A 288,358-nucleotide genomic window follows, 5' to 3' on the forward strand; every position below is an offset into this window, starting at 1 on the left:
AAACAGCCCCATTCCCCACAGAAGAGCCAGCTCTCAGGGGAATGTTAAGGGTGTCCCCTCCTGCTTGTTCCCAAGGCTGCGCCCCAAAGTTAGAAAGGAAGCCGTGGGCCTGCCCTGCTCTCAGCCTGACTGGCACCTCCGCTTCCAAGGAAACATCGGAACAGCCGGTCGTGAGTGAATATCTGTCCATGCTGAGTGGAGGGGGTCCTCAGGTTTTCCCCGGGGTCTCCACTCGGGTGGGGAGTAGGGTGGGGACCAGGCTCCACAGCTAGTCAGTAGGTCTCCACAGAGGTGGGCAGGGACAGCCCTGTCAGGCCGGCCTTGGGAGAGCGAGGAAGCAGCCTGGAGGAAGAAGACCAGAGACCCTCCCTCCGCGGGCCGGATTAAAGCCAAACGGGGGCGGGGCTGCTCAAGCGGGCGGGCAGGCGGGGGAGGAGAACCCAGCTCTGGCCCAGGCATTTCAAAAATTTGCTCCTTTTCCACTTAAACTCCCCACTCCCCCCAAGACTGTGCCTCCTAGAATGGCATTTCCGCTTTGGAATCCAGGCCCGGGATCTGTGCCCCAGTGTGCTGGAAGGGGAGGGGTTGAAGGGGTAGCGGAGTGCCCCCTTCCCAGGCCTGCCTTGGGGAACTGGGGGAGGGGCGCCCATTGGGCAGCTCCGGGGGTCTGTGGGGGAGCAGACCCTCCCAGGCCAACGGCCAAGGGACGCAGCCCCCAGGACAGCGCTCAGGCCAGCACTGGGCTAAGGCCTCCATGATCACGTGCTCATCTCGTGCCCACAGTGATCTTGCACAACAGGCTTCCCAATTCGCCCCATTTTCCAGGTGAAGAGGCTGAGACCCAGTTTCCCCTGCCCCCCTGCCCCCCTCCAGAGTGCAGTCCTGGAAGGGAGGGCCAGCGGGGCTGCTATAGCGCAGCCCATGCTGAACCCCCTGCAGCACCTTTAGGACCTGCAGGGCAGAAAAGAGGTCGCGGAACACGGGTGCCCAGGGAAGCCAAGGACCCTGCCGCACTCAGAGGCCCCAAAGGACAAGTATGTGAAACCCAAGCACCATCCTCAGACACAAGTGACCTCAGAACAGGCCCAGGAGCGCCCCTCCCACACGAAGGCCAGCCCCGCAGGGTGAGCGCACCGCGTGGCCGGGAAGGAGAGGACCCTGCTAGATGGACGGGCCAGAAGAAGCTGGCAGAGCGCGGGCTCCTCCCAGAGCACCACAGTCACCCCAGTGGCCTGCCCCTCTGCCAGGCTGCAGGCGAGCTCACAGCTGGGGTGTCCCCCCAGGCCCCGGGGGAGCAGCTCTCTGTGCAGGGCTGATGGTGGCCTGCACCCCAGGCCGCTGGTTCCCGTGCGTCCATCATGGGCCCGCTGGGGCAGGCGCTGCTGGTGATCCTAGGCCCTGAGTGAGGAGACCTGGCACCTGCTCTCTGGGCTTTAGGGGGTCTTATTCTCCACGTCAGACCCACAGCACAAAGAACGGTTCTTGCTTTACCCCAGCAATGTCTGTGGCAGCATTTATAACAGCAAACAAAGAGGCGCATAACGTAAGTGTCCAGCTATAGCGGACTGGTTGGGCCACCAGAACCTCTCAATGGAATCCTGTGCAGCTATTAAGATGGCCATTTTCAAAGGCTAAAATCATGCAAGAAAATGCTGATGCCAAGTGAAGCGTGGACTGAAATGGCTAGCTCCGAGTGGCTCGGACAGCCGCCTTCTCCTAAGCCTGGGCTTTTCCAGCAGCACTGAAGGGGGCCAGCCGGCTCTGGGTGCAACAGCAGGAAAGGATTTCCTGAGGCCGGAGGTGAGGGCTGCCAGCCGCAGGGACAGGAAGAAACGATGCCTCTGGAAGGCTGCGGTGGATGCTCGGCCCTGGGCTGGCCACGCACACCGGCAGGCTCCATGGCAGCCTGTGAGCCGGAGCCAGCCCTGCGGGTGAGGGGGCAGGACCCCGTGTGGGCCCGGCTGCACCAAGAACCGCTGTCACATGGCCACCGCCACAAACACCGCCCTCCCGGGGCCAGGACAGAACCATCCCCACCCAGAGGCTCGGACAGGGGCAGGGCCTTGCCCCGTCACACCTCCAGGAAGTGACAGAGCCACAAAGTGCAAACCGGCTACCAGGGCGTGATCCCACAGAAGAGCACCCCAGGGGACCTCAGACAGAGCAGACCCCGGGGGCTGGAGCCATGAAGTCTTGCCTCCAGTGGAGAAACCAGGGGCGTCCCTGTGTCATGATGGTGATGACCAGCTGTGGGGCAGGCTCCAGTCCCCTCACAGGGCCCCGGGTCAGCCCCCAGGGGCCTGGGTGCAAGGGTGGGACCGGGGCAGAGGGGTGGGGGCTGAGGCAGGGCTGGGGGGTGCACGGCCTGGACCCCTGCCGATCCTGCGCCCCCACCTTCCAGCAACTCCCTCCCCAGCTCTCAGGCTCTTTCAAGGGCAGCACAGTCTCCTAATTTTTTAATTGCTTTTCTAATTTGAAAATTAAGCAGGTGCAGAGACACCTGCAGGGAGGTGCTGGCTTCAGAGAGGGGCTCTGCTCACACAGCTGGGGCGCTTCCCAGGGGCTCTCTACTCCAGCCCTGGGTGCACACCCCAGTAGCCTGAGTGCCCCCTTCTCTTCTGTACCCCCTCCCAGTGTGACTCAGAGAACCAACAACCAGCTCCCGCACTTCCATGTGCACAGAGAGGCCTGCCCCCCGCTGGCACTGGGACCCCCGTCCCGAGGTCCTTGCCCCCCCTCGCTGGCACCGGGACCCTCATTCCCCGGTCCTTGCCCCGCTGCTGGGACCGGGACCCCAGTCCCCGGGTCCTCACCCCCGCATCGGCCCCTCAACACTGCCTGGGGGAGGGCGGGGGTAGGGGAAAGGAGAGCCGGGGATGAGCCCCTGTCCTCGGAGAGAAAGCTGGGCGGCTAAGCTCTGGCGGGCAGCCTGGGCGGCAGGGCCAGGGTGTGGTCAGCAGCCCCAGCCCGCCATCTGCCTGCCTCTCCCATGGCAACCGGCCCCAGCGTGAGGGCAAGGGGAGGGGCGACGGCACATGCCATCTGCCACCCCCACCTGCTTCTGCCAGAGGACAGGTGCCGACACCCACCGCGGCCCCCAAGGGGCAGTGGTGTGACCCCGACATCAGTGGGGGTCAGGGGGCCAGTGGGGTCACAGGAGAGGACTTCGGGAGCCCAGGGCCGCGTGAAAGCAGAGACAGCACAGCCACGGCGGACCCGCCCGCACCTGCTCCAGCCTGCAGGGGGCGCCACGCGCCCCGGGCCCACCAGTCCTCTCCAGGTTGGCCTGTAGACCAGGAGCTCTGATTCCACCCGGTGTGGGGCCTTCCGTGGTCACTGCGTCTCTCAGAGCCTCTGGGACTGGCCAGGACGCTGCAGGCACACTCATGCCTCTGCCTTACACACCAGCCCTGCCCCACCAGGCACGTTCCCGGGCACCCACACTTCGTGCACAAGTGCCCTCTAGTAAGCCCCCCCGACCTCCCAGCCAGTTTCCACATCCCCTGAACGGTTCTGCAGCAAAAACCTTTCTGCAAAGCCCAGGTGCCCCCAGACCCCCAGTCACCGCAGAGAGGTGGGCAAGGTCTTCCCCCAGCCCGGGGACTGGGGTGTGGCCGTAACGGGGTCTATCAGGACACATCCTCCAGCACCCGCTCCCCGCTGGGACACCACTGCCAGAAAACAAGTCCTCATCCTCGGGGAACGTCCACTCCAGGGTGGGTGCGGGGGGCAAGCGGAGAGACACTGAATGTCTGGGGGAGAACGACACAGAGAGGGGCTTCTTTATGCAGATGCTAGGGGTCCTCGCTGAGGAGGTGGCATTTGAGCAGCATGTGACTCTTCTGCTCAGGCTCATTATACAGAAAAAAGTAAGTCAAGGTTTTTAAAAAATAGCACAGGCATGCCAACAACTGCCTGGGTGTGAAGTGCAGCACGCGGGGCAGGACAGGCTCTCAGGCCAGCCGCCCCCACTGCAGCTTCCTGAGGGGTCAGGTGTCCTCAGGACCTGTGGACTGCCTGCCTGGCAGGGAACCTTGGCGGGCAGCCAGCGACAAAGTGGGGAGCCCAGGAATCCGTCCAGACCAGGGAGGGTGGAGAGACAGGGGCCGCTCCCGGGAGAGCTCCATCTCCTCCTAGAAGCCTCTCCCCACCAGGAGCTCTGGCAGGTACGGGACCTGGGAAGAGGGGATTCAAGCCCCAGATACCTGGGGAGGGCTGTGGACAAGAAGGCATGGGTCACACCACTCAAACAATCACGGTACTTTGGGCAACTCGACATTTAGGGAACACAGACACCTCTGGGCATGCCTCAAGGCACACAGTCCCGGATATCAGGTTTTATAAAATACTGAAATAGGTTATTATACCACCCCCAACACTAGTATGTTCCAGTATTAAAAGCCCTCCGCACACAAGGACTAGAGACAGACATCCATCAGCAAGAGAGCAGGACATACATAAACTCAGAGTCCGAAGTGACTGCTCAGCACAGCAGCGAAGACAGAACTATTGATACATACCCTGCGGGTGAGAATCTCAAAATCAATTTGCTGAATGAAGTCAGACCCCAGAGTATACACTATAATATGCTTCCGCTTGCCTCAAGTTCAAAAATAGGTGAAACCTTGCCATGATGGGAGAAATCACAATGCTGACCACCACAGAAACGAACACAACGCTGTAAAATCACCTACATACCAATAAAAAATTAATTTCCTAAAACAAATTCATGGGATAATCATAGTTTTTCCTTCTGAAAAACAAAACAAAACAAAAAACAGAATGTTGACCATGCTATAGGGCTGGGGCACGTTTGACAGTAAGGCAGTATTTGGGAACTTTCTGAGATGATGGAGGGGCTCATCATCTTGATGCGACTGACGGTTACATGGGGTCTACATTAGTCAAAACTTACCCAACTGTACACTAACGTCTGTCCATTTCACTACGTAGAAAACCTTCTCAGTTAAGAGAGTCTCAACTGGTAAAAATAAAACAAATCACAGAGGAAACAATAAAAAGCATTAGGAATACCCAAAAGTAGGTATTGCAATCCTAAACCCACCGCGTTACCCTTTTCGCCCTAGCCATCAGGGAGCTTCAAGTTAAATTTGTATGCCTACCTTCCCCATACATTACAAAGTTCTGGATTTTGTGATGATCCCAAACTCGGCCTTCACTATAATCTGTTTCAAATCCTTACTGGAATTTGGCAGGGTTTAAATAATAAAATTGAATTAGTGAAAAAAAAAAAAAAAACCCTTAGAGAAGGGATTAACTTTAGAAAGCCGTAACTTGTGACCAGTTCTCCTAGCAGGCATCCATCACCACCTCCCAGGTCCCTGACCTATCCCCAAATCTTCATCTTGAAGATAGGGAGACTGTGGTCCAGCAAACTGAGAGAAAGCCGAAGAAACGATGGGGTTAGACTAGGATGCAATCAAAGCAAGCAGCTGTGATGAAGCCCCGTCAGAGGCTGGGGAGGCACAGCTGAGTGCAGGGGGCACACCTCTTGCTGGGCCACGGGAGGCGGGTCAGGAGGGGCCGCCTCCTAGCCTTGCGGTCCTGCCTCACCCACAAACTAGAGCCCCCTCCTTGAAGGGCCAGGACCCACCCCATGGTGGCTCCTTCCCACCCAGGACCCTGCCTGTCCCATGCTGGGCAGGCTGCTCCAGCCACATCTGAAATCAGCCCGGCGCCCACCAATCCAGCAGCTTCCACCTCCTGCTACACGGCACTCACTCTTGGGGGCACTCAGGGCAGGGCACCCAGCCGGCCTGGGACATGGTGGGTCTGCTGTTGGCCCCACTGAAGGGCACTCCATCTGCCAGGTGAGGGCAAGTACCTGTCCATCCAAGGCTGAGACAGGGGTCCCACAGGCAGGCAGGGGAGTAGCCAGGGTCATCCCACGGCTTAAGCCCTGGCAGGATCGGGCCACAAAAAAAGGGCTACTGGAGGCAGACTGGGCAGGCCAAGGGGAATCACAGGGGCAGGGGGGCTGGTTGTGCAGGAGCCAGGAGTGGGTCTTGGCTGCCGTACCAGCCACCAGTGGCAGGATAAAGATAATAACCTCAACAACAGTAGCTACTATGACTTATTAGCCTCTTACAGAAAGCTTTCTGCAAACCTCGCCAAGATCTCATAAAACCCCAAGAGCTCAGTGCCCTTACAATCCCCAGAACACAGAGGACACAGGCTCAGAGAGGTTCAGGGGTTCGCTCAAGGTACAGACGACCCTGCCCCATCATTCTGGAGCCCTGGCCCTTGACCCGCCAAACATCGTCCCTCCAGAAGCGACTCTCTGGGGCCCCATCAGCCCCCAGCCGGGCTTCCAGGGCCTGCACAGGGATGCAGACCCCAGGCTGTGGGGGCTGGCCGGGGGTCATCGGTGCTCCCAGGACCACCTCCTCTGCAAGCGATCAAAGCAGGCTGGACAGAGAGGAGCCAGGCAGCCCGGGTCTTGCCCCAAGAGCCTGACGGCAATGAGGCAACCCCCCTGATGAGTGCACAACCACCGCTGGGAATCCTAGAGGGCTTCCCGCAGGGGGCCCTCTGCTGAGCGAGAGGAGGGACGGGGAGCAAGGCGGGGTCAGGGTCGGAGGTCACTTCCCGAAGAGCCCAAGGCCCGTGGGAGGGGCGTGCCTGGCGCTCTGGAGCCTGAATCGAGGACCTTGGACTTGGGCTCTGCCAAGCTCCACTGCTCTCTTCTGCACCCGTTCTCCCAGGCCCCCACGGCTGCTGGCCTGGCTGCCCAGGCCGGAGCCGCCCAGTCCCCTGGCCAGCTCTCTAGCAGTGGCAGCAACTGACACAGACCCAGGCACAAACGGCACCCTGGGACCGTTGGCAGAGGCTCAACCAGGTGCCACTCCTGCTCCATGGACCTCCCAACGGGCTGACCTGCCCTGCCGCACCTCCCTGGAGAGCTGCTTAGCCACCGGGAGCCCCAGAAGCCCCACATCCCATGGGTGCTGAAGGGCTGACTCGGACTCATGCTCAGAAAGCCACGAGCAGAGGGGCGCTCTCTTAGTGGCCCTGGCCTCTGCACAGCTCAGCAGGCCGCAGCCCCCAGAATTACAGAGGCCACGCTCGCTTGCTGGCTTTGGATGCCGCCCGACTCAGTTCCCAGCCTGGCCCCATCCCCCAGTGGCCGTGTGACCTGGCAGGACGACAGGACCTCCTTGAGCCCAGCGCCCAGCACAGGGAACGCTCCACACACAACAGCACCTCGCTCCTTGAAAGAACCCGTCCCTCACTTAATACAGGAAGGAGCAGAGGAGAGGCTGGAGCGGCTGTGCCCATTTCACAGACAGGGAACAAGAGGCAGGAACAGGCAGCAGACAACTTCTCTACCAGCTGGAAGCAGGCTTCCTACCTGACACTGCTGGGGGGCAGTGTCACTCCTAAATTCAGAAGAGGCCAGTGCCCACCAGGGGTCTCGGGTGAGTGATGTAGCCATTTCCCTTGCCAAATGCTTCCTGCCTGCCAGAGAGAGGAGGCGGGCCTGGGCACTGAGCAGCCATGCCCGAGAGGAAGGCAGACGTCAGAGAACAGCCAGGAAGCACCTCTCCTGGCGCTGTGTCAACTCTGCCCTCAGCTCAGGGCACAGGCGGGATATAAGGAAGGGAGTCGGGAGGACCCTGCATGCCGTTCTCTCTCTGGGCCCCAGTTAGTCGTACAGTCGTGTCTGACTCTGTGCGACCCCATGGACTGTAGCCCACCAGGCTCCTCTGTCCATGGAATTCTCCAGGCAAGAACACTGGAGTGGGTTGCATGTCCTCCTCCAGGGGATCTTCCCGACCCAGGGATCAAACCCAGGTCTTCTGCATTGCAGGCAGATTCTTTACTGTCTGAGCCACGAAGGAAGCCCCAGATTGCATGTGGGTCAGATGATGGAGTGAGATCAGTTGATCCCTTTAGGGTCCCCCTGCTCTGACACTCAAGAGGTCCCTCCTGGCCCAATCTGGCCTGTCCCGACCCCTTCGCCCCCCTACCCCCCACCATCGCCTCCCACCCCATTCTGAAGCATCTGGTAATTGCTGTGGGCCAAAGTGCCTGCGTCAGCCCCATCCAGGAAAAGACTGCCCAAATGAACGGGTATGCTTAAAACCCAAACGTGTCTGTGAGCACCACGTGGGCGGTCATCATTCTGGGTTCCCAGAGCGGGGCTTGAGCAGGAGGCTGGCCTCACCACTCACCAGCACATGAAAGTAATTTTTGGAACATTTCATGGCTGCTCCGAAAATGAACTTGGTTTCCCACTGCCACCAGTTCACACATCACCAGTGGGCCCAGGAGAGGCCCAGAGTGACCCGATAGCCCGGCATGCGCGCACAGAGGGTGAGGCCCCCACTCCCCCTGCAGAACCTCCGAGGGCTGCAGCTGCAGGCGGAAGGGTGGCAAAAGATGCGGAGCCGGCAGTGTGGACAGACGGGGCAGAGATGGGTCACAGGTATCCAGGGCAGGTGTCTACAGTGGAGCCTGTCTGCGCTAGTCACACCCAGAACCTGGCCCTCCCACCAGCCCTCTCCTCTCACAGACGGGGCCACGGAGGCAGAGCCCAGGAGGGCTGCCCAGAGTGCTACCCCAGACCCTGTATCCAGACCTTTGCTGTGACTGTGGAAAACCACACCAAATCGAGCACGGACCTCCCAAACTAAGGCCGTCCAGGCTCCGATGTGGCCTTAAAGTCCCATTCCCTGTTCACTCGTGCCCTGGAGACTCTGGCCCTCGGGCAGGCTTAGATGGTCCACCTCATCTCTCCGGTCAGTGCCCAACAGGGTCAGGGAAGGTGTCCTGATGCCCTGAGCCAGAAAGGACCCAGCACCTTGCAGGAAGGCAGAGCAGGAGAAGGACCTGGCAGGCCTTTTCTGTCTTCTTTCTTTCTTCCTAAAGATGAGGCAATTATGCTAGGAACCAGAACAGACGGGGGTGGGGGGTTCACATTAGCACGGTCTGGAAGCCCTAATTTTTTCATCTGTAACTCTGCATTAACCGCTTCTGGAGGCGGGCAGGAGCTGGGATCTTTAATTCCATAATAACAATGCTTTGCTCTTACACAGCATCTCTTCTCCAGTAATCTCCATGCACTCTACGGTGGTTAATTAAAAGGCCACTTGCCCTGCCAAGAAGCCCCAAACTGTCTGCCTCATTGTAAGGATGGGGTCCCCCAAGTGGGAAGCAGTTTCACACACAGGCCAGGTGGATAGGCACCCGGGGACCACTGCCCCCTCCTGTCAGAGGGAAAACCCCTAAAGGCCACAGAGAAACAATGGCTGGAGGCCAGGGCTTTACAGCACAAGGCCCTCTTCCCGGCAGGAAGCAGGGAAGCAGCCCCCACCTCAGTGGGTGCCTCTGCAAGGCGGGCTGGGGGCTGCACCTGAGGCCTGGTAACCAAGGGCTGCCGGGACCACTGGCCACCCGCGCAGTAGGGGCTCGGATGCCTCCAGGTGACCGGCCTGTGTGGAGCCCGGGGTGGAGTCGCCCGAGACGCCTGCTGGGCTAGCAGCAGGAGGTGCCAGGTGAGAAGAGAAGCCCCACGGCTAGGGGGTAAGAAGAGGTGAGGCCCTGCACCCTTAGGGGCTTCAGCGGCAGAGGTACGCTTCCCGGAGAGTACACCCTCGGGTTCTGAAGGGTGGGCGCAGATCCCCACCGCTAAGCCGGCCCGGACGCGAGGGGTCTCCGAGAGGAACACCCGGGCCCCGGCCGGGGAGGCCCCTGAGCACCGCAGGGCGGCGGTCCCAGGCGGACCCCCGGGGTGGGAAGCGGACCCCGCCCCCTCAGCCGGCCCGGCCTCCTGGAGTGTGTCCCGGGGAGCGGCCGGGCCCTCTCCCCGCCGGGCCTGGCCACCCTGGCAGGGGGACTCCTGGGGGCCAGCGCGGACCCCGCCCGCCCCGGGTCCCCAGGGAGAGGGCGCAGGGACAGGCGGGGGCGCGGAGGCCGGCCTCGGGGAGCCGCCTCCGGCTGCCCCTGTGCCCTACGCGAGAGGGCCCGGGGGGCCCTAGCCCGGCGGCCCCAGGCGGCGCGAGGCCGCGGGCCCGGCGCGGGCAGGAGCGGGCCCGGCCGGCGGTCGGTACTCACCGGCACGGACATCTTGGCCGCCGCTCCCGGGGCCCGGGCGGGCAGCGGCGCCGGCAGGCGGGGCGCTCGGTCCGCCGCGCTCGGCGCCCCCAGCGCGGTCGCGGCGCTCTCGGGGCTCCTGCGCGCTCCCGGCACGGGGGCCCGGCGCTCTCGGGGCTCCTGCGCGCTCCCGGCCGCCGGACCGTCCGGCCGCTCCAGCCCGCGCCGCGCATGCGCCGCCCGCGCCGCCCCTCCCCCTCGGGGCTCCCCCGCCCGTGGCCGCGTTAAAGGAGAGGACCCCGCACCCGGGGTTTTTCTGTCGGCCCAACGCGGCGACGGGGCTGGGTCTCCGCCCTTTACCCATCCGTCAGGGACCACCTCGAGGCGCACCATCTCTTGGCTGCCTGCCGGCTCTGGAAGCCTGAACGCCCACCCCACCCCCAACTCCACTTTGCCTAGCCCAGGGTGCTGGGCGCCTGCCCGGTTCTCTGGCCAGGCTCCCAGCCCCTGTGTCTGTGGACGACTGCAAGTCAGCCGATCAGGGCTCCTAGAAACCCTTCCCGCTCTCCTCGCTGAAGGCCTTGGGACCCCTCCTCACCCCTACTCTGTACACCCCCAGGCAGCGAGGTCCGACCTTCCTCTCTGGCGCTGCGCCCCCCTGCCTGCCCTTCCCCAGGGATGCGGAGCGCCCGACACCCCCGGAAACAGCCTGGCTGACCCAGGTCACCGAACAGAGCTGGCCTGGCTTCTGGGGAGGATCCTGCCTCCTGCTTATCCCCGCTAACGGGCCGGCCCTGCCCCGGGGCCCGGGCTTCAGACACCGAAGACAGACGTTCCAGGGCCTGAGCCTTCCTTTCTCTGGGTTAACCCCCCAGTTTCTTCAGCTGTTGCACAGCTGCCCTGGTGCCCAAGTCTGGGCACATACCTGAGCATCTTAGCTGTTCCCTACCCCCTGCCAGGTAGGCGTTGCTGTCCCCATGGTTACTTCTAACAGACTGAGGCTCTGAGCCCCCTCAGCTACCAGAAGGCAGCACCGGGGGTCTGACCACTCTGTTCTGCTTCCCACCACATACAAATTGCTCCCGCTCCCTGGGGGCCCTTCTCGGACTAGAGGCGGCAGGCAGGGCCATAGCTAGCAGAGGGGGGTCTGGGGTGACAGCTGCCACCCCCTCAAAGGGCCTTCTGTGTGTGTCTGGCAGGAGGTCCTGCCCGCGCCCACCCGCCCGCATCCAGCTGGCCCGGGGCTCCTGAGCTGGAAGCCGCAGCTCAGCGCGGTGCCCTGCGCTGTCTCAGAGGTTCCCCCCACTCAACCCCGACACTGCCCCAGCCCCGCCTTCTTGCTGGAGCCTGGCTCCACCCCTTCTTTCTTTCCCAGTCTGCCTGAATTCGTATCGCCCACTGTTCCTGTGTCGTCTCCCGGCCTGGGTGCCCGGAAATGGAAACCCAGCAGAGGGGTGCGGCTGGGCCACAATCTCCAAAACCATCCTTGCCTCCGACCGACCCCCTGTGACTACTTTCCCGGAAAGGCCATCACAGGCTCATCCCTTAGTGCCGGAAGAGAGAACCCGGGCCAGACCCTCCCTCACTCCGAGGCAGGGACCCAGGGCCTCCCACTGATGGGAGCAGCCCCAGGGGCCCCATCAGTGCACTGAACAGCCAGCAGGACCAGGCATCTGTGAGAAAACAGCGGCTGCTCCCCGCTCGCCACCGCCCAGCAACCGCCCACTGTCCAACACCCCCTCACTACCCAGCCGGCAATGATCCCTGGATGACTCCCTCGGTGCTGCAGAGAACAGGCTCTGGGCACCTCACAACTAGCAGTTTACACCGCGCTATCTGAGCAGGCACCAGCACCCTGGGAGTGTCCTCAAGGGTTACCAGGGACCCAGGGAGACAGGGGTTCCAGTTGCTCCTGGCACTCAGGTGGAAGGGAGTTTGGACACTGCCAGAGTGTCTTCTCAGGTGATTCAGGTGGTAAAGAATCCACCTGCCAATACAGGAGATGCAGGTTCGATCCCTGGATGAAGGAGATTCCCTGGAGGAGGAAATGGCCACCCACTCCTGTATTCTTGCTGGGAAAAGACAGAGCAGACTGATGGGCTACAGTCCATAGAGTCGCAAAGGAATTGGACACAACTTAGCAAATGAACGCACACTCAGACACAGATAAGTCTGGGCAGAGACAAGCTTCCTACCCAGTTCTCTAGACACTCAAACCGAGCTTCTGTGCCCCAGGCTTTGCCAGAGGATCGCCAGCCTAGGAGAGTGTAGTGAGGCTTTGGAGGCACCAGCAGGCACTGTGTCATGATCCTACACTGGGCACCAGCAGGCACTGTGTCATGATCCTACACTGGGCACCACTGATGAACCAGCGATGATACATACATCCTTACTAACTGAGGTCCACACTCTATTCAGATTTCCTTCCTTCTCCCTTCTGTCCTTCTCCTGTTCCAGGATGCCACCAGGAATCCCACATCACGTGTAGTCAGCACGTCTCCTTAGGCTCCTCTGGACTGGGACCGTTTTTCAGACTTTCCTTATTTTTGATGACCTTGACAGATGTGAAGAGTACTGGTCACGGATTTTATACAATGTCACTCAACTGGGATTTGTCTGATGTCTTTCTCACAGTTAGGTTGGAGTTACGAGTTTTTAGGAGGAAGGTAAAATGACACATACTTCCAGTGTACTTGCATGGGAAATCTCATGAACAGAGGAGCCTGGCGGGTTACAGTCCATGGAATCACAAAAGAATCGGACACAAAAGAGTGTGTTTGTAAAATGACATTCTCAATACATCATTTCAAGGATACATAATATTTTTTACTTTTGCCAATGTGATGTTGACCTTGAACTCCTGACTGAGACAGTGTTTGTCAGGTTACTCTGCTAAAAAGTGACTCTTTTTTTCTTTAGTTTTCAACAATGTACCCTTTGAAAAGAAGTGAGGAGTTATGTTCCACCTCTTTGATGATAGAGCATCTACAATTATTTGTATTTCTTCTGTATGGGAAATTGTGCCCATTATTTATTTATTTATTCAATCGTTTATATCAGTATGAATTTATGAATATTTATTTTACATTTTGGATTAGAATCCAATAATACTTTATTTTCTTCTTCAAATTGTTCCTGCTTTGGCTGGGTTCAGTTCTTTCAGTGAATCAGATTTTTCAAGTGAATCTAGAAATCCAGATTGTTGTATAAAATCTCTAGGTTTTGAAACATTGACTGTGTAAGCCAATGCTTCTTCCTGCCAACTCTGGCAGCTCTAAGTCCTGGAGTAGGATTATCTGCTTTGAACCCTGGTCCTCTGCTTGTAGGCTTCCCAGGTGGCTCAGTGGTAAAGAATTTGTCTGCAGCGCAGGAGATGCGGGTTGGATCCCTGGGTCGGGAAAATCTCCGACAGAAGGAAATGGCAACCCACTGCAGTATAGGGTCACAAAAGAATCAGACACAAAAGAGTTTGTTTGGGGGAGACCTAGAAAGACACTTCAGGGCTGGAGGTAGCTGGCAGGACCCTGTGCGCCCCGGGATTGATAAGAAGGAGCATCACCCCAAGCATAGTTTTCAACATGAGAGTTGAGCTCCGCTACTCTGTAGTAATACCATATCGACCTGGAGAATCCAGTGCCAGTTGTCCTGTCTTAGTCATGCTAAGGTTTGAATGACTACTTCTCTTCAGGAAGGCAAGTCAGATTGGAACACAAAAGAGGTTCAGTTGAGTGGAGCGGATGGGGGGCCTCACTAGCCTGCCAGGCTAGACCTTGGGGTTTGGTCCTGGCACCACCTCACACTTGCCATGTGACCTTAAGCAAGTCCAGTTTCCAACAAGGGTAATTTCATAGTCTGGTCAAGGATGGGCCCCCGGGGTAGGGTTCCTCCTTGTCTGTCCTCGTGCACAGAACCTTGGGTATGCTCTGCTGGAGGGCCTCTGGTTAGGGGAAAGAGTGCGGTTCAGGTCATCAGGCTGCTGGGCCCAGAGGGAGATCCTCATCCCTGAGACAATGAAGTTTTAGGACCTGGTGGCAAGAGGAAGATGTATTAGTTTCTTATTGCTGCCGTAACAAATTACCCCAAACTTGGTGGCTAAAACAACATGAATTTATTACCCTCCAGTTCTTGAAGTCAGAAGTCCAAAATGGGTTGAGAGGGCTGCATTCCTTCTGGGGGCTCTAGGGAGAACCCCTTTGCCTGCCTTTTCCCTTGCTTGAGGCCACCTGCCTTCCTTAGCCTGTGGCCCCGCGTCACTCAGACTCGGCTTCCATCATCGCATCTCCTTCTCTCACTCTGGCCCTTCTGACCTCCTCTTGTAAGAAGCTTGAGATTACACTGGGCCCACTCAGAGAATCCAGGAAACTCTCCCCATTTCAAGATTGTTAATTTAATCACACCTGGCAAAGCACATTTTGTCTTATAAGTTAACTCAGTCATAGACTGGGGATTCAGATGTGTATGGGGTGGGGGAGACCTGGTACCCTGAAGCTGCTCCCCCACTGGGTACTACAGCCTAAACTTCCACCGTGGCTACCCACTTGGCCAGCCCAGGAACCCTCTCAGTCAGTTCAAGAGATATCTCTGGCTGTTCGTGGGAACAGCTATAAGTCATGTATGGCTCCAGTGTACAGTCTGGCAAAAACTTCTAACAGGCAGGGAACTTTTGACCCAGAAATTCCATAAATTTATCCTAAAAAATGCACGCAAAAAAATGCACTCACAAGTAGCCAGAGATTTACGTGCAAGGTTGTAACTTGCAGCTTTCCTTATGGGAACGACTCACAAGTTCAAGAAGACACCAGTGAAACAATTCATGGAGCATTCCCAGGACAGAACTCAGTTCTGGGCACCACCACAAATGACGTAGAATGGCATGGAGATGTGTTTATAATATACCGTAAACTAAGGAAAAAGAGGCTTCAAATAATAGGTACAGGTGGATCCTGTTTTCATAAAAATTCACATATTTTTATTTATGTCATATATTTGCATTGGGCAAAGTGTGGAAGGGTAGATAACCAAAATACAATTATGGATATCTTGGGGTAGGGATTGGATTTTTTTCACCAGCATGTCATATTTAGGGACGGCCTATTCAGTGCTTGATACTCTACAGATTAATAAGTAGAGCTTTTCCTTTCTTTATGGATTAAAATTTCACAGGAGACTAGATTTTTCAGTTGCATTTTGGAGGAGACGAGGGGGTTTTGGTGTAACTAAAATTGTTTCCTCCATCTTCTGATGTTTCTTGAGTGATTATTCATTATTTGTACAATTTTTCTCACAGTAAACACTTTTTAAAATTGTGGTAAAACATACATAATGTTAAATTCACCGTTTCACCTATTTTAAGTGTACAATTCAGTGGCAGGAAGTATTCAATCACAGTGCCCTCTAACCATTGCCACTATCCATTTCCAGAACTTTCCCCATCTTCCTGGGTAGAAACTGTGCCGGTTGAACAATAACCTCCTCTCCCTCTCCTAGCCCCTGGCAACCACCATCCCCTCTGTCTTTATGTATTTGCCTATTCTAGTACCTCAGATAAGTGCAATCATACAATATTAATCCTATTGTGTCTGGCTTATTGCAGTTAGCAAGATGTTAGTTGCCAAGGTCTAGGAAATACAGGTTCCCAGGCAGCCTCGTCACCTCCAAGCAGGCAGCAGACAGAGGGGAAGGGAGCTGCCGGAGGCACCCAGCAGCGGGCAGCGGAGCTGGGCAGACCCGCGGGCCCCGATCCCTGCTCCCGGGCCCCTGCCGCTGGCCTCCTCTCTTCTAGGGTGTTTGTAAACACCCAGGGACCAGAGCCCTTCCAGGAGCAGGCCTGCGTTCTCAGTGACCGTGACAAGTGGAATTTCACTCTCCACTGCAGGCAACCCCCAGGGCACTGTGTTTCTGAATCCAGGGATGAAGCCTCCCAGCTGATGAGCACACATTCTCTAAATTATTAAACAGTGGCTGCCACGCAGGGGTCACCAGTGCGAGTCCCCAGAGCAGCAGCTCTGTTCTCAGCAAGGCAGGCCCGCCAGGCCCCCACTGCCGTCGCTGCTGTGCTGTCTGGAGGCCAAGTGTCGGCGTTGGGGAGCTGGGAGCGCCTCCCCGCTCATCCCAGAGCGAGGCTCACTCTCATGGAAACGGAAGGAACTCACTGCAGGGAGGGAGGCCTGTTCTGTGAACCGGCCCCTTTGGCCTCCAGTGACAGGGCGGGGCGGCCAGCTCTGGGCAGCAGGCTGGCCGTGAACTTTGGCATGGCATGTACACTCTCTGAGCACGGTTCCACCCCGTCTGTCAAACCGGGCTCAGTAAAGCAGCCCGGCAGCCACAGCTCTGGGAGCCCCCCTACTTTATTCTGAGACCACCCCCGCCTCCCTCCCAGAGTCCCGCAGGGTCGCGGCGCCCTGATTCAGAAGTCCTGGACGGACTGGGCTGTCGGGATGGGCTAGAAGAGCCAGTGGGGCTCTTGGTTAAAGCACCACAGGCTGGCTTGCTGGGCTCCCCGCTTTCTGCTTCTCAACTCCCCTGAGGCGGGCGCTGCTGCCTGGAGGCCCAAAACCTTCCCTGTGCAGGGAAGAGCCCTGGGGAGAGGAAGCGCTTCAGAAGGCACACAGAGCTGCAGCTAGGACCTTGGTCTTCTGGGAGGAAACCCACGACAGTCTCCTGATCAGAGGTGTGAGGGTAAGACAGCTCCCTCTGGAGCAGCCGCAGGCTTGCTTTGTTCTTCTGTGGCCTCTGGGCCTGTCGGTTTGTTGAACAATGAAAAGTAGGTAATAATGCAGGCTGTGGTTAAGGGTACAGCCACCCTGGGCCAGCCAGCAGCCTGGGGCGGACACTAACTGCCATGAGCTCCGTAAGATGACAGGGCAGTTGCCTCAGGGACTTTGAACTTCCTGGGGGTGCTGTTCCTGCCTCGTGTCTCAAGCTCTGAAGAAGGATGTGACTCTCTGTCTTAAATGATATCCTCGCAGACAGTCCCTTGACACATCTCCAAGGAAGGAGTCTTTCCAGCCCTGAGGCCTACGGTGACCCAAGCTCAGCCCATCTCAGGAGGCCCAGCTCTTGCTGTAGCTGCCAGCAGGGCCAGCTCTGGCCCTCACACAGTGCTGGCTCCCCCTTGTCTAAGGATGCAGAGCGGAGCCGACGCCCCAGGCCCAGTCTGTCTGTGGTGCTTCGTAACTGTCAACCCCCACTGTACAGACAGCAAAAGTGAGACTGCATGAAGCAGCCCAAACTACAAGAGAGTGGAAGCCAGAACTGATGTTTGGGGTCTGAACCCCAAGTTGGGAAGCCGCGAGTAACCTGACTGCCCGTCAGGATGGGCGCGGGCGCCCTGGAGGACACACGAAGGGGCCGCTGACACGAGAAAGGGACGGGCAGGCCACAGAGGAGAGGAAGAGGGGCCCGAGTTAGGGGAGAGAAAGACTGAGGGCCTATGAGGCGGAGGCCGCGTGGTTGTGAATGATAACTTAAGGTGAATGTGAACCTGCTCACCAAAACTCAGAACCCCCGGGAAGTGTGAGAGAAGTGAAGTGAAGCTCTGCCTCTTAACCACACGAAGCTCAATACCCCTGAGCAGGGAGAGGATAAATGTGTGCAGCGCTCAGTTGCTCAGTCATAACCGACCCTGCGACCCCATGGACCGTAGCCCGCCAGGCTCCTCTGCCATGGGGATTCTCCAGGCTAGAATACTGGAGTGGGTTGTCAGGCCCTCCTCCAGAGGATCTTCCCAACCCAGGGATCGAACCCATGTCTCCCGCATTGCAGGCGGATTCTTTACCATCCGAGCCACCAGGGAAGCCCAAGAATACTGAAGTGGGTAGCTGTTCCCTTCTCCAGGGGGATCTCCCCAATCCAAGAATCGAACCGGGGTCTCCTGCATTGCAGGCGGATTCTTTACCAGCTGAGCTACCAGGGAGGTCCTGATATATGAACTCAGAAAATGTTTAGAGCGACTCACAGATAAATGTGCCACAAAACTAGGTTTAGATAAATGCAGGGTCATTGGGGGCATATTCCTGTTGCATTAGGGCTCTGCAGATGGGCAGAAACAGTAGGATACAGACAGGCTGAAGAGCGCCATGCAGACCTGAGGGAGCTGGCGGCGCGCGTCCTAGTCCAAGCCCACAGGCACCCACGCCAGGGGCGCCGATGGACAGGGGAGATGGGTGTCTGAGCTCAGGGTGAGACCAGCTGGGGGTCTGAGACCAGACTTGCCCTTCCTTCGCCTGGGCTCTCCTCCGGCCTTCAGTGACTCTCATCTTCTTGCCAGTCTACCTATTTACATGCTTCTCATTTCTAGAAAATCCCCTCAGACATGTTTTCCCAGCTACCGGGGCGTCCTTTAGCCCAGTCAAGTCGGCACAAAAAATAACCATCACAGCCGCCCAGTCCAAATGCTTCTGCCAGAGACAGAGCCCTGGGCTGGAACTGCAGAAGGTGCTAGTACTCAGGGACCATTGAGGCCAGTCTTCCCTGGGCCATCCTCCTTTTGGTTATGGACACACCTTGCCCAAAGCACTGACTCAGAAACTCACTGTGCTCACAAACAGGCAGAAAGGGTTTCCTTGCTGAATCTTGTCTTCTCAGAGAGTCTACATGGGAAGAGAGGGGCACAACCGCCCTGCTGGAGAGAGGGAGACGCTTCTGGGAGGTAACCGGGCATCATATTTCAAGGCCTTGAAAAAACCTGCACCTTCCTTGTCATGACAACTCCACCTGTAGCAGTGATCTGGAAATGGTCAGGGATGCAGGTTCAGATCCAGGACTATGCAGTTCACCACAGCATCATATATAATAACAAAGGCGGGCAACCTCAGTGGCCAGTGAAGATTGATGAAATAAATGCAAGCATATAATGTATTGCTTCAAACATACAAAGAATGTTTGAAGAGTGGGGATGTACATTTTTCATGGCTCATGGCTCATGGTATATATCACAGGTTAAAACAAGAATACAAAACTGCACGTACTAGGTGGTTGAACAGAGTTCCATGCTGATGGAAACATTCAATACATGCACTGTCCAATATCGTAGCCCCCGATCACATGACTGGTAAGCACTTGAAATCTTTGGGTAGTGGGACTGAAGAACTGAATTGTGAATTCTAATGAATTTAAAGTTTTGATGGAAATCACCACATGTGGTTAATAGCTTCTGTAGTGAGCTTCACAGGTAGAGTATAATTCCAACTGTGTTAAGAAAAGGTATGCAAAAACAAAGGGAAATGGACTGAAAAGTATCCCCAAATGTACACAGCAGTTTTCTCTGGAGATGCAGTGCTTCCAGATTTTCCAGCGATGACTAAAGTTGGCTTTGACAGTCAGAAGAGAAAACAGGTCCCTCAGGAGGGAGGAGAGGACAAGCCGGGGGCAGGCAGAGCTCCGCGGGCAGGAGGGCCGGGCGCTGGCCAGGCAGCTGGGGAGGTGGGCCGTCTGCCTCGCGCGGGATTGGCTGACAGGCGCGCTGTGCCTCTGTGCCTTGGGTCTCCTCCAAGCTGACGGGCACCCTCGCTGACACACAAGATGCACGGCTTAGCTGGGGTGAGCATGTGTGTGCGTGCACGTGGGTCCTGCCCTCTGCTGCCAACCTGGCAGCCCCGTGCTGCCTCTGCAGCTGTTTGCTGAAATCTGGGTGGGTTCTGTTGCTTGAATGTTCACTTATTTTCCAGGCTTTCCTTCAGTTACTTCTCCAGTTACTCGTAACTTTAAGGAGCTTCCCTCCCAGGACTTCTGAAAGCAGGAGAAAGTTACTGCAGGTGGGTCTCAGCCAAACGGCAGGGAGGAAGCCTGGGCTGGCTCATTATGGTTTGCTGGTGTGTCAGCAATTTAGGAGCTTGAATTGTTTGAAGTGGCAAGAATAAAGGAAGATGGAATTTTCCTAAAGACATAGCCGGAGGCTTACAGATTTTTTTCTAGGTAGAGAGGTCATAAGCAAGGTTCTCAAACTTCAGAGCACATAGGAATCACAAGGCTGCCTGTGTGACATGCAGACTCCTAGTGTTAAATGCAGAAACGGGGCAGAGGAGGCCAAGCCACGTGCCTGAGGGCATCAGCGGGTCAGCAGAGCTGGGGTGAGGGTGTCCGGACTCTCCCGTGAGGCTGCCTTTGACTGTCACGCTGTGCCTATCTCCTGTGGCAGATGTTCGGCATGAAAGGAAGAGTGAGACAAACATGGGGTCCAGCTCATTCTCTAACGCCAACTAGAAGTCCAACAACTCATTTCTGTCCTGTCACTAACCACCCAGAGTTAGCGTAGACCCCACTGGTTACTGGCTCAGTCACCCAAGACTGAGCCCACTGTAGACCCCAGCTGCACATGAGGAGCCTGTGACCCCTGCACTGGGTGTGATAGTTTGCTAGAACAACTCAGAGACTCAGGAAGGTGCTCTCTTTACCAGCAGTTTATAAAAATGGTCCAGAGGGGTCCGAGGCAGAGCGCCGTTCTCCTGGCACATGGATGTGGTCAGCTACTTGGAAGCTCCCCACACTTCGCTGTTTATGGGGCTTCACTTAGGTTCCACTGTGTTGGCATGATTGATTAAGTCATTAGCCATCGGTGGCTGACTGACACCTGGCCTCCTTCTCCTCCCCAGAGATCGGGGGTTGTGGCGGGGAGGGGAGGGGCTGGAAGTTCTAACCCTCTAGTCACAGGGGTGGTTTTCCTGGTGACCAGATCCCCTCCTGAAGCTACTTCGGTTTCCCCAGGTGTCATCTCATTATCACACAGACCGTAAATTGCAAGTGTTTTAGGGGCTTTGTGCCAGGAACTGCACCAAAATGAAAGATATATTTATTTCCTATCATACCATATAGGGTATTTACAATTTTCTGGAAAACACACCTGTATTTCTACCACCAGTTGTCTACAGCGGTCTCAAGGGCACACACACAGGTCGCACCACACACTCTTGGTGCAGGAGGGCTGGGTGTGTGTGTGACTGGGGGACCCAACTTCAAATTCAAAGGTCCTGTAACGGAGCTCAATGGCAGAGCTGTAACCAGACTGCGAGGTCCAGTTAAGAGACAACAGCAGAGATGAGGCAACCTTATGGGATGCCTGGGACGCAGAGGGTCCACCCGGCCACAGACACAACCTCAGACACCCAGAGAACTTCCGGACTTAAACACGTCTTCCATTTGTCAGTCAGGGTGCCTCAGATGTGGGCAGGCTTAGGTTACTAATGTAAAGGCATTAACTGGAAGAAGTAAGGCATTAAATCATTAGCAGAGATTAGTGGGGCTGGGCGGAGGGTGGCTCCCTCCCTCCCTGCCGAGGCCCAGCAACACGCCTCTGCACCCAGAGGAGCTGAGAGCAGCCTCGGGTCACAGCTGTGGCCCTGGGGCAGCTCAGGGTGCTGGGCAGAATCTGAAGACAGGCAGCTCCGTGACTTCCACTAGAACACCCAGACACTGACTGTAATTCATTTTGGAGCCTTTAAATTCAAGCTCATTTACCCAGGTCAGAAACCATGTGTCTGTATCTGACAAGCCGCGGCCTGCCGCAGCATCCTTCTGACATCGCGTGCGCCTGCGCGGTCTTGCGGGCGAGGAAGGCGGCCTCAGCAGGACTCGCACTGTCGGTTACGCTGGGGTGGGGCACGCGGCCTGGCTCCGACCCCTCGGCTTCCCCAGCCTCCCGACCTGCTTTCAGAGACAGGGGAGCTGAGGTGGAGCTACATACGCGAATCACTCTTCTGGGGAATGTTCCAAAAGCCGTGCAGGGATCGTTCTGGAACGTCTGCTAGCTCAGAACAGGAGGCAGATAGAGCTCCCTGACACCCAGCAAGTTCATCCCCATGGCAACCCTCCATCACCGGACTGCCCACGCCTTGGCCCTCTCTCTCCCTAAAGAGACTGACAGAGGTGATGCAAATTTAAACATGGGCTTGCCTTTCTCTAAAAAAACTTTATCTTGGGACTTCCCTGCTAGTCCAGTGGCTAATTCCAATGCAGGGGGCCTGGATTCAATCGCCGATCAGGGAGCCAGATTCCACAAGCTGCAACTGAGACCTGGCGTAGCCAAATAGATAATAAAAAACATTTTATCTTGAAATAGTATGGATAAATAGACAGGTGCAGTAGATAATGTTAAGAAATGTGTCATTTCCCAATTTAAGATATAAAACCACATCATTAAACAAAGCTCCTTTGCTATCTTTGATTGTATAACCTTCCCAATCCCACGAGAGGTAACCACTATGCTGAAATTAGTGTCATCACCCATTCGTTTACATATATTTATATGTGTATATATAATTACATAGTATATATACAGAGAGAGAGTCAATATATAATCTTTCTCATGTTTAAAAAACTTTATTGAGGCAAAATTCACACAACATGAAGTTAACCATTGTAGAGTGTACAGGCCAGGGCACCCAGTGCCGGGTAACCCCCACCTGTGCTTGCATGCCTGTGAGCCTGTGTGGCTGGGGCCATGTGTTAGGCATTTTGCCCACCTGTGCTTGCATGCCCGTGAGCCTGTGTGGCTGGGGCCGTGTGTTAGGCATTTTGCCCACCTGCGCTTGCATGCCCGTGAGCCTGTGTGGCTGGGGCCGTGTGTTAGGCATTTTGCCCACCTGCGCTTGCATGCCCGTGAGCCTGTGTGGCTGGGGCCGTGTGTTAGGCATTTTGCCCACCTGCGCTTGCATGCCCGTGAGCCTGTGTGGCTGGGGCCGTGTGTTAGGCATTTTGCCCACCTGCGCTTGCATGCCCGTGAGCCTGTGTGGCTGGGGCCGTGTGTTAGGCATTTTGCCCACCTGCGCTTGCATGCCCGTGAGCCTGTGTGGCTGGGGCCGTGTGTTAGGCATTTTGCCCACCTGCGCTTGCATGCCCGTGAGCCTGTGTGGCTGGGGCCGTGTGTTAGGCATTTTGCCCACCTGCGCTTGCATGCCCGTGAGCCTGTGTGGCTGGGGCCGTGTGTTAGGCATTTTGCCCACCTGCGCTTGCATGCCCGTGAGCCTGTGTGGCTGGGGCCGTGTGTTGGGCATATGCCCGTGAGCCTGTGTGGCTGGGGCCGTGTGTTGGGCATATGCCCGTGAGCCTGTGTGGCTGGGGCCGTGTGTTGGGCATATGCCCGTGAGCCTGTGTGGCTGGGGCCGTGTGTTGGGCATATGCCCGTGAGCCTGTGTGGCTGGGGCCGTGTGTTGGGCATATGCCCGTGAGCCTGTGTGGCTGGGGCCGCGTGTTGGGCATATGCCCGTGAGCCTGTGTGGCTGGGGCCGCGTGTTGGGCATATGCCCGTGAGCCTGTGTGGCTGGGGCCGCGTGTTGGGCATATGCCCGTGAGCCTGTGTGGCTGGGGCCGTGTGTTGGGCATATGCCCGTGAGCCTGTGTGGCTGGGGCCGCGTGTTGGGCATTTTGTGCATCGGAGCTGCTGCGAGGTCCATCCTGCGACGCGTGTAGCCCTGGTCCCTTCATTTCACCACTCTACTGTATCCTCCTGCGTGGCTATTTCACAACCGACCCTTTCTCCTGCTGGCCAGAGGATGGTTTCGAGGTTTTCCCTGTCACCAATAAGCCTGCCTCCCTGTGCACACACTGGTGCTTCTCCAGGATGTCAAGCCAGGAGCAGAGCTGCTGTGCCATGGGCCGAATGCAGCTCCAGATTTGAGGCATCGCCAAAGTGCTCTTCAAGGTGGTGCTAATTTATACTCACAGAAGCTTGGCAGTCTTGGGGAGCTGGGAGCCAAGTGTGAAATTTAATTAGAGTAACTTAACACTTGGATAGTGTATTTCATTTAATAAAATGCTGTGAGGCAGGCAGAGCAGGATTATTAAGCATTCTCAGAAAACTTTTTGAAGACAAGGAAATCTAAGACGCAGAGGGAGGGACTCACCCAGGATCACAGGGAGCCAAACCCACTGTCTGTGTGCTCCTTCTGTTAACGTTAGTTTCTCCCCTTCCTTCCCCAACATAGCCACCTTGTCCCGTACTTGAGCAGAGATCCAGCACCCTATTAGCCTTCTGAGGGCACCGTAATGAAAGCTCACAGGCTGACCCTGGAGAGGAGCCCTGGGAACGGGGGTCTCTGTGGATTGGGCCATTCCAGGCTGCAGGGAACCAGGGCGCAATCTTCTGGACTTCTACAGCCCGCTCTCCTCCTTGTGGTCAACTTGCCTACACACAAAGACTGCATCTGGGAGTAGCACTGTTGGATCTAAGTTGCCTTGAGACGGCATAAAAAAACAAAAAGGCTGCAGGAAAAAAAAAACACTTTGAGGCAAAGACTTTTCCTGCCAAAGCAGGAACCCCAGGCACACTGGTACCCCCAGGGAAGGAGGCGCAGTGGGACGGCATTTAAGATACCGCGACTGTACCTCCAAGTACAGTCACCTGGGCACCTGCCCCTACTGCCCCCGCTCACTGAAACCAGGCAGCATCCTGAAGAGGAGAGGGCGACCCAGCCTGCACCGTGGGGCACACTCTCCCCTGGAGAGGTTCTGATGCTGCCCCAGGGCACCAAGGACTGGAAGCTGAAGCCCGTGTGCCCACGCCTTTGGTGTACTTCTGGCACCAGAGTGTGCCAGCTGTCACTGTTCTCAAGTGTAAGTGTCCTTCATTTTTGGCTCTTCTGTCCCCTTGCACTCCAATCTTTCCTTTCCGACGTGAATCCTCCAATCGGGAGCTGGATTCGGCAGGTGAGAAGAGGCTGTTTCATCTTGCCTGCCTTCTGCCCTCCAAGCCTACCACACGGATGTAATCACTGTCAGTTTCACAGTCTGACCTCAGGCGAGTTTCCTCTCCGGGTCAGGAAAAATGGGAGAAAGCACCAGGCACATGGGACCAGTCCGTCATGTGTTGATGAAACTGAGAGCTTCTGAATATTTCCCCTGGAGTTCACCATCTTACACCAATTCCTATTGTTCACTTGGTTTTTGGTAATGAAAAAAAAAATCATGGGCTCCTACCCAACATGCCTCGGCAATTTCCGTTAAATGCCAGAAGAAAACTGCGCCTGAGATTCACTCCACACACACCTCCTCTGTCCTGCTGAGGCCAAGAGGCGGCCCGGCACCTGAGACCCCGTCTCCTGGCCTGCCTGGTGCCTCCTGGCTGCCAGCAGCACCGTGATGCCACTCCTTTCCTGGAGGTCTTCCGCAGCCTCCTGTGGCACCAGCCACCGGCTGGCCCGGTCAGTTCTTGTGACCTTGGGCCCTGGGGTCTGTCCGGTTCTCTCCGCTCAGCTCCGACGGAGCACAGCTCAATCAAGACTTAGTTCTCAACGCTGCCCTTCTCCCCCAGGACTTTATGCAGAGCTCCTAATTAGAGCACTGCGTTCCTTGGGAAATAGGTGAACAGAACACATAAAGAAGCCTGTTTTTCTTCTTTGACGTTATGCTGTTGTAGGGCAGGTTTTTTTCAGTAACGGGAAAGTACGTGAAGCCCTGGAAATCAAATGCGTTCACCTGGGACTAGGAGAAGACTGATGGCCAGAGTGAGGCCAGGAAACTCAGCTCTCAGGGGTTTTCTGGACTCCACAGACCGGCCAGGAAGTGTCCTTGGCCGCCTTCCTCGGACGTCCCCGCCACGGCCAAGGGCGGTGCCCGGTGCCTGGCGAAGGACAGTCGAGCTGCCTCCCAGCGCTGACTCAGGCTCCCCACTTCCTGCAGACATTTTCCTTGGCAGTGCCTGACTCCTGGAAAGGGACGTTATTTCCCTTGGGAGTTAGGCAGATAAATTTTCACTAAGTATTGACGTGAAAAGCTAGATAAACTATTCTCCACCTGTTCTTAAAAATTGCTGGCTACAGTTCAAACAAGACTCTGATGGAAAAGATGATTCTGTATCGAAGATGCACACACGCCAGTCAGCCCCGTCACCCAGCCTGGCCTCAGCGAGTAACGAGGGTCAAACCTCACGACCGTGCAGGGCTGACATTCTGGTCTTGGCTGCGTGAGCGGCTGCCATGTATCAGAGGACCGGAGGGGAGACCTAAGCGTGGTCCCGGTACGTGTCACTAGCTCGTCTCCACCTTGGGCGGTTCAGAGAGCGGAGCTGTGCTCAAGGTCACAGGGCTGGTAGATGTACGGGCAGGATCTGAATTCCAGTCTCGGGAGCCCTACTGCCCCTTAACCCTGTCCGTGTTACTCAGGACATCCGCCCACTCGCACCCAGAGGCAGGTTGTGAGGTTTAGGTTTACTGGTTTATGAATATGAAGTTTGGAATTTAAACCTTCTGAAGAGTTAAAAAAAAAAAGAGTCCTTTGGAGTTTTCTCTGACAAACCCCCAATCAAAGAATTATTGAGGTGAGAACACATGGGAAGTTGACTTTAACTTTGAGGAGAGGAGAAAGGTTAAAGGAAAAGAAAGATCTCTAATTCAGTGATGGCATATCCTTATTTTTCAGCCTTACATCCTTACATTGTATCTGCGTGGAGGAGTCCCAGTCAGGAGGGACGCGCCGGCCCTCGTCACGCCAGCATGGCGAGCCTCGTCTCAGACAGCCCCTGTTCTCGGGCCCACGGTGAGCGGGCCACGTGCTCTCTTCTCCACAGCGGCCGAGACAGGCCTGCGAGGAACGGGCTTGGCCTCGTGGACTTAGCGGCAGAACAAAGGGAAGGCAAGTGGCGTCATCCTCATCAGCCTCTCACAGGCTCAACTTGTACTTTTTTTTTTTAATTTTTATTTTTGAAAGGACAAACTATTAAAAAGTAAAACAAATGAAATCACGTGAGATCAAGATACAAAGACAGAAATTCAGTGTAGTAAAAAGGACCTTGCTGGGAGCCAGTCGATGAGAAACACAGAAAACATCTCACAGACACACAAGAAGCTCACGCTGTAAAGAGGACTGAGCTGCTGGGGGCTCCCCATCACATCAGGGTTTCATTTTGCTCAACCTGAGATCTCGCTCGATTTCAAACTGCCTGTGATCCACTCGGTCTAGAAAAGCTTTTCGTTCGATATACCTGGAAGAAAATGAAGATGCCCGTCAGCAGACTGAGTGGGAGAAAACGCCTCCCCGGCAGCTTCCCCTCTCCCCATGGGGAAGGGCCCACTTGGCCCGGGGCTCAGCGGGTGACAGCAAATGCAAGCAGGTGACCACAGGCAGCGCCCAGAGGGGCTGCCGCTACTCTTTCAGTAACACCCAGACCACTCATTTGGTCTAAACAAGGAACCTTCTGGTTCAGAGGTGAATAAAAGTAAAACGAAAAAGAGAAAGCAACAACTTATGAAGGGGAAGGGCATCAGCAGCTGGGGGCAGGAAAACGTGATTGTGTAGCCAGGTTTAAAGGAAAGAGCAGGGCTCAGTCAGGCCCAGGTTCAGAGCCTGACCTGGTTACATAGCAGCTGACAGTGGCGAGCGCTCACTGTCTGGGGCACCTGCCTGCTGGCGGCCCTTCCTTCCCCCAACCCGTCCCTCCTCTCCGTGTGTCCTCCACCCACGTGGGGCCAGGGGACTTCCCTGAGGATGACAGAGGAGGCTTCCCTGAATTCCTCCAAGGGAATGAGGTCAACTGCCTCTGTGCCCACGGCCCACATACTCAGGGTGCCCTCAAAGCAGGCGGCCTGCCCCTCACCCAGGCCGCTCAGCAGACAGGCTTCCTTTGGCCTGCTAGGCACAGTGGGAGGGAAGCCCCAGGCTGAAGGTGGCAGGTACCACGGGGAGTGAGCGGTGAGATACAGCTTGATTTTTATGCACCTTCTGGCCATAAAGTACGCTGCCATTTGCCTTGGGGGGAGGGGCTCTCTGCCAAGTAATCTACTGAGAGAGCAAAACTGCCACTGAAAATGGGAGACATAACTGAAACTCTGTGCTAATCTTTCCTTTGTTGCACTGCGGAAAATGTGCATCTGTGATTACAAGGTCATTTCATTTGTGGTGAGCACGTTTCCAGCTCAGGACCCCGTGTTCCTTGGCTGAGCTCACCCTGTGAAGGGCAGCCCACCCTCCCCGCTCTCCCGCAGGCCTGTGGCCACTAACCCTGTGACTCACTACGGACAGGGTAGCGGCTCGGGGCCGAATCCTGACCCTGCAACTTGCTGGCTATGTCTCTGAATAAGCCTCCTAACCTGGCTAATTCTCTTTCTTAATCTGCCAAAAAAAAAGAGATAATTACCCCTACTCTGAAGGCCTGCCATGGGGATTAAATGAAATAGTGTACATACAATGCCGAGCACAGAACAGGTGCTCCATAAAATGGCAGTTAGAGCGGCCACCACCATTTCGGGAAGCCAGCTTCTAGAGTCCGGGCTCAGGGCAATCAACTCAAGAGCAGCAAGGAGCTCTCTGGTGCGTGTTACGAGCATCTGTAACAACCTGGTCCAGGATCAGGAACTCGGCAGCTGAGTCAAAACTGCCACGGAGGGGCCGGGATGGCTGGAAAAACAAGGGCCCACCTGTAAGCTTGACGTGAGCCCTCAGGGTCAGGCTGTTAAATTTAGCCAGTGAAATACAGATTCACTGGCTTAGATTCCCTGGCAGACGGGGAAGCCACTGTAGGGGGAAGAGGACCCTTTTTGATACAGTGAGAAAGCAGGAGAGATGGCAGTGGGGCGTGGACACGCAGAACAAGCTCCTCTTCCGTCCCCACCAGGGGCCCCGCGACGCCCCAGTGGGGGCAGTAAGCCGGAACCGACTGATGGGCTGTGTCGCCCCACAACTGTCCCCCTCCTCACACCAGCTCAAGGACCTGGGCTGAAGATCACAGTGGGCATCAGTTTGACAGCAGCGTGCTTAACTGCCCCTACAGGTTTCCATAGAAAAAAAGGGGGCGGGGCGCTGTGGTTGAGAAGACTTCAGGGCATGTTTCAGGAGAGCCACCAGCCAGGGTCACCTGAGAGCGCAGCCTGGGGACAGGAGAGGAAGCACGAGGCTTTGAGCATTTGTGGTCTTTCCTCTTTGACTTTCCTTTAAAGTAGAGGAAGTGATACTTAAATTAAGATGCTCACCGAGCATAAATAATGGCCTCACAGGTTCCCGGAAGCTGTGTCGGGTCCAGCTGACCTTGAAACCATCAAGAGCAAGGCCAGGCTGGGTGCTAAACAGGCAGGTGCAGGAAGAGTGCAGGTTCAGGGAACGCCTCAGGCAGCAGAGGGAGGCACACGTGCAGGAGGCACATGTGCAGAAGGCAACTGAATTCTCAAGGGCAACCGAGACAAAGGCCATCCCGGCAGGTTTGGCGACTTCACTCCCCCATTTATAGCATCTGCAGCTGCTAACAGGATCCTTATGATGGCTTTGGCTTGTTGCCAAGAGCAGACCAGAAACCAAACTTCTACTGGACAAGCCCCTGCCCCCTCCCCGAGATCAAAAGGGTGCCAATGATGAGGGCGTTCCAGCATCAACTGTGTGTGTGACTGTGGGCAGGACCGCTCATTTGTCTTCGCTGGAAAACACGAATAAGAATTACAACACCCCTCTGACAATACAGAGAAGTACTCTGTAAACAATAAAACCAGAAATGGCTGTGAGCACTGTGGGCTCCATGCTTCCCATTTCTGACCTGACAATAGTACCACTCCCAAGCCTCAGGAGCCAGGACAGTTGGAACAGGGACCAAGAGACCAAGTGCTCCAGAAGGAGGACGGGCTCGTGGGGAAGGCTGGCTCTGCAAGGTGGCCCGAGAGGATGGCCCATTTAAACTGAGCCTCAGGTAGTTTTCAGGCCCCGTAAGCAGGTTACAGTCTCCAAGGAGAACCACCAGCTGACAAATGCAAAGGTTCTTTTCTGATCTGTGCCCAGCACTCCTGGGGACCAGCCTGGTTCAGCTCAGTCTACTGGGAGGCGTAGGCGGGGACATCCCTTCCTGCCACCGTTCACCATGGAGCCCAGTTAAGAGGCCGCAGCTCCTCACTCACTCACAAAATACGCTAACGGCACCAAAACCCAAGGGATGTGCTAAGCCTTTCCTTTCAGAAACCAGGTTAGACACAATAGGCTTGGTCATCTTTTTGATCTTTCAACCCAAATTACTTTTCTGCCACCAATTTCCTTGAGATCCAGGCTGTTGAGAAGGGAAGGAAAAATGGAAGAAGACAAAAAAGCTCCGCCACACAGTCACAGCCATCCACTAGAGGCCTCCGGACCTATGGTTAGGAAAAGAAAGAGCAGGGACTTCCCTGGTGGTCCAGTGGTTAAGACACTGCCCTTCCATCACAGAGGACACAGGTTCAATCCCTGGTTGGGGAATTAAGATCCCACATGCCGAGTGGAGCGCCCGAAAAATGGGGGTGAGGAGTGGAGAAAGAGCACGGCCAGCCGCAGGGAGTCTGAGCGGGCACACGAGGAGGACATCTCGTGGCTGGTTATCACTCTGCCCCCAGCAGAGCCCGCAGGCGTTCTGTGCAGCACAAACCTGGGAAGGAAAGCGGATCAACACCAGAAAGCAACAGGCCACACAGGCACTGAGGCTGGAACAGAGCTCTGTAAGGGATGTGACGAGAGGCGCCTTGCTGCTCTGAGACCCGTGAGTGAAAGAAGCAATCTGCCCAACATCGCCCGAGCCCTGAGGAGAGCACCCCGCGGGGGCCAGAGTGAGAGGGTGCTGATTTTAATTCAGTTCCTTCTCCGCTGCTCTCCTGCCATCTCACCTCAAGGATGTGACTCTTGGAGGTCATGGAGATAGATTCTTTGAAGAAAGAAAGTTATTTTCTCTGGTCTCTCCTTCACACCTCTTCAAATCACAAACACACCTGGGTTCCAATCATCACGCTTCATGACCTTCAGTTTGATTGCCAGCAGCAGCCAAGACCATGCCTAGCTGCCTCTCCTTCTCTGTGCACTGATCCCTCTTCTAAGCCTGCTGGCTTCCACCTCAACAGAGTAAGAGAGACGTGTGGCTGATAGCGGATACCACCAGGGAATCTAGTAAGAGCGGTTACAGGAATAGAGGGAAGCAATGCTAGAGGCCTGAGGGCCACACCAATCTTGAAATACTGGACTGAGTTCTGGAGCGCAGGGCTCAGTGGAAAAGCAGCAAGTCTTTGCTGTGCAGCTGACCTCTTTGGTACAGGCATTTTAACCAACTTTGCTGACTGAAAAAGATGCCCGAGTGGAGATCTCATTCCGACATGCCATGCCCTCTTTTCTAGGGGGTTAATTCTAATCCTGCTGGGTTCCAAACAAAACCACGGATGCCTAACAGCTAGCGGAACGGGCATCTAGATAGCACAACGGCTCAGCGCCTTCTCTGGACAGGTACTCTTAGACGATACTGGTGGTGGGGAGGTGAACCAGACCCTGCCCTTCGAGCTTACTGCACATGAAGCAAAACATGATGACACGTGCCACTTGACAGTGTGAGGAAGACCAAACAGAGAGACGTGATGGAGGGTCTCTAAGGGGGGCTGCGCTAGAGAGTAGAGCGTGGCACCCAAGTGACCAACAAGAGCCCACCACGGAGGAGGAACCGGGGAGGCGGATCTGAGGAGCGGAGCAGAGGCTGGGCGGCCGCGGGCAAGCAGAAGAGTAAGAGGTGGGCAGCGGACGGCTCAGGGAGGGCGTGGAATGGCCGGTGAGGAGGTGAACGCTGACCTAAGTGCTACTGAAGGGCTTTCATTTCAGCAGGGGAAGGAGGGAAAATGGTTTGCACGTTAAAAAAAATCACTCTGGTTGCGACGTGGAGAAAGGAGGTGCAGACGCCTGTGGCTGGGACTGGACTGCAAGCAGCTGGGAGGGGCCGAAATACTTCACAGGAGAATTTTCTATTGGACTTTCAGGACTGACTCCGAGGGCCAGCTGAGTGGATGGGGATGGTCCCCTTTTCTGAGAAGTCTGAGGAAGGAGGCTGTTTATGGAAAGCAAGCAAGCGCAGGTTTCCCCTGCTATCTGAAATTAGTGTTCTAGGACACCTCTCTTAGCTGACATGGTGTGAAGCAACTACCTTTTAGGTGAAAATGAAACCTCTTCAGATTTCTTTCAGTTAGAGAGAAAAGGGAGAGCATTCATGGAGGCTTTTGGTAAAAGCAGAATGGCACAGAGCAAACTCTTGAAAAGTGGGGGTACCCGTATTTGGTTTCAGTTGTTAAATTTGAGGCACGTCTTGTACATGCAAATGGAGATGTGAACTGCATGGCTGCACAGGAGTCTTCAGCTTAGTGGGATGCTCAGGCAGGGGCAGCTTTTTGGGTACCTAACCCACAGAATTAGTGTGCTTTGCTGGAGGAAAGAATGTGAGGAGCTGCCCAGCACTTGGGCCTAGGGCCTCCTACCTTAAAGCCCAGGACTGAGGGGAGATGCCCCCAGGCTGTACAGGCCACAGCTGGTAAGTGTTCCTGAAGGGCTGGCAGGACTACATCAGGAAGGAGTTTAGAGCCACAGAGCACCCAGCCTTCCAATAAGGCCCGAAGCTGGGCACGGTCAGTAATGGCAGACGGGAGAAAGGAGAGGGGGGAGACTGGGGGTGGGGCGGGGCGGGGGGAAACCTATCTGTAAACATGCCAGACATTCCCCAACTTATTATCTAATACCCGTAAAAAACCCGGGAGGATACTGAAGAGTTCCTACTGCACAGATGAAGAAACGGGGGCTACGGCACATGACGGGCTGGCAGTAGGGCCAGGAGCTGAATTCAATTTCAAATCAGTTTATTGTAAAACAGAACATACACCCAACTCCCTCGTAGCTCACACGGTAAAGAATCTACCTGCAATGCAGGAGACCCGGGTTCAATTTCTTGGTTGGGAAGATCCCCTGGAGAATGGCAACCCACTCTAGTACTTTTGCCAGGAGAGTCCCATGGACAGAGGAGCCTGGCGGGCTACAGCCATGGGATGGCAAGAGTCAAACACGACTTGGTGACTAAACCACCACCACACCCGCACAGTATCAAACGGGCAAGGCAGATGAATCAGTAACGCAAGCCAAGAAGCAGACAGTGAGCACCCCAGAGAAACCCAAGCTGGCCTGGGAGAGCTTGCTTTATGATGATTCACAATCAGACAGAACTAGACCGTAATGTCAGAGGAACAGAGACTTGAAAGTGGAAATGCGGGCAGGTTCACACCTGGCTAGGCTTGGGTGTTGGATATGGGTATGTGGGTGGTGGTGAGAGATACACACGCGCCACAGTTCAAAAGCATCAGTTCTTCAGCACCCAGCTTTCTTTATAGCCCAACTCTCACATACATCCATGCATGACCACTGGAAAAACCATAGCCTTGACTAGATGGACCTTTGTTGACAAAGTGATGTCTCTGCTTTTTAATATGCTGTCTAGATTGGTCATAACTTTCCTTTCAAGGAGTAAGCGTCTTTTAATTTCATGGCTGCAATCACCATCTGCCGTGATTTTGGAGCCCAGAAAAATAAAGTCTGACATTGTTTCTCCTGTTTCCCCATCTATTTCCCATGAAGTGATGGGACCAGATGCCATCATCTTCGTTTTCTGAATGTTGAGCTTTAAGCCAACTTTTTCACTCTCCTCCTTCACTTTCATCAGGAGGCTTTTTAGTTCCTCTTCACTGTCTGCCATAAGGGTGGTATCATCTGCATATCTGAGGTTATTGATATTTCTCCCGGCAATCTTGATTCCAGCTTGTGTTTCTTCCAGTCCAGCATTTCTCATGATGTACCCTGCATATAAGTTAAATAAGCAGGGTGACAATACACAGCCTTGACATACTCCTTTCCCTATTTGGAACCAGTCTGTTGTTCCATGTCCAGTTCTAACTGTTGCTTCCTGACCTGTATACAGATTTCTCAAGAGGCAGGTTAGGTGGTCTGGTATTTCCATCTCTTTCAGAATTTTCCACAGTTTCTTGTGATCCATACAGTCAAAGGCTTTGGCATAGTCAATGAAGCAGAAATAGATGTTTTTCTGGAACTCTCTTGCTTTTTCCATGATCCACCGGATGTTGGCAATTTGATCTCTGGTTCCTCTGCCTTTTCTAAAATCAGCTTGAACATCTGGAAGATCACGGTTTACGTATTGCTGAAGCCTGGCTTGGAGAATTTTGAGCATGACTTTACTAGCATGTGAGATGAGTGCAATTGTGCGGCAGTTTGAGCATTCTTTGGCATTGCGTTTCTTTGGGATTGGAATGAAAACTGACCTTTTCCAGTCCTGTGGCCACTGCTGAGTTTTCCAAATTTGCTGGCATATTGAGTGCAGCACTTTCACAGCATCATCTTTCAGGATTTGAAATAGCTCAACTGGAATTCCATCACCTCCACTAGCTTTGTTCGTAGTGATGCTTTCTAAGGCCCACTTGACTTCATATTCCAGGATGTCTGGCTCTAGGTTAGTGATCACACCATCGTGATTATCTTGGTCGTGAAGATCTTTTTTGTACAGTTCTTCTGTGTATTCTTGCCACCTCTTCTTAATATCTTCTGCTTCTGTTAGGTCCATACCATTTCTGTCCTTTATCGAGCCCATCTTTGCACGAAATGTTCCCTTGGTATCTCTAATTTTCTTGAAGAGATCTCTAGTCTTTCCCATTCTGTTGTTTTCCTCTATTTCTTTGCATTGATCACTGAAGAAGGCTTTCTTATCTCTTCTTGCTGTTCTTTGGAACTCTGCATTTAGATGCTGATATCTCTCCTTTTCTCCTTTGCTTTTCCTTCTCTTCTTTTCACAGCTATTTGTAAGGCCTCCCCAGACAGCCATTTTGCTTTTTTGCATTTCCTTTACATGGGCTAGGGCCACTTTAAAGAAATTTTATTTATGTTTGGCTGTGCTGGGTCTCCATTACAGTGCATGGGGTGCTCACTGCTGCACAAGAGGCTTCCCCAGTTGCGATGGCTGGGTTTCTCAGTGCGGTGGCTTCTCTTGTTGCAGAGCACGGGCTCTGAGCAGGGGGTCAGTAGCTGTGGTGCAAAGGGTTAGCTGCCCTGCAGCATGTGGAACCTTCCCAGACCGGGGGTGGAACCTGTGTTCCCTGCACTGGCAGACATACTTTCAACCACGAGCATAAGGGAGTTCTAGGGCCACTTTTACAGTTTCTTCTTCTTGTAAATATTTCAAGTTTGTTTACTTATTTAAATACAGCAGGTATAACTGTATTAAAATCTGTATCTGCTATCTTCATTGTCTAAATTCTCTGCCAATCTGATTCCCAGATTGTGTCTGGTGTTTGCTGTGTCTGCTGTTTCTCAAGGTGCTTTGCTTCTTTTTGTGAATATTTTAAGATAGCAAAATTGCTTTTAAAAGACTGGACAATAATAATTCTTTTTTTTTTCTTTCATATTTGAAATCTGTTTATTTTTTATTTATTTTTAATTAATTTTTTTTAAATTTAATTTTAAAACCTTTAATTCTTACATGTGTTCCCAAACATGAAACCCCCTCCCACCTCCCTCCCCATAACATCTCTGTGGGTCATCCCCATGCACCAGCCCCAAGCATGCTGTATCCTGCGTCAGACATAGACTGGCGATTCAATTCTTACATAGATAGTATACATGATAGAATGCCATTCTCCCAAATCATCCCACCCTCTCCCTCTCCCTCTGAGTCCAAAAGTCCGTTATACACCACTGTGTCCTTTTTCCTGTCTTGCATACAGGGTCGTCATTGCTATCTTTCTAAATTCCATATATATGTGTTAGTATACTGTATTGGTGTTTTTCTTTCTGGCTTACTTCACTCTGTATAATCGGCTCCAGTTTCATCCATCTCATCAGAACTGATTCAAATGAACTCTTTTTAACAGCTGAGTAATACTCCATTGTGTACATGTACCAAAGCTTTCTTATCCATTCATCTGCTGATGGACATCTAGGTTGTTTCCATGAAGACTGGACAATAATAATTCAATACTGAGCAATGTAGCTTCAGATTGTATCAAAGGTTTACAAGGGGAAAGACGGCACAAGACTTACTGAAGTAGAGTCACTATCAGAACACACAAAAGCACAACATAATATCTTAACCTCAACTCTGTCTTATTTTGGACTTCCCTGGTGGGTGTGGCTCAGACGGTAAAGCGTCTGCCTACAAAGAGAGAGACCCGGGCTCGATCCCTGGGTCGGGAAGATCCTCTGAAGGAAATGGCAACCCACTCCAGTATTCTGGCCTGGAGAATCCCATGGACGGAGGAGCGTGGTGGGCTACAGTCCATGGGGTCGCAAAGAGTCGGACATGACTGAGCACTTTCCCTCTCTCTCTCTCTCTTATTTTAATCAGGACTGTATTACAGGAATATTTTCATCACCTGTAATCATTTTGTGTTTGTGATCTGGATTCTTCTATGTGAGAACAATTTAAAGATGGTGCCTGTAAAAAGGTCACAGTCTCATAATAACTACGGTAGAGGCCAGTGATTACTCACAAGTACCTTATTCGAGATGTTACCAAATACGATCTTTCCCCCTTCTTAGTTTCAGCAGAGATCACTTTTGTTCCAGGGTAACCCTGTCTGGGATTCTCCAACCTCAATGTAGACTCTCCCCAGATGACCTCTGCCCTCGTTGGCATCCGTGTAAGGGAATCTGGGGACCTGACCAAACAGACCTTTCAGGTTTGGCTTGTGCTCCCTGCCCTTTGACATTGTGGCACTGGGCTCACTTCTCCACAGAAATCTTCTTGCCTGTTCTCAAATAGGCTTTCTAGTTACACAGGTGCTGGAAAGGCTCACCCAGCAGCTGACTGTCTTGATCTCATTTCTAGAATTTTGTTGCTGTGGTCTAGTGATTCTCAATCCTGGCTGTACATGAGAAGCACCTGAGGACTGATTTAAAGATACTGATATCTGTGATTTTTTTTTTTAACCGAGGCACAATATTATATAAGTTTTCAGTGTGCTGTGCTAAGTTACTTCAGTCATGTTCGACTCTTTGTGACCCTATGGACTGTAACTACCAGGCTCCTCTGTCCATGGGATTCTCCACAGCAATTCACAATTTTTTTTGCCATGCTGCATGGCTTGTGGGATGTTAATCCCTTGACCAGAGATCGAACATGTGTCCCCCTGCTGTGGAAGCAGAGTCTTAACCACTGGCCCATCAGGGAACTCCTAAGTAATCCATCATCTTTAAAGGCTATACTCCATATAGTTATAAAATATTGGCTATGTTCCCATGTAGCTTATTTATGTTTTATTTACTAGGTTAGAGTCCACATATAAACAGTATCATACAGTATTAGTCTTTCTGACTTATTTCACTAAGGATTTCACTAGGCATAATATGGCAGAAGGCAATGGCACCCCACTCCAGTACTCTTGCCTGGAAAATCCCATGGGTGGAGGAGCCTGGTGGGCTGCAGTCCATGGGGTCTCGAATAGTCGGACACAACTGAGCGACTTCACTTTCACTTTTCACTTTCATGCATTAGAGAAGGAAATGGCAACCCACTCCAGTGTTCTTGCTTGGAGAATCCCAGGGACGGGGGAGCCTGGTGGGCTTCCGTCTATGGGGTCGCACAGAGTCGGACACGACTGAAGCGACTCAGCAGCAGCGGCAGCAGGCATAAATCCTCGAAGTCCATCCATGTTGTTGCAAATGGCAAACTTTCACTCCTTGTTGCTGGTGTTGTCATTGTGCTGGGTCTCCGTTGTTGCATGCAAGCTTTCTCTAGCTGTGGCAGCAGGGGCTGCTCTTCCTTTGCAGGCTTCTCGTTGTCGAGCACGGGCTCTGGGGTGTGTGGGCTCCGGTAGCTGTAGCACTTGGGCTCAGTATTCATAGCCTGAGGGCCCTAAAATGTGCATGAACCCGCTAGTTGAAGCTCATGGGCTCTAGAGTGTGAGCTCAGTAGCTGTGGTGCACAGGCTTAGTTGCTCCACGGCATGTGGCATCTTTACGAACCAGGGATCGAACCCATATCCCCTGCATTGGCAGATGTATTCTTATTTACTGTACCTCTAAGAAGTCCAAATTTTCATTATTTATTATGGCCGAGTAGTATTCCATTGTGTATGTGTACACGCGTGCATGCACACATACTCACACCCTTGACTCGATTCAGCAGTGTACAGGGATGTCTTTGTCACGTGAACTTTGGGAAAAACCCAGAAGATACTCGTGCTTAGCCAAGGTTAAGAACCAGATCAACAGTTCCTTCCCTGGACTAGGGGCTGGGCCCTTGATCAGCCAGCAGGAGCCAGGAAGGGCAGCGCGTGCAGGTGTGGGGTGGGCCCTGGAGAGGGCAGGTGAGAGAGGAGCTGAAGCAGAGCACTGCAGTCACGAGATCAGCACTGGAAAAACACAATCAGATCTGTGGAATCATCTGGCGGAGGGGGAGGGCTCAGAGATGAGGGAAAAGCAGAGGGCTGCAAAGTTCCGTGCTCTTGGCTGTTCCCTAACCCAGTTATGTGACTCTCTATTGTCTGAAAAGCCCTCCTGGGGCAGATGTCCTTTTTAATCATCTTGTTTTCGCTTCCAGACATTTTCTTATCTCTCCCTTATCCTCAGCAGCACCACTCCTTACTTTTACAAGACCTCTATTAACAGAAAGAACATTGTCTAACCCATACAATCAATCCTCAGCGAAGCAGTAAAGTGTGGCACACACTGGCAGTTCCTCCGCTGCTTGAGATCACTGAGCAAACACGAGAAGAGGCGGGGCTGAGCTGCCCAGGCTGAATCAGAGAGCGGAGGTTGGGGCGTGCGTCAGAGACCTCCAGGTGACACCGACCGCTGCCAGTGCTTGCCCGTGGGCCTTCCTCAGATGGCTTTGGCACTTCTGCCTTTGTCCTGTGGCAAACCATCTCTGATAGATGAACTCAGAAGCCTGGTAGCTACACAAGCTCATAACGTCATTAGAGAAAAAAAAAAGTTCATATCCTGATCAGCTTCCACATTCATTCACATAGTCTTGAAACCTAATCTAGAAAAATGACCCTGCCCCTCCAACAAATCTCCCACCTATCTTTATTAGAATTTAGCTTATAAGTAAACCTGAGCTACTACCACTTAAGCTGGGCTGGAAGAACCACAAGCGGGAATCAAGATTGCTAGGAGAAATATCAATAACCTCAGATATGTAGATGATACCACCCTTATGGCAGAAAGTGAAGAGGAACTAAAGAACCTCTTGATGAAAGTGAAAGAGGAGAGTGAAAAAGTTGGCTTAAACCTCAACATTCAGAAAACAAAGATGATGGCATCTGGTCCCATCACTTCATAGGAAATAGATGGGGAAACAGTGGAAACAGTGTCAGACTTTATTTTTCTGGGCTCCAAAATCACGGCAGATGGTGATTGCAGCCATGAAATTAAAAGACGCTTACTCCTTGGAAGAAAAGTTATGACCAACCTAGACAGCACATTCAAAAGCAGAGACGTTACTTTGCCAACAAAGGTCCATCTAGTCAAGGCTATGGTTTTTCCAGTGGTCATGTATGGATGTGAGAGTTGGACTGTGAAGAAAGCTGAGCACCAAAGAATTGATGGTTTTGAACTGTGGTGTTGGAGAAGACTCTTGAGAGTCCCTTGGACTGCAAGGAGATCCGACCAGTCCTGGGTGTTCTTTGGAAGGAATGATGCTAAAGCTGAAACTCCAGTACTTTGGCCACCTCATGAGAAAAGCTGACTCATTGGAAAAGACTCTGATGCTGGGAGGGATTGGGGGCAGGAGGAGAAGGGGACGACAAAGGATGAGATGGCTGGATGGCATCACCGACTCGATGGATGTGAATTTGGGTGAACTCTGGGAGTTGGTGATAGACAGGGAGGCCTGGCGTGCTGCGATTCATGGGGTCGCAAAGAGTCAGACACGACTGTGCGACTGAACTGAACTGAACTGAACTACCACTTAATACACACCTTTTAAAGTGACACTGACAGGTGTTCTGCATAGGGCTTTATGTGTCTCATTTTATTGTGCCCCACTACATTGCATGTGCAGATACTGTTTTTGTACAAACTGTAGGACTGTGGCAGTTTTGTACTGTCAGGTGATTGTTAGCATTTTGTAGCAATGAAATATTTGTAAATTAGGTCTGTATGTTGTGTTCTACATATAATGCTTGCACACTGACAGACTATCAGTACAGTATGGACATAACTTCTATGCACTGGGAAACCAAAAAATCCCCGTGAAGGCTTTACTGTGTTATCTGCTCCAGCGTCTTTGTGCGGAACTGAACCTGTAGTACCTGAGGTCTGCCTGTGCTGTATACGTCTACGCACGATACACAGACTACAAGCTTTGTCTCATGACAGCCTCACGACCACCAAGGGTGGTACTGTTACCACAGTCTTACTGGGAAAAGAGCTGAGCCTTAGGGATGCACAGGAACTTCAGGGAGAGCCCTTGCCGGAGAGGGGCAGGGGCGCCAGGCCGTCCGCCGGGCCACGTGCCTCTCTCTGTGTGTGTGGGGGTGCTGGGCCATCCACCGGGCCACGCGCCTCTCTCTGTGAGGGGGGTGCCAGGCCGTCCGCCGGGCCATGCGCGTCTCTGTGTGTGGGGCGCCGGGCCACGTGCCTCTCTCTGTGGGGGGGGGTGGTGCCGGGCCGTGCCCGGCCACGTGGTCGTGCGGGGCGGGAGTGGACTCAGAGCCGTGGACCACTTCTGCAGTCACTTTGTTCTTGGCTCCTTCTGAGGTTCTTAAGAAACCACTGAAAACCGTTTCCCCTGGGATATGCCTGTGCACAGTTTATGGACATCCTCTTTGTACTGCGAAGTGAAGAGGAGGAGAGTACACGTGATGGTCAGACGCTGTCTGAGGGCTGGTGTGTCACACAGGTTGAAACCAAGGGTGAAGGCCCACCCGGGCCATGACGACCCAAACAGAAGTCCTACAACAATGTGACAACGTCTAGGCGCTCTACGGGCTCTGCGTTTGATGCACTGAGTTTGCCTGGCTTCTCAGAAGACCAAATAACTCAGGTGGTGAGCCAGATCGCAGATTCAGCGTGGCAGCCATGCCTGTTCCCAGGGAGCTGCTGCTCACACGCCCTCCCACCCCTGCCCATCACCTCAGTGTTTCCCTCGCTGGAGGGACCGGCCCACGTGAGAGCAGAATTTCAGCAACCAAGCAGAGCACTCACATTTTTCATTTCACCGTGGAAAGCTCCCGCCTACTTACACTGGGTGGTGTGTGTACAAAGAGCTCTCCCAGGGTTTCGAGGGTTTCAGAGGAACAAACTGCAGTGGTTCTTACCCCTCCTTCCCTCGGTTGTGGATGGCTAGCTCTTCGCCAATGCCCTCTTCCTCCTTGAAGCTCTCCCAGTCCAGCTTGGACTTCTCTAGGGTGCTCATCTTCTGCTTCTTGGCTCCGATTTTCCCCAAAAGGCTGCTCATGCCACTTGATCTTTTTAACCTAAGGAAAGCAAAAACATGAAACATGTAGCATGTAAAAGCTCTAATCTCTTAATTAATGGTTTCTCTGACTGGCATGGGCCTCCCTAGATTCAAGCGACGTCTCTTGTTGGAAGCCGTGTTTGCATCCAGGGTACTTCCTGTCTGGTGAGGAGAACACAGTAAAGACACCAGAATTCTAATGTGCTTTTCCTGCTTAATACCCTCTGACCACTCTAACGAGCTGGGGATAGGAGATCCTAAAGACTTCTCTCTGGTGTGTATGACGGACAAGCCTCTGCCTGCAAGGAGGGAGCAGTCCAGCATGATTCAGTCTTGGTTTTAGAAGCACATGCCATGGTTTTTATTTCAACTTGAACCATGTGACTTTAGGCGAGTTATTTAACTATCAATACATCTGCCTCGGTTTCCTAATCCACAAAATGAACACTCACTCACAGGGCAGTAGTATCTCTTCTATGTAAAGTGCTTAAGACAGCACCTGGCACAGAGGAAAGGTGCAGCATGAATGTTATCCACCCTGTATCACTGTCATCATCTGTGCACTAAAGCCCCAGGGAATCCTTTCAAGACAACACCGATGAGCAAGAGGTCATAATAGCTTTAAAAGACTCTTAAGATCGCTTCCTTTCAACTCCTGTGAGTCAGGACCCTGGTTTTTCCCAGGAGGTGGAGAACATTCCTCACCCCGAGAGCAAGGAATGCACAGCCTGTGCTCTGCTTGCTGGTGATGCTATCATGGATGGCGGGAGAAACCCCACATGTTCAAGTCCTGGCAGGTCGCGTGTTTCCAGTCAATGTTAAATGTGTGAGCTCAAATAAGCAAAACAGACTGCAGCTAGTAAGAAGGTACTACAAGAAGAAGGAATTACGGAAGGAACGTGGCTTTTGGTCTCTTCAGAAAGTAAAACAAGTTATATACCAGCATACAAAAAATTAGAAATCATTTTCTGCTTTACTGGGATATGCAAGAGAGTTAAAACATTTAAAAACTCTATGAGCTAACATCACAAGGCCTACTGATAACACTGGTAATAGGACCTCTCATTTGTCTAGAAGGCTAATTCTCCAAGTGCTTTTCATAGCCATTTTCTCATCTTATTCTCCCTCATGCCTGTGAAAAACGAGCACCGAGTCTCAGAGGTGGTGGAGGAGGAACCTTCGAGGTGATCTTGACTCACCAACTATTCTGAAGTCCCACCTCCCTGCAGCACAGTGCCAGGGAGGGACGGCTTACTACCTCTGCCCTGGAGAGAGGTGACAGGCCAGTGTCCACAGTGAACACAAGACTCTAGGGGCTGGACAATTACCCTCCACATTTTCATTCTGTTTATACTGGTGGAGGGGATGTTAGCTTCCCCGTTGTGGTCATACCCTACTATATGCTGTCAGCTTAAGATCAACTCAGAAAAGGCTGGGCAGGCATCACTGTCCTCACTTTGAGGTGGACAAACAGACTGAGAGTAGAGAGGTTACATGATACAGCAAGGCCAAACCAACAGCAGATGCAGCCCCAGGATGAAACAAGGCTTTTCTGGCCCTCAGTGTGGGGCACTGTGCTCACCTCTAGTGTGTGGATTTACTCGAGAGATCTTCTAATGGCTACTTTGTTCCCAATCTGCTTATGAATTTTCCAAACAGTTTTTAATGAGCTTTCAATTCATACCCAGATAACTCAGTCCCTACAGCAGTCTCTCCATCCACACAGACTATATTTTACCAGGAACAGAGCATGAGTGTGTGGGTGGTCACTCAATGACGTCCACCTCTGTGCGACCCCATGGACTGTAGGCCGCCAGGCTCCTCTGTCCATGGGATTCTCCAGGCAAGAATACTGGAGTGGGTTGCCATTTCCTTCTCCAGGGGATCTTCCTGACCCAGGGATTGAACGTGTGTCTCCTGCATTGCAGACGGTGATATTTTACCAGGACAGAGCATGAGGGGGGATGAGGAAACTTAATACGGCTCCAATGTTTCCACTTCTCACCTGCTGCACTATCCTGGTTCTGTTTTATTTCCTCTCACCTGGATAATTCAGCAGCCTCTTCACTTGTCTCCCTGACTTTTATCTTGTCCCATCACTCACCTGTTCCATCCTGGCACTGATTCTATTAATATATGCCGTCTTCAGAGTGAGTTTCCTAAAATCCGAATCTTATCACGTCTTTCTGTTTAAGTATCTCCTCCCTGACGCCCAACCGCTCTCACGATAAAGGCTACACGCCTTCACCCTTGAAGCGCCTCCTGGCCTTCTCTCACCACATCTCCCTTTGCAGCCAAAGCTCCAGCCACACCATGCCGGCCGTGCAGTTTACCTCTCACACGTTTAACATTTCTCTGGTCTCGTCTCAGCTGGGAAACCACTTCCTGCAGGAGGCTTTCCCAGCCCTTCCCGCACTCTCTGCATTAGACAGCTCCTGCTGGAGCTTCAAGAGCGCCCCGGTTCTCTTCCGTCGCAGCCCTGCTCCTGTACACGTGCCTGAGGGACTCCACTCTCAGCTGTGGCCACACTGGTCAGCTCTGGGGATGCTCAGGGCCGCTGTTGACACCTCACCAAAACCGCATACCTGCAGGCTTCTCGTTTCTGGCCACAGGGCCTCCTCCAACCCTGTCCACATGTCACAGGCACTGTGGTGGAATGACTGTGGGGAGCTGGTGCCTAAGCGGGCCAAGCTCTTGTGCTCACACAGGCGGCTCCGGGAGGCACACTGAACGCTCCTCAGAAGTCCCAGGGACGCGGAGCCCTTGTGGCCTTGGGCACACACACACGCCTGTATTGGCTCTTCCCCCTTCCCGGCCTCCCCTGCCTCGCTCCCTCAACTCCTGCTTCTTGAGACGCCTTCCCAAATAAGCTACCTGGACTCAAAGCCTTCCCCAAGGTTCTGCTTTGACGGGAATCTAACAAAGAAGCTCAGGAGAAACACGACTTGCCCTGTGCTAGCTCTGTATGATGTGGACACTTCAGTTCTGGGTTTCCAAATCTCTCTCCAGCACGTGGATATAGCTGCCAATAGCAGACACTCAATAAAGTCAACAGTGTTACCTGGACCATAGAACCAACTAGTGGGAGAGGATTAGACTTTTTTTAGAATAAAAGGTATTCAGAATACTTCTAAATTAGGAAATTCTAAGGGAGGAAACAGTGTCAGACTTTATTTTTTTGGGCTCCAAAATCACGGCAGATGGTGATTGCAGCCATGAAATTAAAAGATGCTTACTCCTTGGAAGGAAAGTTATGACCAACCTAGATAGCATATTAAAAAGCAGAGATGTTACTTTGCCAACAAAGGTCCGTCTAGTCAAGGCTGTGGTTTTTCCAGTGGTCATGTATGGATGTGAGAGTTGGACTGTGAAGAAAGCTGAGTGCTGAAGAACTGATGCTTTTGAACTGTGGTGCTGGAGAAGACTCTTGAGAGTCCCTTGGACTGCAAGGAGATCCGACCAGTCCATTCTAAAGGAGATCAGCCCTGGGATTTCTTTGGAAGGAATGATGTTAAAGCTGAAACCTCATGAGAAGAGTTGACTCACTGGAAAAGACCCTGATGCTGGGAGGGACTGGGGGCAGGAGGAGAAGGGGACGACAGAGGATGAGATGGCTGGATGGCATCACTGACTCGATGGACCTGAGTTTGGGTGAACTCCGGGAGTTGGTGATGGACAGGGAGGCCTGGCGTGCTGCGATTCATGGGGTCGCAAAGAGTCAGACACGATTGAGCGACTGAACTGAACTGAACTGAAGGGGAGGAATTTCCACTTACATTTGCCAATCAGTTCTCAGCAACTCAGGGTTCCCCATTTTATCTGGGCAACACCATGACTTTGTACACATCTCTCCCCCTTAGCCTACAGCTCTGATGGCATTACCAGAATACACCATCTTTTCAACAACAGGAAAATGATTTTTGCACATAGCAGTGAAGAGGGTGCTAGAAAAGGAAAACAGTCACCAGTAAACATCAGCAAAATGTCACCTGCTCTATTACGTTTTATGGAAAAGCTTCCAGGTCTGCCTGCACCGGATCATTAACATAGTGTATGATTTCCTAATTTGATGGCCTCAAAAGCAAAATTACCCACCTTTTATTTGAGGCTAAATCAAAGTGAACGTCACATTTACAGCAGTAACCAAAACGCCTGGTGTCCTTATCCTGAGACTAGCACCTCTCCTGGGGTCGAGCATGTGGGGTCTCATACTTGGTTCCCCCCTTGAAACAGGGCTGCAGTGGCACAGTCCTGGCGTCCGCCCATCGCAGCCATCAGGAATGCAGATCGACCCTGACCTTGGCCCCCTCTCTGCTGCAAAGGTTCATCCAGCAGGCTTTCAGGAGAGCTGAGGCAGGCAGCAGCAGACAGCTTCTGGGCCGCGGCTGGGAGCCATCTCTGCCCTGCGGGAAATGCAAAGCACGCCCTGCCCTGCACGCCCCCCTCACAACAGCGGCTGGGCTAGGAACGGTGGCCCAGCACTGGCGTCCCACAGGCATTGAGGAGCTGTGTACTGGGCAACCAGGGAAAGGGGAGACTCCTAATTCCCTTGGTGACCTCTCTGCTGTCAGCAGGAACCCGAGCAGCTTCAGGCGTTACAGTTTGTTCTGGATCCTAAGCCATAAGGGCAAGAGACTACCAGAAAGTTGGCTCTGACAGCTCAACCCCTTCCCCAGGTGCAGACTTTCCAGTCTTGGTTCTAAAGTGGGGTGAGCTGTGTTACAGAAACCACATTCAAGAGAGCCCTCACCCACCTTTAGAGGCCGAAGCTCACAGTGGGCCCCTGCACTTGCTCCCTCAGAATGCATCCAGAATGTTATATTCAGACACGTCCAGAATACTGCTGCCAAGATGTTTTCCACGTAACCCATGACATTTCAACCACCTCCTCCTGCTCTGCTGACCTTCCGACCATATGCTTGGTGTGAACACTAGTCCCATCTGAGGAGTGCGCCGTCACTCTGGCCAGTTGGCCTCTGTGCCATCATGGTGTGGCTGAGTGTGCAGCGCGCTGGTGAGAGACCCTCACTAAGCCTTCGCTTCTGTGCGAAGTCAGCAATTCCCTCAATTCCCTTCCCACCACGCAAAGCCTGCTGACCTGCCCCAACACCAGACACCAGCCAAGACCTCACAAAAGAAGATTCAGAACCTCAGAAAAGTAAAAAGGATAAAAGGGCAAAATGACTGTTGTCTTTTTCCTTTCCGAATTCAAAGTTTACAATGATAATCTGCTAGAACTTTTGCTGCCTTTTAGCCCCTGAAATGTAGATTTAACAAAATGCATTGCAACTAAATGATAAAGTCCATCCTGTTAAGTCTGTTATAAAGATATTAAAGTAACATGTTTTCTTTGTTCCAGTCCCATGAACATGGACACAGATTCACCCAACTCATCTGTTCCATAGCAAAAGAACTGCTTTATCTGGCCATGTTCAGTGAACCTCTGGATCCTGCTATTTATTTATAAGACGTACTAGAAAGGAGCTGGAAAAATAACTTCTTAAACAGAAATAGAAAGGATGACAGGACACAGCAACTGGTTCTCAAGAAAGAGTGGGAACATCTTTCCCATGATCTTTAAAATCAGCCTCAGGCGCCCAGTGGTCCCACAGAAGAGAATTTGAGGTTTGGGAATGAATTTAGAGTCCATTCGTTCTTTGGACACATCCGACAGAGATTACTCAGAAATGACTGTATACCAGACAGTGTGCTTGGAACTAGGGATTGATACAAAAATATATGAAGCAAAATTTTGGCTTCTAGGAGAAAATCTGGTGGAGATGATTATACAAAAAAATTATGACCAAATACTATTAGGGCATGAAAGAAGGAGCAGCTGAGAGGCCGGCTGATGCAAGCTCTTTGTTTCAGAGATGCGTTAACTAAACTCTAAGAAGGTTAAGAAATCTGCCCAGGTGCACAGTGAGAGAGACCTGGGTCAGCACTTAGTGCTTGATCACCTGGCTGATATGAGATGAGGACAGCTCACCTTTGGCCCTCCCTTCCACACTCCAGTTTCACTGCTGGTTTTGGGGTTTTGGGGAATATTCTTATCTTCCCTGTTGTCCTGGAGCTCACTGTACACAGGGCCCATGTCTTACTCATTCTTGGCTCACTCAGCATCGTGCAAAGCTTTGCCATGGTATGTGATCACTACATGTTTAATAGGATTTGACAGTGGGCAAATGAATTTTCTCTTCTAACAGAAGTTTTTAACACTACATTTGAACCAACAGCAAAGAAAAGGAAGCTCCAAAATTGAACCAGCAAGGATAAGGTCAACACAAGTGCACGGGAGCGCCACTGACCTCTACTTGGAACTTCCACGCACACAGCCCAACTCAAGTCTATGCTTTCCAGCTCACAACTTGCTTAACCACTAAAATGCAAATTATTTGGAACTAAGATTTCTTGGCAGAGATAAGCAGTTTCCGTAGTATTTGGCATCTGTTTACAAGGTAGGAGTGGACTTTTCACAGCTCACCCATGGCCTAAGAGCCATACAAGGGTCTGGAACTGGCATGGTTCTTCCTGAGAAATGTGAAGAAGGTTTATGATGGAAATTCTTCAGTGAGAGCTGTCTGCTTCAGTGAGAGCTGTCTGCTTGTTCTCTTGCAGATCATCTTTGGATTAAGCTGAAATCCCTAAGAATGAGAAGTAAAGCCCCAGTCCCTGGGCCAATTTCACTCCCCACCTGTGCAAGTCTCTAAGTAATCTTCCCAAAGCCCAAGACCAGACGACTGAAGGAAATGGACTGGAAGCCAGTGGCACATTAGGAAAAGAGTTTAAATCCCATTCACTTCCCAACGTTGTATTGCAGTATTCTACGGGACACTGGGCTCAGTAAAGTGGAAAACCAGAAATATTGACATTGATACACTGCCAGCCAAAAAAAAAACACACACACCAGAAAAGAAAAAAAGCATCTACCAGCAAAAGGTGAAATAAAAGCTGGCAACAAGTAGCAGCTTCACAGTTTTTGTACAAACAGAAAATGGTCTGCTAACTCAGTTTTATTGATCTTATGCCAATCCAAGAATAAAAGAAGTTAAGTTTTGTCTGATTTGATTTCAGCTGCTCTCCATCTTTACAGCATGTCTGTGAAAACTAGGTGATGATTTTGGTAGCAAAAGCCCTGAATTCTAAGCTCTTCTAAAATACTATATTACAGAAAGCCCTTTCCAACTTTTTCTTCCCTATCTGTTAAGCACAGGACTGTTTTGCTTGCTGGAAGGACTATCTTAGCTGACTTGGTTCTATTTAAATGAGCAGCCCTTCCTAGAGAAGACACACCATCCCTCCACCGTCAGCTCTCCTCAAAGCCATAGGAGTCCTGTAACTGCACAGTCTCTGGTCTCTCTTATGATCAAGGTCAAGTATTTCTGAGACAAGTAACTTGTGGCTGGGGACTCTCAAACAACACTGAAATGGACTTGTTCTCTGGGACAGCTAACTGAGCGGCTGGGCAGCAGTTCATTAGCATCGTATGCCAAGAGAAAGTTAATGCCCCTCTTTGTGAAGAACAGTCCTCCTCTGGTCTATTGTTCTGCTGAAACCAGCTCAGTGGGCTTGGGCCCCTTGCCACAGAAGGCAATTGTTTGTTTTTATTGTTGTTTGTTTTCATTAATCTGCCTAGTTCAGACCTTTCAGGGTGGGTCAAAGTTAGACAAGCATTAGGAAAGAATGGGTCCTTTTCCACACCAACCCTTGGCGCACATGAGGCCTTTGCGGTGCTTGGTTCACACACTTAATGCAGAGAAAAATGCTGTATGAAGATGTAAAAGGCCTGTGTTGTCAGGCGGGTGGGTGAGCTCTAGAGCACCCAGTCTGCTCCTGCTTCTGCGAGATGGAATGCGACGGCACAAGGAGGCCAATGTGGTCTGCTGAGAACTTCCCCTCAACTTTCCAGTTTCAAAATGTCAAACTGACAGAAAAGCTGAAAGCAGAGAACAACTATTTATCTAAATACTCTTCACTGCAATAGCGTCTGCCTCCAATGCGGGAGACTGGGGTTCGATCCCTGGGTCAGGAAGATCCCCTGGAGAAGGAAATGGTAACCCTCTCCAGTATTCTTGCCTGGAGAATCCCATGGACAGAGAAGCCGTGGTAGGCTACAGTCCACAGGGTCGCAACGAGTCGGACACGACTGAGCGGCTTCACTTTCACTTTCACATTCTGCCACATCTGCTTTCTCTCTCTCTCCTTCTCTCTATATATACAAATTTTCTTTTTTGGGGGGTGATTCATGCCCCATCACCTCTGGGTCTAAGAAAGTCTCCAAAAAGTGAAAAAGCAGTAACTGGAGAAAGGCCAGGGGTTATGATCATCAGCAGGGTCCTAGACTAGAACTGCCAACGGTGAGCATGGAGTCCCTGGCCAACACAGAAGCATTCACCTTGATATCTGGATTCTCTTCTCAAGGGTCAGAGGCCCGCTGTGCAGAGGGTTAAGCAAAGTCAGTGCAAAGTCGGTGGCAAAGAAAAACCCTTTGGCCTGTCCACCAGGCCTTGAGGAAATGATACTTTTCTGTTTCCCTTCTCCTTTGTCCCACTCCCATGTGGTCATCTCATTCCCTGGGAAAGAGATAATGCCACATCCCTTCCTGCCTCTGCTCTGGCAACTTCCTTCCTCACACCATTCCCATGGCGGGGCCCAGGACGGGCAGGGGAGAGCCGCCACCACGTTAGAGCAGTTGGGGCCTGAAGCAGGCCAGGGGGCTCTCTCCAAGGAGGAAATGTTCGTTTACTGGGAGTGAGGATTGTGCCTGGGGGGGAATGGAGGCCTCTCCCGAGAGGTGCTGCTGTTGCTTTAATTTGCACGATCAGGCGCAGCTGGGAAGAATAATGTACTGACCAACACAAACAGACCATTTACATTTCTGAGACAGACTTTTAAAGAAAGTATTAAATACAGCTCCTAACAAAGCCCATAATGGCATTTTTCTTTAGGCAAACCCTGGGAGCTCAACTGAGGCAGGCACAGCTTGTTTTCCAGACACTGCTTCCATATGGGCGCCAACCAGTCACAGCCTTGGGGCAGAGGCAGAGGAGCAGAGCGAGCCCCTCTTTGGGGGTGCTCCGGGGCCTCTCTGAGATGGAGCCAGGCCAGGCAGCTCTGGACTACCTGCACTGCCCGCCGGGGCTGAGGCCGGGAGCCCCGCTCACCCTGACGGGTCCCATCCCAGCAGGAGAAGAGCGCCTCTCCCAGAGACAGCAGCCGGTGAGAAGCAAAGTGTGGAGCCCGGAAGACAAATGTGCCCGACGGGGCTGTTCTGGCTAACTGCTGACTGCTGACTCGGGAGTTGGCGTGCTTTCTCAGACCTCAGCATTCTGCTTTCTTTGACTTCCAGCTTGCTTTTTCTCAGGCAGGTCTCTCTCTCTTCATGAAAATGTCTGAGGATGTCAACATAAAATACGTTTCTAAGTCTTGGCCACCTCCCAGGTTGAGATCAAGTTAGAGTCTCAGGATGTGGGGGTGTGCTCAGTCAGATCAGGGAGCGTTCACTGAAGAGTCATGCCTGCACTCCTTTCTAGAAATGGGTAGGCACATTAACCACAAGGCTTCGGATGAAACACACGAGTTAGCTAGCATATATTTTGCAAAATGATTCCCCCTCCATCCCTCAACTTCTCATCACTACTAAACAAGCATGCTAAATTGCAAATGAGAAGGATATGAACTCTGGACACAGCTTGATTCCTGACACCTCACAGTTCTGTCTGGAGAGGGGTGTGCTTGACGGTCTTCTCATTAGATGAGGCTGAGTGGTGACACAGGTCTAGCGCCTGGCGTGCCTCAGGGTCCCTGACTCCACACCGCTCTCCTTGTGGCGGCTGCACTGTCAGGCGCTTGCTCACTGGCCAGGGGATCTCCTCTGGCCTCCCAGAAGGCGCTGTCCTGCTCACTCAACGGGCAACTCAACAAGGCCCAGGCCCCAACCTGTCCCCCTCCCAGGGCAGCACCTGTCTTCAAAAAGCCAGGACACACCATCATCTATAGTTTTCCCATCGTCACAGCACCCCTCACAATCCAGGATTCAAAGAATCCTTGGGAAGCAATTACCTGCACAACGGTGATCAAAAGAAGGGGGTTGTTTCCAGCCTGAGCCCGAGGTGTCACTTCGCTAAAGCAATGCAATGGATTTCAATAAAGAGGAATATCTGTTCCCACGTAGTCTGGTAGAGAAAGCAGAAAACTTTCTTTTTCCCTGCACTCAGGAAATGGTTTTCATATATGTTAACCACAGCTGGGTAATCTGTATAACCACAACATAGCTTCTCTTTAATAAATAGAAGATTTTTAAGTACTGCATCACTAACCACCAAAAAGAATTCCCACCCTCCATCTCTAAGGCAAGAAAAAATGATAAGGCTAAGTAGAGTCTCTTTCCTTAATCTGCCAGTCAGGGGTTGCTGAAGAAGATTTTTCATTCAGAAATGTAGACTGTTTCATGAGGCTTCTGTCATCCAGCCCCTTTGCTGAATGATGGATGAACCCTGAACAAATCCAGCTTCTCTGCATGCTGGGATCCCCTCAGAGCCTTTATGACCATGATCCACAATGGGTCATAAGGTAAATGTATGACTATGGATCACGGCCAATAGGTGTGAAGGAGCTTTTGTGACTGCTGACTGGGAGATGAAGGTACGCTGAAACAAAGCTGGCCAACCCTGCCTAGCACAGATGGTTCAAGAAAATGAAAACAAATCAAACCAAACATCATTAACTAAAGATGCGAAGGGTGGACTGGACAGTTCTCCGATTCACCCTTGTATATCACTTGCCCTGGGAAACTTGGCATCACCCTCTCCCTGCTGTGAGAGCAAGGCCTCTGTCCTCTGGCTCCTTGCCCTGAAGCCAGGAGCAGTCTGGGAGAGCCGGTGACCCTCTCCCTGGGGGCAAGTGGCTTCATGACGCCCTTCCTGTCACTGTGAGGCCCAGCTGGTAACTCAGCAAAGACTGTATGAGCATGTTCACCATTCCCGCTGCCCAGAAGGAAGGAGGTTTGGAGCCAGAGGCACTAACACCGGTGGTCTCATTTGAATGATATTACTAAAACTAAAAGGGCATTCGTGCAAAAACACACAAAACAACTCCCCTCCCCCAAACCTACCTAGTTGTCATGAAGAGCTTTTTTCTAAGGGTGAAGATTAAGCTACTGAATTGATTTGTATTCTGTTGATAAAAGAATGCTGGAAAACTGGTGACACATCATTTTTTATTCTCAGTTAATACTTTTAAAAACAGCTTGACTGCAACACAATTCACATACTAAAGAAGTCACTCATTTAAAGTATGCAAGTCAATGGTTCTCAGTGTATTCAGTTGTGGAGCCAGTATTACAGTCTAATTTTAGGACATTTTATCATTCTCTCAAAAAAAAAAACAAAAAAAACCTCCTCACACCCATTCATTAGCAGTCACACCCATTCCTTCAGCTTCAGGCCAGGAGCTAATCTATGTTTTGTCTCTACAGATCTGCCTGTTCTCCCAGCTATCAATAATAGTTGTATTTTGCTATTAAAAAAATTATTATTATTACTTTTTGTCATGCTATACAGTATGCATGATCTTAGCTCCTTGACCAGGGATTGAACTCAGGTCCCCTGCAGTGGAAGCATGGAGTCTTACCCGCTGGACTGCCAGAAAAGTCCCAGCCAGCTAGTAATTTTAAATCGTAAGTTTAAGACTATACAGTTGGTATCTGTTGTAGCTAACTATAAGAAACACTTTTAAAATTTCAACTTGTCCCATATGTTGACGGTCATATATATATATATATTTATTTCATAAGAGCCACGAAAATCAGAAATCTAGACTTCAGACAGGAATACTGTAATATCTGAGCACTGCTTATATAGGTAAGTCCTGAATACCATCACCACTACTTTGGAGGTGTGTTTTTAAAGCAGTGAGGTGCAGTGGCTTAGCATTCAGTGCAGAAAACTGCCCCTGCCACTTAAACCTTTTTGTTTGTTTGTTTTAAAAACCATTTGGGTGAGAAAATTTATCTGAGCCTCAGGTCACTCATTAGTGTGTGTGTGTTTGTGTGTGTGTGTGTGTGTGTGTGCTTAGTTTCTCAGTCGTGTCTGACTCTGTAACCCCATGGACTGTAGCCCACCAGGCTTCTCTGTCCATGGCAAGTATACTGGAGTGGGTAGCCATGCCCTTCTCCAGGGGATCTTCCCGAACCAGGGATCAAACCCAGGTCTCCCGCACTGCAGGCGGGTTCTTTACTGACGGAGCCACAGGGAAGCCCAAGAATACTGAGGATAATAACAGCTGCTTTGAAGTGTGATGATCAGGTGAGATATTCATCTACCTAGCCCGAGTGCCTTCAGTGTGCCAGACTCTGTTGGCCACTGGAGATAGAAACACAAATTTCTTAGCCTCATTAAATTCATTTGCTCAAGACAGAAACACAAACAAGTAATTAATTAGATTATGAGAAAACCAAGTACTTTAGGAGCCTAACAGTGTGAGCTGGGGAAGGCTGTAGAGAGGGAGGGGAGGTATCTGAAATGTGCAAGCTGAGAAGGATTTGCAAGGAGACAAGGTGGGAGAGAGAAGTCAGCAGAGACAGGGGCCTCTGCAGCACATGTGAAGGCGCAGAGTAGAGGCCACACTTCCTGTCGCTCCTACTTTCATCATGCCCTCAAAAAGATGCTTCTCTAGAAGCCAGAAACAAATTAAAATCTTGCTGCTGCTAGAGAAAAACTATGGAGCTTTAGGAGTTGCTTGTTCTTTTTCTGAAGCTAATTCATCTTTGGCAGCAAAGTATATTTTAAATTTCTACTTTTTTCTCCTGAAAAATTTCAAACCAAGAAAAGTTGATCACCTTTGATCTAGAACAGTCCCCATGGCTGTAGAATGGCCCACAATTTGGACTTGTCCGATTGTTAACACTGGCTGCTTTGGGGGCATCTGGGAGTCTTTCAGCACGCAATCTTTGGACGGCTTTTCCTCCTGGACACTTACTTCCTGAGTGATTTCATCCAGTCCCGAGGCTTACATACCAGTAAACTGCCTCTGACTCCCAAAGGTCTTATTTTCAGCCCAGACCTTGCTCCGTAACTCCAGACTTTCACTAACTGCCCAGCAGACCTCGCCTGCAGCAGCTTTTCACACCTTAGCAGAAGGCATAGCACCTGGCCACGTACTCACCTTTCAGACTTGCTCTCTCAAGACTAACCCCACACTCACTCCACCTCAGGTACGTACCCACCTTTGAAGGCCTAGACTCAAGCCATTCCTTCCACCTGAAATACTCTCTTCCAATAGAACATCTTGTTAGCGTTCTCACCGCCCTCAAGACTGCGTGCAGATCTCAACTTCTCAGTGAGACTTGCCCTTACCACCCTGTGCATCCTGTTCCCACTCTAACCTTCACCCTCACCCCACGGTCCTGCTCCAACTACCCTCCTCAGATTTTTTTTTTCTTTGTAACATTCAGTATTTTCTAACACACCACATAATTTATTATGTTTATTGTCCATCTCTTTCTTGGAATGGAAACTCCACAAAGGCTGGAGCTGATGTCTGTTTTGATCACTGATATAACCCAAACATCCAGTACAGCGCCAGGCACATGGCAGGCACTTTTAATAAACATTTGTTAAAAGAATGTATGAATATTGGGAAAACATATCAACTTGGTACATTATAAACAGATTCCAATAATGATATCTACTAAGGTAACAGTTCTTGGTATTGGCTAATCTCATAGCTGCTGCATATCCTTAGCTGGGTTTTCTGCAGGAAAAATTAGCAGTTTAGACATGGGAAAAGCATTTGTTCATTGCAACAGATGGCAGATCCTTCTGTGAATGGCTGTCAGGAGCCTGGAATTTGTCCTAGGCTGGCCCCAGTGTCACTGGATAAGAGCCTGCAGAATGCTCAACAACCCCACCATAAACTGTAATCTGGTGGACACAGGCTAAAATATCCTAATTGAAACACAAGTCAGGGACAGAATTAGAGGGAATGCTGGATGACCTTTGTTTTTTTGGTCTATGATAAGAGAATTTGCAAAAAAAAAAAAAAAAAGTGATATATACATTCGTATTTTGTGGTAAATGAAGCTCTGGAACAATCATGTCAGGAGACAGAAGGAAAGACTAATGAGGGCCACAAATGAGTCTTTTTCTCTTGCCACCAGTTACCTCACAGCAAAGCTGCTTTTATTGGTTTGGTCTTGGGGGCTAGTTTTAAAGTCATATACTCTACTATGTTATGAGCCAGAAGAAATGTCTGAGTCCAGTCTTGAAGCTAAAACCAACACTGGATGGATGTACTTGGAGGAATTAGCTAACTCAATATTCAGCCAACTGAATAACTTCTTGTCAGAAGCTGCCAGAAAGAATCATTCAGGGGTACAGGTTTGATTTCGGCAGCAAGCTGAGCTACAGCAAAGACAACCACTCCTTCCAGCTGCCACAACCAACTATGTCAAGGTAAGAGAATTATCCAGATAGGAACTTTCTCTCTTGTTCAGTGGGCACCTGAGCTGGTGGACACAGTGGAAGGGATAAGATGGCAAGAGCAGCTAGAAAAAGAGGCAAAAAGAAGTGGGTTCTTCTCACTGCTGGTGGTCTGGGTGCCTGGTAAGAATAGAAGACCCTAAAAATGTTCAAAGGGGTGTGGGAACGAGGTCATATGCAAAAATGCAAGACTTCCAAATGGCTTGAGACTTCTAGAAGCCTGACTGTGGAGAAACATCCTTACAATTCTGAAGGAAAATCATTTCCCACCTCATGTTATATGCAGAAAAACCACTGCTAAAATGTAAAGACAGAACAAAGTCATCTTTGGACATGCTTAGTTTCAAAAATTTATCTCCTATATATCATTTCCTCAGGATGTTACTGGAGGATGAGCTCTATTAAACGAGGAAATAGAAAGAGTAAGACAAGGAATCCAAGAGGCAGGGGAGCCACACAAACAGGGATGGAAGGCAGGCCCAGAACAACAGCTGCAGAGAAAGCCCAGAGAAGAGAGTCCAGACCCGGGCCGAAGGATGGAAGACTTCAGAAGGGACTGGGGGGGGGGGGGGGCGTGGTATGGAGACGACACAGCCAAGAAAAGTGTCGACAGGGATTTCACAGAGCTGCGGGAGAGTTTGGGAAAAATGTGACACGGACATAGAAAACGAAGCGAACTAACAAATTACATGCTGAGAAAGACTGAAGGTGGGAGGAAAATGGGACGACAGAGGCTGAGATGGCTGGATGGCATCATCGACTCAATGGACATGAGTTTGAGCAAGCGCCGGGAGATGGTGAAGGACAGGGAAGCCTGGTGTGCTGCAGTCCATGGGGCTGCAGAGTCAGACACGACCGAGTGACTGAACAACAACAACGAATACGATACATACATGAAAGGAAACACAAAGCTAGTCCACACCTGGGCTCAGGGAAGGGGCAGTAGGAGAGTATTAATTCCTTCTCTTTCAAATCAGGAGCTGGTGTTCCTTAAAGATTAACAAATAATGTCTAAAATTGAAAAAAAAAATACCCGGTATACGAAACACAGTAGTTTCAATTATTGACAAAATAATACCAGAAGAACTAGCTAAAAGGGTTTAAAGTGGTTGCCTCTGAGAAGCAGGACCCAGGACAGGATCACACAGTGCATTTGGATGTTTCACTCTATGCCTGTATGACTGAGCTGATAACAAACCTGGGTTAATAAATCTTAATGTTCCTTTTAGCAGGAAAAGAAGAGAAAGGAATGTTTCTGAGGAGTCAATCAGTCTCTCTCTCCACTGGACAAGCTGGTGAAGTGATCTGTTCCCCAGTTAAGGGCACTGCTGAAATGATTAAAGAGATGAAAGCTAGAACACTCTTCCAGCACTTAACAGAAAAAGTTTTGCAGAATCATATTTATTCCTCAGTAGGTTTTGTATGCTGTTAAGTTTTAGGAAGACAAAAATCTTTAAAGGGTGCCCCTTCAGATAGACGCTGTGCTGCAGAGTCAAAGTATGGGATTTCCCATGATTATGGGAAATGGCTAAAATGGGACGTGCCTCTGTCAAATGAGAATTGGGAAGGGAAGTCCTGGAATGCCACTGAGACTGTCAGCAAACCAGAAAGTCTGTTTTAAATGGGGAGGAAAGTAAAAAGGCGATGAAAGGAAGTCTTTAAAGTCATTCACTCTATATTCTGAATGTTAATAGAGTGTATTTCTTCTTTTGCTCTCTCCACAAGCTGATTAAAAAAATAGGGAAGGAAGTGACAGTGGTTGGAGCAAGGCGTTAAGGTGGTTAGAGCCCGACTTCTGGGCTGCACTCCTAACTCATCTGCTGCTTGGGCTGGCCGCCCCCACCCCCACCGCAGAAATCACTCCTCCACATTTCTACTTCAGTGACTGAGACACAGAGAGACTAGTTTAACTCTGTGAGAGGCCATGAACATTATTAATCATTAATACTCTGCAAGAGCCTCTGTGGAACAGAGATTGCAGTATCAGTTACTCACGATCATCTGGAAAGGCCACTGACCCCACCCCCTCCCACAGATCCAGGACTTGCCTCCTCTTGAAGCATGGCATCCACTCCAGCTATAGGAAGGCTTGCTTCCTCCTTTTCCTGTAATTAATTAATCCAAACAAGGCCCTTTAAAACAACAGAAACATGAAAAGGAATAGGAAAGAGGTCAATAATAAGGACAAACTGTTGCAACAATCAATTCCCTCTGGCTAGCCAATCCCGTCAAGCCTGAAGTGCTCTCAGAAACATCTAACTGGACTTTCCAAGGGTGCAAACCCCAGAAAGAGGCTGCTTGCTGGCCAGTAGACCTAGCCTGGTGTTGCAAAGCAGAAACCATCAGCTGGAAACGGCGCAGGGGGTAGAGAAAGTTTCCACCAAGACAGAGGAGAGAGGGAGAAATGGTTGGGTAAAGCACGGGAAGAAGCCTCTTCCCTCACCTTTATTATTCCAATAAACTGTCAAAATAAGGCTAAAAAAGAAACAAAAGTTGGGATAGTCCCAGCACAATCTAAACCCTACCAAATTGAAAAAAAACAAAAGACTGGAAAAAAGAAAACTTCCTATTCAGCAGGTCAACTGATGGGCTAAGGGAATGCATATGGGGCTGAGAAATGGCTCAGCTGCCCCTACAATTAGTCTCCCCATCAACACATTCCAGGGACGCAACCAATTCAGCGATCCTTCTGGAGCCAGCCATCGCTTTCTTGTCCTCCTGTCTCATAAAAGCTGCAACCTGCCCCCTTCCAGGTTTCAAATGCTCTCAGGTCTCTTGATTTACAGTGAGACATGAACTATTGGAACCTGAAGCATGTATTTGCCAGTGACTTCCTGCTGCTGGGAGTTGGGTGGGGGAATCTTTATTTGGTTTATGCATATGGTCAAAATGCAAAATGATCAAAAAGGGACCAGTGAAAAATAATATCCTGCCAGTCTCCCAGCCGGAAATTCTTTTTCTCTGAAGCAACCGGTGTGACCAGTTCCTGGTGTCCTTCCAGAGTGTCTCGGCATGTGCAGTCATTGTCAGTCCCCTCGCTATCTTCTCCAGTAGGACCTAATTTCCTATTCGAGCACTTAAATCTCCATATATTTAGTTTTTATTGGGGTCTGGAAAGAGAGCTCTGCCAGTCAGATTTTAGAAATCTGCTTCTTCCTGCCAGAGCTATTTCATGCAGATCCAAGCAATATATATTTGTCTATATTCTCGCCCATCCTGCACATGAACTGACTGTAGGCCTCTACACTATTCTGCCCCTGGCCTTTTCCCCTGATTTATGTCTTCCCGGGATCATTACACATCAGTACACAGGGTACTTTCTCTTTCTTCTCCCAGCTGCATGCTGTCCTGCTGTATGGAAGAACCATAGGTTACCAGACAGCCCCTACTGATGGACCTCAATGACAACTGTCTGCCACTACAAACACAGAGGGCCATACCCTTGTCAAAGTGCTGTTCTCCAACTTTAGGATCTCTGCCAATCTGGTGAAAAATAGCATCTCCTTGTCATTCAAATTTGTGTTTCTCTTTTTAATAGGGAAACTCAGCATCTTTTCTAATGTGTAAGAGACATTTACATTTCTGTTCTGCTAAGGGATTTTTTGGCCCTTTTAAAAATTGGGTGATTAATATAAATATAGTTCTTATTGATTAGTAGAGGCTCTTACTAAGGAAACTTATACCTTGTTTGGATTTGAGTTGCAAATGAGTTTCTCCTAGTTTATTATTAGTCTTTGTCATAGGTTTTTCATGGTATTTTTTTTTTTAAATGAAGGTATCGGCATTCTTTTAAAAAAGCTTCAAATGATCTAAACGTCCATTGACAAATGAATGGATAAAGAAGATGTGTATATACTTTCGTACTTTCAGTAACCTCAATGGCAAATTCCGGAAGGAGGAGGAAAGAATTTGGAAGCCGTGATGGGGTACAAGGAAGATATCTATTTCATCTCCAGGTCTGGGGAAATGTGAAGTGCAGGAGAAAAGGCAGCTCCAGCCTGAGGCTGCTCAGGGGAAGCCATGATTCCAGGGGCCCACTTGGGCCAGTTTCAGAAGGTGAAGGGATTATTCATCAAGGAAGCTGAGTCAGCAGGGGGTCAGGATGTGTCACGCCAAAATATGCCACTTTGGCCTTTTGATTTTTCTGAATTCAAGGTACTTGAGAAATAGCCAGGACGAAAAGGACAGTCTGACCCTCCCTGTCCCCCTACTCACCAGGCGACAACTGCCCATGGGGAAGGCAGCAGAGGGGTAGTGGGCATCCTTAGGGCTGAGAATGTCACACGAACACGCCAAGCTGCTTCTTCACCAACTCACTATCCCGAGCCCAAACCCCTTTGCTCGGCCCTTCACAAATCTATGGTTTCTTTGTCTAAAAGGTATAAAAGCTTCCTCTCTCGGTCACTTCTTTGAGTCTCACATTTTTATGAAGCTCTGGTACATACAAAATTAAATTCATTTTTCTCCTGTTAATCTATCTTATGTCAATTTAATTATTAGCCTAGCAAAAGGATCTAGGAGGGGAGAAGGGAGATCACTGGGTCCTGAGTACAGGCGGGTATGAGAGGCTAGGCAGGGGTGGCGAGGGATGAGCATCTCAAGGCTGAGCAGAGCCTGGGGACCTGTGGTGAATGGAAGGAGCGTTTAGACACTGAGGAACTAGAACCTCCCTTGAACATGCACAACAGCAAACCCCAGGAAAACCAGCATCATGAGAGAGAAAACTCCAAACTCAAGAAATTGAAGAGCTGACATTGGAGAATCCAACTACTGTAAATAGAACCTAAGGAAGGAGACTTAGAGGGAAATGTGTTTATACCCTGAAAGGAATAAAAGGAAAATCTTTAATTAATGAAACAAGAACAGACTCTTATGGGAAAGAATGAATTCTATTTCCTAGATCTTGGAAATAAAACATGATTGTTTAGCTAGAACCTCATTAAAGGGACTCCGTAGCCTAATAGATACAACTAAAAGGAATTAACAGTGAGCAAAGGAGAGACCCGAAGAATTTCAAATAATTAAGAAATAGGTGGACAGAAAAGTAAATGTAACAAAAAGAGTCATTTCAGAAGTTTCAGGGTTCACAGAATATGAGTTCTGGGAGAAGAGGGGAAAAATAAACAGGGGGAGCAAATATCTAAAGACACAATGGAAGAAAGTTTCCAAAACAAGACATAATCCTTATCATGAAAAGGCGCACTATAGATGTATTAAGAGGGCTTACATTTTACACATACAGTGGAAGTCTCAAAGGACTCAAAGGTAAGGAAAAATCCTGAAAGCTTCGAGATAGAGGAAACAGTGCAGCCTAGAATCAGGTTGGTGTATCAGAGACTTCTTGGCAACGCTGGATGCAGGAAAACAATGAAACAATACATTCATAGATCTGAGAGAAAATACTGTAGGACCTCACAGTCCATGCCCAGGGAAGCTATCCCCCAGGTACTGAGATCCAATGCAGGCAATTGTCAAGTTTGCAAGAACTCCATTTCCTACTCATGATCCCTATTTTAGAGAATTACCAGGGGGTGCTGTCCAGGAAAATTCAAGGGGGAAACAGAAGCATTAATAAAGGGGGGGAAACGCAGCAGAAAATGCTTTAGGCCAGTAGTCTGGGACTTGTGAGCCGCTGCCTGCCCCTGACAGCACTGACCCCTGTAGGTGCAGGCAAAGGCGGCCCGCCCAGAGGGGTGGGGGTGGGGGGTTGAGGGGGTGGGACACGAAGAGCTCTTGGATTCTGGTTTCCACCTTTAATATGATCCCATCTGCCTTCTGTCCTTCAGGAATTCCTCAAACTTTTAGACTATGCAGGACATCCTTTTTTCCCAACAGTTAAAGACATATAGCTTTCTGATATATTTAGGAATTTGGGGCACATTGGAGTACCTGTGTGGCGGCATGTGTTCAATTTACCATCTAGAGCCATCTTAGCAGTGGCCATTTAAACTGACCAGGTGGAGAGTGTTTAAATACAAACCACTAATACTAAGAACCTTACAGATAAATGCCTTACAGTAGAAGACGGATTCCTTGGAAGTCTCTAAGTGGCACATGGAGAAGACGCTAGATCTGTTTACTTCTTTTTCCTTACCTCGTTACAAAGCCGATCACTTTTCATGATTTCTCAGCTACTGGATTTGGGATGCTTCATTTGAACAAACTCTTCTGGCCAAAGAAATAATAATTTTAAGTTAACTAACAAGCATTTTGGTCTTCTAAACCAAATGTAAAACACCAGCCTAATGAGTCATCAGACAGTTCATTAGAATCTAATCAACTAATAAAATCACATTTCTAGAACTGCAAAGCCGAGAAATGATCCTGTAACAGAGGATCATTTCTACAACAACCCTGCGGCCTCCTTCAAAACACAGAACACAATCAACACTCAACTGCAAAAAGGAAAAGTAATCTGGGAGAAGAAATAATGTCTGGCTCTGAAAGACAGCCAAATTTAAAGGAGCTACTCTTCCTCTAAATAAGCTGAGGAGAGGATCTGCCACTAATAAATGCTGGGTTCAAAACATTTACTTATACAAGTAAGCTCTCCTTTGCTTTCTCCTATACTGAAATGTTCACACGGAACTCAAATACTGCTGCTGCTCAATTCAAAGCAGTTTCTAGTCGGAGTAACGGGCGGGGAAATCCTTCAATAAAACGGCACTGCCTTGGGGTAAAATGCAACAGGACAAGAACAGGACCAGCTTTATTAAGGTTCTGCAGGAAGAGGAAAAGAATTCTGTGAGTGCCATTTCTGTCTGCAAGTGAAGCGAATGTTCAGGTAAAACATTTTCAGAAACTGAGGCTGCTTGGGTGGACTCCCTGCTTCTCTGCAGCACGGGTTCTTCTCTTCCTCTTCTGTTTCTCATTTGCCAAGTAAGAGTTAATCCATAAACTAGCGGCATGTTTCAACTCCACAGAAAGCTTCCAAGGAGAGGGTCAATGCAAGGACCACGAGTCTTCATTAACTCATTAACGAGACAGGTCACTGTGGCCTCAGGGTGCATTTATCAGCAGGAAAGCCTCAGCTGGTAATGGCTGCTTGTTTCCTGCACATCTCAAAATTCAGAATGGAGAAGTGGACTCTATTGTGAGTTTGTTTCCTGACTCGGAAGGAAAGAAAATATTTTCACGATGAGTATTCTTTTCTCAGGTTGGTGTTACATTTGGTCCAAAGGCACAATGGCCAAACATGGGGCTTCTTCTCCCAGAGCACTTTCTAAATGCGTTTTTGTTCCCAGGTAATTATGTTCTAATGGTGCTTACGTATAACCTCACTGGGCTTCACCAAAGAGGCACAAGTTTTTAAATGAATTTTTATGTAAATATTAATAGCTGTAAATTAGGCAAGTTTCAGCAGTAATTGCCGACCCCTGTACCTGCCACCACATACCATCAGCTACAATTCTCCCTGGTGGCTAATGTTCCTAACTGTGAACTGCTACTGCTCACAGTCCAAAATGGACCCAAAGCTATTAGTAACCCTATGGAAACCCAACTGGTTTTGCTATAATGTTCAGAAAGGCTTTCTTCTGTAACGCTGAGCTGGCATATACCTTGAGGAGGAAAGTCACAAAAAATTGAGCAATCACTGTGCTCTCTAAAGAAGACGGGGAGTTTCTCTCCAAAGTACGTGACTAGTTGGATTAGCATGGAGCTTAAAGCAAAACTCCAAAGTAAAACCTCTCAGTGGGGTATTATAATTAAAGCGCCCACGCACGTGGCGTTGCCCTGGCTTTTAAGCCTTGGGAGGGCTTCTGAGGCCTTACTGCGAACAGCAAGTTGCAGCAGGGAAGAGGGGGAAAAGACTTGATTTCTCGCCACCCCTCCTAGCCCTGACCCAGCAGTCCTGACACACCTTCCTCAGCTGCAAGGAAAGGCAGCCACAGCATTTCTGGAGGAAGTAAAGCTGCCGTGTTTTCTCCCCGCCTCTGGTGCTCTGCCTCTGCCACCGCGTCCAAGGCTCCCTTTCTGTGTTCAGTTTGTTGCTCTTCTCCAGCAGCCAGTTCGGGAGGTAGTGTGGAACAGCTAAGACCTAGCCGCAGGCGCCCCTCAGCCTCTCTGAACCCCCACTCCCATGGTCTCTTTCATTTCTAAAACTCTACTGGCATTTTCTTAATTCCTAGTATTTGTAACTCAAGGGGTGTCGAAAGCTGTAGGAATAGAATATCGGTTACATTGTTCCTGGAGACCCCAATCTTCAGGAAAGGTAAAAAAGGCTAACAACATTATTAAGACACATCTGTGTAAATTAACTCAAGAGCCTCAGGACAACTGGCTTAAAGTTCTACAGCTTTAAAGAGGGCTTGGATTGCCCCTAAAAAGGAAGACTGTCCCACTTTGAATTTATCTATGGAAGACCCTCTTTACGCATAGACATTGTTATAGACCCTGAAGCCTTAGAATTAACTAACTATATGACTCAGCTTTCAGCCTTTCAAGAGACATTGTGGAAACTCCGGGAGGTAGGTCCTGACCCAGCCTCTGAGTCAAACGAGCCACTGTTTGAGCCAGGCACTGAGGTCCTGATAAAGACTCTGGGATCTGGAGGCCCATCTCTTGAGCCCCTCTGGGAAGGCCCTTACCAGGTTATTCTTTCTTCTCCCACAGCTGTCAAGGTGCCAGGAATTAAGTCCTGGGTGCAATCACACTCAAGTTAAAAACTGGCACCCTGGCCAACTAAACAATGTAATTTTATGTTTTTATCCTCTATGCTTTCACCTTTTACTTTTCAGATGGGCCTGATAATCTATGTGGGTCTGCTTCTGCTGATTCCAAAAGTCCTGTCTGCCATCTGACCCTAAAGACAATGCCTTCCTGTCCTGGACTCTTTCCTACACTGCATTCCACAATCAGTCTAATTCCTGGGTCTGTGGAGCACACCCCCACCCCCGCCCCCATCAACTGAAGGTTTAACATGGTAGGTTTCTCCATTTCAAGGAAAGGACTTTCTTCAAATCTGCAAAAACCTTCACCAATCATATGTGATTGGTGACAATCATATGTGACTCCTCTTCTTGATCTGATGACATCTAACAATCCTAAGATGGACTGATGTAACTATGGACATAATATAACTTTTAATTTTGATTATGTTTTCACTTGGTTTAATGACTGTTTTGCTGTATATACGAAGGTAAATGGGTCTAGATCTGGAGGATTTCTATCTGGTATTTATCAAATATGGGATGAGGTCATATGGCTAACTCCTAAAAAGGGATGCCTACTATCTAATGCTCCCATATGCTGGGAACAAATAGAGCCATCCCCAGAAGCTAGCCGACAGCTTAATGACTGGAAACAACTGGGATTTTTGCCCCAAGAAATATACAATACAATCATTCCTGTGTCTTCCAATCCCAGTTTAGGTCCTCCTTTTGCCTGGCCAGGCAGTCATTTGGACTGGATCCCTCAGTCACACTGGTTTGCTCCAAACGGGACCTCCTGGATATGTGGCTCTTACCTATGGGTGTGGCTTCCCCCTGGCTGGATAGTGAGATAAACCCTAGGTCTAACTTCTGCTCATGGCTTCTGGATCTTCCCTGTAGCTCAGACGATAAAGAATCTGCCTGCAGTACAGGAGACCTGGATTCGATCCCTGAGTAGGAAAGATCCTCTGGAGAAGGGAATGGCAATCCACTCCAGTATTCTTGCCTGGAGAATCCCATGAACAGAGGAGCCTGGTTGTACAGCACATACATCCAAGCTAAACATTTTAATATGCACTTCAAGTGCCTGAATATCACAGGCCACACCAAGGATGTTCCCAGTTGCTGGCATGCTGCCACAAAATTCACTAACAGGACCAATTTGTGGAGTTTGCTACACTAGAGGTTTTATAATCCTCTGTAGACATCAGAATTTATTTTTTACTATTAAATGTAGAGAATAGTGGTGCTTTCTAATCATTATTGTTGGGAAGAAAATCTTGGAGCTTTGAAAAACCATTACTCACAGTAGTCACAAATTGATGCTGGCACTCCTGTTTTCACTGAGAAAGTTAGTATAACAGGAACTTATGTGCACACAACTCTGCTGTGTCTCTGCTTCCTAAAAGCTTTGGCAAAAGAAGAGCGTTTAATTTACCAGCTGACTCGTTAACAGAAAGGCTGTCAAAGTTTGTTTAATTAGAACAAGAGGGGCAGGTAGTAAGGAGTTCACTGCTAGCTCATCACTTCCCACCCCCAGGGCTGTCCAAGACAAAGGCAGTAGTTACTGACTGATTTCTGTGTATCAGAGTGAAAGCAGAAAAGGCATTTTTTCTCTAGGCTCTTACTTGGGAGAAGAAAAACTACTTTGAGGTTAGGTGGTTAGGTTAAAGTCAGGAAGCTCATTTTGCCTCCAGAAGAATCCTAAGATCAACGATTCTCAATCATGGACAATTGTGCCCGCAGGGAACATTTGGCAATGTGTGGAGACATTCTGCGTGGTCGTTACTGGGGGAGAGGGAAGAGGTATGACTGGCATCAAGTGGGCAAAGGCTGGGCAAGCTCCTGAACAGCCCATAATGCACAGGCCAGTTAGTTCTCCATGACAAGGGGCTCTCCAGCCCAAACGTGAGGGGAGCAGGGCAGGGGAGAGGCCTGAGACACCCTGCCCGAGGGGCAATGGCACTCCTGCCACCCCAGGGAGCAGGTCTGCTGCCAGGAGGACAGATGTGTCCCTGACACAGCATGCTGAGCTCCTTGGAAACAGACAAGATTCAAGGTCTGGTCCATCAGTGAGCATTCCCTATGAGCTCCAACTTCTGGTTGTTCTTAGGAAGATGGGAGACTGCCTTGGAAACTCGAAAGTTTCTACACTGAATTCCGACTACTGCATGATAATAGATATTTTCAAATAACTTTCTGCAAAACCCTTTCACATCTTAGCTGGTTAGATAACCAAACAAAGGTAGCACTAAATAGCCAGTCTTCTCTGTGTGCACACATTCTATCTTGTTTCATGGCAGTTCCTTTGTTGAGGATTCTACTTTTGAGCAGTCCTCAAGTAGCGTGGGCACAGGCTGGCTAAAATTCCTTCACACTGATGTGTTGATTCCATCTTTCTCAGCAAAAAACGTGCTAGAACACATCATGCACATGAGAAGCAAACTCTAATGAAGTTGTTCCAAGATGGACAGGAATTTTAGGGAAAATATATGTCTATGACAAAACAGTCTTTAGGGAAGCATGAGCCCCCAGAGCACATGAGGAGAGCCTGGGAAGGAGGTCACGACTTCATCACTACTTCAATTATTTTAAAAGCTTCCAAACAGAAACTAAGCAATAAGCTTTGGAACTGCCTCAGCTAGTACACCAAGTAGAATTCTCAAAGGTGGTCTGATGAGCTAAAAATGATCAATATCCTAATATTGACTAACCCTACCCTTTTCTGCTATACTACTCTAAATCAGTTAATAAATGCAAAATCAGTTCATGCACAGTTAATTTCCTAAGGAGGCAAAGAAAAGGAAATAATTTGGTGGATGATTTGGTAATTGTATAGATTGAGCAGCAGACGAGAATGCGACATTTCCTGCAGAATTTTTAAAAGCGTTTGCTTAATTATGACATTTCAAGAATCTCTTTAAAAACCAGCTTCCCCCTTATCCCCAAATCAAAGCAGCAGGAACAGTTTTAGCACTCTTTAAATAAGAGGGGTGGGGCAACTATGGTACGACAATGTGCAGTAAAAACCCAGGTAACTTAAAACCCAGTGGACCAACTGCTTGGCTACTGGATGAAACTAACAATTAACTAACTAATCTCCAGTACTAGGGCACACATTCTGAAGCCAATGAAAAGCTCGCCCTATCAGCATATACAAGGCTTTGGAGGCATATACAAGTTTTTTCATTGCTACACACAAACAGTAAAAAAGGAATCAGGGTGATGACTCCACAAAAATGAGACTACTAAATACTACTGATTTGTATGCTTTAAGATGGTTCATTTTATGTTACTTAAACCACAAAACCATGGGAAGAATGCCTATCAGAAAAATACCTATAAAACAACAATATACTTCATAATCAATCAACAGTATTATAGCTCATGTACAGATGTTTTACAGTAGACATATGTATATATATATATATATATATATTCACATGAGAAGAAAAGCAAGAAAGAAAAGGAATGCTGAATGAAAGACTACTCAAAATAACATCTCTGAATGAAAATAATGATCTTTACGAAGAGTCCAGGAACAATCTAATTTACAAAGAATGTCCCTAAAAGCTGTGAGAGACTTGGTAACAGGAGAGTAAAATCACCTGTTCCTACTGTGACTGGTTTGAGGCAGACTAATGTGGAAGTAGGAATACAAGGAAAGTGACAGAGTAACTTTTAAAATCTTGGGAATTGCTGATTGTTTTTTTTTTTTTTTCTGATCTTTTTAAGAAACGTGTTACTTGGTCCTGAGTTTGTGTCTGGCCGCCATAAGACCTGGTCAAGTAACCAGTGACTGCACCGAAGCTGCACCAGGGGAATAATCAAGGCCTTCTTGCGATAAGATCTGAAGGCTTCTGGGTTTCCACCCAAGAAAACGGAAATGTTCATTAAGAGAAAATAAAAGAACTCAACGACAGTGTAAATTTCAGCGTTCATAATCCATCTTCCATGAGGACTTGCCTCGCTTAAATTCTGCTGGACACAGGGCTTACTAGTCGGCCTAGTATTAATAACAGAACAGTGGTGAGATTGTACCCTGGCTTCTGATATGAAAGCTCCTGGTGAAATGTAAATTAGAAAGCCCAAGAGCTAGGAATACTAATTTGCCAGAATTCTCTGGGAGTAAATGATCTACTGCAGATGGACAGATAGGATGAAGGAAATAAGAATAAACTACAAAATGTCCAGATACGCTACACTGCGTAGGCTTGAATCTTCTAAGATAACTCTTAAAAACTTCCACTCCAAAAAAAACTGCCAACACTCCCTATGAAAGAGTCGCATGCCATCCAAACTCTGGAAATAACCCTGCTCCATTCCTCTCCTCTGAGGTCGTATTTTGCTGCCTAATAAAGACTTGAAAATCCAGTCAGTCATCAGGACTTCCCCACCTTACCCCTCGAAAAGTGACTGAGCTTCCCTAAGAAAAATGCAGATGGGCTAATCTATCCTTCCAGAATAACAAGTAGTTGGTGCCACAATGCATTTGGGGAGCTCAGGTTCAGTAACAAGCATCAATATTCCTTTGTTAATATCAACAGAACACAAATCCAAAGTGACCTGGAAAAACTGAAAAAGCAAAGCAATTAAAAAAAAGGTAAAGAGAAAAAAATTAAAATATTATAGTGGAGAAACCTGGCAGACTCCACTTTAACCAAATGATCAAAGGTAGCATCACCAGTAATAATGTGATAAGAAGGGCACGCCACTTCTTGGGCAGTTTTTCTAAACTTCCATAAGCCCAGCCTCATCATGAGGAAAACTCAGATGAGTAACATTCTACAAAATACACGATTAGTAGTTTTCAACGGCGTCAAGGCAAGAAATATAAAGACTAGAAACCATCACAGATTAGAGGAGACTATGTAGACATGCAACTGAGTGCACGGTGGAATCACAGTTTGGATTCTGGAACGCAAAAAGGATTAGTGGGAAAACTGGTGAGATCTGAATAACGTCTGCTGCTTAGTTAATCATATACCAATGTTAATTTCTTAGGTTTCTTTTTTTTTTTTAATACATGGGCAATCTTCATATTTCTTTCTCTTATTTGGGTTTGTTAATTTCTAATAGAAATATGTGTATTTTTAACTTTACCAGTGATTTCCTAAATTTTTCAATTGGTATTATATACCTTTCTATGTTTTTCCTAAGAAAAATATTTGAACAGGGACTTTCTTGGTGGTCTAGTGGTTAAGAGTCTGCCTTCCAATATGCAAATAAAGAAAAAAAAAAGGATCCACCTGCCAACGCAAGGGATGTGGGTTTGACCGCTGGTTGGGGAAGTAGGATCCCATATGCCGTGGGCCAACTAAGCCCACCTGCCACAACTAGAGAAAAGCCCGGGCATCAGTGAAGACCCAGCACAGTCAGAAATAAATAAAATTAAAACAAAGAATAACCTGCCATAGTTGGACGGGTACTTTTCTTCCTCACAAGGATCTCAGTCCTTTGAGGATAGAGGCCTTTTCCTTTCTTCTTCTTTCTATCACTAGCACAACACTTTGCCAAAAGGATTCCTTATGACCAGGTGAAAAAGGTTAAAAAAAAAAAAAAGAGAGAGAGTGAGAAAGAAAGAAAAAAAAAAGGCAATTTCACTTAAGAACAAAGCAGTAATTTGCTGTGTGTCTGTCATTATATCTGCCCATTTGTGGAGGAGGAAGCTGAGATTAGGGAGGTCACACTCCCGGAAACAGCTGGGGTTGGGTGCAAAACCCTGGTCTGCCTGACTCCAAGCTTGAAGTCTTGAAGTCGTGAGAATGTGAGGCTCACAGATGTGAAGGCTCCCCCCAAATCTAAGACATATCTGCAGGGGAAGTGTCCCCTTGATGGTATAAAAATGTTGTGGCCTCTATTAGTTTTAGACAAACACTATTATCATGCAAGATGCTTACATTAGGGGAAGCTGGGTGGAGGGTACATGGCACTGTCCATTCTGTCTCTGCAACTCTTCCATAAATCTTAAATTTATTTATTTTCTTAAAAGTGGTGGAGAAAATATTGTTGCCTAAATGTAATAGGATATTCTGGATTGAACTCTTATGGGAAAACTGGAATATAATTTAGAATTTGGTTAAGTTTTGTCCTCTTGTTGATATCTTAATTTTGACAAATGTCCCGTGGTCATATAACTGTTAAAATTAGGGGAAGCTGGATTAAAAGTATATGGGAACTCTCCATATCATTTTAGCAACTTTTCTGAAAGAAATTATTCAGATTGTTCACTATAAAATTATTCTAAAATAAGAGCTTTATTCTTATTAAAAAAGAAAACCCAAAAGCCATAAAAATTAAGGGAAATAAACATTTTATATACAATTATAATTGCATTTGTAATGAAATAAATATAATTTTATTAAAATAAGGCTAACTTATTAAACCTTAATTCTTTACTAGATATCTTTTTAATATTCCATTTTATGAAGTAGAAGTAAGCACTCCTGCCAAGAGTGGTGGTCTCTAGGAAAAGCATTTGTACAACCAAGTTGCAAGCTTAATCTCTTTTCCAGATAAACTATGGTTACTCATACTTGGGTACTTGGCAGATATTTTCTCATTTCTGAAAAACGAACGAAGTCTTTCACTTGAAGGAGAACAACTAACAGTATCTGCTGCCAATGAAAAACTCTGAGATTTAGAATTCTGGAAAATTTGGATCTACCACTGTGAGCTGGAAGGCTTCCCGGTACTTAAAGACTTTCTGATGAGATTGGTGGCGATATTAACGAATACAACTTGCTAATGAAATTAGTCAACATTAGCTCTGTGTAATCCAGTGAACTAGCATTCTACAAAAGCCTAAAATGACTAGTGCATGGTATTACAAATCATGTATATTGGTTAAAAAAATTCATTCAAAATGCAAGTGAGACCAAAAATTTTCATATGATAGTACAAAATGCTTACTGATATGTTTTCAGATTCCACATTGCAACTAAGCTTTAAGAAACTACTACTGGAGAACTCTGTGTATTAAATAAAGAAATCCAAGTATCTGAATTCAGTGTGCTGATGAATTAGGTGCTAAATGCATAAAGCCACCGTGTGTTTTGTTGAGCTTATCAATGTTTTGTGTTATGTTTTTAAACAGGGAAATCAAGGTGTTGCTTTCTTATGAGGCAAGTTCTATGTACTATTCTATTTGACAGGTTGTGCTGCCTACTGGAGCTTGCCTGCAGCAAAACAGTGAGGAAGGGCAGATCTAGTCACTGGCTCTCGGGGTGCTGGAGGTCCTGAGAGACAGCCAGCAGCATGGCCCCGAAGACACGAGCTATGCCTGCAATCCTGCTTCTGCGGCTTCCAGGGAAGATCACAGTCACACTGATCCCACAGATCTATGACTTCCAGACTCAGACCTGCTCTTAAAGCTGCTCAGAAGTCCTGGGGAGTGACCCTAGGAAGCTCCGCTTTCCCATTTCCCAGAGACCATTCCAGCCACCACCACACTCCTTGAGTCCCTAACATCATCTCCTCTTTCCTGTTGTAAGTAAGAACAATCAAACAGGATCCATCTTAACTTCCAGGCCGTTCTTCCCATGTGGAGGCTCTATGCTTGTATACTCTGAAAAGTGAAAGTGAAATCGCTCAGCCGTGTCCGACTCTTTGCGACGCCATGGATTGTAGCCTACCAGGCTCCTCCGTTCATGGGATTTCCCAGGCAAGAATACTGGAGTGGGGTGCCACTGCCTTCTCCAGGAGATCTTCCCAACCCAGGGATGGAAGCCGGGGCTCCCGCACTGTGGAGTCATGGGGGACCTCCACCAGTGACTACCAAGGAGTAAGACAGAGGCCAAATGCAGTGGGAGAGGGCAGGAGCCAGGGATGTGTGAGGGATACAGCAAGCGAGGGCAGCCTCTGGGAGCAACTACAAAGGGAAAAGCGGAAATAGAAGAAGGAGGTGTAGCTAAAGAAGGGAGACTGCTGAGGAGGTCGAAAAGGATGGGATGGAATTCTCAGCTCAAGGAGCGCATTAGTTTTGGAATAGAAGCAACTCGAGTACATAAGCATTAAAATACAGAAAGCTCCTTTACCTCACTTCACAAAAGCATTATTAACAGATGATGTATCCCTTCCATGACTATTTAAAGGCAAATTGAGTTAACACCAACACCAATTGTAAATAGACAGAGGGATACTTAACTGCAAGAACTCAAAACACTCTGCTCAGACAAAGTTGTAATGGCAGCTAACAAACCAAAGAAGACACGGAGTCCTAAACACGGCTAAATATGGGTCACAGGACGGGTCATGGGTGTGACCAGCTGCACCTCACAACAGGTCAATGTGGACAGGGGAGGCTGGAGGGGCCTGGAGAGGGCGGCTGACATGTTAACTGTGATGCATAAAACTGAATCTTAAAATGGGAGGGTAAGCGCAGAAGGTATACATCTTCACCCCCTCGGGGGCTTTATCTGTATCGGTAGTTCATGCCGTGGTCTGCGTTTCTGCCGTAGCCCCCTTGTGATGACTGATAGGAGCTGGGAGGGCCGCACGTGTACTCTAGTAGCTTCTGTTCCAAAACTAATGCGCTCCTTGAGCTGAGAATTCCATCCACCCTTTTAGACCTCCTCAGCAGTCTCCCTTCTTTAGCTACACCTCCTCCTTCTATTTCCGCTTTGCCCTTTGTAGTTGCTCCCAGAGGCTGCCCTCGCTTGCTGCAGCCCTCGCACAGCCTGGCTCCTGCCCTCTCCCACTGCATTTGGCCTGTCTCACTCCTCCTCTGCAACCAGCTGGTGGACGTCCCCAAAGACTTCCTAGTTATCGAAGGCAAAAGAACTTTTTCTCTCTTTTGTTGTGGGTATTGGGGATGCGGGATTCCTGGATATATTTGAGACCATTATTTAGAGCTAAAAGTTTCAGAAACAGAAGGGTCACCTAGAGAGTTCACCCGAAGCAAAGGACAGTAGGAGAGGCACAGAGAAACTGAAGATGCTTTCCAATGCTCTCTAACTACAAGTAGCAGGCCTGGACTCGGAAGCCAAGAAGCTGGGCTCCTGCTGGCTAACCCTCTCACTCAACTGCTAATTCAGGTCTCCTGTATTTTTTAATAATGTACTTCAGAGGCTTCCCAGTAAGTACATACTGATCTTAGGGTTTAACAGCTACATTATATTCCATTGTACAGATACACTATATTTCATTAGTCACATTACTGGGTATTTAGACTCTTTTCAGCTTTGCTGTGGCAAAAAAAAGTTGTAATGCTTTCTTATAGAAAAAAAAAAAAACTATCATTAGTCATATTTTTGTGTAGTACCACAGAACAATACCCCAAATGATCTAAATAGCTATTAAAATACTCCTTCCTTGATAAGAAAAATAAGAAAAAGAATAGAAAAAATACTCCTTCCTTTTCCAACTATGTATCTGTATAAGTCTGGCTTTTTTGCATATAATTCAACCAAAGTAACATATTTCAAAACAGCCTGACTAAAGCAGCAGATCTGAGAATCCAGTTACCTTCTATTAAGATACGCATGTGTGCTTAGTTGTGTCCGACTTATGGCGACCCTATGGACTACAGCCTGCCAGGCTCCTCTGTCCATGGAATTTCCCAGGCAAGAATACTGGAGTGGGCTGCCATTTCCTTCTCCAGGGGATCTTCCCAACCTAGTGATCAAACCCGTGTCTCTGGCACCTCCTGCATTGGCAGGCGGGTTCTTTTTCACTGCGTCGCCTGGGAAGTTGCTCTTCTATTAAACCAGATGTTAAAGAGAAAAAAAATCACAGCACGACTCTAATTTTTTTTGGTAAAATATAGTTATTTATATTATGTTAACATGTATCAAAGTTCATTATTGTTATTTGAAAATGAATTAATAAATATTTTAAGTTGTTCTCAGTTTTAACTTTTTAGACTATAAATGGCAGTTGTAAACCAACTCAACAATTTTGAAGAGTGCTAAGAGGTCCTGAAAACAAAAAGTCTGAGAACTGCCAAGCTGGGTAAAATGTACACGAGCTTCTTTTCTCCAGTGCGGGGGAAAAAAGCCAGACTCTTATTAACAGAGAATAATTCACACCACCGGCTCCAAAATAGCTAAGCTCTGCAGAGGCTGATCAGAGAAGGCAATGGCATCCCACTCCAGTGCTCTTGCTTGGAAAATCCCATGAATGGCAGAGCCTGGTAGGCTGCAGTTCATGGGGTCGCGAAGAGCCAGATACGACCGAGCAACTTCACTTTCACTTTTTACTTTCATGCATTGGAGAAGGAAATGGCAACCCACTTCAGTATTCCTGCCTGGAGAATTCCAGGGACGGGGGAGCCTGGTGGGCTGCCGTCTATGGGGTCGCACAGAGTTGGACACGACTGAAGCGACTTAGCAGCAGCAGCAGCAGCAGCAGCAGCAGCAGCAGCGGCAGCAGCAGTAGTAGAGGCTGATACCCTATGAAGTGAATCAAGTGTGTTGACGTTTTAGTCAGTCTGTGCATTTAATTTTGCCCATCTACTCCCCAACTCCTAGCAAAAAAAAATACAACAAAACCATCAAATCTCATACTTTGTGTTTGCCAAATCATGAAGCCAGTTTTTTTTTTTTTTTTTTAATGCCTTTGCCACCTTTAAGGAGTTTCCCTGACCATCAGCACCTCCATATTATACAAAGGCAAGTGGCTCACCTTCTATCAGATTCTCCTATCTTTTCTCCAGGGATACTAACCTTGAGTACATTTTGGAGACATATTCAGGACCATTAGAAGTAACTGGTTTTGAATTCAGAATAAAAGAGTAACTACCTGTGATCCAATAGGGATGTGCTTCATGGTCTCCTTGACATGGTCAATTTCTCTGAGGGCCAGAGTTTCATAAATACAATCTGAAGTTTTCAATATTTGTTTATTGTGCTATCCAACCCCACATTTGCACTGCTAATGGATACACTCCAACAAACACTGAAAATGATCCAGAGAGACAACTAGTTTTCTACTTGGTTGAATCTTGCATACTTTCTATCTTTTAAAATGCTAGTCTCCCAATAGAGCTTGGAATACCTGTCTTGTAACGTATCCACACATACTTCTTACCAAATCAAATAAAAAAATGGCTTCTGGAAGGATGTCCCTTCTGAAAGTAAATACAAGGGTCCTTATACTATGAAACAGCTTTATTTCACAGATGTGGCGACTTTGGAGTAGAAGTCAGGGAAGGCTGGAGGTGACTCTAAAGAGAATGATGTATCTAATTAGTCAACCACTGACTGGGTGCTGAATCACATGGCTGGGTAGTGAATAAAGTTCCTTGCAGCCAAAGTAATGGGATAAATTCTAAATTCTGGCCTTAGATGAGTAAGAAAAGCCATAGGGAAAACAGAGCAGAAAAAAAGAAATCTATGGGACTGGCAGATCAAAGAAGGCATAAACCATTTTCCCCTTGAGATCAATTTACCCATGTAGAATTATATCTACTTGTTAACTGTATCATAATACAAACAAATAATGCTGTGTGTAACTGAGGTCCATGTAACTCATATCAGTTATCAAAGCCCATCAGGGCCTCAAGACTACTAGAATATCCTATTTCGATTTAAATAAAATTAGTTCAATCTATCATCTCATGTAGGAAAAACTTGCACCCAGCCACTCTCTTCTGGATATTCGCAGAGTCTTTTATTAGTTGCTTTCAGTTTCCGTTTTCTTCAGCTATGTTCATTTACAGCCTCTGCTCTCTCGTCTTTAGCACGCCGTCTATACACACGATGCTATGTATACTGGTGCCCCGTGATAGACACCGACCTATTCTGCCACCAGTGCAAAGGTGTGGGCCCTATCACCCTTTTCCAGAAAGCTTCAGGAAGGGCAGTGGTGCTGGTGTGGAGGGAAGCGTCCACCCAGCACAGCAACTGACTTAGAGTGGAACAGAGATTAACCGTCTCTCTTTTTGGGAGTCTGTGGGAACTCTTCACCAGCTCGCTCTTTCTCTGAAGCTCCTACAGTGGTCAAGAATTCTCAGTATATGTGTAATTTTTCTAGGAGGCAGGTCCATAATTTTCCTTAGATATTCAAAAACCTCAAGATCTAAGAACAGTTAAGACGTACTTTATATTTAGGTAAAAACATCAAAATGCACTCTAACAGTAAACAACTGTCTCCCCACTAGGTAACTAAATCAGTAATAGGGAAATGCAAATTAAAGCTATAGGAAAAGTTGCATTCTAATAGTAAATAAGGACACACCGTTTCACACGCATGAAAATGGCAATACTGAAGTCTGCCAATGCCAAGGACTGGAGCAATAGGAACTCTCACTTGCTGCTAGACTGATTCAACCACTTTGAAAACAAACTGACATTATCTTCTTAGGTTAACATTTAAACACATTCTAGACCCAGTCATTCTTAGAGCAGTTTTCAAACTGTTGGTTTTAATCTAATGGATCTTAGTCAATTTAGTGGGTACAACCAGTATTTTATTTTAATAAAAGTAAATGGAATAAAATGTTATATTTTTACCTCATTACACACAAATAGTGCATTTTGTCTTATTATATTTCTTCCTATGGGGTCATGGTTAAAAACACTTCCCAAAACAGACCTGGAGAAACACCTACACACGTGCGTAAGGAAATGTGGAGGGGATGTTCAAATTCTTCAGTGCTAAGATGCATTTTGGGCTGTCCTTTCAAATATTCCACTCCTTCTCCAATCTTCTTCCTAAAACCTCATCAATTCAACAAATATTTATTAAGTGCCTGTTTCTAACTAAATTCTTCTGGGTGCTGCTGGTACAGAGGTAAGTAAACCAAGTAATCTGGGTTCCCATTGGTGGGGCTTATGACCTCAACATGTAAACATACATGGTCCTGAGCACAGTGACAATACCAGCCACTACCCAGAGAACTTTCACAGGTGAAATTCCGGGTTCCAGTCACAGATTCAGATCCCCATAAATGCCTCCCAGAGTGATACTGCTGTCAGTGTTAGAGTTTGTTACTTTGGGACAAGAAGAGGTACAGCAGGGACTAAAAATTCCATCTCAAAACAATGTTCAGTCAGATATCACAAAACCTTAGAAATAAGGACTAGAGAAGTTCAGAGAATGAAACATTTACAATACACAATAGAACTCCCAGGGCACCTGTAGCTTCCATAAATATACCACGGAAAAAAACTCTGAACGCACGGCACGGGCATGTTTTCAACTAGGCTGGGCTCTTTCTAAATTTCTCATGTCAGTTTCCTCTTTGGTTCCTCTGGTTTCCTTGTATTTGTTTTCAGAACTTTTGTTATTTTTTTGCTCTTTTCCTTCTACTATTCTGCAATGTGCAGCTATGGCACGGATTGGAGTGACGTCTAAGAAAAACAAGCAAAAGAGCCTGTCTTGACCAATTCCCATAACTACAGGAAGTTACTTGTATAAGATGAAGAAACTCAGAAAAACCCAGGTAGTCAATGAAGCTGTTCTTTCCCAGAGGTCCTTGTGCCACCACCAGACACTTGCTATTTCCTAGAGTGTATGATCTATACAGATTAGGTGAGGATGGCCAAATGGGATAGTCCTGGGTCACCGTTTTATTCTCCTGTTTTCACCTGTCTGACCTTACAGGCTTTAAGGCAAGTGTCCTTTGCAGCAAAAAAGACATCTCTCTATGATGGCTTGGTGTAGTCTGCGGTGCAGCATCCTACTCTGGGTAGAGAGGTGGGGCCAGGCTGCAGTTCTAGCAGTGCTGATGCCAACACTGTGCTGAAAGACCAATAAAGTGGACATTAAAACACAGCTTTCCAATTTTTTAGAGTCAGCCTCCTGCCTTCCTTCTAGGAAAAGCATTCTTATGTCCTGATATTCTTGGACAAGGCCAACTTTTCTACTTTACTCCTTAATGTTTAACTGTATTTGACTTATTATTTCTAAAATTTTATTTCTTTATTCACTGCACAGGGTCTCAGCTGTGGCGTGTGGAATCTTATTTGCAGCATGTGGGATCTAGTTTGCCAACCAGGAATCAAAGCTGGGCCCTATGCACTGGGAGCATGGAGTCTTAGCCACTGGACCAACAGGGAGGACCTCCTTATTATTTTCAAAAATTTTGGCAAAGGCATTTATTTAGGGGAGAAAACCCACAAAGCTTATTCCACATAGCGTAATGCCTTTAGGACCATCCATGCTATTGACTTATTTTTTAATACCACTGTATGATTTTTCTGGTAAATAAAACTACAAATGAAAAAAAATTTATTGCAGCAGGTGTGCTGATTTTTGGTTTATAAAATACACTCACCATAGCTCCAAAAAAATCATGGCATGATCTCCAGCACAAGCTATGAGTTGAGGTACCTTCCAGAAGCATACACTCTGCTCTTCATTCCTATACTTACAAACCTAAGTGAAAGATCTGTTCACAGATGGGAAAAGAATGACTTTACTATGAAAATATAGTTCACCCTGTGCTCTTCTACTAATGACTATAAATCTGCTCCACAGGGTTGTTTTATATAGAAGAGAGAATAAAGCTTTTTAGAAATAGTGAGATTACATGGAACCTGAGGCACAGGAGTGGATCTCAGTGGCTATACCAAGAGCATCAGCTCTTGCTACTACGGCAGTGGCAGATCTTACGGCCATGGAGGGTCTCATGAGCAAAGTGCTGGCTTTGAAATCCACCTGCTTGCCTCTGATGACCCAGCGGTGAATGAGCTGAGAACACTGAAAGAACCACCGCAGGGAAACAGATGAAATGTTTGGCCATCTTCATCCAGGAACGCAGAAATGTTTGGTGTAATGCTCTTTACCTTAGCATTAGAGTTTTTTTTAATGTTTATTTTATTTAGAGAAAAACATAAATCAAAGAATGAGATGGAGAAGGAAATCTTTAAAATAGCAAAATGGCTTCATGCATGAAAGTATGAGCACAAACCCATTCTGCAGCCTCCTCTGTGATGCTCACCTTCCAAACTGATTACTAAATATTTATTGCTCATCTAATACACAATCTATGGGGAGCCTGAACAAACGCAGGAAGCTTTTTACCCATAAAGAAATGGTGTTTGGGCAGGATATTTGTATTCTGGCAACTGTCCAGAACTGCTCAGCATTGACAAATGGGAAACTGATGTGAGTTTCCCATAGATCCTCATTCATTTGTTTAATTAATGTTTGCTGACAAACCATTACGAACCAAGTACTAGACTGAGCAGAGGGAACAGATTTGGTTTGTGCCCTCAGGGAGTTAACCATCTAGTGAGGGACAAGAAAGGTGAAAAAATAAAACAGACAACAAAATCTATGTACTTACAAGTTGAGGTAAGTGCTACAAAAGAAAAGAATCAGGGACTATAAGAGAGAAAGACAGTGGGAACCGAATTGAGATTGAAGAGGTGCCTCCTGAAGTTCTTCTCCCCTCTAAATATAAGTATCTAGAATAAAACAATTTTTGAAAATCTATTACTTTAAACACCTTTCTGCCAGAAGAAAAGATAAGGGCTTTATTAAATCATTTACATTTTAAAAATGGTAATTAATGTACAAGGCACAAAATTCAAATTGAAAATATGCCTTCCTTCCCTCTCCTATCTTCTAGTCACCACATTCTGGCTCCTCTGAGATGAATATTGTTATTAGTTGCTTGAGTATCTTTCTAGAGATAATACTAAACTAAAATGTAAGACAAGGCCATGCCTCTGAATTTTTTTTTTTGTTTTGGAAAATATATTTATTTTTCATAAAAATGCTACTTTTACTAACATGTAATGAGTTTATTCTGGAGAAGGGAATGGCTACCCACTCCAGTACTCTTGCCTACAGAATTCCATGGACAGAGGAACCTGGCAGTTGACAGTCCATGGGGTCGCAAGAGCTGGACATGACTTAACAACTGACACTTTCGCTTTCAACGAGTTTATTACAACCTGAATAATGTCTTAGCTTTAAGTTCTAATACAGGAACAGATATCAAAAGCTCTTTGGGGTTCTCAGTAATTTGTATGCAGGTAAAGAAGTCCTAAGACCAAACAGTTTGAGAACCACTAATCCAGGCATTTATAAACGTACATCAGGACATCTCTGGTGGTCCAGTGACCAGGAATCTGCCTTCCACTGCAGGGGATGCAGGTCTGAGCCCTGGTCGGGGAACGAAGATCCCACATGCTGTGGGAAAACTAAGCCCACATGCTGCAATAGACGCCAGCGTGCCACAAGGGGAGGCCACATGTCATAACAAGCAAGACCCGCGCGCATTGCAATGAAGGCTCCATGCAGTCAAAGTAAATTTCTTTAAAAATGTATGTCAATTGTTCCCTTTTAATCCCACTAAACCCTGGCCCATCTACTGCATTATTTTGGTAAAGGTTTTAGAGTACATTTTGAGTAGACTGGCAACAAGATGGAAACCAAGTTACTTATCTGCAGCTACAATATGCTCTGGATTATTTGGCCTTCAACACATCACAGATTCCACCATGGTGACTGGCTAGTTGTTTTCCTACAGCACCTTAAACGTTTAACGTATTAGTAGGTGGAATTACTCAAAGCCCATAAAGAGTTTTCAGAAAGTAATTATATATATATGATAGCTGAAGCTGAATGGCAAAGTTAAACATATATTTGTGGTGGGAGAGTAATGAGAGAATCTGTTTTTAAACTCAAATAATGCAGTAATGGTGGAGTACTTTTTATGGACTAATCCTCCCACAATCAGATAACAATGATAAACTCTGGATAAAACTGGAAAAACAAGTATTTAAAGGCACTAAAGAGCAACCAAAACCATGTAGAAAACGGGAATGGAGTCAATCACCAGAAAAAGGGACCCAGCTGAGAGAGCCCAGTTACATACAGAGCTTTGCCTGCAGGCAAGTGCCAGTCCCTGTGACATGGAGTGGCTACAACTCAAGTTGAAAACTGCATTTTCATGGCAGATCTACCCAAGTCAAAAGGCCGTGATAATACTTTACCTACTTCCAAGAGGACTTCCCTGGTAGCTCAGCTGGTAAAGAAGCTGCCTGCAATGCAGGAGACCTCAGTTTGATTCCTGGGTAGGGAAGTTCCCCTGGAGAAGGGATAGGCTACCCACTCAGTTTTCTTGGGCTTCCCAGGTGGCTCAGATGGTAGAGAATCCGCCTGTAATGTGGGAGACCTGGATTCGATATCTGGGTTTTGAAGATTCCCTGGAGGAGGGCATGGCAATCCATTCCAGTATTCTTTCCTGGAGAATCCCCATGGACAAAGAAGCCTGGTGAGCTATGGGGCTGCAGAGTTAGACATGACTGCGTGACTAAACACACACACACACACACACACACACACACACACACACACACACACACACACACACACACGTGCGTGCACACACTTCCAAAGAAGAAGCCAGCAGTAATATTCATGACAGTATTTTCTTCCCTCTATTATAAATAGAAAGATGTATGTTTTTAATGTCTGTTCACAAATAATACTGGGCGGGAGGCACACCCGCAAGTTCAAGACTGGACCCAGGAGTGCTCACTAGTCTTGACAAAGTGTCAACTGACTGCCAAAGGATCCAGATCAGTGGAACTTTCCAGTTCTCTAAGGAAGCAATATACAGTTGCCCACAAAATGGTTCCAGTATCCAATCAAAACTGGAAACTGAAAAGACTCAGACCAGGTTCAGAGCAACAAGTATCTTCTTCATGAAAGAGTCAACAGAAAATCTAACAGAAGTACTCTACTTGTGCCTCAGTCCAGGGTTTACGGTTTGGAAATCATTCTACTTCTTAAAGTGCTTGCAAAGTTCATCCAACTTTTCCTTCCAGGTTTTCTTTCACAGGGGAGAAAAAAATCATTGCATTTTAACACAAGAAAGTGCTGACTTTTCTTCCTGCACCTCTGTAACCCACAAATTTAAAAGAACACACACACTGTTCGAAAGCCTGTGTGAATCCTAAATAAGCCAGAGCATGTGTCAGGGAAGGAGAAAATAAAAGTGTCAGCAAGGGAACATTTTAGCTACAAAGTTCTAAAGGCAAACTGATACCTGAAAAAGGAAATTAACTTTATCAACCTTGAGATAAAGTTCATGATCCTGTTGTTTCAAAGGAATTCCCAGGCCCGGAGTCAGATCATAGACTCAATTCCCAGTTCAGGAACCAAAACAATTCTGGCCTGGAGATAGAGCGGTGAGGAGCCACCCGACACACCTCTGCTGGAGCAGCTGCTCCCATCTGTCCACTTCCCTCTAAAAGCTACTCCAAGGGCTGGATTTATCAGTTACATATGCTGATTGAAAAAGACGCACATTTCCCAGGCCACAGTCATGGAAATAACATGCTGGCCCATTTCAACACTCACAAACAGATGTCAAACTGACCAAAGTATATGTAAATAATCTCACCTCACTCACTCTTGCTAACGCCTACAGGTGAGTTGTCTTACAGACTTTCTTACTACAAAATGACCGGCCATATACTATGCATGCAGGTTTAGTCGCTCAGTCGAGTCCAGCTCTCTGCGACCCCATGGACTGCAGCCCGCCAGGCTCCTCTGTCCATGGGATTCTCCAGGCAAGAATACTGGAGTGGGTTGCCATTCCCTTCTCCAGGGGATCGTCCCAACCCAGGATCAAACCCGGGTGTCTTGCATTGGAACCTGGGTCTCTAATTTTACCACTGAGCCACTAAGGAAGCTGGCCATTTACTATAAATTTTAGATTTTAGAACCATTAGGAAAGATGTTTTGCTTAGAGAAAAAGGAAAATAATTAGAAAGAGGAGAGCTTTTCAAAAGAACACAGTGAGCATTAAAAAATCCCTTAAGCTCAGGCACAGAATACTGGCTTCTTTTCGTTTGTGACCCTCTGTCCAGCCTAAACTTGCTGTGTAACTGATCATGTGTAACAACTGATCATGAACAAAAGAGAGGCAGTTGGAACTCCAGCAGGAAAAATACACTGTATTTAAAGGGTCTGCTCCTCCTAAGACTGTTTTGATTAGAGTTATGAAGCCATTTTGTCCTTGACAAGGGAACCTTGACTTCCTCTACACAATTCACCCATTCTGGCTATAATAACCACTTCTATTTGAGAAGAAAACTGTTTTTATCAGATTTCTAAATATGAAGAAGCCTCTAAAAACACACTGTTTATCAGAAAGCAAAACAGTAAATAAACTAAATGTCTCTATAGGGAAATGGTTTTATAAATTATAGAACATTCAAAATAGAACACTATGCAGCCACTAAGAGAAATATCAAATAATCTATATGCACAACACGATATGTGTTAGTGTGTATATTTTTTTATTTTTAAGCAAAAATGACAAATTTCAGGAAAACAGGCTTCATGTAACTAAAACCAACTATTACATGTGAAAAAAAACCTCAAGCACAGATAAGTATATAAAGATTACTAAATGCTTAGGAAAAGGTCTAGAACAGAGCCATTCAATTGAAATATAATAGAAATGACAAATAAGAGTCACATATAATTTAAAACTTTATAGTATCCATATTAAAAAATGTAAAGGTGAAGTGAATTTTAATTATTGTATTTAACCCAATATATTAAAAATGTTACCACTTCAATAATGAAATGGATACAAAAACTGAGCTAGTTCACTTTTTTCTCCTAACTGTTCAAAATTTAGTGTGTATTTTATACTTAAAACACATCTCAATTTAGAGTAGCCACATTTTAATACTCAGCATTAAATGCTAAGCATCAAATATGCTTAACGAGGACTGTACTGAACAGAGGATGTCTAGAAAAAGAAACATAGAATTATTAACTTCCATTTTGTTTTCTGTATCTTTCTGCACTGTTTGAACTTTTTAAGCAACAGTTTAAATTGTTTTTACTTTCATGATTCTTAAAAAAGTGACTGTTTAAATATAAAAATAATCAAGACAGATAAAAAAACCTAAACACACACCAGAACAATGAGGGAAAGAAGGGAGAAACCATCTCAACCTTAGGATAGGGAAACTTCTAGGAAACAAAAAGCACTAACCATTAAAAAAAAAAAAAAAAGATAAATAAACTGAACTTGAACAAAATATAAAATTTCTGCTCATCAGAACATACCATGCAGGGGACACGCATGGGTTCAGTATCTGGTCGGGGAAGACCACACACACTGTGGGCAACTAAGCCCATGGGCCACAGCTACTGAGCCCAAGTGCTACTGGAGCCTGCAAGCTCAGGAGCCCGTGCTCTGCAACAACAGCAGCCGCCACAGTGAGAGACCCACCACCACGACAAGAAGAGAAGCCCCACTCGCCACAACCAGAGAAAAAGCCCGCATGAAGCAAAGACCCAGCACAACCAAAAACAAGTAAATGAATAAAAAAAGAACAAACCACACACCACAATGGCCAAGCGGTAGAGAACTCACTGCCAATGAAGAGACACAGGTTCAGTCCCTGGTTGGAGAAGATTACACAAATTGTGGAGCAAATAAGCCCATGTGCCCCAACTACCAAGGCCTTCACGCCCTGGAGCCTGTGCTTACAAGAAGAGACGCTGCCAAGAGAAGCCTGAGACCCACACCTACAGAGCAGCCCCCACTGTCCGCACCCAGAGAGCAGTCCCCACTGTCCGCACCCAGAGAGCGGCCCCCACTGTCCGCACCCAGAGAGCGGCCCCCACTGTCCGCACCCAGAGAGCGGCCCCCACTGTCTGCACCCAGAGAGCAGCCCCCAGCAGCCCCCACCGTCTGCAACTAGAGAGCGGCCCCCACCGTCCGCACCTAGAGAGCGGCCCCCACCGTCCGCACCTTGAGAGCGGCCCCCACCGTCCGCACCTTGAGAGCGGCCCCCACCGTCTGCACCTAGAGAGCGGCACCCACTATCTGCACCTTGAGAGCGGCCTCCACTGTCTGCACCTGAGAAAGCCCCCACTGTCTGCACCTAGAGAAAGTCCCCACTGTCTGCACCTGAGAAAGCCCCCACTGTCTGCACCAGGAGAGCAGCCCCCACTGTCTGCACCTAGCGAAAGCCCCCACTGTCTGCACCTAGAGGAAAGCCCCCACTGTCTGCACCTAGAGGAAAGCCCCCACTGTCTGCACCTAGAGAAAGCCCACTCACAGCAACAAAAACCCAGTGCAACCAAAAATAACAAATCAGTAATAGCATTTATATCTGACAAAGTGCACATATCCATAAGAATTCCTACAATTCAACAAACTGATGAACAACTGATAAAAAAATGAGACTGGAGGACACATTTCACAAAAGAAGACATACAAATGGCCAATAAGCACATGATAAGATGTCATTATTATTAGTCTTCAGAGCAATGCAAATGAAAACCCACACCCACCAAAATAAAAAAGACTGTCAAAACCAAACATGGACCAGAATATGGACCAAGTGGAACTCTCACACACGCAGGCAAGAATATGAAATAATGCACTCACTTTGGAGAACTGTTTGGCAATCTGTTTTTCACATTAAATACACACCTACCCTATGACTTAGCAATCCTACTCCCTGGTATTTATTTACCAAAGAGAAATAAAAATACATGTCTTCAAAAAGATTTGGAAACAACCCAGATGCCCATCAACAGGATGGATAAACTGGCATATTCTCATACAATGGAAATAAACGAATATGACACAGTAACATGGGTGAGTCTAAAAAACATGCTGAGTAAAAAAGCCACAAACAAAAGAGTTACACAACATATGACCGATATACATCAAATTTTGGAACAGGAAAACTAACATATCGTAATAAAAATGAGTGGTTGCCTGGGGCAGAAGGTGTGAGGGGAGCAGGGAAGAGAACCACCTGAGAGAAGGCATGAGAAAGCTTTCTGGGGAGATGGAGTCACAGCACACAGACCTCATTTCAGGAGGGGCTACATGGACATATACAACTGGTGTAACTCACTGAATTGAACATTAAGGCTCCTATGATAACTATCCTATATTCCGTTAAGAAAGTCAGATTCTGTGGGGAACCAAAAAGCACTCAACAGATGCTGTTTAATACATCCTCTGAATAGATGAAGACTCAGAAAATAACGAAGCTTAGAATATGGGGATTGTCACTAAAATGCTCTCCAACCATTCTTGACTTGAGTTCACCTGAAATGTGATGAAAGGATACTAACAGCAACTAAAATGATATCCTTATCTCTCTACAATCTTGCCTTATTTATATCTCACTCCTTTCTTGCAAATTCTCAATATATAGCTATTAACAAGGCATCTAGCTGAAGTAACAAAAAAAGAAAAAAAGGATGGCAAAGAAGAAAAGAAACTAAGTATGAGAGAAGATACAGAAAGATCTTCCTGTGTTCAAGTACCATCTATCTAGTCAATTTAGTTTCAAAGGAGGAAAAACATGAACCCATTAAAAACGCTCTTAACTGAAAGTCAGAGAAATCATTCAAGAAGTCTTTTCCCACTGGCCATCCCCAGTTCATTCAGTTCTATTTTTTTTTTTTTTCTTGCAGTAAAAACTGTTAGAAAATCCCCAAAGCAACAGAGAGGAAGTCACCCCAAATTGCCTTAGCAATAAATAGGATATCATGCAAGGTGGCAGAATGTGTAGCTCAGGTCCCTGCCCGGGCTCCTATAGCTACTCCATTTACTGCACACAACTTAGATGGCAGTCACCAGCAACAGCCTGAACTCTTTAACATTAACAGTGCACATCATACAACAAAATCCTTTATGCACATTTTAACCCAGGGAAAGTCAAAGTGTTAGTTGCTCAGTCGTGTCCAACTCTTTGTGATCCTTTGGACTGTAGGTCCCCAGGCACCTCGGTCCATGGGATTTCCCAGGCAAGAATACTGGAATAGGTTGCCATTTCCTTTTCCAGGGGATTTTCTTGACCCAGGGATCAAACCTGGGTCTCCTGCACTGCAAGCAGATTCTTTCCTGTCTGAGCTGCTGCTGCTAAGTTGCTTCGGTCATGTCCGACTCTGTATGACTCCATAGATGGCAGCCCACCAGGCTCCCCCATCCCTGTCTGAGCCACCCAGTACCTACACTAAGAATGTAGAAAACAACCAAACAGTTATCCATCAGGAAACTCAAAGTTAAATGCAGGAAAGGCTGAGGGAATACCATGTGCTTCCTGACTAGAAAACAAGGCTTCTAGGTACATATCAGAACTTTTGTTCACTGTACAAGGATGTGAATTGTGAAATGTCTTGTTATGGAAACAACACTTTTACAACAAGAGGACAAGTCAACCTGTAATAAAGGAAATAGCAGGAGTTGTGAAATAAGTCTTGTGGAATGAGTAAGGAACTTCCCACATGTCTATGCTTGAAATACGACATGATCAAGCTGAAATGAAATGTCATTCTAATTACATAAATAGACATTACAGTTTGTTTCAAGGGTCAATCACTTGCTGAACACAAGCTGTGGAACCAAAAACATTCTGCTTTTAAGATTAAGACTGATAGGAGAATACATATAAGCAAAAAAAAAAAAAGAAATCTCCTTAGATCTGAGTTTACCTAAGACTTTTTAAAAATGGTGATCATTAATAAAATCTATTTATTTATTCATTCATCCAAGAAATACCTATAAATTATTTTCCATGTACCAGAATGGGTACTAAAGAAAAAAAAAAAAAAGACACAAAACCTACATCCTCAAGTTCACAGACCAACATGTACACTGGCAGAGGGCAGCACAGCAAGTGCTGCAATAAAGGCTATTAACAGACGCAGTGGGGAACAAGTATTAGTTAGAGTTTCTAGGAAAAGACACAGACACTGCCTCTGGCTGATTTACACAGAGAAGGAACTTATTTAAAAGATACTGGGGCGGGGGATATTAGGCTTTGAAGCAGTCACAGAACAAATACCAAGCTAGACCACATCCAGGGTCATAAAACTAATGTCAATAAAATTAGAAGAGGTGAAGGGGACTTTCTTGGCAGTCCAGTGGTGAAGAACGCATTTCTACTGCAGGGGACATGTATTCAGAATATATAAAGAACTCTTATAACTCAATAATAAAAAGACAACCCCCCCAAAATGAGGAGCAGATCTGAATAGACTCTTCTCCAAAAAAGATATACAAATGGCTAATAACCACATGAAGATGATCAATATCATAAGCCACTGGGGAATTCCAAATCAAGATTACGGTAAGATGGCACTTCATACCCCCAAAGATAGTTATGACCAAAAAGAAGGATAATAACAGTACTGATGAGGATGAGGAAAAGTAGAACGTTTGTGGAAATGCTTTTTGGAAAAGTCTGCAAGCTGCTCAAATAGTTAAACACAGTTACCATATGACCCCACTCCCTTCCACTCCAAGAGAAATGAAAACACATGTCCACAGAAAATCTTGTATACAAATACTTATAGCCTTATTCATAATAGCCAAAAAGTGGAAACTGACTTGAATGTCCATCAACTAATAACAGATAGCCATACAATGGACTACTATAGGGCTTCCCTGGGGGCTCAGACGGTAAAGAGTCCACCTGCAATGCAGGAGACCTGGGTTCGATTCCTGGGTTGGGAAGATACCCTGGAGGAGAGCATGGCAACCCACTGTAGTATTCTGGCCGGCAGAATCCCCCTGGCAGAGGAGTCTGATGGGCTATAGTCCACGGCGTCGCAAAGCGTCAGACGTGGCTGAATGACCAAGCACACACACAGCAACAAGAAGAAATGAAATATACTACAATATGAACGAACCTTACAAATACTACGCTAAGTGAAAAAGCCAGAGACAAAAGATTGTGTATTATCCACTCCATTTATATGAAATGTCCAGAAGAGGCAAACCCATAGAGAGAGAAACAGACTAGTGGCCGCCCAGGTTGAAGTGAAGGCAACAAGTGGGGTGGGAGGAGATGGGGAGCGACAGCTAATGCGTGCAGGAGTTCTTGTGGGGGAGGTGCAAAACTCTGTGACTATACTAAAAACCACTGATGTGCACACTTTAAACAGCTGAATTATACGGTATGTCAACTGCATCACAGCAATGCTCAAAAAAAATCAACATAATCCATCATATTAACAGACTACAGGAAAATAAATCATTGACTATATCAATCTATACAAAAAAAGCAACTGACAAAATTTAACACCTACTTATGATAAAAATCCTGAAAAAATCAGCAGTAGAGGGGGTACTTATTCAACTTGATTAAAAGCATCTATAATACAAAAAGCCTACGGCTTTTTACATTACAGCGTACAGCTTTTACAGGTACAGCTTATACATTATAGTGAAATGTACTGTTTCTCCCTAAGACTGGGAACAAAGCAAGGATGTCTGCTCTCACTGCTCTTATTCAATACAGTGCTGTAAGTCTGTGCCAGAGTACTAAGGCAAGAAAGGGGAAAGGGAAGAGAGACAGAACAAGGGATAAAATTGTCCCTATTTGCAAGACTGGCTTCCCTGGTGGCTCAGACAGTAGAGCGTCTGTCTACAATGGGGGAGACCCGGGTTTGAACCCTGGGTTGGGAAGATCCCTAGAGAAGGAAATGGCAATCCACTCCAGGACTATTGCCTGGAAAATCCCATGGACAGAGGAGCCTGGTAGGCTACAGTCCATGGGGTCACAAAGAGTCGGACACGACTGAGTGACTTCACTTTCTTTTGCAAGATTAACTATGTAAAAATCACAAGGAGTCTATTTTTTAAAATCCTAGAATATGTGAGTTAAGTCAGGTTGCAGGGTATAAGATAAACACACAAAAATCAATTTTATTTCCATTTACTAGCAATGAACATGTCAACACTAAAATTAAAAATACAACAAGAGGGAAACACTGGCAGTCCAGTGGTTAGGACTCTGCAGTTTCACTGCCAAGGGCACAGGTTCAATCCCTGGTTGAGGGAACTAAGATTCTGCAACCCATGTGATACAAAGAAATTGAAAAAAATAAAATAAAGCCAATTTTAAAAAAGAGAGAGAGAGAGCTGGAGTGACTATACTGATATCTGACAAAACAGACTGTAGAACAGAAAAATGTTAACGAAGACAAAGATTAATTTAAAAATACAATGCCATTTATAATCATTCAAAAGAAAATGAAATATTAGGCATAACTCTAACAAATTATATCTATAGGACTTATATGTTTAAAACTGCAAAATGCTAATAAAAATAAATGGAGACACATACAAAGTTCACGGATTGAAAGACTCAATATAATAAAGATATCAATACCCTCTGGACTGACTTACAGGTTTATATTAGTCTGCTTGGGCTGCCCCATAGCAGCACAGAATAGACTAGTGGCTTAAGTAACAGAAATGCATTTCCTCACACTTTTGGATGGAGAAGGCAATGGCAACCCACTCTGGTACTCTTGCCTGGAAAATCTCATGGACAGAGGAGCCTGGTAGGCTGCAGTCCATGCGGTCGCTAGGAGTCAGATACAACTGAACGACTTCACTTTAACTTTTCACTTTTATGCATTGGAGAAGGAAATGGCAACCCACTCCAGTGTTCTTGCCTGGAGAATCCTAGGGACGGGGGAGCCTGGTGGGCTGCCTGCCATCTCTGGGGTCACACAGAGTCGGACACGACTGAAGGGACTTAGCAGCAGCAGCAGCAGCAGCACAGTTCTGGAGGCTGGAAATCCAATATCAAGGTAAGACCTCTCTGGTTGGCAAACAAATACCTTCTAGCTGTGTCTTCACATGACCCCTTCTCTGTTAATATTTGCAGAGAGAGGTCTGGTGTCTCTTCCTCTTCTTATAGGAGACTGATCCTATGGGATGAGCACCCACCCTTATAACCTCATTTAACATTATTTACTTTCTACCTTATCCCAAAACACAGTCACACTGGGGGTTAAAGCTTCAAAATACAAGTTTTTAAGAGGGAGGGAAGAACACAATTCAGTCCATAACAAGGTTTAACAAGGTTTGATAGGAATTCCTATCAAAATCCCAGAGTTTTTCTAGACACTGACAAAATTGTTTTAAAACTTATTTGGAAAGGCAAAAGAACTAGAAGAGTTTTTTTTTTTAATACTTCTGAAATGAAATAATGAAGTGGGAGGAATCAGATGACCAGATTTCAAGATTTATTTTATAGATCAGTAATCAAGATTGTGGGATAGACACATGTCAATGGAACAGAGAACCCAGAAATTGAACTACACAAATAAGCCGAATTAATTTTTGACAAAAGGGCAAAAGTAATTAAAAGATAGCTCTTTCAACAAATGTTGCCACAAAGAGGATGGCACAGGCAAAAAATAAATAAAATGAAACAGAAATTTAAAAAATCATCCTTGACCTAAATCACATGCCTCATGCAAAAAATAACTCAAAACAGTTCATGAAGTTAACTGTAAAACATAAAAAGAAAAAAAAATCAAAGAAAAATCTGTGGGATCTAGGCCTAGGCAAAGCATTCTTAGACTTGACACCCCAAGGAAAATCCATAAAAGGAAAAACTGATAAACTGGACTTCATCAAAATCACAAACATATGCCCTGTGAAAATCTTCTTAAAAGGATAAGACAGCTATACATTGGAAGAAAGGATCTGCAAATTTAATATCTGATAAAGGACAAATATCCAGAATTTATAGACAACTCTTAAAACTCAGCAGTAAGAAGTTCAAACAATCCAGTTAGAAAATGGGCAAAAGACAAGAACAGTCATTTCACCAAAGAGGATATATAGATGGCAAAAGAGCACATGAAAAAGTATTTAACACCTTAGGGAAATGTACTTATATGCCATTAGAGAAATATAAATTAAAATCATAATGAAGTATACTACACACCTACTGGAGTGGCTAAAATAAACAATAATGACCGTGCCAAATGTTGATAAGAATGCAGAGAAACTGAATCCCTTACACACTTCTGGTGGAAACGTAAAATGGTGCAGCTCCTTTGGAAAAGTTGGACAGTTTCTTATAAAAGTATACATTCAACTACCATCAGTTCAGTTCAGTGGCTCAGTCGTGTCTGATTCTTTGCGACCCCGTGGACTGCAGCACACCAGGCCTCCCTGTCTATCACCAACTCCCAGAGTTTACTCTAAACTCATGTCCATTGAGTTGGTGATACCATTCAACTATCTCATCCTCTGTCGTCCCCTTCTCCTCCTGCCCTCAATCTTTCCCAGAATCAGGGTCTTTTCCAATGAGTCAGTTATTTGCATCAGGTGGCTAAAGGATTGGAGCTTCAGCATCAGTCCTCCCAATGAATATTCAGAACTGATTTCCTTTAGGACTGACTGGTTGGATCTCCTTGCAGTCCAAGGGACTCTCAAGAGTCTTCTCCAACATCACAATTCAAAAGCATCAATTCTTTGGTGCTCAGCTTTCTTTATAGTCCAAGTCTCACATCCATACATGACTACTGGAAAAACCATAGCTTTGACTAGATGGACGTTTGTGGGCAAAGTCATGTCTCTGCTTTTTAATATGCTGTCTAGGTTGGTCATAGCTTTTCTTCCAAGGAGCAAGCATCTTTTAATTTCATGGCTGCACTCACCATCTGCAGTGATTTGGGAGCCCCCCAAAATAAAATCTCTCACTGTGTCCATTGTTTACCCATCTATTTGCCAGGAAGTGATGGGACTGGACGCCATGATCTTCATTTTTTGAATGTTGAGTTTTAAACCAACTTTTTCACTCTCCTACTATATGGTAGTTTCACTCTCAACTACCATATGACTCAGTAATTGACTCGCTCTCAGAGCATTTACCTCTGAGAAATGAAATTTTAATTGTGGTGAGAATAATAATGACCCCTCTCCCTGAAAGATATTCACTCCCTACCCTCCTGGAATCTGATTTAGTTACCTTATGTTCCATGGCAAAAGGGACTCTGCAGATGTGATTAAGGGTATGGTCCTTGAGACAGTGGCGATAATCCTCGATTATCAGTGTGGGCCCAATCTAATCAAAGAAATCCTCACAAGCAGAGAACCTTTCCCAGCTAGGGTAGAGATGAGATGAAAGGAGAACAGACATTCCTAGCTTGAGAGGGAATCAACCAGCTGCTGCTGGTTTTGAAAACAGAAGCAGGCCATGAGTCAAGGAAAGTGGGTGGTCCCTGGAAGCTGGGAAGGCCCACAGCTGAGAGCAAGAAAATGAAGCCCTTAGTAGTCCTACAATCACTAGGAACACAGATCTGCTTTGATTTTAGCATGGTGAAACCATGGTGTTGGGCTTCTAGTCTACAAAATTGTAAGACATAATAAATCTGTGCTTTGTAAGTAGCTACATTTATGGTAATTTGTTAAAGTAGCAATAGAAAACTTGTTCACACAAAAATAACACACTTATGTGAGTTCCCTGGCAGTTCAGGGGTTAGGACTCAGCACTTGCACTGCTGGAGCCTGGGTTCAATCCCTGGTCAGGGATCTACGAGCCAGCAAGACACGTGGCATGACAGAAACAAAACAAACCACCCCACAAATACACATACTTAACAACCACACAAAACCTGTACATGACTATCTGTAGCACTTTATTTGTGATACTGTAAGATGTTACAATAGAGGGATGCTGGGTCAAGGATTCAAGAAAGCTGTTATTTTACAAACTGCATGTGAGTCTACAATCTCTCAAAATAGAAAGTTTAATTTTAAAAAAAAAGGCACTGGATTACTCATCAAAATCCAGGAGGATTTATGAAGCAAGTTCAGAAGCTGGAAACAATGCCCCCAAATCACACCACAGATGTAGACTGGCGCTGCTGTCTGGGGTCCCACACACACCGCAGCGGCCGCCCCCGCATGGGCCCAGGAAGATCTTCCGAGTTCTCTGCCTCTGCCTCACTAGGCCTGGACGGAAAATCCTGGGCAGGTATCTGACTCAAGAAGCCTAGGTTCCTGACTGAAATCTAGCTACAAAGAACACTGGGAAATCAATGGTTCTGAATATTCGGCTCCTTGCCTCCCATGAAGTGTGGCATTTATGAAATGTCTTGCAGATTTCTGAGGGGGTGAGGCACCAGACAGACAAAAAGAAGATCCACAATACCTGGTGATAAAGATTTTCAAAATAGACATTAAGATGGAGCTGGGGGCGGGGCGGGGGAAGGTAACAAATAAGACCAATATGAGTATGAGGAAAATTCATGGATGCTTTAGAAAATGCAACAAAAAATGTTCCCAGATATTTTGTTTCTGAAGAGAACAAGGAAAACCAACAAAGGGAGCAATGTAAATAGCTCAAAAGAGAGAAGAAAAACAACAGATATTTAAGATACACAGTATTTTAATGGTGAAAATCAATAGGGTTTGAATAGGAGAAGAATCAGTTTATATCTGATATGAAAGAAAGTCATCAAATGTGTTTTTAAGGGTTACTGGGTATTTCTTCCTATGCTCAGAGTGGTCAGAAGTATTTCCTTTGAGTAACTTCAAATTCGCCAATTGTAATGACCAACTTCGTACTAGCTGCAGGGAAACATTTTTTTAAAAAGCAATACAGGGTATCTGCCCTTAAAGAGGGGCTTCCCTGGTGGCTCAGATGGTAAAGTCGATCCTTGGGTTGGGAAGATCCCCTGGAGAAGGAAATGGCAACCCACTGCAGTATTCTTTCCTGGAGAATCCCATGGACAGAGGACCCTGATAGGCTACAGTCCATGGGGTCGCAAAGAGTCGGACATGACTGAGCGACTTCTCACAATGAACTTCCAGTTCAGGCACGATGAATGTTTAATATAACCTAAACATTTTCCAATAAAGACCTAGAAACACAAGATTTAAATATAACAAAAGACCAAACCTTATTTTAAATGCATAGTTAAACCCGAGAGAGAGAAAAGGGAAATGCCCAGGGTGCCAGGATCAAGGAAGGAACTGAGGCCACAGTGGCAGAATATGAGCTGATTTAGTAGCTACAGGAGCTGAATGCGGTGGGGAAGGAGTTTCAGTAACTTCCGCCCTGGGTTTTGCTATCCACATGCTAACAGGACTAGTCTCGGACTTGTAAAAGGTGGAAAGCTAGAAGTAAAGTCTCAAGTAAAACAGAAATTATGTATCCTCAGGGAGAGGACAGGCTAGGAAAAGCTCACCTAACAGCCTACAGAGCAAACAAGAAGCTTCTCTCTGCTTGGACAACAGGGAAAAGGGAGGGGGAAGCATCTCCTGAGAACTGGGGCCCTGGGCCTGTTATCACACGGAGCTGGGATTCATAATTTTTCCAGTTATGATAGCTGAGTGTTCCAGAAACTTCAAAGCAAAGAAAGAAAAAAGGAAACATAAAAAGCCAGGGCACTGAGAGGAGAATTCATTTCACTTTAGAGAAATATAATTTCACTAGGCCATTTGAGATCACACCACAGACAAAAGCTTAGTAAAGATGATAAAGAATACTAAACACAAAGGGACACAATCCACCATAAGAGACAACAGATGAGATGAAGACCGCTTTGGAACTCTAAGAACTTCTGATAAAAGACCAATCAGCGACTATAAAGGAAGCACACAGAAAACGATGATGAATGTAAAAGAAAACCTCAAAACCATATGATCCTATGAGAAAAAAAACCAAGCAGATTCGCAAACAAATCAAATAAAAATTCTAAAAATAAAAAGAAAACGTACTTATTGAAATGAAACTCACTGAACAAGTTAAAATAGCTTAGACGTAGCTGAAGAAAAAGTAAAGAACTGGGACACTGGAAACAGCCAGAAGGCAACTCAGAGATACAGTGAGGCGAAAAATACTAGAGAAGTGAAGCGATGTGGAGGACAAAATGAAAAGACATGCATATGAATTTTCAGATTTAAGAGACAAAATTAAATCTCTACCATCCACACAGTATTGAAACTGCAGAAATCCAACGTCAAAGAAAAGATCTTAAGAGTTTTATTCTTTTCAAGGCATAAATAAGGAAGAACAAAATAACTATACTTCATGGTCAAATATTGAAAGGGCCATTAGTGGGACAGGAGTACAGAGAGAGAGGGTCTGTATCAGGACAGTGTGTGAGAGGGCAGAGCTGGGCTTGAAAAATGGGCAGGATTCCCACAGATGGGAAGAGATGAGGGGACCTGGGGTGGGGACAGGGAGTCTGAATAAGCTGACGGGGCAAAGGGAAGGACCCTTCTCTGGCTGTCAAATAGAGTACCTGAAAAAAGTGCGGTTTGCTGGAACTAAAATCCGTTGTTCACTAATATTAGGCTAAAGAATTTGAACTGAATAGTAGGCAAAAAGAATCAAATTTTTGAGCAAGTGTTAGGATCTAAACTGAATCATTGCCCCAAATCTCTTATTCCAGCAATGGCATCCAGGGTGGATACAGGAAGAGAGACTGCAGTCTTTTAAGTAAATTTAGGAACCAATTATAATAGTCCAAGCTATTCAAAGGCTTTAGAAAATATTTCAATTACAAGACAGATGATGAAGAAAGAAAGACCCAGAAAAGAGGCAATGTCAGTGAAGATGAAATGTAGACAGAAGGCATGAAGAGAGAGAGGGAAAGAATATACATGAATATTCAGAACATTCTGAAGGTGGAATTAAAAGGACTTAATGGATTGGGCAGCTGGGGGTAGGGGGAGGATAGGAAAAAGAAAGGAAAGAATTGAAGACGGCACTGAGGCTGGGATGACCGATTTAGGAAATAGTGGTGGTATATTCTTTCTCCAGAGATAGACAAGCAGTGTGGCCCAGCAGGCAGGAAAAATGGACTAGAAAGAAGCTTTAGTTTAGAAGCTCTCTCTGAGAAGCTACTTAGCTTCCCGGCTCCATTTCTCCAGTACTGTAAAATGGAAGCGTTTAGAGAAAATGAATTAAATGCTGGACCACTGTGGTGTCAAGAGGATTCAGAATAAACTTTAGCAAGCAATGAGAAACATGGGTCTGGAGCTCAGGAGAAAAGCAGTACCGGATGGACAGAGGACCACCAGCACTGAAGAGATGGTCAGAAGAGGCCTCTGAACCCTGCGGATGCGCCACACACACAGGAGAGGCGGCAGTGGGGAGCTGAGAGGTGTGTCAGTCTTAGCAGGAAGGGGCGTCCTGAGATAGCGTATTGTAAGCAGATGACACACCACACTGGGAGAAAGGAGATGTGTTCCATTTTCCATTGCCAATCAGCTCCCCTAGGGATTGATAAGTGTACGGAAAACAGAAGCCTTTATGCAAACTTTCCCTACTACGTCTAAGAAGCACTGATCCTTCGCTTTCATTTTGGTGCTGACCAAAGTCCTATTTCAAAAGAGCTTTAAAAAATACATATATAACTCCAGTTTCATAAAGACAGATACTTCAAAAGCTAAGCTTTTGTGCTGAAATTCTACCTGGCTCATTCTTCTATGATACTGTAAAACACATACCTGTTTGTCCAAGTTAGCCCAATAAGAAAGTTGGCTTCATCACAACAAGACTGAGAAACTGAGGTCCAGACAGGTCCAACGTAAACTTAATTGGAATGACTTTCTGAAATGCTTTCAAAAACTAGGATTTCATTAACCCCCAGCATATACAGAAACACAGCTGGGAAGCAGACATGATTCCTGTGGTTAACGCTCTAAAGGAAACTCCCTCAAATCTTTTCTGTGAAACTAGTTACATGAGACAAGAGTTCAAGATCAAGAGTTTTATACATGGGATCCTCTGGACCTTTCTAATTCTCACTTCAAATAAGACATGTCACTCTCTGACTATAGAGAAACTCTTCTCTTTTGGTTCCTGCCTCCTACAGTTTACCATCTCACAAGCAGCTGGGGCTGAATGATCCCAGTTTAAAGCAAAAGCCAATGCAAAGAGTGGATTGCTCTTGCTCATTCTCAAATAGGCAGCTACTGAAATTGCAAGCATTTCAAATTCAAGGGAAGTCTAACTTTCTAACTAACTAAAAGTCTAGTTTATGGTCATAACTATCCAGAATTACTATTAATATATCTAAAGATTAACATTTATTCAGAATCTCCCATTTTCTTAATGATACAGAAATATTAGCTTAGGTTAGAAATTTTAAATTATTTTGAATGAAATTTATCATAGGTTCCCTTGGATAACAGGGTTTTGGCAAGAATCCAGGGCTAGTAACTGACTATAGTTCAGTGCTGGACCTCACATCAGCCTAATTTTCAATCCCTGACCAAAATAATGAGAACAAAGCTAATCAGCCTCTCCCATAAGAAAAACTCCCCAATCCAAATAAAAATATTTATCAAATATCCATCTTTCTATTTAATCATACTGCTAAGTCACTTCAGTCGTGTCTGACTCTGTACAATCCCATAGACAGCAGCCCACCAGGCTCCCCCGTCCCTGGGATTCTCCAGGCAAGAACACTGGAGTGGGTTGCCATTTCCTTCTCCAATGCATGAAAGTGAAAAGTGAAAGTGAAGTCGCTCAGTCGTGTCCGACCCTCAGCGACCCCATGGACTGCAGCCCTCCAGGCTCCTCCGTCCATGGGATTTTCCAGGCAAGAGTATTGGAGTGGGTTGTCATTGCCTTCTCCGCTATATAATCATAACCTCCCACCAAACAGTAGCAAGATGCCTGTATCAGAACATGATCAGAATGTCAGAATCACTGGCTGTTAAGCTTAGGACAAATGACATTCTTCACTGACATGAACACATTTGGGAGTAGTGACTTCCACCACTAAGGACATAAAGAGAGAATGCTAACACATAACATTTTAAAGAATCTATGATATACTACAGTCCCTAAACTGGCTCACAATTGCTCGCAGCATGCATAAAACTCAGATTTTTATCTGAACTCTTAAATGACTGAGAATTAATTAACTTTGATGATTTGATACAACATGGAGACAATCTAGAGGCGATACCAAAATCTTGCCTTACTCCTCTAACATTTGACAAGTGCACCAACATGCAGCACTAGTTTAATTCTTGGGGAAAAAAAAAAGTCTGTTTCTGATAAAAGTTTTCAAAGGAGGGGGAATTTTAAGCCACAACACAAACCAGTAGGTTAAGAGGAATCAGTTAACATGATTGTGGAGAAACCTTTGGATACTAGTAAAGTAATGATGTGCAGAAATGCGCCCTCCAACTCACATAACACTGGAGATTTCAAACTGTTTTTGCCTATTTGGCAGTACCTATTAGGATTTAAGATGCATACATTTGACTCAGCAATTCCACTTGTAAGAAATCTGTCTTCCAGAAATAACAGCATAAGAACATTAAAAAAAAAAAAGGATGTACAAGGATTACTACAGAACTATTCATAAGTGCAAAATTTGGAAAACTGAAAGTTCACCAATAAGGGAATGGTTGGTTATTCAAATTCTAGAATAGTCACACAGCAGAGAAGCATGCAGGCATAAAAAAGCATCGGCGTTTATACCGGACCTGGAAAGATACTCCAAATAAGGCTGTTTAAAAATACAAGTTGCAGATTAATGAAGAAAGAGCAAGTCCATTTTTGTTTCAATGTATATATATTATAATATATTAGCATCATATAGGGAAGGATTGGAATGTAACTGATAACTGGCTAAAACGATTAGCCTCTGGGACTGGGAATGAAAGAACTCAAGAGAGGAAAAAATCATTTTCCACTTTCTAAGCACAATGGTAAAATTTAAAACAAAACAAATTCTCTAATAAAAGAAAAATGTAGAAACTATATATAAAACATAAAAATATTTCATACCAAGAGAGTAATCTCATATCATTAGAGAAAAATGTACGTTACACACTTATATACCCAGTCATAGGAATGTTTCCTTCTCCTGGGATCTTGCCAAAGACAAACTGTCTGAAAAAGACAATCTTAAAAAGACAAACTATCTTTTCAGGGGAACTCTGCCCTCTAGTGTACACTGAAAGAAGCTAAAGCACAAGAAGCAACTAAAATCAATAAATTCATGTTATAACCAAAATATTTCCACTTCATCCCTATAGCATCACAACTCTCTCCTTAAATGAAGGCCTCTATGTATCTTCTCCAAATCAATTTCCTATTATCGCGCCAACTGAACTTCACAAGAGTCATTAACTTCAGCTACCTACCCTTTCTATGCTTCCCTACGCTCCAAGAAGCACTCAAAGCGTCTTCCTTCCCTATTTCACACCAAGAGAAATTTGGCACAATCAAGGGTATAGGAATACAGAAAAATAAAAAATTTAAATGTTATAATACATATAGGTATCTGGCTCTTAGACTTGTTGCTGCTTTAACTCAAGGGTAAAGGCAAAGTTTTTAAAAAGGAGGTTGCTCTGTGGAATAAAGCAGCTCCTTGATAGGACTTTCTAAGATCACTACAATTTGCTCAACTCTGGGCAACCTGTAAAACAAAAAGGGACACTTCCTAGAGGCATAGCATTTGTTGTAAGCATTCAATCCCATCCTAGTGACTACAAAGGAAAAATGTCCTTACTTTGCAGCTTTTCTATGTTTGGGTTCTCATTTAGATCCATGAATTACTTGATCCAAATGTCAAAAAGTCTCCTCAAAAAGTGAAGGGTGGGGTGAAAGGAGTATCATTTATCTCTCCATTCATAATTCTTTCAGTTACTAGCTTGACCTGGAACAATCTCTTCAAATCAAGAATGTGCATGAGATGAGATCACCTGTAATAAACTCAAAATATTCCAAGTAGTCATGGGGAAATCTTAAAAGAATTGTTTAATTTCAATTTCAAATCCACTTACCCTATACATGCAACAACTGTAGAGTATACCTAAAATAAAATTTAAGAATAAGCTAAAACCAAATGAAGCAGAATATAAGCATCCACTGAAGAACATGTAGGTGAAAGTCGGTGAAAGTCGGTACAGGGTTTTCTTGCCCCAACAAAAAGCAGCATTCTGGAGCTGATAAGTAAAGTAACAGCAGTACCAGTGAGGCTGATAGAATCAACCATTTCCTCTTAAAAGCTGTTTCTAGATAGTCTTATTCTGGAAGAAATGGTTGCAAGAAGAAATGACCTTAGAACAAGCCAGACAAGGGTACCTCCTACTTGGGTCCCCTGGAAGCTTTCCGCAGTGTAAGATGCAGACCTCAGCAGGAGTCCACTGCTGCTGCTGCTCAGCCGCCAAGCCGCGTCCGACTCTCTGCGGCCCCATGGACTGCGGCGCGCCAGACTTCCCTGTCCTTCACGACCTCCTGGAGCTTGCTCAAACTCATGTCCGTTGAGTCGGCGATGTCATCCAACAATCCCATCCTCTGTCGCCCCCTTCTCCTCTTGCCCTCGATCTTTTCCAGCATCAATCAGCCTCTTTCCCAATGAGTAGGCTCTTTACATCAGGTAGTCCTGAAGTACTGGAGCTTCAGCATCAGTCCTTCCAATGAATATTCAGGGTTGATATCCTTTAGGATTGACTGGTTTGATCTCCTTGCTGTCCAAGGGACTCTTAAGAGGCTTCTCCAGTATCACAATTTGAAAGCATCAATTCTTCAGTGCTCAGCCTTCTTTATGGTCCAACTGTCACATCCCATCCATACATAACTACTGGAAAAAGCACAGCCATGACCATCCAGACCTTTGTCGGCCAAGTGGTGTCTTTGCTTTCTAAACAAAGCTGGAACTCATTTTTAAAATGTGCTAGCTCCTTCAATTTCATGAGATAAGGCTGAGATTAAAATATAATTCAGGAAACCCGACTAGTCATGGTTAATGAGGAAAAGGCTTACAAAGGAAACGGGATTAAATAGTCATCTCACTTCCTTCAAAAATAACAAAACACAAAATGGCTTTAAAGGGTCCTTCATCAGTTATAAAGCTGAAGAGATACTTTTAACAAAAAAGGTCAATTGAAAATAAGGAGGAGTGGTTCTAAGGCACAGTGGCTGGAGTTCAGGTTTTGGTTTCAAGTAGAACTAGACTGGAATCTAGGCTTCACCATCCATCAACTATGTACTTTTAACAAATTAAGAGCACCTCCCTGAGTTTCAGTTTCCTGATCTGTGAAATGGGCACAAAGTTAGCACCTATCTCTTGAAGTGTCCATGGGGAGTAAATGAAATAATACATGTACATTTAGGACTGTGTCTTAAATCTGGTAAACTATCAATAAACAGAAACTACTTATTCTTTTAAAGCAGATAAATGTTTAACCTACAATCTGAGAAGGCAGTAAGTCTGACACTTAATCTAGAGAACAAGTTGGTTCCAAAAGGTAACTGACTTGACCATTAAGGGGGAACAAGGGGTTCAAGCATGTGACTACAGGAACCAGGGAGGCAGCAACACCGAGGAGCGTGAACGGGAATGGGCACAACCCGTCGGCTCTGCTCCAGTTCCTTCCCGCTGTCAGCAAAGAGCGGGGGCAGGGGCACAACTTGCTTCTGAAGAAAAGCCAATAATCCAAGGTGCTGTGCCAACTCTCCTGATTTTTAAACATCCAAGGACAGATCTGATTCATCAACTGTCAGTTTGTGAATGTCTACCCTGGAGGAGTCTCAAACTGGAAAGTGAAGGACCCCAGCTCCCTAAAACAGCATGTCACAAAGGGGACACTACTGGCATTTTGGGAAAGAAAATTCTCTGCATAAACTGTCCTAAGCACTGCAGGATATTCAGTACCCCTGAACCCCACCCACTGAGTACCGATGGTCTCAAGTCACGTGGCACCAAAATCTCTCTCTCACCACACGCTCCTGAACACCCCCTAATGGCAGAACCACATCCACTAAGAGCGACAAATTCACATCCAAACATTAATGGCAAAGTCATGAACATCTGTTTACAAACAGCAATAAAATAAGGGCAGGGCCAGCCCCGAGTCAGCTGAAGTAAAATCCCAAATTATCATCAAACAGGAAATCTCACTAAGTAGAAAGCTTAGAGCTGGCTGTGGGAACAAACCAAAAGTCTTAACCTCTCTCCTTACGTCCAACATGAACTATGACAAAAGGAAATTGCCTTATCTTTTATCTAGCCATTTCTTTTATAATGTTACTGGACATTACAGCTTTCCACCAGTCTCTTTTTCCTACAGCAGAGCTTATAGAACTACACATGCTTTAAAAGAAATCACGGTCAAAGAAACCTCTTGGTAACACGTGAATTCTCCTCTTATGGCTCCTTGTCCTATCCAAAGTTGTGTCCAACTTACCACATGACCCAGAAATCTCATGCCCAGGTTCATACACATATCCCTACAAAAACTCGTACATGAATGTGTGTATGCGCTCAGTCACTCAGTCGTGTCTGACTCTGTGTGACCCCAGGGACTGTAGCCCACCAGGCTCCTCTGTCCATGGGGATTCTCCAGGCAAGAATACTGGAGTGAGTTGCCATGCCCTCCTCCAGGGGATCTTCCCAACCCAGGGACCAAACCCAGGTCTCCTGCACATGAATGTTTAGAGAAGGATTATTTGTAAGAGTCAAAAAGAGCAAACAATCCTGTGTCCATCAACTAATGAATGAATAAACAAAAAGAGATACAGTCATACGATGGAATATTATTCAGCCATAAAATGGAATGAAGTACAGACACAAGAACGGGCCTGAAAAACATTACGTTAGGGACTTCCCTCGTGGTCCAGTGGTCAAGACTCCGAGCTCCCGAAGCAGGGGGCATGGGTTCCATCCCTGGTTAGGGAACTAAGATCCCACAGGCTACAGAGTGCAGCCAAAAAAACCAAAACACATCATGCTAGTCAAAGAAGCCAGACACAAAACAAGAAATGCTGTATGATTCCATTTATATGAAATGTCCAAACAGGCAAATCTAGACAAAGAGATAGATTAGTGGTTTCCTGGCAGTCGGGAAGAGAGAGGTGTATAAAAAGGGAGACAGACAGCATTTTGGGGGAAGTGCTGCACAATGCTGAATACACTAAAAACTAAAAATGGCATAACTTAATTGGTAAATAAATACAGTTCAATATAGCTATTTTTAAAAAGAGATAAGGTACATCCAATTTTAAACTATTAAACTAATACTATTTGTCCTCTTAAAAACTAATATGAAAGATATCACAGGTCATGTCTAGAATGTCCACTTTCTTCAAATGATCTTAATTATAATAATTAATTATATACAAATTAGAAATGTTAATAAAATATTTACAAATATGTAAAAATTATAAGTATATAATTAATTGTATGCTGCTAAGTCGCTTCAGTCGTGTCCGACTCTGTGTGATTCCCATAGACGGCAGCCCACCAGGCTCCCTCGTCCCCGGGATTCTCCAGGCAAGAACACTGGAGTGGGTTGCCATCTCCTTCTCCAGTGCATGAAAGTGAAAAGTGAAAGTGAAGTCGCTCAGCCATGTATGACTCTTAGCGACCCCATGGACTGCAGCCTACCAGGCTCCTCCGCCCATGGGATTTTCCAGGCAAGAGTACTGGAGTGGGTTGCCATTGCCTTCTCCAATTAACTGTATAATTATATAATTATGATTATAATTAATATAATAATTGCTAGTAAGCACTTACTTATGATATTTATTCTTTTGAAACAAGCTGATTCTCTTCTTCTGGGAAGGGTCCTTCTCTGGCATTCAGTAACCTCATCATGTATAACTACTCACAAGCCCACAGGTGCGTGCCACCTGATCAGGCATTTCACAAGAGCAGCAAACCTGGAGGTGAAGTCAGATTTTTGAGGTAGCCTGTCTTTTCTTTTGCTACTGATGTAAATATATTTTTTGTGAATAATTCAGAGGTCCTTTCTTCACTGTCAGGCAAAAAACTTGGAATATAATTTTATCTAGCTTTGAGATGGTCCTCTCAATGGAGAAGGCAATGGCAACCCACTCCAGTACTCTTGCCTGGAAAATCCCATGGATGGAGGAGCCTGGTAGGCTACAGTCCATGGGGTCTCTAATAGTCGGACACGACTGAGCGACTTCACTTTCACTTTTCACTTTCATGCACTGGAGGAGATGGCAACCCACTCCAGTGTTCTTGCCTGGAGAATCTCAGGGATAGGGGAGCCTGGTGGGCTGCCGTCTATGGGGTTGTACAGAGTCGGACACGACTGAAGTGACTTAGCAGCAACAGCAGCAGTAGCTTTGAGATGCTCCTCTCAATGTGATTGTAACACTTTAAAAGTAAAATGGCCTAAAAAATAAATCAACATACATTGGAAGTCTGACTGATCAATAATGAGATTCAGATCAAAAATTAAAAACTTTTCCAACCCAGTGCTGTGGCTATGTTTGATTTTTATCGCTTGAAGTAAAATGCTCAATGATCTCTATCAAAAGACTATATACTGAAACTTAAAAGTCAACAAGGTTTTATTAACTCATGTCCAAAGAGTTTGGGAGAGATCAACGGCTTAGACAGACCCTCCTGTATGAAGTGAAGGTCCTGGGGATGGATGGCTCAAACACACTCAGTACCAACAGGTCTTCAACCAGCAGTGTGACACTGTGAGGAATCCTCTCTCTTCTATTTTTGGGGCAAACAGTGCTAACCTGATACCACCCAGGATGATGTCTGAGACTCAACAATGAAGCCTTTTTTTTTCCCTCAACAGATCGAGATGACAACACAAAATTACACAGGAAAATGATGTCTTGAACCCTTATGTTTTACTGGTTTAGATCATTTTCAGTCTATAAAGAGGAATCTAAAACAGTAAGCCCTTAATCAAACAAGTTAATGGCTCTGGCTGGGATCATAAACTTGAATGGGACTAATGGTTGCCCACTGTTGGAATCGAGTAAGTAGTAAATGCTGGGTTGAAGACAAGCAGTGAATGTACCGGCCAAACACCCACAAACACTGACAGAAGCTGGATTCAACTGGTCACCAGGGCTGGAGGGACGTGGAGGGTGAGAAGTGGATCGAGCACTTAGAGTAACAGGACTCGGAGAATCCAGACACGGCAGGGGGAGCGTGGTGCTTCCTCTACCAACTGCAGAGTTAGCTGTCATCTCTGATTCCTGCCTCCAGTGAAAACTGGATGTTTGGTTTACTCTATCCCCAAAGTATAAACTTCAGATTTTTTAAGCCAAAGCAGTGTACTATTTTAAACATGTGGAGGAAATGCATTTTCAGTTACAAATGTTTGCTCCTGTGATTCTAGCAAAGGATGTGGGACAGGATGTTTTACTCTCCTGCTCTGGTTTTCCTGTATTGCTTAAATCTGTTTAGAGAAGAGAAAAATAAACAAACAATGGGTTTCTCCTGGGCAACCTCTATTAACTGAAACAATTCCAACACTGAAAAAAATTTTTACTGCGTTAAATAAATTTCATTTAATAAATCTGGCATCTCCTGTAGACTCTTCTGAAGACTTTCCACACCATGTGTGTGCAACCTGCAGCACATACTGATGTCTGCACTGATAAAATGTTGCTAGACATCTCAGATCAACTGAATTCCTTTTGACCCTGTCTTTTCCCAAGCACAACGACCACTGCAGACATTTTTTGAGATAAACCTCAGAAAAATGATCATGTCAACTTTGAAGGTCATCTTCTGGATTTATTGAGAAATTCAAAGTCAATGTATCATTAATGAAATGTGTCCCTGTTTTCATGTACAAACTGTGAGGACTTTTTTTACTCAGTCAGACATATCCTTGTAATCTTGTTATGTTTCATTATAGCTTTCAAAGAAGCTCAGGTTCCACTTTACCCCGTCACGAAGGAGTGAGTTCATTAACCCGCTAAAGGATACGTCACCGGCTGACCCATCTGGAGGCCCCTGCGTCCGTCTCCACACTGCTCCTTGTCCCAAATGCTGTCCCATATGGGTGTATCGACAACAGACTCTCTACTTGGTCCAATCTTAGTCAGGCTCCTTTGAAACCTCTTCTCCATGAGGTCTCAAACTTGGCCCCCGTCCTTGTTGGGCTTGCAGAGCTCAATTTTAGCAAGAATCCTGCTAAATTAGGTTAAACAGAATCGCCCACCCGTGATAGCTGATCATGCTCAGTATCTGCACAGTTTCCTCAGTTGCCACCTTTGACGTGTAAGTCCTTGGCCTGCCTTCAACGAGAACCCTGTTGGGTCAGTGAGCCAGAACCCTCTCACTGCTGCTGTCGCCCTTGGCACTGACCCATCCACAGACCCTCCTCCCAGCCCTCACCTGCTCCCTGGCCACAAACCCCAGCTCTTTGGTGCATGCAAAATCAAGCCTGAAAACTATAACGAGGCACACACGAGTCAGAATGGTCATCATTACAAAACTGACAAACAACAAATGCTGGAGAAAGCGTGGAGAAAAGGGAACCGCCTTGCACTGTTGGTAGGAATGTAAACTGATACAGCCACTATGGAGAACAGCAGAGCTTTCTGAAAAGACTAAAAACAGACCTACCATGTGACCCAGCAATCCCACCACTGAGCATACGCCCAGAGAAAACCATCATTCAGAAAGACACATGCACCCCAAGTGTTCACTGTGGCATTATTTATAATAGCCAGGACGTAGAAACGACCTGCACGTCCGTCAACAGAGGAATGGATAAAGCAAACGGGGCACATCTATACAATGGGACATTACTCAGGCAGAAAAAGAAAAATGAAGCCGAGTCCCGTGTAGAGATGGCTACGGACCTAGAGACCGCCATACACAATGAAGTTAAGTCGGAAAAACAAATACTGTATATTAACACACGTGTGAAATCTGAAAAAATGGTATAGATGATTTTATTTACAAAGCACAGATAGAGACACAGATGCAGAGAACAAACAAAGGGGATACCGAGGGGTAAAGCGTGGGGAGAGGATGAACTGGGAGAATGGGACTAACCTATACCCACTAAGACACTATGTATAAAATAGGTAATGAGAACCTGCTCTGCCGCACCAGGCACTCTACTCAATGCTCCGTGGAGACCTAAATAGGCAGTAAACCCAAAAGAGAGGGGATACATGTATACGTATAACTTTGCTATACAGCAGAAATTAACACAACATTGTAAAGCAACTGAACTCCAAAAAAATTTAAGCCTGATCTTTCTCCCCTACTGTGACAATTGTTAATACCTACTGTAATAATCCTGAATAAATCTTCCTTGCATTTTAACAAGTAGAGGATAGTTTTTTCTTTCATGAGCCTCATTGGCCAATGGAGTCCCCAGCAGAGAAAGGATGGAGGGAGGAATGGGATATTTCGTTATTTATTCCCCTGGATGATCCATCGCTCAAGCAAAGCTCTCAGCTCCTGACAGGAGGTCCTCCTTATCCTCACTGCCACAGGCTGCTCCCTGCCGCGCCCCTCAGGTCGAGGGGTGGTGATGGAGCCTCATTATTACTAATCCCAAGGATACTGCACTCTCACTATCTGTGCAGTCTTTCAGTACACTGTGAGTTCTTAAAATCTCCTAGAGGTGTCCCAATTTGAGGATGCCATCTGTTTCCTTCTGGTTCCCACTAAAACATAGCAGATTTCTTATCTTTGAAAGGTTAGTAGCTCTTTCTAAGAAAGCAAGCCATGAATACAGAATACAGTGAGATTTTCATGACTGACTCAGTGACTTAAACAAGGTGACCTTGCCAAGATGCCACTTCTGCCTCCTCCGGTTATCTTTAGAACTATGGTAATAGTATTTCCTGAAACATGTTGTTTCCAAGTAGAATCTCAAGAAACATCCAAGGAAGCTAGAAATAAAAATTATGCTACTTGAAACTAACTATGCTAGAAACCTAAAGCAGAAGAAACTGACTTTATTTCCATCCAGCATTTAATCCACAGTAACAATCACAGTGATACTTTCAATAAATGCAAGAGGCATTGTTTAATAATACCAGATACAAGCCTGTTGACCCAGAGATAAGCCTGCAGAAGGCTAATTCTATATGTAGTCTAGCACAGTATTAGTTAAATACAGGTTGTAAGAGATTGTGAAATTGATTCAATGGGTTATAACATTCTTTCAAAAGACATATACTATACATAGTTCTCCCGGATTGCAGGCAGACGCTTTAACCTCTGAACCACCAGGGAAGCCCTAATAATCATATAACAGACATAAAACAGAAGTCACCATACATATCTGTATTTATGGATAGACTAAGTCATAATGTGGGGCCTCCCTGGCAGCTCAGACAGTAAAGTACCTGCCTGCAATGAGGGAGACCTGGGTTCGAGACCTGGGTTGGGAAGATTCCCTGGAGAAGGGAATGTAGAAGAGAACTCCACTCCAGTATTCTGGCCTGGAAAATTCCATGGACAGAGGAGCCTGGGAGGCTACAGTCCATGGGGTTGCAAAGAGTTGGACACGACTAAGCGACTTTCATTTCACCTAAGTCATAATGTAAGATGTCTTTCTTATTGTGAGTGGCAGTCAAAAAAGTCTGAAAGCCACTGGTCTGCAGAGAACCCCTCTCAGACAATATAATAACTAGAAAGCCAAAAGCATGTAGTTTCAGCTTAGAGCCTCTTATTTTTATCTCAGCCCTCGTAAAAAAAAAGACACACACACACACAAAATAAAACTTCACCGTTTTAGGGGGAAAGGACGAAGCAAAAACTGAAAGGTCAGCAAATCAACTATAGGTGACTTGTTCCACCCTGAACACCTCAAGAAGAGAGAGCTCCGCTCAGGAGGCAGAGGTGATCAGCGCTGCGATGGGAGTGAGTGGCCCATGTTCACCACTCTCGAGGCGAATGCCCTGACTCCTCCTACTTAACTGTCACCTTTACTTCTTACATGTAGATTAAGAAGAAAGAAATTTTTCCTTCTTCCACGGAAAGAATTCGAGTCTTCAGCTCAAAATAACTCATGTACTATGGAAAGTATGAAGGGAGAAAAACTGTTAAGTTCTTGACAATGTGCTAATAAAATTATTTGTAAGTCAGCCTTGACCTTTTTTTGTTCTTAGGAGATTCTTAGGAAGGAAGTATTCAACTCAAATCTTTATTACATGTTATGATGAACCGCTGATATTTACATTCAAAAACCACTTTTTAAAGGTGAAGTCTACTCTACGTTCACCTCTGTGGCCAACACTGTAAACCAGGACTTTGCTCAGAGTCAAACAAGAAGCCTGCATCCTCCACTCTGCAAGTATTTTTCTCTGCATCCTCCATTTTGGCAGGTATTTCAGCAAGGACAGAAGAGCAGCATTCCTGCTCTCAGGAAAGGAGCCGTGAGAGCTGCAGGTGAGGGCGCCCCTGTTGGGAAAACAGCTTCTCCCACGTGCCAGGTACACCTGGGCCTGAGACTAGACGACTCACCCTGACCCGGCAGGAGGTGATGGCACTGCTGAAGGGACGTTAGACTGGGGCTTTTCTTTCTCATTTTGCTTGAAGAAGGATTTGGCTTCTTTAGATGTGGCATCCACTTCCTTAATCACCCTGTATCAAGGAAAGAGACACCAAGTTTACAAGCGGAAGAAAAGGAGAGAAACAAAATCTAATAAAAAAAGGCATAAAGAACCAAGGAAAAAAACCACTGGGCTTTCTGTAAGCTCTGGCTGCTGAGCATTATGGTTAAAATTTACTTCAACAGCTCTAGACAGACATTAGCCCTTATTAATTAAAAAAAGGAAACAACAGCAGATGGAAGTCTGATGTCTCTCAAACCCCCTCCATTACTTTGTCACATGACTGTCACCCTGAATCAGAGCCCACGTGAGATCACCAAAGTGAGGACTGAAGGGCTCTCCCACTGCACCTCACGTGCACATTAGTGCTCACGCTTAAGTCAAAGTGGGAACAGGGACGTGGAGTAATTGCGAGGAACACACTGGCATTATTTCAAGGAGAAAAGCTACAGTATAAACAATTGGGATAACCCTAAAGAAGGCTCCTGTTCTGTTCCTAAAACAACCCAAAGATGAAACAAAATTCCTTAAAACTAACTACATAGATAGTGATTTAGGAGTGAAAGAAAGTTACCCGATTGAGAACCCTGTCCAATTTCAAATCTAAGAAAACTGCCCTCAATAACACTGAGTCCTAAAGGATCAAATGAAGATATGAATTTGATGCCAGAAACTTCAGATAGAGGGGAAATGCCTTATGTCTGCCTTGGGTTTCCCAAGCGAATACAAATGTCTGAGGAATTTTGTTTAACTGCAATCTGTCTGTCGGAGGGTCCAAGATTATGGTGTTATTCTGAGTGTTCAAACAGGTCATTCACAATAATGATAGACAAATCCTATATTCCAGATTTGCAAAGAACAGAAGTCCTTAGCTTTTCTTTTTCCTTCTAGGCTTCTTGGGACTAGAACCAAATTTTTATATTAAGAACTATCTTACTCGGGTACTATTTCAACATCACAGGTAGCACAAAATGAGAGTTTTACATTTAAGAATCTTTGGGATTTCCCTGGTGGTCCAGTGGCTACGGTTCCATGCTCTCAATGCAAGGGGCTGAACGTTGATCCCTGGGCAGGGCACTGGATCCCACGTGCCACAGCTAAAAGATCTCACATCCTGCAACTGTGTGGATCACAACAAACTGTGGAAAATTATTAGATGGGAATACCAGATCACTTTACCTGTCTCCTGAGAAACCTGCATGCAGGCCAAGAAGCAACAGTTAGAACATGGAACAACAGATTGGTTCAAAACTGGGAAAGGAGTACATCAAGACTGTATACTGTCATCCTGCTTATTTAACTTCTATGCAGAGTCTGTGTGTGTGCTCAGTTGCTCAGTCGTGTCTGACTCTTTGCAACCCACATTGCCCGCCAGGCTACTCTATCCATGGGGATTCTCCAGGCAAGAATATTGGACTGGGCTGCCATGCCTTCCTCCAGGGGATCTTCCCAACCCAGGGATCAAACTCAGGTCTCCCACATTGGAGGTGGATCCTTACCGTCTGAGCCACCAAGGAAATGTGAAATTCACATTTCACCATGTGAAATGCCAGGCTGGATGAACCACAAGTGAGAATCAAGACTGCTGGGAGAAATATCAACAGTCTCAGTTATGCAGATGATACCACCCTAATGGGGGAAAATGAAGAGGAACTAAAGAGCCTCTTGATGAGGATGAAAGAGTACGGTGAAAAAGCTGGCTTGAAACGCAACATTAAGAAAAGTAAGATCATGGTATCTGGTCCCATACCTTCATGGCAAGTGGAAAGGGAAAAAGTGGAAACAATGCCAGATTTTATCTTCTTGGGCTCCAAAATCACTGCAGATGGTGACTGCAGCCATGAAATAAAAAGATGCTTGTTTCTTGGAAAGAAAGCTATGACAAACCTGGATAACATATTAAAAAGCAGAGCCATCATTTTTGCCAACAAAGATCCATATAAGTGAGAGATATGGTTTTCCCAATAGTCATGTAGGGATGTGAGAGTTGGTCCATTAAGAAGGCTGCGCGCCAAAGAACTGCTGCTTTTGAACTGTGATACTGGAGAAGACTCTTGGAGAGTCCCTTGGACTGCAAGGAGATCAAACCAGTCAATCCAAAAGGAAGTCAACCATGAGTATTCACTGGAAGGACTGATGCTGAACCTTCAAAACTTTAGCCACCTGATGCAAAGAGCTGACTCACTGGAAAAGACCCTGATGCTGGAAAAGATTGAAGGCAGGAGGAAAACTGGGCAACAGAGGATGAGATATTTAAACAGCATCACCGACTCAATGGACATGAATACGAGCAAACTCCAGGATAGAGTGGGGGACAGAGAACCATCGGGTGCTATAGTGCATGAGGTCTAAAAGAATCAGACTCAGTTTAGCAACTGAACAACAACTGCTGTCCTAAGAAAGTCTCTCCATAATATGTCAAGAGTCAAAAACAGAGGGAGAATCTATATGATAGATTAGACCATTATTCCCCAAATAAATACTCCTTCCCTGTTGACCAAGAAGATATTCCCCAAGCCCCACAGATGATGAGCTTGGATATATGACCTCAGTGGTCAATGAGATGTTAACTGATTTGAGAGGAAAAGAAGCTTTAAACGTATTTGTGCTTTTTTACTTGTCCCTTGAATTCCTCCCTTTAGCCATAATAATATACTTCAAGAAGCTGCTGGTCTAAGACAGTGGAAAGACACATGCTGCAAAACTCTCAACCCAACCAGCAGCTTGGACATGAGCCTAGATGAACTGAACTCCAGATATCTAGAAACACATGTGTAACAAATAAGTGGGTATTACTGTATACTACTTTTAGGGGGAATGGTCGGTAGCATTCCTGTACCAACAGCTAACACATTTACAATTCATGAGTAAGAACACTGATATCTAAGGAGCTAAGTTACTTGTTCTCATCTAGAGATTAAGCAGCAATGCTAGAGAGAACCTTTTAACTCTACTTTCCAAATACGGTTGCCATAAATTTCCCAGCTCCCATGCTGTCCAGAAACTGACACTACCCCAGTGAAAAGAGAGGGTATGTCTCCCCACTTGGAACTGAGCGGGCCTTTGTGGCTGCGTCAGCTTACGAGGTTCAGGGGAAAGGGCACTTCTAAGACTTGCTGAGCAAAGTGATACAGAGCTTCCAGGTGGCTGTCTCTCGGAATGCACCTCTAAAACTCCACGTTACCACATAAAAAGTCTGTCTGCCTTGAAGCCTCCATGCTGGAGAGAACACACGGGAATACCACAGGGAGAGAGCGATATCTAAGGAGCCTGTTCCAGATCCCAAGTGTTTGAGTCTTCCTGGCCCAGACACCAGACAAGGAAGTAATTAAACCATCAAAATGGTCCCAGACCAGCCACTAAGCCCAACTGCAAGACAGGCTCTACATGAGAGCCATCTAGCTGAGTCCAGCCACCCCATAATTAAGAGAGATTATGATAAAATAATGGTCTCAAGTGGCTAAGTTTTGGGGTGATTCCTTACACTACAATAGAAAAAAAACAAAATAAACTTTTGTCCAAACCTGAGAGTTGCAGAGTCCAGGAATACTGGCCTGGAAAGTTGCTTGAAATCTCCTTGCCCTGGGCAGAATCTGGGGAGACCTAAAATGGTTCACGAAGAGAAGTGGGATCTTTCACTTGGAAATGGTGGTCTGAACACATGCTCTACTTTCTATTTCCTACCGAAACCCTGCCAAATAGTGGTAATAAATTTACAAAAGCAGAACTACACAAGGATAAGAACAGGAATAATAAGAGAAAGATATCAATTAAACTTTTGAAGGTAGAAAGCAAACTTGGTCTGCTCTCTCAAGCTGTAGCGAAGTGGAATGGCCAATAAACAAGCCATATCACCTACAAAGGTTCAGGAAACTGAGATACCAGGAACCTTTGAAGGTGGAGGAGAGGAGTGGGGTTAAAACCAACTGAATGTCTGTATCAAGAGCACCTAGGTCCCAGATTCCCTTCTCCACTGGGTACCACAGGCTACTGACCCCAACTAATCCAGCAGAATCCATTACTTGGCAGAAAGTTGAGAAACCACCGAAGTTCTAGACTCAAAGGGCGGGGCTGAAGTTTCAAGACTCATTCTCAAAACAGACAAATTAAATGAAAATGTATCTACTCAGATTTCCCATGCCACAACCCCCCCAAAGGTTATGTGTTCCCTATGTGTTTGCATGCGTGTGTCATTAGATGGAGCTGCCACCTCACCTGTCCTGGACTTCGCACCAGTAAGAAACAAACGTGCTACGCTACTGACGTCCTGGGTTTACGCCACTTACTATTACACCAATTTAACTGACAGGAATTTCAGAATAAGAGAAAATATGGGAGGTTATCAACAAAAAGAAAAATTTCCTAGAAGGATGAGTTTCCACAAAATGGTTGCTCCACAGAACATCTGACCCAGCAATTTACTTTATTTCTTTATTTAAAATAAATATTTTGACCGTACCAGCCATCTTACAGGATCTCCGTTCCCCGTCCAGAGATCAAATGCAGGACACAGCAGGGACAGCCTCAAATCCTAACCACTAGGCTGCCAGGGAACTCTCATGACCCCACAGTGTAGAAAGTCCCACATCAAGGCACAGCATCATGAAAGTTCAGAAGGCTAGTGATGAGAGAAGATACAAATCATGTGCCCCCAAATTACAGGGAGAGTAAAAGAAGCCTTTATGCAAAGTATGCTTTGTTTTCTTATTTTACCACAATATGAACAATATGTTTCTGCCAGCAATCTAAGACAACTGAGTGGACATTATCTAAAAGAGCAACCTAGGTGCAGGCACTGTGTTACATGTGAGACACAGAAAAAGCTGTAACATGGTCTCTGCCTTGACTGGCTCACAGTCCACTGGGATAACCAATCACGAAAACAAGTCATAATGAAATATGATACATGGTAAGTGCCATAAAGCAAGCAAAGAAAAAAGGATAAGCTGTGGGGAAAAAAGTATAAGGAAAAAGTATCTCTATAAATTTATTACTGTCAAAATCTTATTCCTATTCACTAGGGAAAAAACTTCTATCAACTGGAACATTTCTCTCAGGGATTCTGGTGAAGGACACAAAGGAATAACAAGCAGACCACTGCACACGGAGGCTATGTCTAGAACTCCAGCTCTAACAAGCAATGAGAAGAGATCTGCAGGAATTCCCTGGCGGTCCAGTGGCTAGGATTCAGTGCTCTCACTGTCAAGGCCTGAGGTCAGTCCCTGTTCAAGAAACTGAGAGCCCGTGATCCATGGGGGCAGCCAGGAAAAAAAAGAAGGGTGGGGGGAGCTGTCAAAATATCTTCAAGTAAAAGAATAGTTAAATTATACACCATTTCTAATACACAAGAGGGATCCCTGTCAGGAAAAGGCCCACCAATAGCAACAGCTAATTGAAGTGCTATCAGCAGAAATTCCATCTTAACTTCATTTTCACTTAATCAGAACTTCCTGAAAAGTCTTTATTTAGCAGAAACTTTCCATGACTGGCCTCTTCCAAAAGGTGAATCATTTAGGAAAATCTGAGCTAACTGGCTCAGCTGGTTATATGATAAGGAAGGGTAAAAAAAATTACTATTTTTCCTCATTCCCCAGTGTTAATGAGCTACACATTTTCCAAGTGGAGAAAAACTGAAACAAAATGGTAAAAACTCAAAATTTAGCATTTAAAACATATTAAGAAAAAAACTAAAACACCAATCTTTGCTAACACTACCTTATGCTTATACTTATAAATTCTTCCCAGTCATTATAGCTCTTTCTCACGTTTTTTTAAGATGTAGTAATGCTCTTAATTGATATAAAGACAGAAAGAGCAGAATAATGACATCAGGAGATTAAAAGATATGCTCAAATCCATTTACCAAGTTTGCATCAGTTAAAATTCAGGTCCTCCAAATTCTTACATAATGTTCTTTATAATACATAAATTTAACTATAAATACTTTAAGTTTAAAAAAAATGCTGCCAACATGCCAATTATTATCAGAATTTTTGTTTAGGAGGAAAAATTCCAGAGAACTTTCCCTTAGCATGTTATGTCTGTGCAATATATATGTTTAAACAAATAAGCATATATACTACCTTAGAATATAAAATATATAAATATGTGAGTGTGTATATTTATTGGGAAAAAAAAGCATTTCCTTATTCATATTTGTTTCTTTGATAGACACTGGGCTGCCCTCTTCTGACAAATGACAGAAACAGCAGGCTCCCTGCATACTCATCCAGTATTTAAAATCACGATGCATTTGCTTAAAAAATGAAATAGGGGAAAAAATTTTTTTTAAGAAAATTTGTGTCAACTATAAGTATTAATAAATCCACAAAATTTAATTTGGTTAGGAAATTTAATAATTCTTCATAACAACAGTTATTTACCAGCTTTTCTTAATCTGTCAAGTCAAAGGTAGAGTTATAATAAATCTTTCTCAGATATCCTGTGTGACACGTGGGAAATAATGCAAGCCAAGAAAGATTTCCAAAAATTTAAAACCTATATTCCTAATGATATAATACATTTTCTGTATTTTTTGTAGGACTTCCAAACATTAGAGGCTCACCATCAGTGTTCTACCACCCTCTGTCGGACAACTCAATAGTTCCCAGTGGATTTCTGGCAGCAAAATACATTCTTAATTCACATCAAGATTTATTTAATGGATCCCAGAAAGGATTATAAGGGAAAAGACTGTCTTTGTAATGGAGAATCCCTACAGACATTGCCTAAGCGGTCTAACTCATCAGCACCAGTGCTGGGTGGTAATGATGTGACGCGCCGAGGAGGCCAAATCATCACCAGGGTAGTATTTTTGTCTAAAGTGATTAACAGGAAGCTAACCATGAGGAAACAACGCACCCGCCGAAACTGAGAGACATTCTGCCACACAGATGGGCTCTTCACACTAAATGCAGAGGGTAATCCTGGACTGAATTTTGGACTGGACAAGAAATACAGATATTAAGAACACTTTGGAATAACTATGGAAAGATCTGACTAGAATTGTACATAGAGCTACCAAAAATGTGAGCTGCAAACTACCTGCTACTGATCTAACAAAAGACAGGAACAAAAACTGTGAGTATTTAAAAACTCGCCCAGAAATTTGATAATGTCATAATAGTCAAGATATGAATGACAAGCTCACAGCATTAAACAGAACATATACCAATTATTGCAAAGTACTCACATGTGATATTACTGTATTAGCCATGTGCAGTTAGACCATACTACAGTGAGAAAGTTTAGGGTTATTTTCTCGATTAAAACCCCAAAATGTGATAAAATGTAAGCATTTCTCTTTACAAATTGTTATTTTTATAATCATTTTAATTTTTAATAACTAAGAAAGTAAAACTTATAATTTTTAATCCTAATTTGCTGATGGCAAAAAAAAAACCACACTGTATGTCTCTGCAAAAAAAAAAAAAAAGCTCTTTTTTAAAAATATCCTTTCTGAATGCAGCAGAAGTAATAAACCACATGATGATAACAGAAGTGACTTCAAAGAAATGAAGGTCAACTGAGGTGAAGCTGATTTTACTCTATGAGCCCTCACACACTGGGCTTGGTTTTCGATCACACAGGGCTAAAACCACAGTGAGTTCTTTGCAGAGATGTTTTAGCTAGTAAAGCAACAAATTCACAAAAACTTCTGCAGCATTTACATATAAAACATGAATAAATAAGCTCAAAATCAAAAGAATTATTTGAAAGAAACACTACTAAATTCAAAAGTCAATAGAAACAGATGCAAAATTCCATTCATTAGCACTGTGGCCTTTTGGGAAAGAAGTACTTTCTGTTGCTAAACTAAACAGAATAAACCATTCCTAGGACATTAGTAAAAGACCATATCAATGATGTTTGCTTGGAAACCTTGGTGAATCTGTGACAAAGAAGGTAGTTCAAGTTTAACTTTCCAATGACACCATGGCTTGAAGTATTTGGGATCTAGCTTATGATAAACTATGACAAAGTTAGTTAGCAAAGTGTTTCTTCAATGCAATTTGAAGAATGACAAATTACTGCTGATATGAAAATTATTTTAATATTTGTGATTTAAACATGAGGGTGATATTAAAAAGTCTTTTTTTAAATCAGTTTCTTGTTAATAAACATTAACTGACAGTGATCTGTATAATAAAAGTAGGATCATATGACAACAGATGAAATTCAAAGTGTAAGTGTTTGCAAGAACAAGTTCCAATGACACAGCTGCAGGACAGGGAAACAGTTTAGATTAAGGAGTCTGTGCTAGAACATAAATCAATATACTGCTTTCTTTGCTGAGAAAAATCTTAATACAAAACAAAAAAACCCCACTATTCTGAGCACAGTAGGAAAACCTGTGAATCACGTAAAGGTAATGCATTAAATTTAAAAGACTATATTTGATAAACTGAAAGCTGATCATAAATGTGGATATATTATATATTCTGAGGTACAATGGTTATGAAGAAAGTGCCGTACGAATGAACTACAGAAAAAATTTGGTGCTTCCAAAAGAGAAACAATAACCATATGGTCCCCAGTTTTAAACATCTCAATTAGATAGTAAAACATGCTTATCTGTCTGCTTTGTTCAGTGTTTTTTTTAGGCTTTGTTTTGTTTTTTTGAGGGTTGGGGGGCTATGGCAGGAACCTTGAAGGATATTAAGTTTCCTGACCAGGAATTGAACCTGGGCCCTCAGCCGTGAAAACAGAGTCCTAATCACTTGATCATCAGGGAATTCCCAGTTTGGTGTTTTCAACAATCTTAGCACTTTCATACAAGGATGAGACTGAACATATTTTTCAGAAGCAAATAAATAATAAGAGCAAAAGTGAAAAATAAAAGCCTGAAGAACAGTGCCTGCAAATTAACATGTTTGATAGAATATTTTGAATTGTATTTTCCATTAAAAAAAAATCCACACATAGAGAATTCATGCATCCAGAATTCCTTTTTCCCACTGAACTATGACTTACATTTAATTATATAAAAAATTTAATTATAACTTGACAGGATAAACGACTGGAACTGACTACTGATGGAGCATGGAAGATGAAATCAGAAAACAGTTATTACTAATCATTTCATGGGGGACCTAAATCAGATCATTACTCTCTATGCCTTAGACTTATATAGTGCTATACATCAATTACTTCTTCAATAAAACTGCAAGAAAAAAAAGTTATTAATGACTTCATTTGGAAAAAGTAAAAATGAAAATCCTGAACTCACTGAGAAATGACTGCCTTAAAATCCACACGTCCATCTCCATTAATTTTACATTATTGCAGATTACTATTTAAACTATCTGCAGTGAAGGACTTGGACATAAAATTTTCAACCTGTTGCAGAACAGTATTATTGTAAAACACAATCAAAATAAATTATTGGAAAAATAAATTTAAAAGAGATACAATATAGCCTTTTGAGATGGATTTCTTTATGATGAATATTATTTTTTAAAAAATTAAAAAGACAAGGAAGAACACCAACACAGAAACAGTAATTTACAAATACATTATCCTCTAGGAGTAGGGCTGTCACCAATCCCATTTAGACTAGATAATTAATGAGAAAGAAAGAAGCTATTTTGACACATTAAAAACTGTAAAAATTAATATAAACAGTACTTTTTCAAAGTATGTGTCTAGATATTAAGAACTGATACTCTACTCTAGTTTCTTGTTTCAATTATATAATTAAAGTGGATTCCTTTTATCAATCACTTACACTCACACTTTCAATGACCAACATGTAGAGTTACTGGGAATTCCCTGGTAGTCCAGCGGTTAGGACTCAGTGCTTTCTGCACTGAGGTTGGGGTTTCAACCCCTTGTCCAGTAACTGAGATCTCACAAGTATTTTTTGGGTACAGCCAAGGGAAAAAAACAACAGAATATAGTTGTATAACTCTTTTCCTTTTCTTATTTATGTTCATTTTGGTTGTATATACTGAAATGTAACTTTATATCTGCATGTTAAATCTCATTGTTAAAAGTGTGAGCTTGCATTTTGTATCTTTTTAACATACTTTTCTAATTCCTTTTGCTGTGTTTTAGGAAAGTATTGGTCTGCAACCGGCTGAATATTCAAAATCAGGATCCTTCACTAGAGTGAGTTGAGAGAATAATCTGTATTAATGTGAAATCTACTGAATGTGAGAGTTACACTTAGTCACCATGGAAAATATCTTTGTTCTTAGGAAACAGGAATGACGTATTTAAGAGTGAAATGTCATGAGACCTACAATTCTTAAAAGGTTCAGCCAAAACAAAAAGAAATACTGATGCAGGTGGGGGAGAAAGAGGCAAAACATTTACAGGTGGTGAATCAGTATGACAGGCATATGGATGCTCATTGTAATACTATTCTTAGAACACTTCTGTAAGTGTAAAATTTTTGAGAAGAAAAAAGGAGAAAAAAAATAAAAAATAACACAAAAAGAGTGGAAATATCTATGTATGTGTGCTGAGTACTCAAGTTGCTTCAGTTGTATCCGACTCTTTGTGACCCCATGGACTGTAGCCTGCCAGGATCATCTGGTCCATGGGATTCTCCAGGCCAAAATAATGGAGTGGGTGGCCTTGCCCTTCTCCAGGAAATATATATATATATAACTTAATTCATAGCAGAAAGTAACACAACATTGTAAATCAACTGTATTCCAATTAAAAAAAGAGCCACAACCACCACCAACAAAAAAATAATAAAAGTTTTCCTTCACATCGTTTATAAAACAATGCCAAAACTTTTTCCAAGATATATTTTCACTAGATGAAACAACTGTTGGAAATTAGATATTATTTGTTTTTAAGAACATCAACTTTAAGGAAAATAACATTACGGATTGGCAGGCAAGTCATTTGTTCTCCTCTAGCTCTAAATTACAAATCCAGTTTTCATATTAAATTTTTTTTAAATGGGAAAGAGGAAAATTCTAGGCATGTGGCTCTCATCCTAAACAACCTGAGTATTAAGTCTGTCTGTTCTGCTAAACTAGTAACAAATTTATCAATCAATTGAAAAAAATTATATTGAGATGAGGAAACAGCATCAGAATTAAACTTCTCTCCTAGTACTTTAAACTGTCACTGGATTTCAAACGTTTTATTGGGGCTTATACTTCAAAGTTAGGGAAAGTACTGAAGGGAGAAAGAGCCCAGATGCAAAGCATGGCGACAAGTAAGTGGAAGCAAACAGTTAGCGCTCAGTTTGTTGTTTCTGTTCAGCCAACTACTCCATGCTGCCCCAAAACTATGTGACCATACGTGAAAGGACATTCTCCTGCTCCCTGATGATTAATGGAGCCACTGTTTTTCCTTGAGTTCAAATATAACTCATCCAAAATATTAAGATATGTTGGAAAGAGGACAGATGTCTAACATCATTTAGAAAGATGTTCCTTTTTAGGGGCTTGCCTCTCTGGTAGTCCAGAGGTTAAGAATGACCGTGCAATACAAGGGACACTGGTCTGATCCCTGATCTAGAAAGATTCCACATGCCTAGGGGCAGCTAAGCCTGTGCATCACAACTAATGAGCCTCCACTCTAGAGCCCGCGCTCTGCAAGCAGAGACGCCACAATGAGAAGCCTGAGCACCGCACAAGAGAATGCTCACATGTAGCAATGAAGACCCAGGGCAGCAAAAAAAAAAAAAAAAAAAAAAATATATATATATATATAAAAAGAAAAATGTTTCTTTTAAAAAGAACTAATTTTGGAAAAAAAAAAATAAAAGAACTAAGTTTGAAGTTTGTGAATGTCATCTTACCTGACTTCTTCACCAGCAAAATCAAACACCTTTGTAATTTTAACTTTTTCTGCTTCTTTAGGTTTCTCTAGCCTTTCTGCTTTGACCAAATGACTTGAACTTGTCTCTTCAGTCTCCTCTCCTGTCTATGAAAAAAGAAGTGTAATAAATTTCACATTAGGATGAAAACTAAAAGATCCACCCAAATATATTGTTTCCGGCTAGTCTTAACACGTGTTTCATCTCTAAACACTTAAATACTCACTGAATTGATATGATTAGAAAAGCTTGTTTTCTCCCACAGGGAATGCTTTACTTTTCACTTAGTAGAGTTACTATTAAAAAGCAGCTAATCAGATTTCTGCTGTAAGCCTCAAATCTCAGTTTGTAAATTTAAAAAATCTATCTGGGAAATTTCCAAGAAGCATTCATCCTATTCACCTCTTAACTTACTTTAACGTGTGTACTCGCGGGCACTTTTGATTTCGGGCCTACATCATTCAGGAAGCTGGCCCACAGTTCATCCTCCTTCTTCTTCCTGGCATCCTCTGACTCAGCGCCTTTTTCCTGCCCTGTGGCTGCATCTTCCTCCTCCCCACTAGTTCCTCCGGATTCCTCGTTGGCATCCTCTTCGTCCTCTTCTTCTAGTGAGAGGCCGCCTTGTTTTCTCTTCCTAGTCACCAACAGTAAGACGGAAGAAGAAAGATAAGACAAACAAGCAAAATAATTTCAGTTATTCCTTCCTGAATTCCAAACATGTTGGAAACTTCAGAAAACTTTTAAATCGGGACGGCTGACTTAAAGGACTACTTACCTCATCGTGTGACATGGTGAGTGGGAGAGGTTAAGCTAAGATTTTGTGGAAGAAAAAAGAACTGAGCTCTTAGAGTTACCATTTTCCAAAAACACTTAGAATCAAAATCTACTCTTCTACTTCTGAATTAGGACTAGCTATTCTCACCAAGAAAACACCAAAAATCACCTCAATCAAAAAGAGGGCTCTAAGAACATATATATGCCAGACACTTTTAAAAGTCACTCCATTTGGAGAACAGATATTGAAGAGAGCCTCAGATTTATTCTTTCTAGAGTTCTGAGGGAGTAGAGAATCCATGTTTCTTCCAACTTTCTGAAGATATGAAAGCTGGAATACAGAAAAACTCAAGGACAAAAGAATTGAGCCAAGACTTAAAAGAGCAAATTGTTTCCCAAGACTATTCTGACTTCAAGTGAATCACCTAATACTCAAAATTCTTCTACAATCTGCTTTTTGCTTCAATGCCCAGGAAGACAGAAACACCAATCAAAACGAATAAAAGACTTCTATTGAAAGACTCCCTTATCTGAGTTAAGTAACTTGTGAGACCTTTCATACTTTTTTGTTGGGAGTGCAATTTAGTACCAGGCTTATAGAAGGTAATTTGCCTATACCAATATATATATGTATTTTTTTTACTACATATAACCCTGGGTCAAACAATTCTACTTCTCCACGATCTGATTTATAAATATACAAGGGTATAAAGACAAAGAATATTCATTGTAGTCTTATTTGCTGTAGTAAAGGTAAGGACAATCTAAAGGTCTCTCAAGGAATGTTTAACCAGAGTAGAGTCTATCCATGATTTGCAACACAATGCAGTCACCAAAAAGAAAAAGGGACAGCAGGTGCACTGCCGCAGCATTATCGCCAAGGTGTGAAATAAGGAAAGTGACAAAAGATACGCAGACTACACTACTATTCATACTGTTTTTAGAGTAGGAGGTACAGCGTATTCTCTACTGGTTCACTGGTTAAGACTCCCCGCTTCTACTGCTTGGAGCACGAATCCAAACCCTGGTCAGGGAACTAAGATCCCACAAGCTGTGTGGCAAAAAAATTTTTAAAAGCAGGAAATACAAAATACACACTTATACACACACAGAATGAGGGGCTTCCCAGGTGGCTGGGTGGTAAAGAATCGCCTGCCAGTGCAGGAGACACAGGAGACTGGAATTCAATCCCTGGGTCAATAAAGATTCCCCTGAGGAGGAAATGGCAAACCCACTCCAGTATTTTTGCCTGGAAAATTCCACAGACAGAAGAGCCTAGTGGACTACAGTCCATGGGGTTGCGAGGAGTTGGACACGACTTAGAGACTGAACATGGCATGCACAGAGAAGTATTTCTGGCAGTGTAATTCTTCTGAAACAAAGCAACAAGAAATAGGAATGGGATACATATTTTTTCTAGTAATTGAGCTTTTCTTTTCTCTTTTTGGCAAACCAATAGCTTATAGAATCTTAGTTCCCCAACCAGGGACTGAATCAGACCCTGGCACCGGATGCATGGAGTCCTAACCTCTGGACCACCAGGGGATACCCCAGTTTTGCATTTTAAATCAGGTGCACATATTACCTATTAATTTTTTTATTAAAGTTCAAAAATTATTAAAGCTTACCAGAGAATAAGAATTTAATCCTAAAAGGTCACCAAATATTTCCCTCAATGAAAAAAAGGTTAGAGACTGGCAGCAAGAAATCTGTCATCAGACTAATGCCAGCAGTCTGGATGGCTGTGTCAATAGCCCCTGACGTCTAAGGGCCTTGAGGGCAGCATCACCTGGCCAGAACGCTCTCAGCCTTTCTTTTTGTCCCTTTGGTTTTCTGTGTCTCCTCTTCACCATCCACTTCATCTTCCTTCACTAATTCATTTATATCATCTTCACTATACTCTCCACCTGAAATAACATAACACGGTGGTCAGACAGACAGGAATAAAGGCTTTCACAAGAAGATGACACATTTTCATTAGGAAAAACTAGTACTTTCCTCTGTTCTTCACCAGACAGAAATATTTTCTGAGGGCTGTCCTCCCTGTTCCTGAAGACTAGGATAAGTTCCCCTACTCCAGGGCTCCAGGAGAGTCCATTACCTCATTCTACTTATATTTGCAATTTCTGCTATGCTCCACCCACCATGAGGACATGGATCAGCGTGTCTTTACAACTATATGCTGAATGAACAGAAATTCCAAATCCACTACTGTCACTTTTCAAAGAAGAAACTGATGTTTTTACCTCATCATGGATATCTTTCAAAAGTAAGCAAAAGTATCTCTCTTATCAATAAAAGAGGTTTAGAAAGAGGCTTACAAACTTCAGGTTAGACAGAAAAAACAAATATGTCAACTTCCCATCTTCAGACACTGACATTCAGGATCCCCAACAAAAGTGCTCCTTGGATGACTAGTCTGATCACTTTTTATGGGTACCAGTCAACAAATCCTGTACACACAGAGATTCAATCAATTTTTTTCTTTTTTATTTCACATAAGCCTTATTGCAAGTATAACATACCAAAAAGCACACAAGCTAATGCACAGGTCACTGAAATTATGCAAACTGAACACTCCTGTTTAACTAGACCCAACTGAAGAAGCAGAACATGAACAGCTTTGCAGAAGTCCCTTGTGCCCTGCTGCAATCACTAGATACCAGCCACATCCCACAAAGAAACAGTATCTTGAAGTCTAATGAAATAGATTAGTTTTATCTGTTTTTGAGCCTTAAGCAGACACCTACAATATGAACTCTTGCATCCAGCTTCTTTCACTCAACATTTTATTTGTAAGTCACCTTGCCTGGAGAATTCCAAGGACGGAGGCTACAGTACATGGGGTCGCAAAGAGTCAGACACGATTGAGCAACTAACTCTTTTATTTCACTTTGCATGGAGGTATAGCTTCTTCATTGTCATCCCTAAATATTATTTCATTATATGACTATACCACAATTTATTTACCCATTCCTGTGTTGATGGATATTTGGTTTGGGGCCATTACAAAGAGTGGTATTTTGAATATTCCTCCAGATCCATTTAATTATTAAAGGTTTAATGTACAATGAACTAGGACTGCCAAACAACCGAGGAAAGTCTCTAATATCAAAGGCAAGACTGAAAAGAGAAAAAATTCAGAGGAAACAAAAAACTAGGGAAAAAGGCGCTGGCTGTAGCTCAGTGGTTCCTTCGACTACAGAGTGATCAAATTACCCAATTACCCTCTCTGAGGCTGGTTCGAGACCAGCAGATGCTCTCCAGTCCTTAAAAAGAAAAAAAAAAAGGCAAAACTAGGGAAAAAAAACTTTTATAATTAAAATCCATATAGTAATAAGATACTTGCACTCACAAAAGAACATGATGCTATTTAAAAGTTTTCAAACAACAAAAAGAGTTAAAATTAAAAATATTCAAGGGTCACATCTTGATGCCCAATAGTGGTGATGAGGACAACAAAAAAATAAAGCACGTGCTGCACCACGGCTTCAGAAGTTCCTGGTCGACAATGTCAAAGAGCTTGAAGTACTGCTGATGTGCAACAAGTCTTACTGTGCTGAGACTGCACCCAACATCTACAAGAAATCCAGTATCATGGTGGAAAGAGCAGCCAACAGGGCCATCCAAGTCACCAATTCCAGGCCATACAGAAAAGAAACAAACAGACAGCTTGCGTACACATTGTATTTGTGTTGATAAAAGCCATAAAACATAGAAAAAATATGGAAAGAGAAAAATACTCAACAGAAGAGGAGGATGTTAAAATACTGAAATATTCACATGAAGAAAAAAATCAGAGTTAGAAAATAGAGGCTCAAAATGGAAGAAAAGAGAGTACCGGTCCATCAGGTAACATAAGAGTGAAAAGTGAAAGTTGCTCTGCTGCTGCTGCTAAGTCGCTTCAGTTGTGTCCCCGACCCCATGGACTACACAGTCCATGGGAATTCTCCAGGCCGGAATATTGGAGTGGGTAGCCTTTCCCTTCTCCAGGGGATCTTCCCATCTCAGGGACTGAATCCAGGTCTCCCACGTTGCAGGCGGATTCTTTACCAGCTGAGCCATCAGGGAAGCCCAACGTAAGAGTAAATATACAAATAATGATTCCAAAAAAATAAAATGGAGAAAACGGTCCCCTTCCCAAATTTAAAAAGTTCGAAAAGGCCAAGACCAATGGATGAAAACAGACTCATACTAAGGTATAGTATATCACTGTGAAATATCAGAAAATATCAGGAACAAAGATTCTATGAGCTTCCAGAGACAAACAAACTTTATGGAAATGAGTAAAAACTAGCAACAAGAGACTTCTTAAACTAATGGAGAAATACCTTCAAAATTCAGATGGAAAACTATTACAGAATACAGAACTACATACCACAATATTAATCATGCCTGAGGGCCACCTACTTATTTTTAGATAGTCATGGTCTCACACAAAAAAAGTTTGTATCATCCATCTTTCTTCAATAAGCTATTTGAGGATTTATTCTCATTTTGGTGGAACACACTAAGAATGAAGATATCACGGGACCCAAGAAACAAAGAATCTAAAAGAAAATGGAGACAAAAGGAACATCCAGAGGGGTGGTCAGGATGGAAGATTTTAAGTTTAAAAATGGTAAAGCCAAGTCAAATCCGAGCAGGTCAGAAGACAAAGAAGGACTTCAAAAAAGTGAATCATTATTTAATATATCAAAATGTCTTGGAAGATGATTTAGACAATTTTGAGAGTTTAGGATCAAATCAGTATTAAGTACATAGATGACTAAACAACAACAAAATGGCAATTATTCACTCCAAAGAAATCTAGTTTAGGAAAAGCAATAACTGTATATACCACATGATTCAGCCAAGAACCTGGTGTCCACAAAGTCATTACAAAAAAGAAATCAATACCAGTCTAACCCAAATTAGACATAGGAACATTGGCAGGCTGCGGATTTTAGAAGGTTCTGAAGTTGAAAAAGTCTGTTTCGGCAGTGAGGAGAAAGACTCAAGAGGGTATTAAAAGAAGACCTAACATGGATCAGTTATGTCAACAAACAATGGAAATACCAAATTTTAAAAGAAAGCAGTTTCTTCTAGAGAGAACTGACAGGGATGATAGGTGATGGAAAAGGTTCAGATTCAAAATAAGTATTTCAGAAATACTTGACTATTTTTAAGCATACCCATGCCACCTTTCTGGCTTCATCGGGGTTCAGACGGAAAAGAATCTGCCTGCAATGCAGGAGACCCGGGTTTGATCCCCTGGAGAAGGGAATGGCAACCTAATTCGGTATTCTTGTCTGCGGAATTCCAAGGACAGAGGAGCCTGGTGGGCTAAAATCCATGGGGTCGCAAAGACGCAGACACAACTGAGCGACTAACACGGTACTTTTGATTAATATGAAAACTAGTTTTCAAATGATCACACTGGCCAATATCAGAAGACCAATGTTGGTGGAGAAGAACGGAAGCTGGTAACCCAGTTGGGAAGCTATGGAGAGTCTTAGTGATAATGGAAGCTCAGTAAGAGCGAGATTACTGAGGGAGTGATTAGAAATCAATCTTCCACGTGGACTCAAACAGAACGGAATGATTATCTGGATCAAAAGAGTGAGAATAAGGTCAACTCCGACGGGTTTTTCGGCTTTGCTTTTACCTGAGCGATTGTACCAGCAGATACATCTAATGAGATGGGGGAGCCTGTGGAAAGCGCAGGATGGCGGACGGGTTAGATCTGGGTGACATTTTAGCCCGGATCGGTTTACACAAAAACTTTATCTAAGGTCTGAAAAGACAGCAATGAGTGCAATCTTCGCTAAGAAGTAAAGGGGATCATTATGTCAACTTTTAAACAACCAGATCACTTCTGAGGACAGAAAGTGAAAAGGTTATATGTGGGACATGCCAGTTAGCAACACCCTGGGGACGCAAGGTCTGCCTTTCATTAGAGTTCAGGGTGGGTGAGAAAATGCGATGCCCCAACGACCGGCAGCGTCTGAGTTCACTTGCAGGTTCCCGCCCTCCGAGGTGGGGCGGCGGTCCAATCCAGGCCACCAGTAGCCGCTGCGAAACGCCGCGGCGGACGCAACCAGGGCCACGCGGGTTGCGCAGAGCCGGCCGGCCGGCGAGGGCGCGGGGCGGGGCCGCCTGAGGCGAGCGCTGCCCGGCCACCGGGCCCACGCACGACGGGCAAAGCGCGCCTCACGTGAGCCGCTGGGCGGGGCGAGTCGCCTCTCGCCTCCGGCGGAGTCGCTCACCCGAGGGCACGTAGTCCTCGTCCTCCTCGGAGGTGGAGAAGTCTTCAGAGTCGAATTCCTCCATGTCGCTACCGCGCAGGGTCTACAGGGGCGAAGCAGCTGTGCCCAACGGCAAAGCTCTAGGGATAGAGCGTAGTGGTGCAAGACAGGAGGCGGTGGCTGGGGCGGACCCCCGCAGCGTGGAGCATGCGCAACGCGCGCTACGCGCACCCAATGCGACACTTCCGGGCCAGCGCCTCGGGCTTGCAGACCCGGGCTCGCTGCTGTGGCGAGGCATGCTGGGGCGAGTAGGCTTCAGCGCTCCGCCGCTTCTTCTGAGAGGATGGATCCTTGAAGCAAAATTTGTTTGCCTGGGGGAAGACGGCCGACCTTTGTTCGGTAGTTGACGTTTTTGAACTCGCTTACTTGTGAAAACTGTCACCCCAAAATCAAAAATGTTAGTGCTTTCTGGGTTTATTTGCGGACATGTGCAGAGAGTGAAAATTTTGAGTTAACCAGTGCTGGGTAGTCGAGATTGGAGCCACATGATCCACTATATTACTTCAGCTCTAGAAGTGTAAATAAGCGTCGGATTCGCAGTCTAGTTCTTGCGGCGGTTTTTCATCTTTGGGCTCTCTGTTAGAGATTTCGCTGTTTAAAACGACCCTGAGCGTAGTGCTGGGGTGCTGCCTAATGTTCATAAGCGCAAGAAGGCTGTGATGTACCTTATGGAGAAAAATACGTGTGTTAGATAAGCTTCGTTCAGGCATGAGCTGTAGTGCTCTTGGCCATGAGTTCAGTGTTATTCAATCAACTATCCGGTACATTAAGAAAAATGAAATTCGCTGATCCGTACGTGAAGCTGCTCCGAAAAGTGCTAAAGTGACATCCATAGTGCTTGAGGAAGCTATGGAATAGATGGGAAAGCGGCTCAGTTTGTGGATTCATGAGACGACAACTGACAAAAAAAAGTCTCGTGGGCAGCACTGTTGTGAAACTAAAAGCCAAGGAACGTCTCTCCACTGGTGCTGGAAGGCTTGCACATCTCAACAGGCAGCATGGCGTCGGTCGTGTTAACCTTGCCGGTGGGGCAAGTTTTGCAGATCTGGAAGCTGTGGAACTCAAATAATACTTGCTAATTGTTATACAGGAAGAGGATATATAAAAGAGCAGGTTTTCAACGCTTATGAAACTGGCTTATTTTACAGGGATGTTGGCAAAAGAACCTATATAATGCAAATAACCTCCAATGCCACTGACTAAATCATTCCAGGAATATGAAACCTTACTTTTGTGCACCAATGCTAAGGCCTACTTTTAAGTGCAAACCCCTAACTGGTATAGAGCTTCAAGTTCAGTTACTTAGAAGGAAAAGCATGAACCATACCTTATGTCAGTCCCTTGGAAGTGGAACAAAAAAGCCTGGATGACCTCTAATTGACCAGAAGTTGAATACTGTCTCCAGGGCAGAAACTTTTCCTTCAAGATTTTGTTAATTTTGCATAATGCCCCACTCCACTGCTGTAGGACAGTCAAAAATCCCCACACCAAGGTACGAGTTCTTTTCATGCCCACAAATACTGTCTCTCATCCAGCCCTTGTATCAGAGTTCACTAGCTCAGTCCTGTCCAGCTCTTTGTAACCTCATGGACTGCAGCATGCCAGACTTCTTTGTCCATCACCAACACCCAGGGCTTACCCAAACTCATGTCCATCCATTCAGTGATGCCATCCAACCATTTCATCCTTTATTGTCCCCTTCTCCTCTCGCCTTCAATCTTTCCCAGCATCAGGGTCTTTTCCAGTGAGTCAGCTCTTTGCATCAGGTGGCCAAAGTATTGGAGCTTCAGCTTCAGCATCATTCCTTTCAATGAATATTCAGGAGTGATTTCCTTTAGGATTCACTGGTTTGATCTCATTGCAGTCCAAGGGACTCTCAGTCTTCTCCAACACCACAGTTCAAAAGCATCAATTCTTTGGCACTCAGCTTTCTTTATAGTACAACTCTCACATCCATACATGACTACTGGAAAAACCGTAGTCTTGACCTGTCTCTGCTTTTTAATATGCTGTCTAGGTTGGTCATAACTTTTCTTCCAAGGAGCAAGCGTCTTTTAATTTCACGACTGCAATCACCATCTGCAGTGATTTTGGAGCCCCCAAAAATAGTCTCTCACTGTTTCCATTGTTTCCCCATCTATTGGCCATGAAGTGATGGGACCGGATGCTGTGATCTTTTCTGAATGTTGAGTTTTACGCCAGCTTTTCCACTCTCCTCTTTCACTTTCACCAAGAGGCTCTTTAGTTCTTCTTTGCTTTCTGCCATAAGGGTGCTGTTATCTGTGTATCTGAGGTTACTGATGCTTCTCTCACCAATCTTGATTCCAGCCCAGCATTTTGCATGATGTACTCTGCATATAAGTTAAATAAGCAGGGTGACAATGTACAGCCTTAACGTACTCCTTTCCCTATTTGGAACCAGTCTGTTCCATGTCGAGTTCTAACTGCTGCTTCTTGATCTGCATACCGATTTCTCAGGAGGCAGGTCAGGTGGTCTAGTATTCCCATCTCTTGAAGAATTTTCCAGTTTGTTGTGATCCACACAGTCAAGGGCTTTGGCACAGTCAATAAAGCAGAAGTTGATGTTTTTCTGGCACTCTTGCTTTTTTGATGATCCAGTGGTTGTTGGCAATTTGATCTCTGCTTCCTCTGCCTTTTCTAAATCCAGTTTGAACATCTGGAAGATGTTCACATAATGTTGAAGCCTGGCTTGGAGAATTTTGAGCATTACGTTGCTAGCGAATGAGATGAATGCAATTGTATGGTAGTTTGAACATTCTTTGGTATTGCCTTTCTTTGGGATTGGAATGAAAACTGACCATTTCCAGTCCCGTGGCCACTGCTGAGTTTTCCAAATTTGCTGGCATATTGAGTGCAGCACTTTCACAGCATCATCTTTCCACAGCACTTTCATAGCTCAACTGGAATTCCATCACCTCCACCAGCTTTCTTCATAGTGATGCTTCCTAAGGCCCACTTGACTTCACATTTCAGGATGTCTGGCTCCAGGTGAATGATCACACCATCGTGGTTATCTGGGTCATGATCTTTTTTGTATAGTTCTGTGTATTGTTGCCACCTCTTCTTAGCATCTTGTGCTTCTGTTAGGTCCATACAGTTTCTGTCCCTTATTGTGCCCATCTTGGTTGCATGCCCTTGGATCAAGGAGTAAGTATTCAAGGCACATTATCCTAGGGAGCTCTACAGCAAGGCTTTTGAGGCTCTCAACACCAGTAAGGAAACTACCACGATGGACTACTGGAAGTCAGTCTCTGTACACAATGTAATTATGTTGGCACAGCCTGGAGCAGTATCAAGCAGACAACTATCAATAACTGTAGGAAAAATATTTGACCAGACTGTGTGGAAAATTTCCAAGGCTTTGAACATGTTGCAGAAAGTATAAAGAACAGTGTCAAAAGCACAATACATATCACATGGGAAATAAGTGGAGAAGACTTTGCTGACATGAGGTAAGACATGGAGGAAATTTTGGCACCGAAAAGCAATAGAACCCACCAACAAAGATTGGCCAAGATGGCAAAACAAGATGACAGTGAAGATAGTGATGACAGCCTGAGAGTCTTCAAACTGTCCTGTTACAGCAGGCTAAAAATCAGAATGGAACTCTGCCTTAAAGAACAATTATCAGTGACATGAGCAAATACTTATTCGACGCCTCAAATTTAAGTGCTTAACTTCCTATGCCTTTGCCACCTATGCCGAGATGCTTTAAAGATTTGAGGCAAAAACCAAGCAGACAGGGCTAATCCAGTTTCTGGAGCCAGTTTAGGAGGGAAAAGTGCCAACTCCACCCACAAGTGGTGAAGCCAAACTTCTGAGGTTGAACTGACAGATGTAAACCTGCATCCCTCTTCCTCATCTGTCCTTTGGTTTTGTGGGAACCCAAAAAACATATCACAGGGCAAATAAGTGAAGACTTTGATGACATGAGGTTAAGACGTGGAGGAAATTTAGGCACAGAAAGCAATAGAACCCACCAACAAAGATTGGCCAAGATGGCAAAACAAGGTGGGGTTTTGACCATATTGAGTGCATTTTCACAGCATCATCTTTCCATAGCACTTTCATAGCTCAACTGGAATTCCATCACCTCCACTAGCTTTGTTCAAAGTGATGCTTCCTAAGGCCCACTTGACTTCACATTTCAGGATGTCTGGCTTCAGGTGAATGATCACACCATCGTGGTTATCTGGGTCATGAGTGGAGAGGAGAGGTTTGACCATAGTGTGCACTGCATCACTGTACAGCCTTTAGCTCCATCAATAGGAAAATATTAGGTAATGCTTTTATAAAACTTTAAATGCTTTATTTTTCACTTCCCAGGACTTTATATGCATGACTATACAGACTAGTATGTGTTTATGTATGACTTAGGGGAGAATTAAGGTACACAATCTCACTGTTACTCATAACACAGTAATACTCATTGAAACGTTTCATTATAAATACTGTATATATCGTTTATAAAAATGATACATTCAATTGTATCTTTGAACAGAAACACAGGTAAAACAAGGTTATGTACTCATTAGTTGACAAAAACCTAGATTCTCAGAAACATACAGGAACTCAACCCTGTATTTTTGTACAGACATAATTACAAGGATAAGCTGTATTCTAGAAATCGAACATCATCCACACCATTTCCTTCAAGCTAATACATATAGAAGTACTACCATATGTAATGCTTCTCATTCTCTCAGATTAAAAATTTTGTATACTGCAACTCTGGGAGGCAGTAATCCTCCTATTCTGTGGGTATCTTTTCACATTAATGGCATCCTTTTAAGCATAAAATTTTTTAATTTTTATGAAGTTCTGTCTACCTGGTTTCTAATGTCCCTCGTGCTTTGGGGGGTTGTATCTAATGTACCTTTGTCTAACCCAACATCACAAAACTTACTCCTGTATTCTTCTAAGAGATTTATTGCTTTAGTTCTTAAAAGTCTATGACTCATTTCAATAAATCTTTCTTATGTGAGAATAGAAAAATAGATGTACAATTAAGACCCAATATTTGAGAGTTGACCATTCTGTCTCATTTCCCTTGGACAGCATAGTTAAACCCAGTGATGACAAACTGGGATGTAGCCTTTTGCCCCATCCCTGGGATCTGAGTCTAGGGAAAAGGCTATCCCAGAGTTCTTCAGCAGTCTCTCTCCTCCATCACCCTGCTTCTCCCTCTCCTCTTCACAGCTTACCAGCACCCCATACATTTGTTCAGATTCTGACCACTTTAAGGGTAACCAAGGAACTATTTTCTATCGTGTTAAATTGTTTAGTAAGGAGGTCCAAAATTGGTTAGCAGGCCAAATCCAGCTTAAAGACATATACTTTTGGACTTGAAAAGCATTTTCCATGAATTAAAATAGGTCACCAGCTTTTTATTATGATTTTGAAGAAATACACATTTGGTCATTGAGATGACCAAAATTTCTCATATACTCGGTCTTCATCCAGTTTCTGGCTCGTTATCTTCCAAAACCCTGGAATTTCTGAAATAGAGTGATCAAGGTGCTTTGTGTTGTATGAAGGTGACTTTTAGAAGCAAAGGATAGGTGCTGGTTGCCAGGAGAGCCAACCTTGTGATTACAGGATTGAACTTTCAGTTCCCAAGCCCCCTACAGCCCTCCTCTGCCCCACCTCTGGGGAGGTACAGTGTTGTTGCAAGCTGAATCCCTCCCCAGTAGCCAGTGATTTAATGAATCATGTATATGTAATGATGTCTCCATAGAACCCAAAGGATAGGGTTGAGAGATTCCCAGTTGGTGACCATGTGAAAATTCAGGAAGAACTGTGCTTGTGGAGAGGTCATGGAAGCTCCACACTCCTTCCCCATGCATAGCCCTATGCATCTCTTCCATCTGGATGTTCCCTGAGTTATATCCTTATGATAAACCAGTGATCTAGTAAGTAAAATGCCTGAGTTCTATGAGTCAGTCTAACAAATTAATAGAACCCAACTTATAGTCAATCAGTCAGAAGCACAGGTAACAACTGGGACTTGCAACTGTTTTCTGGAATGCAGGTTGGTCTGGTAGGACTAAGTACTTAACAGGTGGAATCCGGTGCTGTCTGGGTAGAGTCAGAATTGAGTTCAATTGCTGGGCACCGTGCTGTTGTCCAAGAATTGCTGGTTGGTATGGGGAACACTCAATATACCAGCACTTAAAAACTGAGAGATCACACATAATCTAGATTTCCAACTTCCTTTGAAAAAGTAGAGAATCTGCCAAGACTGGGCACATAATCCCACCAAGCAGAAATAGGCTGAAACTGAGGAATCCCTTTAAAGAAAGGTCTCCAGTTGGCCACAATAAAATCCCAATCCCCAAGTTTCCCGGTTAATTATTACTGTGTTGTCTTGGCAATAATTTACGGGATCCTTCCTGCTCTCATTCCCCAGTTTCTTCCCACTGTCCAATCTTGGGTTATCACATTTTGGAAACTGAAAAGATTCTCCTCTCTTGGGATACATCAGATATTGGAGGCTTCTAGGCACTCCACTCCAGTACTCTTGCCTGGAAAATCCCATGGATGGAGGAGCCTGGAAGGCTGCAATCAATGGGGTCGCTGACTGTAGGACTGAGTGACTTCTTTCACGCATTGGAGAAGGAAATGGCAACCCACTAGTGTTCTTGCCTGGAGAATCCCAGGGACGGGGGAGCCTGGTGGGCTGCCGTCTATGGGGCCGCACAGAGTCGGACACGACTGAAGCGACTTAGCAGCAGCAGCAGCAGCTGAGCTCTGCATCACTCTGGGGTCCTAGAAACATTCTGTATCTTGATCTAACTGCTACCACTTCGTATAGTGTATGGGGCTTCCCTGGTGGCTCAGAGGTTAAAGCGTCTGCCTGCAATGTGGGAAACCTGGGTTCAATCCCTGGGTCAGGAAGATCCCCTGGAGGAAATGGGAAACCACTGCAGTACTCTTGCCTGGAGAATCCCATGGATGGAGGAGCCTGGTAGAGAAACATTCTGTATCTTGATCTAACTGCTACCACTTCGTATAGTGTATAAATACATACAAATTCATCAAGACACACATTCAAGATTTGTGTAGTATAGTGTATATTATACCTAAACTAAAACAAAGTATTAGAGAATGGATGGGTAGTTCCTGCCAGACACTGAGTATCTGTCTGCAATGACTGGAATTATAGCAGTTGTGTTCAACTGTGACAATGGGGTAAACTAACCAAACCAGACAATCTAATCTGCTAAAAAACGGCAAAGTAGAAGATGATTTATGTCACAGAACACCATGAAGCTTCATGTGGACTCAGTGTTGAAATGATACATTTATTTCACAAACTTTATCAGCTTTCAGCAATCCCAGTGTATAATCATACAAAAGCTTCTGGATGCTAACATACAGCCTATAGAGCAGAGTTAAATCACATCTTTGGACAAGAATTTTACCATAAACTAGTTAAGTCGAACATAAAGGAAATACAGTTAAAGATATATGTTGAATTGCTGTTCGATTGTTAAGTCATGTCAGACTCTGTGACCCCATGGACTGCAGCTCCCGAGGCTCCTTTGTGCTCCATTTCGTCCTGGAGTTTGGTCAAATTCATGTTCATTGAGTCGGTAATAGTATCAAACCATCTCGTCTTCTGCCGACCTCTTCTGCCTTCAATCTTTCCCAGTGTGAGTATTTTTCAATGAGTCAGCACTCTGCATCAGGTGGCCAAACTACTGGAGCTTAAGCAACAGTCCTACCATTGAATATTCAGAGTTGATTTCCTTTAGGACTAACTCTTTTGTTCTCACTACAGTCCAAGGGTCTCTCAAGAGTCTTCACTAAGTTAAAAAAAAAAACAACACAACTCAAGTTTTTCTATTAGTTTAAAAAAAAGTCCAATTACTTTTTTGTGATCCTTTGTACTTTTCTTCTGTGACTACCCCTGGAAAATTGGTTCTCCTGGCTATTTTCAATCAGAAGCCAGAGTGCATATTGCTTTAAATCAAACAGCACTGTACGTGAAGTCATGGGCAGGTAGCCTTACACTCACAATGAAAACGCCCCTTTAAAAATGTCAGATTTAATTGCCAAAATTATTTTCAAAACAGCTAACAATAACAATTTTGTTTTGTTAACAGATAACAAAACAGAAAAAGGTAACAAAAACAGGTTAACAACTCTATTTTATACAAACCAGATTAGGTGGTTAAGGACAAGGTCAGATACTTAATTGTTGCAATCCTTTTTCTTTTCAAGGTCACGTTTTTCAGGCCTTTAAATGAAAAAGAAAGTTAGGGATTAAAAGAAAAATCAAAAGAGCTACAACTGGGATTTAAAAAGCTCTGATATTTAATTCTCTCTAAGGATATAAATTCTCTTGAAGGAAAATGTAAAGGGCACATTGCAAGGCATATCTGAAAATTAAATTTTCAAGAGCCTCAGTGGCCAATGGAGTCTCTAGCAAAAGGTGGGGTGGAAGGAGGATTGGATATTTATTCCCCTGGCTTCTCCCTGGATGGTCCATCATTCAAGTGAGGTTCAACTCCTAAGACGAAGCCCTCTCTATCGCCACTGTCATAGACTGCTCCCTGCTGTGGCCCTCAGGTCTAGGGGTGGTGATGGAGCCTCATTACTACTAGCTAGGGATACCACACTCTCCCTAGCCCTGTGATTTTTCATTACATTGTGAGTTATTAAACTCTCCTCAAGATAGCGTAATACGAAGATGCCATCTGTTTCCTGCTGGGTTTCCCTAAAACATAGCAGATTTCTTATTTTTGAAAGGCTATTAGCTCTAAGAAACAAAAGCATTAATATAGAATACAGTGAGACGATTTTCATGAGTGACTTGAACAAGGTGAACTTGCCAGGCTGTCACTTGTTCCTCTGCTTATCTTCAGAATTGTGGTAATAGTATTTTCTGGAACATGCTGTCTCCAAGTAGAATGTCTAAGCATCAACAGGGATTATTTTAAAAGCACTCAAGGAAGCTAGAAGTAAAAATTATGCCAACTGAAACTATCTGTGCTAGACACCTAAGGCAGAAGAATCTCTGCCTTTCAGTCTAATACTTATCCAGAAAGTAACTTTCATAGTAACACAGTAACACATACAATAAAGCCAACAGACACTGTTTAGTAATACCAGAAACAAGGCTTGGAAACCACAATTAAGCCCAAAGAATGCTAATGCTGTATATGTAGTCTAAAGCAGTATTTCTAAAATATAGGTTGTAACAGATTTTGCAATCAATTCAATGGGTCATAACATTTTTTCAAATAACACATACTAAATAATTACACAGTAATGGACACAGAGTTCATCATACAAACCTACATGACGAGTACACGAAGTACTAATAACACATACTCTTTTTTTTTTTTCCCCTAATAACACATACTCTTATTGTGAGTGGCGATCAATAAAGTTTGAAAGCCACTGGTCTGAAGAGAATCTTTTTCAAACAATATAATGATTAGAAGGATAAAGGCATGTTATTTCAGCCAACAGCATCTTCAGTCCTCACAAAACACAGTTTATGTTGTTCCCTGTACAAGCACATTAACAATTGAAATAGGGAATGCCTTGGCCAGCCCCATGGTTAGAACACGTTTCATTCTATTTCATTTATCTTAAATGAGGACTGCAAATGACAGCTTAAAAAATACTGGCCTAGGGCAGCGACAGTCAGTATGGAGGACTCTGCTCCTCTCACAGCTGCCTTCCTCGGCGTTTCCCTCACTTCCACTATGGTGGCAAGCACTCAAATCCCATTCCTTCTTAGGTTCCTGTGTAACTGTTGCATGACTTCCACCACCTGGTGCTCCAGTGGTTAAAACTCAGGGCTCCCAATGCAGATCCCTGGTCGGGGAACTAGATCCTATGTGTCACAACTAAGACTCGGCACAGGGAAATAAATGAAAGTTAAAAAAAAAAGTACGGAGCAGATGTGAACACAGCCCTTCCTCACGTCCCTGCACTCACGGCCACGACACCCTGAGGAGAGCGTCACTGCAAACACCTCCGGCCACGGCCTGAGTGCCATGGAAGCAGCTGAGCGAGCATGGCAGGGAGCTGGAGGATCACACAGCCCCAACCTCCTCACCCCTGCCGAGTCCCCAAACAGGACAGAGTAGCAGCCACCAGAAGCAGCGGCTGGAAAGCACACCCCGCCCTGGCTACCTTCCCTCACCCGTTCACCTCCCTGCTCGGGCTTCCAGGAATCACCTCTCAAACTAACAACCTGCACTCAAACCTTCATCTCAGGGTGTGCATTTGGATCAAAGCACACCAGAGTACACAGTGTTGTTTGGAACCAGAACTGCAATGAAGAGGAAGGTCTGTCCTATAAAAACTGATAAACTGACAGGAAAGCCAATGATTTTTTTTTTTAATGTAAAAAACTCAAAACAAAACTATACTGTTCTGGGGGCTGGGGGTGAGGATGAGGCAACAAACTAACTGAAGGGTCAGCGAAGCTGTTATAGGTGACTTGCTTTACCTCCAATACAAGAGAGCTCTACCCAGAAGTCGGGTGATAAGGGGTGTGATAGGTGCCGTCCATGTCCACTTCCCTGGAGGCTAGTGCCCTGAGACTCCCCATACTTAACTATTTGCTTTACTTCTTAGATACAGGTTACGAAGGAAAAAAATGTTTACTGCCTGCGAAGAAAAAATTCTACTATTCAGCTCAAAATAACTCATATATGACAGAAAATATGAAGGGAGAAAAACTATTCTGTTCTTGAGACTGTGTTAATTATTTGGAAGTTACCTTTAACCTTTTTTTGTGCTAATGAAATACTCAGGTGTCAAAGAAAGTACTCAACCCAAATCTTTACTACAGATCATGATAAATTACTAATGTTTTCATTTAAAAATACATGTTAAACACGAAGTCTACTACATGTTGAGCTCTGCAGCCAACTCTGTGAATCAGGACTTTTATCAGAATCAAACAAGAAACCTATGGCTAACTGTTCTCTGCATCCTCCATTTTGACAAGTATTTCAGCAAAGACAGAACAGCAGAATTCCTTCTCTCAGGAAAGGAGTCACAAGAGCTACAGGTAAATGATGTCCTTGTACTGAAAACAACTTCTCCAACGTGGCAGGCACACCTGGACCTGAGCCTAGACTACTCACCCTGACCCAGCAGGAAGCGATGGCACCGCTGCAGGGACATCAGCTTGAGGTTTGTCTTTCTCATCTTGCTTGAACACAGATTTCGCTTCTTGAGATGTTTCACCCACTTCCTTAGTCACGCTGCACAAAGGAAGGAGACACCAAGTTTACAAGAGGTATAAAAAGAAATAAAATCTTTTAAAAGGGCCCAAATAACAAGGATAAACACCGGGCTTTCTGGAAATTCTGACTGCTGAATCTTATGATTAAAGTTTACTGTAACACTTCTAGACAAATTCCCCTTATTAATTTAACAAATGAAACAACAGCAGATGGAAGTCTGACATCTTTATAAAATCCCCTCGTGTCTGTCACATGACAGTCACCACTGAATCACAGCCCACACATGTCACTGATGTGAGGACTGAAGGGCTCTCCCACTGCACCTCACGTGCACATTAGTGCTCACGCTTAAGTCAAAGTGGGAACAGGGACGTGGAGTAATTGGAAGAAACACACTGGCATTATTTCAAGGAGAAAAGCTACAGTATAAACAATTGGGAATACTCTAAAGGCTCCTGTTCTATATCTAAAAAAAACCCAACGATGAAACAAAATTCCTTAAAATTGGCCACACAGGTAGTGATTTAGAAGTTGAAGAAAGTTACACAATTTAGAATCTCGTCCAATTTCAAACAGGAAAGAAAGGTTCTCAACAAAACTGACTCCTAAAACATCAAATAAAGATATGAATGATGCCAGAAATTTCAGATAAAGAGGGGAAATGCCTTATGTGTGGGTTTCCCAAGTCAATAAAAACATCTGAGAATTCCGTTTAAATGCCAATCTGTGTGTCGGACGATCCAAGATTATGATCATTGTGTTATCCTGAGTGATCAAAAAGGTCATTCAGAATTATGAGACAATCCTATAAATTCCAGATTTCCAAAAATAAAAGTTCTCATCTCTTCTCTTCTCCCCTCCAGGCACCTGGAGACAAGACCCGAATTTCCTTGCTGAGAACGCTCTAAGTCCTGCACTCAGTACTGTCACACACACAAGTGGCACAAAACAAGCAGTCCAAGGCTTACACTAAGGACCCTCGCGGGCAGGGACTTCCCTGGCGGTAGAGTAGATGGGAACACACCTACCAATGCAGGGAACATGAGCTGGAGCCCTGATTCAGGAAGGTGCCACAGAGTAGCTAAGCCCATGGATCCTAACTACTGAGCCCAAGAGCCGCAACTACGGAAGCCCACACGCCTAGAGCCTGTGCTCCGCAACAAGAGAAAGTGTTAGTCACTCGCAAGAGAAGCCGCCGCCACGAGGAACTCAAGCGCTACAATTACAGTCTAGTTGAAGTCCTCAACTAGAGAAAGTAGCAATGAAGACCCTGCACACCAAAAAATAAATAAATACATCGGAAAAAACCCACGAATTTTCACTGGGAAAGACTGCTTTAATCTTGAAGGATGACTTCAAGCGGTGAAACAATCTGCTAATCCTACTCAAGCTCTTCTGATGGCTCAGTGTTACTAACAGCATTAAGTACAAACTCGAAGAGTCTTCTCTAATTTATATGTATCAAAAGAACTTAAGTTGGAAAACTTTACTGGAAAAGATTAACTGAGTAAAAAAAGGTTTAATGAAAATTAAAGATTAAATTCATTGGAACACTGAGAACAATTCTAGTTCTGACATTTTTTTGTTTCACTTCTCTTAAACATTGCCAACAACAGCTTCAAAAGTACTGTCCTAGATTATTAATAAGGTCAGTCTGGAGAACTCTGCTCCCGTTACTCTGCTCCTCTCAGAGCCGCCTTCCCTGATGTTTACCCCATTTCCACTGTAGTAGCAAGCACTCAAGTCTCGTTCCTTAGATTCCTGGGTAACTACTACACGACTTCCACCACCTAGCTGCTCCGGTGGGAGACAAATGTCTGGATGAAGAAGCAGATAGAGAGTACGGAGCAGATGTGAACACAGCCCTTCCTCATGTCCCTGCACTCACCGCCACGACACCCTGAGGAGAGCATCACTGCAAACACCTCCGGCCACGGCCTGCGTGCCATGGAAGCAGCTGAGCGAGCATGGCAGGGAGCTGGAGGATCACATCGCGCCAACCTCCTCACCCCTGCCGAGTCCCCCAACAGGACAGAGTAGCAGCCACCACCAGCAGCAGCTGGAAAGCACACCCTGCCCTGGCTACCTTCCCTCACCCTTTCACCTCCCGTCTCAGATTCCCATGAATCACTTCTCACATGAATGACCTGCACTCAAACCTCTTTCTCAGGGTTTCCATTTGGTATAATAAGCAGCAGTGTACAGTGTTGCTTGGAGTCAGGGGTGCAAAGATAAGGAGGGCCTGTGCTGAACAAACTCATAACCTGACAGGAGAAGCGATTTATTTTTTTTAATGTAAAAACACAAAACTTCATTGCTTTGGGATGAAAGAGTGAAGCAACAAACCGACTAAAAGATCAGTGAAGCCCTATAGGTGACTCGTTCCACCCCAACCCCCACGAAGAAAGAGCGAGCTCTGCTCAGGAGTCACAGGTGATCAGTGCAGTGATGGGAGTGGTCCATGTTCACCGCTCTCCAGGAGAGACCCCTGACTCCTCCTACTTAACTGTCAGCTTTACTTCTTACATGTAGGTTAAGAAGAAAGTTAAGTTTTCCTTCCTCCAAAGAAAGAATTCTCATGTACTATGGAAAATACGAAGGGAGAAAAACTATTAAGTTCTTGACTGTGTGTTAATAAAATTATTTCTAAGTCTGTTTTGACCTTTTTCTGTTCCGATGAGATTCTTACAGGTAGAAGCAGGTACTAAGACCAAATCTTTCTTATAATTATGATGAACTGCTGACATTTTCATTCAAAACTTACTTTTTAAACGTGAAGTCTTCTGTACATTCAGCTCTGTGTCAACACTGTGAACCAGGAATTTTCTCAGAATCAAACAAGAAACCTATGGTTAATTTAATTCTGCACCCTCCCTAATTGGCAAGTATTTCAAGAAAGGCAGAACAGCAGCAGAATTCCTTCTCTCAGGAAAGCAGTCTCCTGGAGAAGGAAATAGCAACCCACTCCAGTATTCTTCCCTGGAAACTCCGTGGACAGAGGAGCCTAGCAGGCTACAATCCATGAGGTCACAAAGAGTTGGACACAACTTAGCAACTGAATATGAAATAGGTAAACCATATATTACGTCTTTCCAGTGTGTTGTTTTCCCTATGGGAAATAATCTGGTGTTTTCACATCGGTTGCATGTCCTACGTACTTAGTGTTAAATTGCTCAGGTGTGTCCAACTCTTTGTGATTTCATGGTCTATTCGTGGAATTCTCCAGGCAAGAATACTGGACTGGGTAGCCATCCCTTCTCCAGGCATCTTCTCAAACCCAGGGATCGAATGTGGGTCTCCAGCATTGCAGGCAGATTCTTTACAGTCTGAGCCACCAGGCAAGTCACTCACCTCTATGCACTTAATAGTAATACAAATCTAACCACTTCCTTCATTATATAAATCTCTTCAAAAGCTTCAAGTACTTTGGTGTTTTGTTAAGAGTGTCTTCTTGCAGACTCCTGGACTCTTCTCTAACAATGTGGGTTCGGTGTTCTCTTGGCCTAGGTCTCCGCTGCTGTCACCCTCAGGACGCCTTCAGGATTCCTGTCCACTGTTGCATCTTCTGATTCCTAGACCTCATGTATATATTTGTTTCAAAAAAGTATTTTTTTTTAAAGAGGACATTCTCCAGTATTTTTCCAATAAAAAGAGTTTGGGAGATGAAAAACAGGAAAAAGAGTACTAACAGGTATAGGTAAAGGGCGCCACTGTACTCAAGACATCTTCTCCAACATCTCAGGTATGCCTGGGCCTGAGGCTAGACTACTCACCCTGACCCACCAGGAACTGAGGACACAGTTGAAGGGACGTTAGCCTCAGGTTTTTCTTTCTCATTCTGCTTTAAGACGGATTTTGGTTCTTCATTTGTGGCATCCTCTTCATTAGTCACTCTGCACCAAGGAAGGAGATACCAAGTTTACAAGAGAATAAAAAGAAACAAAATCTAAGAAAAGGGCATAAGTAACAAGAAAAAAACCACTGGGATTTCTGTAAATTCTAGCTGCTAAAACTTCATGATTAAAGTTCACTCTAACAGTTCTAGAGAATAGTCCCTCTCTGCAAAGACCAAAGACAATGAATAGCAATGAAGACCCAGGGCAACCAAAAATAAAATGAAATATCTTCACTGGCTACCACTGCTTTGACCTCAAAGGATGACTTCAAACAAAGAAACAAAAAAAACATTGTTACTCCCCTACCTAAGTTCTTGTGATGGATCAGTATTAACTCAGAGCGTAAAATACAAACTGCTGAACCTCACATTCAAGACCACCCAAAATCTGGTTCTACTCTCTATCAGGCTTAATTTCTGTGCCCCTCTATTCTCTTAATCTCATGAATCTATCTGTCACCTCCACTGTATAATCACAAGGTATTTGATTTAGGTCATACCTGAAAGGCCGAGTCGTTTTTGGTATTATCTTCAACTTAAGCCTGAACTTTGCAATAAGGAGCTTATGATCTGAGCCACAGTCAGCTCCAGGTCTTGTTTTTGCTGACTGTACAGAGCTTCTCCATCTTTGGCGACAAATAATATAATCAATCTGATCTCGGTATCGACCATCTGGTGATGTCCATGTGTAGAGACGTCTACTAGGTTGTTGGAAAAGGGTGTTTGTTATGACCAGCCTGTTGTGGTGACAAAACTCTATTAGCCTTCGCCCTGCTTCATTTTGCATTCCAAGGCCAAACCGGCCTGTTATTCCAGGTATCTCTTGACTTCCCACTTTTGCATTCCAATCCCCTATGATGAAAAGGACATCTATTTTCGGTGTAATTTCCAGAAGGTGTTGTAGGTCTTCATAGAACCGGTAAACTTCACCTTCTTCAGCATAAGGAGTTGGGGCATAGACTTGGATTACTGTGAGGTTGAATGGTTTGCCTTGGAAACGAACTGAAATCATCCTGTCGTTTTTCAGATTGCACCCAATTATTGCATTTCGGACTCTTTTGTTGACTATAAGGGCGACTCCATTTCTTCTAAGGGATTGTTGCCCACAGTAATAGATATAATGGTCATCTGAATTCAATTCGCCCATTCCTGTCCATTTTAGTTCACTGATTCCTAAGATGTCGATGTTTATTCTTTCCATCTCCTGCTTCACCACATCCAATTTACCTGGATTCATAGATCTAACATTCCAGGTTCCTATGCAGTATTCTTCTTTACAGCATCGGAGTTTACTTTCGTCACCAGACACATCGACAGCTGGCTGTCCTTTCCACTTTGGCCCAGCGGCTTCATTCTTACTGGAGGTGTTAGTATCGGCCCTCCGCTCTTCGCCAGTAGCATGTTGAACACCTTCGGACCTGCGGGGCTCATCTTCCGATGTCCTGCCAGACAGCCTTCCCTGCTGTGTAAGAAACCTGCATGTGGATCAAGAAATAATTAGAATTGGATGGACACAGAACAACAGATGGGTTCAAAATTGGGAAAGGAGTTGTTGTTTAGGCCCTAACTAGTGTCCAACTCTTGTAATCCCATCAAGCTGGCAGGAACTTCATCTGTTCTCATGTAGCTCTACCTTACAGATCTATTCTCATAAGTTTAAACAAATGAGCAGGAGGAAACTCTAGGTATGTGCCTCTCATCCACGACAATCAAGAGTATTAAGCTTTTATTGTTTTTCTAAACTAGTAAAAAAAAAAAAAAAACCTATGAATCAACAGAAAAAAATAACAGTAAGATGAGAAAATAGTGTAAGAATCAAACTTTTCTCCTAGTACTTTTATTTGTGACCTGACTTCAAAGGTTTTATTGGGGCTTATACTTCAAAGTTAAAGGAAGTTATAAAGGGAGAAATAGCTAAAGTCACCATGCACAGCAAAAATTTAAGTTGAACCAAGTATTTAATGCTTAACTCTTACATTTTCTTGTTTCCATTCAGTCAACCATATCATACTACCCTCAAACTATTACCATCTGTGAAAGGACCATTCTCATGTACCCTGACACAGGAGCCACTGTTTCCCTTGGGGCTTCCAAGGTGGAATCGGCCCTGCCAACGCGGGAAACATAAGTGACTCGGGCTCGATCCCTGGGTCAGGAAGATCCCTGGAGGAGGACATGGCAGCCCACTCCAGTATTCTTGCCTGGAGAATCCCATGGACAGTGGAGCCTGGCGGGCTACAATCCATAGGGTTGCAAAGACTGAAGTACTGTTTTCCTTGAGTTCAAGTGTTAAGTCTTTCAAAACATTAAAAGAGGTTGGAATGAGAACAGATATCTAACACCATTGAGAAAGATGTTTCTTTTTAGGTGGTCCAGGGTTAAGAATCCTCCGTGCAATGCAGGGGACAGCAGTTTGAACCCTGGTCTAGGAAGATACCACACGCTGCAGAGCAACTAAGCCCGTGCGCCACAACTACTAAGACTGCGCTCTATAGCCAGAGCTTTGCCTCAGAGGAGCCGCCACAGAGAGAAGGCCGCACACCGCACCAGAGAGGAGCCCCTGCCCACCCCAACCAGACAAAGCCCGAGTGCAGTAAGGAAGACCAGGGCAGCCAACGAATACAGCAATTAGTAGTAAACAAGAGACATAGTGAAAGAGAGATGTGCTGTTTTAAAGAACTAGTTTTGTCACGTTACCTGACTTCTTCACCAGCAAGAGGTGATTTGGTGAGTTTAACTTCTTCTGCTTCTTTAGGTTTCTCTAGCTCTTCCGCTTTGACCACATGACTTGCACTTGTCTCTTCAGTCTCCTCTCCTGTCTATGAAAAAGAAAATGTAGTAAGTTTCATATTTGGATGAAAACTGAAAGATCCATGCAAATATATTGTTTCCGGCTAGTCTTAACATGTATTTCCATCTTTAAGTACTCACTGAAAACTGATTTTCTCTCACAGAGAAAGCTTTGCTTTTCACTTAGTAGAGTTACTATTAAAAGGCAGCTACCTTGATTTTTGCTGAAGCCTCACACCTTAGTTTGTAAATTGAGAAAATCTACCTAGGGAACTTCTGGCATTTATGAGGAAACATTCATCCTATTCACCTATAAACTTACTTTGCTTTGTGTACTCGGAGGCAGTTCTGATTTTGGTTCTACATCACTGACGGAGCTGGCCAGCACTTCATCCTCCTTTGCCCTGGCATCCTCTGACTCAGCGCCTTTTTCCTGTTCTGCAGCTGCATCTTCCTTCTCACTAATATTCCCTCCAGATTCCCTGTTGGCATCCTCCTCCTCCTCTTGGTCTAGTGAGAGGCGACCTTGTTTTCTCTTCCTAATCACCAACAGTCACAAAGAAGAGAAGACAAACAGGCAAAATAATTTGTTATCCCTTCCTGAATTCCAAACATAATGCTGCAAACCTAAGAAAACTCTTAAATTGGGGACTAGTGATTAACATGCATGATACAGTGAGGGGGAGAGATAAGCTGTGATTTTGTGGAAGGAATAAAAAGAACTGGATTCCTACTGTAAGGATTTTCCTAAAACACTTAGAATCAAATATACTGTTCTAAGTTAGGATCAGCTATTTTTACCAAGAAAACACCCAAAATCACCTTACAAAATCAACTGGTTCAAAGAGAGAGCTCTAAGAACAAACAAATGTCAGCTATTTGTGACTTTTTAAAAGTCATTTCATTTGAAGGACAGAGATTGAAGAGAATCTTAGATTTATACACACTGCTTTTGCCTAGAGTTCTGAGGGGGTGAGGTACAGGGAAGACTTGTATCTTCTGTCTGAAGATAGGAAAGATGGAATACTGAAAAACTCAAGGACAAAAGCACTGGGCTCAAGACTTAAAAGAGTAAATGCTTAAGACTATTCTGGCTACAAGGAAATCATGTAATATTCAAAATACTTTTTTACAATCTACTTTTTGTTTCAATGCTCAGAAGACAGAAACATCAGAGAATAAAAGACAGATCTGATTTACAAATGTACATGTGTACAAAGACACACACAAGCGGTGCAGCCAAATAAAAAGATTTTTAATTGAAAATTCATTTTAAGTCAGGTGCACTTATTAATTACACATCGAGTTTTTAAAAAATTAAAGCTCAAGAATTTTTAAAGCTTTCCAGAGAATAAGAATGTAATTCCAAAATACCACAAAATGTTCCCCTCAATGAGAAAAAGGTTAGAAACACTGGCAGCAAGAAACATATCATCAGGTCAACCCCATCAATCTCAATGGTTGTAACAAGAGCCCATGACTTCAGGGCCTTGAGGGCAGCATCACCTGGCCAGAACGCTCTCAGCCTTTCTTTTTGTCCCTTTGGTTTTCTGTGTCTCTTCTTCGCCATCCACTTCATCTTCCTTCACTAATTCATTTATATCATCTTCATGACACTCTCCACCTGAAATCACGTTAACAGGGTGGTCAGACAGACAGGAATAAAGGATTTTCACATTGAGATGACTCATTTTCATTAAGAAAAAAAAAAAGTCTAGTACTTTCCCTTGTTCTTCACCAGACTAAAATATCATTTTCTGAGGGCTGTCCTTGTTTCTGAAGACTAGGCTACGTTCCCCCAGTCTAGGCCTCCAAGACAGTCCATATTTTTCTCCTGAACTCACTCCATTTATACTTAATGTCTGCAATCCCTGCTGTGCTCCACACACTATGAGGACACAGCTGCACAAGTCTTTAGCAGTATATGCTGACTGAATAAACAGAAATTCCAAATCTACTACTGTACTTGTCAAAAAGAAACTGATGTTTCCACCTGATCTTGGACATCTTTCAAACTAACCAAAAGATACCTTGTCTTATCAATAAAAGAGGTTTAGAAAAAGGCTTAAAGACTTCAAGTTAGACATAACAGAAAGAAACACATCAATTTCCCATCTTCAGACACTGACATTCAGGGTCCCGAACAAGAGTATTGTTTGGATGCCCAGTCTGACCACATTCTATGGGTAACAACCAAAAGATCCTGGTACACACACAGATTCTACCAAACCACCAGATTTTGTTATTACTTCACTTAAGCTTTTACAGAAAGTATAATATACCCCAAAGCACACAATATAACATAGAAATCAACGAAATTATACAAAGGGAACACACTTGTATAACTAGGTCCAGCTGAAGAAACAGAACATGACTAGCACTGCAGAAGCCACCTGGGCCCTGCTGCAATCACCAGGCACCACCTACATCCCACAAGGAACCACATTCTCAAGTCTAACATCAAGGAGTAGTTTCATCTGTTTTTGAGTCTTAAGCAAAAAGCCTACAATATGTACTCTTGCCTCCAGCTTCCTCCACTCAACATTCTAAGTCATGCTTCTTTACATGGAGCTGTAGCTTATTCACTGTCATCCCTAAATATTATTTCATTTTATGACTATACCACAATTATCCATTCCTGCGTTATGGACATTTGGTTTGAGACCATTACAAAGAGTGGTATTTTGAATATTTCTCCAGATTCATTTAGTTTTTAAATGTTTAACTCACGCCGAACTAGGACCACCAAACACTCGAGGAAAGCCTCTAATGTCAAAGGCAAACTGAAAACAAACAGAAAGGAAATCAGAGGAAACAAAAAAAGGGGGGAAAAAAACACCCTATATAATTAAATCTCCTCAGAGGCATCCACAAAAAAAGGATGACTGAAAAAAATTAATTAGAAAAAAACTATTAGAAAACTCTTAAAAACTACCAACATGACAGCAGTTTAGGGGAAGAAAAAAAAACCAACAAAACAAAGATGATGAGAATGAGCTAGCCATAGGAAAATCTGTGAAATGAGCATTTGAGGTCAACAGAATAGTCAATACACGGGTTCTAAAACTAAATCAAAGTTGGTATCCTAGACAGCAAATGCACATGAGTTTTTGAGTAAACTCCGGGAGTTGGTGATGGACAGGAAGTCCATGGGGTCACAAAGAGTCAGACATAATTGAACTGAACTGAATATAAATAGAGTATAAAAAGGCAAAACTACAAGGAAAAACAGAAAACTAAGGAAAATCACTACCGGTAAGCGTCAACAGAACACAGGAGAACACAGTGGGATAGGCAGGGACAGAAGCAAGAGTTCTCTGTTTATCTCTCTGTAGAATTCAGAAAATCCCTTAAATTAAGCAAAGTTTAAATAAACAAACATAATCATCAAAATGATAACACAACACACTAAGAAAGGGCATTGGAGACTAACGTCTCCACGGGCTTTACAGTATTTTGACTGCATACCCTTAGCAAAATGCATTCTAGGACAAAAAAATGTTCTATTCCTATTAGTAATAACAGTGTTGGTATTTTGAAAGTATTTCTTTTGTATTACAGGTAAAAGCAAGGAAGTTGTTCTGCTAATCATATTAGGAATATAGACCTTCAGCACATTAGAAATGACACACAATTATAAAACCACCTTAATGAAATTAAGTGAAAACAAATGCTAAAACTGAATTTAAAATTTAGAGCCCTTTTTAAGGTATTTTCTAGCTCTGTTTACTGAAACAGAATAGAAGCAATATCACTCTAGTTGTTCAGTCACCAAGTCCTGTCCAGTGTTTTGTGACACCATGGACTGCAGCACAGCAGCCCTCCCTGTCTTTCACCATCTCTCGAGTTTGCCCAAGTTCATATCCATTGAATTGATGATGTCATCCAACCATCTCACCCTGTTGCCCTCTTCTCCTGCCTCAATCTTCTCAGCATCAGGGTCTTTTCCAATGAGTCAGCTGATCGCACCAGGTGGCCAAAGTATTGGGGGTTCAGCTTCAGCATCAGTACTTTTAGTGAGTAGTCAGGATTGACTGGTTTCATTTCCTTGCAGTCCAAGGGACTCAAGAGAGTCTTCTCCAGCACCACAGTTCGAAAGCACCAATTTTTTAGGGCTCAGCCTTATTTTCCAACTCTCACAGAATTGAAACATTTATCTTTTTTCCCTCTACCTGGCTGATCCTACCAGTACCACATGCTTGTCTCAAAGATTAATCCATACATAAGCATGCATGGTCAGTACAATGAAACCGCAAAGAGCTCACTGAATCAGTTCTGGCTTCTTTGGTCGCTTGATTATTGCAACTGGATTACAAGTGGTTACACTAATCATTGTTTAAATTTGTTCCTTGTTTTCAAATTGTGCTTTGTGTCCCCAGCTGCACTGTTACTGTCAATGTTAATAGCTGCATTACTTATATCCTATTTAATTAATAAGACTGCTGTCTCCTGTAATAACCAATGTGTAATCGGGCCTCAAACAAAACTTCTATGGCTAAACATTTTGAGAAAATCACATTTATAAACATAAAATAATTGTAATAGCATAATTCTAGGTATGATAAGGAGCAACAAGGGAAAATGTCTCCTGGATTATAGTCAAGACAGAATCCAGAGAAATTTTAATTATTCATGGAGCCTGGTCCAAAATTTAACACCTGGAGGGGCACATCAAGAATTTTTGTCTAAACTGGGATGAGCCTCCCAGTGTTGTGGGACAAAAACTGTTCATGGACAATCTCCCAAATATTGGTCAAATTCCTGATCAAGAGGGGAAGACTTGAGAAATGAAATCAGCAATTGCAGCCCTTCAATGTGAGTAAATGAGCCCTGAGGAAGAGGAATACCTAAAACCTAGCTGGCATCAGACTGCAAGACTCCTTTTGGTGAACCCTGAGGAAACTGGGAATACAGGATTCCAGGCTCCCAGAGAGGTGATGGACCTACCAAGGAAATAATTTTAATGAGCCCTCTTGCATCTCCCCATACATAGAAAAGTGCTGAATTTCTTAAATTGAGATACTGTCTCTTGGATCTGAAGTTCTGTATCTCTACGTCAACAAGTGTAAAGTAGACACTTTCCAAAGAGGAACAAAAAGAAGATAAATCTCAACATTCAGAACACTGGCGCCAAAGGTGGACACTCCAGCAAGATCCGCTGACAAACAGAACGCATGCTCTCTTTCCAAGTCTGTGGAATGGACTCTGACAGCGGGGAACTGTTGCAGAGAAGCCAATTCTAATTCCTTAATCTTGGAAACTGTTTCTTTGACTTCCTTTTCGTTGTTTTTGTTATTACAATCATATCCCAACAGCCTACCTCAGAGGACCCTAGAGTTGGACTGACTGAGCAACGAACACTTTCACAGGACCCTGCATGCCCCTCTGCCTATGAAACTAAAAAGCTTTTGTTCCGCTCATAGAGATAATCTGACCCCACTCACCTGTGAATAGCTTAAAAAGAAGAGATGAATACACCCCTTCCAAAGGCTGGCCCTTCCCAGAGATGTTTTTCAAGACTGAACACCCTTTTTACTTTGCTTCCTCACTGCCTCTCCCTATTCTGTCCTTTGGCTTTAGTTCTCATTGCTTCTCTGTCTCCCTCTCTCTCCGATTTTATAAAACAACCTGGCATCCAGACCCCAACAAATTAAGTTACTATGACAAGTTAAGAATGCCAACTTTTAATAAAGTTGTACTCCTTGCCTCAACACCTCATCTCTTGGATTCACTGGCCTGTCCTTTGACAAGCAGAGCGAGCTTGTACTCAGTATCAGATTCTTTACCACTGCACCACCTGGAAAATCTTCTGGAATTTAAGTCCATCCCAGCTACTATTTAGGTAAGTAACTTTAGGTGCCTCAGTTTCTTCATCTGTAAAATGGAGAGCATAAAAACATGGGCCTGGTAATGTGTGATTGAGCTAGTAATGAAGTAGCAATGGAAAGTCCTTAAAACACACAAAAGGCATCTATGAAAAACCTACAGCAAACATACAAAGAACAGTAAAACACTCATGTTTTCTCCTTAAAATTGGGAACAAGGCAAGGATGTGAATGCTCGCCACTCCTATGCAACACACACTGGAACTGTACCCAGTGAAATAAGGCCACCAAAAGAAAGAAAAAGTATGCCTACTGCAAAAGAAGAGATAAAATGGTTTCTATACAGTCACAGTATGATCTATCCTCTGGGGTAGGGAAGGGTAAAGGTGGTCTTGGAACTGTTAATTTTAATGGTAGTTACATAAATCTAATAAGCATTTCTCAAAAACAGAACACTGTAAGAGTAAATTTTACTGTACAAAAATTAAAAGAACTATTTAGAGCATCATCATTATTATTATTTGACATTTATGAAGTGGATTTATTGAGAGAGATATACATTCCACAGACAGAATGCCAACCATCTCCAAAGGAGAAACGGGCCCCAGGTAATGGGGCCATCTTGGAAAGCAAGAGCGGTCATGGGAGAAATCCACAGGGTACGGGCCATCTCAGAAGGTAAGAGGCCTGAAAGCATTATTAATATCTATAGGGCATTAAGACACTGCACTCATGAAACAAGAATATGATGTTATATACAAGTTTTCAAACAAAAAAGTTCTCAAAATTAAAAATATCCAAGGGCTACATCTTGATGCCCAACCCTGGTTATGAGGACAACAACAAAACAGAGCACATGTTTCCCAGTGGCTTCTGCAAGTTTCTGGTCTACAACATCAAACAGCTTGAAGGGCTGCTGACATTCGACCAATCGTACTGTGTGCTGTGACTGCTCCCAACACCTCCTCTAAGAACCTCAAAGTAATTGTGGAAAAAGCAGCCCACCTAGCCATCTAAGTCACCAACTCCAATGCCAGGCTGCACAGAGACGATATTTACAGATAGCTTATGGAAGGAGGAAAAAAACTCAAAAGAAAAGCGGAATGTTAAAATACTGAAATAGTCTCATAAAGCCAAAAAAAAAAAAGAAAATTAAAAGTTAGTAAAGAGGATAAAAATAGAAAAAACAAAGTATCAGTCCATAAGGTAACATAAGAGTCAATATATAAATAATGATGATTACTGAAAAAAATGAAGACAACTGTCCTTCCCCAAATTTAAAAAGTTACAGAAGGATGGATATCACTGCAAAATATCAGAAACAAAGACAAGATTCTATCTATCACCTTCCAGAAACAAACATTTTATGTAAGTGAGTAAAAACTATCAACAAGAGACTTTTTAAAATAAAAACACTGGAAACTTAGAAACTAATGGGACAAAAACCTTCAAAATTCACATTAAAAAATTATTATAGAACACAAAATTCCATACCAAACTACTAATCATGCCTGAGGTCACCTGGTTATTTTTAGTGATGGTCTCCAAAAAAAAAAAAAGATTCCATCATGCAATTTTGTTGAAAAAGTTATTTGATGATTTACCCTCATTTTGGTGGAACATGCCAAGAAAGAAGACATCATGGGACCCAAGAAACAGGGAATCCAAGAGAAAAGGAAGATAAATGGAACATCCAGAGAGGTGGTCATGATGATAGATCTTAGGTTTAGAACTGATTAAAAAAAAAAAAACAAGCCAAATTGGAGCAGGTCTGAAACAAAGAGGGACTTCAAAATAAAGGATGATTAATAAATTTAAATATGTTGAGAGGTAACTCAAACAATTTTTAAAGTTCAGAATCGAATCAGTAGTAAGCATATAGATGACTAAGCAACAACAAAATGAGAATTATTCACTACAGAGAAAACTAGTGGAGCAAAAACCATTAACACCGCGGGATGTTTACAAAGTCATTACAAAAAAAAAAAAAGGAAATACTTAAATATTAATAGTCTAACCCAAACTGAGATAGGAACATTGGCAGGCTGGGGAGGTGGGAAGGGTCTGAAGGTGAAAAAGTGTGTGCTGGCAGAGAGGGGAAAGACTGAAGGAGGCGTTAAAAGAAGACCTAACATGAATAGGTTAAGTCAACAATCGATGGAAACACCAAATTTTACAAGAAGAAAACAGTTCCTTCTAGGGAGGACTGACAGGGATGAGAAGTGATGGAAATGGTTCAGTTTCAAAATAAGCCTTTCAGAAATATCTATTTTTAAGCAGGCTCATGGTAACTTCGATTACAATGAAAATTAGTTTTTAAATGATCACAGTGGACGATATGGAAAGACCAATGTTGGTGCAGTGAATCTTAGTGATTATGGGCTCCCCCCGACGCTCAGTGGGTAAAGAATCCGCCTGCGACATGGGAGAACACTGGAGACTCCGGTTGGATCCCTGGGTCAAGAAGATCCCTTGGAGGATATAATGGCAACCCACCACCCTATTTCTACCTGCGAAATTCTACGGACAGAGGAGCCTAGGGGGGCACAAATAATGGGGTCCCATTGAGCCGGACCCACTTAGCGATTAAGCACACACATAAACAAATGATAATGGTAACTCAGTAAGAGCGAGACTGGTGAGGGAGTGATCAGAAATGAATCTTATTTGTAGACTCAAACAGAATTTAATGACTGGTTGGAGCAAAAGTGAGAATAAGGACAACTGCCAAGGGTTTTTTGTTTTGTTTTTATCCTGAGCAATTGGGCGGGCAGATACATCTAATGAAACGGGGAGCCTGGGGAAAGTGCAGGATGGCGAAGGGGTAGGAATGGGTGACATTTTGGCCCGATTCTATTTTAGAAGCATATACAAAAACAAAACAAAAAGGTCCGAAAAGAGAACCATGAGTATAGAGGTTGCAAAGAAGTAAAGGACATCACTACGTGGACTTTTTAACCAGATCCCTGTTGAGGACAAAGTGAAGACATATATCTGGGACGTGATGCTAGCTAGCAATTCTTTGGGGACGGAAGGTCTGGGGATAAGACTGCCTTTCAGAAGAGTTCAGGGTCGCTAAGGGTACGCAATGCCAGACCGCCGTCAGACTCCGAGGTAGGGTTCTCACGATCCGAATGGGGAGACGGCCGAAGCCAGGCCCCGAGAAGCAGCTGCGCGAAACGTCGCCGAGCACACAAGCCGAGCCCAGGGGACCGCGCTGGGCGGGCAGGCGGAAGAGGACGCCGAGCCGCTCGAGAACACGCCCGCCGGGCCAACGCACAATCGGCAAAGCGTGCCTCAAACGAGGCGCTGGGCGGGGCAAGCCGCCGTTCGCCTCAGGTAGAGTCGCTCACCCAACGGCACGCAGTCCTCGTCCTTCGAAGTGGAAATGTCTTTGGAGTCGAATTCCTCCATGTCGCTGTCGCACGAAGCCCACAGGGACGCAGCAGGGACGTCCAACAGCAAAGCTCCAGAAGGGACCGTAGACTTGCAGCGTGGTCGATGGCGCCTGACTCCGCAACTCCCCCCAGCCCCGCAGAGTGTGCGCAGGCGCAGAGCGTACCACGTGATCGAAAGGCAATACTTCCGGGCCAAAGGCTCCGGCTTGACCCTGCTGGGGCGGTTGGAAGAACGCGGGCTCCGGCCTGAAGCGGTGCATCCTGGAACTTGTAGTGCTCAGGGCTCAGCTGTTTTGATCTGTGTATGCTTAAGACTTCTTTTGCCCATGAGAATACAGATTACCTTCGCTATTCACAGGTTGGTATTTTTAAATTGGCTTGTTATAACTTATTGTAACCCCTCCAATATTCCCTGTGATTTCTAGGGTTATTCGCGGACATGCGCAGAGTGAAAATTTGGAGTGAAAATTTTAACCAGCGGTGGGTTGTACCGAAGATGGATCCCACAATCCGCTTACTTCAGCTCTTCTAGTGTAAATAAATATCTTCACAGCCTCTTCAGTACTGCGTTTTTTTCATCTTTATACTTTCTGTCTGTGATTTCGCTGTTCAGAGTGACCGCCGAGCTCATTCTGTAACAGCAGAATGAGCACAGCCCTTACTTAGCAGGCAGCAGTTGCAGTGCCTCCTTACCCGGCACCTTGTTAGTAGGCAACAGGGCTTGGTCGGCCATTGTCAGTACCCCAGTGGGCGCCAACCACAAATGACCAACTGTCAATCAGGGATCTTTGGTTGTCCTGCCCTTCTATTGGTGAGCGCTGCAAGTTGGCCTCGCCCACAAGTTAACTGTCAATGAGACCATTGGGAAAGCGTTTCAGCCAAGCGTCAGTGGTATTGTCATCAGGTGGAGTGAGCTTAAGTGGCGGGTTCAGGCCTTCTCCTGGCGGCTCTCCAGCTCCCCCCGCCTTGGCCCAAAGGGTGAGCTGGAGGGCCCGGGGAACAGCCTGGGGAGTATGTCTAAAGTGCTCCAAAGCCCTCACTAAGGCCCTCTACTAGTCTTGGCGCAGCCCTTGTGGCAGCGTGAACCTCTTCCCCCCTTTCTTTGCGACTTAATAGCAGTGGCTGTCTAACAGCAGTGGCTGTCTGCCTGGGCCGCAGTCTGAGAGACCTGGTCTCCCATCTGGATGGCCTAGAGAGACCTGAGGGCCAACTGGGCTGAGCACATGACTCCCCAGGGATGACCAGCTGGGCAGGGTGTGGGAACCTGGCCCTGGAGGCGATGCCTACTCAGACCTGCCTCCTCCTAGCCAGGACTGGGAACTAGCAGGGTGAAAGCTGCGCCTTGGGACCTTACCCTTTCGTGTCAAGGCAGAGAAAACATTCGCTTGTTAGTGATTTATAGGGACATCCTCACCTGACCATGACCTGGCTTAAGACAAAGGATCTAAGAAGTTTGCAACAACTAACCTCACCCCTCCCTCACCTCGTTTTTAAAGGCTCTTACGGACAGCTTCCCATAACTTTGGGGTTCTTAGGACACGAGCCACCCATTTCCTTGAATGAACCTGTACGAAACCTCTGTTCCAAGCTCTAAGCTCTAATGTTTCAGTGTCTCAAGGCCTCCCTGCATCTGGCACATGGAATTGCAATTTGGTAACAGTGTTGTGGTGCTGGCTTAATGTTCCTAAGCACAAGAAAGCTGTGGTGTGCTTTATGAAGAAAAATGTGTTAGATAAGCTTTGTTCAGGTATGAATTGTAGTGCTGTTGGCCTTGAGCTCAATGTTAATGAATAAAAAATTTGGTACATCAAGAAAATGGAAAGGGAAATTTGCCAACCCAGACGTGAGGCTGCTCTGCAGAGTGCTAAAGTGACATCCAGAGAGTGCAAGGAAGATATGGAAAAGCGGCTGTTTGTGGAGTCTTCAGATGACAACTGATTATAAAAGGTGTAGTGGAAAGCGTGTGAGGCTGAAAGCAAAAGAAATTTACCGTCATGTTACCCAAGGTCAGAAAAATGTGAAGCCCTCCTCTGCTAGCGCTTTGCACATTTCAAAAGGTGACAACATATGAATAGTGTTAAGCTTGCCAGTGAGGCAAGTTCTGCAGATGAAGAGGCTGCAGAAGAATTTAAACAATACTTGCTAAGTGATATACAGGAAAAGGGTATGTGGAAGAGCAGGTTTTTAGTGCTGTTGAAACTGGCTTATTTTACAAGGACATTTGCAAAAAGAACTTACATAAGGCAAATGGCCTCCAAAGCCCCTGGTTTTTAATCATTCCAGAATTATGCAACCCTACTTTTTGTGCACCAATGCCAAGAGTGACTTTTTTTCTTTTTATTTGTTAAATTATGAAAGTATGATAACACTTGGAAAATACAGAACTTACATATATTTCCACTATTAATATATGTTACAGTTGTTTTTAAGTAGATGAATTAAGAATTTAGTTGGAGTTTCATTATCAAACTCAAAAATTAATAGAAAGTATAGGAAAGACAAGGATATAGTAAACGTGAAAAGCACTATGAGCCTATTCAACATAATTAAGATTTATACAATTTTCACACAACATTAGGATACAAATTCAAGTTCCCATATACTATAAACTAAGAAACACTGGAACATATCCAAGGACATAAAACAAGGTGCAAAAATTTAATGGTCCAAAGGTACTGCAATCATACACAGTCTATTCTCTTATCATTGTGGAATTGTGTTAGAAATCAATATCAAAAGGTATTTAAAACTAACTCACATATTTTCAACTGCAATGTGGTAATTTTCAAGAGACTTCAACTTAGCCATTGAAAGCTTCGATAGAAGACTGAAAAAACACAGAGGGTGATTGCAGGGAAGCATTTAAATGAGAAATTAATAGCAAAATTGGAAATTAGTATCAAAGATGCTTTATCCCATGCATTTCAAAATTAAATGTTGACTTTTAAATGATGGATGTATCTAAGATGCCATACAAGGAAAATTAGAAAATATTGATCACAGAATAAAAATGAAGAGAATTTACCAGAATTTGTTCCCTGCAGCTGAAGCTGCTCAATGCAATGAAATACACTGTGGAGTCTTGAATATGGTATGAAAAAAACAATGGACAGTAACATAAAATTTCGTGAAATTTGAAAACATGTACAAAATACCATAGCATGTTAATTTCCTGTTTTTTTTAAAAAACATATAATTTCTTATACGTTTCAAGCCTCAATTCAATTTCTTTTTAAATCACCAAGATAATAAACTTTCTAGACTGTCAGCAGTAATACTAGATGCCAAAATACATGGAACTATATCAAAGTTTTGACTGAATGTAAATTAGAAATCTAGCATTCTATTCATACTAAGACAAGTGGAATCAAAATGTGATAAACTTTTAGCTACGTAAAAAGTTATGTTTTCTAAAATATGTTATACATACTATTTATATATGTATATAAAAGCTTTTCTACTATGCTTCATGAACTTTGAGAGAACAGCAACAAAAGAGATGGATAAACTGGGAACCATAAACAAAATGAAAAGGGGGCACCAAATATGAAATAGAAAATGTGAAATAAACTAGATAAAAGTAAAACATCATATATAGTCCAGTTGTTTTTAAACATGTCTGCTCATTAGAAACACATCTGAAGCTTTGCAGACAAAAAGCAATGCCTGGGCATTTCTATTTTTCAAAAAACTGCAAGATAATTCTGGATTTTAAAAAGTGATTTCACGTTTTTCTGTTAAATGGTAGTTTCAGTGATAAAGAATTCCATTTTCTGTTGACCAATCACAATACAATGGTATGAAGCAAATTAGTTACATAATCACAATAGTAAAAGTTGTTTTCCAGTTTTCAAAATAGCCATACAAAAAAACAAAGGATACTTAGAATTGCAAGCCATAATGGAAACGACTAACCTAACAATATAAAATTATTACATATGATTTGGGGGTTTTAGTAGAGTGATGTTAAGTGGAGGCTCACATGCACATGTTTTCATCCAACCATCCAGTCTATTTTTTTGGTTAGTGTATTTAACCTATTTACATTTAAGATGACTACAATTTATATTTAAGTTTAAGTTATGTAATCAAATCCGGGTCGCTTTCAAAGTCAGATTCCCTGGGGATACCCAGTCCCTTGGCCTGATCCCCATTCTGGGAAGCCTGCCGTGGGACTCAGAACCTTTACGATAGTGGGAGAACACCTTTGGTATGACCATTCTCCAGTATCTGGGTCACTCAGCTGGTGGGTGTGAAATTTGATTTTATCATGATTGCATAACCCCTACCATCCTGTTGCAGCTTCTTTGGACATGGAGTACAACAGCAACTTCAAGTGCAAACCCCTACTGGTGTACAGAGCTTCAAGTTTACAAGCACTTAACCGGAAAAGTGTGAACCATTTGCAGTCCATTGGAGGTGGAACAAAAAAGGTTGGATGACATCTGATTGATTCCACAGCTGTTTCAAACCAGAAGGTGAATAGTAACTCTAGGGCAACTTCGGCTTCAAGATTTTGTTAAATTTTGGATAATGCCCTAGTCAACTGCTATGAAGAACTAAAAAATGCCCACCCCTATGTAGCTCTTTTCACGCCCCCAAATACTGTCTCTCATCCAGGCCCTGGATCAGGGCATAAACGTCTTCAAGGCACAGTATACAAGGGAGCTTTGTAACAAGGCTTTTGAAGCTCTCAAAGCCAACAAGGAAACTACCGTGATGGACGAACTAATGGAAGTCAGTCACTATACCCAATGTGATTGTGTTGGCACAGCCTGGGACACCAAGCATAAGCCTGTAACTGTTGGAAAAATGTTTGGCCAGGCTGTGTGGAAAATTTAGAAAGCTTAGAAGATGCTGCAGAAAGAATGAACAGTGTAAAAAACATAATGGATGCTGCATGGCAAGTAAGTGAAGGCTTCGGTGACATAAAGGAAACTGTGGGGGAAATTTTGGCAGAGAAAGCGAAAGACAGTGATTATAGTCAGCCGAAGAGTCCAGGAATTGTCCCTCTTATAGCAGCCAAAGTAACAGAATGGAACTTTGCCTTCAAACAAATTTTCAGTGACATGGAAGGGTGTAAGCCTATCCTTGATCCTCAGGATAGAATGATTTAAAATTGATGCTCAAATTTAAATCATTAACTTCCGGTGTGTTTGCCCCTTATGATGAGATGCTTAGAAGACATGAGGCAAAAAGCCAAGCAGACAGACTGGCCCAGTTTCTAGAGCTAATTTAGGAGGGGAAAGTGGCAACTACATCAAGTCAGAGCCAAAGCTCTGAGGTTGCACAGATGTCAGCCTGTCAACCTCTTCCTCATCTGCAGAATGAGTTCCACCTCCCTCTGCAGCATGCCAGGCTTCCCTGTCCTTCACTATCTCCTGGAGCTTGCTCAGACTTGCATTCACTATCAGTGATGCCATCTAACTATGTCGTTCTGTCGCCCCTTTCTCCTCTTGCTCTTAGCCTTTGCCCTGCTTCATTTTGTAGGCCAAGGCCAAACTTGCCTGTGTACTCCAGGTTCTCTCAACTTCCTACTTTTGCACTCCAATCCCCTATGATGAAAAGGACTTTTTGGTTTTAGTTCTAGGTCTTGTAGGTTTTCATACAGTCGTTCAGCTTCTTCGGCATTAGTGGTTGGGGCGTAGACTTGGATTACCGTGAAGCTGACTGGTTTGCCTTGGAAATAAACTGAGATCATTCTGTTGTTTTTGAGATTTCACCCAAGTACTGCGTTTCCGACTCTTGTTGACTATGAGGGCTACTCCATTTCCTCTAAGGGATATTTGTCCATAGTAAACATAACGGTCATCTGAGTTCTCCCATTCCTGTCCATTTTTGTTCACTAATTCCTAAAACTGTCGACCTTGCCACCTCCTGCTTGACCATGTCCAATTTACCTTGATTCAAGGATCTAACATTCAAGATATATATACAATATTGTTCTTTATAGCATCACTTTACTTTTACCACCAGACACATCCACAACTGAGTGACATTTCTGCTTTCGCCCATACTCTTCTTTCTGGAGCTATTTCTCCACTCAACAAGTGGTAAGAACCAAACCTCTGAGGTTGAACTGATGTATGTCAACCCGCCACTCTCCCTCATCTGCAGAATGAGTTCTACCAACCTCTCCCTTGGTTTTGGTGGGGTAAGCCAAGGTTGAAAGGTTTGACCACACTGTGCACTTATCAGTATGCAGCCTGCAGCTCCATCAACAGGAAAATGTTAGGTAATGCTTTATAAAATGTTAAATGCTCAATATTTCCTTTCCCAAGACTTTATTTGCACCACTATACAGACTATGTCTCTATATGAATACTATATGTTTACTGTGAGTACTTTTATGAGTAATGTATGTTTGTAGTTTGTGTAAAACTGAAGGAAAGACATAGTAGTACAATCTCAGTGTTGTACATAACATTGCTGTCATTCAAACAACTGTTTCATTATACATATAGCATGATAGGCTTCCCAGATGGCGCTAGTACCTGCCAATGCAGGAGACACAAGAAACCTGGGTTTGATCCCTGGGTCAGGAAGATCCTCATGGAGGAGGAAATGGCAACCCACTCCAGTATTCTTGCCTGGGAAATCCCATGGGCAGAAGATGCTGGCAGGTTACAGCCTACGGGGTCACAAAGAGTCCGACACAAATGAAGCGACTTAGAACGCATGCATATACTGCGTATCATTATTTGCTACGAAGGTTAAATATAGCATCTTTCAACACAAACACACATAAAACAAGATTATGTACTGATCAGTTGACAAATATAGTACGTCTGGAGTCCCACAGATACCCAACCCTGTATTTCCACTAACTGAGTATGTGTGGTGACCTTATAGACAGGAACTGTTTACTGCTGTTCCTACTGTTGATTGTGGTGGGGGGAATACTCAATATATAAGCATTTAAAAGTTGAGTGTTCTCCAGTAACCTAGATTCCCAACTTCCTTTTAGAAACCAGAGAATTTGCCAACACGGGGCACATAATCCCACCAAGCAGAAATAGGCTGAAATTGAGGAATCCCTTTAGACAAATGTCTCCAGTTGGGAAAAATACAAATCCCAACTCCCTATAAGTTTCCTGGTTCGCTATTACCCTGTTGTCTTTGCAATAATTTATGGAGTCCTTCCTACCAAACTCAACATCTTTACCATCTCATCCACCATACTCTGTGCCCTGTGCAATCTTTAGTCATCACCTTTTTAGAAATGAAAAGATCCTCTTGGGAAACATGATATTGAGGCTTCTAGCTGAACTCTGCATCCTACTAGGGTGCTAGAGACATTCTGTATCTTGATCAAAGGGCTACCACTTTGCATGAGTAAAATTTCATCATTTAAGATTTGTGCACTTTACAGTATACCTAAAATAAGAAAAAAAAAAAAAAAGAGAGAGAGAGAGAGAGAACTGAAAGGGCAGTATCCTGCCAGGCACTGTGTATCTGCATTGCCTGGAACTGAAGCTGTTTCCTCGTAACTGTGGGATAAGCAACCAAACTGGACCATTCAAGTTGCTGAAAGTGGCAGAGTAGAAAGAGATTTCTGGTGTCACAGAAACTGAGCCAACCTTGGCACCTCCTCGTGTGGACCTACTACTGAAACGGTACCTTTTTTCCCCACGAACTGTTACCAGTTTTCTGCTATCCCAGCGTGAAATACAAAAGCTTTTGATGTTTACAGTCTGGAAAGCTGAATTGGTAAGATGCAAGAAGTAAGCAGTGGTTAATCAGATCTTTGGAAGAGAATGTTACTATAAACTAGTAAGCTGAACCTAAAGGAAATACAAAATCACATTTCACAACTCTTTGCGACCCCACGGACTGAAGCACACCAGGCTCCTCTGTCCTCCACTGTATCTCCTGATGTTTGCTCAAAGTCATGGGTATTGAGTTGATGATGCTATCTAACTATCTCATCCTCTGCTGCCACATTCTTCTATTGCCTTCAATTCTTCCCAGTATCTCAGTCTTTTCCAATGAGTCATCTTTTCAAATCACATGGCCAAAGTATTGGAGCTTCACTTCAGCAACAGTCCTTGCAATGAATATTCAGCTGATTTCCTTTTGGATCAACTGGTTTGATCTCCTTGCGCTCCAAGCACTCTCAAGAGTCTCCTCTAAGTTATAAAAAAAAATAAAATAAAAAGCTTAAAAAGTTAGAAAACGCCATATTACAAATATTAAATTCACTGGCCACTGAAAAAGAAAAAAACGGTTCTACTTCACAGAATTGAAAGTAATTCTTTATTGATAAACATTTATACCAGAATTAGAAACGTCAGTAGAAAAATAAAATTGAAATAATTTCCCACGGTACAAACATTTTATCATTTTGACTATATCATTTAGTGAAATAAACTAACTGAAAAGTTAAGTGACAACCAGCCAAACAGACTACAGAAAAAAGAAACGCAGGTGCACAGAACCTTCTGCATGTGGACAGCTAATGGCACCAGGACTTCACATCCCGGGAAATGGTCTCCTAGGAAAGGCTGGGTATGCACTGCAGCTGTAATAAGAACTTCATTCAAACCAGAGGAGCTTTTGGAATCAAAAGAAACATACAATTTAAAAACTTAGGAAACATAAAGGCTTAAAGATAACTATTTACATGAAACTTTTCTCCCTACTTTATTTCCTAAGTACTGTTTTCCTGTTAAAAAACAATAGCATAATTAGACATTTTTATCTTGGAAGATTCATCACTCATTTGTATATGGATGAAGTTAACATGAAACACATTTACCCTAAAACTTCCATCTTAATCTAGAAATCAGCTTTTTAATGGTTAGGGTTGCTTCCTTCCAAGTCATAAAAAAAGGAAAAGTGGACATACAGCTGGGGAGAGGTGGTTGCATATCCTTCCAGAATAAAGTCAGTAGTTGGCAAAACTCCCAGAAGCTATATGTGAAAAAATATTCAAAATAAATGCCAGTATTTTTTTGATCTGAACAACCACCTCCACATGGCTACTCTGGGCTCAGCAATAAAGGAATTCACCTGTTATGCAAGAGAGTTGGTATCGATTCTAATTAACTGGAAGATTCGCTGGAGGAGGAAATGGCAACTCACTCCAGTACTCTTGCCTGGAAAATCACATGGACATGAGTCCATAGGGCCCCAAAGAGCCGGACACAACTAAGCATGCATACAAAGAAGCAGCCTCAAGTAACTGTTTATTGGGGATCAGAAATAAAACTAAACCCTAAGAGGAAACAAACATTTCTTATCATTCAAATGATGGATCAAACATTCAATACTCTCATGATCCATTTTATATTTGAAGTTTTTGAAAACAAGATAATCAAACAAGAAACATTAAAAAAAAAAAAAGACAACTTTCCAAATGCACTACTTTTAGTATCTTGGCTTTAAAGGAAAAATAAACATTTAAGTCATGGATCAGTATGTTCAAAATTAGTATATATGGGTAGTGGTCCACTAAGTCAAGTTCAGTTTCTGACACTGAATCAAAAAATAAATAAATTTTAGGGGAGAATACTAAGAGACATCTTTCAACAGAGACGACTGTTTCTGTATAAAATCATTTCATACAACAAATTTCTTAAACTGAAAGCTTATTTTTCAAATCCTAGCTCACCGAACTGAAAAATGGACTCAAACTAAAGACACAAAAATTTTCTCAAAAGAATGATTTGATATTTGAGTACTGGAGAGTAATCTTGTAGAATTTGTGAAGATATTTGCCTGTATCCAACTCTTATAATTTTCCACCTATCTGAGTATATCTATCACTATTATTTTGATAAGTGGTCTAATAGCCTAATAGTTAAAGGAAATACCTACTTACTTTATGTGATACTTTGTAATTTTTCTCTGTAATTGGCAATGGTGGTTTAGTTGCTAAGTCGTGTCCAACTTTTACGACCCCATGGACTACAGTCCTGTGAGGTTCCTCTGTCCATGGGATTTTCCAAAAAAGAATACTGGAGTGGGTTGCCATTTCCTTACTTTGTAATTTTTCTCTGTGACTATCCCTGGTAAATTGATCCTCCTAGCTATTTTAATCAAGAAGCCAGGGTGCATATTGCTTTAAATCAAATACCACTGCACACGATCTTATGGGCAGTTAGCTTTGCACTCACAATGAGAACTTTCCTTTAAAAATGTCAGACTTAACGACCAGAAACTATTTTGAAAACAGATAAAAACGACTATATTTCATACAAACCAGTTCAGGTGTTAAGGATAAAGTCAGATACTTAATTGCTGCAATCCTGGTTCTTCTGAAGGTCACAGTTTTCAGGCCTTAAAATGAAAAGACAAGCATTAGAGGAAAAATTACAAGAGCTTAAATTGGGTTTGAAAAAACTAATTCTTTCTCATCAAGGATAAAAATTCTCTTGAAGGAAAACGTAAAGGACCCAGAGGAAGGCATATCTGAAAATTAAACTTCAGGCACTTTCTGGGAGTCATAACCAAACACTGTAAAAGAAGGCTGAAGACCCTCCACTAGGTAACCACATTAAGACTAGGAAATTAATAACCACTAATTCTAATTTATACTGCAAGACCCAAGAGTAAACCAAAGTCACTTAAAAAAGTGGTAACAGAATGTTTAAAGTATCTTTTCGCATGTCTCAATGAAACAACTAAAAACATGAAAATGAAAAAATATTTTACTGCATTAAATAATTCTTTTAATACATCAGTTATTTCCTATAGATTCTACCCCTGAAGACTTTCCATACCATTTGTTTGCAGCCTGCACCACATACTGATGTCTGCACTGATAAAATGTGTGCAACACACCTCAGATCAACTGAATTTTTCTTGACCCTGTTGTTTCCCAAGCAAAACTACGACTGTGCAGGTGAAACAAACGATCGGGTTTATTGAGAAATTCAAAGTACACGTATCATAGTGCAATCTCTCCCCATTTCATGTACAAACTGTGACGACTTTTTGACTCAGGAACACATTTCCTTGTCCTCTGTTAAGTTTCTCTGTAGTTTTCACAGAAGCTGATTTTCCTTGAATTTCACTTTACTCCTTCAAGGAGTGAGTTCATTATTCTACTAAAAGATACGTCACTGGCTGACCCACCTAGATTCCCTCTGTCGGTCTCCATGCTGCCCCAGATACTGTCCTGTGTGGACCACAGACTCTTCTTGATCCAACCTTAGTCAGGCATCTTAACCAAGTCTCAGGCTTGGCCACCATCCCTGTTGGGCCTGTTTAGTTCAGTTTTAACAAGCATCCTTCTAAATCAGTTTAAAGAGAATCACCCACCCTTGATATCTGATCACTCTTGGTTTCTGAACAATTTCCTCATTTCTCACCTTTGATGTTAAATTGATACAGGCACTATGGAGGACACCATGGAGATTCCGTAAAAAACAAAAATACAGAACGACCATGTGACCCAGCTATCTCACTCCTGGAGATAGATCCAGAGAAAACCATAATTCAAAGAGACACATGCGCCCCAACTGTTCACAGCAGCACTATTTACATAGTCAGGACATGTAAACAACCTGTATGCCCATCAGTAGAGGAATGGATAAACAAGATGGGTTCTATCTATATGATGGAATATTACTCAGACATAAAAAATGAACAATAGAGTCACTTGTAGAGATGTGGACTGAGTTAGAGAGTATCATACAGAGTGAAGTGAGACAGAGAAGGAAAAATATGACATGTCCTGTAGGTGAAATCTGAAAAGAAATGATATAAACTTACATTCATAGACTTCAAAAACAAGCTTATGTTGTGGGGGTTTGAGGGGGTGTGATGACTGAGGGGAAGGGATAGTTAAAGAGTTTGGCATGGACATATATACACTGATATTCTAAAAATGGATAACCAACAAGGATCTGTTATAGCAAATGGAACAATGTTCAATACTGGAGCAGCCTGTATGACAGAGGAATCTGGGGAACAACGGACACATGTATATGTACAGCTGAACTCATTCTCTGTTCCCCTCATAACACTGTTTATTAACTCCTGTATCACAATACAAAGTCAAAAGTTTCAAAAGAAAAAAGGCTATTAGCTCTAAGAATGTGTCACATGAAATACAGAAGGCAGTAAGATTTTCCTGAGTGACTCAGGGACTTAAACAAGGTGAACTTGCCAAGATGCCACTTATTCCTCTGGTTATCTTCAGAAGTATGCTCACAGTAGTTTCTAAAACACACTGTTTCCAAGTAGAATCTTTAAGCATCAAAGCATTATTTTATGAAACACTCAAGGAAGCAAGAAGTAAAAATTATGCGACATGAAACTATTTCTTAGAGCAAAACACATACTGAATTCTTGATCCAACAAAATGAAACTAATCTGAGGTTGAAGATTCTGGTGGATGCCTGTTGCTATGCCATGAGTCACTCTCTAAGATGTAAACAACACAATCAATCTAGTGAATGAAGAACTTTCCCTGCTCTGGTTGTTCTTCAGTTGCTCAGACGAATCCAGCTCTTTGCAAACCCATGGACTGCAGCACACCAGGCTTCCCCATCATTCATCATCTCCTCAAGTTTGCTCAAACTCACGTCCACTGAGTTGATGATGCCATGCAACCATCTCATGCTCTACGGTCCCCTCCTCCAACCACCTTCGATCTTTCCCAGCATCAGGGTCTTTTCCAAGCAGTCCTCTCTTCACATCAGGTGGCCAAAGTACCAGAGCTTCAGTCTTACATGAATATTCAGGTTGATTTTCTTTAGGATTGACTAGTTTCATCTCCTTGCTATCCAAGGGACTCTCCAGAGTCTGTCTTCTCCAGTACCACAGGTCAAAAGCATCAAGTCCTTGGTATTCAGCCTTCTTTATGGTCCAACTCTCACATCCGTACATGACTACTGGAAAAATGATAGCTTTGACAACGTGGACCTTTGTCAGCAAAGTGAGGTCTGTGCTTTTTACTATGATGTCTAGGTTTGTCATAGTTTTTCTTCCAAGTAGCATGCATTTTTTAATTTCATGGCTGCTGCCACGTCTCCAGTGATTTTGGAACCAAAGAAAATAAACTGTCCTGTTTCCATTTTCCCCCCATCTATTTGTCACAGACGGATGGGACCAGCGGCCATAATCTTAATTTTTTTGAATGCTTTCACTCTTCTTTCACCTTCATCAAAAGGCTCTTCCTCTCTGCTTTCTGCAATTAGTGTGGTGTCATATGCATACCTGAAGTTTTTAATATTTCTACCAGCAATCTTTACTCCAGCTTGTGAGTCAAACAACCCGGCATTTTGCATGATGTACTCTACATGAAACTATACTATGCTAGAAACCTAAGGCAGAAGAAATTGCCTTTATTGCTATCTAGTACTTAATCCAGAGGTAACTTTCATAGTAACACTTTCAATAAATGCAAGATACACTGTTTAATAATACCACTTACAAGCCTGTTAATCTAGGGAGAAGCCTGCAGAAGGCTAATTTCTTATGCAGCTTAGAGCACTATTTGTCACATACAGGTTGTAACAGATTGTGAAATCAATGAATCATAAAAGTTTTTCAAATGACACATACTACACATGATAATTACATAGTATGGACATAAAATACAGGTCATCATACATACCTATATTAATGAGCAGAGTAAATCCTAATGACATGTATTCCTTACTGTAAGTGGCAATAAATAAAGTCTGAAAGCTACTCATCTGAAGAGAATCCCCATCAAACAATAGAATGATTAGAAGGCTAAAAATATGTTGCTTCATTCTATTTTATTTCTCTTAAATGATGACCCCAAACGACAGCTTAAAAAGTACTGGCCTAGAGCGTTAACAGTCAGTCTGGAGAACTCTGCTCCCGTTACTCTGCTCCTCTCACAGCCGCCTTCCCTGATGTTTACCCCATTTCCACTGTAGTAGCAAGCACTCAAGTCTCGTTCCTTAGATTCCTGGGTAACTACTACACGACTTCCACCACCTAGCTGCTCCGGTGGGAGACAAATGTTTGGATGAAGAAGCAGATAAAGAGTACGGAGCAGATGTGAACACAGCCCTTCCTCACGTCCCTGCACTCACCGCCATGACACCCTGAGGAGAGCGTCAATGCAAACACCTCCGGCCACGGCCTGCGTGCCATGGAAGCAGCTGAGTGAGCACGGCAGGGAGCTGGAGGATCACACCGCCCCAACCTCCTCACCCCTGCCAAGTAGCAGCCACCAGAAGCAGCGGCTGGAAAGCACACCCTACCCTGGCTACCTTCCCTCACCGTTTCTCCCCCCGGCTCGGTTTCCAGGAATCACCTCTTACACTAATGACCCCTGTCGCAGGGGTCAATGCACAACAGTGTACACAATGTTTTGAGCCAAGGCTGCAAAAATCAGAAAAGCCTGTCCTCTAAAATCCATTAACCTGACAGGAAAACCAACTTTCTTCTTTAATTAAAAACTTAAGAGAAAACTTCACAGATCTGCAGGGAAGGATAAAGCAACAAACGGATTGAAAGGTTAGCGAAGCCACTATAGGTGACTTATTGTACCCCAAACACCTCAAGAAGAGAGAGCTTTGCTCAGGAGGCAGAGGTGATCAGCGCTGTGATGGGAGTCAGTGGCCCATGGTCACCGCTCTCGAGGTGAGTGACCTGACTCCTCTTACTTAACTGTCATCTTTACTTCTTACATGCAGTTTTAAGAATGAAACTTTTCCTTCCAAGTAAAGAATTCTAGTTTTATCTCTAGATAACTCATGTACTATGGAAAATATGAAGGGAGGAAAAATTATTAAGTTCTTGACAATGTGTAATTAAAATTAACTGTAAGTCATCTTTGACCGTTTTTTTCTCCCTATGAGATCCTCAGGGTTGGAAAGCAGATTCACTGTCCTGAAAACATCTTCTCCAACGTGGCAAGAACACCTGGGCCTGCGCCTAGACTACTCACCCTGACCCAGCAGGAAGTGATGGCACTGCCGAAGGGACACTGCACTGAGGTTCTTCTTTCTCATTTTGCTTGAAGACGGATTTCCCTTCTTGAGAAGTTTCACCCATTTCCTTAGACACCCTGCACCAAGGAAGGAGACACCAAGTTTACAAGAGGAATAAAAAGAAACAAAATCTAAGAAAAAGCAAAAACTAACACAGAAAAAGCAACTGGGCTTTCTGGAAGTTCTTGCTGCTGAGTATTATGATCAAAGTCTCCTGTAAAACTTCTAGACAAAGACCTTTTTCCCTTGTTAATTTTATAAAGGAAACAACAGCAGATGGAAGTCTGATGTCTCTCAAACCCCCTCCATTACTTTCTGTCACATGACTGTCACCCTGAATCAGAGCTCACGTGAGATCACCAAAGTGAAGACTGAAGGGCTCTCCTACAGCACTCACGCGCATATTAGTGCTCATGCTTAAGTCAAAGTGGGAACAGGGACATGGAGTAACTGGGAGAAACATACTGGCATTATTTCAAGGAGAAAAGCAACAGTAATAACAATTTAGAATACCCTAAAGACGACTCCTCTTCTATACGTAAAACAACCCAACGATGACACAAAATTCCTTACGATACAAAGAGTTAATCATTTTGAATGAAGCATTTAGTGAAAGAACCTAATATAAAGGTTAAACTGATTTCAGCCACAAGCAGCCTAACAGAGTCTACAAAACAGAAATGCAGGTACACAGAACTTTCTGCATGTGGACAGCTAATGGCACCAGGATTTAACATCCCAAAAAATGGTCTCATAGGGAAGGGTGGTATCCACTGAAGTTGTAATAAGAACTTTATTAAAACCAGAGCAGCTTTTACAATCAAGAGCTACCACAATTTAAAAACCTGGAAAACATAAGGGCTTAATGATAACTATTTACATGATCTCCGTAGCTTAGCTAGTGATGTTTCATTTAAAACAACCGATGAGTAATAGCACGACTAAACATCCTTATCTTGGAATATTCATTGCTGATTTGTATATGGATTTATTTTTACATGAAATGCTTTTCCCTAAAAATCCCATCTTAAATAATCCAGAAATCACTTTTTATGGTTGGGGCTACTTCCTTCCTGCTCATTGAAAGAAAAAGGAAAAGCCGACACGCAGCTTGGGAAGGGGGCAGTTTGGACAGATCTCTAGCCAAGTCATTTGTTGGGAAAATAGCTCAAAAGCTGTGTGTGACAAAATACAATGTTCAGGGACTTCCCTGGTGGTCCAGTGGCTAAGACTCCTCACTCCAATGCAGGGGGCCCAGGTTCCACCTCTGGGAACTCGATCCCACATGCTGCAAATGAGAGTTCACATGCCCCAACTAAAGATCCTGTGTGTTGCAACTAAGACCCAACACATCCATACACAAAAAGTACAGTGTTCAACACAAATGCAAACATTTTTCCACGTAGGCAACCACTCACAAATAAAAACCTTTTTGAGATGAAATATTTAAAAAAAAAAAGAATTATTTTCAAACAATATAATGATGAGAAATCTGAAAACATGCTGTTTCAGCCAAGAGGCTATTTTTTGTCTCAGCACTCACAAAAAATATAGTTATTCTCTAACCCACTACAAACACAACAACTGAAGTGGGCAATTCCCTGGCCGTCTACAACACGTTCTACTCTGTGGCCAACAATATAAACCAGGACTTCGTCAGAATTAAATAAGAAGCCGATGGCTAATTTTTCTCTGCATACTCCATTTTGGCAAATATTTCAGCAAAGACAGAACAGCAGCAGAATTCCTTCTCTTAGGAAAGGAGTCATGAGAGCTACAGGGAAATGGCATCCTTATAATGAATACTGCCGGGAGCCAGTGTGAGGAATCCCGCCCGTGACAAGGTCATGAGGAAGGAAGCTGACATACGCAAGGCGTGCTCAGACTTCAGGGACCCCTCTGGAAATTCCTAAGCATGTACCCCAACAAAAATCTGCCGGCTTTTGTGCTCTGCTTTTCTGCTTTTCTGGTATTCTCTGGGAAAAAGTCAATTCAGGGTTTTAGTCTTCTGCATTTGAAAGGGATGTTTCAGTTAAACCCCTCTGATAGCTCTCTAGCCTGCCTAACAGGTTCCCCAGACCTCTTACAGCTTGTGAATTGCTTACAGCCCCCCAACCGCGGGAGGCACAAAGCTTAAAAGCATCTTAAAGATACAGAGCCTTTTCTAAAGAGTTAAAAATTATATTGGTAGAGGGTTTTCACTGTTGACTCAAGGATTGCTGCCAGACCTCCTTACTCTTTATCTTTTAGGCACCTGGAAGGATGTTAATGTAAGCAGGATGTAGAAAAAGATACATAATAGTTTTGATGTTAGCAACACTAGACTTTTGAGTTAATTGCTTCTCTTCTGCTGTAAATCACTGTACTCCCTCTACTTGTTATAAGTTGCTGTATCCTTGCTGTCTAAGAATGTAACTTTATTTAGTGCTTTCTGAGAGTGGCACCAGACCTTGGGAAGATCAACACAAATAAGTCTTGTGGTTGACAAACCCTTATCAGAAAAAAGGCTGTAAAATGTTAACTGGCCCTTTTGGCTAGAAGATGATGTAAATTACCTAAGACTTGTGTATACAATTAGGTATGCAGAGAAAAAAGCCTGGTTTTGATAAGAGTCTGGACTGCTAACGCTGCATAACTTTGTGTTACCCATTGATCTCCATGTTTTATCAAAAGTATAAAAGGCCTTCTGAACAATAAAGGACGGGACCAGATTCTCGGACCAGATTCTCAGACCAGTTTCTCGGACTAGTCTCCGCCTGGTTTCTCGGAAATCTGGCTCCCCCCGTGTCTCTCTCTCTCTTTTTCTCTCCCTTTTCTTCCCTCTGCTCTTTACTTTAATTTCAGGCTGAATTTCCATCTGGGGCGCGGAGGCTCGCCAGGTCTACTTATTTGCCCTGGTTATTAAGATCCGCGAGAAAGGGAGCTTAAGGCGAGGCACCCTTAGATATTCAAGCGGGCACCGGTGGCCCAACGTAGATGGTGCAAATTCCTTGTCTGGAATTTTATTGGTCTTCCGCGTAAACCAAGCTATTCAGCCCTCTTTCTCCACTTAATCTTCCTACTGCACTATAGTTTCTTAATCTAATCTTATATTAATAAATAAACAAGTCTTTCCACGCCAACGCCGTCCACCCTTCGAATTCCCTGGATCCACCGGGGCTGGACCCCGGCAGAATACACCTTCTCCAACATGGCAGATACACCTGGGCCTAAGACTAGACTACTCACCCTGACCCAGCAGGAAGTGATGGTACCGCTGAAGGGACATTGGACTGAGGTTCTTCCTTCTCATTTTGCTTGAAGACTGATTTCCCTTCTTGAGATGTTTCACCCACTTCCTTAGAAACCCTGCAACAAGGAAGGAGACAACAAGAATACAGGAGGAATACAAAGAAAGAAAATCTAAGAAAAAGGCATAAATAACACGGAAAAAAAAAAAAATCAATGGGCCTTCTATAAATTCTTCCTGCTGAGCGTTATGATCAAAGTTTCCTATAACACTTTTAGATGGACATTACCCCTTATTAATTTAACAAATGAAACAACAGCAAATGGAAGTCTGATGTCCCTCAAATCCCCTCCATTACTTCTGTCACATGATCGTCACCCTAAATCACAGGCCACATGAGATCACCAAAGTAAAGACCGAAGGGCTCTCCCACTTCACCTCACGTGCACATCAGCGCTCACGCTTAAGTCAAAGTGGCAACAGGGAGGTGGAATAATTGGGAGAAACACACTGGCATTATTTCAAGGAGAAAAGCAACAGTATAAACAATTCATATAAACAATATAAGCAATTCTCTAGAGAAGGCTCCTGTTCTATACCTTAAACAACCGGAAGATAAACCAGCAGTGATTTGGGAGTGGAAGAAAGCTACGTGACTGAGAATCCTGTCCAATTTCAAACTGAAAAAAAATTCCCTCAATGAAACTGAGTCCTAAAGGACCAAATAAAGATTTGAATGATGCCAGAAATTTCAGATGAAGAAGGGAAATGCCTAACACCTGCCTGCGTTACCAAGTCAGTAAAAATATCTGAAATATTTTGTTCAAATGCCAATTTGTTGGAGGGTCCAAGATTATGGTCACTGTGTTACCTGGAGTGTTCAAACAGGTCATTCAGAATAATGAGAGACAAATCCTATAAATCCCAGATTTGCAAGGGATAGAAGTCTCTCTCTTTTCTCTTGTTCCTTCTAGGGTTCTTGGGACGACAACTAAATTTTCTCACTAAGAACTATCTCACTTCTGCTCACCCACACATTTGGCACAAAATAAAGAGTTTGAGAGGTTTACACTAAGAATCTTCAGTGGCAGGGACTTCCTTGGTGGTACAGTAGATGGGAACTGGCCTGCTAATACAGGGGACATGGGTTTGATCCTGGTCCAGGATGATTCTACCTGCTGGAGCAACTAAGCCCAGGCACTGCAACTACCGAGCACAGAGCCACAACTATGGCAGCTGTGGAGCACGGAAGCACTGGAGCGTCAGCGCACCTAGAGCTCGAGCTCTCCGCGGCAATGAGAACGCCATGGACCGCAACTACAGAGGAGCCCCCTGTCTCCACAACTACAGGAAGCCCTTGGGCAGCAATGAAGACCCAGCACAACCAAAAACAAAATGGAAAAAAAAAAAAAAGAATCACCACTGGAAAACACTGAAGGGTGAATTCAAACAAACATCCTGTTACTCTCCTACTCAATTCTTGGGATGGCTCAGTATTACTCAGAGAATCAAATAAAAACTCTATAGAGCCTTCTCTATGTTATATATATAAAAATACTAAGTTTGAAAACTTTATTAGAAACGACTATACTCACTGGCCACTGAAAAAGAAAAACAAAGATCTAGTTCACAGAACTGGTAGTAATTTTTGTTCCTTAACATATATTTTATTGAAGTATAGCTGACTTACAATGTTTCAGGTGCACAGCAAGGTGATTCAGTTGTACATGTATACGTATATCATTTTTGAAAATTTTTTCCATTATAGTTTATTACAAGATATTGACTACAGTTCCTTGTGCTATACAGTGAACCCTTGTTGCTTGCTGCATATCTATTTTTTAAATTAGAAACCTAACATTATAGTCATACTATGCGGATGACACCTTTAAAGCAGCTCTGAATGCAGAACTCCAAGGCACACCTATGGTCTCTCTGCATAATGCATTGAGTGTGCTCAGTCCTCTCTGACATTTTCAGTCCCATGAACTGCAGCCCACCAGGCTTCTCTGTCCATGGGATTTCCCAAGCAAGAATACTGGAGTGGGTTGCCATTTCCTTCTCCAGAGGAAGCAATACTTTACTGATAAACATTTATACCAGATTTAGGAATGTCAACAGAAAAATAAAATTTAAATAATTTTCTATGGTACAAAGATTTGATCATTTTGACTGCAGCATTTAGTTAAATAATCTAATACAAAAGTTAAGCTGATTTTAGCCACAAGCAGCCTAACAGAGTCCACACAACAGAAATAAAGGTACCAGGAACCTTCTGCTTGTGGACTACTAAGGGTACCAGGACCTCACACCCCCCAAAACTGTCCCCTATGGAAGGTTGGTATGCACTGCAGTTATTAAGCAGCAGCAGCAAACCGACTGAAATGTCAGTGAGTTACCACTGGGCCACGTGTGGCCTGAATGCCTCAGAAGGCTGAGGCGAGCAGTGCTGTGCTGGGTGCAGTCCGCGTTTCCCGCTCTCGGTGAGGGCCCTGACTACTCCTGCCTGCCAGCTTTACTTCTTGCATGTAGGCTAAAAAGAAATTACTCCTTCCTCCAAAGAAAGAATTCTTGTCTTCTCAGGATAAATGATGTACTATGGAAAATATGTAGGGAGAAAAACTACTGAGTTCTTGATAATGTGCTAATAAAACTGTAAGTCAGCTTGGACCTTTCTCTATTCCTATGAAATCCTTATGGGTGGAAGCAAGTACTCCACTCAAAACTTACTAAAAGTTCTGATGAACTGCTTATACTTTCATACAAAAATTATTTTTTTAAATTAGGGCTACTACCTGTTCAACTCTGTGTCTAACAATGTAAATCAGGACTTTTTTCAAAATTAACCAAAAAAAACAATGGCTAATTTATCTCTACACCCTTCATTTTGGCAAGTACTTCAGCAAAGGCACAACAGCAGCAGAAAGAATCCTTTTCTCAAGAAAGAGAGCCATGAAAACTATAGGCAAATAGCATCCTTGTACTGAAAACATCTTCTCCAATGTGCCAGATACACCTAGGCCTGAGACGCGGTACTCACCCTGGTCCACCAGGAACTGAGGACACAGTTGAAGGGACGTTAGCCTGAGGTTTGCCCTTTTCAGTTTGCTTGAATTCAGACTTTGCTTCTTGAGAGGTCTCACCCACTTCATTAGTCCCCCTGCATCAAAGGAGGAGACATCAAGTATATAAGAGGGTAAATAAAAAGAAACAAAACCTATGAAAAGGGCATAAATAACAAGGAGAACACTGGGCTTTCTATAAATTCTAGCTGCTGAGTTTCACGTTTAAAGCGCACTATAATAGTTGTAGAGAATAGTCCCTCTCTCAGCAAAGATCAATGCCAATGAGCAGCATTGAAACCCCAGGGCAACCAAAACAAAAATAAAATAATTTTTAAAAAGTATCTTCACTGGCTATGACTGCTTTAACCTCAAAAGATGACTTCAAACAAAGAAACAAAAAAGTAAAAACAGTTACTCCCCTACCTAAGTTCTTGTGATGGATCAGTATTAACTCAGAGCGTAAAATACAAACTGCTGAACCTCACATTCAAGACCACCCAAAATCTGGTTCTACTCTCTATCAGGCTTAATTTCTGTGCCCCTCTATTCTCTTAATCTCATGAATCTATCTGTCACCTCCACTGTATAATCACAAGGTATTTGATTTAGGTCATACCTGAAAGGCCGAGTCGTTTTTGGTATTATCTTCAACTTAAGCCTGAACTTTGCAATAAGGAGCTTATGATCTGAGCCACAGTCAGCTCCAGGTCTTGTTTTTGCTGACTGTACAGAGCTTCTCCATCTTTGGCGACAAATAATATAATCAATTTGATCACGGTATCGACCATCTGGTGATGTCCATGTGTAGAGACGTCTCTTGTGTTGTTGGAAAAGGGTGTTTGCTATGACCAGCCTATTCTGGTAACAAAACTCTATTAGCCTTCGCCCTGCTTCATTCTGTACCCCGAGGCCAAATTTTCCTGTTATTCTGGGTATCTCCTGACTTCCTACTTTTGCATTCCAATCCCCTATGATGAAAAGGACATCTATTTTCGGTGTTATTTCCAAGAGGTGTTGTAGGTCTTCATAGAACCGGTAAACTTCAGGTTCTGGAGCATAGGGAGTTGGGGCATAGACTTGGATTACTGTGAGGTTGAATGGTTTGCCCTGGAAACGAACTGAAATCATTCTGTCATTTTTCAGATTGCACCCAATTACTGCATTTCGGACTCTTTTGTTAACTATGATAGCTACTCCGTTTCTTCTAAGAGACTGTTGCCCACAGTAATAGATATAATGGTCATCTGAATTCAATTCGCCCATTCCCGTCCATTTTAGTTCACTGATTCCTAAGATATCGATGTTTATTCTGTCCATCTCCTGCTTCACCACATCCAATTTACCTGGATTCATAGATCTAACATTCCAGGTTCCTATGCAGTATTCTTCTTTACAGCATCGGAGTTTACTTTCTTCACCAGTCACGACCACATTTGAACGTCGTTTCCACTTTCGCTTACTCGATTCATTCTTACTCGAAGTATTAGTAACTGACCTCTGCTCTTCCTCAGTGGCATGTTGGCCACTTTCTGATCTGGGGGGCTCATGTTCCGGGGACATACCAGGCCTTCCCTGTCTCCTGAGAAACCTGTATGAAGGTCAAGAAGAAACAGAACCGCACATGGAACAACTGACAGGTTAAAGTTGGTAAAAGGAGTACAACAAGGCTGTATATTGTCATCCTGCTAATACAAGTCATATGCAGAGTACATCATGTGAAATGCCAGACTGGATAAATCACAAGCGGAAATCAAGATTTCCAGGAGAAATATTAACAAGCTCAGAAATACATATACCAGTCTAAAGGCAGAAAGTGAACAGGAACTAAAGAATCTCTTGAGGGTGAAAGAGGATATGAAATAGCTGACTTGAAACTCAACATTAAAATAACTAAAATTATGGCATCCAGTCCTACCACTTAATAGCAAATAGAAGAAAAAAAAGTGAAAGCTATGATAGATTTTATTTTCTTGGGTTTCAAAATCAATGTGGATGGTGACTGCAGCCATGAAATTTAAAGATACTTGCTTTCTGGAAGGAAAACTATAAGCCTAGATAGCATATTAAAAAGTGGAAGAATCCCTTTACCAACAAAGGCCCATGTAGTCAAGCTATGGTATTTCCAGTAGTCATGTACAGCGTTGAGAGCTGGACCATAAGGAAGGCTGAGTGTCAAAGAATTGATGCTTTCAAATTGAGGTGCTGGAAAAGACTCTTAAAAGTACTTTGGACAGCAAGGAGATCAAAGCCATCAATCCTAAAGGAAATCAGTCCTGAATATTCACTGGAAGGGCTGATGCTGAAGCTCTAATTCTTTGGCCACCTGATATGAACAGGTGACTCATTTGAAATGACCCTGATGTTGGGAAAATGAAAGACACAAAAAAGGAAAAGCGGGGGGAGGGGGGTCGTAAAGCAGAAGAAGAGATGTTTAGATAGCATCACAGACTCAAAGGACATGAACTTCAGCAAAGTCTGGAGAACAGGGGAGGACAGAGGAGCCTGGCATGTGACAGTACACTGGGTTGCACTTAGTCGAACATGAACATGACTTGGCTACTGAACAACGTAACTATTCTAGGTAAACTTCTCAGTAAAGAGAGAAGAATTAAACAAAAGAGAGAGAATTTTTATGATTATAGAATACCATTCCCCATATTCACTTCTTCCTTCTTGCCCAAGAAGACACTTCCCCACTTCCCACCCCACCCCCACCCCCGACTGATGCTGAGCTTGGATATATGACTTACTTCAATGGTCAATGACATTAACTGATGTGACAGGGAAAGAAGCTTTAAATGCATTTGCGCTGTTCCACTTGCCCTTGAATACCTCTCTTCAGCCATAAGAATATGCCTCAGGAAGCTGCAGGTCCCAGATGGCTGACAGACACATGCTGCATGTCTCAACCCAACCAGCAGTTAGGAGACAAGCCTAGATTAGCTGAACCCTCGATATCTAGAAACACAGGTGTGACAGAAAAATGCCTGGTGGCATACCAGTATGTTTCGGGATGGTCTGTAGCACTCCTGTAGCAACAGCTAACACATTTATAACCCATGAGTGAAAATACTGATTTCTAAGGGGCTAGGTTACTTTTTCTCATCCAGAGATGAAGTAGCACTGCTATAGAGAAACCTTTAGCAAATTCTACTTCCTAAAGATAGTTGCCATAAATTTCCCAACTCCCATGTTCTTCCAGAACCTGACACTACCCCTATGAAAGTAAGAGTATACGTCACCCTCGCCCCCCAAAACTGATTGGACTTTGTGGCTGCCACAATTCACAAGGTTCAGTGGGAAGGGCACGACATGATTTCTAAGACTTGCTAAGAAAAATAACAGAGCTTTCAGGTGATTCTCTTCTCAATAATGAACCTCTAAAATCCCCGTTACCACAGAAAATGTGTGAGCCTTGAGGCCACAATGCTGGAGAACACACGAGAATACCGAGAGAGAGATACCTAAGGTGTCTGTTCCAGATCCCAAGTCTTGAGTCTTCCTAACCCAAGCACCAGACATGGAAGTAAATAAACGTTCAAGATACTCCCAGACCCAGCCATTAACAACAACTGCAAAAGGGGCTCTGCACAAGAAACATTTAGCTAAGTCCAACTCTGCCAGAACTACAAGAAACTGTAACAGAACATGGTCTTAAGCTGCTAATTTTGGGAGTGATTCCTTATATTGCTATAGAAAAAAACAAAATGAACATACATCCACTTTGAGGCTTAATGCAGAGTACAAGAATACTGGCTTAGAAAGCTGCTCTAAATGTCCTTGCCCTGGGCAGAATCTAGAGACCTAAGATGCTTCATGAAGAACAAGTGGAACCTTTCACTTGGAAATGATGGAATGAACACACTCTTCATTCTCCACTCTCTACCAAAACCCTATCAAATAGTGGTAATAAATTTACAGAGGTAGAACGACACAAGGGTAATAATAGGTGTAACAGGAGAATGATGTCAATTAAAATTTTTTTGAAGGTAGAAAGCAAACAGACAAGTTAAAAGTTGACTGAGGTGTGTGCTCTGCTCTCTCAAGCTGTAGCCATGTGGAATGGCAAAAAAACAAGCCATATCCTACAAAGGCTGAGGAAATAGAGATACCAGGAACCTCTGAAGGTAGAGGAAAGGAGTGGGGCTAACACCAATTGAATGTTCATATCAGGAGCACCCTGGTCCCCCGATTCCCTTCTCTAGCTCGTACCACAGGCTACTGACCCCGATCAACCAACAGAACCCGTTCCTCTTTGTAGAAATGAAAACCACAGAAGTCCTCAAAGGGCAGTGCTGATGGCACAAGTTTCATCCTCAAAACAGACAAATTAAATGAAAATGTATCTCCTCACTCTTCGTGGCACAGCAAGTCTAAAGTCTGTGTGTTTTCTGTGTGTCTGCGTGGCTGAGTAGTAAGACAGCGTGCTATCCAACCTCTACTGGACTCCTCCGCAACAGTAAGAAATAAACGTGTATTATGCTGCTGACTTTCAGAAAACTTTCACTTGGCACAGTATATAACTCTACAATGTGTGTGTTGACAATAATAAGAATATATTACTTTTGAATATCAAATATGTGTGAGAGTGTGTATATTTATGGGAAAAAAATATTTTCCTCCTTTATATTTGTTTCTTTATTGGCATGGGGCTGCCCTCTTCTGACAAATGACAGACAGCACGTTTTCCGGATACTCACGTGGTATTTAAAATCACCATACATTTGCTTTTAAAAAATGAAATGGGGGGGAAATTTTTTTAAAGGAAAAAAAAATTATGTCAACTATATTTATAAATATTAATAAATGCATGAAATTTGATTTGATCAGAAAATGTAATGATTTCTCATAACAAGTTATTCACCAGCCTATATCACTGTCAAGGCAATGGTAAAGTTATAATAAATCTTCCTTAGATATTCAAAGTGATACATGAGAAATAATACAAACCAAGAAAGATTTCCAGTATTTAACACTGTATTCCTAGCGACAGAGTAAACTCTTTCTGTGTATTTTTTGTAGGACTTCCAAACATTAGAGGCTCACCATCAGTGTTCTACCACCCTCTGCTGAACAACTCAATAGTTCCCAGTGTGATTTCCGGCAGCAAAATACATTCCTAATTTACATCTTCAAGATTTAATGGGTCCCAAAAATTATTATATGGGGAAAGACTGTCTTTGTAATGGAGAATCCTGACAGACATCACCTAAGCGGTCTAACTCATCAGCACCAATGTCAGGTGGTAATGATGTGATATGCTGAGGACAAAGCATCATCAACGTAGTATTGATAGTCTAAAGTGATTAACATGAAGCTAACCAGGAGGATATAATGGTTATCTGAGTTAAATTCACCCATTCCAGTCCATCATAGTTCGCTGATTCCTAGAATGTTGACGTCCACTCTTGCCATCCCGTTTGACCACTTCCAATTTGCCTTGATTCATGGAACTGACATCCCAGGTTCCTATGCAATATTGCTCTTTATAAGCACTGGACCTTGCTTCTATCACCAGACACATCCACAGCTGGGTATTGGTTTTGCTTTAGCTCCATCCCTTCATTCCTTCTGGAGTTATTTCTCCGCTGATCTCCAGTAGTATATTGGGCACCTACCGACCTGGGGAGTTCCTCTTTCAGTATCCTATCATTTTGCCTTTTTATACTGTTCATAGGGTTCTCAAGGCAAGAATACTGAAGTGGTTTGCCATTCCCTTCTCCAGTGGACCACATTCTGTCAGACCTCTCCACCATGACCCTCCCGTCTTGGGTGGCCCCATACCGCATGGCTTAGTTTCATTGAGTTAGACAAGGCTGTGGTCCATGTGATTAGATTGACTAGTTTTCTGTGATTATGGTTTTTGTGTGTCTGCCCTCTGGTGCCTCTCACAACACCTACTGCAAAATGGCTGTCTGAGGAGGCCTTACAAATAGGTGTGAAAAGAAGAAAAGCGAAAAGCAAAGAAAAAAAGTAAAGATATAAGCATCTGAATGCAGAGTTCCAAAGAACAGCAAGAAGAGATAAAAAAGCCTTCCTCAGAGATCAATGCAAAGAAATAGAAGAAAAGAACAGAATGGGAAAGACTAGAGATCGCTTCAAGAAAATTAGAGATACCAAGGGAACATTTCGTGCAAAGATGGGCTCGATAAAGTACAGAAATGGTCTGGACCTAACAGAAGCAGAAGATATTAAGAAGAGGCGGCAAGAATACACAGAAGAACTGTACAAAAAAGATCTTTACAACCAAGATAATCATGATGGTGTGATCACTCATCTAGAGCCAAACATTCTGGAATGTGAAGTCAAGTGGGTCTTAGGAAGCATCACTATGAAGAAAGCTAGTGGAGGTGATGGAATTCCAGTTGAGCTGTTTCAAATCCTGAAAGATGATGCTGTGAAAGTGCTGCACTCAGTATGCCAGCAAATTTGGAAAACTCAGCAGTGGCCACAGGACTGGAAAAGGTCAGTTTTCATTCCAATCCCAAAGAAAGGCAATGCCAAAGAATGCTCAAACTACCGCACAGTTGCACTCATCTCACACACTAGTAAAGTCATGCTCAAAATTCTCCAAGCCAGGCTTCAGCGATACGTGAACCGTGAACTTCCAGATGTTCAAGCTGGTTTTAGAAAAGGCAGAGGAACCAGAGATCAAATTGCCAACATCTGCTGGATCATCAAAAAAGCAAGAGTTCCAGAAAAATATCTATTTCTGCTTTATTGACTACGCCAAAGCCTTTGACTGTGTGGATCACAATAAAGTGTGGAAAATTCTGAGAGAGATGGGAATATCAGACCACCTGACCTGCCTCTTGAGACACCTATATGCAGGTCAGGAAGCAACAGTTAGAACTGGACATGGAACAACAGACTGGTTCCAAATAGGAAAAGGAGTACGTCAAGGCTGTATATTTTCACCTTGCTTATTTAAACTTACATGCAGAGTATATCATGAGAAATGCTGGGCTGGAAGAAACACTAGCTGGAATTAAGATTGCCAGGAGAAATATCAATAACCTCAGATATACAGGTGACACCACCATTATGGCAGAAAGTGAAGAGGAACTAAAAAGCCTCTTGATGAAGGTGAAAAGAAGAGAGTGAAAAAGTTGGCTTAAAGCTCAACATTCAGAAAACGAAGATCATGGCATCTGGTCCCATCACTTCATGGGAAATAGATGGGGAAACAGTGGAAACAGTGTCAGACTTTATTTTGGGGGGCTTCAAAATCACTGCAGATGGTGATTACAGTCATGAAATTAAAAAATGCTTACTCCTTGGAAGGAAAGCTATGACCGACCTAGACAGCATATTGAAAAGCAGAGACATTACTTTGCCAACAAAGGTCCGTCTAGTCAAGGCTATGGTTTTTCCAGTGGTCATGTATGGATGTGAAGTGAAGTCGCTCAGTCGTCTCTGACTCTTTGCGACCCCGTGGACTATAGCCCACCAGGCTCCTTCGTCCATGGGATTCTCCAGGCAAGAATACTGGAGTGGGTTTCCATTTCCTTCTCCAGGGGATCTTCCCGACCCAGGGATTGAACCCAGGTCTCCTGCATTGCAGGCAGACGCTTTAACCTCTGAGCCACCAGGGAAGCCCCATGGATGTGAGAGTTGGACTGTGAAGAAGGCTGAGCGCCGAAGAATTGATGCTTTTAACTGTGGTGTTGGAGAAGACTCTTGAGAGTCCCTTGGACTGCAAGGAGATCCAACCAGTCCATTCTAAAGGAGATCAGCCCTGGAATTTCTTTGGAAGAAATGATGGTAAAGCTGAAAGTCCAGTACTTTGGCCACCTCATGCAAAGAGTTGACTCACTGGAAAAGACTCTGATGCTGGGAGGGATTGGGGGCAGGAGGAGAAGGGGACGACAGAGGATGAGATGGCTGGATGGCATCACCGACTCAATGGACATGAGTTTGGGTGAACTCCGGAAGTTGGTTATGGACAGGGAGGCCTGGTGTGCTGCAATTCATGGGGTGGCAAAGAGCTGGACACGACTGAGCGATTGAACTGAACTGAACTGAACTGAACCATGAAGAAACAATGCAACCACCAAAACTGAGATATTTTGCAACACAGATGGGCTCTTAACACTAAATGCAGAGGGTAATCTTGGATTGGATGTTGGATTGGACAAGACATACAGCTCTGATGAATGGTTTGGAATAATTCTGGAAAGATCTGAGTAGAACTGTATATAAAGTTAACAAAAACATGAACATGGAAAACTATCTGCTATTGTTCCAAGGAAGAGGTACAAAAATTTTGAATTAAAGAGTTAAAAACTTGCCTAACAATTTGACAATGTCATAATATTCAGGACATGAATAATGAACTCACTGCATTAAACACAGCACAGACCAAACTCAGGTACTATCAAACCTGCAAGCTGCTTTAATGTGATATTAGTGTATCACTCATGTGCAGGGAGAACACATTATAGTGTGCCTGAAAATTTAGGGTTGTTTTATCAATTTAAACACAGAAATCTGATAAGCATTTCTCTGTATAAACTATTTTTTTAAACTGTTATTTTTAACAATCATTTTATCTTTATATTTTTATTTTATAACAATCAAGTGTAACTTTTAAAATGGACAGTTCAGAAAGTAAGCTAAGAACATAAAACTGGTATTATTTTTAGTCCTAGTGGCAAAAAACCAAACCATACATTTTTGAGGAAAAAAAAAAAAAAGAAAAAAACCCACATCTTTTCTGAATGCAGCAGCAGTAGTAAACCATATGATGCTAATGGAAGTGGCTCCAAAGTGTCTCATTACATTAATGAAGGACTAGTGAAGTCAAGCTTGGTTTTAGTCTCTGAGCCCTCATACAGTAGGCTTGGTTTTTTATCACGTGGCACTAAAACCAGTGAGTTCTTTTCCAGTGACACCATGGCTTAAAGTATTCGGGATCTGGGTTATGATAAAGAAACTACGACAAAGTTAGCAAAGTATTTCTTCAAAGCAATTTGAAGAATGACAGTTTATTGCTGATAGGAAAGTTATTTTAGTATATGTGATTTAAACATGAGTATGATATAAAGGAGTCTCTTATCCGTTTCTTGCTGACAAACATTAACTGACAGTTATCTGTCAGTTAAAATAAAAGTAGGATCCTATAATATCAGATGAGATTTGAAGTTTAAGTGTTTGCAAGAATAAGTTCCAATGACACAGTTGCAGGACAGGGTAACAGTTTACATTAAGGAGAGTCTGTGTTAGAATATAAATCAACACACTGCTTCTTTCATTGAAAAACATCTTACTATCAAAAAAGCAAAAACAAAAAACCCCCATTATTCTTATCAAGGTAGTAGAAACTATGAATTATGTAAAGCTAATGCATTAAATTTAGAAGACTATATTTGATAAACTGAAAACTGATCATAGAAGTGGATGTTATCATATATGTTGATATACAATGGTTATGAAGAAAGTGACCTAAGAATGATGAAATACAGAATAAACTTATTTCTTCTGAAAGAGAAATGATAACCATATGGTCCCCAATTTAAAGATCCCAATTACACAGTAAAACATGCTGATCTATCTGCTTGGTTTGGAGGGGTTTTTTGGGTGTTTTTCTTTTTTTGGCCAAGACACCCAGCTTGCAGGATTTCAGTTCCCACAACCAGGAACTGAACCCGGGCCCTCAGCAGTGAAAGCATGGACTCCTAACATCTGGAAAATAAGGGCATTCCCAGTTTGGTATTCGTGATCATCTTAGTATTTTCACACATGGAACTGAGTCAACATATTTTTCAAAAGCAAATAAATTATAAGAGTAGGAGTGAAAGTTTAAAGCCTGAGGAACAGTTCTTATAAGTTAACACATTTCATAGAATATTCTGAGTTGTATTTTCCATATAAAAAATTCACACATAGGAAATCCCTTTTTCCCATTTAAATACAACTTAAATTTAATTATAACTTGATGGGATAAATGACTGGAACTGACTACCGATAAAACATGGAAGATGACTTCTGAAAATACAGTTATTACTAATCAATTCACGACAGACCTAAGTCAAATCACTATGCCAGGAGGAACTTCATCTGTTATCTAACTGTATCTTACAGATCTGCTGTTTTCATATTGTAATTTTAAATAAATGGGGAAGAGGAAATTCTAGGCATGTGGCTCTCATCCAGAATAGCCAACAGTATTAAGACTATACTGCTTTTCTAAACTAGTAACAAACCTATGAATCACTTGAAAAAATAATATTGAGATAATAGTAACAGAATCAAACTTCTCTAGAAATGTGGCATGGTCAGCTTTCAGGAGCTGGGTAATTTCATCCGCTAACGAGTGGGAGGATTATTCCAAGTGTTCTGGGGAAGGGGTGGAGATGTCCAGGAGCTGGCCCCGCCCCCTTTGTGGTCTTCTGATAGCGCCTTGGAACTGTCATGGCACCTCTGGGTATGTCACTTAGCTTGCTACCTGAGGATCAAGGTCCAGTGGAAGTTGACTTTATTGAACCCATTTGATTCTAATTGGTTTATGTGGTATCCTTGGTCTACGTCTCTTAGTACTTTTAACTGTCACTTGACTCAAAGGTTTGGGGGGGTGCGGCTTATACATGAAAAGGTTGGGGACTTTCCTGATAGCTCAGCGGGTAAAGAATCTGCCTACAATGCAGAAGACCCTGGTTCTACTCTTGGGTTGGGAAGATCTGCTGGGGAAGGGATAGGCTACCCACTCCATTATTCTTGGGCTTCCCTTGTGGCTCAGCTGATGAAGAATCTGCTGCAATGTGGGAGACCAGGGTTCTAGCCCTGGGTTGGGAAGATCCCCTGGAGAAGGGAAAGGCTACCCATTGCAGTATTTTGGCTGGAGAATCCCATGGGCTGTGTAGTCCATGGGGTCGCAGAGAGTCGGACACAACTGAGCGACTTTCACTTTTCACATAGCCCAATCTTAAGGAAAGTAATAAAGGGAGAAATTGCCAAAGTCACAATGCATGGCAACAAGTAGGTGGAACCAAATATGTAATGCTGAACTCTTACATTTTCTTGTTTCTATTTAGTCATCCGCTTCATACTACCTCCAAACTACATTATCATATGTTAAAGGACCATTCTCCTGTTCCCTGATAATTAATGGAACCACTGTTGAGTTCTAATAGAAAAGAACCTTGAGTTCTAATAGAATTCTTCCAAACTATTTAGATGGGTTGGTACAAGGACAGACGTCTAACCCCATTTAAAAAGATGTTCCATTTAGGTCGTTAAGAATCCACCTTGCAACGCAGGGTTTGACTCCTGGCCTAGGAAGATCCCACATCCCACAGAGCAACTAAGCCTTTATCTCCCACACAAGAGAAGCCACCCCAACGAGGAGTCCGCGCACCTCAACTAGAAAGGAGCTCCCGCTTGCCTCAACTAGAGAAGGCTCAGGTGCAGCAATGAAGACCCAGTGCAGCCAATAAACAAACAGTCAATATTACTAAAAGAAGGATGTTCCTTTTTAAAAGAACCAGGTTGAAGTTTGTAAACGTCATCCTACCTGACTTTTTCACCAGCAATATCAAACACCTTGGTGACTTTAGCTTCTTCTGGTTCTTTAGGTTTCTCCTGTTCTTCTGCTTTGACCACTTTACTTGAAGCCATCTCTTTATTCTCCTCTCCTGTCTATGAAAAAGAAGTGTATTAAGTTCGATACAAAATGAAAACTAAAGTTCCACTCAAACATGTTGTTCCTGGCAATTCTTAACATTTGTTTCATCTCCAAACACTTAAATTCTCACTGAAAATTGATTTGATTAGAAAATCTTATGTTTCCTCCCATAGGGAATACTTTGCTTTTCACTTGGTAGGGTTAGTATTAAAAGGCCGCTAGTCTGATTTCTGTTGTTAAGCCTCAAATCTGAGTTCGCAAATTTAAAAGTCTACCTGGGGAATTTCTGAAAAACATTCATCGCATTCAGCTATTAACTTACTTTAACTTGTGTACACGGAGGCACTTCCGATTTTGGTTCTACGTCACTGACGGAGCTGGCCAACATCTCCTCCTCCTCCTCTCCCCTGGCACCCGCGGACTCGGCGCCTTTTTCCTGCTCTGCAGCTGCATCTTCCTTCTCACTAATACTCCCTCCAGATTCCCTGCTGGCATCCTCCTCGTCCTCGTGTTGTGGAGAGAGGCCACTGTGTTTTCTCTTCCTAATCACCATCACAAGGAAAAAACAAAATAAACGGGCAAAATCATTTCAGTTATCCTTCCTGAATTCCAAACATAATGTTGTAAACCTCAGAAAACTTGAAATCAGGGACTACTGATTAACACACAGGATACAGTGAGTGTGAGAGGTAAGCTGAGATTCTGCGGAAGAAAAAAAAGAACCCAACTCATACAGTTAGCATTTTTGCAAAACACTTAGAACCAAAACATATGCTGTTCTACTTCTGAGTTAGGACTAGCTATTCTCACCAAGAAAACACCCAAAATCACTTCACAGAATCAGTATGTTCAAGAAGAGACCTCTGAGAACATACAAACGCCAGATATTTTTGACTTTTGAGACTAATGAGAGAGACTAACGAGAGCCTCAGATTTATCCAGACTGTCTCTTCCTAGGGTTCTCACTGCGTGAGGAATGGGGAGCCTCGTTTCTTGAGTATTTTCTGAAGATAGCAAAAATGGAATACAGAAAAACTCAAGGATAAAGGCATTGAACCCAAGATTAAATTCCTTAATGCTATTCTGACTTCAAATCAATCACCTAATACTCAAAATTCTTTTTCTATAATCTACTTTTTAATGTCCAGGAAGACTTCTACTGAAAGGTTCCCTTATCTGACTTAAATAACTTGAGAAATTTCATAATTTCACAAAGCAACAAAGGCTAGGGATGGGATACATTATTTTTTCTAGTAATTGAGTCTTTCTCTTCCCCACCCCCCCGCCCCCCCGCGCCTTTTTTTTTCTATTTGGCACATCACACAGCTTCTAGGATCTTAGTTCCCTAACCAGGGATTGAACGCGGGCCATGGCATTGGAAGCACAGAGTCCTAACCACTAGATAGCCAGAGAATTTCTAAGTTTTTCATTTTAAACCAGGCACACTTATTACATATGAATTTTTTTTAAGTTAAAGCTCATTTTTAAAGCTTCCCGGAGAATAAGAATTAAATCCTAAAATGTCACCAAATATTTCCCTCAATGAGAAAAGGTTAGAAATTCTAGCAGCAAGAAATCTGTCATCAGACCAATCCCAGCAATCTGGATGGCTGTGTCAACAGCTGCTGACTTCAGGGCCTTGAGGGCAGCATCACCTGGCCAGAACGTTCTCAGCCTTTCTTTTTGTCCCTTTGGTTTTCTGTGAATCCTCTTCAGCAACCATTTCACCTTCCTTCACTAATTCATTTACAGCATCTTCATGACACTCTCCACCTGAAATCACATAAGAAGGTGGTCAGAAAGACAGAAGTAAAAGTTTTTGGCATCAAGATGACACATTTTCACTCAGAAAAAAAGTCTAGTGCTTTCCTCTGTTCTTCCCCAGACTAAAGTATAATTTTCTGAGGGTTGCCCTCCCTGTTTCTAAAGACAGGATAAGTTCCCCTATTCCAGGCCTCCAGGGCAGTCCATAATTCATCCTTAACTCATCCCACTTATATTTAATGTTTGCAATTTCTGCTATGCTCCACATACCATGAGATCACAGATCTGTATGTCTTTATAAGTAAATGCTGGTATGGCAAAACCAATACAGTATTGTAAAGTAAAATAAAGTAAAAAAAAATTTTTTTTAATTAAAAAAAAAATAAGTAAATGCTGAATGAATGAACAGAAATTCCAAAACTACTTCTGTAATTTTCAAAGAAGAAATTGATGTTTCTACTTCATCTTGGACATCTTTCAAACTAAACAAAACATACTTTGTGTTATCAATAAAAGAGGCTTAGAAAAAGGCTTAAAGACTTCAAGCTAGGCATAGCAGAAAAAGCAAATATATCGATTTCCCACCTTCGGACAGTGACATTCAGGGTCCCCAACAAAAGTGCTCCTTGGATGCCCAGTCTGACCACATTCTGTGGGTAGCTGTCAACAGATCCTGTACACACAGATTCAACCAGATTTATTCTTTTTTACTTCACATAAGCTTTTACTGCAAGTATAACATACCCAAAAGCACATGAGCTAAAGTACAGGTCAATGAAATTAAGCAAACTGAACACTCCTGTGTAACTAGACCCATCTGAGAAGCAGAACATGAGCAGCTTTGCAGAAGCCCCTGGTGCCCTACTGCAATCGCTAGCACCAGCCACATGCCCGAGAACTGCTATCCTCAAGTGTAACATCACAGATTAGTTTTGTTTTTGAGCTTTAGGAAGAAGTTTATAATATGTACTCTTGCATACATCATCTTTCACTCAACATTCCATTTTTAAGTCATCCAGTTCCTTGCATATAACTGTAGCGTATTTATTCTCATCCCTAAATAGTTTCACTGTAGACTAAACCACAATTTATTTATTCATTTTTCTGTTGACAGCCATTTGCTTTGGGGCCGGTTATAAACAGTGCTATTTTTAATAACCCTGCACTTCCAATTAGCTTTTAAATATTCCTCACAACGAACTAAGACCACTAAACACTTGAAGAAAGCCTCTACTATCAAAGGCAAGACTGAAAACAAACAAAGGAATTTAGAGGAAACAAAACTAGGAAAAAGAAAAAAAAAACCTTATAATTAATCTCCTCAGAGAGGCATTTACAAAATAAAGATGACTAAAAATTTTTCAGAAAATGAAAAAACTAATGAGAAAATTCCTGGACTTCTCTGGTGGCACAGTGGATAAGAAGTCAACTCCAATGCAAGAGACCTGAGTTCAATCCCTGATCTGGGGAGACTCCACATGTCACGGATTAGCTAAGCCCTTGTGTAACAACTACTAAGCCTGAGCCCGAGAGCTGTGACTACTGAAGCCAGTGCACCCCAAGCAGAGAGCAGCCCTTGCCTGCCAAAATTAGAGGAAGCCCATGCAAAAGCAGAGAAGACCCAGTACAACCAAAAATAAACAAATTCACTACTGAAAAAGAAAAAAGCAAGCAAAACTCTGATGAGAGTGAGCCACCCGTAAGAAAATCTTGCAAATAAGCATTTGAGGCTGTTTAGTCAACACAAGGGTTCTAAAACTGAAGAAAGTCATGATTTAGACACCAAGTGTCAAGTGACAGTCTCTTGAGATATCTGAACACACAAATGTAATTTTGCTTCCTCCTAAAATCTGAGTAAAATGACTTACAACAACCCGACAGTGGTGGGCACCTCGCTGTACTGTGTTACTTTATACTAATGGAATCTAAAAAGGCAAAACTATAAGGAAAAACGGAAAACTAAGGAAAATTGCGATCTGTAAGGGCCAGGGCACAATACAGTGGGGTAGCCAGTGGCAGAAGCAAGAGTTCTCTGTGTTGACCTCTCTGCAGGATTCTGAAAAGCTCTTAAATTAAGCAAAGTTTAAATAAATATATAAACATAACCAAAATGATAACACAACCCACTAAGAAAGGATTTACTCCAAGTACTTTAGAAACAGTAGTTTGACTGTACATCCTTAGCAAAAGGTTAAAGACCAGAGAAATACCAATAACCTCAGATATGCAGATGACACCACCCTTATGGCAGAAAGTGAAGAGGAACTAAAAAGCCTCTTGATGAAAGTGAAAGAGGAGAGCAAAAAAGTTGGCTTAAAGCTCAACACTCAGAAAACGAAGATCTAGCATGATCCCATCAGTTCATGGGAAATAGATGGGGAAACAGTGGAAACAGTGTCAGACTTTATTTTTTTGGGCTCCAAAATCACTGCAGATGGTGACTGCAGGCATGAAATTAAAAGACGATTAGTCCTTGGAAGAAAAGTTATGACCAACCTAGATAGCATATTCAAAAGCAGAGACATTGCTTTGCCAACAAAGGTCCATCTAGTCAAGGCTATGGTTTTTCTAGTTGGTCATGTATGGATGTGAGAGTTGGACTGTGAAGAAAGCTGAGCACCGAAGAACTGATGCTTTTGAACTGTGGTGTTGGAGAAGACTCGAGAGTCCCTTGGACTGCAAGGAAATCCAACCAGTCCATTCTAAAGGAGATCAGCCCTGGGTGTTCATTGGAAGGACTGATGCTAAAGCTGAAACTCTACTACTTTGGCCGCCTCATGAAAAGAGTTGACTCATTGGAAAAGACTCTGATGCTGGGAGGGATTGGGGGCAAAAGGAAAAGGGGATGACAGAGGATGAGATGGCTGGATGGCATCACCGACTTGATGGACGTGAGTTTGAGTGAACTCCAGGAGATGGTGATGGACAGGGAGGCCTGATGTGCTGCCATTCATGGGGTCGCGAAGAGTCAGACACGACACAACTGAGCGACTGAACTGAACTGAAAGACCAGAAAAGTTATATTATGAGAAATAACATCAGTGTTGTTATTCTGAAACTATTTACTTTATAATATAGATAAAAGGAAGGAAGTTGTTATGCTAATAATGCTAAAGAATCCAGATCTTCAGAGTAACAGAAATGACACTATTATAAAATCAAATAAATTAAGTGAAAACAAATGTTAAAGCTGAATTTAAATTCAGAACTCTTAGAGCCACAGACTTAAAAAATGAACTCATGGTTGCAGGGGTTGGAGGAGGGATAGTTAAGGACTTTGAAAAGGTTATGTATACACTTCTGTATTTAAAATGGATAACCAACAAAAATCTGTTTTACAGCACACAGAACTCTGTTCAACGTTATGCGCCAGCCTGTATGGCAGTGTTATGTGCCAGCAAGGTTTCCAGGAGAATGAATATATATGTATGGCTGAGTCCCTTCACTGTTCACCTGAAACTATGACAACATTGTTAATAGGCTATACCCCAATACAAAATGTTTTTGGTGTTAAAAAAATTAAAATTAAAAAAAAAAACTTTAAAAGCCCCGATTACATGGAAAAAAATTCCGAACTCTTAACATTTTATAAGGTAAATATTTTCTAGCTCTGAAGCAATGTCACTCTACCAACAACGAGCATTTCTTTAAAGCTCAGATTGTGTTCTTTCATGACTCTACTCAAAAAGGGTTCCCCAAAAAGTACAGCTAACTTTGGATTTGAGGGAAGGAAAGCACAAGGTGAAATGGGGAAATTTTGCTGTACCAGAAAACAAGAAGTTAGGTATAATGGGTCACATTAAAAGGATATAAGATCTAGTTTGAAGGAACTTTTAGTGGCCAAAAGTGATGCCGAGACCATTAAAAGGAATAACTATTACTGAAATACATTGAATTGATTGGGGGAAAAAAAAAACTGTTACCCCTTTATGCTAATTACAAATTTTAAAAAAATAGGAAAAAATACTTTGCACCATTTTACGTTACCATTAAGATTATTCCCAATTTTGAAAATTGGTAATTAAGAGAAATGAATTAAATATTCATCCTGCTCCAGCTGACAGGAAAAGCTGCACTTTCCCAACAACATCAACCAATAAATGCAAAAGAACCACAAAACTAGAAAGAGACTCACTCTTTCACCACAATGATGGTAGTAATTCAACCAAAGATTATCATGTCAGGTAAAAGACAATTTAAGTTTTAATGATTAAGTATATTATTAGGTTAGTGCAAAAGTAATTTGAAATTTGGCAATTGATTTTGGAATAAATGAATGTGGTCATGTTATACATCATTTTAATGCACATTTCTCTTTTTTTTTTTTTGCTAATGACTTATTACTTGCTGTTCATTTTATACTGAGACTATGGAAATGTTACAGAAAGAGAAAATTCGAGCAATTTCCTCGAGTTCAAAATGTTGTAAAGCAGCGGAGACAACCCGCAACATCAACAACACATCTGGGCAGTGGAGGTTCAAGAAGTTTTGCAAAGGAGACCTTGAAGAGAGATATCAGTCAGCCATCGGAAGTTGACAAGGACCAACTGAGAGCCATCACTGAAGCCGATCCTCTTAAAACTACAGAAGTTGCCTAAGAACCCAAGGTCGACCACCTGTGGTCATTTGGCATTTGAAGCAAATTGAAACGGTGAAAAAGGTCAATAAGTGGGTGCCATAAGCTGTCCACAAATTTTAAAAAATCATCCTTTTGAAATGTCATCTTCTCTTATTCTACGCAACAATGAACCATTTCTCTACTGGATTGTGACCTGCGGGGAAAAGTGGATCATATACAACTGGTAATGACCAGCTCAGCGGTTGGACAAAAAAGTTCCCTTTGGAGCTTCCCAAACATGCACCCAAAAAAGGCCATGGTCACTGTTTGGTGCTCTGCGGCCAGTATGATCCACCACAGCTTTCTGAATCTTGGCTAAACTATTCCATCTGAGAAGTAGGCTCAGCAAATCGATAAAAGGCACCGAAAACTGCAATGCCTGCAACAAGCATTGGTCAAAAGAAAGGGCCCGATTCTTCTCCAGGACAATACCCAACTGCACATCACAGAACAAACGCTTCAAAAGTTGAACGAAGTAGTCTACAAAGCTTTGTTTCCTCTGCCATTACCTGATCTCTTTTCAACTGACCACCACTTCAAGCATCCTGACAACTTTTAGCACGGAAAATGCTTCCACAACAAGCAGGATTCAGAAAATGCTTTTCAAGAATTTGTTGAATCCCAAAGCACACAGTGTTATGCTACAAGAATAAACAAACTTATTTGTTGTTGGCAAAAATATGTGTTGATTATAATGGTTCCTATTTTGATTAATAGAGATGTCTGAGCCTAGTTAGGATTTAAAATTCAGTCTGAAACCGCAATTATGTTTGCACCAACCTAATATAACACAAAACACTTTCCAGTTCCAAGGGAAAAAATAATTACACAATTAAGGGATCAAATTCTCTTCATCCTGATCCAGAAGTCACAACTATGGGAAATAATCAGGTATTTTGTTTTCCGATATCATGCATTATGAAACACACACATCAGCTATGAACTTTTTTTAAGCTAAAATTATTTTATTTGAACCCACCAAGCATTTAGATCTAACTTCTAATTTAACATGGGCTTCCCTGATAGCTCAGTTGGTAAAGAATCTGCCTGCAATGCAGAGACCCCAGTTTGATTCCCAGGTCAGGAAGATCTCCTGGAGAAGGCATAGGCTACCCAATCCAGTGTTCTTGGGCTTCCTTTGTGGCTCAGCTAGTAAAGAATCCATCCACAATGCAGGAGACCTGGATTCAATTCCTGGCTTGGAAAGATCCCCTGGAGAAGGGAAAGGCTACCCACTCCAGTATTCTGGCCTGGAGAATTCCATGGGCTGTACAGTCCATGGGGTCGCAAGAGTCGGACACGAACTGAGCGACTTTCACTCACTTACTTGAATTTAACGCAAGTTCAAGGGATGAAGGAATCACCTAATACCATGAGGGAGTTAACCGGACAAAATTCCATAGGACATACCGCCTGGTCTCTATGCCAATGTGTGTTACAGAAATGTGAGTGTGCTCGAGTAAAACAGGTGTAAAGGACGCAACCACTGAACAACACAAGTAGTCCGGAGCTCAACCAGGATTTGAACAAAAAGCTGTCGCCATTTCTGAGTCAACAGGGGAAACTTGAATACGGTTTGCATATTAGATGAGCTCAAAGTTTACTGAAATGGACAGGGAGAGAAATGTTCACTGAAAAGAGCAGGCTACAACGAAACATGAAAAAAGTGCGATTTTAGGTAAGGGAAAAAAACAAATATTAATAACAACACTTGGAAATAGAAAAAAGATAAGAGCGGGTTTCACTAAGAAATCAATACTGATAATCTCTAGGTGGTGGGCATGTAGTAATTCTGATTTTATGTTTAATTGCCTGCATTTTCTAATTTTCAACAAAGTTCATGCATTTTTGTTATAAGCTTATTTTTCTTCATAAAACTGGGTGAATGTTGCAGACAGCTCAAAGAGATGTTTGTAGCTCTAGATCTTAAATATGAAAAAAGATACTCTATCGCACTGATAAGAGAAAAGCAAATTTCAAACTATGTAACAAACTACAATTAAATTCCATGTGGTTACTATAAGAATAACATCCCTAGAGACAAAAAAAGCACAAAATGAACACATCTTTTTAAAACTGAAGTACAGTTGATTAACAATACGAGTTTCAAGGGGACAGTGCAGTGATTCAGCATTCTTTTCTTTTACTTTATTTTGTTCATTTTTGGCTGTGCTGCATCTTTGCTGCTGCACGGGCTTTCTCAAGTTGTGGGGAGCAGGGGCTACCCTAGCCGCGGTGTGCGAGCTTCCCTCCGCAGCGACCTCTCCACTGCAGAGCACGGGTTTCAGGGTGCCAGGCTTCAGGAGATGTGGCTCCCGGCTTTAGAGCACAGGCTGGCATTTGGGCCCAGTTGCTCCAGGGCATGTGGATTTTCCCACATCAGGGACTGAACTCGAGTCTCCTGCACTGGCAGCCAGATTCTTTACCGCTGAGCCACCAGGGAAGCCCTCAGCACTTTTTATAGCAAATGAACAAATCTTGTCCAAAGACTCAAAGCTTGCATCACCTTTTCAGTCCTCCATGCTTAAACATGAATCAAACAACTAAGAATTACTGAAAAAAATCAGAGAATGTGTCTAACATGTTAATGCCCAAAACAAACAAAACAAACACCTAGGGTGAATAAAAAACTCAGAGGAAACAGATTGTTTCCTCATTTTATCAGGCTAGCATTATTTGATACCAATCAGACAAGGAAATTAACCAGCAAACTATGGGCCAACATTCCTTACAAACAAACACAAAACTTCTCAACAAAATTTTAGCAAACCAAATCCAGTCATGTAGAATACTACATCCAGTAAGTTTTATGGGGGTGGGGTGAGATGAATTTAAAATCAACCACAGTAACAGATAAAAAAAGAAAACCACACGAGCAATAGATGGTGAAAAAGCAGCTGACAAAATTCACCTCTCAGCAAATAAAGAATAGAGGGAATTCTTTAATTCCATAAGGCCTGAGGGGCAGTATACGCAGACTGCCAGGATTCAAATCCCAGCCCATCTAATCTAGCTGAATAACTTTGGGTGCCTCAGTCTCTTCATTTGTAAAATGTTTTAGAAAAGCAAAAAATCTGCATAATTACACAGACCTGGTAATGTGACTAAGTAATCAGTTCAGTTGCTCAGTTGTATCCAACTCTTTGCGACCCCATGAACCGAAGCACGCAACAATGTGAAGTGCTTAAGGCATCTATGAAAAACCTGAAGGTAACATTATACTGAATGGTGAAACACTCATGCTTTCTCCTTACAATTGGGAACAAGGCAAGAATGTCCACACTCACCACTCCTATTCAATACACACTGGAACTGTACCAAGTACAATAGGCTAGCAAGAGAAATAAAAGCTATGCTTACAGAAGAGGAGGAAATAAAACTTTCTATACATAGATAATATGATTTTCAGGGGTAGGGAAGGGTAAGGTGGCCCTGGAACTGTTAAATTCAGTCGTGGTTATGTAACTATAACCATTTGTCAAAAAAATCACAGAATACTCTAAGAGTGAATTTTACTGTACATAAGTTAAAAGAAATATTTAGAACATTATTATCATTAGTATTTGATAGATAAGTAGATGTATTTAGAGAGACATACATTCCATACACAGAATGCTGACTGTCTCCAAAGGCCAAAGTGGCCCCAGGGGATGGAGTCACCTTGGCAAGTGAGCGCAGTCATGGGAGAAACACCTACAGAGTGTGGGCCATCTCAGACGGTGAGAAGCCCAAAGCGTACCTAATATCCATAGAGCAATAAGATGCTCCACTCATGAAACAGAACATGATGCTATTTAAAAGTTAAAAAAAAATTTTTTTTTTCAAAATTAAAAATATCTTGATGCCCAACCCCGGTTATGAGGACAACAAGAAAACAAAGCACACGCTCCCCAGTGGCTTCTGGAAGTTTCTGGTCTACAGTGTCAAACAGCTGAAGGGTTGCTGACATGCGACCAATTGTACTGTGCTGTGACTGCTCCCAGCACCTCCTCTAAGAACCTCAAAGTCACTGTGCAAAGAGCAGGCCACCAGGCCATCCCCAGTCAACAACCCCAGTGCCAGGCTGCACAGAGAAGAAACTGATGGACAGTTTATGCAAAGAGAAAAAACAACAGAAGCACCAGTCCATAAGGTGTAGCAAGAGTCAACATACAAATAATGATGGTTCCAAAAAAATAAAATGAAGAAAATTGTCCCCCCTAAATTTTAAAAGGTACAGAAGGAACAAAAACAAGATTCTATCAGAGTCCAGAGACAAATTTTATGTAAATGAGTAAAAACTAGCAACAAGCTTTTTTTAATAAAAGCACTGGAAACTTAGAAAATGATGGAGAAGTACCTTCAAAATTCAGATTAAACATTATAGAATACGGAATTCCATACCAAACTATTAATCATGCCTGAGGGTCACCTGGTTATTTTTAGATAGTCATGGTCTCAAAAAAAATAGTTTCTAACATGCATCTTTCTTCAAGAAGTTATTTGAGGATTTATTCTTATTTTGGTGGAACACACCAAGAAAAAAGACACCATGGGACCCAAGAGAACAGGAAGTCTAAGAGAAAAGGGACATAAACAAAACATCCAAAGTAGTGGTCAAAATGGAAGATTTTAGGTTTAAAGATTATAAAACCAAGACAAATTGGAGCAGATGAGAAGACAAAGACGGACTTCAAAATAGCGAATGATTATCTAATAAATCTAAATACATTGGGAGGTAATTTAAACAATTTTGAGCATTTAGGATCAAATCAGTAGTAAGTACATAGATGACTAAACAACAAAATGGCAATTATTAACTCCAGAGAAAACTAGTGCAGGAAAAGCAGTAACTGCATATACCAGATGGTTCAGTCACATGATGTTCAAAGTCATTACAAAAAAAAGAAACACTTAATATTAATAACAGTCTAACCCAAATTGACATAGGAACATTGGCAGGCTGGGGAAGTGGGAAGGGTCTGAAGGTGAAAAAGTGTGTGTTGGCAGAGAGGGGAAAGACTCAAGGAGATGTTAAAAGAAGACCTAACATGAATGGGTTAAGTCAGCAGATGATGGAAATACCAAATTTTAAAAGAAGAAAGCAGTTTCTTCAGTGGAGAACAGAAAGGGATAAGTGATGGAAATGGTTCAGTTTCAAAATAATTCTTTTAGAAATATTTGACTATTTCTAAGGAGGTGCATGGTAACTGATTACAATGAAAACTAATTTTCAAATAATCATGCTGATATTTAAAGAGCTTCCCAGATGGCGCTAATGGTAAGGAAACTGCATGCCAATGCAAGAGACACAGGAGATGGGGGTTCCATCCCTGGGCTGGGAAGACCCCCTGGAGGAGAGCATGGCAACCTTCTCAAGTATTCTGGCCTGGAGAATCCCATGGACAGAGGAGTCTGATGGGCCCTCAGTCCCTAGGGTCACAAAGAGTGGGACCTTAGCACGCACAGTGTTGGCGGCCAAGAATCTAACAGGAACGGAGCGGGGAAACTATGTCAAGTCTTAGTCGATAATGGTAGCTCAGTAAGAGCCACACTGGTGACGGAATGATCAGAAATTCATCCTCACTGTAGCCTCAAACTCAATGTAATGATTGGCTCGACCAAAAGAATGTGAACAAGGACAACTCTCCAGGCTTTTTTTTTAATCTTGTTTGACCCAGTGCAACTGTGCGAGCAGATACTTCTAATGAGATGTGGGAGTCTGGGGAACGGGCAGGACGGCAGGAGGGGTAGGTATGGGTAACATTTTGGTCTGAAGCCTATACATGTTGCCGAGCAGGCCCGTTAGGGACTCCTGGGCACAGAGGCCTTTTTGTCCCCTATTTCTTATAGGCAAGACTCCAGTCTCCAGGACCTTCCCTCATTTCCAAACAGCAGAACACTTGCTATTCAAAGCAGGAACAGCAAAGAAACCACTTGAGGCAAGATTAAAGGACCAGAGAAGCTCGCCACCATTGACAAACTGGACCACACCCTAATCTCGCCAGCACCCTTTTTGAAACTTTGCAGAATACTAGACGGTTACTGCCTTGATCCTTTATCACTAACTCCTGCCAACTATACGACCTTTCCGTACTCACCAGGGAGAGGGGCACAATTCTTGACGCGCTAGCCTACCGTGTTGCCCTAACCCTTTGCCTGGCAAAGTAACAGAGCCACTCTTTCCTTTTCCTCCAAAGCTCGTGGGCCTATTTCTGTTTGCATGGCGCACAGAGCGCCAAGATGTGGGCAACATAGAAAAACAATAAAACAAAGGTCTAAGAAGGGCTGAATACTGAGACTGCAAAGAAGCAAAAGACATCATTATGTTAACTTTTAACCACCCTCTCTCTTTTGAGGACAGAAAATGATGTATCGGGGTCGTGATGCTAGCAATTCCCTGGGGACGGAAGGTCTGCGTAAGATGGCCTTCCCGAAGCGTTCAGGGTTGCTGAGGGTACGCGATACCCAACCACCACTAACGGTCGAGCTCACCTGCGGGTTCCCGCCCTCTGAGAGGGGGCGTCGACCGAACACGGCCCAGACAATCAGCCGCGGGAAAGGTCCCGGTCCGCTAACTGGGGCCACCCGGCCGCGCGGTGCGGGCTCAGGGCCGCTTGAGAACCACGCCACCCTCCCACCGGGCCCACAAACGCCTGCAAAGCGAGCCTCAAGCGAGGCGGGGGCGGGGCAAGTCGCCTCTCGCCTCAGGAGGAGTGCTCACCCGACAGCGCGTAGTCCTCGTCCTCCTTCGAGACGGAGAAATCCTCGGACTTAAACTCCTCCATACTGCTGCCGCGCGGGGCCTACGGTGCCTCAGCAACCGCCTCCAACGGCAAAGCTCTAGGGAGAGACCGCAGAAACGCGGAGTGCGCGGAGGCGACGGGGGATGGCGGCGGCTCCGGCGGCGCGTGCGCACACGCAGAAACGGCGCTAGGCCGAGAAGCACCACTTCCGGGCCAAAGCCGCGGACCTGACGCTTATATGGCGGTCGGCGGAATGCGGGCTTCGTCCTGGAGCGGTGCATGCTGGGACTTGTAGTCTTCAGAGCTCGGCGGCTTTGATTTAGTGTATCTGCTTAAGGAAAATTGGTTTTGCCCATGGGAACACAGTTGCCCTTCGTTAGTCACTGGTTGATATAATTGAATTCGCTTAGTTGTTAAAATAGTCACACACACACACACACAAATCGATATTCACGGTCCTTTCTGGGGTTATTTCCCCCGATATGCTCAGAGAGTGAAAATATTGAGTTACCCAGTGGTGGGTTGTACTGTGGTTGCAGGCAGACAATTTGCTATCTTGCTTCAGCCCTCTTAGTGTAAATAAGTATCGTCTTCCCAGTCTGTTTAGTGCCGCTTTTCCTTTTTTTTTCATCGGTGTGCTTTCTGTCGGTGATTTCGCTGTTTAAAATGACCCCTGGGTGTGTTGCAGGGAGGAAGCCAATTCTGACTCCAAGTTGGAAAGTTTCTTTGACTTCCTTTTATTATTATAATCATATTCAATGGCTTGCCTGGAGGACCCTGCTTCTCTGCTTGACTGTAAACTAAAGTGCCTTTGTTCGGCTCTAGGAGAGGTAGTTTGTCCCTGCCCACCTGTGAATATAAGAGATTAGCACACCCCTTCTGAAGGCTGGACATTCCGTTGGAGATGTTCTACAAGACTGAAGACCCTTTCCCTTTACTTCCTTGTGACTTTAGTTCCTCATTGCTTCTTTTCTCTCTGATCTATAAAAGAATCTGGCATCCAGATCCCAGTAAGATGGTTGTTTTGATGCACTAGCCTGCCATTTTCTCTGTCTGCCGACCTTGCCTCAACACTTCGTCTCTCTGACTCATTGACCTATCGTGCGGCGAGCAGAGCAAGCTTGCACTCGGTAACAAGCTTATTGCTGGGGTGCTTCCTAATGTTTGTAAGTGCAAGAAGGTTGTGATGTGCCTTATGGAGAAAATACTTGGGTTAGATAGAGCTTCATTCAGGTATGTTTTGTGGCTGTGAGCTCAGTGTTAAAGAATAAACTATCCAGTACATCAAGGAAAAGGAAAGTCACCAATCTGTATCTGATGCTGCTCCGTAAAGTGCTAAAGTGACATTCATAGTGTGCGAGGCAGCTATGGAAAAGATGGAAAAGTGGCTCAATTTGTGGATTCAACCAATAAAACCGATGAAAAAAGTCTGGTAGACAGCATTGTTGAGGCTGAAAGTCAAAAGTTTACCGTCATGTTACCCAGGGTCAGAAAAATGTGAAGAAGCCCTTCTCTGTAGCGCTGGGTCAGTTGCACATTTCAAGAGGCCATATGCTGTCAATAATGTTAAGCTTGCAGCTGAGGCAAGTTCTGCAGATCAGAAGGCTGCGGAAGAATTCAAACGATGCTTGCTAAATGTTATACAGGAAAAGGGGTATGTGGAAGAGCCGTTTTTCAACGCTGGTGAAACTGGCTTATTTTACAAGAATGTTGGCGAAAGAACCTATGTAATGTGAATGGCCTCCAACGGCCGGGGCTTTAAATCATTCCAGGACTGTGCAACCCTACTTAAGTGCACCAATGCCAAGGGTGACTCCAAGTGCAAACCCTTACCGGTGCACAGACCTTCAAGTTCACAAGCACTTAACAAGAAAAACGTGAACCATACATATCTGGTGCATTGGAGGTGGAACCAAAAAGGGTGGAAGGTGTCTGATTGGTTCCACAGCTGAATTATATTAGAAGTTGAATACTATTCCCAGGGTAGAAACCTTGCCTTGAAGATTTTGTTAATTTTGGATGCCCCAGTCCATTGCTGAGAAAAACTAAAAAATGCCCACCCCAACGTGGAAGCTCTTTTCATTCCCCCAAATACTACCTCTCATCCAGCCCCTGGATCAGGGCATAGTGAAAGCCTTCAAGTCACAGTATACAAGTGAGCTTTATAGTAAGACTTTGGAGGCTATCAAAGCCAGCAAGGAAACTAGCATGATGGACTATCGGAAATCAGTCACTGCACGTGAGGTGATGGATTATGTTGGCAACATCAAGCAGGTGACAATCAATCAGTTACTGTTGGAAAAATGTTTGACCAGACTGCATGGAAAATTTCGAAGGCTTTGAAGGTGCTGCAGAAAGTATAAACAACAGTGTCAAAAACATAATGCATACCACATGCAAATAGGTGAAGGCTTTGGTGACCTGAGGAAGATGTGGAGGAAATTTTGGCAGAGAAAGCAATAGAACCCACCAACGAAGATGTGGATGAGATGGCAAAGCAAGACATGATGATGAAAATGGTGATGAAAGTCAGCCGAAGAGTCCAGAAATTGTCCCGCTTACAGCAGTCAAAATAACGAATGGAACCCCGCTTTGGAAAAAATTTTCAGTGACATGGAAGAATGTGACCCTATGCTTGATCGAAGCCTCATATTTAAGCGCTTAACTTCCTGTGCATTTGCCCCCTATGCTGAGACATTTCAGGCAAAAAGCTAAGCAGACAGGGCCGATGTAATTTCTGGAGTCATTTTGGGAGAAAAAATTGCCCACTCCATCAACAAGTGCTGAGAGCCAAACTTCTGAGGTTGAACTGACAGATGCCAACCTGCCACCCTCTTCCTCATCTGCAGAATGAGTGCCACCAATCTCTCCCTTGTTTTCGTGGAGTAAGCCAAGGTGGAGAGGCTTGACCACACTTGCACTGTGCCATTGTTCAGCCTGCAGCTCCATCAACCAGGAAGATGTTAGGTAACATTTTTACAAAATGTTAAACATTGAATCTTTATTTGCATTAACGTGCACTATATAGTATGTGTCTACTGTATGTGTACTCTATGTGTAGCTTGTGTTTTTGTGTGTGTATGACTTAGAGTTAAAATAGTACAGTCTCAGTGTTGTACATGACACAATAATGCTGTCATTGAAGTAATTCATTATTAATAGTATGTATCATTATTTGTAAGAAAGTTTTATTAAATACAGTGTCTTTGAAGAGATACATACATAAAACAAAGCTATGTACTGATCAGGTGACAAAAATGGTATGACCTGAGACCCACAAGAACCCAGCCCTGTATTTCTGCTGATTGAGTGTGCATGGTAACATCACAGATGTAATTACAAGGAATGGCTGTATTCAAGAACTCAAACATCATCCACAAGGAATCCTTTCAAGTTAATCCATATGGAAGTATAACCAGATATAATGCTTGTCATTTTGTGACAAACTGGGATGTAGCCTTTTGCCCCGTCCTTGGAGTCTCAGTCTGGGGAAAATGCTACCCTGGCATTCTTCAGTAGACTCTCTCCTCCCGCACCCCACTTCTCCCACTCTCCTCTTTAGAGCTTACAAGCATCCCATACATTTGTTCAGACTCACAAAGTTTCTGACCACTTTAGTGGTAATGATGGAACTGTCTTCTATTTGTCAAATTATTAGTAAAGAGGTCTAAAATTGGTTAGCAGCTCTCATCGAGCTTAAAAACATATTGGATTTGAAAAGCATTTTTCATGAATTTAAATGTCACCAGCTGCGCTATTATGCTTTTAAAGAAATATACATTATCCTCAATGGCCAGTGATTTAATGAATCAGGCATATGTAATGACGTTTCCATAGAGCTGCAAAGGACAGGGTTGAGAACTTCCCAGTTCAACATGTGGAAATTCAGGGAGAAATTTGTCCCTTTGAAGGGGCACGAAAGCACCACACACATACCCCATACCTTGCCCTGTGCATCTCTTCCATCTGGCTGTTCCTGATTTAAATCCTTATGATAAACCAGTGATCTAGTAAGTAAAATGTCTGAGTTCTGTGAGTCGCTCTCAAATTAATTGAGCCCAATTTATAGGCAATCAGTCAGAAGCACAGAAGAACTTGGACTCGCAACTGACGTCTGGAGTTGGTGGTTGAGGATGGGGGGTTGGGGGTGGGTGGAGTGCTACTTCTGGGTAGAGTCAGAATTGAGTTGAATTGTTGAACACAATGTTTGTTAGTGTGGGGAACACCCAATATACCACTTAAAAATTCAAAGATTTCAGCACATAATCCCACCAAGAATAAACAGGCTGAAACTGAGCAATCCCTTTGGACAAATATTGGCCACAATAATAAACCCCAACCACCTACAAGTTTCCTGGTTCACTCTTACCATGTTGTGACCGAGTCCAAGCTCCTTCTGCTCACCGCAGGACAGGACAGTGAATCCGAGAGACGAAGTGTCGAGGCAAGGAACGTGGCTTCATTTGGAAAGCTGACTAAGATGGCAGACTAGCGCCTCAGAGCAACCATCTTGTGGGGGTCTGAATGCAAAGTTCTTCCGTTGAGTCAGCGAGAAATAAGCAATGAGGAACTGAAGTCAAAAGGCAGAATAAAGGAGAGGCAGTGGGGAGCTAAAGTGAAAGGGTCTTCAGTCTTGCAAACACCTCCGAGAGAATGGCCAGCCTTTGGAAGGGGTGTGTTGATCTCTTCCACTCACAGGTGGGCAGGGTCAGGTTATCTCTCCATTAGCAGAACAGAAGCACTTGAGCTTATAGTCAGGCAGAGGGGCAGGGTCCTCTGAGGCGGCTATTATGTGTGAGTATAATAACAAAAGAAAGAAAAGAAAGCTATAAAAAAATGTTGGAGAAGACTCTTGAGAGTCCCTTGGACTGAAAGGAGATCCAACCAGTCCATCCTAAAGGAAATCAGTCCTGAATATTCATTGGAAGGACTGATGCTGAAACTCTAATACTTTGGCCACCTGATGCGAAGAACTGACTCATTGGAAAAGACCCTGATGCTGGGAAAGATTGAATGCGGGAGGAGAAGGGGAGGACAGAGGATGAGATGGTTGGATGGCATCACCAACTCAAAGGACGTGAGTTTGAATAAACCCCGGGAGTTGGCGCTGGACAGGGAAGGCGCTGAACTGTGCTGCAGTCCATGGGGTTGCAAAGAGTCAGACACGACTGAGTGACTGAACTGAATGACAAAAGCAACAGAAAGCAAGTCAAAGAAGCAGTTGCCAACCTAGAGTCAGAATTGGATTCTTCTTTGCAACGTTGTCGGCAATAATTTATGGGGTCCTTCCCTTCCTGCCAAATTCAGCATCTTTAGCCTCTCCCCATAGTCTCTTCCCACTGTCCAACCATGAGTAATCATCTTTTTGATAACAGAAGAGATCTTCTGTTGGGATACATAAGATATTGGAGGTTTCTTGCAGAGCTCTGCATCCGTCTGGGGTGTTAGAAACATTCTATATCTTGACCGAAGTACTACCACTTCACCTAAGTGTATAAATATATAAAAATTCATTAAGCTACACATTTAAGACTTGTGTACTTTACTGTATGTTATACCTAAATTAAAAAAAAAAATAGAGAATGGATGGCTAGTCTCCTGCTACACTGTATGTCCATCTGCAATGCCTGGAAGTCAGTAGTTACCTTGTGACCATGGGGTAAGCTACCCAAATGGGACAATCCAATTTGCTGAAAATGGCAGGGCAGAAAACGTTTTATGATGTCACAGAATCCTGAACCAACCTTGGAGACCCTCTTCATGTGGACTATTGAAATGATACATTTTTATCACAAAGGGTTATCAGTTTTTAGCCATCGCAGTGTGAAACTGTACAAAAACTTTTGATGGTAACATATAGCACAGAAAGTGAAGTTAATAAGGCTCAAGTTCACATGTAAGTAGTGTTTAATCAGATCTCTGGACAGGAATGTTACCATAAACTAGTAAGTTGAACATAAAGGAAATAGAGTTAAATAGATATGTTAAGTACTAAGCCTAAGAAAGAAACCAACACACTTAAGGTGGAAATCTTCATTACAAAAGCTTAAATTCATTGGCCACTGAAAAAGAAAAATCAGTTCAAGTTCACAGAGTTGAAAGTAATCTTTATTGATAAACATTTATACCAGAATTAGAAATTTCAGTAGAAAAATAAAATTTAAATAACTTTCTGTGGTACAAAGATTTGATCAGTTTGACTGCAGCATTTAGTGAAATAATCTAATACAAAAAGTTAAGCTGACTTTACCACAAGCAGGGAAACAATGCACAAAACAGAAACGCATGTACACAGAACCTTCTGCGTGTGGACAGCACCAGGACTTCAACTTCAGGAAATGATCTCCTAGGGAAGGTTGGTGTGCACTGCAGTTGTATTAAGAACTTCATTCAAACCAGAGCAGCTTTTGGAATCAAAAGCTAACATACACTTTAAAGACTTAGGAAACACAAGAGCTTAAAGATCACTATTTGCATGAACTTTATCTCCCTAGTTCAGACATTTCCTAGGTAATGTTCCGAATCAGTAAACAGTACAGTGAGACACCTTTGTCTTGGAATATTCATTACTCATTTGTATTGGATTTAAGTTTACATGAAATGTTTTTCTCCTAAAACCTTTACTCAAAGAATCCAGAAATCAGCTTTTCATGGTTGGGGGTTTCTCCTTCCCACTAAAAGAAAAGTGGATGCATAGCTGGGGCAGGGGTGGTTTCACATGTCTCCAGGCAAGTCAGGAGTTGGCAAAACGTCTCAGAAGCTTTATGTGAGAAAATAAAATGTTCAGCACAAATGCCAGTACTTTTTCATCCGAGCAACCACTCCCAAACAATTGTGCATTTGAGATGAGAAATTAAAAAGAAAAAGAAACCCTTAGGGACAATAAACATTCCTTATAATTCAAATAGTTTCTTCCTGAAAACATTCTAAGCCACAAAGCTCAGTTATATAAAGTCTATATTCATTTACTCACAGAATGTTCACATACTGGGATGGATGAAACAGTCAATAATGTGAAGATCTATTTTATATTTGAAGTTCTTAAAAACAGCGGATAAACAGTGGATAATCAAACAAGAAACAGATGAAAACAAAGACAGCGTTCAAAATGCATTAGTTCTTGTGTTTTGGCTCTAGAAGTAAAGCAACCAAACATTTAAGTCATGGATCAATATGTTGAAAACTTAATATTGGGGGAGAGAAGCCCACTGACCACTAGCCCACACTCAATTTGTGAAACTCTATCCAAAGGAATGTTTTTGGTGAGAATGCTGAGACATCTTTCAGTAGAGATGAAGGAAAATTTCTTAAGCTGAAGGGCTACTTTTCAAAATCCAACTACTGAACTGAAATAATGGAGTCCTGAGCTAAAGACATAAAAATTTGTTTGAAAGAAAGATTTGAGCATTGGAGAGTAATCTTGTTGGGGAATTTGTAAGGATATTTGCCTGTATACAACTCCTACAATTTTTCACCTCGTTAGAGTATATCTATCACTGTAATTTTGATAAGTAGTTTAATGGCCTATCAGTTAAAAGAAAATGTCCACTTACTTTTGGGGACCCTTTTTAATTTTTCTCTGTGCCCATCCCTAGTAAATTGGTTCTCCTGGCTATTTTTAATCAGAAGCCAGAGTGCATATTGCTTAAATCAAACAGCACTGCACGTGACCTCATGGGCAGGTAGCTTCACACTCATAATGAAAACTTTCCCTTTAAAATGTCATATTTAATTACCAGAAACTATTTTGAAAACAGATAACAATTGTATTTCATACAAACCAGTTTATGTGGTTAAGGATAAAGTCAGATATTTAATTTTTGCAATCCTTTTTCTTTCGAAGGTCACAGTTTTTAGGCCTTTTAGATGAAAAGGAAAGCTAGGCATTAGAAGAAAAATTAAAAGAGCTAAAATTGGGTTTTAAAAAAACTCTGATATTTAATTTTCTTTAAGGATATAAATTCTCTTGAAAGGAAATATAAAGGGCACAGTGGAAGGTATATCTGAAAATTAAACTTTAGGCACTTTCTGGGAGTCATACCCAGCACTGTAAAATGGGCTGAAGACCCACCACTAGGTAACCACATTAAGACTAGGAAATCAATAACTCCTAATTCCAGTTAAAGCTGCACTTTTACAGTTTTTTAAGAGCCACGAGCAAACCAAAGTCACTAAAAAAATGTTAACAGAATGTTTAAAGTATCTTTCTGTGTGTGTGTCTCAATGTCCAATGAGTATCCTGATCAACATGACTGAGAATTTTCCATTCAAACTATTTAATAGGGCGTGTTTCCAATTAAACTAAATAAAATCAATAGACTATAAAGTGATAGGAAAAGGTGGTACAGGAGTTCTGTGGAAAAAATTCTCAATTACCTAGCTTATTTTGAGAAAATGTACAAAACAGGAAATTCACACATCTTAAAATATATAAAATAATCAGAGGTCGAAACAGTTATTCATAAAATGTCACATCATTCAGGAGTTAGCTTTTATTTATTTAAATAGTGGAACTGAAGCCACTACTTGAGTTATAGGTTTTGTGTGTGTTTTATTTCTCCAAATTTGTTCTCAACGTTATGCTCAACCAAAACCTACTTGGCACTTACTGTCATGAAGATGTGGCAAGGGTTTGCCAAATTTTAATCAAGATTAGATCAGGTAAGATTTCAGTCCAGTTTACTGTGCTCAGAAGTAAACCACTATGTTCTACAGTTTCTCTGAAACGTGCGAGGCTGCCTTTTTCTCACAGGACACTGTAAATCTCAGCGTGAAGGGTGCCAACCCAGAAGCACTGCTGACGGCTTGGGTAAGGCGCACCTGTAAACCGCCTGATGTGAATATATAAAAAACAGGGAGAAAAGAAACTGGACTTTTTTTTTTGGTTGAGAACAATGAGTCCAAAAAGATCTTTAATTCCTGGAACTTCCAACTGAAGAAAGGACTGAAGTGTTGTTCTTCATACTGTTTGGTTTGAAGAACTGAGAAAACATCCCATAATGTATTCTTTTTGAGGATTCTATAAAACCGATTCACCATCATAGCACAAGGGCATGTGCTATAGAGTAGCTAAAATCCGTAAAAAGGAGACCACTACGACACAAAAAGTCTGTCCAGTCCCCAAGGTAAGGGCTTCAAACGGAATCATTTCCTTTCCTGCTGCTCGGTACACTCCAGCAATTGCTGCACCTGTTCAAAAATTCAAGTGTGTTAAAAAATGAGAGGGGGCTTAATATAAGCAGAAAAATATAGCACTTAAAACTCTAAGTAGAAAAAACATCAAAGAAATTAAAAAATAAAACTCTAAGAATGATCTAAATTTTTTACATTAAAATTTAAACATTACAGAAATGTTTTTGTTTTCCCTATTCTTTTTGCTAACTACTCGTGCTTTTAAGTATTCCTTACATGGTTTGCAAGCCACCAACAAATGCTTTTAGAAAAGGGACTCTTTCAAACTAAGTCTCCTAGACATATTGAATAAAATCACCTGGAAGTCATAGCCAAAATCACAAAGACTGCAATATTCACATAACCCGATTACAAACTTAAAACATCTCTTATTCCCCCGGCATGTAACCTAACAAATTCTTGGCAATAAATGATAGAAAATCCTCTGCGTGAGGCTGAGCAAGAAATATTTCAGGAGCAGTCACAGGGAAACCCCACTCCCTCTTGTACTACACTCAGAGTTCGCTTCAAGAAATGGATGGAGGAAATGCCCTGAATGCCCAGATGGCCCACTGCTGTGGCCTGGGGTTCAATCCCTGGTTTGGGAACTAAGATACCACAAGCTGTGTAGCACAGCAAAGAAAAGAAAAAAAAGAAGGAAGAAAGGAAGGGAGCGGGACCCTAAGCCCATCAAGTTGCTATTCATTCAAAGGGCTTGAGGTGAGGGATACTCTGGGATTCCTTTCTATTTCCCATGTCATTCTGTTGGTCACTATAACTTCCTACAAATTGAATAAACAGAACAAACAGATATCTGTTTCTACTCAGGTACCCTGAATTGCTCACAGGGACTCAGCATTGTACTAAGAAAAGTCAAGAATTCATTCATTTGAAAAGAACAGATCCAAAGTTCCCAGATAATCTTCTCCTGAGCCACCCCAAAATGCTCCAAACAGTATTCTCCTTGGTCAGAGAATACGGCTGGGGACATAGGACAGAAAGCACAAGCACGGAACAGATTTTGAGTAATGCAGGACGATATATACTGTTTCGATCAAGTGTCAACACCTTGTACCAAAGTGATGTGATGGTATATTAACATATCTGAAGGAGAAGAAAGACCAGCCCTACTGGCAGTGCACGCACCCTGTGCTATTAATACTGCCATCTGAGAGGCAGTGCTCCATTGGGCCTCTTTGTAATTTATCTCCAAAAAAAGTGGGTTGGGTCAGAAGAAGCTTAAAGAACTTGAACTGGGCCCCAAAGTGGGATTTGGATGGTGAAGGGAAGATAGTTAAAAGCAAACCAGAAGGAGCAGCAAATGGGAAGGGAATAGGCTGTACGCACTAGAGTCAAAGAAGGACACAGTTACTACGTGTTAGATATTCTATGTTTTATATACACACATAATTTCATTTAGTCATCACACAGCATTGCTATTTTACCAATGAGAACTCTAAAACAGGTCCTGGGGGCTAATAATCCAGTAAGAAAACTAGAGCAGAGGCTCTTAAAGATAGCAGCAGGTGATATAGTTAAAAATATTGTTTAAGGCCAGTTATGGAAACTCCTTAATGCAGACAGGAGAAAATTAGCCTCCCCACTGCCTTATCACAAAGGTTTCAGCATCTACAGAACACAGAGAAACTAGGCCACCTTGTCCCAAAAAAAACCCCTAAAGTCAAAGAGACAGGGGAATTTCTGCTTGAAGTTCAAAGTTTAAAATCACAGTGAAAAAAAAAATTACATAAACCAAGAAAAAAGTCTGAAAGCATATAACGATATGCAAACTGTGGTTATCACGTAGGAATACAGTAATGGAGGATTTTTGGTTTTGCTTTCTTATAAATTTTAATTTATATAAAATATACATGCTATTTTTATTTTGTTATGAGCTTAAAAATATTCTCATCCCTGTGACATGAACAAAAGCCGCACCCCCACCCAAAAGATACCACACAGATAAAAATAATGTATAATTATGAATGTTGCTCAAACTCTTACTCAGAAAGTCCTAAGAGAGAGAAAAAAAAAGGCACTTTTCTAAACAAAATTTCCTCCATCCTTAAAATACCTGCACCTGGATGAAGGGAGGTAATTTGTCAACCAGATTGCAATGCTGCAAATCAGTGAAGTGACAGCTGAAGAGAAAGGAGAGCGGTAGCTTCTAAAAAGCCAAATATTATCTTGATAGTGGTCAAGATCACAAGACATATCTCACAAAGCTTAAAGTGGCTTCCCTGAAGCCACAAGACAGAATCTGACTCAGGAAGTCAAAGATGTTAGCCAAGTCAGAGGGGACTGAGGCGAGAAGAGAACAGTGTATAAAACACAGGGCCTGCACACAAAGAGTGCGCTTCTTTATCCCGCTCAGACACTTTCCACAACGGCTCCTAAAGTTAACTGACTATTCATATGAAATGTTTCGACTGTATTTTAAACGTCTAACATACTTGTCAAGATTCCAGCAGTAATTGGTCCCACGATGCCCATCAACAGGATGCTTACAGACATGAACCTACCATATTTGTGATGTCTGAGGGTGAAGAGGGCCAGTAATCCGGCGGGGACGTGAAAGAAGAGAGAAGACACCAGTGCCCACAGGAACACACCATACCACATCTCTGCAAGGGAAAGCAAAGAAAGGTCGACGTCACCAGCTTCCCCAGGGCAGTCATTACAAAGGCGTGGTCATTATACTCGGTTATTTCAACTTTAAAATGATTCCATTCCAGTGGCAGTTCATCAGTCAAATATCCAAACACTGACGATTTTGGAGGGATCACTAAACTGCGGCCACCCCGTTTTTGCAAGGAAGTCTTAGCGGAACATAGCCATGCCCGTTCATTTAAGTCTTGCCTATGTGCTTTCAAGCTCCAAGAGTAGGGCTGGAGCAGTAACAGAGACCATAGGGCCTGCAAAGCCTAAAATATGTATAATCCGGCCCTTGACAGAAAAGGTTGGCTGACTCCTGACAAGCTACCCCTACTCCCAAACACTGAAGAAAAAGTTCACCCAGATTTGGAAATTCACTTACGTGATTTCCCTTTCACAAGGACAAGTGTGAGCATCACAGACAGGGCGCCATGCGCAAATGCCTGACTTCTCTCCTCGGCGGCGGCAGCTCCAGAGGCTGCAGAGGCTGGTGCGCACACCGCTCCCTGAGAGGTGCCACCCTCCCCATCTGCCCCTCCAGCCCAGGCCCTGCTGCACGCTGGCATCTCCCACTGGGGCCTCCTTGGACACCACCCACTGCCACCATCCCCAACCCAGGAAACAGCGCCAGGCAGCTCCCTGCTAAGCAGCAACCCCATCTTTAATCCCCGAGTCCTCAGCAGCTCCTCCTCAAGTCACCTAAGAGACTCTGGCTGCCATTACACCCCTGGTGTGCACAAAGCTCTGTGAGGACTCGGGAATGGCAGTTTCCAGGGGTGGACAAATGGGACACAAACCTGCCTCCAGGAGCTCAGGGACTCTGCTGTCCACCTTGCCGTCACGGGGCTTCCGCTGGAGCCCCCCAGGTTTTAGAGACAGCACTGCTCGCCACAGCGACTCAAGGGCCTGCTAGAGCGTGGCTCCTCACTGGCTGAGGTGAACCACGTGGGCAGTGAACTGGGGGGAAGCTTTAATCTTCCAGAGACAGAGGAAGTTGGTAACTTCAATAAAAGTGTGTCTGGACACTCGGGTATGCTACCCAACTGCTATGGGATGAACCCATGTGTGGAAGCCCTAATCCGACAGGACCACGGACTTAGAAGAGGAAGAGCGATCTCTCTCTGTGCCTGTCCTACTCTTTCTCTCCCCATCGAGTGAGGACGTATCAAGATGGCCCAGGAGGGCCCTCAGCCTGACCGTACTGGCACCCTCATCTTGCACTTCCAATCTCCACCTCTGTTGGTTAAGCCACTTGGTCCACGGTGCTTTGTTCCAGCAGCCCTGGCAGACACCAACGCTCCCCTGTTCCCACTTCCCTGGAGCAAGGAGGCTTGCTGGGCTAGCAACTCGACTTTTCTAAAAGCTGAAAGGCATGTGTGCACACAGGATCTGGTGCAGCAAGTCGGCTCCTCCATGGGTCTCTGAGGGGGAGGAGCAGTGTGCCCCCTCCCACATACAGCCCTAAGTCACATCCATTCGCTCCCCCACTGCCTCCATGTTTCATACAGCGTCACTTAAGCCACTCCAAGTAGGAAAGAAAGGCTTTATCATATTAGATGAACAGTACAATTCATAAAACACCTTCAGAGGATGAAAGTAATACAGAACACGAATAGCTAGGGCAAACCTCAATCAATAAAACACTTTTAAAAAGCTGAGTGATGTACCGTTAATACTGCGCCTTAATCTGCCATCTATTTCACAGCTATTTATTGATCATATAGTACTTTTCATTTCCCTGGCTCTATACACTGTCAAACATCTTTGTCTATCTATTTTACAGTATTTCCTTGTTCACTGTTTCACATAAAGTGCACTATCTTCAACTTTGTTTACTGTGGCAGCTAAGGTCACATCATTTCCCCACGGTGAAGAACAAGTCAGGTTATTAACCTGAAATAAATGTTATAAGGGGAAACCAGACTAAGCACTGGTGGCAGAAGAGGCCCCAAAGATGCCCACATCCTCAACCCCAGAGCCTATGAAAATGTGACCTGACATAACAAAAGGGAGTGTGCAGGTGTGATGAGATTAGACACCTTGCAATGGTGGGGGGGGAGTATCTTGGATTTTATAGGTGGGCCTACTGTAATCAAGGGTCTCTGGAAGAGAGTCACAGTCAAAGAGATCTGAAGATGTTGTGCTGCTGGCTTTAAAGATGGAGGAAGGTGCCAGAAGCCAAAGGATGCGGTGACCTCTAGCAGCTGGAAAAGACACGAAAACAAATTCTCCTTAGAGCCTTCAGAAGGAAGATGGCTCTGCTGACTCATCTGGACTTCTGACCTCCAAGACTAATAAATCTGTGTTGTTTTAAGCCACTAAATTTGTGGTGAGTTGTTTCAGTAGCCACAGCAAGCTAATACCAATACCAAGAGTTCATTAATTCAGCAAATACTTAGCCCATTCCATATGTCAGGCACATCAATGAACAAGAATAGAAATTTTAAAAAGACAAAGATCCCTGCCAAGAGAGTGTCTGTATCTTTAAGCATATTGTTCAGTTTGAGTTAAAGAGAAACGTCACACAGCAGACCTCTTGGGGGGAAATTCTGTGCTCCCTGGCTTTCTAGCTGCCACAGTCGAGCCCCCTCACTTCCGAGCAACGGCTCAAGACCAAACTGGCCCCAATCAGCAGAAACAGGAGCACAGAACAAGTGGGCAGAGTTAGGCCTGGCACCCAGCCGTCCTTTCAGCTTGCCCCGCTCTGCGTTACGTTCCAGGTCAAACAACTGTGCCTCTGTAGCTGGGGTTCCAAGTTGACCACCCCAGTCCTGCAACTCTGCGCTGGCCTGCCTAGATGCTAAGTGCCCATCGGCCTGCTTCTGTCCACACTGCCCACTGTGAGACCCTTCTCTTACCCACCCCCACCTACCTGCCAGGGGATCCATCTGTTTCCTTGTGAAATACTAATACAAATATATCTGGTCTCTACTCCCGACGCCAAAAACCCTTTAAGATAATGGTGCTAGGAAAATCTTTTTTTCTAAGACTTAATCTATGACCCTGGTTCCTGAGGAAGAGCTCCTAAATTCCTTGGGATTTCCAGGAGTGCCTTTTGTTCTCATAAGGCAACTCTTGGTGGGCTCCTTGATGGGTGCTGGTCACCAGAAAGGCCAGGCTATGATTGCAAGCTTGGAAGCTTCAGCCCCACTCTCCATTCTCAGGAGAGAGGAGGGGGCTAGAAGCAAGTTAATAATCGGTCATGCCTAAGTGATGAAGCCTCCATAGATATTTCAAAAGTACGGAGGGCAGAGAGTTTCTGGGCTGGTGAAGACACCTATGTGCTGGGAGGGTGACCCACCCCAGCTCCACAGGAACAGAAGCTCCTGTGCTCAGAGACCTTTCCAGACTTCACCCTGCCTATCTCTTAATGTGGTGTTCATTTCCATCCTTTAACATCTTCGGGAACATATCAGTCACCTAGTAAGTAAACTGTTTTCCTGAACTCTGTAAGCTGCTCTAGCATTTTTACTTGAACGAGAAGGACGGCATGGAAACCTTAGCTGGTCAGAAGCACATGTGAAAACCTAGACTTTGACTGGCATCTGAAGTGGGGGGTTGGGGCAGTCTTGTGCATCTGGGCCTTTAACCTGTGGGACTGGAAGCCAGCTCCAAGCAGACAGTGTCAGAACGGAACTGAGCTGCAGGACACTGCTCGGTGTGCAGAAAAACGACATCGGGCGCCAGAAGTGCTGTGAGCGCAGGGGCAGTCCGAGAGTAAAGGGAAACTGAGTTTTTTCGAGGTACCCTTCCTCTCCTAACAAGGAGGACTGGCCCACCAGCACTATCAACGGTAGCCTGCCACCTCTCTCCCGAGGCCACTGCCTAACTGCCCACTTATCCCTGGTTCCTGAATGGGCCCTTCTGGCCTGCCTTAACCTTAATGGTCTCTTGGCCCTAGCCTCGGCTAGCTCTTATCTGCCCTGATCTGGCCTTTCATCTATTCTCCACACAAAACCAGAAAGTCAGTGATAATGGGGACAAGGTTTCTTGTTGGAGTGATGACCACACTCTCAAGTTGTTTTTTGTGATGATTGAAAACTCGGCAAAAAATCATTAAATTGTATACATGAAAAAAAAAAGTGAATCGGATCATCCTTCCTCTGCTCAAAACCCCTCGAACACGACTTTGGGGGATCTGACCTCACCCCCTGCCCCCGTGCCCACACCGCCCCTCCCACTGCACCGGCCTCCTTCACGTTGCTGCAGTGAGCTCCTGTCCCAGGGCCTCTGCACCTGCTGCCTCTGGCCCAGAATGCCCGTCTCCAGACAGCTACGTGGCTGTTCCTCATTCCCTTTCAGATTTCACCTCCGACGGCATCATCTTAGAGGGCTTCCTCATGACCTTACGTAAGACAAGCATTCCGCTCAACACACAAGACCTGCCACTAACCATCCCCCTGCCCAGTCTTGCACTCACACTGTCTGCTCCATTTCATATTTTGTTCATTTTGCCGTATCACAAGGCATGTGTGGTCTCAGCCCTGACCAGGGTTTGAGCCCGAGCCCCCTGCACTGGACGTGCTGGGCTGCCAGGGAAGCCCCTCCTCTCCGTACTTTTAAGTTTTGTTTTCTCTTTCCCCTTTAGAATGAAAGTTCTTTTGTTTTGTTCACTAACACACCTTTACTTGGTGCCTAGAAAACAAGAGACACACAATAGACACTGAGTAAATTTGCAGACCGAATGAGTAAATGACTGATCCAAGTGTAACGGATCCTTGATCCCAGCAATGGCACAACTAAAACATCAGTGGGTTTCAGTTTATCAGAAGGTACACTCTGGGGAATCCCTTGGGCTCCAGCAGCTAGGACTCTATGCTCTCACTACTGAGGGTCCAGGTTTGATCCCCGAGTCTGAGAACTAAATTCCCACAAGCCATGTGGCGTAGCCAAAAACAAAAGAGAAGGGGGAAGATATACTTTGATATTGAAAGTGTTAATATAATGAGATTCGTCCCTTTAGAAAGTGAATTTTATTCCTGATACAAGGTGGGAGAATAATTTGCTTTCTCAGGATTCAGATTTGTTAAAAATGACCACCAAAGAAATCTGAACTACTTGGAATAAGAAGGGTTAGGCAGAAACCTAAAGGTCTAAATTGCAAATGCAGGTTTAAAAAAATCAATTCAAAGCTTCCTGACAGTGATAAACCACAGAGTATTTCAGAGCAATGACTTTGCCATATTGAGTTGGCATAAAATGCAAGTAACCTTTTCTGTGGGGCCAAAATAGAAACAATTCCAGAATCAGGACAATGAATGAGATTCACTGTCAGCAGGTTTTGGTGCCTCATGTACCTATTGAATCCATCATTCCAGCTAAAGAAGAGACACAACAGGGAGGTTACATATTCACCCCGTGTGTTTACTCATCACATTCCAATCAGCTTGTGTCCATGGGCTGTATCTCATGCATGTTTATAACTCCAGCCCAGAGTCTGCACTTGATCAGTAAATACATCTTGAGTGAATGATCCATGGTGATCACTACCCCCAGGTTATATATCCACTGCAGTACCCATAAACTCAAGTACAGACTGCAGTTTAATATTTCAGAACAGTTCCTGAAAGGAAAACAATATGCTTAGCTACAGATTCTCTACTATAACATAGTAAAACTATCCTCCCAAATCCACTTACCTCAATCTTTTTTTTTAAAAGAAGAGGCATCTAAAAGCCAGACTGAACAAAATGTTCAGTTTCATAATATCACCTCACATATGACTTATTGATTACGGTAACCTTATGGTGGAGAGATCTGATAAACACCATCTTCACCAACTGATTAAACTTAGTGTTATCAATAAAGGGACAAATGACATTAAATGTCTCCTAATGTGGTGCTCTGGGAAGTGTACATCACCTATGTAGGTAGCATCCTGATCAAAAATGTTTAATCTGAATCTAATCATGAAGAAATAATCAGATAACTTAGACTGTGGGACAGTCTATGGAACAGTTAGCCAGGTTTTAAAAAATGTCAGTCTCAAGAAACTGAAAGAAAGATGGAGGAACTATTCTGGATTCAACAAGACTAAAAAGACAACAATATCCTACATGTAACCCTCGATTGGATCCTGGAATTTTTTAAGAAAGGTATAAATGGCATTATTCAAACAACTGAGCATCTTTCAATAAGGCCTATATAATAGGTAATATTCTACGGATGTTAAATGTGTTAACACATTCCAGTGCAATATGTTTTTCTAGGCTGTGGCAGAAAATGTCATTTTAAATGATACATGCTATAAAGCATTAGCTGTCAAGTGCCACTATTTGTGTAACCTCCTTTCTCTTTTATGCAGAAAGTAAACATATTATGCACATGCATATATATTTTTAGACAGAAAGCAAAAGGATCAAAATATTAATAATGAACCTAAGTAAAAAGTATATAGGTATCTGTTACACTATCATTTCAATATTTCAGTAGGTTTAAAATTTTTGCAAATAAAGAGTTGCGAGAAAAGTTATAGACCAATCTGGTCCAGCAGCGCCTTCAGACTGCATGAACATTCCATTTTTCGGACATGGTCTCCAGAATGCCATATATTTCTGTTGTCATTGTCAAATGTGATCTTAGTTTCTTTTGATACCTTTTGCCAGATTATCATTATAGGCATGATTTCAAGCTAACACCTGCATCTGTCTCAACGTTTTTTTTTATCTTATTAACTACTTCACAGACCTGTTGGGGAAAATAATAGAAAGGTAATACACAGCAAGTCCCTGGTGTCCGCTGAATGGCGCCTGGCGGTCGCTGCCCAGCGGATGAGAAATCACAGGTCCCTTGTTTACCAGTTTTAACTGTAGGCAGTAATCCAAACTTACTTCCTTTGCAGGTCTCAGGCCGGTTCTTGCATTGTTTACTGAGTTAAAGTATGTGTCAGCTTTGCTGGAGGGCCCAACCTTACCCTTCAGACTCCCCTGATCTCAGTCTTCTTGCCTTTAAAAGGGCCAACACACAACACTACTCTCCCCTCCAAGGCTTTATTTTCAGCCTTCCCAAGTATTTTTTCCTCCTCTCAGTTTTCTGAGCCCGAAAGCTTTCCATCTCGATTTCTAAGTTTGAAAATCTCTGCTCTCAAGCCCAGCCAAGATAAGTGGCGTAAGAATCAGAAAGGCGCCGTGTCGACGTTCTCGAACACAGGAGTGGGAGACGCGGCAACAGGTCTCCAGAAAGGGATTCCTAGAAAGAGAGGCTGGTGCAGAGGCTGGGCTACCTACCCTACGCACAGCGGGTGCCTGAGTTCTGACCGACGACGCACCGACCGAGGCGCGAAAGCCCAGAGGCCGGGGCGGACGAAAGGGGCTGGGGTTACCCAGTGCCCCCGCCCGCCAAAAGGAGGCGAAGACCGCCTCCCGTGCCCTAGACGAGGAGGGGCGGCCGCCACCAGGGCGCTGCCGAGTTCCCGCCTGAAGCCGGGGCGTTTGGGAACTCCAGAGAGCAGGACGAGTTCGGGCGGGGGCCGAGTTCCCCTCACGACGGGGCCCCCCGGGGGATCGGGGTGGCCCGCCCGAGGGGCCCGCGGCGAAGCGGCGGGGGGAGGCGGAAGGGCTGCCGCCCCCAGCTCTCGGCCGAGCCGACCCCTTCCCACCAGGAAACCAGCCCCGCAGCGGGCCCGCGGGGCGGCCGGTACCTGGGAAGGAGCAGAGCGAGGTGGAGTTGGGGCACAGCGTCCCGTTGCCCACCCGCGGCACCAGCTTCAGGCTGAGGATCTGCTGCAGGAGCCCGGCCGACGCCCCGCTGCCGCCGCTCCCCTCGCGTTCCATCCCGCCGCCATTCACCGCCGAGGGCTGAGGGAGAGCGCCCGAGCGGCCGCTGAGGGAGAGCGCCCGAGATGTTGCCGCAGCGCGCGCTCGCGTACCGCCCGCTCGGCTCCCCACACCTCCGCAGCCACCGCGTCACCTTCGGCCGGGGCCCTCTTCCTCCTACCCCAACGGCCCTGCCAAGTGACGGCTCCTTCCTCCAATCACAGGGCACCGGCGACGGTAGGGGCGGGGCGAGGGTCGTTCCCGCCCCTGACGTTGCGTACGGCTCTCGGAGACCTGGCCCCGTACGGGCTACGCCCCCTACTGGAGAAGTCGCTCCTGCTCCGATGGGGCGTGCTCGGCTCTGTCCTCTGCAACGCCACCTAGAAGAAAACAGTGGAATTGTGAAAGCGGAGAGTGAAAAAGTTGGCTTAAAGCTCAACATTCAGAAAACGAAGATCATGGCATCTGGTCCCATCACTTCATGGGAAATAAACGGGGAAACAGTTGAAACAGTGTCAGACTTTATTTTGGGGGGCTCCAAAATCACTGCAGATGGTGACTTGCAGCCATGAAATTAAAAGACGTTTACTCCTTGGAAGAAAAGTTATGACCAACCTAGATAGCATATTCAAAAGCAGAGACATTACTTTGCCGACTAAGGTCCGTCTAGTCAAGGCTATGGTTTTTCCAGTGGTCATGTATGTATGTGAGAGTTGGACTGTGAAGAAAGCTGAGCGCCAAAGAATTGATGTGTTTGAACTGTGGTACTGGAGAAGACTCTTGAGAGTCCCTTGGACTGCAAGGAGATCCAACCAGTCCATTCTGAAGGAGATCAGCCCTGGGATTTCTTTGGAAGGAATGATGCTGAAGCTGAAACTCCAGTACTTTGGCCATCTCATGAGAAAAGTTGACTCATTGGAAAAGACTCTGATGCTGGGAGGGATTGGGGGCAGGAGGAGAAAGGGACAACAGAGGATGAGATGGCTGGATGGCATCACGGACTCAATGGACGTGAGTCTGAGTGAACTCCGGGAGTTGGTGATGGACAGGGAGGCCTGGCGTGCTGCGATTCATGGGGTCGCAGAGTCGGACACGTCTGAAGTCAACTGAACTGAGAGAGGGAGGGGCGGAGAAGGCAATGGCAACCCACTCCAGTACTCTTGCCTGGAAAATCCCATGGATGGAGGAGCCTGGTGGGCTGCAGTCCATGGGGTCGCGAAGAGTCGGACACGACTGAGCGACTTCACTTTCACTTTTCACTTTCATGCATTGGAGAAGGAAATGGCAACCCACTCCAGTGTTCTTGCCTGGAGAATCCCAGGGGCAGAGGAGCCTGGTGGGCTGCCGTCTATAGGGTCGCGCAGAGTCGGACACGACTGAAGCGACTTAGCAGCAGCAGCAGCAGCAGAGAGGGAGAGGGGCTTTCCAGGAGGCGCTAGTGATCAAGATTCTGCCTGCAATGAGGGAGACACAGGTTCGATCCCTGGGTCGGGAAGATCCCCTGGCGGAGGGCATGGCAGCCCACTCCAGTATTCTTGCCGGGAGAATCCATTGGACAGAGGAGCCTGGCGGGGTGGCGGGCTATACAGACCATGGGGTCACAAAGCGACTGAAGTGACCAAGCACACCAGGCACAGAGGAAGGGAGGGAGATAGATGGATGATAGATTATGGTTAGATAGACAGGTAGATACACATAGAGGTAGATAGGTGGGTAGAAAGATAAATACCTACATACGTATGCATCTGGCAATGAGAATCAGAGGTTCAGCAACCAGGTAAAAGAAGCTGGAAGATGATGCAGCAATACCTTCAATATTTGGAAGAAAAACGATTTTGAGAGAAAACTTCACCTGAAACTAAAAAGGATTGTGTACAAGGAATATGTGTACAAGGATTGTGTAAGGAATATGTCAATAATCTTGTAATGACTGGGAACAGGTGGTTTCTAGACTTACTATAGTGGCCATTTCACGATGTATACAAATGTCATATCACTGTGAGTGTGTGTGTTAGTCCCGCAGTTGCGCTTGACTCTTTGTGACCCCATGGACTGTAGCCCACCAGGCTTCTCTGTCCATGGGATTCTCCAGGCAAGAATACTGAAGTAGATTACCATTCCCTTCGCCAGAGGAACTTCCAAACCCAGGGATCAAATCCTGGTCTCCTGCATTGCAGGCATGTTCTTTACCCTTTGAGCTACAGGGAAGTCCCTATGTAGTACACCTGAAACTCATACAATAATGTTGGTCAACTATATTTCAATAAAAGAACTGAAAAACAATACAAACTCCAGGAAAAACACAAACCTACAAAAATTATGAAGTAAATATAAAGCAAACAAAAACTTTGTGTGTGTGTATTTTTTAGACACCCACCACCTCCTTGTTTCACTTATAGTGAGATGAAGAACTCTAAAATTTTCAGAAGACAGTGTTGAATATCTTTGTCTCATGATAGTGAAGGGGTTCTTAGACATAAAAAGCAAAGACTATAAAGGAAAGGATGTGTAAATTGAATTTTAAGACCTTGTGTTATTCAAGAGTTCATTAGAAAGCATTGCATACAAAATACATTATGTTTTCCTTTTAATTCAAGGACATTCAGTTCAGTCGCTCAGTCGTGTCCTACTCCTTGTGACCCCATGAACCCCAGGATGCCAGGCCTCCCTGTCCATCACCAACTCCCGGAGTTCACTCAAACCCATGTCCATTAAGTCAGTGATGCCATCCAGCCATCTCATCCTCTGTCATCCCCTTTTCCTCCTGCCCCCAATCCTTCACAGCATCAGGGTCTTTTCCAATGAGTCAGCTCTTCGCATCAGGTGGCCAAAGTATTGGAGTTTCAGCTTCAACATCAGTCCCTCCAATGAACTCCCAGGACTGATCTCTTTTAGGATGGACTGGTTGGATCTCCTTGCAGTCCAAGGGACTCTCGAGTCTTCTCCAACACCACAGTTCAAAAGCATCAATTCTTCGACGCTCAGCCTTCTTCACAGTCCAACTCTCACATCCATACATGACCACTGGAAAAACCATAGCCTTGACTAGATGGACCTTTGTTGGCAAAGTAATGTCTCTGCTTTTTAATATGCTGTCTAGGTTGATCATAACTTTCCTTCCAAGAAGCAAGCGTCTTTTAATTTCATGCCTGCAGTCACCATCTGCAGTGATTTTGGAGCCCAGAAAAATAAAGTCAGCCACTGTGTAAAGGACATTAGCAACATTGTTAATTAGCATTCCCTCTTGAAAGCCTTGGTTTTAGAGGGTTTCTGACACCAATTCTCTAACACTACAACTGGGATTTTGCCTCAGCCAAGAAACTTTTCTAAAACAAAAACAGTAAGCATTTTTTAAAGTCATAAAATATTTAACAATGGCGTCTTTTGGTACATTTCCCAGACTAGTAGAGAATAAAAGAAGTGGAAGAAACCAATATTTTAAGATTATATAACAATCAATGATGCATCATATCAGGAAACATTGTTTTGAATTTAGAATTCTATCCTCAGATTGTGAATTTAAAAATTTTTAAAAAGCCATTTAGATGGAGAAGGAAATGGCAACCCACTCCAGTACTCTTGCCTGGAAAATCCCATGGACGGAGGAGCCTGGTAGGCTACAGTCCATGGGGTCACAAAGAGTCAGACACGACTGAGTGACGACACCTTACACCTTAGAGCTAGGAAGGATTTTGAGATGATCTTGTTTATCCCCTGGGTTTCTGAAGGAAATATCTTCTGTTTTTCTATGCTGGAATCTCTGAAGAACGATATGAAACTTCGCATGTGAAATGTACTTAGTTATATAGCCCCTTCTAGCTAAGAAACTTTGTTTATACCTTATTGAAATCTCTGTTGAGAAGGTTCCAGCAGAAACTCATTTGTAGTTTCTTTATAGGAAGAAAACTAGTTCTGTCAAATGCCTGTTCTGTATTATTATTCTGGTTATAACACAGGGTAGGCTCAGTAATATGAAAGAGAAATAGGTTATTATTTGTAATTGTAATATTAGGTTGGTGCAAAAATATTTGTACTTTTGCATTGTTGAACTTTGCCTTTTATATTGGCATACATTGTTTAATAAATGTGATTATGTTATACATCCAAAAAAAAAAAAAGCCATTTAGACTTGCAGAACTCAGAAGATGTATCTTTTATATGACCTTTCTAAGGGAAGCTGAGTGTGCACTCCAATGAAGCTAAAGAGTGATGACTAAGAGAAAGATGGAAAAAAAAAAAAGTGGATTTAACCAGGAGTCTTAGACTGACTTCTGTGCAACAGTCCTAGCAGCCACCTAACCAGATAGGAACAGAAGGAAGAATATCCTCAGGAAAAATAATGAAATAGATTCCAGCAACAGACAAACTGGTTAAGAATCTCACAATTTTAAGAACATGGTGAACAAGGTACCGTTTCTTCTCTCAGTGGGGGGAAAAACCTGAAGAAGAATACAACTTCAGGAAAAACAAACTTACAAGAAAATTATGAAGCATATATAAAGCAAACAAAAACTTGGTGTGTGTGTGTGTTTATTTTTTAGCCACCCACCACCTCCGTTTCACTTACAGTGAGATGAAGAATTATAAAACTTTCAGAAGACAATGTCGAATATCTTTATGTCCATGATGGTAAAGGAGTTCTTAAACTAGATACAAAAAGCAAAGACCATAAAGGAAAGAATGGGTAAATTTAATTACTTTAAGGCCTTGTGTTATACAAGGATTATCACAAAGAAAATATAAAGACAAGTCACAAACTGGGAGACAATATCTGAAAGATAAATAACTGACATAGGAGTAGCATTCAGAACATATAAACTACTTCTAAAAGTCAATAAGAAAATGACAAACAAAAGACCTGGATAGGTACTTCAGCAAAAAGAAATACAAGTGGCCAACAAAAATATTAATAGGAAAAGATGCTTAACCTCATTAATCAGTGAAACACAAAATGAATCACAATGAGATGTCACTTGTCAACCTCCCTACAGCCAAAAATTTTAAAGTCTGAGAACGCTGATTGTTACTGAGGTTGTAGGGCAGCTGGAACTCTGGAGGCATACACAGATATATGAGTGCTCAGCTGTGTCCCACTTTTTGGGATCTCATGGACTGTAGCCCACCAGCCTCCTCTGTCCATGGGATTGTCCAGGCAAGAGTACTGGAGTGGATTGCGATCTCCTACTCCAGGAGGAAACTCCAGGGTCAGGATCTTCCTGACCCAGGGACCAAACCCATGTCTCCTGCATTGCAGGCAAATTCTTTACCACTGGAGCTACCTGGGAAGCCCATAAATAGACCATCTGGCATAATGTTGAATGAAGATACTCATGATCCAGCTATTTAGCTCCTAAGTAAATATCCTACGGCATTGGTAGCAAGAGATATAGACAAGATTGTTCCCAGCAGCGCTGTAACAGTTTACGGTTGTTGCTGCAGTCGTACCCGACCCTTTGAGACCCATGCACTGCAGCCCGCCAGGCTCCTCTGTCCATGGAATTCTCCAGGCAAGAATACTGGAGTGAGTTGCCATTTCCTTCTCCAGGGGATTTTCCTCCCAACGCAGGGACTGAACCCGGGTCTCCCGCGTTGCAGGCAGATTCTTTACCATCTGAGCCACCAGGGAAACCCAAATATTCCATCTTTAGTTAGTTAAATCGCTTGGTCAGTCATGTCCGACTCTTTGCTACCCCATGGACTGTAGCCTACCAGGCTCCTCTGTCCATGGGATTCTCCAGGCAAGAATACTGGAGTGGGTTGCCATTTCCTTAGGTAGGTATAAATGAAAATGATTTATTTACCTCTATAGATGATGAGGGGCGCTCAGTAGGAAAGGGTGACCAGGGCATTCCTGAATCCATTCCAGAGAGTGTAAGTTGGTACTTCATTTTTGGAGTAATTTGGCAATTTCACATTTAAAAGATGGATGCTGTTTGATCCAGCAGTTCTATTTCTAGGAATTTTACTATAGACACACAAACTCACTCATCTCCTGGGGTCCTCTCCCATCCCACGAGCTTGGATCCCCAGGAGTGAGCCTTTTGTCAAGGAAACGTGATTCCAAGCGGGCCAACCCCTCAATAGCTCTCTGCCTTTTCATCCTATGCTCAATGAACTATCCATCCTTTATTTGAACCAAATATTTCCTCTTCAAAAATGTTTTCCTGCCTCTCCACAGTAAAGTAGGCCATCCTCTACCCATTCTTATTATTTATTCACAGTTGCATATTTATTTATAGGACTTTTTATTTACTGTCTGTACTCCCCACCAGAGCAAAGGCTGTGACGATTCTGTTCCAGGGCCTGACTCAGGGCTAACTCATGAAAACAATGGACTGGGTACTGTCTGTCTTTGTCCTGAAACCTTATCTGGGTTCACCTAGGGGCTTGCCGAAAAGCTGCTGCACCCTGCAGCTCTCGCAGAGACTTGTCCAGAAGGCCCCATATGTGGGCAGCAACATCTGAGAGCCAGTCATTGGCATCCTGGAACCTCGGACACAGGTGAGAAGGAGTGAGTCACACAGCAAAAGCCATTCACTGTGCTGTCGCCGAGACAATCTGTGACCCTGGCAGGGACAAACGAAACTTGTGGATGCCAGTATCAGGCTGGGCTCCGAGCCCCAACCCAAATGCCTTCCTGGAGCCCACTAGGGATCGGTGACTGCATGTCAGCCTCTGGCACCACGAACCTCTGACTGGACCTTCTTTGCCCAAACATAGCACGTTGCAGACTTCCTGGCTGACCCCTCCACTTAACCATGTGCTCCTTCCAGGTGGAGCCAGGAGTCTGCTTTTATCCCCAGAGGCTATCCTGGGGTGGGGGGGCCACATATGGGGAGGAAAGGGGTCGGTGGCAGGGTCCCCATTGCCCCAGCCCACTGCCCACCCCAAGATGTTTGCAGCTCAATGCCAGGACAGAGGCGATCATTTTGCAACATTTAAAAATCTCAAATCACTATGTCGTGCACCTGGAACTTATGTAGCACTGTAGGTCAATTATATAATAAAAATACAATAAAATTTTGGAGAGAAGAGAAGAGGTGGAGGCATTAAATCTCCATCTCTTAGAACATTTTCATTTTATTTTTGGCCATGCCATGTGGCTTGCAGAATCCTATTTCCCCTCTCAGGGCTTGAACCCAGGCCCTCAGCAGTGAGAGTGCAGAGTCCCAACCACCAGACAGAGAATTACCTCTTGTAATATTTATAAACTTAAAAATTGCATTTTTCTTTTTATTGTATCTATCTGAGATGGCTGATATTAATTAAACCTAGTATGGTAATCATTTCCCAATATAGGTAAATCAAACCATCATGCTGTACACCTTAGAGAGTGATGTATGTCAATTCTTCCTCAATAAAACTGAAAACAAAAAAAAACCCCCAAATGTCAGGACAGCTCCTTGACACCCAGAGACACACATCTCTGGGTGCTGATCTGGCTTTTGAAGCCTATGATGGAGTCTTCTGCTCCATCCCCAGTTCAGTTTACTTGTTAGAACCATAAGCATTGAAGTCGAAGATGTAAGTTTGAGTTCCGGCCCATATATTAAGCCATGTGACCCTAGCCTAAGTCATTAATAAATTCTGCATTTTAAATACCTTCTTCTCTTGTGTGAAGGGGCAGATGGAGGCTTTATGGGGCCCGAAGTTTCTACAGCTTGACAGGTCCCTAACTGAGGCATCCTGAAGTTTCGGCTTCAAGGTCAGTATCCATCTGCTCCCTGCGAGGAAGAAATGGAAAGTGCCAGACTGCCCTTGACCTGCCTGCTTTGCAATGAGGACGTGGGTCTGCAATCCAGGTCCCACCAAATCCAGGCTGAGAACGGGAAGCCAGCAACCTCCAGAATCCCTCCTAGTCACTGATGGCCTCAGCGAGGGCAGATCCTCACTCCCAGCGGGAACGGGCTAAGGTGTTCTGGTGGCAACTGTCAGTCCGCAGATCAGCTCTGTATTCCGGTGTGACGGGTATTCTATTTGCATGGACTCCAATCTGCTTCCCTGTCCTTCCCAGAGGTTCTGTGACCCTTCTCCCTCCTTTTCAATATTTTTTGAGCGCTTGTTGGCTTTCATTTCCTGAATTTAAGACTAGCTCTTACATATCCACATCTTCCCCCTTCACCTACCCCCTACCTCCTTTTTTAAAATCCAGCCTCTGTTTCATAAGACCCTCTGCCAGTGGAGCCAGGGGCTGTAGCTTGCAGCTAGGAATTGTATTTTGTTCTCCTCCAGGGCCTGGCACAGAAGGACCACAGGGAGACAGCCACCCTAGAGCCTTTTTTCTTCCAAGCTCCTGGCAAGCTTTATCTGGTTACATCAACCCCGTGACTTGCCCTCCAGGCACTGATCTTGCTGCCAGCCTCTTGCTCTGCCACACGCTCTGCCTGGCTTGCTGCCCAGGCCTGCCCAGCCTTCTTTCCCTCCACTTTGCCTGCTCACTGCCTCCCTCCAGGCTTATCCAGGAAGCTCCCTAGATTCTGCACTCTGAACCCCGAGCTTACCACTTCCCACATCTTACCTCGCAGCTGCGGTCCTAGCTACGGCGAACTGCTGAGCCCTTGGGCAAACAGGATGGGAAAATCTGACCCTTCTTGGTCCAGGAAACAGGTTTCTGCAAGCCTGATGCACCCTCTCCTCCCCACTGTGGTCTCAGAGCAAACCCCTCTCCTTCTCTTCAGTCTCCTTCTCATCCTGTAGCCTTGGACAAGTCCCTTCACTTTTGCATTTTGCTTCTCCAACTTTACAGGCCGTAAACTCTAATTTGTATCATACAGGTTAAATATGTTTATTTCTGTAAGTAGGAGCTTTCCCATCAGGACAAATCAAAGGTTCACCTTACTTAGGCAGGTGATGGAGTCGTATGGGCTCCTGGGAGATTGGGTCAGAGAGAGACTAAGGGGAGACCCCAAGATAGAGGCTTGGCTGATTTCTTGCTGAAGACACAGATGAATATAAAAGCATTGGCTTTGGTGGCACGTGGTGCCAGAGGATTTGGGGGAACAGAGTCTGGGGGGGGGTGCCGTGGATGGGGAGATGTACTAACTTCAGGGGCCAGCTGGCCACAGTACCCCTCCAGTCCCAGGTAGGGCTGGGCCAGCCTTCTCAGCTGCAGGATGAGGCATCCTGAGGGAGACTGAGAGGGAAAGAAAGTGCTGGAGAAGGAGCCAAGTCGTCTGAACTTATTCCCCGTGCTCAGAAGTGGGGGAACCAGTCTGCTTTCTATGAAGAGTGTTCCTGTCTGGAATTCAGCTCCTACGTGCTGTTGCTTAATCACTTCAGCCACGTCTGACTCTTTGCCCCCATGGCTCCTCTGTCCATAGCATTCTCCAGGCAAGAATAGTGGAGCGGATTGCCATGTGCTCCTCCAGGGGAATCTTCCCCACCTAGGGAGGGATCGAACCTGTGTCTCCTGCACTGCGGGCAGATCCTTTACTGCTGAGCTACCAGGGGAAATCATTCAGCTCCTAAAGAGGACTGGAAAGAAAGAAGGGGGCAGAAAGAAACTGGTTTGGGAACTCGGTCCTGGCCTGCTACAGGCGGGACCTCCCAAACTCTAGGCCACTGCGTGCCCAGCCCCTTTGGCACCACGCGTGGGTCTCCTGGCCCTGGTGACCGCCAGCCGCAGCTGGGGGCCTCCGCTACGGCCCGGGGCGCTCAGCAGTGGACGAGGCCCAGCTGAAGCTGCTCGGGCCGCGCGGCAGCACCAGGTCCAGGCTGAGGTCGCGCTGCTCGTCCTCGGAGAACACTGGCCGGTAGCCCAGCAGCTGCAGCGCGCCGGCACACAGCTCCTGCACGCGGCGGATTTTGGCGAAGGGCAGGGCGTGGCGCCAAGCCTGTGAGACGTTGAGCGCGTCCCTTGACGTGGTCTTGAAGGCCTCGCGGCGTGCGCCGGGCCCGGCGCCGTGGGTGATGTTGTGGATCCAGGCCTCGAGCTGCGGCGTGAGGCTCAGGCCCGTGAAGGCGTACAGCTCTCGGATCTCCGGCAGCGGCGCCCGCGCCAGATCCTCGAAGCGCACCAGGCGGTAGCGGCCGCGCAGGGCAGGCGGCGGCTTGCGTGTGGCAGCCTCGGCGATGCGCACGTGGCTACGGCACACCTCGCGCACCACGCGCAGGTCTGGGTCAGCCTCCACCCACTTGCCGTTGGTGCCCAGCACGATGCCGTTGTCGCGCGCCAGTGCCTTGGCCGTCTGCTCGCGCGAGCGCAGCACGGCGCGCGGGTCGCGCACCAGGTGCACGATGCGCAGGCGGAGCGCTGGGTCGCTGAGCAGCGGGTAGAGCACCTGCAGGTTGAAGAAACGCACCTCCTTGAGCACCACGTGGCTGTAGGTGCGGCAGGCCTCCTGTGCGAGGCTGAAGGGCCGCCGCGCGCACAGCGGCTTGCACACCGCCTCGCTGCTGATGGCGCCGCGCGGGAAGGCGCTGCAGGCGGGCGGCGAACACAGAGCCCGGCTCTCCGCCCACTGGAAGAGGTCCGACAGGTTGCGCCTCCATGGCAAGTAAGCGTCAAACACATCCATGTCGCACAGGAAGACCGAGCGCACCAGGTCACGCACCGCCATGTGCAGCGCCAAGGCGCTGCCCTGCGACAGGGCGGCCCACACGTGCCACGCGGGCTCCATCAGGTAGAAGACGTCGGGGTGCTGGCTGAAGAGCTGGCCCACGAAGGACGAGCCCGAGCGCCACGAGGACAGCACCAGCACGTGCACCCGCTCCTCGCTGCTCGCTGCAGGCGGCAGCCTGGGCCGGGAGACCAGGAAGAGCAGGAGACCGGTCTGCGCCAGCAGGAGCGCAGTTATCGCCGTGCTGGAGACGCGCCGCAGCCACATGCCGCCGGCCGGAGACCTGCAGAGGGAGCAGGCAGTAGCTGTCAGGGACCAGGGGCCGCTTGCCCATCCCACATCCCACATCCCACATCCTGTCTGGGGCTGCCGGGGAGCAGCTCTGGAACTTGCCCACCGCCCCAGGGAGACCACACCACTGGGGACCTCCCAAGTCAGGAGTGTGACTTGAAGGTATGCACAGTGTTTGCAGAGCCAAACGCCAGTTGCACAAGACTATGGGCCATGTTTTTCCCTTTGTCTCTTTCTCTCCCCTAGCCCTTTTCTTTCTCAGAGAGAACATATATGTAAACTGGAAGTCCTGCTTTTTACTTAAAATTACTTATAGGGGAGCAATTTTAGGTTGTTTACCTAAATAGCTTGCTGGGTGATTTAGCAGAGCCTTCCCAACTGCACCACTTCCTAGCCTAATATCTCAGACCAAAGGCTTCATTGCTCTGTGACTCAGTTCACCCATCTGTAACGGGATTCATCTTGGTCCTGGAGTATTGGGATGAGCCCGGAGGGCTGGGGCATGTAGTAATTCTCAGAACTGAAAACTTGCACTTTCTGCGAAGTGTGCTTCTGTATTGTTTGACTTTTTAAATAAGCAGATACTACTTTTGCTATTACAAATAAACAGACAAAAAACAGCAACTGTTGCTCTCACCCATGGACCGTGAAGTCCTTCAGGAAGCACGGATTCCCAAGGGAGGAGATCCTTCTGGATTGGTGGGACTTGGCAGAAGAAACCAGTTAAGTGACAGGTAGGACGGAGCCAGAGAAGGGGAGAGATGAGGGCAGAGTCAGGCCCCTTTCCATGCTGAGGTTACTTACTGCTGCCCGGGCTGCTGAGAGGGCTGCCCACCTCGATCACAGGTCCATGGGAGAGGCCTGGAGGTTTCTCAGGGCCTGGGAAGGCAGCAGAGGGATGGGTCAGATGGCCCCGGGCGCTGCGAGGGCTCTGTCTTCCCAGACTGACAGAAGTTCCCCTCGGGTGGGAGTCTAGCTGCCCTTCCCCTGGCTGGAGCTGGCCAGGGACGAGCAGGCGGCTGGATACATTTTCCCAGACGGAAGTGAAATGAAAGTCTCTCCTGCTGGGTTTGAGTGTCTCTGATGCCACTCAGGAGCTAGGAGACCTGGGACAAATGACTTAAGTTCTCCAAGACTCAAGTTTCCTCCTCTGTAAAATGGGGGTGATAACATTTGACCTTAAGGTTGTCGAGAGGAATGCTGCTGCAAACACGTACGAGGAAAGGGGCTTGGTAAAGCGCCACACATACCCCCTGTTACTGATGTAGTGTTCAGCTGTATCTGAGAGGAGGAACCATGGGGAGTCTCCACCCAGAGAAGACCCCTGAGGTCACCTATGCTTAGAATCCCAGCATCTCCCAGACCCCCTGCAGCCCCTGAACATGCCTGAGTCCTTCAGTGGATCTTAAGAATGTCCCAGGGTGCAGGGGGAAAGATAAACTGGGGGACTGAGATTGACATATACACACCACTATATATAAAAGAGATAACTAATAAGAACCTACTAAAGCACAGTACCCCACGTCCGAGGTCAGGGGCAGGTGCCAAGAGTGCCAGGCTGTGACAGTGCAGGAACGGCCAAGAGGACCTACCCCGCATCCAAGGTCGGGGTGGCGGCCAAGAGTGCCAGGCTGTGACAGCGCAGGAGCAGCCAAGAGGAGCTACCCCAGGTCCAAGGTCAGGGGCAGCGGCCAAGAGTGCCAGGCTGCGACGGCGCAGGAATGGCCGAGAGGAGCCACCACATGCCTGAGGTCAGGGGTGGCGGCCGGGAGGAGCTACTCCACACCTGAGGTCATGGGCGCAGCTGAGAGGAGCAACCCCATGTCCAAGGAGCGGTGGCTGCATGGGCGCAGGAGGGCCTAGAGGAGCTACTCCACGTTCAACGTCAGGAGGGGCGGTGGTGAGGAGATACCCCTCGCCCAAGGTAAGGAGCAGTGGCTGCGCTTTGCTGGAGCAGCCGTGAAGAGATACCCCACGTCCAAGGTAAGAGAAACCCAAGTAAGATGGTAGGTGTTGCAAGAGGGCATCAGAGGGCAGACACACTGAAACCATAATCACCAAAAACTAGTCAATCTAATTACACTAGGACCACAGCCTTGTCTAACTCAATGAAACTAAGCCATGCCCTGTGGGGCCATCCAAGAAGGGAGGGTCATGGTGGAGAGGTCTGACAGAATGTGGTCCACTGGAGAAGAGAATGGCTAACCACTTCAGTATTCTTGCCTTGAGAACCTCATGAACAGTATGAAAAGGCAAAATGATAGGATACTGAAAGAGGAACTCCCCAGGTCAGTAGGTGCCTACTAGAGATCAGTTGGGAAATAACTTCAGAAAGAATGAAGGGATAGAGCCAAAGCAAAAACAATACCCAGTTGTGGATGTGACTGGTGACAGAAGCAAGGTCCGATGCTGTAAAGAGCAATATTGCATAGGAACCTGGAATGTCAGGTCCATGAATCAAGGCAAATTGGAAGTGGTCAAACAGGAGATGGCAAGAGTGAACGTCGACATTCTAGGAATCAGCGAACTAAAATGGACTGGAATGGGGGAATTTAACTCAGATGACCATTATATCTACTACTGCGGGCAGGAATCCCTCAGAAGAAATGGAGTAGCCATCATGGTCAGCAAAGTGAAAGTGAAGTCGCTTAGTCATGTCCAACTCTTTGCGAGCCCGTGGACTGTAGCCCACCAGGCTCCTCTGTCCATGGGATTCTCCAGGCAAGAATACTGGAGTGGGTTGCCATTTCCTTCTCCAGGGGATCTTCCCAACCCAGGGATTGAACCCGGGTCTCCTGCATTGCAGGCAGACGCTTTATCTTCTGAGCCACCAGGGAACTTAATGGTCAGCAAAAGAGTCCGAAATGCAGTACTTGGATGCAATCTCAAAAACTACATAATGATCTCTGTTTGTTTCCAAGGCAAACCATTCAATATCACAGTAATCCAGGTCTATGCCCCAATCAGTAATGCTGAAGAAGCTGAAGTTGAACGGTTCTATGAAGACCTATAAGACCTTTTAGAACTAACACCCAAAAAAGATGTCCTTTTCATTATAGGGGACTGGAATGCAAAAGTAGGAAGTCAAGAAACACCTGGAGTAACAGACAAATTTGGCCTTGGAATATGGAATGAAGCAGGGCAAAGGCTAATAGAGTTTTGCCAAGAGAACGCACTGGTCATAGCAAACACCCTCTTCCAACAACACAAGAGAAGACTCTACCCATGAACATCACCAGATGGTCAACACCGAAATCAGATTGATTATATTCTTTGCAGCCAAAGATGGAGAAGCTCTATACAGTCAACAAAAACAAGACCAGGAGCTGACTGTGGCTCAGATCATGAGCTCCTTATTGCCAAATTCAGACTTACATTGAAGAAAGTAGGGAAAACCGCTAGACCATTCAGGTATGACCTAAATAAAATCCCTTATGATTATACAGTGGAAGTGAGAAATAGATTTAAGGGACTAGATCTGATAGACAGAGTGCCTGATGAACTATGGATGGAGGTTCGTGACTTTGTACAGGAGACAGGGATCAAGACCATCCTCAGGGAAAAGAAATGCAAAAAAGCAAAATGGCTGTCTGGGGAGGCCTTACAAATAGCTGTGAAAGGAAGAGAAGTGAAAAGCAAAGGAGAAAAGGAAAGATATAAGCATCTGAATGCAGAGTTCCAAAGAATAGCAAGAAGAGATAAGAAAGCCTTCCTCAGCGATCAATGCAAAGAAATAGAGGAAAGCAACAGAATGGGAAAGACTAGAGATCTCTTCAAGAAAATTAGAGATACCAAGGGAACATTTCGTGCAAAGATGGACTCGATAAAGGACAGAAATGGTCTGGACCTAACAGAAGCAGAAGATATTAAAAAGAGGTGGCAAGAATACACAGAACTGTACGAAAAAGATCTTCATGACCAAGATAATCATGATGGTGTGATCACTCACCTAGAGCCAGACATCCTGGAATGTGAAGTCAAGTGGGCCTTAGGAAGCATCACTACGAACAAAGCTAGTGGAGGTGATGGAATTCCAGTTGAGCTGTTTCAAATCCTGAAAGATGATGCTGTGAAAGTGCTGCACTCAATATGCCAGCAAATTTGGAAAACTCAGCAGTGGCCACAGGACTGGAAAAGATCAGTTTTCATTCCAATCCCAAAGAAAGGCAATGCCAAAGAATGCTCAAACTACCACACAATTGCACTCATCTCACACACTAGTAAAGTCATGCTCAAAATTCTCCAAGCCAGGCTTCAGCAATACGTGAACGGTGAACTTCCAGATGTTCAAGCTGGTTTTAGAAAAGGCAGAGGAACCAGAGATCAAATTGCCAACATCTGCTGGATCATGGAAGAAACACGAGAGTTCCAGAAAAACATCTATTTCTGCTTTATTGACTATGGCAAAGCCTTTGACTGTGTGGATCACAATAAACTGTGGAAAATTCTGAAAGATATGGGAATACCAGACCACCTGACCTGCCTCTTGAGAAACCTATATGCAGGTCAGGAAGCAACAGTTAGAACTGGACATGGAACAACAGACTGGTTCCAAATAGGAAACGGAGTATGTCAAGGCTATATACTGTCACCCTGCTTATTTAACATATGCAGAGTACATCATGAGAAACGCTGGACTGAAAGAAACACAAGCTGGAATCAAGATTGCCGGGAGAAATATCAATAACCTCAGATATGCAGATGACACCACCCTTATGGCAGAAAGTGAAGAGGAACTCAAAAGACTCTTGATGAAAGTGAAAGAGGAGAGCGAAAAAGTTGGCTTAAAGCTCAACATTCAGAAAACGAAGATCATGGCATCTGGTCCCATCACTTCATGGGAAATACATGGGGAAACAGTGGAAACAGTGTCAGACTTTATTTTTTTGGGCTCCAAAATCACTGCAGATGGTGACTGCAGCCATGAAATTAAAAGACTCTTACTTCTTGGAAGGAAAGTTATGACTGACCTAGATAGCATGTTCAAAAGCAGAGATATTACTTTGCCAACAAAGGTCCGTCTAGTCAAGGCTATGGTTTTTCCAGTGGTCATGTATGGATTTGAGAGCTGGACTGTGAAGAAAGCTGAGCATCGAAGAATTGATGCTTTTGAACTGTGGTGTTGGAGAGGACTCTTAAGAGTCCCTTGGACTGCAAGAAGATCCAACCAGTCCATTCTAAAGGAGATCAGCCCTGGGTGTACTTTAGAAGGAATGATGCTGAAGCTGAAACTCCAATACTTTGGCCACCTCATGCAAAGAGTTAACTCATTGGAAAAGGCTCTGATGCTGGGAGGGATTGGGGGCAGGAAGAAAAGGGGATGACAGAGGATGAGATGACTGGATGGCATCACTGACTCGATGGACGTGAGTCTGAGTGAACTCCGGGAGATGGTGATGGACAGGGAGGCCTGGTGTGCTGCAATTCATGGGGTTGCAAAGAGTCGGACACAACTGAGCAACTGAACTGAACTGAACTGGAAGCAAAGTACTCTGTAATAACCTATATGGGAATAGAATCTAAAAAAGGGTGGATATAGATGTAATCATTGATTCATTTTGCCATACAGCAAAAACTAACACAACATTGTAAATCAACTATACTCCAATACAAACTAATTACGAAAGAATGTCCCACAGAGGGTCCTACAGAATGAAAGGAACACCGAGCTCAGCTCCCACAACCCCAGGTCCCAGAGTTTTCTCCTCTTTGCACTGTTCTTCCTGCAGCAATCTCAAGGATGAGCCGCTTGGGAAGAGAAGGATCTGGAAGTTTCCTCTTTCCTTTCACAGTATTTGCTCCCCACGGAGACGCCATCACTGGCCACGTCACCACTGAGGGCAGCTGGCATCTATACTGTGAGCACAGACCCCTCTCGACTGCCCCCCTTATCAGGGGCTTGCAGGATGCCCAACAGCTCTTGTTTCCCACTCGGTTCCCCCCGGAAGACCTGGACAGCAGCCACCAGCCTGCTCTGCACACATTACCTCCTCTCCTGGAGGTTGTGTTTCTCAAGAACAGGGCACAGGAGTGGGAGGAAATTCTAACTCCTCTTTACTGACATAAAGAGCTCAAGGGCTAGGTGATTTGGGCTTTCCCTGGTGGCTTAGTGGTAAAGAACCCACCTGCCAATGCAAGAGACGCAGGTTCAATCCCTGGGTTGGGAAGATGCCCTGGAGAAGGGAATGGCAGCCCACTCCAGTATTCTTGCCTGGAAAATCCCATGGACAGAGGAGCCTCGTGGGCTACAGTCCATGGGGTCGCGGATATGACTTAACAACTCAGCATGCGTATACAGCTAGGTGATTTAACTCAACAGCTCCTGAGGTGGGCATTATGATCTCAGGTTTTTATTTAGTTTAATTTATTTATTTTGGCCACAGCACTTGGCTTGTGGGCTCCCAATTTCTCGATCAGGGATCAAACCCAGGCCCTTGGCAGTGAGAGCTTGGAGTCCCAACCACTGGACTGCCAGGGAATTCCCTATGATCTCAATTTTTTAGACGAAGGACCCAAGGTTTGGAGAGACAGCAAGGGACCCCAACCCAGGACTTCGAGGTTTCTGGCACTTTCTGATCATAGGACCCTGACACTTGGGCCCAAACACAGCTGCCCAGGCTCGCCTCGCCCTCCCCTGGTAAGGAGGATCTCACCCCCAGGCCAAGATGCTTGTTACCTGCACTCCAGGGATGCCAGAAGGCTTCTTAGGTGACTCACGCTATACAGGAACTGTTATCTGATCCTCCGATTGGAACTCAAGAACTAGGAAGCAGACGGAAATATCCTGTGCGTGCAGGGTGTCCAGAGAATCCAGGTCCCAGCTGGGCGTTTTCTGAGAAGGCAGCTTACATTCAGCACACCACCAACTGGCCCAGGGTTCAAGTGAGGAAGAACATGTCAGGCAGGCACTGGGATGTGTATTTTATCTTCTTGATTGAATTTTATTCTCCCCAAGTCCCTAGAAGGTAAAAATCATCCTGTGTGTTTTAGTTGAGGCAATGGGGCTTAGAGACATGAATACACAGCTGGTAAGGGGTAGGGCAGGGGTTTCAATCCAGGCGCCAGGCCCCCAGTGTGGGGCTCTGGGTGGCCCCATTCCTAAACCTTTGCCCAATGAAGCTCCTCACTCTGGAAGGGTCATCTGCCTCTCCTATGAATCCTTTGTAATATTTTGTGGGCACATATTTATTATTTGTCTAATTTTTGAAAAGGTGATACATAGAAGTGGTACAAAATTCTGTGTGTGTGGAGTTTTCTCCTTTTGGGAACCTTCCTACACTGTTGGTGAAAATCGTATTACTAAGCTGGTATAACTACTATGGAGAAGAGTATGGAGATTTCCCCAAAAACAAAAAATACAGCTACCATATGATCCAGCAATCCCATTCCTGGGCATATACCTGAAAAGACAACTCTAATTAAAAAGATACATGCACCCCAATATTCATTTGTTGTTGTTGTTAAGCAACCTGAAGGTGCATAAACAGATAAAGAAGGTAAGGTACATATATGCAATAGAATATTTCCAAGCCGTAAAAAGAATAAAATAATGCTATCTGCTGCAACACAGATGGCCCTAGAGAGTATCATACTAAGTCAGACAGAGAAACACAAATGCCTTATGATAGCACTTATATGCGGGATCTAAAAAAAAAGAATGATACAAGTGATCTTATTTACAAGACAGAAATAGACTTACAGACATAGGGAAAAAAAATTGTGGTTACCAAAGGGATGAGGGGGATAAATTGGAAATTTGGGATTAACAGATATATACGACTATATATATAATAAATAAAAAGGACCTACTGTATAGCACAGGAAACTGTATTCAATATTTTGTAATAACCTGTACTGGAGAAGAATTATATACATATAAATAAATTATACATATAAACAAAAATAAATAAAAGTTTTAAAGTGTATAAGACCTAAAAGAAAAACGCATATATATACTAGAAATTCTGTGAATATCCTAAAATTTTATATGAAATTCTTTATTGTATGTTCATGTACTATTTCATTCATTCTGTAAACATTTATTCTGTGGCTATTATGTGCAGAGCATGAAAGTAAATATCGACATGTGGCCGCTACCTTCAGCTTAATTTCTAGCTGAGAAGGTCACCATGAAGCAAGTGATCATTTAACCACAAGCATAGTAAGTATCCAAGGGGTCACAAAGAGTTGGACATGATGAGCAACTGAACTGAACTGATCGGAAGTGTAATAAGGGGCAAGACAGTGCTGTGGGAGCCTGCAGCTAGGAGCAAGCAGAGGGGTCTTTCCTTAGCCAAGGGCTTTTGGAACCGGGATCTGATGGCTGAGCAGGGAATACCTGTGGGAAGGGCTGTGTGAGGGAGCAGGCGGAGAGAAGGTTAGTATGTCAGATGAAGCAGCATCTCTGAAGGCTCCGAGAAGGAGCATTTCATGTTCAAGGGTCAGAGGAAGGCCAGAGGGGCTGTAGGTACAGTATCTAAAGGGAAAAAAAAAGCCATCCCACTGAACCCAGCCCCATTCGTGGCAGATTTTCTGTTAAAGAAAGCAAACCCTGGTGCGCATGCTTTCCTAGACCTCTCACAGCTGAGCACTGCTGACGGCATCACAGCCCAGGATTTCCAGCTTGGACTTGTCCTGTTCTACGCAATCTACCCAGAGCTGCTCCTTGAATTTCCCCAAACCTCTTTTATTCCCTCCTCCTCACTATATACAGAACATCATTAGTGTAAAATGATAATTAGAGAAATAGTTCCTGCCTCCAGGCATCTGAAACAAACTTAGTTCAGTAAGAAGTGCATGAAGAGGAAAGTGTCAGGATTTCCCTGGTGGTCCAGCAGTTAGGACTCAGCACTTTCCATACCAAGGGCCAGGGTTCAATCCCTGGTCAGGGAATTTAAGATCCCGCAAGCCACCAGGCATGGCCAAAAAAAGGAAAGTGTTCTACCAACTGAAGCATATTGTTTCTGTAAATACAGTAATTTGGAGGGAAGAAAAAGGGACTAAGAGGGAGAAACAGGGCTCTGTCCTGCTTGCTATGGGCTTCCCTTGTGGCTTAGATGGTAAAGAGTCCGCCTGCACTGTGGGAGACCTGGGTTCAATCCCTGGGTTGGGAAGATACCCTGGAGGAGGGAATGATAACCCACCCCAGTATTCTATCCTGGAGAATCTCCATGGACAAAGGAGCCTGGCGGGGTATAGTCCATAGGGTCACAAAGCTCAGACATGACTGAGCTTGCTATAATAATACCTAATATGATAGCCCATAGAAAAATGCCAATCAATTTTATCAAAAGGCCTGGAGGGACTTTGTTTTGTATCCAAGATTAGCAAGATTAGCTTTCCAGTAGTAGAGAGCTGTGTATTCAGGCCACTAAGACACATTGCCCATGGCACACGGGAGAACATGGAACTGGTCCTGCATTGAGAGGTACAGTTTTTTAATGTCTGTCCTTTCAGAAACAGTAGCTGTGTACTCATAAATTCAGTGCCTACAAACTATAAGGCAGAGTATGTGGGCTCAGTTGCTCATTAAAAAAAAAAAAAAAAAAAAAAAGTAAGCCTGATGCCACATTTCAGGACGTAGAGATTGCAAAAATCTTTTTTTTTTTTTCCCAAATAACCTAATATTAAGATCACTGAATTGCTTTAAAAAAAAAAAAAGTTAAGAATCCTGCCAGAGTAAGACAATAAGTGTCCTGTCAGGGATTGCCTCAAAGCCCGAGTGAGATGATATTAACAGACATTTGCTGAATTGATATCAGGCACTCTGATCCAAATCCGAAGGGAGAGATCCTCCACTTGTCCTGTATTTCTTTCTGCCGAGCATCTTAACATTACGGTGGCTTCTAGTCATCCCTGACTAGCTCTTGGTCTGAGACAGAGAAGGAGCCCCCACTCTCTCCGATGTGCCGATGGGAACACTGAGCTACAGGGCAGGCCTCACAGGGGAGGTGCAGGAGGACAGGGATCTGCCCTCTGGGCCCGCTCCAGCTGCTCCAGCCTGCAGCTCCTCTCTCCAGTGTCTCCCAGCCCTGCAGTCTAAGGCAGTGAAAGGTAATCCTAGGTCCCACCTCCGGCTCAGATTTCTCTCAGTTTGGCATCAGCTGCAGGCCATTCTGTTCAGGAATCCCAAAGGCTAAAGAAAAGAGATTTCGGATGAGGCATCAAGGGCCACCCCTGGAGACGAACCAGCTCTGATGGAGCCCAGGGTATCTGCTGGAGAGAAGGCTGACGCGGAGGGCAAGAAAGACGAGGAAAGACGAGAAGGGAGAGAGAAAAGAAGAACAAGAGGCAGGGAGGGGAGAGAGAGGAGAAAGACGGATGCCTGTGGTGGTGTGGGAATCACGGAACACCACCTGTGAGGGCTTCCTACATACCAAGCCTTTCCCACCCATCTTCCTCCGAAGATCAGATCAGGATTATCTCACAACAATCCTATGAGGTGCGTCTGATGGGCTACCCTATTTTACAGAAGAGGAAACTGAGGCTTAGAAGGATTCAGGAACTTGACTAAAGAAGAGGAAGCTGAGGCTTAGAAAGGTTCAGGAACTTGCCCACACAGCAACAGTCAGAATTTGAACTCCAGCTGTCTAACTTTAGAGCACTTCATGACATAATGTTGAGTGAAAAAAAACACAGCAAAACATTCAGTGTGTTAAAAATACATGAATATCAAAGGATACCATCAAGAAACTGAAATGATATCCACAGATGGGAGAAAATATTTGCAAATCATATAAATTGCAAGGGACTTGTATCCACACATAAAGAGCTCTTACAACTGAACAATAAAAAAACCCTGATTTTAAAATAAGCAACATATTTGAGTGGATATTTCTCTAGAGAAGATGGACACATGGTCTATAAGTGCATGAAAAGATCCTTGATAGCTTCAGTCATTAGGAAAATGCAAATCAAAACTACATTGGGTTACCACTTCCCATCCTCTAGCTTGGCTGTAATAATAAAGACAGATAATAGCAAGTGTTAGTGAGAATATGGTGAAACTGCAACCCTCACAGGCTGCTGGTGGGAATGTAAAATGGTGGATTGCTGCGGAAAGCAGGTCATCCCTCAAGTAAACATAGAATTACCATGTGATCCAGCAATTCTACTCTAAAATACACAAATCCAAGAGAATCAAAAATATATGTCTACACAAAAACGTGCTCATGAACTTTCACAGCAGCATTAATCATAATAGCCCCAAAGTGGGAATGTCCTATATGCCTATCAGTTGATGAATGGATAAACAAAATGTGGTTTTATCATATAACTGAATATTCTCTGGCAGTAGGAAGGAATGAAACACTAATATGTGCCACAAGACAGAAGAACCGTCAGGTGGTTAACGCACAAGACTGAATATGCTATAAACCAGTGAACTGGACACTTAAAACAACTTTAAAGAATGTGAATTATATCTCAATAAAGCTGTTACTCAAACAAACAAAAACCAAAATGATTTAGTATAGGAAGAAATCCAGAAGGATGCATGCTGAATATTGGTGGTTATTCTGTGGCCAGATTACAGGTCATTTTTTTCCTGTTTTATTACTTTGTCAATCATTAACAATCAGGTCTGTTTCATCAATTCAAAGAGGCATGGGTGGAGTTTGCTGACTTAGCTTTTATTGCAGGAAGAGAGGCACCCCCAAGCCATCTTCCAGCTGACCTGAGTGCCTAGGTGGCTAGAGGGGAGGGGCGTGGGATGGAAAACTACCTGGCCTTTGTGAAGGGCTCCAACCCACACTCAGCCTCAGAGCTCTGGGCTGGGGCAGGCGGTGGTGAAGACGTGCTTGGCCCTAAGCCCAGCCACATCTGCCATTCCCCTGCTGGCCCTGGGGAGCAGCTGTGTGGCATCAGCCGGAGGTAGGGAGGCTCCAGTCACAGAGCCTGGATGCTGCTGGAGTAACCAGACCTGCCTGCAGGAACCTACTGGGAAGTGAAATCAAGTTAGTCTGGGAAAGGAGCTTCAAGTCTCCTTGGCTCAGAGCCATGTGCGGGGCTTTCAGAGCAGATGAGCAGATACCAACACAGAAACTTTTTTCCAAGGCTCTGAACTTTGGGGATCCCCAAAGCACACCTTACACAACACCTAACTTGGTCTAAATCACTGCACCTGACAGGAGGGGGGCCTCAAGTCTGGGACTCCCCCTCTCCTCTGCAATAACACTCATGGGAAATAGAGGGTGCGTATTCCTCTCTGGCACCCAACCCCCAGGTGTGGGCTGAGCCCTCTTATGCAGGGATCATCTGGAATGTTCTCTGGTTTATTTTTCTTAATCTCTTATTTTGATTCATTTATTTTTAAAAAGTCATTTTTAAAAGACTTATTTAAAAGAGTCATTAATTCATTTTTTAAAAAGACTAAATCATTTTTATCAGTCAATGGCATGGAAAGAAAAAAGGAAGGGACTATTTTAGAAGAAAACAGCTTGGTCCAGTCACTGAGCTGCCGCCAAGGACTCAGCAGACTCCCTTTCGAGCCTCCTCTCTTCCTGATGCTGCTTCCCAAGGCTCCATATCCCCTGCCCACTGTCTCCCTCAGCCGCCTTCAATTGTATTTATGTCCACTATCCAGAACCTCCATTCTTTGGACCCCTTTGCTGATGCAAGTAAGGGTGCTTATCTGCCTCCTGCTGGCACTGAGGATTATATCCATATAAGGATTCAACGAAGAAACGGCAGGGGATCGCTGATGATTATGATAAAAAGAATCTAGTGAAGGAGTTTAGGGAGAAATTTGCCTGCAATGGTACTGCACTGAGCATCCAGAGTATGGAGAAGGAATTCAGCTACAGGGCGACCAGCACAAGAACATACGCCAGTTCCTGGTGGAGACTGGACTGGCTAAGGACAGTTTCTGGTGGAGACTGGACTTGCTAAGGACAGTTCCTGGTGGAGACTGGACTGGCTAAGGACAGTTCCTGGTGGAGACTGGACTTGCTAAGGACAGTTCCTGGTGGAGACTGGACTGGCTAAGGACAGTTCCTGGTGGAGACTGGACTGGCTAAGGACGACCAGCTGAAGGTTCATGGGTTCAAGTGCTTTTGGCTCACGGAGGCTTAAGTGAGGATTTCCTTGCAATGAGTAGAATTTCCCTTTGTCCCTTGTCACAAGTTTAAAAACCTCTCAGCCTGTATAATGTAACCATCTGGGGTCTGCTTTTAACTTGGACTAGTGGAACTCCTTTATGCAACAAACTGAACAGAGCCATGCTGTCTAGACTTGGGGTCCCTCATTTAAACAGGGGTCAAGCAGAGGCGCCTGGCAGTGTCCAGCCTGAAACAAAGCAGTAACAGTGATGCTTCAGCCAAGTCCAGAGCCCCAGGATCACAGGTGGCTATGTCTGGCCGGAAGCCCCTCAGCAGTCCCTCTGCAGAGTTCCTGTCCTGAGAGAATGTCACCACCTGGACAGCCCTCGATGAAGCGGAGAATGGAGGATGGGTGAGGCAGCTGTACTGCTGGAGGGAGCCTTTGGTGGTCGGGGAAAGCTTCCCCTGCTGTCTCCAATGTGACCCGATGGGCAGAGCTTAGAGCAACCAACCACCCTCTAGTGAGGGGCCAGGACATCTGGCTTGCCACCAAGGTCTTTTTGACCAGACATATCCTAAATAATCAATTCCCAAACTAGAAGGTGAGGCCAACCTTCTATCAAATTTCAAACCGATCTATCCGTCATAGCTGTAGAGCTTGCAACTCACTAGCAACAATGGCCCAGTGCCATGTGAAGTAACAAACTGATTTTGGGTTTTTTTTTTTTTCCCCACCCTGTTCAGTTTTAATGTTATGTAATGTATTTAAACCCTTATTTAAATAAAACTTATTTTCAGAAACAACAACAACAACAAAAAGAAAACAACACAAAACAGCCAAAGACAACATGTGTACCTTGTTTGGATTCTGATTCAGACAAACCCAGTGTGAGAAGATATCTCTGAGGTAATCAGAGAAATTTTAACATGGACTGAGTATTAGGTGATATTGGGAAATCTTTGTTAATGCTACTATCACTACAAAGAATACTCCTGTTCATGCATTTCCGTACCTAAATCCCCTGACTAGCCTAGAAGCCAGACCCTCTCTCTCTCATACCAGGTAGTGGGGTTAGCATATGGGCTAAGAGTATGAACTCTAGTTGGTGGCTCACTGGATGATCTTGAGCAAGTTGAGCAAGTTACTTAATCTCTCTGTGCTTACTTTTTTTTTTTTTTTAATCTATAAATAGGGGAAATAATATAACACCTCATGGGCTTGATTTGAAGATTAGAGGAATTAATATTAAAGCACACAGATAATGTCTGGCACATAGGCCACTGAAAAGTATTTGTTCAAGGATCTTCTAAAAATTCTGGGTCACAACTGTGTTCTATGAGTCCAAGAGAAAGCCTGTGCATAAGGAAAACTCAAAGAAAATAGCCCAACCAAGTCCAAGTGACCCTAGCAATAGAAAGAATCAAGCGTAGGCAGCAGTGGTGGTGGTGGTGATTTAGTTGCTAAGTTGTGTCTGACTCTTGCAACCCCATGGACTACAGCCTGCCAGGCTCCTCTGTCCATGGGATTCTCCAGGCAAGAATACTGGAGTGAGTTGCCATTCCCTTCTCCAGGGAATCTTCCCAAACCCAGGAATTGAACCCAGGTCTCTTGCATCACAGGCAGATTCTTTACCAACTGAGCTACGAGGGAAGCCACACATCCCAAACAGGAGATAGTGAATCAAGGCTGAACGCCTGCCGTCTGAAGCCAGATTGGGTTAAAATTATGCTCTACAACCAGTGGGGTGTGTCACTTTGAGCCAGTCACTCATAACTCGTGGGCTTCAGCTGACTCTGAGAACGAGGCTCCAGCAGCGCCTACCATGCAGTCTGGAGAGGACTAAATGGAACAGACTAACCCTTGGCATGGCCAGGCTCACCAAGCAGCCTGCTATTCTTATTAACTCTGGTACTTGGCTCACTCACTCATGGCGTCACCTCAGCCAAGTCTTTTCCGCTCTTGGGGCCTCACTTTTCCCATCCTCGAGCCTCCAGTACAAGAGGGAAGAGGAAAGAGAGTCAACATCTGCTGGGCACCTATGCTGAGGCCCAGGGAGGCAGTCTCTATTGTTGCCCGCGGTCCAGCAGCTGGGAGCAGGGCCCCCCAGACTCAAATTCAGCTGGATCTGGTTCCAAATTCACTTGCCCGAGCTGCTTTTCCTTCAGGGTTCTATGGAAAAAGCCCTTGGAGAGTTTTTTGTTTCTGTGTGTTTTCTTTTTTTTTTAATGAAAGCCATACCCTTTGAAACTCAAGTTGCAAGAGACAAGGGATCCTCAAGAAATGCCCTGTGGAGCTGAAGCCCCCGGAAGACCCTTTCCAACCAGCACTTGGAAAAGGGTGATGCCCTTTTAACGTTCTCATAAAAACCACCCTCAGCTCCAACTGGCACAGCCCACGGGGGCCTGCAAGGTCACCGTCTCCCCAGCTGGGCCCCCGGCCGCCCAGGGTGTGGGCATCCCGCGCGGAGAGAGGACGAATCAACGTACCCTAGGCGAGGTGTTCGGGCCCGGGGGCGCGGCGCGGGGCAGACACCTCTGGCCCCAGTCTCTGCCGAGACTCCTGGACGCCGGCTTCACCCAGCTCCGTCTGCGGCCGCTGTCTCCTCGCCGGGACAGTCCGCAGGGTCGTACGGCTCTGAAGGGGCACCCGTGCCCCCCGGGCGGAGGGCGCTCCAAGAGGCGTGGACTTGGCAAGCGGGGGCCGAGATATTGGAGGCACCTGGAGAGCCAAGGCGGCGGGAGGCTGGAAACCGGGCAGGAGTCCCCTAAAAAAAAAGAGAGGTGTCCTTAAGAATGGGATGTTGAGGGAGCCGTCCCGGGCTGGGGTGGAGTACGGGGCAGGACGCGAAGCAGCCTCGGAGCCCCCCGGGCGCCCGGGCGCCCGGCCCCGCGCCGCGCGCTACCTGTGCGGCCGCTCGGAGCCTCGGGCTGGAGCGGAGCGCGCACAATGAGGCGCTTTCAGACGTGGCTGCGGTCCCGGAGCGGGCGGGCGGGCGCCGGGGCGGGAGGGGAGGGAGGAAAGAGCCGGTTGGCCCCCGGGCTCGGGCTAGCCTGCCCACCGCGGGCCGAGGGGCCACGCCTCGGGGGAGGGGCGGCCGCCCCGGAGAGGAGGGCGAGCGCCGGAGAGAAGGGCGCAGGTGGGCCCGGGGGGCGGCCGGGGGCGCGTGGCTCGGCGCGGCGTGTCAGGGGGCGCCCGCCGCGTCGCTTCTCATCCCGCTCGTTGACCAAGAAAGTGTTTCCCCCTCCAATCGATCCCCAGAGAAGGGAGGCTCCTGGGAACACAAAAGGCCCTTGTGAAAGAAACCGAATCTTAATTTTGCCCCTGCTCGCTCTCGGTGGCATCCTCGCAGCCAAAGGAATCCAAACTGCTTCCCAAGCCCCCGGCCTCGGCCCCAGCCAAGCCTGGGTCACCTGGATGTCAGGGCCCCGCGCACTAGCTGGGCTGCGAGGCGCCGGGACACCAGGTGGCCCTCAGGAGCTGGGCCTGCAGCTGGCTGTCTCCCCGCTTCTCCAGCCTCAACCCAGAGACTCAGACTTGATAGCAGGTCCTGGTAAATACCGGTATCTTTCAGTAAATAAAGATGTTATTTCCCCCTACAGATAAGAGAGTCCAAGCATCTGAACAAGATGGAGAATTCTGATCTCTTGTAGTCCGTCGTGCGACCTAAAAAGAAATCTCTGTGGCTGGAACTATAAATTAGTGCATTCTTTCCAGGATTCGGTTTGGCGAGATGAATTAAAATCCTTAAGAACTGTCATAAGCTTTTTGAAATCGTAATTTCTTTCTAGGCTCTATCTTAAAGGAAATAAAACTAACAAAAAGGATTTATATGCACGGTTGATAGAAATGTCATTTATGACAGCTAAAAAAAAAAAGGCAACAGAAAATTAAAAGGATGTGTATCAGTATGCCAAGAGCAATTTACAGACAACTCATTTTCTTTAGGTTTCTGTAATTACACGTTTCCTCCCATAGGCATTTAGAACTTACGTGGTCACAAAGAAATAAAACTTCTTTTACAAAGCATGAACATGAAGAGAAAGAAAGAAGGCTTTATCAATTGCTTTATTATTCTTAGATGATGGAACCTCACCTGATTCAAATAGAAACTGGATAATCATTTGGCAAGATAAGAAACTCCCCCTTGCCAAATACTTAGACCCTGACACAGCTATGGGTTACAGCCCAGTTGATAAACTTCTGTTATTTCCCCACCTTTTTCCTGCAACTGTACAGTATGGTTCATCTTCAGAAGCCACCAACCTCTTATCTGTAAACAATCTGGTATTCACCAGAAGCAGTTGTAATTTTCCAGCCTGTGATTTTCACATGCCATGTGGATTCCACCAAAAACTCACATTTACTTGGGGTGGGGCCAGAAGGCTTTTGCCAAACAGTTAACAAAAGCTCCAAGGTCTTTGGTCAGAGCCCTGGCAAAGCAAGGCTGCTGGTGAATAACCAGAAGTGGGGACAACTTCTGCCTTCCCCATCCTCCCTTTTCCAAATACACTTCCCCTCTAAAGAGCCATATGGAACCTTCCAGTTTGAACATTTTAATTATAAGTTTACAAAACATCATGGTTCTTTGTATATGTTTGGCATGAAGAATAATTTAATAAAATACAAAGCCATGTTGACATACATCTTCAGCTCTCTTTCCGTATTTCATTACCTTTTGGTGATTCAAACCAGAAACTCTTTTTTATTTAAATCTCAAGGAAGAAAACAGAAAACAAAAAACTCTAGGCATATAAACAGCTCAAAATATTAAAAGAAAAGGCAGAGGGACCAGTGTTAGGATCTTTTTGTGCTTAAATACTTCAAAACAGCTTTGTTTCTAAAGTTCTTATTTTGGGCAGCCTGGAAGAAAAGGTGCTTTGGAAATAAAAACTCAGAGGTGTGTGTGCATGGGTGTGAAACACGGATCTCAGAGGGCGTGTCCTCCCACTGCCAGTGAAAGCACGGGATCATAAAGCAGGTCCAGCGGTCCTTAGTGTGAATGGAAAATCCCTGTTCCACGTATGACAGAGGCCCATTCTGGGTCTCTTCAGCAGACGCTCACTTAGTCACGAGGGTGATCTGGCTGAACTGCGTGTCATTCTGCTAACGGCCAGGCCCGGAATGGGCTGCGCAGCTGGCATCCTCTCTGGGCCCTCCCTGCTCCTTGTGTGCCTCCCCAAAGCGGCCCACTGTGATGGGCACCCTGTTCCTAAGCCAGAGGAAACCCGAGTCGCGGCTTCCCGCTAGCCCTCCAAGTAACCTCTTGGTTGTCAGGCGGCAGGAGCCAACAGCAACAGCAGCTCCTCTGTGGCTGCATCCCTTTCAAGCGGGGGGAGGGCTGTCGAGGAGCTGGAGTGGCAGGCGTGCAGCCTGCTGGGCGAGGCCCAGGGAGAAAGGACCTGTTGCTGCAGGGCTTACTCCCCCACAGTCGTGGAGGGCTTGTGCCCGCAGCAGCCTTGCTGACCACGGCCTGCTATTCCAGGGCTCAGCCGGAGGCCAAGCGCAGCCCGGCGGGCGGGATCAAGGGCTGCTCCGCGGGGCTGCCACAGACCCCTGTCTGTTTGACACAGCAGGTGGACGCCGGGCCGCGTGCCCTCACGGCACCCACCCGCGCGCACATGTGCTCCGAGCGCTCCCCTCTCCCCTTCCAGACCGCCGGTTAAAGGCCTCTCAGTTCTGGAAACCAGTGCTGAGTGGAAATTTAGACGCCCAGGAGTGGAAAGTGCTGATGATTGCGTATCTATCCCCAGAGAGCCCTGCAAAGAGGAAAACCTGGTTTACAACAGGGGGAAGAAATACACGGCATGCTTCTCAGTTCAAGAGAGGAAAAGTCTTTGCTTCACCAGAGATGGGACTCTTTCCAAGCTGTCTGAACTGACTGTAGTTTCCTCCCGAGATCCAAGTCTGAGGCGAAAAACAAAAACGAAAGCAAATTATAGCCTTCAGGAACCCTCAGAAACATTTCTACAAACTAGTCCCTGATTATCTCTGCAGATGCTTAGAAGATACAGAATTTGTGTAGAGGAAAATTAGAAAGGATTGTTCTTTGTCTCTGATGGGAAAAGCACACATGGGGGCAAGCGGCCACCGACTCCAGAAATTTTGCAAGACGGCAGTTCTCAGAAGACAACAGAGGGGTGGCCACGGTCTTGCTTAGAGTTTTCAGAAGGGTCTTCTTATGATAAATGCTCCTTATACAGTTCTCCCTGGGGCACAGCTGTTACAGGGATTGTGGTCACCACCTGATTTTGGAACACAAATCTTTTGATTCTTTCAAACGCCCACAGGAAGATAAGTAGGATACTGACATACTGGATCCAGGCAAACTTTATCATTTCCCAGAATCCTGGTAGATAAGTACAAACAGTTAAGGAGTCACAGATGACATTTTCTACATACATGTTACACCAAAGAGTTAGTTTATACAGAAAATCACAAAAAATGTTTCAAATACCCTTAAGATGAAAGGGACAATCAAAGATTATTAAGATATAAATATGTATGATTCTGACCTAGAAGAATTGCTCAAAAGGACAGGAAATGAATATTTTTTTCCCGTATGAACTGCAGACAGACAGAGTCGTTTGTGGGGGACTACCACTGCAGCAATTTCCAGTCTGAGGCTTCCCACATCTGTTCCCTCTTGAGACATCTGAGGAATCCCTCTTTTCTTTTTTGAAACCCAGCTACTGTTGGCCCCTTAACAGAAAGGATATGAAATGACTTCCACGGGGTATCGGATGACTGCATTAACCACAAATGGAGCTTCTGCAGCCCTTCCCACCAGCCAGATGGGGCTGGGGTCAGTCAGGATGGTGGTTACTGCAAAACAATGAGGAGTTAATCCGTGAATGCTCTCTTTGGCAGTAAAATACTGAGGGCTGTAACATACTCTGACCTCTCAGGCCAACTCTGCATTTCAGAACACATGCCAAAGAAATAATTCAAAAGGAGAGAAATTGAATGTTCAAAGCTGCTCACATAGTATTTGTTAAAACACTTGTCAAAGGATGTTAAAAACAGTCTGTGTTCTACAACTGTCTAAGCAAATGAATGGCTAAGCAAAGGAATACTATGCTACCTCTAAAAAGAAAACCAATGAAAACTTTCTAGCGGTGTGGGGGAAATATTAAATTACAAAGTACAGAAGACAAAAACTGTTTCTAAACTGTGACAGGAGCTGTATAAAAACTCTGCATATGGACAATAACTGGAAGGAATTAAGGAAGAAAAGTTGATTTGCAGATAAATGTTTCTAAGTCGTGTTCTAAAATTCCTTTATTTTTGGAAACCAGAAAGAAATACTGGAATTGCGGTCCCCTGACTCGTTAAATGTCTGTGTTTCGTATCTATGTCTGGTTGCCAAGCAATGCTTTAGATTCCTTTAGAGGAAACCTCAGACCACCAAGCAGCCAGATATGCTGAGTCAAGCGCACACTCAGGGACGATCTGGCGGTCTTGCCTCTTGGAGGCCCTGGGCAGGTCTGCCTTTCAGCCAGAATCGTGGGTGCCTTTTCCTCCTTCAGCTGCTGACACGCGGTGAGTCACTCAGGCTCCCTGTTTCCATATGAACACTATGGAGAGCAGCCTGTCTTCGGCTTTTCTTACAGGTGTGGTGTGGGAAGCAACTCGCCTATCTCTACACATAAACCCACCCAACCAGTGGTGGGACAAATACGGCAGTGAACTGGCACGAACCTGCTGGACCAGAGGAGCAGTGCAGGGGATAGTTAGGGGGTAGGTCTCTGGATCAGGAGCAAAAGAACAACTTCTGAGCAACCTGTTCACCTTCCACAGCTGAGCATTCACTGGTCTCAACATTTTGATATGACAAGGGCTCTAATTCTGTTTCTCTCCAATACCCTCATTAACCTGCAAAGTCCTTGAGAAGCAGATGGATTAGCTGTCCACACAACTCACCGTTCCTTTCCTGATAGGCAGCAACAATGCGGGTGAGGTCGTAGTCACTGGCAAACGGACTGGTCCCGTTGATGACAGACACCTGGGTGCGCGGGAGGGCATGGTGTGAGCACACAAGCGGCTTGAGCTCTTGGTTTTTCTACCCCCCTCCCACCCAGGCTGATCTCAGAGACCACCCTCTTGCGCTTGGGGGCCTATTCCAGCATCGATAATATTTTCTTCAAAAATGAATGAACTCTTTTGAAACAGTTTAAGTCATTTACTTTCAGTCTTTCTTTCTGGAGGGAAGAAAACAAGGGGTCAATATCCATCTTTCACAGGTTTTAAAGCGACTTATATAATTCCCCTCTCTATTCCAATGGGAGAAATGAGTCTTCTCATTTTTTTCTAAGAGACTACATTTTCAACCCCTTTGTCTGTTTTCTTGCTTTTGTCTGGATGCTCCCTAATTGATCCCTTTGAAATGCAGAAATGGAAAGATAAAGTGCACATAGTAAGTAATAAGCACATAATCCTTTGAAGACGAGAAAGAGCTGTTCTCTAGCCTCACATTCCTGACATAATCTAACATGGGCTTCCCTCGTAGCTCAATGGTAAAGAATCCGTCTGCAATGTGTGCAGACCTGGGTTTGATCCCTGGGTCGGGAAGATCCCCTGGAGGAGGGAATGGCAACCCACTCCAGTTATTCTTGCCTGGAGATTCCCCATGGACAGAGGAGCCTGGTGGGCCACAGTCCATGGGGTCCGAAAGAGTCGGACAAGACTGAGCGACTAAGCACAGCACAGCATATTAAATTTATATTTTATAGTCCCTCCCGTTAAAAAAAAATAGTATGTTGATAATGGTTATGGTGACCATGAATCCCAGTTTATCTGGGACAGTCCTGGTTATAATAACTGATAACATTTCCTATTAAGTTTCAAAAGTAGCCTAAATTATATGGGCCTCCTTGTGATAACATAAAGGTTTGCGATGAGGGATGGGATGCATGAGTCCTGGTCTCAGACAGACCGTTCATGGCTCTGTGGGCTTTGGGAAAATTAATCAATCCCTGTAGCCTCCAGGTTCCTCATGTGTGAAATGAGAGTTCATTCTCTCATCAATTCTGAGTGCTTACTATGGGCAGGCACTGTTTTAAGCGCTGGGGCGAGAGAACACAGAAGATAGCAGGGCTTTCACCACTGAAAGTGAAAAGTCGTGTCCGACTCTTTGGACCCCATGGACTATACAGTCCATGGAATTCTGCAGGCCAGAGTACTGGAGTGGGTAGCCGTTCCCTTCTCCATGGGATCTTCCCAACCCAAGGATGGAACCCAGGTCTCCTGCATTGCAGGCGGATTCTTTACAGCTGAGCCACAAGGGAAGCCCCTTTACCGATGAGGGAGACGGCAAATGAACAAACTGGAAACCTCCCTTTCATATTTCAGGTGAAGGTAAGGAGTAAACCTGGGTGAGCGATGATGGAGGGACAGGTGGATGGTCTTTAGAAGGCGTGTCAAGCAAGGACTGTGCTCAGGAGCTTTGACCAGGGACCAGACGGAGCAGTAGGGTGAGCGATGTGGGTACTTGGTAGAGGAAAAGGTAAGTGCAAACCCCTGAGGCAGGAGCTGCTTTGTAGGTTTGAGGGACAGCAAAATGGACCCCGGGGCTGGAAAGGAGCAAGGGGGACAGTGACAGGACAAGCCGCTGGAGAGCGGGGAACGGCAACAGAAGGCGTCTCATGAGGCTGCTGTGATGACTGGATGAGACGATGTAGTTAAACCTCTTAACGTGGGGCTGGCCTGTTATAAGCTTAGCAAAGAAAGATCATGTGAAATACACTGTGTGTGTGCATGCAAACCCCAAAACTATAAATAATTCAGTTCTTAGATAAAGACAAAGATTCTTCTCCCTCTTTTTTGAAGATGTAAACAGAGATATCTGTCACCATATTTCGAAAGGATTCACGGGAAGAATTCCTCAGAGATCCTTTTCTGTGCCACTCACAGAGAAGTGCTATTTCCAATGTTACTTGCTCCCTCTTCAAAGCACTTGATAAACAATACAATACAGTAGCAAAAGAGATCGGCAGTGTGAAGCGTCCCTACGTTGTACCGGACGTCCAGGCCTCTGTAGCCGAGGGGCTGCTTCTGCTGCAGCCTCAGGTCTCCATTCACATGTAACTGGGACCCCGGAACAGCGAAGGAGAATTGGAGAAACGCCATGCTCTGCATCACGAATGTAGACATCCTCTGAAATCATTAGAAAGAGAGACCATATCAATTTCAGTCAGAGCCAAATGGTTGTGGGTTTCGAGCATCACCCATCTGTGGTTGAAGCCTAAGTCGTCCCCCTAGTGCCGAGCTTAGCCATGCAGGAAGCGCTCTGCCCAGAACCCCTGGAGCTATTAATAGCTCATGGAAATTAATGTGGCCTCCACGAAAAACATTCAAATTCAACTTCGGCAGCTAAATCCTAAGTGACACTTCCGCAAAGAGTCTTCTGCAGTGTGAGTTTTCCCAGAAATCAGAAAGGGGGGCTCTGTTCTATTGAAAGACAAAGGGGAGGACTTCCTTGGTGGTGCAGTAGATAAGACTCTGCCTGCCAATACAGGGGGCACGGGTTCGATCCCTGGGCCGGAAGATTTCATGTGCTGCAGAGCAACTAAAGTCAGAGCCGCGCTCCACATCAAGGAAGCCCTCGCACTGCAAGGGAGAGCGGCCCCCACTCACCACAACTAGAGAAACCCCACATGCAGCAACGAGGACGCAGCGCAGCCAAAAAATAAATAGTTAAAAAAAACACTATGAGAAAAGTAAAGACAAAAGGGAGGTAACTCACATGCAGTTGGTAGGAGAAAGTCAGGATGAGCTGCACACCTAGAACCTGCTCTGTGGACTGCAGGGGAAGCTCCAGTTTAAAGTGCAACATGTCCATTTTCCCATCCTGGTTCCTGTCTTCCTCTCTAGCCTAGGAAACCCAAAAAAGGCTGATGACCCTGGTCCTTAATAAGTCCAGGAGGACTCCACAGCGTGGAGTATGTTGGACATACACAGTGACTCTGCCACACACAGGCACTACATCTCTCACCGAAAGAAGAAAGAGAACATTCAATAGTTATAGGTGGATCAATACTGGGGAAAGAGACATGGCCCCTGAACTGCACACTCGCACTTCTAAATATTCTAGGGCCAAACTGGTTGGGACCTGGAAGCGGCAATGAAAGCAATGCAACATCTGGAAGCGTTATTCTTTTTCAGTTGTCTCATTTGACCTTTTTTGGTTTGTTGCTGGTGTTTTCTTTCCTTTTAAGAAATATGCCTGAGTTTATAGGGAAGGTTTAAATAGCACCTAAGAACAGATTTCGAAAAAACCCCAATCATTCTGCATTTCCCAAACAGACTCAGCAGAAAAACACCAGGCTCTGTTTATATGTTCTTTAACCACAATGTCTTTGCTTCAGATTCTCAACGTTGGATTGATGTCAGGGCTTTAGAATGTGGTGTATCTTGTAGTACCAATCAGTACAATGAAAAAGAAAGCTAAAGTAAAATCAGTAAGGCAGTAAGACTCCATAGGTACTTTATAAATTAGTGACATGAAGGCAGTGAGAACAGAGATCCAAGGAGGGAGAAAGACAGATTACAGCTCATAAAAAACCGCCAGAATCCAGTCTCGCCTCACAGTGACCCTAAGAGGACGAGCAGGAGAGACGGTCACTGAGATGTGATCACTGGGGACATGACTCCGTGGTGCAACTCTGGACCTTGCTGTTACAACTCATCCTTTCCGAAGGCTCCCAGAAGGACTCTGCGATGGTGTATCAGCATATTCCCCCCCAATTCCCCATCTACTGAGTCATGTGGTTCTCCTCCATACCTTTATGTGGGGGAAGAGATTCTTTGTTCTTTTTCAGGCTAATAAGGTCGCTTGAGATGGCGTTATCTCAGTTTTCAGAATCTTTCAATCATTTCTTTCCTTCTAGACAATAATGTCCTTATCCTGGGCCTTGTTATGGAGAAGTCTACCCTCTCTCTTCTGTTGGATACTATTTTCTCGCTCTCGTTCTGTCGGCTTTGCAGGTGCAGCACAGGGATATCTGTTACCCGGGCTGACGATCAGGTTACCGAGGCAATTATGTATCCGCAATTATGAGCAGGATGGAAAAGAGGCTGCCTTGTCTTCCTGAGCATTTTTTCTTTCAGTTGATATCTGGGAAGACTTGGAAGACAAAGTCAGGTTACCTCTCTGTGGTAGATCCATAGCTTTTCTGGATCTTGAGGGTTATACAGGAAGACAAAGATCAACAACTTTTGAGAGAGGAAGGATAGTGGTCAGGAGGGAAATGCCAGAAGAATCTGGACTCTCAGACAGTCTCAGAGGGAGAGACACATTTCATTTGACCTTTACAATCAGTCAAAGGTAAGCAGAACAACTACTATTCCCATTGCATATGTGAGAAAATCAAGTTTCAGGGAGATTAAAGGATTTATGGAGTACAGCTAGTATTGGTAAAGACAGGATATGAAGCCACATATCTGACTTCAAATCTGGTCCTGTTTCCAGGACTAAAATGTCCAGACTTAAACTCAAGGAGCAGATGTTGGTTATGAAAGATCTTTTGGCAAAAAACCCAGCATGCTTTTACTCCAGGTTCACAGAGGGCAGAGATCTGGTACAGCACCATAACTGGTGTCTGCTTGTTAAATCCGCTCATTAACCTGGCAAATATTTTCTGAGGGCCTACTATGTGCCAGAGGTGCCAGGCATTGCTTCAGGTTCTGGGAATAGAGTGGCAAACAAAATGGACAAAGTCCCCACCACAGCGGAGCTTCCATTCCCAGCCAGGGAGGCAGACAGTAAGTCAGTAAACCATGTGCCGACATCAGGCAGTGCTGGTGCCACAAAGAAGTGAAGCAAGCTAAAATCAGAGAATGGTCAGGGCAGAATTTAACAGAAATTTATACAGATGGTATGCAGGAATACCTGACTGTCCGAGAAGTCAGAGAAGTGAGGTGATGAGGTACAGAAACATCTTGAGGAAGACTAACCCAGGCTAACCAAACGCATGTGCTCTGGGTGAAAGTGGGTCAGCGTTTACGAGGCTGAGATGAGGCCAGTGGAGCTGAGAAGAGTTCATGAGCTGGAGACAGTGAAAGACGAGGCTGATACAGGGCCATGGCGATGAGTGAGCGTGCAAATGATGCCTCTCCCACAGAGCTGCATGTGTGCCAAGGTGCTTCAGTCATGTCCAACTCTGCAACCCCATGGACTGTAGTCCACCAGGCTCCTTTGTCCATGGGATTCTCTAGCCAAGAATATTGGAGTGGATTGCCATGCCCTCCTCACAGAGGACCTGTCACCAAGTAAGACTCTCGCTCCCCTGAGGCTAGTGGGCTACATTGCTGTGCTATCACCTGGACCATGGATGAGATCAGTCATTTAATTACAGCTACTTTAAAAAGAATTGTATTTATTTATTTTGCTGTGCTGGGCCTTCGTTGCTTTGCGAGCTTTTCTCTAGCTTCAGTGAGTGGGGCTACTCTCTAGCTGCAGAGCGTGGGCTTCTCATTGCGGTGGCTTCTCTTGTTGCCCAGCACAGGCTCTAGAGCATTCGGGCTTCGGCGTTGTGGTTCCCAGGCTCTAGAGCACAGGCTGATATTTGTGGAGCCTGGGCTTAGCTGCCCTGCAGCATGTGGGATCTTCCCAGACCAGGGATTGAACCTGTGTCTCCTGCGTCGGCAGGTGGACTCTTTACTACTGAGCCATGAGGGAAATCCTAATTCCATTTACTTTAAATGAAGCTTAATACAAAATCCAATGGCTACAAAGGTAGGTATTCAAACGGCGAATACTTCTTTAACACAGGTTCAAGATTAGTAACTAAAATCCAATGGATGTGTCTGGCTAAGAGAATTCATAAATCACACCATCCCCCTATTTTTATAAGGTATATGTGAACTTGGAGCAATCTTTATATCCACAGATTGTCCTATCTCATTCCTCTGCATATCCAAGAAGTTTTATTACTAATAATAATTAGCAATAATTAGAGAGGTGGGTACTATCATATTCTTTCTATAACTACACTAAGGTCAAAACAGGGTATGCAAACCAATGACAGACCTGGGGTTGAAACTTTGCTGACTCCTGATTCTATAACAGCCAATAAGAACGCTAATTTCAAAGATTTCTGGGGTTAAAACAGGTTAATCCTCTACAGATATCTGTGAAACCAATACTTACATACTAGATAGGATAAATACAGGCAGGCACTGCTGGATCTAGTCAGTGCCCATCAGTCCAACTATATCGATCAGGGGCCAATCAGAAAGAAAACAAACAAAATCAAGCTATTTTAACAGGGGAATTTAGTATAGCGGATAATTGATAACGTAGGCATTAGTGGGAGAAAGAAGGCCAAAAAGGGGACACTTTTTGCAGGATGACTACCTAAGGCTGGAGAAGAAAAGAAGAGGCTGGGACGCCTCAAGGAGCTGGGACTCAGACCTCAAAAAGGGAGGGCTGATACCTTTGGAGCTTGGAGGGAGAACCCATGGAGCCAGTCAATAAGGCTGGAGGAAGGATGTATGCCTGCTGTTTGCTTCAAGCCTGTGACGGTTCTTCACTCTGGTTGCAATTTCCGGTTTTCTGCCACTCCCAGAACAAGGCTTACCATGCCTCCTACTGGCAGAACCTAACAGGCAGCCATTTGTCAGAGGAGAATGTGGGTTTCAGTATCTCAACATGAGCGCCACAAAGGAGAGGGGTGGGTTTGGAGCTGAGTCAAGACCTCACAGCCAGCAAAGCATCTGACTGTAAGCGTAGCTGTAAATTTAACAAGTGCCGTTGTTTTCAGAGTGCCCTGACTTGGAACATTTTTTCCTCATCAGGGATTCTACACTACTTGATAGTTTGTTGGAATTTTATTTGGCTTCTGCTTGTTTTCATACCTTTTGTTCTTTTTTTAAAAAAATTATTTACTTACTTTTAGGTTGCTCTGGGTTTTGCTAGGCACAAGCTTTCTCTGGTTGCAGCGAGCAGGGGCTGCTCTCTAGCTGCAGTGCACGAGCTTCTCACTGCAGCGGTTTCTCTTGTTGCAGAGCAAGGGCTCCAGGTGCAAGGGCTTAGCTGCCCCGCAGCACATGGGACCCTCCCAGACCAGGGATCCAACCCATGTCTCCTGCGTTGGCAGGCAGACTCTCAACCACTAGACCACCAGGGAAGCCCCACACCTTTTATTCTTTGGAGTCATATGCTTTTATTTAAATTAATTTCCTAGTTTATACCCGTGCCCACTTTACCATATACTTGTCATCATTTTCCCCACTTTTTCTTTTTATCCTGAAATGCTCTTTGACACCAGTCTTTGGCTCTCCAGCGAAGTAGGAACCGCTACTCCATGTCTCCTAGACTTCTAAAATCCTGGCTACCTATACTTCAGTGAGTCTAAGGGTACGGAGAAGGGCATGCCAGCCCAGTCCAGTATTCTTGCCTGGAGAATCAATCCCAGGGACAGAGGCGCCTGGGAGGCTTCGGTCCACAGGGTCGCAAAGAGTCAAGACACGATTGGAGCAACTTCGCTCAAGAAAGCAAAAATACTTCTGGTTAAACTGCTGTGTGACACAGTGCTTTCTAATCACTCAGGGAATTTATTTTATACTCATTGGAAGAGCTTTTAGATATAGGCATATTAATATATCATATTTATGTACATAGAAAAATATATGTAAAATAAATTGATCCAGGGATTCTTAAAACTTCTCTACATTTTGATTCTTTTGAATCATTTTTTGACTCAGTATTATCCATACTTCTCTATGCAGTTTTGTCCTTTGTACCACGCAGCACACTGGTGTTAGAGCATCTAAAAAGACATTCACAAAGGGAAATAAAATCCACTGGTCTGAGTTCTAAAGCAGGCTTTCCAATTATGTGGAACTGTCCTACTTTGAAGGGCCTCTTGAACTTTCCCTTACTTGCCTCTCACTTGGTTCTTAGGGTTAAATGTTTTATTATTGTTTCTTCTGTAGAACACTTCTGTTATTTATTTTCCGCCGCACCATGTCTTAGTCATGGCATGCGGGGTCTTCCGTTGTGGCGGGAGCGCTCAGTACACGTGGCTCGGGGGCTCAGTTGCTGTCCCCTGTGTACAGGATCTTAGTTCCCTGACCAGAGATCCAACTCTCATCCCTGCATTGAGAGGGGGATTCTTAACCGCTGGACCACCAGGGAAGTCCCTCCAGGGTTTTCTTTCAAGTTGCTCATGTCCCTTCCACCAGTTTTGGTGTCGGCACATTGATGTTTGCGCAAGCGTAGGCAAAGAGGCCCGGACAAGCCTGTCTTCCGGTCAACAGCTACTGTACAATGCCACTGTCAGGCAGACACACTGCGATTTCAGAGACGTGCAAAAACACGTCTGACACCCAGTCCTCTCCGCTCATCTCCCTGCACCCTCCTCCAGTCTCCAGCCCCACATTCTCCGGGTCACAGATGCTTAAAGAACCAAGTTAGGCTCGTTGAGGGAAACAGGTCATTCTGTGCCTTTTTTCTTCTCTCAAGCGTGAAAAGCATAGAGACGCTGTCCAAGGTGAACTGACCAAGGCAGAAGCAAAGCAAGGTGAACTGACCATTTGTGACTTCTAAGGCATTTCCCCAAGTTATCAACTGCAAAGCCACCTCCAAGCATTTGGTCAAAACATTGATCTAAACCCACTGCTTCTTACACTTTTTGGCACTTTCTTGGACAGGCTGTAGTCAGTCTACCCTTATCTTCAGTGTCAGAAAAGCATTTTGTTGCACTAAGGGTGAAGAGTCCAAGATATGGAACAGGAGTCCAAGACAGAGAACAAGATGTGGAATATGAGCTATAGTCCTGACTGCTCACTTGAGAGCCAGAAATCATGTCAATTCTCTGAGTCTCGTTCTTTTCATCTGTAAAACAGGGGTATAGCCTCTACCTCAAAAGGTTACTGTGAGCCTTAGAGATAATGCAATATGTAAAAAAAAAAAATTAATGGCTAACACTTTACTAAGTACTTGTTAAAGGCCAAGTACTACATAGACAAATTTAAACGTGTTATCTAATGATAAAATTCTTAGCTTATGTCAGAGGCACAGTAAATGTATATCAATTTTTATTACTATGGTTTGTAAGCACATTACCAGGGTTTTGTCTACCCACTTATAAAAAAACTGAGACATAATTCACATATCATAAAATTCACCCTTTCCCTATCAATACAATTCAGTAGATTTTAGTATATTCACAAAGTTGGGTGACTTATCACCACTGACCAATTTCAAAACATTCTATCAGCCCCCAAAGTAGTCACATACTCATTAGCACTCACTTTCTCTGTCTCTCCTCTGTGCCAATTAATTCCCCATGTTTCCGGAATCCTTAAGCTACCTCTGTCTCTACAGATTTGTCTATTCTGGACATTTCATCTAAATGGAATCCTACAATACGTACTGTCTTGCAGCTGGATTCTTTCACTGAGTAAAAAACGTTCACCCATGTTGTCGCCTGTATCATGGCTCCTTTCCGTTTTGTGGTTGAGTGATCTTCTATTCTATGGCTATAACACATTTTGTTGTCCATTCACTCACTGATGGACATGTGAGTTGTTTCCACCTTTAAAAAAATTGTTATTGCTATTATCAATGAGGCTGCTATGAATATTTGTGCACAAGTCTCTGTGTAGACTGCCCTCAGTTCTGAGGTACACAACTTCCTAGGGGTAGGGATGCTGGGGCACATGGTAACTATGTTTAACTTTTTGAGGAACTGCAAACTATTTTCCTAAGTAACTGCCACTTTATATACTCATCTGCTTTTGAATGCTTTTTTACTACTTTTTGGTTTGCTTTTGTTTAACAAGGCACTTTCTAAATTTTTCCTTTAAAAATTGTCACTTTATCAGTAATTTTAAAATCTTCAATATGTATTACATTTCCATGGTACAAAAGGCTATTTAGTGAAAAAATTTCTCTCCCACTGAATCTAAGTTCCACCCCCAGAGCAATCAATGTTGTCAGTTTCTTTTGAATTCTTCCAGAGACAGCAGAAGCAGGCATGTATGAATATGTAAACATACACATTCATATATATATATTTCTATTTTTATACAAATGGAAGCATATTATATACAATTTTTGTTTTTGATACTAGCAAATTTCTCTTGGAGTAATTCCGTATCAGTATATATAAATCCAGGCTTCCCTGGTGGCTCAGCTGGTAAGAATCTGCCTGCAATGCACCAGGTTTGATTCCTGGGTCAGGAAGTTCCCCTGGAGAAGGGATAGGCTACCCACTGCAGCATTCTTGGGCTTCCCTGGTGGCTCAGATGGTATAGAATCTGCCTGCAATTTGGGAGACTTGGGTTCAGTCTCTAGGTTGGGAAGATCCCTTGGAGTTGGGCACAGCAACCCACTCTAGTACTCTTGCCTGGAGAATCTCCATGGACAGAGGAGCTTGGCGGGCTACAGTCCATGTGGTAGCCAAGGGTCAGACATGACTGAGCAACTATGCACCGCATACATATAAATCTAACTTCATTCAAAAAGAAAGCTATCTGTTCCACTAGGTAGATGTAACACAATTTTTAAAATGAGCCTTTTATTACTGTGTAAGTTGCCTGCCATCTTTTGATATGACAGACAATGCTGCAATGAGCACATTTTTTCAAATGTCATTTCACATGTGTGCACAACCCTTAAGATACCTCACTAGAAGTAAAAACGGGCACATGAATCAGTAATTTTGACAAACATGGACAACCAGTTTCTCAAAAATGCTCTACAATCTACACTCCCACTAGTGATATACAGGAGTGCATACATCTTGCCCATAGTGCTAGGAAATCTTAATTTTTGCCTATTTGATAGATTAAAAAAGATATCTCAATTATCCTTAATTTGCATCTCCCTAATTATGAGTGTGATTTCATATGTCTAAGAGTTATGTGTGGAGAAACAGAATATTGCTTGCTATATCAGTAAACACAGGATATCACAGTCCTCAGCTATTACAGCCACCATGGAAGGTGAGCCCTGAGGAAACTCAGGATGTGAAAAGACAGAATACTGGCCCCAGATAAGTGAGGTACATATCAAAGGACTGATTTCACTGAGCCCGAATTCTTGCATTTTCCCATACAGCAAGGCCTTAAATTCTTAAGATATAGTTCTCCTTTATTCAAGATCTTCCCTGGTGGCTGAGAAGGTAAAACGTCTGCCTGCAATGCAGGTTCGATCCCTGAGTTGGGAAGATCCCCTGGAGAAGGCAATGGCAACCCACTCTAGTACTCTTGCCTGGAAAATTCCATGGACTGATGAGTCAGTCCATGCGGTCGAAAAAGAGTCAGACAAGACTGAGCGACTTCACTTTCTTTCTCTTTGTTCCTACTACTTGCCCTTTGTTGCAAATTAACAGACTGGTTCCAAACAGGAAAAGGAGTATGTCGAGGCTGCATATTGTCACCCTGCTTATTTAACTTCTATGCAGAGTACATCATGAGAAACGCTGGGCTGGAAGAAACACAAGCTGGAATCAAGATTGCCGGGAGAAATATCAGTAACCTCAGATATGCAGATGACACCACCCTTATGGCAGAAACTGAAGGAGCTAAAAAGCCTCTTGATGAAAGTGAAAGAGGAGAGTGAAAAAGTTGGCTTAAAGCTCAACATTCAGAAAACGAAGATTATGGCATCTGGTCCCATCACTTCATGGGAAATAGATGGGGAAACAGTAGAAACAGTGTCAGACTTTATTTTGGGGGGGCTTCAAAATCACTGCAGATGGTGACTGCAGCCATGAAATTAAAAGATGCTTACTCCTTGGAAGAAAAGTTATGACCAACCTAGACAGTATATTCAAAAGCAGAGACATTACTTTGCCGACTAAGGTCTGTCTAGTCAAGGCTATGGTTTTTCCTGTGGTCATGTATGGATGTGAAAGTTGGACTGTGAAGAACGCTGAGCGCCGAAGAATTGATGTGTTTGAACTGTGGTGTTGGAGAAGACTCTTGAGAGTCCCTTGGACTGCAAGGAGATCCAACCAGTCCATTCTGAAGGAGATCAACCCTGGGATTTCTTTGGAAGGAATGATGCTGAAGCTGAAGCTCCCGTACTTTGGCCACCTCATGAGAAGAGTTGACTCATTGGAAAAGACTCTGATGCTGGGAGGGATTGGGGGCAGGAGGAAAAGGGGACGACCGACGATGAGATGGCTGGATGGCATCACAGACGCGATGGACGTGAGTCTGAGTGAACTCCGTGAGATGGTGATGGACAGGGAGGCCTGGCGTGCTGTGATTCATGGGGTAGCAAAGAGTCGGACACGACTGAGCGACTGAACTGAGCTGATCCTAAATAGCCTAGCTCCTCCCTCACCTCCTCTGAGTAGTTTCCTCAGGGTTACTCGAGATGCAGCCTCCCGGGCTTGAAGTCCTCAGTATATCCACTGTAAATTATAACTCTCAACTTTTAGGTTGTGTATAAGACTTTTTTTTATCCAGTGGCATGTTTCATCTTCTATGAACTGTCCATATTCTTTACCCATTTTTAAAACTAGGTAGTTGGTCAGAGTTAAAAAGCTGGCTTAAAACACAACATTCAAAAAACAAAGGTCATGGCACCTGGTCCCATCACTTCATGGTGAATAGATGGGGAAACAATGGAAACAGTGGCAGACTTTATTTTCTTGGGCTCCAAAATCATCTCAGATGGAGACTGCAGCCATGAAATTAAAAGATGCTTGCCCCTTGGAAGAAAAGCTATGACCCACCTAAACAGCATATTAAAAAGCAGAGACATTACTTTGCCAACAAGGTCCATCTAGTCAAGGCTATGGTTTTTCCAGTAGTCATGTATGGATGTGAGAGTTGGACTATAAAGAAAGCTGAGCACCGAAGAATTGATGCTTTTGAACTGTGGTGTTGGAGAAGACTCTTGAGAATCCCCTGAACTGCAAGGAGATCCAACCAGTCCTTCCTAAAGCAGATCAGTCCTGGGTGTTTATTGGAAGGACTGATGTTAAAGCTGAACCTCCAATACTTTGACCACCTGATGTGAAGAACTGACTCATTGAAGAAGACCCCGATGCTGGGAAAGATTGAGGGCAGGCGAGAAGGGGATGACAGAGGATGAGATAGCATCCTCTGGACAGAGGTTGGATGGCATCACTGACTTTATGGACATGAGTCTGAGCAAGCTCTGGGAGCTGGTGATGGACAGGGACGCCTGGCAGGCTGCAGTCCATAGGGTTGAAAAGGGTCAGATACGACTGAGTGAGTGAACTGAACTGAGGCACTTTATGTTAGGAAAATTAGCCCTTTACAAGTCAAACAAATAGTAAAACTTTTTTCCCTAGTTGTCATTTGTGTTTTGACTTTGCTTTTGGTTTTCACCAGGCCAACAGCTTTTAAAATTATTTTTATATACTTGCATTTATCAAAAAAGTTTCTTTTACGCCTTCTAGATTTTATGTCATGCTCAGAAATCTAAAGGTTTTCACTCATTTGTTTCAGTAGTTTTGCGATTTCATATTTTAAATTTAATTTTGGTCTGGACTTTAATTCTGCTATACAGTCTCTGAGGACTAGTTTCATCTTTACTCACTGATTTAAAGTGCTACCTTAGGGGACCTCCCTGGTGGTCCAGTGGCTAAGACTCTAGGCTTCCAATGCAGAGGCGCCTGGGTTCAATCCCTGGTCATGGAAATAGATCCCACATGCTACAACTAAGGCCTGGCACTGCCAAATAAATAAATAAATATTTCTAAATGCCACCTCAGGCATATTTGGGTTCATTTCCATATTTTATACAAGTCTACAAACCACACTACTTTATTTATTAGACCTTTCATGTGTAGTTTCATATCTGGTAGACCTGTGTTATTCTTCTTTTTCTCCTAGAATTTTTACTTACTTTTTTCCCCTGTACTTCGTTTACATTGTCTAACTCATTTATTTGCATCTCATGATTTCAAACTATTTTCACACCAAGCGGTCAATCATGAAGGAAGCAAATAATTTACTGTGAAAGATCACAAATTACAAGGTCTTAATTTAGCTACAGACACAGGCTTGGAATGGACAGGGGAAAAGACTAAGAAAAAGGAACTTTGGCTTTCTGTTTTACAGTGCAAAATTACCCAGTATTAAAGAGTACTGATAGCTCTGGGTACCATAAAAATAAGAAGTAGTCTTAGCTTCATAAAATCGCAACACACACACACCAGAAGTAGGGGCCTGGTGGGCAGCACTCTCAAGGGAGTGGCTTCTGGTCACAGAGATAAGAGCTAACTAGTAATCCAACTGGGGAGCCAAGCCAGTTTATGGTGGACGAACAAGTGAAAAGAACACATGCATGAAACCTAATGCTGTATCCTTGTTTTCATGACTATTTTAAGTTTTCATGATTATTTCTTAAAGACTCAAGTACCCAGAAGAATATGATAGATAGGAATATACAAATGCAAGGAAAAAAAATTTCTAGCCAAAGTTTAAAAGACAGGGAAAGCTAACCTAGAGTAAAACTAACAAGTTAATTTTTCCTGTGTTTGCGATGCAAACAAAAGCCACCTTTGCATCTACTGCTGGAAAGGAAACCTTGGGTTTGCAGGGAAAAGGACGCACACCTTGATGCTGGTCTCACATCAACAGTCACCTTCCCCAGAGCATTAAAGCTCAAATAAGACTAAAAATGTGCAATGTGTGAAGATTAGCCAGGAGCTGCTCAAAGAAATTTGTCTGTATTCCAGTTCTGTTTTTTAAATAAATTTAAAGGACCTGCTCATTTAAAGGATCAAAATGTTCAACAATGTTTGTTAAAAAACCCAGGAGGCTTCCACCCACACAGCAAATAAATTCACCTCATTTATCTTATTATTTAGAAATGTACCTTCATGTCTTTAAATAACATTTGTATTGGCACTTCTCAATTTCTGTTTCAGGCATCCTCTATTGTCTTCCCACAGAGAGGGATGATTTAATCTTCTTTGCCTCTTCCTAGCACCCACCCCCAGAAGAGTTAAAACTCTTCTTTTGGATAGTCAACATTTAGTGTTCACCTAATTATGATTATGTAAAATCCTATGTATACTAAAAACCAGAGACATTACTTTGCCAACAAAGGTCCATTTGGTCAAGGCTATGGTTTTTCAAGTAGTCATGTCTGGATGTGAGAGTTGGACTATAAAGAAAGTTGAGCACCAAAGAATTGATGCTTTTGAACTGTGGTGCTGGAGAAGACTCTTGAGGATCCCCTGGACTGCAAGGAGATCCAACCAGTCCATCCTAAAGCAGATCAGTCCTGGGTGTTCATTGGAAGGACTGATGTTAAAGCTGAACCTCCAATACTTTGACCACCTGATGCGAAGAACTGACTCATTGGAAAAGACCCTGATGCTGGGAAAGATTGAGGGCAGGCAAGAAGGGGATGATAGAGGATAAGATGGTTGGATGGCATCACCGACTCAATGGACATGAGTTTGGGTAGACTCCGGGAGTTAGTGATGGACAGGCAGGCCTGGCGTGCTGCGGTTCATGGGGTCACAAAGAGTCAGACATGACTAAGCAACTGAACTGAACTGAAATCCTATTCATAACTCTGATTATTTTTCCTTTCTATTTTTCTAGAGTTGACAATTATTTTATTTGCTTGCTTAGTTTTCTATGTATTTTTGCAATGTCAACAAACAGCTTCTATTCCAGTTCCTCACAATTTGATGTTTAAAGGTGTATGATTTAGTAAAAATCTTGTTCACTGCAATATTCTAATAGTGAAAAAGTAAAAACAAAAAATCCACCAACAGGAAACTGGTAAATCAATTACAGCTTTCCATATCATGAAATATTTGGCTGTTTCGTCACCAAGTTGTGTCTGGTTCTTCTGTAACCGCATGTACTATATAGCCCACGAGGCTTCTCTGTCCATGGGATTTCCCAGGAAAGAACACTGGAGTGGGTTGCTATTTCCTTCTCCAGGGGATCTTCTTGACCCCCAGAGATCAAACCCATGTCTCCTGCATTGGCAGGCAGACTCTTTACCGCTGATCCATCAGGGAAGTCCCTAGCAGATCTTAAAATGAAGGTTAATTATAACGAGTCTAGATACGTGTACCAGACTGAGCCTTTAATTTCATACGGTTTTTCCAGTAGTCATGTATGGATGTGAGAGTTGGACTGTGAAGAAGGCTGAGTGCCGAAGAATTGATGCTTTTGAACTGTAGTTTTGGAGAAGACTCTTGAGGGTCCCTTGGACTGCAAGGAGATCCAACCAGTCCATCCTGAGGGAGATCAGCCCTGGGATTTCTTTGGAGGGAATGATGCTGAAGCTGAAACTCAAGTACTTTGGCCACCTCATGTGAAGAGTTGACTCACTGGAAAAGACTCTGATGCTGGGAGGGATTGGGGGCAGGAGAAGAAGGGGACGACTGAGGATGAGATGGCTGGATGGCATCACAGACTCAATGGATGTGAGTCTGAGTGAACTCTGGGAGTTGGTGATGGACAGGGAGGCCTGGCGTGCTGCGATTCATGGGGTCGCAAAGAGTTGGACACGACTGAGTGACTGAACGGAACTGAACTGAACTGATATGTACCTGTAACTCTATTTTCAATGAGCAGGCATTTTTATAATTATAAACAAATTAAAGTAATCATAAAAAGTAATCATAACCATATTTTGTTGGTGGTTATTCATTTATGGCCAATTACATTAAAAATTTTTTTTCCATTTTATTCAGTTACTGGGATAAAAGTCTGAAATTATTTTTTTTTCAGCTACACAAATTGGAATGTAGGCCAATCATCTCAGATATCTAAAGAGATTCAACTTTGGAAGAAGGAAATCCAGAGTTTTCCTACTTCCAAAGGAAAATGCTTTCAGAAAGTGAGTTTAAAGGGGTGACTGTAAAGGAAGCACTCACTTAACTTGAACCAGATACTACAGGACAGGCAGTAAAATGCTTCATTTTAGCCCCAGGAAGCAGCAGCAGGACTGAGCAGCACCTGAGGAGGTGAGCCCAGGGAGGCGGGCCTGGCCAGCAGGACATTCTGGAGGTCGGCTAACCAATCAGCCCGTCGGCTTCCCCGTGACAGTCCGCCTAAAACTGCCTGCCCTTTCTTTGCGGGCAGTGGGCGCACGGACAACTGAGCGGCACAACGGGGTGATTCACCGGAACAGAGGATGAGGTGGTTGGATGGCGTCACTGACTCAATTCACAGGAGTTTGAGCAAACTTGGGGAGATGGTGAAGGACAGGGAAGCCTTGCGTGCTGCAGTTTACGGGCTCGCAGAGTGGGGCTTCCCTCAGAGCTCAGTTGGTAAAGAATCTGCCTGCAATGCCAGAGACCTGGGTTTGATTCCTGGGTCGGGAAGATCCCTTGAAGGAGGGCATGACAACCGCCTCCAGTATTCTTGCTGGGAGAATCTCACGGACAGAGAAGCCTGGTTGGCCACAGTCCATGGGGTCGCAAGGGTCAGACACGACTTAGCGACTAAACCACCACCACCACCACCACCACAGAGTCGGACACGACTTAGGAAATGAACAACAACGCAACTCACACAGCAAACACTGCGACCACCATTCCCTCAGGAAGGGCCAGGCCGAAATGTCAGGAAATGTCAGGGGTTGGAGACTCTGCAGAGAGCAGAGACACTGACAGTAGCAGCCAGCTTACCCGGGGTGGGGGACGGCTTGGAGAAGCCGAATGTACCAACAAACAGGCCCCCAGGAAAGGAAACAAGCTCGGGTCTGGGGTTCGTGACTCCTTCAGCCGCACACCGAGTCCCCCGGGACAGGGGCCGGAGCCTCCCGCCCGGCCGCGCCCTCCGCCCATCCCCTCCGCAGCCCAGTCTGCGCGGCCGGGCCCAGGCGGGAAGCACTCACCGAGACAAGCGGGACGCGCAGATGACCCTCCTGCAGCCGGTTGAAGGCGGGGAACGTGCTCCAGGCGAGGAACCCGCCCGGCTCGGATCCTAGCAAGGCCACGAGCAGCACCTGGTGCTGGAAGCGCACGGTTGGCTGCTCCTCGTAACTGCTCCGTTTTAGCCAAAACCCTGAGGTAACGAGAGTGCGGGGTGCAGAGACCGGGGTCAGGGAGGCGGCGCGGGAGCCACGTAGCGCTGCGGGGCGCGCACCGGCCGGGGCGAGGGGGCAGACTCACCGTGGCTCCGGAAGGCCACCAGCAGCGGCGGGACGTACGTGAGCGCGGCGGCCAACAGCAGGAAGAGCGCCGCCTTGGAGCAGAGCCCGGCACGGTAGCCCCGCTCCACTGGATGCGCGTAGAGCTCATAGAGCGCCATGAGCAGCACACGGGGTCTTGGCCCCTCGGCAGTTCCGGAGCCTCGACCTAGTATGGCTTCTCCTGGTTGCCATAGCCGTGGTCTCCACGGCAACCGACGGCCCAGGGAGAGCGACCAATAGTGAGCAGGCGGGCTTCCGTGGGGGCGTGGCCAACGGGGCGGGGCCCGCAAGTACACTGTGGTCGCGCTTTGCTTGCGCGTTCCCAAAGGGTGTTTCCGTGCGCCCAAATCGTGGCCGTTGTTAACATTTTTGTAAAATAAGGTTTTTTCATAAATGTTGACTATTTATTAATAGTCACATCTATTAATCCCCAATGTGGTTCATTGTACACTTAAGTCTAACCAATCACAGCACACCGTACGTTGGAGGCAAACAGAAAAAAAAGTGGCCGTGGTCCTAGACACTTGGTCCTGGGTTAAGACCAAACCAGGTCCCTTTGTTTCCAAATTTTCTATCGCTTTCACTATACTCCATAGCAGGGCAGACACGGAAACAGACCTATCTCCCTGCTGTTCGAGGGGAAAAAAAAAGATAATTATTGTATAGCTCTGCTATACTTTGCTATCTTGATTGGGAACAAGCTTTAGGCTACTTATTTTAGGAGAAGCCGTGGTCCTCCTCAAAGATAAAGTTACACAGGGAAGCCTGGCTTGCTGCAGTCCATGGGGTCGCAAAGAGTCGGACACAACTGAGCGACTGAACTGAACACTTAATTGAATTCTTCCCCCGTCCCATCCCATCTGCTTTCTAGTACTTCAAACATGGCAGAAGAATTTTTTTTTTTTTAAGTAGTCAATAGCCTAGTTCTCCATCAAAAGGCCCTAAAGGATCACATTGCAGTGCCGAGTTAGTGTGAAGTTTGTGCTCAGAATGAAATCCACTCATAAATACTCCTATTTTGAAGGAAACCTAGAAGTGGGTTTTTCTCCTAGTTTTATTGAGGTATAATTGACATATAGCACTGTATAAGTTTAAGGTGTACAACATAATGATTTGAGTTACATGCATCATGAAATGATTACCACAATAAATTTGTTGAACATCTCTCGTCTCATAGATTACAAATTAAGGAAATAGAAAAAAATTTTCCCCTGTGATGACAACTCTTAGCATTTACTCTTTCATCTACAAAATAAAGCAGTGTTAATTATATTTATCATGTTGTACATTACCTCCCTAGTACTCATTTATCTTGTAACTGGAAGTTTGTATCTTCTGACTGACTTCATCCAACTTTCCCCTCCCTCCACCTTGCCTCGGGTAATCACAAACCTGATCTCTTTTTAATGAGTTCGTTTTTGAAGTATAATTGACCACAACATTAGGTTAGTTCCTATTATACAATATAGTGATTCAGTATTTCTATACATTTCAAAATGATTACCATGATAAGTTTAGTTATTATAACCTAGAATTGGGTTTTCGATGAAGAGAACAGCTGAGATTCTAGCAAAGAAGAGAGGTCAAGACATGCCCATATGGGAAAACTATACAATCCCCTTATCACAGTCCAAGATGACAATGTCATCAGCCAGAGAAACCAATTAGAATGGTGAACTGGAAAAAGACATCAGGAAGGTAGGTAAAGGGAAGTCCCTGGTGGTTCAGGGGTTAGGACTCTGCGCTTCTAATGCACTGGGCATGGGTTGGATCCCTGGGGGTGGGGTGGGGGACTAAAAACTAAGATTCCTGCATGCCGTGCGATGTGGCAAAAAAAAAAAAAAAAGGTAGGTTATGATAGAAGACAGACATTGCACCTCGAGACCATCAGGTGACAAACATGCTTGTAAGTTGCTTCGAATCTCTCCACTAAGAAGCATACTAAGTTCTTCCAGGTGTAAGATGGTGTACACATACTTTGAACTAGGACACAATGACCAGCTCTGTAAAGGGAAGCAGGGGTCTTTGGTCCAATTTTTAACTTCTTCACTGATTCACTATCAGAGGGTTGACAACCATCTTCATTCCTTAGTGTTTAATTCTATTTGCAAAATAGGTTATTTTCATTTTTATACTCACTCTCTTCTGTCAGTTTAGTTCAGTCACTCAGTCATGTCCGACTCTTTGTGACCCCATGGAGTGCAGTACACCAGGCCTCCCTGTCCATCACCAACTCCCGGAGTTTACCCAAACTCTTGTCCGTTGAGTCGGTGATGCCATCCAACTATCTCATCTTCTGTCATCCCCTTCTCCTGCCTTCTGTCTTTCCCAGCATCAGGGTCTTTTCAAATGAGTCAGCTCTTCACATCAGGTGGCCAGACTATTGGAGTTTCAGCTTCAACATCAGTCCTTCCAATGAACACCCAGGACTGATCTGCTTTAGGATGGACTGGTTGGATCTCCTTGCAGTTCAAGGGACTCTCAAGAGTCTTCTCCAACACCACAGTTCAAAAGCATCAATTCTTCGGTGCTCAACTTTCTTTATAGTCCAACTCTTACATCCATACATGACTACTGGAAAAAACCATAGCCTTGACCAAATGGACCTTTGTTGGCAAAGTAATGTTTCTGCTTTTTAATATGCTGCCTCACTCTCTAGCAGATCTCATCTAATTTGATAGCTTTAAATACTTCTGTCTTGAATCTGAGATTCATAGATCCATCTACCTACTCTACATCTTTACTTGGATGCGTCTCTTGGGCATCTTAAGTAAGTAAGTAAGTAAAGTCACTCAGTCGTGTCCAACTCTTTGTGACCCCGTGGACTGCAGCCCACCAGGCTCCTCAGTCCATGGGCTTCTCCAGGCAAGAATATTGGAGTGGTTTGCCATTTCCTTCTCCAGAGGATCTTCCCAACCCAGGGATCGAACCCGGTTCTCCTGCATTGGAGGCAGACGCTTTAACCTCTGAGCCACCAGGCTATATTCAAAACCAAACTCTTGATTTGCATACCCCACCCCTCTGGCTCCACCCTGTTCCAGTAAATGACCACTCAATTATTCCAAAACCCTGACTTAGACTTGTTCCTCATGAATCATATTCAATTGATCAGCAAATTTTGTTGGATCTACCTTCAAAATGTATCTAGAACACAGCTGCTTCCCATCACCTCCACAGATACTATCTTGGGTTAAACCAACATAATCTTATACCTGGATTATCACAATAGCCTCTTAACTGTTCCCTTACTTCCATCCTCAACCCCCTATAATCTACTGTCTACACAGAAGCTAGGAAAGTCATATCATGTCACACTTTTGCTTATAACCCTCCACTGCCTTCTCATTTCATTCTAAATAAAATCTAAAGTTCTTCAAATGGAATTCAAAGCTCAACCCACTTTTCTAGATCTCTCTGGTCTCACTTCCTAATGCACACCTTATATATTCAGCTCCAGTCACACGGGACTCCTTCCTATTCCCAGAAATATGTCAACCATTTTATCTAATTAGCATTCACTCCCACCATCATGGTGACTCACTAGTCACCAAGTATGCTTTATTTTTCTAAACAGCATCTATCATTACCCAACATATTTTTTTTCATTTTGTCCCACTAGAATGCAAACTCCGTAAGAGTGGAAGTATTGTCTGTTCTGTTTGCTGCTTTTCACCAACACTTAGAACAGTGCTCTTTCATGCAACAACAAAAATTTCCAGGCATGAAATTCAAAGGATTTTTCATAAAAAACAGTCTGACAGTCAGTCACCTCTAACTCCTCTGGCAATTAAGGTTAATGTTAAAATAACAAGAAATACTTCTAGAATGAAGCTATATTCCACAGCATCCATCAGGAATTTCAACTTAGGAAATGATAAATGACAATATGCAAACATACAAGCCTTTCAGATGCATCAGAATCACAAGCATGTGGCAAGGATCACGTGCCCAATTAAGTGAATATCTTCTTACATATTCACCAGCTCATAAACAGAGGGATGAACCAGAGCACAATGCCCTGGTGAGTCTTGGAGGAGGAAAGGAATAACGTCACTGGAGAACCTGAAGGCATATGGTCAGGCAGGACACACACACACACACACACCCCTTAGGTTGTGATGCTGAATGCCAAAGAAACCCACTTCATGCCTGGGTATCAGGGGAATTCTCTGGGTCTGACAGTCAGTCACCTCTAACTCCTCTGGCAATTAAGGTTAAATGGTCTCTTTGTGATCAGTGTGGTGTTACACTCCTCAAATGCACAGTTAATATAACTTTTCTTAAACGTTTATTCATTTATTCGTGAATAAGGGAAGGAGCTGGGATTTGTTTCAAATCCCAATTCCTAGGTCCAATGCAACAATTATGATTGTCCTCAGTACTGAACTCCCGCGTTGTCATCAGTACCCCTCCCCACACAGTCCCCTCAAACCAGTCACATCCCTCAGATTGAGCCCTGAACCTGCAGTCACTCCAAAGAATCCTCCCCAGAGTGTCAAAGCCCTAAGTAGACCCCTTGCCGTCACTGGCCACCAAAGCACCCTCTTCTGTCACTGAAACCTACAAAATTGCCCTCTTGTCACCAACGCCCCAGTCAGACTTGCCTATTGAACAGACTTCTGTAAGGGCTCTATCCTGTCGGCCGGACCTGCTCACCTCTTCCCTTTACTAACGTTCACCGAGACCCCACGCCTGCTACCAGCTCTCGAATACCCGCTCCGCAGTCATCACTATCCCTCACAGACCTCCCAGTCGCCCACTCTATTCCCCGCTCCGCCGAGCTACCCTCTAAGCCCCTCTCCTGACCCGCCCCTTGACGCGCGGCCCCGCCCCTTGACGCGATGTCCCGCGAGCCGCGCCGGAAGCCCCGCCCCTCCCGGTTGCTAGGCTCCGGCAGCCGGAAGTCCCGCCTGCCGTGTAGTCACCGCTGCTGCCGCCGTCGTTGTTGTTGTGGTAGGTGCGCTGAGCTCCGCGGCTCCGAGAGCCGGCTGCGTCCCTTCTTCGCCGCCGCCATGAAGTGGATGTTCAAGGAGGACCACTCGCTGGGTGAGCGCTCGGCCGCTGGCCCGGCCGTGGGGGCGGGGGCGGCGGGGGCCCCCTCCCCCACTCGGGCCGCCCCAGGCTGGGCCGGGCGGGGCGGGTGCTTCCCTTGGGGCTCGGGCGGCCGAGGTCCTGGCCCCCAGGGCGGTTGCCCACACGCCCCGGGCCGCCTTCTGCGGGCCCTGCTGGAGCCGGGGCCCCGAGGACCGGGCCCGCCCGGACGCTCAAGAAGACCGGGGGCGTGCGCAGGTCCTAGAGGGAGGAGGGCCGGGGTTCTGGGAGCCGGCCGGCGGGCAGGCGCGGCCGTCAGCCCCGTGTGTTTCTTCCTCAGAACATAGATGCGTGGAATCTGCGAAGATCCGAGCGAAATACCCCGACCGGGTTCCGGTGAGTGCATTCCCCGCCCCCTCGCCTCCCTGTCACCCCTGCCGTCTAGGACCGGTGGTGGGGCCAAGGCTGCTCAACAGTTGACAAGTTTAGACTACAGTCACGGTTGTGGTGGCAGATGGGCCACACTGGGTAAGGGGCCGTCGAGGGCCGCGACTTGACGGGCTGTAGTGGATGCTGTTCAGGTTGCTTCGGTGCTGAACCTCGCGATCTAGGCCAGCGAGCTGTCTGCAGCCTCTGGGCTCCCTAGCCAATTATGTAAGAAATGATGTTCTAGGACAGGGCGACAGGTCACAACCACTTTAGGGAATGGTGGTGGAGGGAGACGTTCACTTTGATCTTGAAAGTGGTTCTTAAGTCTCAGGACATTCATCTTTAACTTTGCGCCTTCCTCTTTACCTGACTTCTGGTTCCCTTTTCTCACCCTGACCCTGTCATCCTTTGCTGACCAAAAAAAAAAGTCTGAGCCGCCACTGATCAATAATGCTTATCCTGTATTTATCCCTTGATGGGGGAAATAATTTCTGTAACCCTTATTTATTTTTGAGGACATCCAGGCCTGTTATTGTAGCTTATTGCTTATGAACAGTTCCTTTGGGGAGAGGCAGGAGGGATAGATTTGAAACTTAGTTCAGAGAGAAGCAACAGGCCAAGTGAAGAGCTTGGTCCTTGGCTGCCTGGGGTTGCCAGTCATCCCCACTGATCTGTCCCTTCACATTTCCTGTGTTCCTTGGGATCTTAATTCCCCTGTAGTGTGAAGGCAGATACATTCTGGGGCCCTGGAGTAAGAGGCTGTAGAGGGGCCTTCACCAGATATTCTTGAGTCTGCCCAAAGTCTTGAAAAGCTTTGTAGTGAGAGCTGTGTTTCTCTTATGCATGCTGAGATCAGGGATGAGAACTGTATTAATAATTGACCACAGAAAAGCACTTACTGTTTCCTTGTAACACATGTATATCAATTCTTAATCTCCAGAGTGTGTGGTTTATTAAGCCAGGGGCATATTTGCTCATGTTGTGCCGTTTCCCACCCACCTCCTTGCCCACACACTGTTAATCAGCACTCCAGCAATGCAAAGCCAGAGCATCACGTTAGCAGTCCAGTCATGGCCTCACTTTGCTTTTGCAGGTGATTGTGGAAAAGGTCTCAGGCTCTCAGATTGTTGACATTGACAAACGGAAGTACCTGGTTCCATCCGACATCACTGTGGCTCAGTTCATGTGGATCATCAGGAAAAGGATCCAGCTTCCTTCTGAAAAGGCAATCTTCCTGTTTGTGGATAAGACAGTCCCACAGTCCAGGTGAGGGGTGTTTACTGGTATTGGACATCTGCTTGGTTGCTTACGGAACTCAAAACTTTGAAAGTCTGAAAACTTTTAGAGATCCTGATTAGAAATCTGAATTTTGTGCTCCCTGACATCAGGAGCTCAAGGAAAACAAGAAAGGGCTGCAATAGATGTGTGTGCACTTTGGGTTAAGAAAACAGAGCAAGGCCTGGACTTTTTTTTAAAAAAAGATGAAATTCAGCCTCAGATACCCAAGAATCCTTTTTAATAGTTCGGGACTTAATTAGGCTTAAGCCATCAGTAGAACTGAAGCCTGAAATGAGGTTTTTCTCCAAATGATCCATGAAATAAGTCCTGTCGTTCTTCCCCAGGAGCCTGTGGGCCCTGCTGAAGCTCAGCTTCAGTTAAGCACCCTGCCTGCTCGCTCGCTCTCCAGGCTCAGTCCTGGCCACTGTGAGAGTCCGCTGCCTGAGCCTCAGGTACCCGGAGGCGGCTCTTTACAGACTTAGCCTCCCTTTGCTCTGTCAGAGTAGCTGCCCTCTTGTTCTTGCTGTTGTGCTGCCTGGAAGCAGTCTTTGGGATACTTGGGGCCTGAATTGAGGCAGGGGCATTACAGTTCTCTTCAAGGTAGGTGACAGCCTAGCTTTAGTCTCCTGTGGAGAGAGGAGAATTTTCTGGCTCAATCTGTATCCCTGGTCAGTTCTTTTCTGTTACTGATTTGAGTAACAGAGCCAGATGCTGGCCCCCTTCCTCCTGAGTTTCATTTTGTTATCCCCCCAAAAGTAGTACTTCTGATGCTAAGGCTTTAAGAAGTCCTGGGAACTAGCCCAGTGTAGCCAAAATATGCTTCTTTTGAAAATCCTTGAAAGCTCCAGGAAAGGGCTAAGCCAAATTCTAGTCCCATTTCCTACGAATAGAATAACTTTGGCTATTTTTAAGGTTTTCTCTTTCCCATTCTCTGACACTTCTGCTTCCTGATGTTTGGCAGAGGATTGTGTGGAAATTGTGTGGACGGAGGAGCCTGGTGGGCTGCAGTCCATGGGGTCGCTGAGGGTCGGACACGACTGAGCGATTTCACTTTCACGCATTGGAGAAGGAAATGCCAACCCACTCCAGGTGTTCTTGCCTGGAGAATCCCAGGGACGGGGGAGCCTGGTGGGCTGCCGTCTATGGGGTCGCATAGAGTCGGACATGACTGAGGCGACTTAGCAGCAGCAGTAGCAGCAGGGGAGAATGGAAGGTCTGCCTTCCATTAGGCCAAGGCTCTGCCTGAGGAGAAAGGCCAGGCTCTGCCTAATGGGCGCCATGGCCTGCTTACAGCTCGAGCTTAGGAAGCTGTGGTGTTCCCAGGGGTCATCTTGTCACCCCGCTGGGCTCTCAGCCTTCCTTCCAGGCCTCTGGGCACTGTGGTGCTGGGTGCATTCTTCTCCAGGGGAGGCTAGGGAAGCCCTGGGCATCTGCGGTCATGTTCCGTTTCCTTTAAGGTGGTGGGGAGGTGGAGGTAAATAAATCTTCATGCCACCTGCAGCTTGTGCAGCTCCTTGACGGCCCTGTGTGTTCTCCTTCCCAGAGTTGGCTTCTTGGTGGGAAAAAGTTTGTGAGTAGGACCTGTAGCCTTGAGTTTTGTTTTCCTTGATCCTGATCTTCTGATACTTTTTGAAGAAATGAAGCAGGCTTCTGGAGACATTAAGATTATGTTAATGTAGCAATTACAATGGCTGCAGATTTTAACTAATGCCTCTCCCCCAGTAGAATTGGAAATGAAAAGTGATTCTCAGGGTAGCAGAGGCTGCTTTCTCTCTTAAGTTTTATTTGCCTTTCCAACCTGGTAAGAATCCTCCTTAAAACAGGTTACAGCAGTGACCCAAGGCACCCTAACCAGCCCCTCCACCCAGATCCTTCAGCGCCTTTGGCTCCAGTTAATGACTTCCTGGCCCACATTTAAGGCAGCAGTTCTTTGTTTGGGGGTTTTAGTCTTCAAAACAAGTTTGCTTATAAACAAAAGAGGCATGTGACATCCTCGGGCTGATCACCTGATCACCTGATTCCTGCACAGACAAGATTGGCAGTCTCCTCCTAAAGCTACAGTTTGACTCAGCTTCATCATTTCCTCCCCAAGGCAGTAGGAGCTTCTTCCTTAGCACTTTCCAGCCTCCTTAGGGAAGCGTGGAGCCTCCTTTAACCATTAGCCAGTGTTTGCAGCCTTTGGAGAGTGGCTGGGGAAATCACAGTTGAGAAAGGATGAGCCCTCCCCCATCCCATAACAAGCATATCTACACAAGGATTGCTTATGTCTGAGGCTGAGCAAAAGCAACTTCATTATTCTTGCCTTAGGGTGGGCTTGAGTGTTCCGGGACACAGGCGACCATCCTGTAAAATAGTGTGATTATTGTTTGAGTAGTCAGTGTTAATACTGACTCTAGAAATACAGACAGAAGCAAGTCCATAAGAGTTGTACATTGTACATTTTAAATCCATTCTGAGTTTTTTTTTTTTTTTAGAAAGGGGAGATCTCAACTGCCTTTTCCCATTTAGCATTGGAAAGTTGAATTCTTGGCCTAGGTGCCTGCATCTAGAATCAGGCTGGAAACCAAAGGAAAACTGTGTCTTGGTGCAGACAGGACTTGAGAAAGAATATCATTATTGTATAAGCTTTCCAGTCAAAGCTTCAGTGGGGAACCCAGACCTGGCAGTGGGGCCTACCTTGTGGTCTTTGTTTAGAGCACAGATAAGAGTCTTATTAATCCCTTGTTTAAAATAGAAACTGGGGTATATTAGTAAATTAAATATATCCAATACTTTGGCCACCTCATGTGAAGAGTTGACTCATTGGAAAAGACCCTGATGCTGGGAGGGATTGAGGGCAGGAGGAAAAGGGGACAAGAGAGGGTGAGATGGCTGGATGGCATCACTGACTTGATGCACATGAGTTTGGTTAAACTCTGAGAGTTGGTGATGGACAGGGAAGCCTGGTGTGGTGCAATTCATGGGGTCGCAAAGAGTCGGACATGACTGAGCGACTGAACTGAACTGAACTGAAGATGTTGTAATTTGGGAATGTTATGTTGGGAAATCTGTGCTGTTTAGTATTACAGTATTTAATTGTTCCTGGCTCTTTTTTTGTTAGTTCTTTTGTTCCTGGCTCTTAGAAAGGTACTGCATAAAAGAAGTTATGATGTCTTACAGTTCATTTAAACCTTATTTAGAAATATGCTTCAATTTAATACTTTTGAGCACTTCTGGGTAAATACCTCTTCAAAGCAGGGTTTAGTTTAGTAGTGGAATAGAGTATTTATATCAGAGAAAAACCTGATAAAAAAATAGGCAGTGGTTAATTTTTTGTATTTTAGGGAGCCTCTAGGGCCATATTAATTTTAACTTTGAGGCCAGTGTCTTTCCAGGGTTCACTGCAGTAGCCACTGTCCTCTCCCCTCACCCCCCACCCCGCTTCCCCCGCTGGAAAAGAGACAGATCCAGGTCTAGTGGAAGCACGTGGGCTTCAAAGCAGATGGATGGCCAGGTGGCCCATCGGTCCAGCCAATTCATGAGTCAGGCTGGGTCCCACAGCCTCCACAAGCTGACCTTGGCCGGGGCCGAGGAAAGCTGGTACAGGGACGGGGCGTCCACGATTCTAGGTCAGCCGCCCCCGATTCATAAGCTGTCGAGTAGCTTAAAACTAGTTTGCCCTCAGCAGCATGGCTCTTCTTAGATGTGGGTCCTTCTGAAAAGTGCCTTTATTACCGGTTAGTTTGTCTAGACCTGTTTGATCTTGAATGGAGGGGTGGGGGACAAGGCTTTAGGGAGCAGTTTAGGGTCATGCCACTCAGGGTCCCACCACACCTTAGCTTGCCTCAAATCTGCTGTTGGCTTTTCCTGTTTCTTCCCTGTCAGACTGAGAGCTTGAAGGTGGCGTCCTTCTTAGATGACTGTAACACACGATGCCGCAGCAGTGTGCGTTAGTGCCGGGCTGGGGGTCGTCCTTGGGTGTCTTCTGTAGCCGTAACTCGGGCAGGAATCCTTGGCGTTGCAGTGCTGCCCGTGGGTTGCCAGCCTGACCGACGCATTCGAGCAGCCTGCCTGCCTGCGCCGACCTGGCGCTCCAGCGGCGGCCTGCCTGTGCTGAGTGCCCTGGGCCTCCGAATCCCGAGGGGCCCCGCTTCTCAGCGGCATGGGGCTTGTTGGAAAGGAGCAGCCAGCCTTCTGCTGTGCCCTGGGGAAGAGAAGTGTGATTTACATCCCTGCACTTCCACTTGGCTATCCTTTTAATGGGAATTGTTTTTTAAAATTACTTTTATTAAACTATATTTGTAGCCCAGCTCTTTTTTGGTTCCAGACCGAGTTATTCTGTGTGTGTGGCCTCATCCCACAAGTGCTGTTTTCAAATCATACTGTACAGATGCTTTCTTGGCACTAGGAAGCCTTGGAAACAGGTGTCCAGTCATGGGCGCAGACTGGAGCGTTTAGATCCCAGCCGTGAGCAGTCAGTTTTCAAGTTCCTGCCCAGGGGATACCTGAGTATAAGGACATAGTGCTCTTGCCAACTGAGTAGGCTCCGTAAGATGCTGCGTGGCAGAGAAACAGAGCAGCGAGTGGGCTCTTAAAGTCATTAGGCAAGGCCACCTAGTTATGAAAACACACGATCTGAAGGCGGGGCCCTAAGACCTGCTTGGTGTGGATACAGAGGCTGCAGCAGTGGCGTCCCTGGGAGCTTGTTTGAAATGTAGAACCTCAGGCTTGACCTTGACCTTCCCAGTCCAAATGGCATTTTAACAAGACATCCAGGTGATTCTGTATGCATGTGTGTATGTGAGGAGCGCTGTTCCAAGGGCGATCTTTGCAGAAGGTATAGGAGCGCTGACACTCGGCTGTGAGGTCCAGTTGTGTGTTCACGTGAAGGCAGCACAACTTGGTGGCAAGAATGCCTCCCAGCTTTGTGATCTGGGGAGAATTATTTAACCTCTGGGCTTCACTTTTATTGTCTGAACTATGGGTTATGATTGTACCTGCCTCCTAAGACTGTTCCGAGGGTAAAGAGTTATGTATGAAATACACTTAGAACAAGTGCTTGGCACGTAAGTGTTTGCTGTTAAAGTTAGGATTTTTATGATCAGCCTCTGTAGCTGCTAGGGCACTGTTAAACAGATTTATAAACCCAAGTTTTACCAAAAGACAATGGACTCTAAAGACAGAAAGCCACATGATTATAGCGCTCCCTCCCCCACCCCGTCAGAGTCTCAGAGCTTGCCTTCGCAGGGGGTCCATGGTCATTGTTCCCTGCAGACAGCGTTCAGAGTTGGGGATTTATAAAGCTCCTCGGGTATTTCTAACTCAGCAGCAGGATTTCGAATCACTGCCCTTGAGCTTGTAACTTGCTAGAAGAGCAGAACTTAAGTCTGGCACATGGAACCAAACTTCACGTAGACATCCAGGGGTTGCTGCCCTTGAATTGCACACAGTGTCTGTTGCTTCCAGGCCCTGTGGTAACGGTACTGGGGAAATTGTAGTTCAGGTCTTATCAAGACCACCCTGGACTCTTGTGCCAAGTGGTGCGGAGTGGTGGCGATAGCAGTAGCTCTCTTCCCCTTTGCCTCATTTTGAGGATTCTCAGGGAAAAGCAATGTTCCTTAGGGTGCCAGTGGGCTTCCCCGGTGGCTTAGACGGTAAAGCGTCTGCCTGCAGTGCAGGAGACCCAGGTTCAATCCCTGGGTTGGGAAGATCCCCTGGAGAAGGAAATGGCAATCCACTCCAGTACTCTTGCCTGGAAAATTCCATGGACTGAGGAGCTTGGTGGCCTACAGTCCATGGGGTCGCAAAGAGTTGGACACGACTGAGTGACTTCACTTTCACTTCACTTTTAGGGTGCCAGCCACCGGAGCTAAAAGTCTTCGTGAGAGACGTGGCTTCTCATTCCAACCTTTTGCTAGTTGCTGGCTCCTCACTCCTGCCTTGTCACTCTTCTTCCTAGTAAGGTGCTCTTATAGATAGGCATCTCCCCCTGTGGCAAAAGGCTTGTTTCTCAAGTTGGCTGCACTAGGAATCATCTTGGGCATCTTAAAACTTATTGACCCCTGGGTCCTACCTCCAGAGATTCTGCTTTAGTTGGTCTGGGGGAGGGCTTGGGCATGTTTTTCAAGCTCCTCATTGTTTCTGCAGCTGAGGTGGAGGCCTGCCACTCGGAACAGGCTGCCCCTGGGTCCTCACATGTTCCAGGGCAGTGCAGTCCATAAAGTGGCACACAAGCCACCTGTGTGATTCTACATATTCTAGCAGCCACATTAAACAAGAATAGTATATCTTACCTATCTGATATACCCAAAATGTCATCATTTCCACAGGTAATCGAAATTGAGATAATTTTGCCTCTTTTTTTCCTATACTTTGACACTTTGAAATCTTGTGTATATTTTACACTTAGAGCACATCACAATTCAGATGAACCACTTTTCAAGCGCTGAACACAGATACACAGTGGCCACTGCATTGGACAGCGGAAACGTTTCTATCAAAGCAGAAATTTCTCACGGACAGTGCTGCTTCAGGGAGTCCTTATTTTACAAATTCCCCCTCAGAGCCTGGCAGAGCACAGTTCTAATTGTACAGGACAGCCTATTTTGTATTCATACTCATCCACTCCTACATTGTTACTAATTCTCACCTGCCCACACAGTTCAGTTCAGTCGCTCAGTCGTGTCCAACTCTTTGCGACCCCATGAATTGCAGCACGCCAGGCCTCCCTGTCCATCACCAACTCCCGGAGTTCACCTAGACTCAACGTCCATCCAGTCAGTGATACCATCCAGCCATCTCATCCTCTGTCGTCCCCTTTTCCTCCTGCCCCCAATCCCTCCCAGCATCAGGGTCTTTTTCAGTGAGTCAACTCTTTGCATGAGGTGGCCAAAGTACTGGAGTTTCAGCTTCAGCATTATTCCCTCCAAAGAAATCCCAGGGCTGATCTCCTTCAGAATGGACTGGTTGGATATCCTTGCAGTCCAAGGGACTCTAAAAAGTTTTCTCCAATACCACAGTTCAAAAGCATCAATTCTTTGGTGCTCAGCTTTCTTCACAGTCCAACTCTCACATCCATACATGACCACTGGAAAAACCATAGCCTTGACTAGATGGACCTTAGTCGGCAAAGTAATGTCTCTGCTTTTGAATATGCTATCTAGGTTGGTCATAACTTTTCTTCCAAGGAGGAAGCGTCTTTTAATTTCATGGCTGCAGTCACCATCCGCAGTGATTTTGGAGCCCAAAAAATAAAGTCTGACACTGTTTCCACTGTTTCCCCATCTATCTCCCATGAAGTGATGGGACCAGATGCTATGATGTTCGTTTTCTGAATGTTGAGCTTTAAGCCAACTTTTTCACTCTCTCACTTTAATCAAGAGGCTTTTTAGTTCCTCTTCAGTTTCTGCCATAAGGGTGGTGTCATCTGCATATCTGAGGTTATTGATATTTCTCCCGGCAATCTTGATTCCAGCTTGTGTTTCTTCCAGCCCAGCGTTTCTCATGATGTGCTCTGCATAGAAGTTAAATGAGCAGCCAGCCCTCTAAACTGAGAAAGCGCCAGGAAGAAACTTCCCCTTTATACAGAAATGTAGTCTCTGCTCCTGTTTACGTGGAGGTCTCTCACAGCAGCCAGGAGCAAAGCAGGGCTGTTGGGCAGTTTGTCCTTACCATCTTGAGGCCCCAACCCCTCTCTGTGTACCCGCTGGCCCTGGTTTTACTGAGTCCTGCATGGAAGCATCTCTTGTGACCTTTCTGGGTTTAGTGACCTCTGATGTCTCGAGCTGGCTCCCAGACTGCTCTGTCAGTGCTGGCTCTGGCTGACACCCCATCTCCCCCCAGACGTAGTCATGCCCGTTTAGCACGTGTCTGGACCTCCTGCTCGTCTCCACTAGTGCAGTCAGGTGGCCAGAACTCAGGTGTTCCTAGTGTTAACTCTGGAGCCAGTGCGGCTTGGCTTCATGGCAGAGCACACTCAGGTCTCCCCTGCTGCAGTCTGTTGTACTGCTAAGGGAAAGCCAGCTCTCCTCCCCCGCCTGCTTAGCTGGAGCAGTGTCTGTTCATGGAGGCTTCTTAGGCAGGACGTCCTTGGCTCCCGATACAATGAGAGCTTCTTGCACTACGTGCGAGGAGAGCAGCTTCCCTTTGATGATGCCGATGCAGGTCTCGGGCACAGGTTTCTGGCAGGGGAGGTTCCACAGGAATCATGTCAGGTACTAAGTTATAAATCGTGAGAGGCCAGCTGCAAGGAGGCACTCTTGCCCACCTTTGTCCTCCGCTCCCACAGATGGGCTCTTGGGTTCTTGTTCCGGTTTTCTCCCCTGCCCCTGGCGTTCAGGAAGCATTGTGAAAGCACTCCCTGGGAGCTGGGGCTGGCGGCCTTGCCTTGAGATAGGCGGCTGCTGCTAGTCTAATCCCTGATTCCCCGAGGCCTAATTACTTTTATCAACCGCCCATCAGAGGTGTTACGGAGAGTAGCTAAAGTAGTGGGCTCCTTATCCTCAAGCCATTTTTCTCCCAACAGCTGGACTCGGTCATCAACCCCAATTCTCAGTGTTCTTTCTTTGTTTCTCTGTTTCAAGCCTAACTATGGGGCAGCTTTACGAGAAGGAAAAAGATGAAGACGGATTCTTGTACGTGGCCTACAGTGGCGAGAACACTTTCGGCTTCTGAGGGCCGGCGCTGGGCTGGTGCAGCGCTCCCGCTGGGGATCTTGTACATAGCCGGCCATCTTCAGTTACTCTACCAGAGCCTCTTCACACAGACCTATCAGTGCATTTGTAACTGGATTTACTTCTTAATATATCGGAAGGTTTTGTCTCCTTAGACTAGTAAATTATCTGCAGAGTTTTATTTTGAGTTTTTCTTTTGTGCACTGTCCTCATGGCTATACCCTCCAGAGAACCTGTTCCTCTGGGAATCTTATTTAATGAAGATATTTCCATATTGAAGTGAGGGAGGTGGGAATTAAAGTGAAAGGGGAGATGATGCATTTATTCTGGATTATGTTTGAAGTGTTAGATGGTGAAGTGTTAAAAGCATCCAAATTAAATCCATAGCAATCAGAACACTTGCTTTACTAGATTTTGCCAACTGCCAGTCATGTTGGACTGAGCTAATCTGTTCCTCTTTCTGAAACTATTAAGGTAAATAATTAACAATAAAACTTCCTCTTATAAAGGCACTGCAGTGTGACCGTGTCCTTCATTCACCTTGTTTTAGATGGGTGAGGGAAGGAGCTCCTACGTCCGCCAGGCCAGGAGGAGGGTTTGTGGGGCCCATGGCAGAGCAGCTGGGCCTAGGGAGCCTGTGGGGGGACTTGTTTTAAGTGGCCAGTGTGCCCTCTGAAAAGGTGCATGTCGAGGGGTCCTCTCCCACTGCTGTTTTCTGACTGCCCTGACCCTCCACCTTTGGGGAACTTCTTTTACTGGCACATTCTTTTCAGAATTTGTTTTTGGAAGTCCAGTTATATGTGAATATATGTTCAAAATGTTTCTTAAACAAAAGAGAACACATTATATAAACTTTTTTTCAGTGAGCAGTATATCATGATGGTCTTTCCATACCAATTCATAGAAAGCCTTTTCATTTATTTTAGTATTACATTGTGTGGGTTTATCATTATTACTGAAACTGAGCGGACCCTGTGTGGCTCCTGGGCGTGGAAACCTTTCCATGTGACCTGTTCTTGTAGGGAAATAGACTCCAGCCTCCATGACCTTCCCTGAGTTCCAAAGGGCAGATTCAAACGCCTGTTAATCAAGGAAGGGTGATGCAGTCACCAACTCAATGGACATAAAGTTGAGCAAACTCTGGGAGAGAGTG

General features: G+C 44.7%; 6 protein-coding genes, 1 non-coding gene and 1 pseudogene across 11 annotated transcripts; 3 read left to right on the top strand and 5 right to left on the bottom strand.

Moving 5' to 3' along the window:
• Nucleotides 1–26,708: 26,708 nt before the first annotated feature.
• CFDP1 (craniofacial development protein 1) lies at nucleotides 26,709–156,420 on the bottom strand. Of its 3 annotated transcripts, none has more exons than XM_068993003.1 (8): nucleotides 156,261–156,420; nucleotides 148,589–148,706; nucleotides 147,405–147,621; nucleotides 146,990–147,111; nucleotides 144,793–145,767; nucleotides 144,171–144,290; nucleotides 140,296–140,415; nucleotides 110,222–110,345 (listed from the first exon to the last, which is right to left on the bottom strand). In XM_068993003.1, exons 1-8 carry the CDS (start codon nucleotides 156,319–156,321, stop codon nucleotides 110,222–110,224), a joined length of 1,857 nt encoding a protein of 618 aa, XP_068849104.1. In that variant the 5' UTR covers nucleotides 156,322–156,420. The 3 variants fall into 3 exon arrangements, with proteins under 3 accessions (XP_068849106.1, XP_068849104.1, XP_068849105.1); XM_068993004.1 differs by lacking the exon at nucleotides 110,222–110,345 and adding an exon at nucleotides 136,475–137,423; XM_068993005.1 differs by lacking the exons at nucleotides 140,296–140,415; nucleotides 144,171–144,290; nucleotides 144,793–145,767; ... (2 more) ...; nucleotides 148,589–148,706; nucleotides 156,261–156,420 and adding exons at nucleotides 26,709–26,968; nucleotides 41,049–41,207; nucleotides 122,082–122,206; ... (1 more) ...; nucleotides 124,663–124,780; nucleotides 129,122–129,272 and having other exon boundaries at nucleotides 110,226–110,345.
• Nucleotides 156,421–162,840: 6,420 nt separating this feature from the next.
• On the bottom strand, nucleotides 162,841–202,371 carry LOC138095789 (craniofacial development protein 2-like). 2 transcript variants are annotated; one of them, XM_068991689.1, is made up of 10 exons: nucleotides 202,229–202,371; nucleotides 190,799–190,916; nucleotides 189,466–189,685; nucleotides 189,033–189,157; nucleotides 178,137–179,108; nucleotides 177,496–177,615; nucleotides 174,455–174,574; nucleotides 171,184–171,303; nucleotides 166,510–166,586; nucleotides 162,841–164,434 (listed from the first exon to the last, which is right to left on the bottom strand). In XM_068991689.1, exons 1-9 carry the CDS (start codon nucleotides 202,290–202,292, stop codon nucleotides 166,541–166,543), a joined length of 1,905 nt encoding a protein of 634 aa, XP_068847790.1. In that variant the 5' UTR covers nucleotides 202,293–202,371; the 3' UTR covers nucleotides 162,841–164,434; nucleotides 166,510–166,540. The 2 variants fall into 2 exon arrangements, with proteins under 2 accessions (XP_068847790.1, XP_068847788.1); XM_068991687.1 differs by lacking the exon at nucleotides 162,841–164,434 and adding an exon at nucleotides 164,550–164,858.
• Nucleotides 202,372–208,348: 5,977 nt separating this feature from the next.
• Nucleotides 208,349–221,962, bottom strand: TMEM170A (transmembrane protein 170A). 2 transcript variants are annotated; one of them, XM_068992053.1, is made up of 3 exons: nucleotides 221,716–221,962; nucleotides 213,944–214,045; nucleotides 208,349–211,439 (listed from the first exon to the last, which is right to left on the bottom strand). In XM_068992053.1, exons 1-3 carry the CDS (start codon nucleotides 221,846–221,848, stop codon nucleotides 211,309–211,311), a joined length of 366 nt encoding a protein of 121 aa, XP_068848154.1. In that variant the 5' UTR covers nucleotides 221,849–221,962; the 3' UTR covers nucleotides 208,349–211,308. The 2 variants fall into 2 exon arrangements, with proteins under 2 accessions (XP_068848154.1, XP_068848153.1); XM_068992052.1 differs by having other exon boundaries at nucleotides 213,875–214,045.
• Nucleotides 221,963–231,468: 9,506 nt separating this feature from the next.
• On the bottom strand, nucleotides 231,469–232,656 carry CHST6 (carbohydrate sulfotransferase 6). Its single transcript, XM_068993496.1, has one exon. The coding sequence runs from the start codon at nucleotides 232,654–232,656 to the stop codon at nucleotides 231,469–231,471; it is 1,188 nt and encodes a 395-aa protein (XP_068849597.1).
• A 1,745-nt stretch (nucleotides 232,657–234,401) lies between these two features.
• Nucleotides 234,402–236,083, top strand: LOC138096144 (craniofacial development protein 2-like; annotated as a pseudogene).
• Nucleotides 236,084–251,390: 15,307 nt separating this feature from the next.
• On the bottom strand, nucleotides 251,391–271,935 carry TMEM231 (transmembrane protein 231). The gene is made up of 7 exons (XM_068992968.1): nucleotides 271,797–271,935; nucleotides 271,520–271,689; nucleotides 256,460–256,588; nucleotides 255,727–255,870; nucleotides 253,639–253,720; nucleotides 252,435–252,540; nucleotides 251,391–252,075 (listed from the first exon to the last, which is right to left on the bottom strand). The coding sequence occupies exons 1-7, from the start codon at nucleotides 271,933–271,935 to the stop codon at nucleotides 251,895–251,897; spliced, it is 951 nt and encodes a 316-aa protein (XP_068849069.1). The 3' UTR covers nucleotides 251,391–251,894.
• A 4,801-nt stretch (nucleotides 271,936–276,736) lies between these two features.
• GABARAPL2 (GABA type A receptor associated protein like 2) lies at nucleotides 276,737–287,685 on the top strand. The gene is made up of 4 exons (XM_068992430.1): nucleotides 276,737–276,862; nucleotides 277,188–277,243; nucleotides 278,370–278,542; nucleotides 287,116–287,685. The coding sequence occupies exons 1-4, from the start codon at nucleotides 276,829–276,831 to the stop codon at nucleotides 287,204–287,206; spliced, it is 354 nt and encodes a 117-aa protein (XP_068848531.1). The 5' UTR covers nucleotides 276,737–276,828; the 3' UTR covers nucleotides 287,207–287,685.
• On the top strand, nucleotides 284,170–284,242 carry TRNAC-GCA (transfer RNA cysteine (anticodon GCA)). The gene has a single exon. It is a non-coding gene; the product is annotated as a tRNA-Cys (tRNA).
• Nucleotides 287,686–288,358: the final 673 nt, after the last annotated feature.

This window comes from Capricornis sumatraensis, chromosome 20 (genome assembly GCF_032405125.1).
Source record: "Capricornis sumatraensis isolate serow.1 chromosome 20, serow.2, whole genome shotgun sequence".
Taxonomy (NCBI): Eukaryota; Metazoa; Chordata; class Mammalia; order Artiodactyla; family Bovidae; genus Capricornis; species Capricornis sumatraensis.

Excerpts from the sequence above, each read along its gene's own strand:
- TMEM170A (XM_068992052.1), bottom strand. The coding sequence starts at position 221,848 with ATGGAACGCGAGGGGAGCGGCGGCAGCGGGGCGTCGGCCGGGCTCCTG. Across the intron at positions 214,046-221,715 it reads CTCGCTCTGCTCCTTCCCAG|AGATGTGGTATGGTGTGTTC; the intron begins GTACCGGCCGCC and ends TTTCCCTTGCAG. Across the intron at positions 211,440-213,874 it reads TACTGCTGGAATCTTGACAA|GTGCAGCAATTGCTGGAGTG; the intron begins GTATGTTAGACG and ends ATTTTTGAACAG.
- TMEM231 (XM_068992968.1), bottom strand. The coding sequence starts at position 271,935 with ATGGCGCTCTATGAGCTCTACGCGCATCCAGTGGAGCGGGGCTACCGT. Across the intron at positions 271,690-271,796 it reads GGTGGCCTTCCGGAGCCACG|GGTTTTGGCTAAAACGGAGC; the intron begins GTGAGTCTGCCC and ends TCGTTACCTCAG. Across the intron at positions 256,589-271,519 it reads TGCGCGTCCCGCTTGTCTCG|GCTAGAGAGGAAGACAGGAA; the intron begins GTGAGTGCTTCC and ends TGGGTTTCCTAG.
- CHST6 (XM_068993496.1), bottom strand. The coding sequence starts at position 232,656 with ATGTGGCTGCGGCGCGTCTCCAGCACGGCGATAACTGCGCTCCTGCTG.
- CFDP1 (XM_068993003.1), bottom strand. The coding sequence starts at position 156,321 with ATGGAGGAATTCGACTCCAAAGACATTTCCACTTCGAAGGACGAGGAC. Across the intron at positions 144,291-144,792 it reads AAAACGACTCGGCCTTTCAG|AGTGACTAATGAAGAGGATG; the intron begins GTATGACCTAAA and ends TCCTTGGTGCAG. Across the intron at positions 110,346-140,295 it reads TCGCTTCCTGCTGGGTCAGG|GGTGATTAAGGAAGTGGATG; the intron begins GTGAGTAGTCTA and ends TCCTTGATACAG.
- LOC138095789 (XM_068991689.1), bottom strand. The coding sequence starts at position 202,292 with ATGGAGGAGTTTAAGTCCGAGGATTTCTCCGTCTCGAAGGAGGACGAG. Across the intron at positions 189,686-190,798 it reads GCTGAGAACGTTCTGGCCAG|GAAGAGAAAACACAGTGGCC; the intron begins GTGATGCTGCCC and ends GATGGTGATTAG. Across the intron at positions 177,616-178,136 it reads AAAACGACTCGGCCTTTCAG|GGGGACTAATGAAGTGGGTG; the intron begins GTATGACCTAAA and ends CCTTTGATGCAG.
- GABARAPL2 (XM_068992430.1), top strand. The coding sequence starts at position 276,829 with ATGAAGTGGATGTTCAAGGAGGACCACTCGCTGG. Across the intron at positions 277,244-278,369 it reads AATACCCCGACCGGGTTCCG|GTGATTGTGGAAAAGGTCTC; the intron begins GTGAGTGCATTC and ends TTGCTTTTGCAG. Across the intron at positions 278,543-287,115 it reads AAGACAGTCCCACAGTCCAG|CCTAACTATGGGGCAGCTTT; the intron begins GTGAGGGGTGTT and ends CTCTGTTTCAAG.